Genomic DNA, 251461 nt, shown 5'->3' on the forward strand with positions numbered 1-251461 from the left:
CCAATGAACTCAGACAAGTTCTTCACTCATGATTTGGCCTCACCCTCATATACTGGAAGAGAAATAACAAGAATGTAAGAAAAGCCAAAAAGATTCCAGAAGAAAAAAAAAAAATTACCTATTAGTTTGTTAATCTATACAAGAAAGATCTTTCCTTCTTCGTGTCATTATCTCAGGTGTCCCTAGTCTGAAATTGTTTCCGCTACCTTAAGTGTTTCTAAAAGTATAATAGCATTTCGTTATTCTTTTTAAGATTAGATACAGTATACAAAGATGAGTTCAAATCAACAAATACTATTTGTTTATCCTATTAGGTGCTTTAGGATGGGAAAGACAAACAAATACCATATTCTTGCATAAAATTCACAGAATGCAACACGGGTGCCGATTCCCACACTGAAAGATGACCTACCCTTTCAACACCCTCCTATCTTCCTGAAATAAAATCTCATGGCATCAGAACGTGAGACTGGTGTATAAATTAGCATCTGCCACTGTCACTGAAATCCTGAGAAAAATAGAGACTCATCTTCAAGGCCTAAATTTTATTTTGCTGCGTCTCATTAACATATGTCAAGTTGGCCGGCCCCTCCTCCCTAGGAATCTGGTTCATGAGAAAGGTTATACTACTTTGCGTGGCTTGCAAAGCACAGCATATCTATCACTTGGGCGTGTATGCCAGCAGGAAGCAAACAGAACATTTTGATGTAGTAATAAGAAAGAATCTCAGTCCATAGGAGATTTACCAAAGCTGGGATAAAGGGCTGCTTTATTGGGACATACTATTCAGGACCTTTAGGATAGCGTTATTTTCTATTTTGAACACATCCATTATTTATGACCAAATATTCCTTTGATTATTTAAAGCTTAGTATCTGCCAGACACTCGTATAACACCTATATTAGCTCACTTAATCCTTATAGCAATGTGTAGAGTAAGTAGTATCATTAATCACTACATTTTGAAAATAAGGAAAATGGGGTGCCTGGGTAGCTCAGTTGGTTAAGTGTCTGACTCTTGGTTTCTGCTCAGGTCATGATCTCACAGTTCATGAGTTTGAGCCCCAAGTAGGGCTCTGTGCTTACGGCGAGAAGCCTGCTTGGGATTCTCTGTCTCCCTCTCTCTCTGCCTCAATCTCTCTCTCTCTCTCTCTCTCTCTCTCTCTCTAAGATAAATAAAAAATAGAATAAAACATTAAAAACTAAAAGTGAGGAAACTAAGGTAGTAGATGCTAAGACATTTTCTTAAGGTTTTCTAAGTAAATGATGCTGATGAAATTCCAACCCATTCAATTTGTCTTCAAAACCTGCACTTTTAACCCTTATAAACTACAATCTTTCAAGTACATAAACCCTAACACAAGTTACGAGAATAAGAAATGGATCAACCCGTTGTATCGTCTAAAGGAAACATTTTTCCAAGCTCATGTGCTTAGACCAGAGCAAAAGAAACAAACAAACAAAAATAGCAGTAAAAATAAAACTTCAGAAGTTTCTACATCACTAGCATCTCTGATAGAACAGTTAAATTACACTGTGCTGTTAAATATAGACTTCTCTCTGCCTAGATATAAATATTAAAGTAGCATTCATTTATTTCTTACATTTTTACTTCTTAGTCAAGAAGACATGTCACAGAAACACATATAATATACATAAAATTTTCTTGTGTTCAATGGAATGTCTAAGGTAAATAATCAAAATATACCTATAATGTTGTTTAGGCATTCCCAAAGAGACATTTGCACTGTGCTTTTAAAAACTTTTACCTAATTTCCTTTCCTTTTATGCCATTCGAGAGATTTGGAGAGAGGGAGAGGGACAGGGGTAGAAAGAGAGAGAGAGAGAGAGAGAGAGAGAAAGAGGGAGAAGGAGAGGGTGAGAGGGTGGGAGGGAGGGAGAGGTGGAACATCTATATTTATTTAACTTATCTTTTTTGGTTGCAGGAAATAATAATCAACATTCACAATTTAGGGTACAGAGTAAAAAACAGTTAAAATGTGGGAAAAACTGATAATATTTGTAAACTGTGTTATATCAATATTTTATGGATATTAAAATTGAAGGCATGAGTTTAACTGAAATTCAAATAAAAAATTTATCCCTTGCTTTTTTGAGACATTTGGCAACTTCTCCAGTAGTCTGTTTCCTAGTCGTGTCATCTATAAAATGGGGAAAACAACAATACCTACTTGATTACACTGTGAGAATGAAATAAAATAAATCTTAGCAGAATGACAGGCAATAAATGTTAATTTTAATAATACTGTGTTGATGATGGTGGTGTTTTGTATCTAGTATTTATAATTAAGCTTGGTATTTGTAATATAAATGATTGCCATAATCTCTCATTTCTTCCTATTCTCATGATGGTATTGTGGATTCTCAGTAGATGACTTTACAACTATTTTAATAAAAAGAATGAGATCTCAAATGAGGAGATTGGAACCTGGCCTCATACCATAGGTGAGCTTCATAATCCTTTCCAGTAGCTTTTATCTCTCATTTCGCTCCACATGTTGCTGTGACTTAATATAAACTTTAACATGTCCTTCTTGCTGGTGATTACTAACCTTAAAATCAATTCTGATCCTTTCAATGCACCAAAAACTCAACAGACAAAAATAATAAAATAATTTTCACCCACAAATCATTTAAGTTAGCAATATCACTATTCTTCCAGGTTCCAAACCCAAAAACACTCTGGAAATAATTTTACTGGTAACTCTCCTTAATTACTCCATTTCCTTATTTACTACATTTATTAAATCCTCATAAAAATGTGCTTTTATTTTTTTTTATTTTGCAAATCAAAACCACAATGAATTATCACCTTATACTTGTAAGAATGGCTATACTAAAAATGGCAAGAAATAACAAGGGGTGGCATGGATGTGGAGAAAAAGAACCATTGTGCTCTGCTGGTAGGAATGTAAATTGGTGCAACCATTGTGGAAAACAGTATGGAGATTCCTCAAAAACCTAAAATAGAACCACCATATGATTCAATAATTCCACTACTGGGTATTTACCCAAAGAAAACAAACATTGATTCGAACAGATATATGCACCCCCCCATGTTTATTGCAGTATTATTTAGAATAGCCAAGTTATGGAAGGAATCCAAATATCCACCAATAGATAAATGGATAAAGAAGAGATGATACACACACACACATACACACACACACACACACACACACACACACACACACGACTATTATTCAGCTATGAAAAGCGATGAGATCTTGCCATTTGCAACAATATGGATGGACCTATAGGATTATACTAGGTGAAATAAGTCAGACAGAGAGAGACAAATACCGTATGATTTCACTTGTATATGGAATCTAAAAAAACAAATGAATAAACAAATAAAGAGCAGAGTAGGACTTGTAAATACAGAGAACAAACTGATGGTTGTCAAAGGGAGTGGGGAGGTAGGTGGGCCAAATGGGTGAAATGGAGTGGGAAATACAGGCTTCCAGTTATGGAACGAATAAATCATAGGAATAAAAAGTACAGCATAAGGAATATAGTCAGTTGCATTGGAATAGCCTTGTTTGGTGACAGATTAATGCAGTGTAGATTAATCATTTTGTTGTACATCTGAAACAAATGTAGCATTATGCATCAACTATACTAAAAATGCTATTTTGTAATTGCAATATCTTAGTTCATTTTCTCCATACTAGGAAAACTAATCACATGCAGTTCATTATCCCCTCACACATACCTGTTGATACAAAGCCTTAATTTTTTAACAAACATTAATTAAAAACCTTGGGGTCCTGGGTGGCTCAGTCGGTTGAGCGTCCGACTTCAGCTCAGGTCATGATCTCACAGTTTGTGAGTTCGAGCCCCGCATCGGGCTTTGTGCTGACAGCTCAGAGCCTGGAGCCTGCTTCGGATTCTGTGTCTCCCTCTCTCTCTGCCCCTCCCCCACTTGTGCTCTGTCTCTCTGTGTCTCTCAAAAATAAATAAAAATGCTAAATTTTTTTTTTAATAAAAGAAATAAAAAATAAAAACCTGATAGCTAATCAATTGACTCTAGCTATTGGAAGCTATAAAGAAAAATACAATGTAAAAACTTAGTTCTTAGATACAAGGAGTTTAAACTCTAGGTAAAGAGACAAAAAAATACAAATATACTAAACTACAAATAGAATTTTCAAAAAACACCACCACCACCACCACCACAAAAAGAGTGAATAAGGATAAGAAATAAGAGCTACTAAATGGAAGCTCATTCTAATTAAATCTGATGCAATTAGCAAAGGTTTTGATATTGGCCTTAAAATATAGTTAGAAGTTGCATGGGTGTAATAATCAAAAACTTTCCTGGAAAAGAATGCCATATGTACTAAGATATGGTAGAAAAACCAGCCCCCCCATGCTGTTTATCTATGGAATAGTATCTTTACCATTCTATTTTTGAGCAGATTTGAAAGCAGAGGACCTTCTGGATAACTTTTCAACAAGGTCTCATGAATTGTTTTGGTATACTTAGATGACACTGATCAGAAAAATGAAAGATCACACTAATACTTACAAAATGAAGTTCCACCTTACATTTAAAATCAGCTGATCATGAACACAGTTCCTGAAAATATATATTTGAGCAGAGATGGAGTTTCTTTAACAACTTAGAAGTTATAAAAAGAAAAACATAATCTGCCCAGTGTTTAAAATTTGCTGCAGAGTTGTCTTAACATGAATGTTGATGCCATATTTATATATTTACAATATATGGGAACATTGAGACAGATTTCATCTAATATCTGCATAAATTTTCCTGAAAATATGCTAACATTTTAAGAAGAATGAAATCCCACGAAATGGTAGATGGCTTTATTCATTTGCCTTTTCTGTAGCAATGAACTTCTCCACTGTCGTTCTTGCAGAGCCAGGATTTGAGAAACTGTATATGAAGTTCACATACCATTCTATTCTAATACTTGCCCATTATCTGACACCATACGGTATCTTAAACATCTCTGGCCTAATTTGAACAAAATATACTTAATGATCTCCACAAATGCTTTCAAATTTTTGTATCTTACCACCATCAAAAGGTATTTAAATAGGTGGCAATCAATCCTCAGTAAGATCTCAAGTTTCTACAATATTAGTCCTTATTTGTTTGACCTTGTTTATGTTCTTACTCCCCCATCCTTTGAAATCTAATCTTTAAATAACCCACTTAGACATCTCTGGTATTAATATTTCTCCCAGAAAATATGATTTTCTGTTCAGGCAAATTGGATTTCCAATGATATTATTAATCTTTCTACAATTTCCCAGACTTCTGGCTCTCATTTCTTCTTTTAATTTATAAACACTTGCATTTGTCTATGCCCTTGACATACTAAAACAGATGGAGTTTCTATCCTAAATCGTGAGCATTACTAAGCAAATGCAAGTGGCAGTTAGCTGTAACCTTGCAATCTTTATAAATATACACCCACAAAGAAATTTAAATATAATTTCTTCAGTTTACTACAGAAAATAAATGATTTGGGAAGACTAATTACCTACATCAACCACTTCACTCACACACATGCCTAAATCATGCTAGTTGAAATATCCGGAGTTTTAAATTTCTAACAAAAGAACAAGAGAGGGTGGGGAAGAGATTAGTAAATGGGTAGATGATAGATAGACAACTATAGATAAAATAAAATTGAATTACATTTAAGTTTAGCTTCTTTTTCTATGTATTCACCCCATTTTCTTTTGTGCCTGAGATGACAGATAGTTTTTTCAAAAATAGCTTTCACTTTATTTCCAGTTGTGGCATGTTTAGTTGATGATGGTAGAACACAGCACACACCAGTGCTCCACAGATTTTGAAAAGCACCCTGTCCTCAATTATCACAATAAATTAGACAATTAAATGAAATAATGCCCAGACATTTTGTATATTTTGAGATTTTAAAGGAATTTTTAGCAATTTTAGAAATTGATTTTATAAATATGTAAGATAGATTTAGCCATTCCAAAATCTCAGTAATTGTTTCATCAGAACCAATTTCACATTATTTTTATTTATTTACTTTTTTTTCAGAAGGTGGAACTTTTATATGAAATCAACAAATTGCTGAATTAGTCAAGGTTTTTTAAATTTGCTTTTTAAACTTCTCAATAATTGCTTTTGCCCTACCCTTAATAACTTTAGGTGCAGAGATGCAGCGTTTTCTGAACCCCCAATCCAGCTTCTCATAGGGAAAGGCTGAGTCATAGTTAATCTCCCACCCAACTCATATTTGCCTTAATGGAAAGGAAGGAGGCTTATAATATATTTTTAGTTTGGTATGCCAGTATATATTAAGGTTAAAAACTAGTGTACGTTTGCAAAGGCAATGGCGGTTTAGGGTGATATTGTAAATATAAATTATAAATTGTATTGGATATTGTAAGTTAGCTTATTTACCTACTCAAGTTATCACTTCATTTCCAATTGTGGCATATTTAGTTGATGATGTTAGAACATAAGATACTCCAGTGTTCACTGATTTTGAAAAGCACCCTGTCCCCAATTATCACAATAAATTAGAGAATTAAAGGACACACTGTTGTAGTTTTCAGAATTAAGAAAATTTGGTTCATGGGAATTTTTTGGATACTGTATGTCATAAAGGAAGCTCAAGCCAGCCTAACAGGTAGCATTATCTTGAGGGATCACCACAGACTGTTGTGTGGTCCAGATTGCAAGTACAGGACATTTTCATAACGGACTCCTGAAGTATTATTCAGGATAAACTTCCAATTGTCTAGAAGACTTGTGCAGGTCAATGCTGTAGCCATTAACCACACCGAGCACTTCCAATGTGGCAAGTCCACACTGGGGTATTCAACAGCAGAAGTTGAAGACAGTACCAGAAAAGAAACAGAATGTAAAATGTATATCATTAATAATTTTATATTGATTAAATATTGAAATGATAATACATATTTTAGATATATCAGGTCAAGTAAAATTATTACAATTAATTTTATGCTTCTTTTTACTTTATTGTTATGGCTGCTAGAAATTTTGAAATTACATATGCGGCTCACATTTAGGGCTGGAATTCTATTTCAACTGGACAGTGATGGTCTAGACTATATGCCCTTTAAAGAGAGGGTCCACTCCAGTCTTGTTTTAATTTTTTTTTTAAGTTCATTCTTTTTAGAGAGAGTGAGAGAGAGAGAGAATGAGTAGGGGAGGGACAGAGAGAAAGGGAGACACAGAATCCAAAGCAGGCTCTGAGCTGTCAGCACAGAGCCTGATGTGGGGCTCTAACTCACAAACTGTGAGATCATGACTTGAGCTGAAGTCAACGCTTAACCAACGGAGCCACCCATGCGCCCCGACTCATGTCTTGTTTTAAATGATAGTATCTAATATGAATTATTAATAAATGCGTTGAATACATTATGAGTGAATGCCAAACAAGCCTTACAATCAGGGTACCCTCTTCCATGAACATTTCTGGAGACATCCTGAAAATCCTTTGTTCTTTTTTTCCTCTGCCTTTTTATTCCAAACTAACTGTTATCCTTCTGTGTCCTTTTAGCATCAACCAGGATTCGATTAACATTTCACAGTTATCCACTTTCAGATGTGTTAATATACAAATGCTCTCCTAGTTTAAGCTCTAGTCCCTTGAATGGCTTAAAGTCTCCTTAATCTCCTAATCAATTAATTGCATTTTCTTCCTTAGCGTGATATGCTTGGATAGTCTCCTGTCAAATCAGCATCATCTGTAGCCTCTTCAAAGGCAAAAGAACTACATTTCCCAGAATCTCTTTCTATGTATAGTTCCAGATTCCAGGTTGGAATCAGTCAACAAGAGATGTTTTCTTGAGATTTATAAGACAGAAAAGGCTTAGAGGATTGTTTTCCCAAGTCAGTTAAAGGATGATACATGGGCAAAAGGATGTTCAAAGCTTCTTGTAAGTAAACTTTTCTTTAAGGAAAATAAATAAAACTGCAAATACAAAATTAATAGGGCCACTACCACAGTAGGGCCCATGACAAGAAAAGAGTCCTAAAGTTCAAACTTTATTAACTTCGCTGTGAGTCCACCCCTGTACCAGTTCTTTCTGTCAGCAACGCTGATGGAAGAGCTCCTTCTTTACTGAATATATTTACTTTTAAATGAGGTTAAACTCTTTCCAGATATTTATTGCCTATATAATAATATAAGCAAGAGCTCAACTTATTATACACATTGTACACATTATATATTCCTAATGTATATAGGAACACACTTTTTCATGTGCTGATAAAATGAAAGCAGATGAAAAAAATTGCCACTAAATTGCATCGCTTTATATATCCATCTGCCAGAAATGGGGTCCACAAAATTCTGATCACCGTCCTGTGGATATGGATGAACTCTGTGCTCCTAATACTCTTGTGTCCTCTGGATTCCACCTTATCTTGTTATATAAGAACAGTGATTCATGTTTCTTTTTTACCTCTCTATGAGTAATTCTCATGAATGTTCAGACATGTCATTATTATTTATTATTTCTCTTCTAGATTAAAAAAAAAATCCCTTGACATCATTTTCTCTTTTCCCTTTATGTCAACTTCCTATGAAGTGTCACTTATACTGTCTCTATGTGACTTGCTCTTCTCTTGTTTTCTTTTGAGACCATTCTAATAGCTTCTATTAGCCATATGTTCAGCAAAATTCTTGTGTGTGTGTGTGTGTGTGTGTGTGTGTGTGTGACTTCTTTACAAGTCATCAGGGACTATCAATATTGCTAAGTCTAATAGTAATTTATTTTCTGTCACCAACCTATTTGATGTGTATACATTGTTTCATCCCAGAGATTACTCCATTCTTCTTTAAACCCTTCCTTGACTTAATGGTTTTTGATCACTTCTAATCACACTGCTGTCCTCAGTTTCCTCCAACATCACCAATCACTCCTTTCGGCCTCTAGTCTTTCCTATCAGTTAATATTGGAATGTTCAAGGACTCAATTCTTACACACAGATACTCTCTCTCACTATATATATATATATATATATATATATATATATATATATAGTCTTTTTGAGTGATATCGTCCAGCTCCAGTTAAATGGCATATCTATGCAGATAACTTCAAAATTTATAACTCTACCACAGACTTTTTTCCTGAATTCCAGAAAGATATATATATATATATATATATATATATATATAAACATATATATAAACATATATATATATATATAAACATATATATAAACATATATATATAAACATATATATATAAACATATATATATAAACATATATATATAAACATATATATATAAACATATATATATATATAAACATATATATAAACATATATATAAACATATATATATAAACATATATATATAAACATATATATATATATATATATATATATATATATATATATAAACATATATGCCAACATTTATACCTACATACTTTCATAGTTAAGTAACAGGCCAATTAAATTTAACATATTCCAAACTGAACTTCTCACCTTTACCAGATCCAATCTGCTCTTACTGCCTTTCCTGTTACACAAATGGCAATTTCAGTCTTCTGGTTCATCAGGGCAACATTCTTAAATTCATCCTTGATACTTCTTTTTTTTCATATTTCACAGAAAATCTATCAGCAAATCTTTCAAAACTAAGAAGAACCCAACCGCTTCTCATCACCTCTACACTAAAAGCCACCATCACCTCACCTGGACTATTGCCATATCTTAAAGCAATATTTTGCTTGGTCTAGAGTCGACCAACATCACAGCGTTCACAACCCATAATGATTCTGGTAGTATATAATTTAGTGCATGCTAAAAACTTGTTAACATCTTCCTGTATGATTTATTAAAGCCAAACGATCCTGCAATACTCTAAAAAGCTTTCAAAAATTGGATCCCAGTTAACCATTTTGCCTTCAATTTCTATTATTCTCTTCTTCCTTATGTTCTTCCTCATCACAGGCAACATCTTCTTGAGCTGAATGGGCATGCCTTTGCCTGGAATTTTCCCCTGGAGATCTATAGATTCCATTTGACAATCCTCTCATGAATATCCACTTTTCACATTCAGACCTCCTTAAAAGTGTATGTGTCTGCGGCTTTACTGAGACTCAGAATTTAAATATCTTCAAAGCTATGACTTAACAACTTCAATGAAATAATAAAATGCTGTTTTAAGTGTTATTTGAAGCTTGGGGTTTCATAAAATTAGAATTCAAGGAGAAGAGTTGAAATAACAAAACTCTGTAAATTTTACCTTTCACAAATATTGATGGAAATGAAATTTTAATGTTAGAGACTCAGTGTGTAGGGAAAGAAAGCATGTAGATTAATAATTGATGGGCATAATTTTGTTTTCCAAATACCCTTTCTATTGTTACCATATAATGCTGGAAAACTTCTGCAACTGTCAGATCAGTTGCCAGAATCCCAGAGTTTAGAAGAGAAAATGTCTGTCTCCCCTTACTCATAAATCAACACTGTCTTTATAAAAATAATGTTAATGAATGACTAGCACTAAACAAAGCAAAACAAACAAAAAAAAGAAACAAAACCACAAACACACAAACGGAGAAAGGCCATAGCAATGACAGATAAATAAAGGCCAAGAACAACTGACTAGTACAAGCCTCAAGTACTGTTAATACTATGCTTCCTGAGTGCTTATTCTTACCAGCAGAGTAAAGTGCACATGTATGAATAATGAGACATATTCAGTCAAACTGAGACACACAGTATGAATAATTCTTAGGTTGGAAGGAAAGGCCACTTGAAAATATTTTTGACTACGCAAATTAGTTGAGGCTTGAGGCTTGTAGGAAAATAATGGTATAATTTTCTCATAAGTATAGCTAATAAAAGAAGGATTAAGAAATACAAATGGCACCATAAGCTTAGCAGATCTCCATATAAATTAACTGATTCATGGGTAGAATTTCAGAATAAAACATGGAATAATTATTCTGATTCACATTCCCATGTTGCTTTTTGAAAGTAGGGATAGAGGGGTGCTTGCTCAATGCAAGCATACATTAATAGAGGTGTTAAGAAAAGCTCTAATTTCCCTCAAGATGGAAGGATTCTGACATTATGTAATCAAAATAAAATCTGGTTTGTGATGAATAACCCAGAGTTTTATGCAGAGAATTCTTAATTACACTTCATAAAGCTTCTACATAAAACAGATCTTGCACGTTTTATAAAAATCTGGAAATGCAACTATATAATAAATTTATAAAACCCTAGATTTTTTTGAAATTTATTTTTGAGAGTTAGAGACAGAGTGTGAGTGGGGGATGGGCAGAGAGAGAGGGAGACACAGAATCCAAAGCAGGCTCCAAGCTCTGAACTGTCAGCACAGAGTCCCACACGGGCCTCGAAATCACAAACTATGAGATGATGACCTGAGCCGAAGTTGGCTGCCCAACTGACTGAGCCATACAGGTGCCCCTAAAACCCTAGATTTTTAAGAATAGGGAGAGAAGTGAAATGACAAACACTATATTTTATTTTCGCTGGGCATATTATTTATTCAAGTGATACATGTTTTATTCTTCAGTAAGTAAATACATACATATGACAGAAATAAATACTTTAATTTTTATAAACTATCAGAAGCGTCTTCCACATTATTTCCTCCCCTCATTTTCACTTTATCTTTTGCTATATTTTTATGATTAAAATCATTAGCATATACTTTTTTTTCAGATACTGTCAGGTGTAGGACAACTGAGATCAGACATAAACAAAGAATAATTTATTGTTCCCCAGTGCTGATTAGCAAAAAACATAATAATGTATATTGTTCACCCCATTCCTTGACTTATTTTTCTTGAAATAAAAATTTAAGATGAGAATGTGTTTTCCTTGAGCAAATATGTGGTGTCAAAATTCATTTTGGGGGAAACAACAAGGGTCAGCAAAACCCTACTTATTTATTTATCTATTTATTTATTTTATTTTATTTATTATTTTTATTTTGAGAGAGAGAGTGGAAGTGTGTGAGTGTGAGCAGGGGAGGGGCAGAGAGAGAGGGAGAGAGAGAATCTAAGCAGGGTCCACACTGTCAACACAGAGCCAATGTGGGGCTCGATCTCATGAACCATGAGATATCATGACTTGAGCTGAAATTAAGAGTCAGACAATTAACCAACTGAGCCATTCCGGTGTGCCAAACCCTATCATTTTTTAAAAGTCAATATCTAAAGTTAAAATAGAAGTAAACTGTAAGAAACTTTTTTTTTCAAGTATCCATCCAGTCTAATTATTTGTTTATTATAGACATCGCTTTTGAAACTACACACCTAAATTTACAAAAGGCATTGCTCATAAGGCTACTTGTAGACTCAGAGTTTAGGGAAGGTTTTACTTTTCATGTTTGACCTAATCATAATTAATGCCTTCTAAGCAAGTCAAGAGCAATAGTCTATTACATAAAAATAATGTCAAATTGCTTGCAGTGACAGATACATAATCATAAGCAAAGGAAATATATGCTCCATGTTTTTTCAACATTTCAGATTTATACAGGGGGCTAACAAAGCACATAAAGTATAAAAATAAAGACCTACCACTGCATTAATATAGAACACTAAACAACGGTGGAGATCTAAAAATATGGGACAAATATTGAAAGTAAGATATTTCTGAACATTCATACTACCTGATTGAATTGGAATTTTAATTGAATGAGTGTCATCACGCAGTATACATCCAAAGTTTTACAATTTTTCCTAAATCTAACCAGCAAACAAATTGTTGAGAATCTATTACATGAAAAATCTTTATTAGTCAGTGTCTTTGAGTCAATTTATGACCTTTATTTATTCCCTAATGATCAGTCATGTGTAAAGTCATGAAATTCAGATTGAAAAAGAGCTACAGGAAAACAACCAGGTTATTATTGAAGGATAAGGGAGAAATTCATTTTATCTGGGGTTCTACCAAAATTTTATCTGGAATCACAGCCAATCCAGGTTTTGGCCAAACAGTGGAAGATCTTGAATACCAAGCACAGGATGATCAGGCTTTCTTCTGTGCACAATAGGACACAATAAATATTTGTTTGGGTTTGTTATAGGTTATTTGCTTTAAATGTGTGAATATAGAGGCAATGTGGAAAATGATGCAGAAAGACAAAATAGAAAGTATATAGTTAATTCAGGAGATAATGAGGATCAAACCTGAAGCAACTGCATTAGGTATGGGAAGGAAGAAAGTAATTGGAGTTTCTCATTAGTCTAGTTAGTCTTTTATATTTCTCCTGTACGTATATGCAACTTAATTGTTGATCAATCATCACTGATACCCTTCCTTACATGAACACCGATGGCTCTCAAAGCTACATATCTTTTCTAAACCTCACCATCCCATGCCAGGCCCAACTGTGTGTTGGGTAGCCCTACATAAAAGTCCAATAGACCAAAGAATCCTCCAGATGGGTAAAATTTAACATCATCATATTTCTCACAATTTTCCCTCTCCTCTATTACCTGCATTTTATTCTTCAAAGAGAAACAAATTTCCCTATTCTTTGTATAATGATCTATCTATCCAATCAAAAGCTGAATATCATAAATCACTCCTCCATCATATTCACATCTTTAAAAATTATCATCAGTGTTAAAATTAGGGAAGACTATTAAATAATTCACAAAGAGAAAAAAATAGTTATGCATCGTCTCCAAGTAAGTTCCATAGCCAAGTATAAACAAAGAAAATAACTATGATTAATTTCTAACTCCTTTTTGATAGCCTGGTCCAAAATATTTATAACTTTTGCATTACAAACTAAGCTTTATTGAGAATAACACTGCTTGAATTCCTAGTCATTAGCAGACAGTGTACTAATTTTGATGAGCAAGCAATAAAAGATGAAAGTCAAGAAGCAAAGGAAAAAATTATTAGTATAAATGAAAATAAAATAACAAATGAAAAAATGTGCATTTGCCCCATAAATTATCTACTACTTTTGATTTTTGTTGTAGGAACACAACATATATAAATTTGATATATGCTACATAATAGTGAAGGACGTCATCAACAAAACAAAGAAGCAACCTACTGAATGGAGAAGATATTTATAAATCATACATTGATAAGAGATTAATATCCAAAATGTACAAAGAACTCAGGCAAACCTAATATTATAAAGCAAACCAACAAGCAGCCTGGTTAAAAAGTGATAAGAGAACTTGGGTAGAAATTTTTCCAAAAAAGGCATACGGATGGCCAACGGGCATATAAGAAGATGCTCAACATCACTCATGACCAGGGAAATGGAAATCAAACCCACAATGAGATATCACTTCACACCTGTCAGATTGGCTATTCACAAAAACACAAAAAAATAACAAGTGTTGATGAGGGTGTACAGGAAAGGGAAACTTCCTACACTGTTGCTGAGGATATAAACTGCTGCAGCCACTGTGAAAAACAGCATAGAGCGTCCTCAAAGAGTTCAAAATAGATCTACCATTTGTTCCAGCAATTCCACTTCTGGGTATTTATCCAAAGAAAACAAAAACACGTATTCAAAGAGATGTATGCACCTCTATGTTCTTTGCTGCATTATATACAATAGCCAAGATATGAGATCAAACTCAGTGTTCATTGATAGATAAAGGTATATACATACAATGAAGTATTACTTGGTCATAAAAAGAGAATGAAATCTTGACACTTGTGACAACATGGGTGGACCTAGAATGCATTATGCTAAGTGAAATAGACAGAGAAAGACAAATACCATATGAATTTGCTTATATGTAGAAATTAAAAACAAAACAAAACAAATAAACGAACAAAACAAAACAGAACAGACACCATAGATACAAGAAACAAACAGTTGGTTACCAGAAGAAAGAGAGGTTGAGAGGTGGACAAAATAGGTGAAGGATATTGAGAGGCATACACATCCACGTATAAAATAAATAACTGATGGGAATATAATGAACAGCATAGGAAATATAATCAATATTATTATAAGAACTTTGTGTGGTGACAGATGGTAGCTAGACATCATAAGGATCGATTCATAATGTCTCAAAAATATTGAATCACTATTATATGCACCAGAAATAGTAGGAAAAATTGTATATCAATTATACTTCAATAAAAAATAAGAAAAAAGACAAAAAATGTAAAAAAATATAAATAATTGTTAGCAGGAACACAGGTTTAACTCAGAAGAGTCTACATTTCAAACTATGTAAGAAAATAATGTTTGCCCTTTGATTTTTGCGTCCATTCAAGCTAAAGCCAAAAGTGTGGCCTGACAGTCCGGCTCACACTCTCTAAATAAATAAATAAATAAATAATAAAAGCTTTTATGTGGAGAGAAAATGGATCTAGTTTCTATAACAACTTTTATAGATAATACATTCTATAAGGATTTAAGAATCAAAAATTTAAAAGTTGGACAAAAAAATCAGTATTAAAAATAATAATGTATTTATCTGATTCCAAGACTCACATTTTGGCATTTCTTAGATCAGTGTACATCTTGATTTTTTACTTTGCATTCAGCACAGTGCCTTCTTTATGAGATACTTTTTTTTTTTTTTTAAGTTTTTAATGACCTAGTGTTCATCACAAGTGCACTCTTTAATCCTTTAATCCCCATCACCTATTTCGTCCATTGCCATACCCACTTCCCCTCTGGTACCTATCTGTTTTTCTCTGTAGTTAAGAGTCTGTTTCTTGATTTGTCTTTCTCTCTCTCTCTTTTACCCTTTGCTCATTTGTGTTTTTTTCTTATAGTATGAGATACTTTTTAAATGATGATGCATTTTACTATTCATGGTATCTTAAAAATCTAGAAAACAGAATATTAGAAATTCCCTAAATAAATCTTGCCTTTTAAACAGTATATTCTTGAAATACTTCTATTATTTTATACATGTACTTAATTTATTATTTTCATTCTCAATGGAATACAACTAGCTTAAGAACTGTGAATACAGTGAATCTTAAGATTCATCACCTGAAGCATGATAATCATTTCTAACTTTGCCTCAAAGAAATTCAGTTTATGAGATGTAAGCTTCTTATCACTATCCCATTATCCACTCATTTTATGAGTAATAACATAAAATGCGCTGAAATATTCAAATAATTGTACAAATCCTTCTGTATGAAGATAGCTAGCAGCAGTAGTGTCATTTCATGATTCAAAATAATCATTCATCAGCTAGAATATAAAGTCAAAACTTAGTGCAAAAATAATAAAGATTGTCAATGTTTAATTTATGAATATATCTGCTGTATAGAATTTAGCATATTGAAATGAATGTCAATGCATACAATTTTATTCCAATTCAACATTTTAGCCCATTGGTTAAAAGATTCATTGTTAAATGGTAAATATACACTTAAAAGTTAAAAACTTTCTGGCAGTTTTTAAAATATTTATTTTTGAGACAGAGAGAGACAGAGCATGAGCAGACGAGGGTAGAGAGAGACAGAGGGAGACACAGAATCCCAAATAGACTCCAGGCTCTGAGCTGTCAGCACAGAGCCTGACACGACGCTCGAACTCACGAGCTGTGAGATCGTGACCTGAGCTGAAGTCAGACACCTAATTGACTGAGCCACCCAGGTGCCCCAAAACTTTCTGACATTTTGATTGGAATATTTATTATTCGACAAGTTCCTTTGTTCAAGTGCCATGTGATGATTTACTAATATTTTTGTATGCATGGAACACTTTGATTTGAGATTATTAGAGGCACATGTACATGGAAAACATTTACCCCATGGAACAGCACAGACACCAATTATGTGCCAGCTCCATTTCTGCCAGCTGAGTATCAGCTCTGATAACAGATGACAAATAAATATCTGCTTTATTATTAATTCTGACAGTGACATTACTGAGGGCATATGCCATGGACCTAATATTTTTGTCTCACTCATAGGTTGAAACCTAATCCCCCATGTGATGGACTTTGGAGGTGGAGCTTCAGGAGGTCCCTTCATGGATGGAATTAGTGCCCTTATGTAAAAGATGCCAGAGAGCTCCCCTGCTGTGTGAGGGTACAGCAAAAAGATTATCATCTATGAATCAAGTAGCAGGTCCTCACCCAACACAGAATCAGCCAGTGCCTTGATCTTGAACTTGCTAGCTTCCAGAGCTATGAGGAGTAAATTTCTATTGTTTATAAGTCACCCAATCTATGGTTATTTTTGTTACTACATTAGTTCCAACAAATATAGCATGATATCTATGTTTTTTTTCTTTAGAAATTAATTCACATTACTGTGTGAGCCTAAGCATAATTCCTTTCCAGTTGCAAAATGAATTTAACATGGTTTCTTTATGATAGACATATAAGGAAACAGATATTGAGAAATTATGTGACTTCATGAATATCACAATTCTCCGAAAACAAAAGCAGACATGAAAACTAAATCTAATGAATTCAGGCCTAGTGCTCTTTCCATCTGTCTAAGAAAAGTAGTAGTTTAGTAGTAGCAATTATTTCTTAGGATTATGCACACTTTAGATCTCTAACACATAGAATCCTGTGTATCTACGATAACCTATACTTACTATGAAATGTTCGTTTCAAAAACACAGAGAGTGCAGTGGTTGATTTTTTAGACTCTGAAGTCAGATTGCCTGGATTTCAAATCCTCTCAATGCTACTTACTGGCTAGTATATATGATCTAGGTTAAATATTTATCAAGGCCTCCTTTTTCTCATCTGCAAAATGGGAACAGTCATCCCCACCTAACAGGGCTCTTATTAAAAACAAGAAATGAGAAGCAGTTAGAAAAGTGTCTTTCACATAGAAAATGCTCAGAAATTGTCAGCTACTATGGATTACGATGGTGTTTAAAAACAGAAGAGTGCATTGGCATTGAATATAGAATCCATTTTGTGATATTTGTATTCGGAAAACTGAGTTAGACTGTTGGTTTTGCCACTTATTAGCAACATAAACTTGAGCAATTATTTTGCCTCTTGGGTATTGTTTTCCTTTTCCTTAAATCGGCAAAACAATGTCCTGCCACAACACTGGATTATTTTGGATATCAAATGAGTTAAGAATTATGACAACATATGTAAACTATAAAGCTTTGTAAGATATAAAGTAAGAAACAAAAAGAAAACAGGAGAGCTACCATAGCCATAATTACTTCTAAGCAACCTAATGTGACCCACAAGTAATTTTTTAGGAGCTGCATGTTTGAGATGGCACTGTAAAATCTTTACCCCATTTGTCTAGCAATAATCACATAGTCCATTAACATCAATGCCAAGAATTTTTTTTAAAAAAGCAAAGAGAAATATGTGCAACCAGATTATTTTGCAAAGGAAACAAACACAATTTTTTAATGTTTATTTTTGAGAGAGAGAGAGGGAGAGGCAGAGAGGGAGAGACGGAGAGAAGGGGACAGAATATCTGAAGCAGGCTCTATGCTGACAGCAGCAAGCCTGATGTGGGGCTTGAATTCACAAAGCCTGAGATCATGACCTGAGCCGAAGTCAGATGTTCAACCAACTGAGCCACCCAGACGCCTTGAAACACAATTTTATTTTTGTGTTGCCACACACTCACTACAACTCCTTAAAATATATTCAGTTGGATAGTTTTCACTTGTCCCTGAATGAGAGTCGTGGCAGACCCATGGCTTTTCCTTCATTCTTGGTAATGATTTGTCCTATCGTAAATCACATTTCAATTCCAATTTTGAAATTAGAATGGACAATGCCAAATATAAGTTAAAACTTAGAACTTGACTTAGAGATAATATTTTTCCTCTTCCCTAGCTTGCACCCACTTCAAACTAATCTTGTCAGGAAAAGAGAAATGGTCTTCTTTCCATTCTCGCCTTCCTCATTATTTCCTTAATTGTTTTTCATTGTCATTCATTGAGAGTCAACTCCAAGTCAGGAGAAGGAGGAGATATGATAGTGTTAGGATTCTTTCTTGGCTGAGTCACTTGGCTGGCCATCTCAAGCTAGGCCTGACAGGATAGATTTCTCCTGAGTAGTACCTGCCGGGCACCTTTCTCCCAAAGTTTCTTGGCTAGGAAGATTGTATCTCTATCCTTAGTGGTCACTCACGACCTTTTCTTTAGCTCCTCTGTGTCCAGCAATGCATATGCAAGCTCTTTCAATTGAGGACTCCTTACTCATGAGGGGATCTAGGCAAGAGAAAGCAATGCAACCTCAAATCACCAGCTCTCTTCTTTGGAGTTCAAATATGGCCCATGTAAAACACTCAGCTACCCTTTGCTAGAGCAACCTGATACAATAGACCTCTCAGAATGCACCCACACTCCCTGGCTCTGCTACCCAAGCCAGCCCTATAAGTTTCCCAGCTCGAATCCATCTCTGGGCCAAAGTCTGCTCCAGTCTTCATACTTTTATCAGGTACAAGTTTCTTCTTCTCTCCCAAATGCAACAAGTAGGTCAACATTTACCAAATAGTTCCATTGGCTAGTCCCTCATTAGGGGCTCATTCCCACGACTCTGAGACTCAGAGCAGGCAATCCTTCCCTGCAAAGAAAGCTTCTCCCTAATCCAATTACCCCTCTTTTATATATTTGAGCTGGCTGTAGGTTCTTAAACCATTTTCTTTTTGGTCTATATGAAAATGTCTGTTTCAGGGCGCCTAGGTGGCTCAGTCAGTTAAGCCTCCAACTTTGGCTCAGGTTATGATCTCACGGTTCATGAGTTCAAGCTCCACATCGGGCTGTCTGTTGTCAGCATAAAAGCTGCTTCAGATCCTCTGTCCCCCCCACTCTCTCTGCCCCTACCCCCCCCCCTCTTTCTCAACAATAAATAAACATTAAAAAAATATAGAAAATATCTGCTTCATGTTTGGTGTTGATATCTACTATTGTACTATAGACCTTGAGTCTTGTACATGTGGATAATCCTGCTAGAGCTGCTTGAAGGTGTTCTCGTAGCTCTTCAGTATGAAAGGCTGTGTCCTACACACAGTTTAGGCCATGTGCTTATCAAAGAAGCTCCCCCTGCAAAAAAAAAAAAAAAGTATGATGTGGTATCACATGAAGTCTGCTAAAAAGAGGAAATTATTGCAAGAACTAATTTTCTCACAAATGAAGTAGAGTTCAAAAGGTAGAAATTACAGCAGAGGTTTCCCGAATGGATAGCAAAAAATATATATATTTTATTCATAAGTCAAACCTATGTGGCCAAATAAGCCTTAGAGTATCAACTGACAGCTTGATTTTCTTCTCAAACCCTGGAAGATATGAACTGATATCTTCTTTCCTAGTGTTACCAAGAAGAATATTTTATAGTACTACAATAAGCTATCATGATTTTAGAAAGATCTTACCAGTCAAATGCACTTGCCTTCATGCACTAATTTTGTTACTTTATCTTTTATCAGATGTTTTACAGAAAAATATGTGCAGGACAGCAACAGTAATAACAATATTACGCAACAGTAATAACAATAAAATAACTATGTCTAGGAACGACCTGTACTTTGTGAATGTGTATAAGACTCGGAGTAAATATCTCAGATTTCCTATCTTGGGCATGCATTAAAAAATGGGATTTATAAAAGGGAATGATGAATATGTGGACACAGAAAAGGTCTTATTAATCAGGATCTGTTCTCAATTTTTCATATAAAACACCTGAGGATTGAAAAAATACCTCCTCCTGTGTATGAATCATGAAGGTAGCATATGGCAAGGGATGTTTCTTGAAACCATGAAGCCTAACTCTGAAATTCAATGCCTTTCCAAGATTAAGAAATTACAGTAATTGTAGTAATGGTGGGGTCTCTAGCATGAGTCTAGAAAGATTTTTTTTTTCTAACACATCTGCTCATTTACACATCAAATAATAAGCAGCCTCCAAATTCTCTTCTGTAAAAAAAAAAAAAAAAGAAAAAGAAAAAAATCGTAGCTATTAAAGAATGGTGGAAAAGGGATGCCTGGGTGGCTCAGTCAATTAAGAGTCCAGCTCTTGATTTTGGCTCAGGTCATGATCTCATGGTTCGTGAGTTCAACCCCCCATCGGGCTGTACACTGATAGCACAGAGCCTGCTTGGTATTATCTCTTTCCCTTTCTCTGCTCTTCCCCTGCTTCTTCTCTCTCTCTCTCTCTGTCTCAAAATAAATAAGTAAACTTAAAAAAAAAGGAATGAATAAGAGACTGTGATTGCTTTAAGAACTTAGGTGCAATAATATGTAGTAGGAAAGTTTCACAAAATTGAGTACAAGAAAAATAAGTCTTCTGCAAGAAGCTAGCTTTCACCCCAGTTTTTTTCTAAAACTGATTACAAATCCCAGAAACATCAGAGATTGTGAATGGTGACCTGTATGAGCCATTAAAACCACTGGGCTAATCCTGTCTCTACAGGCACACCTATATTGGTGACAATAACATTGCACTGTGCTTGGGTAGGACCCAGTGCACATAGAAAGCAGAACATGCTTTTGCTCTTGTAGCTTGCCCATAGTTTTCTTGAAGAGAACCTCAATTGTTTCCTCTAACTGTATTTATGTCCCAAGTGCCACACCAGCCCTTCACCTGTCACTTCTACTTTTAATTACTTAATCCGAAAGTCATTTCAAGATCAAATGGGAGACTGAAAGTAAATAGCTTAATTCAGTGGTGATTGAATATTAGAGATGAATCTCGCAGAGAGAATGACTCCTAGAAGCTCTCTTTTCCTTAATAAGATCTCAGATTTCCACTAAAATTCCTTTCCAAATTTGAATTAGTCAACATAGAAACAATCAGAGCAGTCTTCATAAAGTGAGGAACTTCAATTATTTTTCAATTTGGCCTTCTTTTGATGCTGGTAAAACAGCAATGAAGAGATACAGAAAGTGAGAGTGCAAAGTCCCAGCTGAAACCAGAAGCAGCAAGCATTTGAGATTTTTGTGTTTGCATTTGTTTGTTTGCACTTTTGTATGGAATGTTTTGGTTTCTGAAAAAAACATTTTCACTGTTTCTCAGTAAAAAGCACAAGGTAAAGGCAGAGAGAAATATCCACACAACCTTCACTAAAAGGCTAAAACAATAACTGAGATGATGCAGGGGCACCTGGGTGGCTCAGTTGGTTGAGCAGCCAACTCTTGGTTTCCGGTCAGGTCGTGATGTCACGGTTTTGTGAGTTTGAGCACCACATCAGGTTTTGTGCTGACAGAGTAGAGCCCGGTTGGAATTCTCTCTCTCCTTCTCTCTCTCTCTGCCCCTCCCCCATTTGCACTGTTTCTGTCTCTCTCAAAATAAATAAATAAACTTAATTAAAAAAAATAAGATGAGATCAAGCAGGACAAGGCAACAGAAGATACAGAAACAGGGCAAAGCAAACAGAGAAATTCAAGAACAACACCTGAAATTTGACTTCCTGGTTACATGTAACTAGAAAGAAATATTCATCTCTATCAAGAAAACAAAGCAGACAAAAGCACTACATCATGTGGTTGGCCATCTGAACCTATGTCTTAGCCTAAAATCATGTCATTTAACTAGAGTTTGCTTGGAGTTTTATTCAAGGGATTATTTACTTTTCATAGCAACCTTGATTAAAAGAAACAAAAATCATGATACAGAAACTCCCAAGAATCTGTAGAGACCTCCAATCATCCAAGTCCGGGGATTAGTTTGACTGGCTAACATAAGTAGTTCAGCCTTACCAACACATGCCCTCAGTCACAATTTAAACTTTTTCTTTGCTTTAAAAATATTTCTACTGAAGTATTGTGGTTCTTGCATGGGTGAAATAGCAAACAGCTGTGAAAAAATAATTGCATTCCTTTCAGAGTTTCAGACTTACTCTTGGCTTTGATCTTAAATGATCAAGCTTTTGTGGAGGACATGTGCAAATATTTTAGACCTAATATGAAATATCCAGTTTCTTCTTAAAAGAGAAGAGGAAATTAGTGGATAGCATTCTATACAATTATTTTGTATTTTTTAAAATTAATGAAATAGCCAGGCAATACTTGTTGAAACTATTGTTATAAGGCAAGAGTGTATTACGGCCATAGATTCATGTTGATGATTAAATCTTGTGAAAATTTTAGATCTGCTTTCTGTTCTCAGAAGATGGAATTTTGACTCTTCTACATTATTTTATTTATTTATTAACATTATCTTGGTTCTTCCAAGACGAAGGTGAATGAGGTCAAGTTACTCTGGTTAACAAAGGTGATGAAATATTCTAAGTACACAGTGTTGAATGAGGGAAAAAAAGGACAATGTCTCAGCAGGTCTCATGGAGAATTCAAACATCTGTCAGGATACACGAGTAACTTTGCCATTACTGTAATGCAGCATATGTACCCTGGTTACTTTCTCCCTACTAAAGATTATGGATATTTATTACAAACACAAGTTCTATCATGAGCTGTGATTATGTCCCTTTATCAATTTTCAACTTAAGACATACATATTGGATATTATTCTAAGACCTTGCTTCTGACTGATTGATAGATAAGTGCCATTGGTTCATTCCCTATTTTCTCTCATAAGTTATAAACCTGAGGCATGGCATTCATACACTGGAAGACATAGTGGCCTATTTTTTAAGAAAATGTAATTGTACATAGCTAATTGTTGTCATATGTGCTTTCTACCTAAGTTGGGGATGGTCTTATACCACCATAGTCTTCCAGTTATGAACACTGAGTAAATACTTTGCTTCAGTCCCTATGCTGGATACACTGAATAAAAATAAATAAATAAATAAAAACAAAAAACAAATATCTCACCCTCAGAGAACTCAAAAGGACAGAGAAAAAGATGTATGGAGAAAAGATTACAAATATATTATGGAAAGAGGAAATGCTAATAGAGATATGTACCTAGTAAAAAATTTGGGAACTGACATATGGAAATCTCATGGACAAAGAGTTGGGAAAGGCTGTGTAGGAAAGATTCCCAGGAGTGATAATATTTAGAGAAACTGAGATGCAGGTAGGTGTAGGGGCTTCTGGTTGGTGTGGGAAACAATTGTCTTACAAATGATGAGCTCCAGGAAATTCAAATGGATTCTATGGCTGACAAGTAGGATACAAATGACAATACTGTGGAAGATGAATCTGAAACGTTGGGTAGAAGTGAGGTGTTGATGAACCTTTTGCCACATCAGAAGACTTCGATCTCTATCCTATAGGAATGGAGAATAACCATGATTTTAAACAGAGGCTGCACATTATTAAATATATTGTTTGGCTTTACTTTAGTAACTATCTTACTCAAACCTAAACACTTGGTCTCATTAATTACTACTCTACTTACTGCCCTCTCCAGACACATAGGCATCCTATATTTGAGACCTGTTTCTAGTAATTTGCTTTGCTTGAAATTCTCACTCCATTTCTCTCTTTCAATCCAAGTCCTGTATATATTTTCAAATCTAACCTAAGAGCATACCATAAATGTTATGCTTTTAGGTTTCATTCTGTCTCTGTGTCCCCAACATACTTTTTCTTTTAAAATAGTGATGATACTTGCACCTTGCAACATTGGGTGTTTTATTATAATTATATGCACTGTTTGTTTATTTAATTCTCATACGTGTCTGGAACAATTCCAGGCCTTCTAATCACAATCTTTGGTGAAATAACCATGGCATGTTTTGCTTTGTTTTGTTTTTAAATAAAATAATCACTGTTAATTCTGTTGAAAAATATCAAATTAAGGAGTCATTATGTAAGGATTTTTTTCACTTTATATAAATATACACATCAAGAACAAAGCCATTTTTAAAAACCTATGTATTCTAATTTTGGGGTTGTATATATTTTCTCAGGCTCCCCACTAAATAGAGTACAAACTGCCAAGGGCAGAGATCAATTTTACTTTTTTAACATTTCCATAACCCCTATTGAGTGTTAAGTATATATTAGTTTGTCTTACTTTATGCTTTTTCACTTGACTTTTTCATTCTGAATAAATACTACCTTCTATTCATGCAGGACACATCAAAGGTTTTAAGGCAGTATTATCTTTAAGACTGAAAGATGTCTTACTTGAGTTGATCCACATCTGAATTACGACTAAAAACAATGGTGTCTATACTCCAAATGATGGACTGCATATAGTGACTTGTACAGTATGAAAGGGGGAAAATAGTAAATTTGGAGTAGAGGATCCTGACAAACAAAACTGCCTCAAGCAAGTGTTTAAGATCGACATCAACAGTCATAAATCATGTTGATAGTATGTGCCCTTGATATTATGTGATGAAAATGGCACTCTACTTTGCGGTCTTCCTCCCAATAACATATAACCCAGTTTTATCTTGAGGAAACTGTCAGAGAAATCCCAATAGTGGCTTCCTACAAAATATCTAACCAGTACTCTTAAAAACTGTCAAGGTCATCAAAAAATAGGAGAAGGCTGAGAAATTGCTACAATCAAGAGGAGGCTAAAACCACACCAAAACAAAATGTAATGCGGTATCTTGGATGGAATCTTGAAACAGAGAAAGGACATGAGGTTAAACTAAAGTAAATGTATATAAAATATGGAATTTAATAGCAATGTATCAATATTGATTCATTATTTTAAACAATGCACCATACTCACATAAGATATTAATAATAGAGGAAACGGTGTAGTCTATATGAGAACTTTACATACTATGTTTTCAATTTTTCTGTAAATCTAAAACCGTTCTAAATATGAAATTTATTAATAAAATACATCAAAATATGAAAAAACAGTCACAGACTAGAAGATATTTGCGATGCACGTAGCTAACAGTGAGTTAGAATCCAAAGAGTATCTAAAGTGTTAAACAGACAGGGAGAGTGGGAGAGGCAGAGAGAAGAGAATAGAAGAGGAGAAGAGATGAAAGGAGGAGAGGAGAGGAGAGGAGAGGAGAGGAGAGGAGAGGAGAGGAGAAAAGATGAGAAGAGAAGAGAAGAGAAGAGAAGAGAAGAGAAGAGAAGAGAAGAGAAAGAAGAGAAGAGAAGAAGAGAAATAGAGAACAGAACCTACCAACCAAGAAGGAAAAAAGTAATTTAAAAAAACTTAGGAAACATGAGGAAAATTTGCATTGAGTAAATTGCTTGCTCTCATGCATCCCAGTGGGATTGTATCTGGTGAAATCATTCTATAGAACAATTTGGCAATAGCAAGAAATTTTGCATGTGCTCTAACTCAATACTTAATAATTCTCTCTCACATGTGCATAGGAGCTATATAAATAAAATTTATTACAGCATTATTTATAATTCTTGGAAGCAACCCAAATGTTTTACTACTGTAGACAGCAAACACTGTGGTATATTTATAAAATAGAATATTATACCACAATTAAAATGAATGAAATCCAGTTACATATCAATGAGAATAAATCAAGCCTCATCAATTAAAGTTACACAAACAGGAAAAGTAGCTTGAGAATACAATAAAATTGAGATACTTTGTGAAAGTTTAAGAATAGGAAAAACAATATTATATTTTACTTTTATATACAAATGCACGATAGTTAGGGGAAAACATCAAATTCATAATTGTGATTAGCTCTGGAGAAGGAGAAAAGAAAATAGAAAATGAAATTTGAGAAAAGTAAACAGGAGTATTTAGTTTGATGGATTTTTTTAATTTGTTTAACAAAAACTTCTGAAGTAAATATGACAAAGTTGTTATAATAAGTAAGAAAAATAAGCATAATAAAAGAAAATTAAGTAATGTGTAATTTTGTGTTTTATTGCTCACCATATTTCTGCATATATTAATATATCATCAAATTATAAACATTCATATTATAAATTTGATAATAAATTTAAGTTTTTGTATAAAAACATACAAATTTTCTCAGTAGCTGGTAGAGTTGATACATTTTTCTCTTTTATCTTTCTTTTTTTAAGCTTTCTCTCTTTTTTTATACTGAAGTATAATTAACATACAATGTTATATTAGTTTCAGGTATACAACGTATTGAATCAGCAATTCTATATATTAATCATGCTCACCCAGATAAGAGTAGTCACTCTCTGTCACCATACAATATTAAAATTGATTCTTTAGATTTAAATGATTCTCTTGTAGGAAACATATAGCAAAGCAGTTTTCTCTGGACTCTATCTTAGTCAAGCCCACTGACCTTTATAACTCCAGGCTTTAAACCCCACTGATTGTAAGAACTCATGAAATGGAGTCCCTTTCATTTTGCAAGCCAATGGCTTTGGGGAAATGTTTTCCCTATGTATTCCCCTGTGTGCTCCCCTCTCTGGCCCTTCTCTTGAGACCACAGCTCCCTATGGACCATGGCACCTGGGATCCGCTTTTCCCTTAAATCTTGTCTCCACACTTCCTACCTTCTTTGAGGTGACCTCTTCTTTCTTCTTAGTTGTGGAGTTTGTACTGCCAGTTTTCAGGCCTATTTCTGGGGTATTTAGAATGATTCAATAGTTATCTAGCTGTGTTCAGGGATGAGAACCTACAGTCATTCTACTTTGCCTCCATCTTTCATAAATGTGAACATAGAGTAAGAGAAGTAAAAAGTACTAAAATTTAGTTCCTTTGGTTTCCTAAAATCTCTTTGAATTTAATATTAGGTAAAGATATAATAAATATGGCAAGCTTAAGCTTCTTTTTTAACCTGATTAAAAACCTTTGGAGTGGTTCAATCAGTACAAGGAAAAAGTTTAATAAGGTGTTTTTATTTTTTCCATAGACCTACTTAATTTTAATTGTGCACTAATGTGTTGAATAACAAGACCTGGAACTTATGAAAAGTAAATTTGAAGTTAGCTTGAAAGAAGCTTTTAACACATGAAATATATACTATAATAAATACATAGAATTTTTGAAGCAATCACTTAAAACATCATTAATTTACACATGTGGAAATGTGTAAATATGGCTAGCATTACGTAGCATGACTATTATTCTTTGAACAACCATGAAGCGATAGGTTCGAAAGAACAGATACTTTGGTGATATATTTAAGCTGATATCCTAATTTTTAACGAAATGAGCCCTATACACTTTGTGAGTGTTTGTGTTTTATTTTTCCTTCCAAGAAAATATTAAAGAAGATGAAAACCAATAGACCATTTCAATATTAACTCTGGTTTGTGAAATATGTAAAAAAAAAAACAAGGAATGAATGAAAACTCATTATTTTGTCAGATTTCTCTGACTTCTCTAGATTAGAGTTTTCGCGATTGGATGTAGTTTAATAGCCAGATGAATGAGTGAATGTACTCTCCTCCTGAATCAATATAAACGTAATACATAATGCGAACTTTAAGGACTTATTTCTGAATTTTAGGTAGGCTTAGTGGATTAATGTGTAGTGCTTAGTAAAATAGTTAACCCCATTAATTTTCAAGACCAAATAATACATCCTCAAATGTGAATAGCTTAGTAAACATTTTATTTTTATTGATGAAAAAGTGAGTAGGAAAGTGTGTTCTATGTCAGTTTTCACTAGGAAAAATAAATTACTACAAAATGGGGGGGGGTAATATTTTCAAAGAACATATTGAAACTATAGGGAAGGAAAACCTTTCCCTTCTTCTCTCTTATGTTCCTTTGCCTGCCTAATAATTACATTGATAGAAGCCGGATTAACAGGAAAAAGACAAATTTCATTTATAAAACAAAGAGGTTTGGACTTGGGTAATTAATTAGTGAAGAAGCAGCAAGGTTTGTTTATATAGCTCTCTCAGCCTTGAACTCCTATCTCTGGCAATAAGGGTGCCTTCTACTCTCCAGGCGCCTGAAGGATACTCTTCACATGGAGAATTTGTGTCCTTTTTTCAAGGGGACAAAGGTGGTTCAGAGTGTTCTTCTTGCACTGGTTGTTTCTTAAGTAACTTTAATTCAAAATAATCAATATGCATATTTTGGAGTGGTGTATTATGACCATCCTCAGAACCATATAGACCTGAAAGATGAAGGATGTCTAAAATAAATTTTATGTATAGTGCAAGATGACAGAACAGCATGGAAGTTTTTTTGTATGTCTCCCGTCCTTGAAATACAGCCAGACCTAAAGCATCCTGCACACCTAGAAAACTGATCTGTGGATTAACACAACAATCTGTACAACCTGAACCACAGAATTCATCAGGTACACAGCACAGAGAGGTGAACTGAGGGAGAGAGAGCCATGGAGGGCAGGGAGCTGATTTTGCATGTGGAGAGAGGACAGAGACGGGGTGGGGGGAGAATATGGGAAAAGCACCCCCCCCCCCAAAGCAGCTGGAGAGAAAGTGAAAAATTGGGAACAGCTGTAGGGACTGAACTAAAAAGGGAGAAAGGAGAAAGGAGAAAGGAGAAGGTTTGAATTCCATTAAGACTATAAATAGGGGAAGCACACAGTCTGAAACTCTGTAGCACAATACCTACCAGAGCTCTGGTGTGAAGGGTGAAGCCCCAGGAGCAGAGTGGACTCCGGCAGTCTTCAGGACACGTGGGGAGAGGCGGTTCCACTGCTGGGAGGACACCCAGTAGAAGCTGTGTGGGTCCCCCAAAAGCAAGGCCGCAGTGGACATGGGAGAACAACTACATTGGCTGGTGCTGGGAAAAGGTCATTAAGTATGAAGCATGGTGTCAGATATGTGTTGTGATTTTCCTTAATCCCTGAAATGCTGCTGCTACACTATCTCATAAACTTTTTCTGGGGGTACTGGCATCTAGCCACAGTCTTTGGGCATCAGCAGCAGCACAGTCCCGCAAAAGTTCCTGGGTGTGGCCGGCACCTAGCCATTGCTCGGTGAGACCCTCCTGCAGAGGGGAAGAACAGGCCAAAGCCACAGTCCCTCCGAAGTAAGTGGTCGGGAAAAACAGCTGCATCTGAGACAAAAATCAGGAGGGAGGTGCTGCCTGGAGCTTGGTCACAAACTGTGTAAAAACGGGGAGTGGACGGAAGTTGAAGACAAAGGATGGGTGCCTGATCATGATTGCTGATCGGAGAGAACAAACTTCCATTACTAGAGACTGGTAGCCAGGTGACACCATTTTCTCCACTCCCGCACATGCGCATATGCACCTATGAGTGCCACAACAATTCCCCCCCAGTAAGCTAAGCAGCACCATCTAGTAGAGGATGGGGCTGCTACACTAAGCCCCAACTAACCAAGCCAACCTTGCTCTTCAGGAACACAAGTCTCACCACCTGCTTAGTTTATGGACTATAATGTACTTCATAGTTTGAATTATAGAGGCAAATGAAGTAATTTCATGAGTATTTCAGTCTGTTTCCTGGTCCATCTATTCAATTTTCTTTCTTTTCTTTTCTATTTTTTTCTTTTTTTTTCTTTTTTTCTTTTTTTCTCTTTTCCATTTTATTTCTTTTTCTTGAATACAGAAAGAGAAAAAATTCATTTTATTTTCAATTTTTATTAAGAATATTTTCCTTATTTTTTTCAGTTGTACTTTTTTTACTTTTGTGTAATTTTTTTTCAAATTTATTTTACTTCCATCATTTCATTTTAGTCTATTTCAGTGTATTCATTTTTTCAAACGATTTCTTTTTTTTTCTTCTTCCCCATTTTTTCTCTAATCTATCAAGCCCCTTACAACACCCAGACCAAAACACACTTAGTACCTAGGATCATTTATTCAATTTTTTTCTATGTGTGTGTTTTTGATTTTTAAATTTTAATATTTTTTTAATTTTTTAATTTTATTTTTCTTTACCTCATTAATTCCTTTTCTCCCTTCAAAATGACAAAATGAAGGAATTCAGCCCCAAAGAAAGAGATGGAAGAAACAACAGGCAGGAACTTAACCAACACAGATACAAGCAAGATGTCTGAACCGAATTTACAATCACAATAATAAGAACACTAGTTGGAATAGAAAATAGTTTAGCATCCCTTTCTGCAGAGATAAAAGAAGTAAAAGCTAGTCAGGACAAAATAAAAAATGTTATAACTGAGCTGCAATCTCAAATGCATGCCACGGCAGCAAGGATGGATGAGGCAGAACAGAGAATCAGTGATACAGAGGACCAACTTATGGAGAATAATGAAGCAGAGAGAAAGAGGGAGATTAAGGCAAAAGAGCACAATTTAAGAATTAGAGAAATCAGTGACTCATTAAAAAGGAACAACATCAGAATCATAGGAGTCCCAGAAGAGGAAGAGAGAGAAATAGGGGTAGAAGTGTTATGTGAGCAAATCATAACAGAAAACTTTCCTAACCTGGGGAAACACACAGACATCAAAATCGAGGAAGCACAGAGGACTCCCATTAGATTCAACAAAAACCGACCATCAACAAGGCATATCATAGTCAAATTCACAGAATACTCAGGCAAGGAGTGACTCATTGAAGCAGCAAGGGAAAAAAGTCCTTAACCTACAAGGGAAGACAGATCAGATCAGGTTTGCAGCAGACCTATCCACAGAAACTTGGCAGGCCAGAAAGGAAGGGCAGGATGTGTTCAATGTGCTAGATCAGAAAAATATGCAGCCAAGAATTCTTTACCCATCAAGGCTGTCATTCAGAAGAGAAGGAGAGGTAAAAAGTTTCTGAGGAAAACAAAAATTAAAGCAGTTTGTGACCACTAAGCCAGCCCTGCAAGAAATTTTAAGGGGGACTCTCTTAGGGTAGAAAAGATGAAAACAAACAAACAAACAAAGACCAAAAGCAACAACGATAAGAAAGGACCAGAGAACGCCACCAGAAACTCCAACTCTACAATCATCATAATGGCAATAAATTCATATCTTTCAGTACTCACTCTAAATATCAATGGACTAATTGCTTCAATCAAAAGACATAGGGTAACAGAATGGATAAGAAAACAATATCCATCTATATGCTGTTTACAAGAGACCCACTTTAGACCTAAAGACACCTTCAGATTGAAAATAAGGGGATGGAGAACCATCTATTATGCTAATGGTTAACAAAAGAAAGCTGGAATAGCCATACATATATCAGACACTCTAGACTTTAAAATAAAGACTGGGGGCGCCTGGGTGGCGCAGTCGGTTAAGCGTCCGACTTCAGCCAGGTCACGATCTCGCGGTCCGCGAGTTCGAGCCCCGCGTCAGGCTCTGGGCTGATGGCTCGGAGCCTGGAGCCTGTTTCCAATTCTGTATCTCCCTCTCTCTCTGCCCCTCCCCCGTTCATGCTCTGTCTCTCTCTGTCCCAAAAATTAAAAAAAAAAAAAAAATAAAAATAAAATAAATAAATAAATAAATAAAATAAAGACTGTATCAAGAGATGAAGAAGGGTATTATATCATAGTTAAGGGGTCTATCCACCAAGAAGACCTAACAGTTATAAACGCTTATGCACCAAATGTGAGAGCACACAAATATATAAATCAATTTATCACAAACATAAAGAAACACATTGATGGTAATACCATAAGAATGGAGGACTTCAACACCCCACTCACAGCAGTGGACACATCATCCAATCAAAAAATCAACAATGAAACAATGAATGTGAATGACACACTGGACCAGATGGAATTAACAGATATATTCAGAACATTCCCTCCTAAAGCAGTGGAATAACCATTCTTCTCCAGTGCACATGGGGAACGTTCTCCAGAATAGACCACATACTGGGAAAAAAATCAGCCCTCAACAAGTACAAAAGGATCATACCATGCATATTTTCAAATCAGAACTCTATGAAACTCAAAATCAACTACAAGAAAAAAATTGAGGGGTTCCTGGGTGGCTCAGTCAGTTAAGCGTCTGACTTCAGCTCAGGTCATGATCTCGCGGTCTGTAAGTTCAAGCCCCGTGTCGGGCTCTGTGCTGACTGCTCAGAGCCTGGAGCCTGTTTTGGATTCTGTGTCTCCCTCTCTCTCTGACCCTCCCCCATCATGCTCTGTCTCTCTCTGTCTCAAAAATAAATAAACATTAAAAAAAATTTTAAAAAAAATTGGAAAGGTAACAAATACTTGGAGACTAAAGAATTAATGGGCTAACCAACAAGTTAAAAAGGAAATTAAAAATTTCATGGAGGCCAATGAAAATGATAACACCACAACCCAAAACCTCTGGGATTCAGGAAAGGTGGTCATAAGAGGAAAGTACATAGCAATCCAGGTCTTCCTCAAGAAAGAAGAAAGGTTTCAGATACAATCTAACCTTATGCCTTAAAGAGTTGGAAAAAAAAAACAGCAAATAAAACCCAAAACCAGAAGAAGACAGGCAATAATAAAGATTAGAGCAGAAATTAATGTTATGGAAATGAAATAAAAACAGTAGAACAAATCAATGAAACCAGAAGCTGGTTCTTTGAAAGAATTAACAAAATTGATAAGCCCCTAACCAGTTTGATCAAAAATAAAAAGGAAAGGACCCAAATAAATAAAATCAAGAATGAAAGAGGAGAAATCACAACCAATACAGCATAAATAAAAACAATAATAAGAGAATATTATGGACAATTATACGCCAATAAAATGGGCAATCTGGAAGAAATGAACAAATTCCAAGAAACACATACACTACCAAACTGAAACTGGAAGACATAGAAAATTTGAACAGACCTATAACCAGTAAAGAAATCGAATTAGTAATCAAAAATCTCCCCCAAAAAACAAGAGTCCAGGACCAGATGACTTTCCAGGGCAATACTACCAAACATTTAAAGAAGAGTTAACACCTATTCTCTTGAAGCTGTTCCAAAAAATAGAAATGGAAGGAAAACTTGCAAACTCTTTCTATGAAGCCAGCATTACCTTGATTCCAAAACCAGACAGAGACCCCACTAAAAAGGAGAACTATAGACCAATTTCCCTGATGAACATGGATGCAAAAATCCTCAGCAAGATATTAGCCAACCGGCTCCAACAATACATTAAAGAAATTATTCACCACGACCAAGTGGGATTTATACCTGGGATGCAGGGCTGGTTCAATATCCGCAAAACAATTAACGTGATTCATCACATCAATAAAAGAAAGGACAAGAACCATATGATCCTCTCAATAGATGCAGAGAAAGCTTTTGACAAAATACAGCATCGTTTTTTGATAAAAACCCTCAAAAAGTAGGGATAGAAGGAGCATATCTTGAGATCAATAAAGCCATATATGTGCAACCCAACGCTAATATCATCCTCAACAGGGAAAAACTGAGAGCTTTTACCCTAAGGTCAGGAACAAGACAGGGGTGTCCACTCTTGCCACTGTTATTCAACATAGTATTGGAAGTCTTAGCCTCTACCATCAGACAACACAAAGAAATAAAAGCCTTCCAAATGAGCCAGGAGGAGGTCAAACTTCCACTCTTCAGAGATGACATGATACTCTATATGGAAAACCTAAAAGATTCCACCAAAAAACTGCTAGAATTGATTCATGAATTCAGCAAAGCTGCAGGATATAAAATCAATGCACAGAAATCGGTTGCATTCTATATATCAACAATGAAGCAACAAAAAGATAAATCAAGGAATCAATCCCATTTACAGTTGCACCAAAAATGATAAATACCTAGGAATAAATCTAACCAAAGAGGTGAAAAATCTATACACTGAAAACTATAGAAAGCTAATGAAAGAAATTGAAGAAGACACAAAAAGATGTAAAAATATTTAATGCTCCTGGATAGGAAGAGCAAATATTGTTAAAATGTCAATACTACCCAAAGCAATCTACATATTCAATGCAATCCCTATCAATATAACACCAGCATTCTTCACAGAGCTGGAAAAAATAATCCTAAAATTTATATGGAACCAGAAAAGACCCCGAATAGCCACAGAAATCTTGAAAAAGAAAACCAAAGCAAGAGCATTATAATCCTGGACTTCAAGCTATACTACAAAGCTGTAATCATCAAGACAGTGTGGTACTGGCCTAAAAACAGACACTCAGATCAATGAAATAGAATAGAGAACCCAGAAATGGACCCACAAATGTGTCGCCAACTAATCCTTGACAAAGCAGGAAAGAGTATCCAATGGAATAAAGACAGTCTCTTCATCAAGTGGTGCTGGGAAAACTAGACAGAGACATGCAGAAAAATGATCCTAGACCACTTTCTTACACCATGCACAAAAATAAACTCAAAATAGATGAAAGACCTAAATGGAAGACAGGAAGTCATCAAAATCCTAGAAGAGAAAGTAGGCAAAAACCTCTTTGATCTTGGCCGCAGCTATTTCTTACTCAACACATCTCCGTAGGCAAGGGAAACAAAAGCAAAAATGAACTACTGGGACCTCATCAAAATAAAAAGCTTCTGCACAGCGAAGGAAACAATCAGCAAAACTAAAAGGCAACCGACAGAATGGGGGAAGATATTTGCAAATGACATACCAGATAAAGGGTTAGTATCCAAAATCTATAAAGAACTTAGCAAGCTCAACATCCAAAAAACAAATAAACCAGTGAAGAAATGGGCAAAAGACATGAGTAGACACTTCTCCAAAGAAGACATCCAGATGGCCAACAGACACATGAAAAATGCTCAACATCACTCATCATCAAGGAAATACAAATCAATACAAACCACAATGAGATACCACCTCACATCTCTCAGAATGGCTAACATGAACAACAGATGTTGGCAAGGATGTGGAGAAAGAGGATCCCTTTTGCATTGCTGCTGGGATTGCAAGCTGGTGCAGCCACTCTAGAAAACAGTACAGAGGTTCCTCAAAAAACTAAAAATAGAACTACTCTACAACTCAGCAATTGCACTACTAGGCATTTATCCATGGAATACAGGTATGCTGTTTCGAAGGGGCACTTCATGTTTATAGTAGCACTGTCAACAATAGCCAAAGTATGGAAAGAGCCCAAATGTCCATCGATGGATGAATGGATGAAGAAGATGTGGTGTATATATACAATGGAGTATTACTTGGCAATCAAAAATAATAAAATCTTGCCATTTGCAACTACATGGATGGAACTAGATGGTATTATGCTAAGAGAAATTAGTCAGAGAAAGACAAGTATCATATGACTTCATTCATATGAGGACTTTAAGACACAGAACAGATGAACATAAGGGTGGGGAAGCAAAAATAATATAAAAACAGGGATGGGGACAAAACATAAGGGACTCTTAAATATGGAGAACAAAAAGAGGGTTATTGGAGGGGTTGTGGGAGGGAGAGTGGGCTAAAATGGGTAAGGAGCAGTAAGGAATCTACTCCTGAAATCATTGTTGGACTATAAGCTAACTAATTTGGATGTAAATTAAAGAAATGAAATGAAATGAATTTTATGTATTGCATGGAAATTTGGGTAATGGGGAAAAAAGTTCATTTTTATGAATTTTAACCTAGAGTTTTGTTATAGCAGTGACTCAGATCCTATGGATAGTGGCACCTGGGAGAACAGTTGATTCATTCATTGTTTCATTGAATATATATGATAAACAGCACAATTGTGTTGATAAAGTTTTGACATTGAGCTGCTCATCTGTTTTTGTAGGAAACAGATAAAAACATAGTTTTCCACAACATTGCCTAGGGGAAGTGCAACATCCAGTCATGGAGAGACAAATTCCTGTAGAAACTGAAAGTCCAGCAGAAAGTTTTCTGATGCTGAGACCTGCAGTACTGGTGAAAATGGCCAAGCAAAGACGTGTGTGTGTGTGTGTGTGTGTGTGTGTGTGTGTGTGTGTGTTTGAGTTGTGTGACAGAGAAAGAGTTGACCTGAGCTGCAAGTTTTCAAAAGTGAGCTATGTTCTTTATTGCTGAGGCACAGAATTATAGAGCAGGGTGAAAACTATTGTAAGAGTCCATGAACCTACATATATGTGCACCAACTACCCATAGAACAAACAATGTCTTTGGATCTTTTATATTTTCAAGTCTATATAATAAAATGTAAGTTTTAATGCTGAAATCAGAATTTCAAGTAGACACTAAAAGTTTAATGACTATGAGGGATAAGAACACATCATTTTGAAGGTAAGAATCTTTCTCTGTGTTGAAAATGTGGAGAATCTCTGATGGATAACATCAATCTGGTAAATTTAAAAATGTACTGGCAAATTTAAATTTAAATCTAATAAATTTAAAAATGTACTGTAGTATCATTAACCGTTTTCCTAGGTTGTCTAAAAACCCCGACCATATCAAAGAACATGGTAAAATATACTTTTACACAAATTTGGACCATTTTCTACAGGTTAAGGAGTCCAAATATGTTAGATGGATATGTTATATATGTTAATATGTATATATTAAATATGCTAATATGTATATATTAGTAAGTATGATATCAACATAATTAACAGTATTCTTTGAAATTCATTTTTATTTTCATATTTATGGACAAAATTATATTTATAGGATCAATCACAGCAAAGATAACGTGAATAGAGCATGGTGGTGGATAAGGTATCTAAAGAAGTGGAATTCAACATTTGTTTGGAAAAGATAAAATAGCATAACCATCTCTGGTGACTGAAGAAGGTAGAAGACAAATATGTTTTAGATGAGAAACCAAACCTGAGAAACTTGGACCATCAGGGTGGGCTGATTTTAAAGAAAGATCCCTGCCTGAGTTCCTGACAAATAGATAACAGAAAGAAAAAGAAAAATTGAAATGCGAACCAAGTTTCTGAATATGAGGAGAACTGCAGGAGGCATTTCCATCACAAAGCCATGTGTAGCAGGACCACTGGGAGGTGAATTTCAGCATTTGGGACATGAAGTTAGGAGACACTGAAAGAGGAATGGCAGGTAAAAAGTATTGGTATAGATGGACTCCTTTGACAGCCTTACTCCCTCACATTTTATTATTATTCTTTTCTTCTTCGGTGGATACCTTGGCCTGATTCACATGCTACCAGCTTTGCCTGCCCTTTCTCTGGGCTACTTGCTGCATGTTTCAGGACCACTTCAAAATAGTAAGCTTCAAACAATGGCTTTGGTGGGGCTAGTCTTCTAAGGGTTTTGTTGACACATATTGTAATCAGCTAAGCAATTTTAAGCCTCACTGGGGAGAAAAAGTCATTGAGTACCCTGAAAAACTCCTTCCTGCATGGATCCTGCAGGGATCATAATAAGGAAGAGCATAGTGGTTTTTTTTTTCCTTTCTTTGAGTAAGTTTTGGGTGAGCAGTTGTTAAAAATTAAAAGTTAACAATTGAGAATCTTGGAGTGAATTGAAAGGCCCCTTCTCAGTCAAGTAAGAACTAATCTGAAAGCCCATAGGGCCACTCATTATATACACATTTGCTTGTAGCACATCTTGGGAGACTTTACTTGCTATCCAGTGTAATAAAGTCAGAGATTATACAACATGCAATTGTGACTGACATGTGAAAATGTCTGCTGACCTCATTTTTGCAAGGTCCTAAATGACCCTTTTTAATGGTGGTGTTGTCCTGACATATCTGGGGTCCCAGCTTTGCTCAGGATGCAGCACATCTCTTGTGACTACTGAAGCTAGTAATAAGCAAAATATTCCCAGGTGGGACCAGAGATGCAGATCTAATCGTTTGAGAAGTATATTCCTCTCTTTGGTATGATTTTAATCTCTACCTTCTATGCAAAATCAGATTTATTTTAGGAAATAATAAGGATGTGGATTGCTCTGTGATTTGCAGTTTTCAAATTTAGGGAAGACAGTGATACTTGCATAGCCAAAGGGAAACAGTTTTGTCCTTCACATCCAGTATTATAAGTTGACATTTTTAAACATTATTTATAACCCCAAGATTTTTTTAAAGTGACTTTTTCAGTTATTACAAGAATTGAAGATTATTTCTCCATTAGAAAGACAATAGATTTATGCAGAACTATGGAGGGGCTGGATGAAAAGGAGGCCAATCATTGTCAGGTAATTAAAGGACTGGTAGCACCAAACTATGTCAATTAGATGGGTTTATTTATATTTTTATTTTATTTTAGAGAGAGAGCAATCAGGGGAGGGACAGAGAAAGAGGGAGACAGAAGATCTGAAGCAGGCTCCGCAGTGACAGCCACAAGCCCGATGCAGGGTTTGAACTCACAAACTGCGAGATCATGACCTGAACCTAAGTTGGACACTTAACCGACTGGGCCACGCAGGTGCCCCTTGATTAGATGGATTTTAACATAATTTTGGAACATAAACATTGATAACTTGACAATTTTCATTTAAGTGTTGTATTTTAATAAGTGCAAAGAAAATAAATATCATTGAAGTTTGGTTATGAATATACTCATAAAATTTGTTACTGCTGTTGTCTTACAGAAAACCGAGACATATTTTTAATATCCAAGAGTTTAAGCATTCTCCAAATTGTCTTGGGTTTTTTGAGGTCTTTCTAAATGGTCTTTATCCATCAATCCATGGCAAAGCTACACCTCTCAGTCTCAACCACATTTTCATCAGCTTGCAGGATGAAGTCATAACAGCCCTTGCATTGAAGAGTCTGGAGCAATAGTGACATCAATCCCATATTTCCTTCCAACTATTTTCATTGTTAAAAAAAAAAAAATAGCTGAAGGTTAAAAGGTGGCCATGCAATCTCTGAAGAACTCCATGTTAACAGCAGAGCAGAGTGGCATGCCATTTATGAACTGTGAGCCACGTAAGCATCAATACTCAGGGGTGTTGATGTCAACTGGGCTAAAGAGAGCCAGGTACTGCAAAACTGAGAAGTCAAGGGGTGCCTGGCCTGGGTGGCTCAGTCAGTTAAGCATCTGGCTTGGGCTCAGGTCATGAATGTACAATATGTGAGTTTGAGCCCCACATCAGGCTCTGTGCTGACAGCTCAGAGTCTGGAGCCTGCTTTGGATTCTGTGTCTCCCTCTTTCTCTGTTCCTCCCCTGCTCATGCTCTCTTTCTCTCTCTCTCTCTCTCAAAAATGAATAAACACTTAAAAAATAACTGAGAAGTCAAGTAAAAAAATTTAAAGTAAAAGGTGTATTCAGTTTTGTTCTCCCATCATTACTGCAGCCACTACTTTGCATTTATATAGGCCTTTTTACAGTATTTGTGATAATTTCATCATCGTTAAGTAACCCTATCAGACTTTTGTAACTTTAGTCCACCATTCTTGTTTAACTTCGGGATAGAATAATTTTCAAAACATCTTCACTCTTGGGGTGCCTGGGTGGCTAAGTTGATTAAGCCTCCAGCTTTGGCTCAGGTTATAATCTCACGGTTCGTGGGCTCGAGCCCCGCATCAGGCTCTGTGCAGACAGCTCAGAGCCTGAAGCCTGCTTCAGATTCTGTGTCTCCCTCTCTCTCTGCCCCTTCCCCATTTGTGCCCTGCCTGTCTCTCTCTCAAAAAAACATTAAAAACAAAAACAAAAATTTCACTCTTTTCAGTTTGCTTCTTTGTAGAAGGTTTTGGAAGGATATAGTAAGCAGACACAATTAATAACAGGTGATTACAAATTAAAATAGCATACATACAGCAAATTATTCCCTTCACTTAAGAGTGAGAACTAGAAAACTTTGTTTTTGGTGTTATAAAATTCTTCAACAACCTAGGAATTTTCCACTCAATGTTATGATATCATATAGAATGAATAATCCAGTTTTATTTCACTCAGAAAATTCAGCATAATGTATCAATTTGCTATAATAGAAAAATATGATATCATTGCAGTTGAGTTGCCCTGAGTTTGGAATAAGAATATTAAGAGTAACAGGAGACACTTTAACCAGAGTGATGGTTAGCTATGTTTATTCTGCACGCCAGTGTGAAATTATTTCCTTTGGGATTTCTAGTATGTAATAAAGTTTGGTGGTTCTAATTTTTTCTGATATGATTACTCATTTAATCATTAACAATGGTTTGAAGAAGAATGTCTCACTTTGATTTGGACCGTGCCATATAAAGCAGAGTTCTAAACAGAAACATCTCAGCATTGCAGTCAGAACTCCAATCAAACAGTGTAGAAAGATTACTTTAAAACAGCTTTATTCCTCAAATCCTTCATTCTTACCAATGTTTTTTCACATCAAAATCCATCCATATCAATATTATCGAAGGCTATGTTTTTAGGCATATAAATGAGTGTAGAATTTTTATATTTTATGCCATATTACTAAAATTCTAGGAGATTGCAAAACTTTTGGATAGTTCTTGAAATTCAACATATTTTTTTTTTCTGAAACCCAACTTGAAAATTGTATATGTCATCACATTTTCTAGCTTTTGTACTCCAAAAGGTATTTATATCACTGTGAAAGTCAAAATTAAAAAGAAAAAAAAAGATAGAAAAAATCCCATTTATTAAGTACCTGTATATTCTTAATATTGCATTAAATATTGTATATATTTAAATGTTCAAATATAAATTATATATGCACAATTTAAATTATAATATATATGCATAATTTCAAATTTGATTCTCAGAAATATGTACTGAACTTAGTAAAACCTTTTCATCTTAGGCATAAAAAATTGCAGTTGAGAATGGCAAAATTATACAGCTGAGATCCTGAAGTATGAGTATTGCTTCTGCCTTTAATGTGAGAGAATAAAGGCTCAGAGAAGTTAAGTGACTTTCCCAAAAGGTCATACAGGTTTAGAACTGAAATTAGAAGTCTCCATCCTACCACACCACCCTGCTTATAAGAAATAAGAAGGTAAGACTTTTATTTATTGACAGCCAATTCTGAATCATTACTGGTCATCACAAAACTCTGTGAAATAAATGTCCTTTATCCTGTGTTTTGTTTAATTTGCTTTTTTTTTTCTTTTCAAAGACGGACAGTGATATCTAGAAAAGTTAAATTACTTTACCTAAGGTCAAACAACCAAAACTTCAGATTTGTCTTCAATCCCTATTCTATACGCTTCTCAACTCACTCAATGCCTACTTCAGCAAATAGGACAACATCATGTATTTAGCATTCGCTATTGAGGAAATACTGGTAATATGCTCAAATATCAATTAACAAAACCTTAACATTTAGAGTCGCAAAGCACACGGCAGTGATTCACCTTTGTTGACTCTTTACAGGAGTTCAGAGAGAAGTGGATTGGGGAATTTTCTCATAGCCTTAATAATTTTTCAGAGAAAATGAGTCCTATTGGGTGTTTTGTTTTGTCTTTCCACTCCACAAAATAAACTGGTCAATATTTTGGTCAACTTATAATGGGAAACCATCAACAACCATATCTTTGGGTAGACAATGAACATATTTTTCTCTATATAAGAAAATTCCATTCATATCATATCCCAATTATTATAAATCTATAAACAAAACATATGAGCAAACGTAAACAACAATAAAACCTATTAATTCCTTCTCTGAATACGTAATAGGTGCTTAGTCGTCCTCATTCACACTCTATTTCATTCTAGGAGCAATACTTACGCGGGGAGAGCAAAGACTCATAACAATGATGTGAGGCATTGCAGCACCCCCAACTAAGTTTTACTCATCCCAAGTATAATTATATTCATCATTATTTTCCCTCTATGGAGGTTTTGTTGTATGATAATATTTGAAATTATATTTACACATACTTTTGTAGGCCAAACTATGTTGACCAAAATATTAAACAGGAATACTATACTTGCCCTATATTCGTCATCAATTGGTTTATACAGGTTACAAAATACTTCCTCCATAATGGCAAAGTCATTTTTCAAGCATAAGCAAAAATGCTTTTCAATTAACTTATTGCTGGTCAGGAGGTTTGAGGGTTATTCTCTAGCTCTCTGCTGGCATCCTCTATCTGAATTCTTTCTTCTACCTTCTTAAAAATTTTCTTGTTTCCAGTCTCAACTTAATGATTTTGATACTGTGAGGACTTTCTGAATAAGTTAAGGGCTATAAGGTTGAGAGAAACAATAAAGAAATGTGTAGTCATTCTGCTTGTTTACTAAGGGCAGGGATTTGAATCATCTTAAGAGTCATTCATTTAGCTATGGTACTAGACCACACAAAGTAGCTCGAATTACCAGCGTATTACTCGAAAAGTCTGACCTTTCAAGGTATTATAATTGTGTTCAGTCTTCTATTTTTAGGATGTGTGCTTCTGCAGTTGTTTATAATTCCAAAATATGGATTGCTTAGAAAGAAAATTAAAGACCTTTCTCTCAAGTTTTTTTTTAAGTTAAAACAAGAAAAACAGAAGTATCTACATATTTTGATGTAGGTTTCTAAGTGTAAACTGTTAAATATTAGTCATGTTATAATTTACAATCATAATAATAATTACTATTTAAAGGCGTTGCTCAAAGGTTTTGCTTAGTGTTACAAAACTACTCTGTGAAACTTTGTGTGTGTGTTTCTGTACGTTTGTGTGTGTTGTATGTATGCAAAACTATATTATGGTACACATACTCTTTGATATGCTCTTTTGCTTAACAGTGTATTATATTTTAGGTGTTTTATATGTGGTTTATTATTCTGCCACAAACTTTTTGATGCCCACACAACATTTTATCATATGTATCAATGGCTTCTCCTGCATAAAAATCATTTGGGAGACTGCTTTAAAAATATAGGTTTTCGGGTGCCTGGATGGCTCACTTGGTTAAGGGTCTGACTCTTGGTTTCAGCTCAGGTCATGATCTCATGGTTTGTGAGTTCGAGCCCCACGTCACGCTCTGAGCTAACAGAGTGGAGCCTGATTAGAACCTTCTCTCCCTCTGTCTCTGACTCTTCCAGGCTTGCTCTCTCACTATCTCAAAAAATAAATTAAAAAAAAAAATAAAAATATAGGTTTTCAAGCTTTGCAAGGTGGCAGTATCACAGCTGATGAGGTGTATCCAAGGCATAATTAATTGCTAATCAAAAGTATAGATTTTTGAGATCCACCTCCAGAAACGCTATACATTTATTTTGAGTGAAATAGAAAAATCTATAGTTTTATCAAGCTCCTCAATTGATTTTGGTGGGCAGAATCTGAGGAGAACTCCTAGTATACTGGTACTGATGTGTTTTTAAATACATCTTTTATTTTCAGACACTTAAGCTCTCCAGTTTTTCAAAACTGAAAACTATAATCTTTTGTACACATGACTGGCTGTTCTCCTGAGTTAATTTCTATAAGTGGAATTGTTACACTATTTACTAGGTATTGCTAAATATTACTTCTTTTTTCTGTTACATAATCACCATGTACACTCAGTGACTAAAACAAATGTAAGTGTATGTTAGTTACTTTTAAATACTATTTCAGAGAATTTTTACTGGTGTTATATTTATATTTTTACTTTTCCTCAGCATGATAGTTGACCGAATTTCAGTCCACTCAACAAAAAATTAACATTTTAAGATGATTCATACATTTGTGTGTTGTTTTCTGTCATATACATCAAGTGTCTATAAAGTCAGCAATTTCTGACTATGTTGTTTACTGCTATATCTCCAACACCATAAACAGTGTCTGATACATGATAGATATGCAAATCTGTTTGCTAAACAGATTTATAAATTATCTTCCCATACATCCTATGAGTAAATTTAAGAAATTTAAGTCATTACCTCCTGGATTCTTCCTTCTCAAATTCTCTTCTGTCCCATATTCAGTGAATTGGGAAATTCTGTTGCTTTTGTCCCAAACAACGGATTTTATCCTTCACAATGATTTCACCATTTCTACTTCATGTTTTGAGTCTCCTGAGCATTTGTTTTTTTGTGTGAACAAATTTCCTCAGTCTCTACTTCCAATGCCATCCCATGCACTACTGTGTAAGCCTTCAAATCTGATACTGAATGGCTGCAGCTTCCTATCTAAGTCTTATTACCAGCTACCCTCTCCTATCCATACATAGTAGGAAGATTCGTATCAAACTGTTAGATAGAAACTAGATATGAACAGTGTAAGAAATGCTCCAAGGAAAAGTCCCAAGTTCTAGAGGGGGAAATGATAGACACATAAGCTGGAGGTAAGGAAGATGATAAATAGGCTACACATTAGAAGCAGGGTGGGGCGGGGGGGCGCGGTTTGGGGAGGGAGAACAACATCCTGATCTTGTGGCTTCCAAGACCTTGGGGCTGACAGACAAAGAGTCACAGGTGCAAAAAATGGGCTCTCCTCTTCACCTCTGCCCCAGAGTAACCACTAGACTCAGCATAATGCATTTGCATTGCAGTCACAGCACCACCACCACCCCCAGCCTCCCTCCTGACCCAGTGGAGAAAAGCTGCCATGATGTCCCAGTGCAAACCTTTCAAGGTCTAACACTCCACCTCCCAAGCTCTGGGAGGGGTTTCCCAAATGATTGGAAACAGCCTCAGTTAGAGACGATCCCATTGTAGATCCTAGCCCCTCCCAGCCCAGAAAGACCCAATAACATCCAATTCCAAAACAACCTAGGGACAGGTTCCACCTAGTGGAATTTGCTCTCCCACCTTGAGACTGTACTTTACCTCAAATAAACTCTTTTGCGCTTACTACTTTTCTTACTGCTATCTTTACTGTAGCATATATCTTCATGTAAATCTTTTCATGGGGAATCCAAGAATGGTGACCTCCATTCACATAATGTAGACTGTTCCACTGGTAGCAAAACTTCTCATGGAGAATTAACCATCTATTTCTCTGTCTTCAAGTTCACTGAACTTTTCTTCTGCCATATCGAAATTTCTATGAAGCCCAGTTAATGACATTATTTAATTTAATTTTTAATTTTTAATTTTTTTCCATGATTTTCATTTCTCTATTTATATTTCTTTTCTATATATTCCTTTGATTGTATATTCTTTTAATTCAACCATATATTTATAACAGCTGATTTACAATGTCTTTATGCTAAATCTCAAACCTGGGCCATCTCATAGTTCTTTCTTTCTTTTTTTAAAAATTTTTTAAAGTTTATTTATTTTTGAGAGAGAGAAAGAGAACCAGTGGGGGAGGGGCAGAAAGAAAGGGATACAGAATCTGAAGCAGGCTTCATGTTCCTAGCTGTCAGCACCTGAGTCCGACTCACAAACCCTGAGTTTATGACCTGAGCTGAAGTCTGACGCTTAACTGACAGCCACCCGGGTGCCCCTCTTTGCTTTTTTATTATTTTTTAAAGATTTATTTAAATTTTGGGAGAGTGCAAGTTGGGGAGGGGTGGGGAGAGGGGGACAGAGGATCTGAAGCGGACTCTTGTGCTGACAAGCTGACTGACAGCAGTGAGCCCCATGTGGAGCTTGAATTCACAAACTGGGAGATCACAACCCAAACCAAAATCCGAAATCAAACGCTCAACCAACTGCCCCACCCTACCCCGCTTTCTGTTTTTAAAAAGAAATAAAACAAACAAAACAAACAAAACTTATGGCTCTCATTTTTCAGTTTTCTGCATGCCTAATAATGTGTTAATTGTAGTGGACATTATTAATGATACATTATAAGGAATCTATATTATGTTGCTTCCTCCTGAAAATATGCAGGGTTTTCTTTCAAATAATCTTATATAATCTTGGTTTTATGTTTGTTGGATAAATTTGTGGAAAGTCCAATATGTTCCCCCAAAGTCCTGAAAATTGTCAGAACTTAATTTCAAATACCTTCAGGTTGTTTTAGGGTAGGTTTTAGGCTTTTAAGGGTGGCATATAGTAGGTCTTATTCTGGGGCTTGGATTTTACTCCTATGACTCGTGACCTTTCTTGTATATCAGATACATGCAGGAATGTTAATGAGGAGTTAAGATGGTCTCTCTACTCTTGCCTATCAGGACTAATGCTCCCAGGACTACTCTATCCCTAGTGTTTCTGTTTACTTTTTAAAACTGTAGCATTTATTCTGTTGTGAGGTTCCTATTATAGTCTCACCCTGTAAATATGTAACACAGCTCTCCCTCAATTTCTCATAGAAAGCCACACACAGCATTTAGTGTCGCCTCTCTGCATGACTACTTTTTCTCCCATGCTCAGATCCAACTGATTTGAACTCTGATTTCTACTTCCTTAGCTCAGTAAAGCCACTGTGTTTTTCTTAATTCCTAGTTTAATACTCTGGTGTTGAAAAACAGTCCTTATCCCTAGAGGCGGGGATACCATGGAACTCACTGCGTAAGTTTCTATCTCTCAGGAATAAGTCTTAGATTCCCTATAGTCCAGTTTCTGAAAACAGTTGCTTCATGTTTTTTTTCTCCAGTTTTATGGTTATATGGTGGAAGAGATAGTCTGGTACTCATTACTAGGTCATAATCATGTGAAGCCCTCAAAGAAGCTCATCATTACTTATTTTTATTTAATCATTTAATTTTGTAGCCCATAATAATCTGTCAGTCAACATTTGCTGAAAAAGCGTGTGTGGGAATGTCTGAAAGGAATTTAATAGAAGCATGCTACAAAACCTCTAAGATGCCATTTAAGATTTAAAAATTATGCACATAAACTCTTCAGTATCTCAATGAATTTCCTTCATTGCAATCATAAAATTCCATCGTTAGCCAATTAATTTTTCATATAGCTCGATGACTGAGGTACATAATTTGCTGATAGAGCAGCATAGATCATTATAGCAGCTTGTTTTTTCAACTAAATCATCTGAAACTATCTATTGATGATCCAGTATTACAGTTTAATAAATAAGATTCCTTGCTCCTTTTTGCATATTTTGCTGTTTCAGTAAATTGTTTAATTATTATGCTTGCCAAATTTTACTGACTAAGCTATATACTTTAGCCCTTGATTTTACATATTTTATTGCTCACATTACGTATTTCACAGACTTATCTCATGCATATTCTAGATTGTTGACAATGTTGTATACATTGCCAATTATAAGGGTCAAGTTATCTATTGGATTTTGCTCATTTGCATAATATGTTAAGTGAGCTATATATTTAGTCAAAGTCTGACACCTGCAAAATAATATATATTATACAAATATATATTATTCATAAAGTTTATTAACTTATAGAAAAGTAGTCTTCCTTTCATGTCTTTTATTTTATCATTGTACTTTAATATTATTTTGTTTGAAATTATTATGAAAAATAACTTCTTTGTTTAATTGTATTAGGGTCAAAATAATAGGGGAAATAAGCTGAAACATAAAATTTTAATATCTCAAATTATTTTTAATTATTTAGTGGAAAATTTATGTATTTTGTAGGAAACACATTGTTTCTGTTATTTATAGAAACAAATCCTTTGTAAAAAGGACTTGTTAGATCTACTCTAATAAAATACCACTGACAAGGTAACTTAAAGAACAGAAATTTATTTTCTCATAGTTCTGGAGGCTACGTTCAAGATCAAGGTTTCAGCAGGTTTGGTGTCTCCCGAGGTCTCTTTACTTGGCTTTCAGATGGCCACGTTTTCTCTGAATACTCACATGTTCTTTCCTCAGTGTACACACAATCTTCGTGTTTCTCTCTGTGTCCTAATCTCTTCTTATTATAAATACATCAATCAGATTGGATTAGGACTTATCCTAATCATCTCGTTTTCACTTAATTATGACTTTAAAGGCCCTCTCTCCAAAGCTAGTCACAGTCTACATTCTGATGCACTGGAGGTTGGAGTTTCAAATATAAATCTTGCAGAGACACAATTCAGTCCATAACACTAACTTTATGATTAGCTACATGATTTTAATATTTCTTATGTACTTCAGAAGAATAATAGAAAATTATAAAAACTACTTGGCACTAGTTGTAATTATAGATCTTGTAACTATTGTTATATGGATCTATTTGATTATTCCACAACTATTCTCATTTTATAACATGCTATTTGACCCCACACCTAAAAAAATATTTAATGACATTTCAAAAGTGTTTTATATGTAAGTTGTATATTTTATACTATTTAATTCTTATATGAGTGAACTAAAAACCAAGAATGTTAAAGGTAGTTTATTTTAGTTATACCGTACTGGGAATCTCGTATAACTTTATATTCTAGAATTCCTCGAGGTTGTTTCACCTTCACTGTAAAATTAGTTAGAGGAATTTTGGGGAACCTAGGGGCTCAGTCAGTTAAGCCTCCAACTTCAGCACAGGTCATGATTTCGTGGTTTGTGAGTTTGATCCTCGTTTCAGGCTCATGTGCTGACAGCTCAGAGCCTGGAGCCTGCTTCAGATTCTGTGTTTCCCTCTCTCTCTGCCCCTCCCCTGCTCACACACTCTCTCTCTGCCTTTGAAAAATAAATAAACATATAAATAAATACATAAATAAATAAAAAAGTATGGTTTTTTTTTAGTTAGCTGAAAGAATTTTGATTGTTTGATTTTATAGCTTGAATACTTATATGAAACATTTGTATGTAATTATTTACATATTCCTTCCCAGATTTTAAGTCTTAGATTTGAAATTAGAAACATGTTAAGAGAAAAATGTGTAAGGTGTGGAAAATACCTCAAGTTTTGGAATAATGAAACTTGTCATTTTAATAATTATAGAACTCTTTAATAATGATAATAAGAGATAGAACTCTTAATGGTAGATTTTAAGATGTCATTTGAGATTCCCATGTACAGGTTTAAATCAATCCATGGAAATTATCTGCAAAATTAGGGTTTGTATATATATGTTTGTTTTTTTCTTCTTTTTGGTGAGTCTCTACAATTTATCCCATTAGCAAAAAGATTTGGGAAGAAAGATTAAATGCTCCTACCTAAATGTGAAGACAGCTTGTTTCTTTTATTTGAGGGTTATCAGGAAGCTGAAAATTTTGGGAAAAAAATTGCTTATTGTAGTTAAATTTGGGGTTGGAGAGGAAGAAGAATAAAGGAAAGAGGATGGTTGCTGCTGGGAAAGTAACAACCCTTCAAGGCCTACAAGTGAGCAGTGTCAACTTCCAAGGTCCTCAAATAAGGCCAATTTCTGAAAAGTGGCCTTATCTGAAGAATAACAAAATTTTCAAAATACAATATAAATATCATGAACCTCAGGATCTTTGCACATGCTATCTTTACTTCCTAGAATATACTTCTCTCTTTGCATGACTAGATCCTTTTTATCTTTCAGGTCTAAGCATATATTTACCTTCTCAGAGATCTCTCATAGACCAAGTAGGGGCTTGACCCATTGGTCCAACTCTCTTATTATTTTGTATCACATATATGTTTAATTCATGATAGTTTCACAATTAATAACCATTTATTTATATTCTTGTTTACTTATCAATTGAAAGTGATGATAATTAGTACATATTGAGTAATAAGAAAATATTCTATTTTATGAGGATTTGCATCTGGGTTAGCAAATGATATCTGCACTTGCAATCAATTATTTACAACATAACCTGAGATATCTTCCAAAGATATACATCTGATTTTTTCAGTGTCAGTGAAAACTATTTCAGACATTTTGACTAGGCTTTAGAATAAAGGAAACATCCTTGCCTTAGGCTACAACACTTACAATTCATAGTCAGATGTTACAACTCTAAAAGTTGAGCCAGCCAGGGCACCTGGGTGGCTCAGTCCATTGAGCATCTGACTTTGGCTGGGTCAAGATCTCCCTGTTTATGGGTTTGAGCCTCATGGTGAGCGGGCTTTGTGCTGACAGCGCAGAGCCAGGAGCCAGCTTCAGGTTTTCTGTCTCCCTCTCTCTCTGCACCTCCCCTGCTCATTCTCTCTCTCTCTCTCAAAATTAAATAAATAATTAAAAAAATTAAAAACAATAAAAATATTAAAGGTTGACTCTCCCAGAGAGCACTAGACCTCTTTTTCCTGTAACCTACCTGTTTATTCTCTGTACTCCAACTGCACCCTATGCATACCTCTAGGATAGCTTTTACTACACTGGAATTTTCTTGGAAGACACCCGTGCTTATTTGCCTCTTGTTGCTAAGATCTGACACTTCTCATATAATAGTTACTTGTCATGGACTCTGAGGCTAAAGTTCTTTCTTGTCTAGCAAGAGACGGGACACAGGATTAAAAGGGAGAGATGGCTAATGGCCGGGAAAAGACAAGAGCCCAGAATAAGGGTCCTTGTCCCGTTCTTATTAGGATCAGAAGGCTTACAAACATGGAAATGGATATGCACAAAGAGACAATAAATCTGTGAACATTAACTCATGGATGTGAGGGAAAGGGGGTCTTGAAGATATTCTGGATTAGGGGTTTGGGTTCATACAAAACAAAATCCTGGCACCTGGCGGCCAGGCAGAAGGTTGTTTACAGCAGACATGAGGCATGTGTCTGTTTATCTTAGCTAGTCTAGGGAATGAGACAGAGAGAGCAAGCAACCTCAGGGTTAACAAGGCACCTTTTCTTTTGCTAATCAGCTCCTCTCTGGGCAGCTTCACCAGCAGCACAGCAGTCTATAGCTTGGACCAACTTGGTCCTTCCCTCCTATAAAAGCAGATTTCTGCTATTGTTATTTAATTGGGGCAAGTTTTTGCCCTGCATGCCTAATCTTCCTTACCTCATACACCTTTGTATTGGGGGCCTTCCCCCTTCTCTATTCTGGGGACTTTTCCCCTCCCTCTCGGTTCTGGGGGCCCTGGCCCCTTCCTACTTTATCTGGGGTCCTTGCCCCTCCCTACTTTATTCTGGGGGTCTTATCTTGTTTACCCAAGTTTGGGTGAGAGCATCCTAAGGCTTTGTAATTCTTTATACCTTGGTAACCCATTGGTGTAAGTCCAGGGAATTTCTAAGCTTATTCCCCGCAGTTACTCAATCACTTTCTGTAAAATAGATGAATTACTTACACCTATATTTCAAATGTGCTTCAAATACAAATTAACCATCTCACCCCTCACAAATCAGCTTTTTTCCACTCTTGCTATATTAAGGGCATTCTCCTTATCACTTCGAATGGAAATTTTGGAGTCATTTGTAGCTGATTTTTATCTCTCAACCTCCATTCAAACAAAAAGACAATTATATTTCTAAACGATTTCTCTCATTATCTTGTTCTTCTTATATCTATTTACACTTCTGTAGTGCTACACCATCTAATCCCCACTATGTCAGGTTGAAATAGATTTGAGAGTTGTGATCTTCATGTTAGTTTATATACTCCCAGGCTTATCACAAATAGCTTTATTTTACAGACCCTCCCCATATTCCCCACCTCCCACTCAATGTGTTTGCATTTGCTGACCTATTCTCCTCCACATCCATTTTATTAAATGTTTAAAAATCAGCGCATGAAAATTATCTTTTCTTTCCCAGCTTAATCTTTTCAATTTAATCTCTCTCTTTAATTTAGAATTCTATAGTTGTCTGTTGTATCATTATTGCAATATATTTTGCTTTAGTTTAAGGGCTTTATTTTTTTTCCTATTTTTTTTCATACTTATACTTCCCCTTACAATGTTCTAATGCCATAAGGAAAGGAAATCCAGCATTTTTATCTGTCTGCCTATTGCCTTGTCCAGCATTGTTCGTTGTACATAGTAAGGTCTGAATGATGTTGCTCAAATAGATAAATGAGAATATTTACCTCAGATCTGACATATAGTCCTTTGTAAGAAGAAAGGAATGAAGGGGCACCTGGGTGGCTCAGTCAGTTGAGAGTTGGACTTTGGCTCAGTTCATGATCTCACCATTCCCAAGTTCCAGCACTGTGTCAGGCTGTGTACTGACAGCTCTGAGCCTGGAGCCTGTTTCAGATTCTGTGTCTCCCTTTCACTCTCTTTCTACCCCTCCCCTAATCAAATTCTGTCTCTCTCTCTCAAAAATAAATGAAGATTATTTTTTTAAAGGAATGAAAACAGCAGCTATTTCTTTTTATATTTTTTAAGTTTATTTATTTTGAGAGAGAGAGAGAGAGAGAGAGAATGCCAAGAAGGCAGAGTCCAAGGTCGGTCTTGATCTCACAAACTATGAGATCATACCCTGAGCAGAGATCAAGAGCTAGACAACTGACTGAACCACAAAGGAGCCCCTGAAAACAGCAGCTATTCTTCTTCTAACATAAACCCACTCAGTTATAAATATTTCCTGATCTTTATTTAAATAAAAGGCTTTAAATTATTGTCATGCAGATATGTATACTTTGGAACATAAAATGTTAAGTCAAATAAAGTAATTCATTGCCAACATTTAAAATTGGTAGACCTTAATTTCCAAAGTCTTTTTAAAAGTAGGAAACATATCTGGCAGTACGGAGCAAATATTCATGTATAGCTGAAATTTGCTGGAGATGAGTGGCAACTGACCTATTTAGCAGAGGCTGCTGTGTTTCAGTTTTCCAGACTTCCAAATGACCTATTTACCTTAATTACATCTCTCTCTCTCTCTCTCTCTCTCTCTCTCTCTCTCTTTCTCTCTCTCTCTTTGGTTAGGGAGAGATGTCAGTTGGTATAAATATTTAATTGGAACCTTTTCTCTTATATCCTTGACCTATATGCTTTACTAATAAATAATAAGATTTCAGGACTTGCGTTTAGAATCAGCGTTTAAATATATAAGTACACTGGCTATCCCACCCAACTGAACGGATGCAGAAAGAAATTGAAAACAGTGCATATAAGGAAGAAACAGAGAAAGCATGAAATAAGCAAAGAGCACGTGCTTATACATTGAAGAAGAAAAACAACAAACATCAAGAAAATGTCCCATACCCCAAACAAGAGACTTAGCATATATCATTGCATTACTTAATCTTCACTATAACTGTCTAAGAAATATTCTCTAGCTCTTTCCATTGAAAAGACCTGGAACCAGTAACACCGCCCTACCTCTACTGCTCAGGTCTCAATTCTAAATGCCATTTTCCACTAAAAGGAATTAGCGGTCTTTGGAGGAATGGCTGATTCCAAGGCTGGTGCAGGAAAAATTTCCACGCGAAACTGAAATGACTTGATCAGAAAAAGAGGGAGTGTTCACAGAATGATTGTATGTAACACAGGACTCAGAAGCCAGATTGAAGGGTTTCACTGTCTAAATCTAAAGCTATTTCAGTACCCAAACAAGTAATGAGAGTAGCATTATATCATACTGAACAAAATAGGGAAGGTTTAGTCCATATGGGTATCAATTTTGAAATTAACTATTTTAAAGCTCAATATGAAGCAGCATATTAGATGATTAGGTCCCAGCACCCCAAAATTTTTTTGAGTACAAGGGAGACTGATTGGATAAAAACCACAAATCCCACTGTCATAGGATCATCAAAATTAACATCACCATAATGGTGCAGATTAATATAGAACACCATTTAACAAATGCATCATGTAGAACAAATGTTCCTTATGATATTCCTGTGGAATCTAATCAAAAGAGAACACTAGAAAACTCTAAATTACAAAATTTCCAGACAACAATCCTTGAAATTGTCAAGGTCTTAAAAGTCAAGGGAAATTAAGATCCAGCTTTAAATTTAAGCAGACTGAAAAGATACAGAAACTAAATTCAACAAGTGATTTTAAACTGAACCATTTTGCTGTAAAGGACACTGTTGGGACAACTGGTGAAATTTGAAGAATTTGATAAAAAATGATAATTAAATAAAAATAATGACTTCTTGATTTTGATGGTTATACTGAAGTTTGATACAAAAATGTTATTGTTTGTAGAGCATCAGATTGGTAACTTACCTTCAAATGGTACAGGGAAATATACTCATTTCTGTTGTGCTTGAAAATTTTCTGTAAGTTCAAAATTATCTCAAATAATTTAAAAATATATTACATATATATTGCAAGCAAAAAATAATTCTTAGATTAAAATAACACACATATATCTTTATAGAAAGGAAGAATTTCTCTTTAATTGAAACAAAATCACTTGCTGATTTCACACTAGCAAACACAGAGCCATGACCATTGACTTTGTTCTTTCTCTTTCTGGTTTGGGATATAATACATATGAAAAGAGAAAAAAGCTAAGGATGTGTTAAGAGTATTTCTTTATATTTTTCCTAATTAAAAAAAAATGTCACTTAGCTGGATCTCAGTGCAGAGATAAAAAAAAAAAGACTATACTTAATTATTTCAAAACTGTTCTATTGTTTTATGTTGCACATGTGATTTCATATTTCACACTTCAAGCAAAAGACCTGTTCCACTGAAGTATCTCCCAGAAGTTTGTTCAGGAAACCAGACTTTTGAGAATGAACAGGTAGTTTGTCTTATACTTTTCAGAGCTGACAGAGTAAGCTGTGATATCAAGAGGTAGCACAATACCTTGCAATTATAGGGAGCTAAAGTATTTTGTTGTTGAATCAAATAAATTGATGCAAGTAAAGTGGCAAAAGGCAGACGATGATACAAGGCACAGTCATGAACTTTTCAGCCTGATATATATGAGTTTTACTACTCATTCTCCATCATATTTATATATGAAATCATGGGCAAGTTGACAAACCATTCTGAGTCTTGACTTCATGTTTGGCAAAGCGGAAATATAATATGTCACAGAGCTGTGTTGAGATTAAGTGATATTATAAATGTTAAAGCTGCTGGCACAAGACTGTTTGATTTGTTGCTTTTCCTTTTTAAATGGATATGAATTATTGATTAAATTTCATTTCAATAATCTATTTGACAAATAGACTATACTTCCTCATGAATTACTAGGCTCTGGATCGGTGGGATGCCAAAACTGAAGATTATGTGAAGTGTGTCAGATAAATTATATACAGAATCTTTCTTGGTACTGGTGATTCAAATGCAGGACCCCGATGGCCCCGCCAACTTTGTAATAGGATGGTGCTAAACAAAACTGACAGCTAAATGGGTGCCATGCCAGTGCCAAGAAACGTCATTGCTGCCTTGTCTTACTCTCAGGGAATATACAGCTGATTTTATTTTTCATGGATTCTGTATTTGGAAAATCACCTATCACTAACATTTATAACCCCTAAATTAATACTTACGGTATTTGTGGTCGTTTGTGGCCATTCACAGAGCAGCAAAACCTTGGTCTCTCCCGCTATGTATGTTCCCAGTTGAGATCAAACTGAGGCGAAGCTCTCCCTTCTTGTTTGAACTCTTATATTGTAAACAATTGTCTTTTTCATGGTCAATTTGGTGCCACCTTTTTTCCTTATATTTTGTGCTTTCTCTTGATTGTTTTGCTATTTAAAATGGCTCCCAAGGATAGTGAAATATCCCTCTACCTCACTCCTACACAGACACAGATCATTGGATTTAGGGCCTACTTGGATAATTCAGGATGATCTTCTCAAGATACTTAATTTAATTATATTTGTCAAAATTAATTCCAAAATAAGGTAAAATCACAGTTTCAAGGCATTAGTAGATAACCTTTTAAGGACCATCATTCAACCCGTTATCCTATTTCCTGGGGCTCCATTCCATGTGCAAGATATATCCATCCCATCCCAATATCCCCAGAGGTCTCAATTTATAAACTATAAATTATAAACTATAATTTTATTATATTAAGTTAAAAATGTATATAATAATTTCTAGATCAACTGCATAAAAATAAAACTATGTAAACAGCTATATACAAAAAATACTATGTATATATTAAAATTGAGTACTAAAAGAATTTTATCTTACCTTTAAGAAGTCAAGAAAAGGGAAAAGATCAAAATATGGGAGAAAAAAATGTGAAAAAATATTAAAATGAAGAATTTAATCCAACATATCAATAACTACATTGAATGAAAATGGTCTTAATATATCAACTTAAAGACCAAGATTGAAATGTTAAAATTCAATTATATGTGGTCCAAAAGAAAGTTACTTCGAATATAACAATACACATGTATTAAAATTAAAGTATAAAAAAATATATACTATGTAAACACTAATCAAAAAAGCTGGAATGGCTCTATTCATATCAGACAAAGTAGACTTAAAAGCAAAACTATACAATGCAAGAGAATAAGAGGAAAATTACACACTTATATATAAATCTATTAGACAAGGTAACATGACAATCTTAAATTTGGATGCACCTAACAAGGTTTCAAAACACATGAAGCACGAAACTGAAATAACTGAAAGTAAACATATTCACAATTATAGTTGGGGACTTCAACATCCCTTCAGGAACTGATAGAACCACTAGACAAAATCAGTGAGTGTTTTATACTCACTTCGGGATGTAATGTCTATAGCATTGACACAAAAATGATGTAGGGAGAGTCCCATTTATCTGTCCCACACAGATAAATATAAGTGTGTACAATTATGTGTGTATATAAATGTCTGTATTCAGATAGAAAGATAAAGATGAAGTAAGGAAGGAAAGAAGGAAAAATGAAAACTATAAAAGAAAGGTTTCTGAAAGCATAACTACTAAAATATTAAAAACTCTTAAGTCTAGAAAGTAGCATAATATTCATTTCATTCTCTATAAATTTTTTATTAGTTGAACTTTTTATGATAATCATATATTTACATAAATTCAGAATGGAGAGTAATGTTATTTCCAATTTGAAATGTATGACTGCTGAATTACCCTCTGATGACATTATTTGATACTACCATTCAAGTGTTGAAAGTATTTTCCTATCTTAAATTTTGAATAATAATTATTTTTGCAAAGAAAACAAAAAATTATACTAAATGAACCTTTGAACGAAAAGAGATATATATCACTCATATATTGCTTTATTCTCCCTCCTTGGAAACACATTTATTGATACAAAATTTACCATATAAGTTAAGTGTAGTATCAAGTGTTTTTCTGTGAAACATTTCATCCAATATGAAACATAATAATCTTTAAACAGTATAACATGGTTATTTTAAGCACCGGGTGTTTTTTTTTCCTTGTTTCTACTTTTGTCAATTTCTACAGAAATGAAAGTTAAAAGTTATTCAGCTTCTAAAAAGTTTGTTTTACTGTTGCCCATGATCACTGAACTAGAATGCACGTTTGATTATCAATGAAGATAATGTCTATTGAATAATTAAAGGATTATTAATCATGTCTTATGGACAAAAATGACTTGTTAGATCAGAGGCCAAAAAGAGAAGGTATAATACTAATTACACATAGGATATTTACAGTATTAAACAGCTTAAGAATTGCCAAGAGATAATCATGTTTGCAAATAAGTCCAGTTAAGACCATTGTATGACAGATACCATTTTTTTAAATTAGTACATTTTATATTACTTGAAATTTTACAAGATTTTCTCCCGACTTAAAGTCAATCACGACAACATGGCTCATGTAACTATTATGAAAATCAAGACAAGGATTGTTCCATCACCTCAAATATCCCATATGCTACTATTTATAACCACAGAAACCCATCCCTTTCTTCAGACATGGCAACCACTAAAATGTCATTATTGGTAGACGCTAATAAGTTTTGTATATATAAAATAAAAAATCTAGAGCAATACTAAATGAGTGATACACTCAAACACGCTATAGATAAATATAATTCTAAAAAAAAAAAACCATTTAAGCAATCCACTCTAAGGCAAAAAAAAAAAAAATAAGAAGAAGAAATGAACACAGAGAGAACTAAGGAAAATAGGAAACAAAAAATATAAAAGCACACTTCAGCCCTAATATGTCACTAATTAAATTAAATGCAAATGGTCTAAATACATCATCTAAAAGAGACTGATTGTCAGAGTGGGTAAAAAACAACGATTAACCAACTTCATACTATTTGTAAGAAACTCATTTCAGATATAACAGTAGAGGCAAATTGAAAATAAACAGGTATAAAGAGATATATTACACGTATACTACCAAAAGAAAACATGAGCGGCCATAATATTACCAGATAAACTGCAGAGCATAGGCAATTACCAGGAACATAAAGTGGCATTACATAGTGGTAAAAATAAGTCAATCAACTAAGAAGACATAGTGATCCTAAACATGTAAACATCAACCAGAAAATTTCAAAGCACTTAAAGCAAAAACCAAAAGAACTGAAAGAAGAAATTTTTAAAATCCACAATTATGGTTAAGAATATCAAATCATCTCACTCAGGAATTACTTAATAGAATATCAACAAGGATATAAAAGAATTTGACAACACTGCTAGCCAAGAGGATCTAACTTACATTTGTAGAACACTTAGCCCACCAATAGCAGAATTCAGTCTAGAAGTTCCACTGAAACAACTAATAAGATAGATGGCATCATGAATTCCAAACACCACAAAAAACTTAAAAGAGTTGAAAACATACAGACTATAAATCTGAATATAATGAAATCAACTGAGCCATCAATAATAGAAGGATAATGGAAAAATCTCCAAACACCTGGAAATTTAACAATAGACTTCTAAATAATCTTTGGATCAAAGAAAAAGTCTCGGTAGAAATGAAAGAAAAAATTAACTCAATAAAAATTTTAAAAAGTACAACCTGTCAAAATTAGTGATATGTAGTTACTGCAGTGCTGAGAAATGTATAGCACTGAATGTTTAAATTAGAAAGTAACGATGATATCAAATCAAGAATATAAGCTTCTACCTCTAAAAGCTAGGAAAAGAAGAGCAAGGCAAACCCATAGCAAGCAGAAGAAAGGAAATAAGATAAATCAATAAAATTGAGAACAGAAAAATAAGAGTAAAAATTAATCAACTCAAATGGATCATAAGTCCAAATGGAAAAAATTGGCGAATGGGTAAAATGCAGTTCATCCATACAATAAAATATTACTCAGTGAAAAAAGAAACAACTACTAATAAATGGTACACTTATGATGGAGCTCAATGGCCTTACACTGAATGAACAAGCCAGTCTCAACATGTTACATATTGTTAAGATTTTTATACAGCATTCTTAAAATAACAAAATTAAATTACAGAGAACAGAGCAGTGATTCCTACCTAGGGTTAGGGGTATGATTATAAAGGGGGAGGATAGGTGGGGCAGAGTGTCTTCGGTGAGGTAGAACCATTCTACATATTAGGTGTGAAGTTTATTATACAAACATTAACATATAAATCTAAACATATTTTAAAAATTCATAGAATTCCTACACCAAAAAGAGGTGCATGTCAACATTACTGAAATCTGAACAAAGTCCAAAGTTTATTTGATTGTATTGATCTAATGTCAATTCCTGGTTCTGGTAATTGTGCTAAGGTTATATAAGATCTTTATCATTGGAGAAGTTGAGTAAAAAATATACAGGAACTCTCTGAACTGTTTTTTTTTTCAACTTTTTAAAATAAAAATGATTCAACACACACACACACACACACACACACACACACACACATAAACACCATCCATATGTGTGGATGCAAAGACCCACACACAAAATACTATATGAAGATGAAGGCAGATCCTGGGATGATGCTTCTAGAAGCCAAAGACTATGAATCCCAAAGACTGTCAGCAAACTACCAGAAAATAGGTGAGAGGCATGGAAAAGATTCTCTTTCACACCCCTCAGAAAGAAACAATTCTGCTGACACCTTGGCCTTGGACTTCTAGTCTCCAGAACTGGGAGATGATAAGTTTTCATTGTTCAAGCCACCCAGTTTGTGGTAATTTGTTAAGGCAGCCATAGCAAACTAATACAGACTGAATGAGACGTTTAGAATTTTAGAGTATATACCATATATTCCATGCAAAAAAAACAAAAACCAAAAAACAACCTACACATGTATGTTCTGGTGATGGTAAAACAGAAAATCTTTTAATGATCTGTCTTAGTCTGTTTGGGTTACTGTATCAAAATACCATAGACTGGGTGGCTTACCCAACAGAAATGCATTTTCTCACAGTTTCAGTGGCAGGAAATCTGAAATCAGTGACAACATGCTCAGGTTTTGGTGAAAGCTCTTCCTGGCTCTCAGATGATCACCTTCTTGATGTGTCTTCATGTGGCAGAGAGACCGAGAGAGAGCAGGAGAGAGTGCATTGATATATCTTTTCATCAGGACTCTGATCTCAACATGAGGGTCCCAACCTCATGATCTCCATCTAAACCTGATTATCTCCCAGAGACCCCATCACCATATACCCTTACATTGTGGCTAGGACTTCAACATATGAATTTTGGTGGAATCCAAATATTCTGTCCATGGCAGGTCTAATAGGCACAATTGAGTTGAACAGGACTATGTGGAATATTGGAAGACTAAGCAACCGTTTATTAAACTGAAAGAATTTACTCAGCACCACATTAATCCCCAAGGAGATTTTAACAATGTGTGACAGCCATAAACTTGATTCGATCCTTGCTGCCAGGCCAGAATTAATTGGCTCTCATATCTCAACTACCTTCTCAAATATATGTCCTATTATTTAAAGTCCTGAAACAGTTGACCTTTCCAGCCCTCAAGGCCTTTTCTTTCTTGCTCTGTTCTCTCTTATTCCAGGAAATTCTTCCCTGAACTCATCTTTTTCATGTAAAATCTTGACAAAAGCAGTCAATAGCATCTAACACACACCACTAATGTCCACTTGTAACGCGATCTACTCCCTGAGTTACTGCTGGACAGTTTTATCGGATGTTTTGTCTCTATGTACCACACCCACCATTTTGCCAGCACCATTCTCCATCTACTATGGAGATACCACATATTTAGAAATTTGTTGGAATAGGACCATAACTCTACCTACCAATGTTCATTCATATCAGTCAGCATAGGCTAAGTTCTGCTGTGATAATATAACTCCCAAATCTTGGTGGCTTAACAATAACAACAAAAAGTTTAGTCTCGCACCTACTATATACAAAATGTTGTTGAGGTAAGGGTCTCAGCTTCCGACACTCACGGGCTGTGGCTAATAGAGGCCATTCTGTACCTGTAACATCTGGGACACTAGATCTACTCAGGACAGTTTTTAAAGTCACCGTTAGATCCTAGAGCAAACATAAATCATATTCGGCATTTTTTTTCTATTTCCCACAGCACGAAGTAAATACTGGAGAGAATCACTGCTTGATTTAGCAATAAGAAAATAAAAATAAAATAAAAGATAAACATTGAAATCACTCCCTCCCAAAATGAAATCTATACTTAAGTTGCTTATATAGTATTAGATGAAAATATTTGCCTACATTTTTCCAAGAAAGAGTAGCAACTTTACTGTTCCTATTTTTTCTGCTTTGTTTAGACTAAATAAATGTATCTAAAAAGTTTGTCATCAGCGGATAATAAAACCACACATTGATCATCTGTTATTTCCTGATATTACATACTATATAGATGCCCACAGGAATTATACATATATGAAGGAAATAGAGGAGTATTACAACATGACTTCATAAGAGGAATAAAAAGAGAAATATATATACTATTCTCAAATTTCTAAAGACCTTAAATTATTACAAGTTCTGCTTGGTTTCTTAAGAAAATGGAGTACCTATAGAAAGCATGTAATTAATCTGTAATTTCAGGTATGGTTAAACTTAAGGAAAAAATCACTAAGTAAATAAAGGTTATCCTTGAATCATCTTTTCTCATTTTCCTTTGCTGAATACTCTTCTCTCTTTCTGCCCCATCTGTCTAGATTTCCCAGAACTATGACTGCTTGTCCCAGATATAATGTTAGGTATTACTTCCTTGTAGTAAACTGTTGTTTACTTTCTTTCTTTCTTTTTTTAAATTTTATTTATTTTTGAGAGAGAAAAAGGGAGTGCAGAAGTGGGGGAGGAGTGGAGAAAGAGGGAGACTGAGGATCTGAAGCAGGCTCTGTGCTGGATGCTCGGAACCCAATGCAGGGCTCGAACTCTTGGACCGTGAGATTATGACCTGAGCGGAAACCAAGAAACGTTCACTTAATGGACAGAGCCTCTCAGGCACTCCCACTGTTAACTTTCATTACTTCCACCAAAATATGCCAAGAAAAAATTCATAAAATAAAAAAAAAATTCATCACACAAATCCATAAGAATGCAAACAATGACAATGTGATGGCTGTGGAGTTGTTTATGTATTAATTTAAACAAAGACATTCCTATTATTAGAAGCAAATAAGTCAAACACAAAATAAATAAATGTATAAATAAGGTCTCTTAACCCAAATAAGTCATCAGGAGTTATGCATAGAAAAGTAGGGCAGACAATTTTGTCCAAGAAAGGCAGATGATAAGGAAACTGACTTTATTAAATACATATGTTTCAAATCCTGTGTTATGCTACTTTTATATAGATTCTCTCAATTCTGTATAGACATTGTCACCAAATAATAAAAGGGTAAGCAGATTAGAAGTTTGTGTAACACAATTAACAGAGCTAACAAGTTGTATCAGTTGTTGAAAAGTTTTTAAGCTTTTATTTCTATTTTGTCATGCTATCCTTCAACTCCTTTAAAATCATGTTATATAGACAATTAAATAGAGGGCATTTTAGAGCGAGTAACCCAAGATCATATGTACCAATACCCTCTTAAAACTCCAGCTAGTAGGAAAAATATTTTCATATAAAAATTCACATAAGAATAGCTGAGAAAACATTGTATTCGTTTTCTGTTGCTGTACCAAATTACTAAGCATTTCATCACTTAAAACAACATGAATTTATTTTTCACAGTTTTGTAGATCAGAAGTCCCATGTCCTCAGCTGGTCTCTCTGCTCATGTCTGACAAGGCCAAAATCAAGGTTTCGCCAGAGCTGTATTCCTCTCTGGAGATCCAAGGGGAAAATCTGTTTCCAGGCTCATTCAAGTTGTTGGCATGCAGCATAGGTCCTGTTTACTTGCTGGCTGTCACCCCAGCCCCACCTTAACTCCCAGAGGCCTCCTTCCTGGTAATGGTATATCACAAAGCCAGCAAGAACAGGTGGAATACTTCTCACAATGTTATATCTCTTCTGCCTCCAGTTCCTCTGAGGCATCTCTCTCTAATCTCAGCAGGGAAAGTGTGTCACTTTCAAGGTCTCCTGTGATTAGACTGGGGCCACCAGATAGCTAAGATAAGTCAACCCATCTCAAATCCCATGGTCTTAATCACATCCGTGAAGTCCTTTTCTGACATATTACATGCAGTAGTCCTCCTCTTTCCACAATTTCAGTTACCCCATCAACCCTGGTCAGGAAGGAGATGATACTTGTGATGTGTTGCCAGAAGGTCAATAGTAGCTTAATGTTACCACACAATGCCAACATCATTTACCCTGCTTCATCTCATCATGGAGACATTTTATCATCACACATCATGACAAGAGTAAGAAGGGTGAGTGAGGTACCATAAGACACTTTGAAAGAGACCATATTCACTTAACTTTTATTACGGCTATTTTTATGATTATTCTATTTTGTTATTATTATTGTTAATCTCTTACTATGCCCAATTTATAAAGCAAACTTCATCACATGTGTGTATGTATAGGAAAAAACATAGTATATAATATATATAGCTCAGTGGTATATACATAGTGTTTTCTGACAGGTACTATCAGTGGTTTCAGGCAATCACTGGGGGTCTTGGAATGTATGTTCTGTCCATAAGGGGTATTATTCAGTCAAACAGAAACAACTTCATTAACAACCTAAAAGTCATAAAGTGGGAACAGGGAGGTTTTTTCACACTGAAAATAAAAAGCCATCATTTAGAATTACTTCAGTCCTCTCTGGGGGCACCTGGGTGGCTCAGTTGGTTAAGCATCTGACTTTGGCTCAGGTAATGATCTCACGATTCTTGAGTTCAAGCCCCTCGTCGGGCTCTGTGCTGACAGCTCTGAGCCTGGAGCCGACTTCAGATTCTGTGTCCCCCTCCCTTACTCACTCTCTGTCTCAAAAATAAACATTTAAAAAAAAAGGATTATTTCAGTCCCTTCTGGATAATAACATAGCATACTATTCTTGTTATCTTTGGATGATTCTTTTGAATTAGTTGTGATTACAACCTGAACTTTTATATAAGTGAATTCAAAAATAGTTTGGCAATTGCTAAAAATATTCAAAACAGACTTGGCTATATATTATTGCAATGAGTTCTTTAATTTGCTAATTTAAAGTCTGTGTCACAAATATTATAGAAGTTATTTTCTTTTCCTTCCAAGTGTTTTAGCCCTGATTTTCCATCCAACCATTTAAAAGGTAACAATTTGATTAGCAGTGTATTATGATTTCATTAAATGTAAATATTAAACATAATTTCCTTTCAGTCTTCTTGAGAGATGCATATGTCATGAAAGTTATCCATCTTCATTCTATAAATAAAACAGAATAGCACAACTATAATAGAATAAATGCCAGAAGATGTTGCTTTCAAAAACAGTAGATTACTAATTGACCTTTTCTGCATTTACCATACTCTTTATCATTTCAGCAGTTAGCTATCTTTCTGACAAGTGAATTCCTTAAAAATGTGTATGACATTTAACTGGATAGAGTTATTTGTCATTGAATAATTTAATGTCATTTCTTATTGCTTCAATTTAAATGGTTGATCTAATTTTTATTTGCAATGTACCATTTAGATGACTCATATTGTATTGGTTAATGTCTAAATACTTTAAAAATTTAGATGAATGTGCTTTTCACTTGTCAACATAATCAAATGGGGCATATGGGATTTAAATTAAACAGTTGATTATATCCCATGATGGAATCCATTTACTTTATCCTCTCCCTTCCATTCTGCTTATTCACATCTCCTCTACATCTTTTCAAGAGTCTATTTTATGTCTCCAGATCTACAATAATCTCAAGAAATCATCATAGCTCCGTGATTGATGAGCTCCTTGCATTAACATCCCCATTTTCTTCTTTTCTTTATTCTAAGGTCCAGGGTGTATGTTTACCTTCTCCTTTGATCTTCTGTATTCAAATTACACCTCCTTTCCAAATTGCACTGAAAATTAATTTCAGTCTTCTTCATAAAAGCCTTACATAACACTTTCTTTTTTATTACCTTTTGCTTGCTACAATATTTGTGGTTCATTAACACTTATACCTATTAATAGGTCACCTATTTATATCTATCGGCTTCTAGCAACATTAACTTCAATACTTTTTAGTAGTTTTTCATATACTTTTCTGAAGATAACATGTATTTTATCACCTTCCTGATGTATATTCCATTAAATACAGTTTTGAAAATTGTAGATAAATTGCCACTGTACTGAATGAGAGAGATAAAGAAAGAGCGGAACTACTAAATAAATCTGATTAATCAGTTTTGTCCTACACAGAGAGTGATGTAGTGAATTATGTCTCTACTAAATGTGATACTAATTCATTTATTTCCTCTTTCCTACTTTGCTTGCATCTAATAACATTCAAGCTAAATATAATCTGTCATGGCTCCATTACATTCGTCTTGGAAGATTGGCTTTCCCTGGCCACTTACTACAACACATCATTGGTTGCTAACATGAGCTTTGTCTTCAATTCCCAAAGCTGACCTTCCATTTTGTCTTTCCTCAGTCTTCAGCCCATCTCTTAGTCTGCGGCACAAATAATCATATCCTACATTCAGGAAGAATTTTATTCTGGTTTCTCCTCAGAATCTCTGTCGTTCAGCCTCTCATTTCTTTCTTTATATCAGTGAGGCTATATAGTCACATTTATTGAGAAAAATGTTATTTTACAGGGCCTTATCTTCTATAAAGGAATGGAAGTGGCTTGCAAAAAAAAAAAAAAAAAAAAGTAAGTGTTTTATAAACCACAGATGCAAACAAATAGAAGTAGTCAGTTGGATCACAGGGAAGATAAATTGCTAAGGTCAAGTTGCAAATTTATTTCTGATTTCCTGGAAGTCCATACAAAAGAGAATATTCTATTAATTAGTGACTATATAGTATAGTGGTTAAAAGTACACATTTGGTTTCCCAAAAATGTTCACTGATAGTCAATAAAGTTTTATCTTTTGTGTCATTAAAAACTCATGGACTTCGGTGGTGCCTGGGTGGCTCAGTCAGTTAAGCATCCAACTCTTTTTTTTTTTTTTTTTTTTTTTTTTTAGTATACTTGCTGCCAAAGCGAGCACAAGCATCCAACTCTTGATATCTGCTCAGGTCATGATCTCATCGGGAGATCATGAGCTAGACCTCTGCATCAACCTCTGTTTTGAACGTGGAACCTGCTTAAAAGTCTCTCTCTCCCTTATCCTCTCCCTCTCTCACGCTCTCTCACTTTCTCTCTTAAAAAAAAAAAAAACCCTCATGGACTTTGTATATATGATTGGGTAAAATCCATTTCAGTAATTATTCATTTTTATTTTGCTATAATTATCCCACTTTAGGCTGGCAGGAATAACATAAAATTTGGCATTTCTTTATCTTTCCTTGGTAATTGGGGTTTTCTTTGCAAATTTTTGTGTCACATTCTGTTTTCTTTTTTGTAGACTCTCTTCACACATTAGGAATATTCAATCTTTTTGTACAATATGGAAATATATTTTTCAGTTTGTCAATTTTTACTTTTGCTTTTGTGTACTTTTCTTAGAATGTCATTTCCTGTAGTAATGCCTTTCTTAGGTTCTATATTGTCAAATTTATCCATCTTTTCTTTAATTCCTTTAGGGGGGATAAAATTATGGGTAGAAAAATTCTCCCTGCTCTTAATAAAAGTTGTAAAAACTTTCACTTTGTTATTATTATTTTAATACTTATACATTTGTTTTTAAAACCCTGACCCATTTGAAATTTATCTCAACAGATTTGATGAGTAATGTATACTATTTTATTTTTACCACGTGGCTACTTACTGCTTTCAAGACTATTTATTAGTGAAGCATTGGTCATAGCACCAGTTAGATAATAAGATCTAATAGGGTCTGAAACCTTTCTTAAAGGATGCACATATTTCTCTGAGTTGAGAACAATACATGATATCAATTAACCTTTAGTTGGAATACATAGGTCTGGGAACCAAGAGGTAGACAAAATAGTTCTCCCAACCTGTACTCAAACACCCTTCACATTCATTTTTCCCTTGTTTTTAATTAAAAGTCTTTTAGTTTAGAGAGCTAGTCTAAGGGAGTGGTGTTTCTGTCCAGGTATACAATAGTTGTTCCATTTAGCTGCAAGTTAAGAGTGCCATCTAGTCATTTGGGCCCTTTGAGTCTCTGAGCCAAGGGTCAGAGAAGTATTTGCTCTACTGGCTTGGGTGACCGATTCTTACTATCAAGAGGAGTTAGCGTTTCTGCTACATAATGGGGGGAAGGACATGTGTGAATTCTAGAGAATTCTTTAGGGTATCTTTTGGGATCTTATATCCAAGGTTAAAGTTGGTGGAAAGCTACATCAACTTAATACAGGCAGGAGTACTGAAGCCCAACCTTTTCAGGGAGAATGTTTTTGACTTACCCTATCAAGCACAGATACCTGAGTTGACCTCTTAGATGAAAATAAAGGAAACTGTAGGGGTCAGTGAAAGGAGGAAGACATAAATAATCATGGTAAGATTAGAAGAGCCTCTGCAATGTATAAGCCCCAGGGCCCTATTCAGGCACCACTCACACTGAACTCATATAAAAGGCACATACTTGGAGCACAAAACTAGTCATAGAACACAGTGTCAAAGGAAACTCCTAAACTATGATTTCACAACTTAAAAAGACTGTGATGGGGAACCTGGGTGGCTCAGTCAGTTGAGTGTTCGACTTCAGCTCAGGTCATGACCTCACTGTTCATGTGTTCCAGCCCCATGTCAGGCTCTGTGCTGACAGATCAGAGTCCAGAGTCTGCTTCGGATTCTGTGTCTCCCTCTGTCTGCTCCTCCCCCACTCATGTTCTGTCTCTCTCTCAAAAATAAGTAAACATTAAAAATTTTTAAAAAGGACTATGATAAGGACACACTTATTTCCTTTGTTCAATATGCCATGGCGGTGGCAATAAAATTTAAATTTATAAGCTACAAGATATCAGGTTGAAATTGTACCTGAACAAGAGGAAGAATGATCATCACCAAACGATAAATGCATCTTTTGTAGGAGAGATGGTTGCACTATGTTAGGTAGGAGTATGTTAGTTATTCTTGCCATTTCTGCTGCCTCTGAAGTCTGTTTGTGGAGCTCCCTAATGGGTAAATTGGGGCAGAACCTGGGGAATGGTTCCTTCAAAGACAACTCCAACTCCCAGTAAGTACGCCTTCCAGCGTTGCAAATTCTGGAATGCTCGTCACTAATTTTCCCCAGTTCACATGTAGCCAGGATCCTGGATATAATTCAGATTCCACAAATCAGGTACTCTCATAGGGCATTTGGCTATGAAACACGGTGAAGCATGACGAGCAGGATGTGAAGCATTACTTTGCTGGCAAGGATAGTGGTAGAAGTGGCATGGTTTGCTCTCAACACATGTCAGGAGATTTCACACCTTCCTGCAGGGGTTGTGAAAGCTTTAACTACCTTACAGGGGCAGAGTGACACTGGCGCCTAAAAGCTATTTCTAGAAGCACAGGCTGTAGTCTACTATTCTGGCCTTCCAACAATTTCATGAGAGACCTAATATGTGACAATAAGTACCTGTAAGCTTAAACTACTAATTGCAATTTCTGGTGTGTGCAACTAAATCCGAAGTGAAACAGATAATATTCTTATGAAATTTATACAACCCTTGCTAAAACCAATTTCTTACAGAGATACTGTACCAAGTTTTGCAATTAAGCAAAGAAAGGAAATATTACCTATTGAATTCTAATTTTCAAAAAAATAATAAAATATTGTAACTATTAGTAACTGGTATCTATAAAGAATGGCAATATGCAACAGATGCCCATTGAAACCGTGCCATATTCACAATAAAAAATATTTTTATCAAAGCAAAGAATGTATTATTTATATGGCATATTATTGTTATTTTTCTAGGTGCAATATACTGAATAAGGCTATGCAGCAAGATTTTTGTTATAACTTATTAGTGTCCTTTTTTCTTTCCCAAGGTCTTATGTTTACTCATTTCCCAAGCAGTCCCTAATTACTTGTTTCTCCCTCCATTGATTCCTAGTAGATATAACAGTTGATTGTATTATGACAACCTGGATAAACCTTGAGGGAATTATGCTAAGTGAAAAAAGTCCAACAGTGAAAGAACAAATACTGTATGATTTCACTTATATGTGTAACCTGAACAAAAACAAAAACAAACCCAAGTTCATAGATGTAGAGAACAGATTGGTGGTTGCCTGTGGGGGAGGTGGAGATGGGTAAAATGAGTAAGGGGGTCAAAAGGTGCAAACTTTCAGGTGTAAGATAATATGCCTTGGATATGTAATGTACAGCATGATGACTATAGTTAATAATACTGTATTGCATATTTGAAAGTTGCTAAGAGAGTAGAAAAGTTCCCATAAGAAAAAAATTCTGTGTGTATGGTGACAGATGTTAACCAGACTCATCGTGATGATTATTTCACAATATAGACGAATATCAAGTCATTATCTTGTACATGTGAAACTCATATAATGTTGTATGTCAATTATACCTCAATAAAAATAAAATAAAATAAAAACTTGGTTGTAAATTTGTACTATTTTTCCCCTTAACTGTTCTTTTATGAATTAGATTTTCCAAATGTAAAAGGCAAAATATTCTTATAAGGAAAAACAAGATCAAGGAACCAAATGTCTCCTAAAAATCATAGATCTTTGCCAGGTATTTATAATACGTTCATTGTACAAGTGGAACATTTTATACAGGCTGTAAAATGGTATTGTATATTAAAGACAACAACAACAACAAACACTTATTTGGGGGGAAATTGTTCATGCTTCCCAGAGATGATATTCAGACTCTATTCACCAGCACTAGCATTTATCCTAGGTACTAAGTGTTATATAAGTTATTATTTTGAATATTACCTTAATCTTTTCCAACTATAACAGAACCTATCTGCTCCAAGACTGAATAAACCTCATTTAAAATGCAGACAGGATGGGGCACCTGGGTGGTTCAGTCGGTTAAGCCTCAGACTTCGGCTCAGGTCATGATCTCACAGTTCGAGATCCACATCAGGCCCTGTGCCTACAGCTCACAGCCTGGAGCCTGCTTCGGATTGTACGTCTCCCTCTCTCTGCCCCTTCCTCACTTGTTCTCTCTCTGTCTCTGTCTCTCTCTCTCTCAAGAAAATAAATAAACATTAATTTTTTTTAAATAAAATGTGGACAGGAGGCCAGAAGGAGGAGCTCTCCCATCCTACCACTCTTGGTCAATTGCCAACCCCAAAAGGAAGAAACCTATTTTATTACTTCAGCAGGAGGAGGGTAAAATTTCTCCTTGCCCAACAGGCTCAACCAATAAGAAAACACTGCAACTGAGCCAGTGAGAAACTATCACCACCCTAACCTCTCATTTTCCTCCAGTGGACTTTGTTCAAAGCAGCTCCTTCCAATCTCCTCCTTTTCTCTATAAAGTAGCATTCTTCTTTTTTGATCTCCTGACCTGTCTATGGTTTTCCATACTTTAGATGTCCTGAATTGCAACTATTCTGCTATTCTTGAATAAACCCATTTTGGTGGTAAAATAACTGGCTATTTTACTTTTAAGGTTGACACTGCTACCCATGCCAACGCAGCCTAGTATGGCTACTCTTTATGATGTCATTTTTAACAAACTCATACTCCAGAGAAACTTAAATTCTGGAGTTCTCAAATATGCAAAACATTTCAATAGGCAAGGGTTTAAGGAGCTTCTTTTCAATCTTTATATAGGCTATTTTCAATCCTCCTCCAAGATTTCACCCCCTTGTTTACTCCATCAATTTCCAACAACTTAGTTCCCAATGCAGCTGCTGACCCCCCACCCAGCAACATAAACAAAATAATCTTTAGGTAATATTCAGTAAAGATATCACTGCTGAAATTATGCACCTCTGCTCTTGACAACATAAAGCAGTTCATGACACCATTTACCAAGATTTTGGCCATCGTGTTCTGGTCACTAGCGAGCATGCTATACTCTCCAGTGCCCTAGAGGATATATTTTTATATGGCATTTTGGGTGATGTAAACTCATGACATATCCCAAACTGGCTGAACTTGTCAACACTCCTGGGCCTTGCCTAAGTCTCTTCAGGAATGTCATAGGTGTGGGCAGGTTATTGGCCTGTCTCAGGAACTGAGACCACCAGTCAATGACTTGCTGCACAGAGGGAAAGGAGGAGGATGATACTTTTTCTTTGACCTGAATTGCTATAGCCCTGGTTCTAGGGCTGAATTTCCTTTGACCTGAATTTCCGTTGACCTGAACTGCTATAGCCCTGGCTCTAGGAGGGCAGGGTGCGTACGGAGGTGCATGTCAGCAACACGAACAATAGCAACAGTCATTGGGTCCAGAACAATGCCATGGATCTTGCCACAGATCCCCCTGAGACCCATTCGACTCTCAACTTATTTTTTTGCCTGATGAAAACACCATAGTAGAGAAAAGGTAAAGGGAATTTTAAAAGCTGCTAACTGTATATACTGTGAAGTAAGTTTACTATATAACAGCCAGAATTTAATATCACACATTTCTACTTATTTCAACCTCAACATATCACCTCATATCACCTCAACATGATGAGGATACATACATATCATATCACCTCAACATGATGAGGAAAAAAAAGAAAAAAGAAAACACAAAGCAAAAATCACCCTACAAATTATCCAAACCATATCTAGCAAGATTAGTAGAGTTATTCATATTGGTTTAATTTATACGCACAAACCCAGAGGAATTCTCCAAAAATTGAGAACTTTTCAGAAACGTTTTCAAAAGGTATATTTTAAACTCTGAAATCTTTTCAAGTAGTTTCCTCCTCCATCCACAATGCAAGATAATGCCTCAGGATTCTACCATGCTGGTTACACTTTAGTTTTTCCTCCTTTAATCTCAAGAATTAAACAAGAGAAAAAACACTGAAGGCAGTGGACACACAAGTAGTCCAGAGAGTATTACTAGATTTACACTACATTTTGATGGACTTTTAGGGTGAAAGGTAAAAATCACAATTATTTTGAGCGAATGGTGAAAAGGCAACACTTAATGTGCAGACTCTGTCTTCCTTACCTCATTTCTGTGATTGTAGTCAAGCCATACACACACCTATGCTATATTGTTTATCTTTAATATGAGCTGAATACTCACACTGACTTCTCCAGAAGTGCTTTGGCGAATAATTAACAGAAAGGCCTCCCTGAAGATTAATGATGTGGCATAGGTTCCCAGCTAAAGCTACATAAACACTGCATAAAAGGAATGCATATAAATCTCTCATACATATTTTATACTGGACAACACAGCCATCTGGGATGCAGGATGATTTATGGCTCCAGTGCCGCTGTTGTATGTAGTTCTCTCAGTGTTTTTCACATCTCAGTAGTTTTGTCTGGGAAGTTGTTTTAACCATAGTTTCTCATCCATTATCATTAGCAAATTTTTAAGCTATGACCTAAGTCATCTGCTTTAGCCATTTATTACATCACTCACTCAAGTTGTGGACAAGTTTTTTTTCTTCCTGCTTTGAAGTCTATCATGATAAAATTTATATAACGGCTTTAAGCTCCAAGTGTTTTATTTATATTCATTCATTAATCTGCTCAGTACTCGGCATATTATTGTTTGTAGTGTTTTCCTGGTTTCAGAATTAGCAGGTAAGTTTATAAAAATGTTACACTTAATAAATATTCTTAATAAAATAGAACTTTACCTCTTTATCTTGCCTTAAAGATTTTACCTTCTCTAAATGGTTCAAGCACAATATTACTATTGGTTACAATTAAAAATAACTCTGGTAATATTTTTTACACTGTATGTATTTTTCTCATTTTCCAAAGAATTTCTATACCCAGAAATGATAGAAATATTTAATGTGCATCTTACTAACTGATTCCTTTTATCACATCACTACTAATAAAACTAAATGCTGAAAGAGATTGACTTAAGATAAATCTAGGAACTGGTATGTAGCTGGTATGTAGTAAGGCCACTGCCAATCCCACTGAAAAAGACATGTATTAGGGATTTTATTATGGTTTGAAAGCATGCCAATTTTCTTATTTGTGTGTCTTTTTAATTTGAGAGGGAAAAGTAAGTGTATGGAAGCCTTTGAGATCTGAATGTAGTTGGGTAAATTGGAAGATATCATTTCACATGTCACCAAGGAATGACTCAACCAAAGGTCAATAATTGATTGTGTTACTCTATCCCAGATAGAACCAGACTTTGTGGAACAAAGATGAATATAAGATAATTCTTAATTTCAAGGGGTTCATGATCTGATAATTCATGTATCCAAATCTTATAACAAAATAGCTCAGTATCAAAAGAGATATGCAAGGAAAGAACTACACATTAGAGTATGATTTTATTTTTCTGTTCCTGTGGGGAAATTGGGAAAAAAAATTTAGATAAGACTTCAAATGACCTTGAAAAAGAATTAGATTTTGGCAGAGAAAAAGCATTCCAGGTTGAAGAATCAGCATGAACATGAACAGAAGATATTGTCTAGAAAGAAATTTGGTCATGGATATCTATTATAGTGCAAACTAAAAAACAAATGTGGATTTATTTCTGCGAAAAATGTGCCTTTATCTTATTTCCTGAATTAAATTAAAAAAAAATTAAAAGTAACAAAAAGCCTACTGAGAAATGTAAGACTTTTTCCCTTATATTATAAGTCAAAGAATCCAGTCACGAGGTTCTTATATAGCTTTCCAAATATATTCTGTGTACATAAGTATATACATCATTAATTCCTGTTTTAACTTTAATAGTAGCATAAGACATATAATTACCCTTTGTGATTTTAAACATCTCTCTCTGAGATTGTTCTTGACTTACATTCTTCTTAAATCTATATAAAATGAAAGTTGAGTTGACTGGTGTTAGCCAAATAATGAGTTATAGTTTGACTGCAAGGATCTGCGGAATTGAATGTTTGACCAGAAAGTGGAGGCATCTTAGGTAGACTACCATTTAGTAGTGGTGGTAAAAGAGAGAAGCAAAATGAGACAACTGCTTGAAGAGCTATTTTAGAAGGGAGCAAATAATAATAGAACTAGATCTGTTTTGGTCGTAAAAAGATTTCTGTTTAATTCCAAATTCCAATGCTTACTAAGTCTACAAGTGTGGGATAATCACCTTTCTTGAGCTTCAGTTAGTACATTTATACATTGGAGAATAATAATAAGTAATTCACAAAATCCTTGTAACGTTGAAATGAATGTTTATAGGGTATTTTATCATTATGTACTAATTATCCACGGTTTGAAAACCAAATACTATGTTATTGATGCCTCTTAACTATGTATGTGTTATACTGGGTGAGGTTTTATTTTTGCTTTACATATTCAATTATTCATTTAATAGTTTGAGTTATATAAAGTAGAATACAGTGATTAATCATTTCATTGGTGTAATCCTTGACGCTGGAACAAGCAAACTCCAATATCAGTGGCCTCACCAACAGTGTTATTTTTCACTTATTAACCTAGTCCAGTGCAGCCCAATCTTCCTGGTTAGTGGGCGGCTGGCTTACTTCCCCCTAGAGTGACTCAAAGACTCAGGTCCCTCACATCCGGTGACCTCCCAGTCCTACAGGCCTCAGAGTCCTCTGCAACCAGACAGTAGAAACTGTGGAAAAGCTTCATCTACTCCTTAAATGCTCTTGTCAGAAAGGGGTACTTATTATTTCTGTTCACATTTCACATGACTACACATGCATGTGTAAAGCTAGCTGCCTTTCAATGAAAATTCTGTGTTCTGGAAAGAGGACCATAAATTTTGGTCCATAGCTAGCAAATTCAGTCACATTAATCCAATATTGTCATTCACAAATGAGGAAACTTAATACCCAGCGATTGTGAATTCAACTGAGATGGCTATTGTTTTCTCATGGTGTCTCTTTGTTCTAATGGTATTTAGTAATTCAATAGGTAGGACTTCATTAAACTGTGAACAGTGTGAAAGGAGAAAATGTTAGATTATTGTATGAGGCACACAATAATGTTGGTCAATATATTTACATTTAATTATAGGATATAGCACTTCATTTTTCCTTTTAAAATCATTATTTAGTATTAAAGATTTATTATAAAATATGACATTGTTAAGAAGATCAATGATTTCGGTGCTGAGTCTTCATTTAGGAATTTGGCACCTTGGTTGCATACATCATGATAATGAAAAAGCATTATTCTGTTTTATGCTGCCTGCAGAATAAACAGTAGAAAAATGGGAACTGCCTGTGCTGCATGAACCAGTGTTTAACTGTGCAGAATACAATTGAAATGGAGGATGCTAAAAATTCTCAAAGCTGTATTTGCAAAACTTATTCCAAAGTTCTTCATTAATCAGCACAAATATTTTTCTAAGTATACATTTGAAGGCCTTTGCATCTACACTCAATTATTGAGGCAGCAGGAAAATTACATTCTTTGCATATAAAGTATTACAAAGTTATTCAAAAAATACTCCATGAAGCTACTCAAAGAAGATGCTGTACGATAGGAAAAATATCCCTCATGCTGATGTGTCAATTATTGAAATTTCATCACTGTATCTAGTGGGATTTTTACCAAGAAGATGAAATTGTTTTAAAATCCTGATTGAAAAATGAAGGAATATTGTATTATATAAACAGAGATATTTATTCAGCCGACCACCAACTGAACACCTACTAGGTGCCAGGCACTGTTATGGATGTTCTGGATACTATGGATACAGCATGGGACAAAACACATGACTTCCACAGTTGCCCACTTTTCCTTTATTTTATAAACCTGGAACTCTTTCTTTTCTTTCTTTCTTTTTTCTTTCTATTTCTTTCTTTTTTTCTTTCCTTTCCCTTCCTTCTTTTCTTTTCTTTTTTTTTTTCTTTTTTTTTTTTGAAAAAGTACACCAGCAAGCAGGGGAAGGGCAGAGGGAGAGGCAGAGAAAGAATCCTAAGCAAGCTGCACACTGTCAGCACAGAGCCCAATGTGGGGCTTGATCCCACGGATTTTGAGACCATGACGTGAGCCAAAATCAAGAGTTGGATGCTTAACCGACTGAGCCGCCCAGGCACCCCTGGAACACTTCCTTTAAGCAACAAATTGTGAAATACTATACACAATCAGGAAGCTGCCTGTGAGGAATGAATTTGCTTGGGTTGCCTTCTTTGAACATCAGCACTTTCACTAGGTGTGGAGTAAAAATACAAGTGGACAAGATTAATTACAATAGCCAGCAATTCCAACAGAGGGATTGTACTAAATGGTGAGGACCAACTCTACCATACAGAGGAAGAGCCAGCAAAAGGAGAAGAAGCACATTTGTAAGAAAATACCCCTGAACATACCGTGTTTCCAAGCACTAGGACTTTGAGAAATACTTACAGACTTTAAAAAAAAATAAGCCACCGAGTGCCTGGGTGGCTCAGTCGTTTAAGCGGCTGACTGCAGCTCAGGTCATGATCTCATGGTTTCTGAGTTCAAGTCCCACATGGGGTTCTGTGCTGACAGCTCAGAGCCTAGAGCCTACTTCAGATTCTGTGTCTCCCTCTCTGTCTGCCCCTCTCCCACTTGTGCATTCTCTCTCCCTTGAAAATATGTAAGCATTAAAAAAAAAATTAAAAGAATAAGCCACTGTAAGTCTTTTGGTTATGAAAATGTACCAGTGGCCAAATATATAATCCTAAAATTATTTTTTCTTTGAAGAAATTACCTTCTGGCATATGATGGGTAATATATTTAGAGGTTAATGAAGTTGATGCCAGGTTTCTGATAAGAATTTAGTCAAGACATGTGTTACATTTCTGGAAAGTAACCATGGCTTTTTGATTCATGACTTATACACATTTTGGTCATAATTAACAATTATTAGGCAATTTAAAAGTGAAAAATCCCTTAACAAACCTATTCTGGGGACAGGAGTCAGTTTTAAAGTTGGTAACATAAGGGGCACCTGGGTGGCTCAGTGGGTTAAGTCTCCGACTTCAGCTCGGGTCATGATCTCACAGTTTGTGAGTTTAAGCCCTGCATCGGACTCTGTGCTGACAGCTCAGAGCCTGAAGCCTGCTTTGGATTCTGTGTCTCCCTCTCTCTCTGCCCCTCCACCATTCACGCTTTGTCTCTCTCTGTCTCTGAAAAATGAATAAACCTTAAAATAAATAAATAAATAAATAAATAAATAAATGTATGTTTAAAAAGTTGGTAACATGAGTCAATATATTTTAGTGATTGAAAGACATAGTTCGAAAGATAATAGAATTCCTATAAAGCTCATGATAAGTTAAGTGTAAAACACTTCTGACTATGTCTTGGCTTATACTTGATACATACAATAGAAAAATCTTCTATGAGTGAAAAATTCATAAATATTTTTCATTCTTATGTTATGCTATTACTTATACATTGCATTCCATTGCTTGCTGGTAAAGGGTAAGTTTATATACCTGTGTGGATAACAAACACAAGTGCTATTTAATTATGAGATGATATTACACATATTGAAATATATCCATTTTGTCTGATTTGTGGGTCTATTTTAACAAGGACTTAGCATATTATGTTTTGATTCTTACTTTTCTATATCAGCATCAACATTCTGCATCACTTGAAAACATCACTAATAAAAGAAAAAAGGGAAATACTATATGATTAATAGGTGATATAGTTTGCAATTTGTATCCTTTTTATTTAAAGTGTTATCCACAAATTAGCATGATCAACATCACCTGGGAGTGTATTAAAATCAGAATTTGCATTTTCAAAGATCCCCAAATGACTGTATGACCATTATAATTTGAGAGGACTGTCTCGTCTATGTGATAACTTTCCTTCTGTTTCCTCAATGCTATCAGGACCTATATTTTGTTCACATTTTGAGTGGTCATGTTAACCATGATCCCTTCCTAGCCCTGGGCAAACAAAGGTTGATTAGACTAAGCCACACGTGATCATTTAACTTCCTTTTTCTCTGACTGTTTAAGTACAGGCATGTAATGCAACCTTAAAAAAAGCACTGTAGAAAACATTTGGGGGGCTTATAGAAAAAAATGTCATCACTCTCAAAAAGGTGTGCAAAACAAGAACATGTCTCCTCGTAGATTCTGGATATTTTCATTCCACAAATAACATCTGCAATGACCACAACCCTCTTGAGACCGTTAGGAGAGGACAAAGGAAGAGCAGAGAAGTTGAACTATAGTCTGTAACACCTAGATTTCTTTTATCCAGCACAGGAAACCCTCTGCTTCCGGTATGCTTGTTAAAGAGATGATAACCCCTTTCTTGATGACCTACTCTCATTTGGTCTCTGTTACTTATATGAACAGATATAGTAACTTAAACTAATCATTTGAGTCAATAGTTAGATTAACCACATTATTTGTCTTTAAATCTGCACCTACTAAATCCACGGATGGGATCGCTTTTGTGGATTTGTGGTAGTAAATTACAGACAGATAATGACGTCTTTCCAAAGGAATGGCAGGCTCTAAATCAGAAGAGTTACTTGAATTAAGATTGAAACAGAAATTCAACTTGGATTTTCCTATGTGGATTTTTCTGCTGTTTAAAGATTAAATTTATTAGTTTTCTGTATTCCATTCTATCAATTTGGAAAAAGAGCAAAACAGTAGCCCAATTTGGATCATGCTTTTTAAAGTTTTTAGTGATCTCCATAAATCATAATAATTTAATTATTGCCACGTATAACTTCCTACAAAAATCATTTGGGGAAAGCTCAGTTTACGAAAAAAAGCTAAGGCTTACCCTTTACTTTTACTGTACACAACTAAACAGCATTTTTCATTAGATATACATTTCTATTAGATGTATATTCGTTAGATATGTATAGCATAAATTCTCCTAGACAGCACTGGTCTACTATATTGTACAAGGCAAAGCTTTAAACATATATTTTATTCAGGAAAACTTCATAAATTTTCAGCATACTAGGCCATTGCATTTTCACTTAGTGTTTATACGCATATCTCATTCCTTTGGTTAAAATAATGGCTACTTACAAAAGAGTGGCAGATGGTATTTTTCCAAAATTTGCTACAGGATTATTTCTGGTTCCAAACGTTATTTCAGAACATTGCCACTTTCTTTCAAGAGGCGCGGTTTATTTCCTCTTCCTTTGAACCTAAGTGTGCTTGTGACTGCTCCAACCAATAGACTATGGAGGAAATGATGCTCTGTAACTTTTTTTTTTTTTTCATTTTAATGGTTACTTATTTTTGAGAGAGAGACAGAGTGTGAGCAAGGGAGGGGAAGAGAGAGGAAGACACAGAATTCGAAGCCAGGCTCTGGGCTTCAGGCTGTCAGCACAGAGCCCAATGCGGGGCTCGAACTCACAAACTGTGAGATCCTGACCTGAGCCGAAGTCAGATGTTTAACCGACTGAGCCACCCAGGTGCCCCTGCTCTTTAACTTCCGAACCAGGTCAGTAGAAGGACATGGCATCTGTTTGACCCTCTCTCTTTCTTACTCTGGAAACTCAACCACTTACTGTAAGAAAGCTCAGGCTGCTGGAGAGGCCCCAGGTGGACCCTGGACAACAGCGAACATCAATTGCCAGAAAAGTGAGTCAGCCAGCCTTCAGCTAATTCTAGTCTTCAGCTCAGCCTTCTTATAGTCTGATTGAAACATTTCGGTGTCCAGTCCCTTGGAGTGTGCCTTGACTGAATTCTTGACCCACAGAATCTGTGAATAAAATAAATGGATGTTTTATACCATTAACATTTGAAATTTTATAAATGAATTAAATGTACTCACTCAAATCTTAGAAAGAAATTTCATTCAGTGTGTATGTTAAACTGAAACTTTGCTGGGGCGCCTGGGTGGCTCAGTCGGTTAAGTGGCGGACTTCAGCTCAGGTCACGATCTCGCGGTCCGTGAGTTCGAGCCCCGCGTCAGGCTCTGGGCTGATGGCTCAGATCCTGGAACCTGTTTCCGATTCTGTGTCTCCCTCTCTCTCTGCCCCTCCCCTGCTCATGCTCTGTCTCTCTCTGTCTCAAAAATAAATAAAAAACGTTAAAAAAATTTAAAAAAAAACCTGAAACTTTGCTAATAGTAACTCAATTGGTCAATAGAGATTGGTTGTCAGTAGATATCAGTGGATGTTAGGTGAAATCAGATTTGAATTCGGATTCTCTGTGTCCTGCTCAAATTACTTAACTCTCTGAGCTACCTTACCTGAAAACTAGAGACAACTATTCTTTTTTCAGCATGTGATGAGATTATGGTTAAATATAAAGCATATAACCTAATGCATAGAACATAGTAGATAATAAATAAATATGTTTGTTATTGTAGCATATGTTTTGTTTGGATAATTAGAAACTTTATATAAACAATAGTAATTATGAGCTTTTACTTGAGTGCTTATATTGTATTAGGTACTCAGCATGAAGCTTGGTATGTGTTGTCTCAAGTAGTAGTTAATTTATTTAACACATTACATCATTTTGTACATATTTGATTTATGTCTCAGAGACTCATACAGTTAATTGATTCAATAGGTAAGGATGTCTTTGTTCCAAATCCTGTGTCAGTTACTGTTAATAAAAATGAAATTGATAGGACCACCTTTAAAATATAGATGAAAGATCAAAATACAGAATACTAATAGAAAATTGCTATATCTTTCACACAGACAAAAAATTCCAGTTTAAAGAGTATATCTAAATGTTTAGTAATGTAAAAGAGTAGTACTAAATAATAGAACTTACATAATTTCAATGTGGTACAGCCAAGAGCTGCCTTGTGCAAAGAATATGTATTGCATATTCTGTAAACATTTGGGTATAACATATAGAATCGAAAAACAATTGGTTGAGTTTCAATGTGCTACGTGTATTAATATGAGCTCTATTGATAAAGATGCAAAATATTACACTAATGATTCATTATTTCTTGATTTCATATTTGGAAGTGTAAGCTGAGAAAACTAATCATAGGAGCACATGCGTTTTCAAAAACATGTAACCATCTGGAGTATCTTTAGCAGCAGAAGCCAATATTTGTGCTGTTATTTTCATTATAGGCCTTTCAACGAAACTCTCTCCAGACAAGCAAGAAGCCAAGAAAAGAAATTAGTGGCCATTCAAGGACATGGCTCAAAGACAATTCTATTCTATTAGTGTATGTGTAGCTTTTCTTAAAGCTGTGATAAATTCCCCCCCCCCCCCGCCCCGAATGTGGTTTGTCCAAGAGCAACATCTATTTAGACCATAAAATGGAGGGCGGGGGGGGGGGGGGAGGGGGAAGGAAAGCTCCATGGTTCATTTAAACAGCCTTCTTAATGTCAGAGAATTTTTAGCTGAAGAAAGACATTGCCTTTATTGCTAGCTTATGTTGAATGAATAATTCAGAATGAAAGCAGTTGCAGCATAATGATAAAATTACATAAATCAGAGTGGCTGTTGGAGCCAAATATCTGCCGAAAAAAAAAAATCACCATTTCCTACTCTTCTGTTTACTTAGATGGTGATTTTGTTTGTGCAGATGTTCCAAAAACTATCATTACATGTGTTTCTTTGTGATATTTATAACCTAATTGAATGCCTGCTCCAAGAAATTTTACTTCTCTATTCAAAGTATCCTTTAGACTGATTTGTTTCTTATTGTCCAGTGGAACCTGTACATTAATGACAGACAGAGTTCAAGGTAAATGACCATTTGAAAAGACCAGAATTGAGAGTGGGAAAAGGGAGGGAATTACTAATTATCAGATGCCCGTTTTACGCCAGGTGGCAGATGGTTTACTTTTTTCTTTTTCCCTCCCAACAGCTTTTTGAGTTACAACAATTATTCTGATATTTCAGATAAAAGTAGCTTAGTATAGTTTCTCATTGTGTAAGATCACACAACTACAAAGTGGTGGAATCACATTTGAATAGTTGGACTCAAACTTCCTGCTTTATCCAATATATAAGAGAATAATAATTAAAGCATCAGTGGCTTCAAGACAAAATATTTGTTAAAAAGAAAAACAGAAATTACAGGGGCCCCTGGGTGGCTCAGTCTATTAAGCATACGACTCATGATTTCAGCTCAGGTCATGATCTCATGGTTCATGAGGTGGAGCCCTGTGTAGGGCTCTGCACTAACCATGAGGAGCCTGCTTGGTTTCTCTTCCTCTCTCCTCTCTCTCTCTCTCTCTCTGCCTCTCCCCTGCACGTGCTCCCTCTTTCTCAAAATAAATAAATAAACTTAAAAAAACACAGGAATTAGAAATCTTTGAGGCCCAGAGTAAAAATAGGATGAACTATAGTACTCGGACAATTTAAGCAAATTTTATTTTAAAAGTCTTGACTTTTGGGGGCGCCAGCAACATGACTTTTTCCCTTATTAAGGCAGAGTCACATTTTAATACGTGGGTTTCTGGACTTACTTGCAACTGAAATCTTAGCCTGAAGCTCCCTGCTTGGAAACGGGCCTCTCCTCTGATGAGATTCATGCTAAACTCCACCACATGCCAAATCAACTTAAGAATAAAAAGTCCTATCTGCACAATTGTCTGAATAGCTTATTGATTCAGATTTTTTTAAATAGTGAGTTCAGCAAAATCAGAAGGGCAACAAAACCAATCATTTCAGCCCAGATGGTTCATTCCCTAGCTGCATGTAGTCACAAATAGAAGAGAGAGCTATCTCCATCAACATAAGGCAGCACATTGTCACTTCCTGTACGCATTACCTATTTCCTTCCCGAGAGGGAAATCAATGCAGCCACTTTTTGCCTGGCATTGCTTGAAATATTCATAGAAATTTATTTTGAGAAGGTCAATTTTGAGGCATAAATTTTAATATTCTAATTGCTTACCTATAAATTATTTGTGTTTTCTGAATAAAATAATCCTTAAAAATAAAAATATTATTTTAGCCACTGTTGGTTTTTATAATACATCAAGCTTTGTGCCTTGCTTTTCTTTTCACAACTCTGTATCAAGGCAAATAATTGCACGACATTATTGAAGCTTTCAGGTTAAAGGAGGGTATTAAAGTTCACCAGGGGCAACATCCACATGAGTGCATTAAACAAAGAATTATCTTGGAAATTATCTCCATTATATATTAATTCAACTTCTGTATGGATGCTCCAGTAAGAAGGTAATTTCTATCTATATAACAAACAGATCCTTTGACTAACTTTTTGAAATTTTTAATTCTTTCCTCATACTTCAATTCTTTCACCTGTATTTACCATTAAAGAGGTCTGTGTCTTCATTTAAATGCAAAAATACACTTGATTTGCTATAAGTTAAAAGTAAGGGCACTTTATTGGAGTTGGAAAATTACCATATTTTTGACCTAATAAATAAAATATTGGCATAAGCCATTTTTATTTATCTATTACAGAGATTATTATTTTATGTAGAGAACCCTAACCGTAGAGACTACTTATAGTCTATTAGACATCTGTGTGTCAAAGAGAAAGCTGGAAAATAAGAGACTATTAAGTTTTCACTTAATATATAACATTATTGTAGCTAAAACAGAACTAGACAAAATCATAATTACTGCATCTTCATAAATCTCAACCAATTATTTCATACATAGCTAATATTTAGCAGAAGATGGAAATGACTTTCCGGTAGCTAACATTTTTTTTCAAGCTTCTGTTGTTAAATGTTGGTATATTTATCAATAATAGCCTCTTAGCCCAATTCTACATTTTCACCATTAAAGTGCGTTCTCTCTATAATTGAAGTATATTTTATATCACCAGAGGTGCATTTCCATCTGTTATATCAATATAAAACATAAAGGAGCCATTATATAACTTGTTATTTTATACATCCTTGTCTTTTAAAAATGCATAGAAAATAAAGATTTGATGCTGTAAACTTGAGATGAAGTTGCCATGACAACCAAGAAGCACAACACTGCATACCACTATTCAAATGGGATTTGAACATCAGCAAGAATCTACTACATTATATATTAATAAGTTAGTCCTTTGTTTCGTTTTTAAATAGATGTATTTATTATCATTTTAGCACAAAAAGTTGGTTTAAGAAAAAGCATACAGATATACAACAAATGAAATGTTCTAAGGAATTCCATGATTTTTCTAAAATTTATGATTTGCATAAATATGCCACAGTAGGAGATTTTCCTTTGTATAAAATAAAGATGTAAATGAATATAATATTCAGTGAATTAAACAGTTTTGCGATAGCTTCCCTAATGTAAATTTCTCTCAGTGCACATGTCTAAATATAACCCCTCTGCAAATCTTCATGGGAACATTTCCAACTATGCTTTGTTCTGTCCACTGGAGTATCCTCATAAGTACATCAATGTACTTCCAAACTGGAGGCCCCTGGGTGGCTCAGTCAGTTAAGCGTCTGATTCTTGATTTTGGCTCAAGTCATGATCTCAGGGTTTGTGGGTTCGAGCCCCGCATCAGGCTCTGTGCAGACAATGCAGAGCCTGCTTTGGATTCTTTCTTCCTCTGTCTTTGCCCCTCCCCCACTCGCATGCACTCTCTCTCTCTTCTCTTAAAAAATAAACTATAAATATGTTTTAAAAATTATATATACAGACATATGTGTGTGTGTGTGTGTGTGTGTGTGTGTGTGTGTATATATATATATATATTTCCAAACTGAACTCACTAGCTTTCTCTAAACTTACATTCTAGCATATTCCCTGAATTTTGCTACCAGCAACACTATCTTCCCAATCACCCAGGTTCAAATATCAAAGTCGTGTTTAACTTTTTCTTTTCTTTGTCAGCATTATTTATTTGATTAACTAATCCTATTGAGTCCACCAGAAGAATTATAATCCGGCGTTCCCCTAATTTAAATATTGGTTCAATATTTGTTTTGTACTGCCAGAAGAAAAATTAAATCTTCTATTAATGAGAGCTTACCTATTTTGATGTTAAACATGCATATTTCATAATGTAGGTCCTATTGTAGAAACATAGAAATGGAAGCCAGAAGAGCAAAAGAGGTCAGAGGAGCAGGTGACAGCAAGACTGGAAAAGCATCTATATTATACTGCTTGGTTTTATCTGAGGTTATGAACAAACAGCAAAGTTTTTCAGAAAAGAAATTACTTAAGAAAATTTTGGAGAAAATAATTCTCATGGAAATACAGAGAATGACTTAAAGGGAGAGATTAGTGGCAGAAAACCAGCTAGAAATCTACTATTATAATTCAGAGAGTAGACAATGAGGATACAAAATAGGGTATTGATAGTGGTATTTGAAAATACTTAATGAAGTGAAGACTTGTCTTGGTGCTTTAAAGCAAGAAAACACATAAAGGAAAGGAGAGAATTGCGTTTTAGATTTACCTTAAAGATAGTCAGAGATTTCATAGATAAATTGGGGAAATGTAGAGTTCTTGATACATAAAAGAGAAACACATAGTGAAAGAATTTAATTAACTTGTGGCACTGGTTTACACACAATAAGATTATTTTTATAAATGAGAAACCTAAAAGAATAGGTAAACTGGAAAAGTAAAAATTTGCTTAGTATCTTTACGAAAGTCAGATTACAGGAGACTTTTCACAAAATTCATTTGCTAAATACACATCGCCTTATTTAGGATTCTGAACTATTTTAATGTAACACAATTTAATGAAATAAATAACTGGAAAACTAATTTCACTAGGCAGTTTTGATAAACTAATCTGAAATGATACTAGTAATATTCACACAAAAATAAGGGACTGTACAAAGGAAATGTGTATTTTATTTATAATTTTAGATTAAACATGGAATTTTGAACACAACTACAGTAGATGAGATTTCAACGGTTTTTGAGATTAAATGAAGAATAACAAGGAAAGGAACAGAGAAAGCCGAATGCCAACTGATTACAGAGGAGGAAGATGGTACAAAGCAAGATAGTTCATATGGCAGAACTGAAAAGAGGGTTGATCAAAATTGTTATAAGGATTATTTATGATAAGCCATGTTCTCCATTGCATTTCTCTAGGTAATATCTTTTCTCCCACCTCAGAAAGCATGTTCTGTGGAAACCACGTTAGAAAGTCTCCAGCTCCAGGAACATTGGGCAGAGATGAAACAAAGGAGAACCTCCTTACCCGAAGCAGAAGAAGGAGAAATCACCTTAACAATACAGTGACTCCTAAGTGTCAAACGTATCTGGGCTGAGAACGTATACCATACAGGAAGGAAACTTGATCATATTTTTCAGAATAAAAACTAAATCACCTTGAGAATTATCTTTTTAAATTCAGATTTTGGAGTCTTCCAATGGAATGCCAGTTGCTCTGCCATGATTTCAAACACCGGCCCTCAGACTAGAGCTTCTAATTGTCTTTTCATCATTTCTAGAGGAGTAACAGATGGATAGAGGAATATTTCATATTTATATTTTGTATCTATGGAATGATAAATCACAAGCTTCTAGCATTCATCCAGGAGTAATTATATGTGACCTGAACCACTGAATGTAACATTCCCCGCCCCCCCCCCCCCCCGGGTTAAATACTTTGAGCAAATTCTGAAAAAGTTATCCAGGACATGTTAGAAAGATCTTAGGTGATCCTACATTGTCTTCAAATAAAGCAATTTTTAAATATTGTATGTAATAAAATATCTTATCTCTTTTCAAAAACTCTTCTGAATTTCATCTACAATAATAAAAATCACATTAACGCACTTATACGGTTTCTTATTTTTATAGCAGAAAATTAAGGCCTTAGACTTACCATAAAGCTACAGTAATCAAGATAGCATGGTAGAGTCAAAAGAATAAGCAAATATATTAACAAAAAAAGATTAGAAAGCTCAGAAATAGGCCACCATAAATAGAGTCAACTGGTCTTGGACAAAGGAGCAAAGAAAACACAATGGATCAAAGACAGTCTTCTCAACAAAAGGTGTTAGCACTGAACATTCATATGCAAAAACAATGAATTTGGACACAGACCTTACACACTTCATAAAAATGAATTCAAAATGTATCATAGGCCAAATGTGAAACACCTAACTATAAAACACCTACAAGATCACAAGGGAGAAAACTCAGAGGACTTTGTGACTTTGGGTAGAGTGATGCCTTTTTCAAGAAACACTGAAGACATTACCAATGGAACAAAGAGTTGATAATCTGAATGAACTGCCTTAAAATTAAAAACTGTTCTGTAATGCCATCAAGAGAACGAGAACACGAGACACAAACTGGAAGGAAACGATTGCACAACACATCTGATAAGGGACTATTACCCAAAATATTCAAAGAGCGGTTAAAACTCAACCATAAGAAGAAAAGCCACCCTATTTAAAATATAGGCCAAAAACCTTAAGAGGTACCTCACCGAAGAAGATACACAGATGCCAAATAAACATGTAAAATGCTCTACATCGTACGTCATTAGGGAAACGCAAATAAAACAACAGTGAGATACACCTGTTAAGGCTGCCAAACTCTGAAACACTGACAGTGCCAAACAGTGGTGAGGATGTGAAGCAAGAGGAAATATCACACATTGCTGGTGGGCATACGAAATGATGCAGCCACTTTAGAAGGCAGTTTGGCAGGTTCTAACAAAATTAAACGTACTCTTACCACAAGATCCAGTAATTGCAATCCTTGGCACTTACCAAAAGATGTTGAAAACTTATGTCCTCACAAAGACCTGTACGTGGATATTTATAGCAGATTGATTCATAACTGTTAAAATTTGTAATCAAACAATACGCCCTTCAGGAGCTGAATGGGTAAACACGGTGTGACACGCCCAGATGATGGAACATTATTCAGCAGTGAAAAGAAATGTGGTATCAAGCCATGAAAAGACATGAGGAAACTTTAAGGGCACATTAAGAAGTGAAAGAAGGCAATTAAAAAAGGCTACAGCACTATGTGACTCTAACTAGAGTCTAGAAAACTCATTTTAGAAAAGGCAAAATTATAGAGACAATAAAAATACCAATGGTTGTTGTAGGGGGAGGGGAGAGATGAATAGGCAGAGTACAGACGATTGTAGAGCATTGAAACTACTCTTGATGATATTATCATTGTATATTTGTCCAAATCCACAGAAAGTATAACTCCGAGAGTGAACCCTAAGACAAACTATGGACTTCTGGTGAGTATGATGTGTCAGTGTAGGCTCATCTTTGATAATAAATGTACTACACTTGTAAGTGATATTGATAATGGAGAGGCTATGCAGGTACAGGGAGCATACGGAAAACCTCTATACTTTCCTCTCAAGTTTCGTTGTAAATGTAAAACTTCTCTAAAATATAGTCATAAAAGACAGAGGGGAAGATGGTGGAGGAGTACGAGCTCCTTAGGCTCACCCTGTCCCACAAATACAGATAGATAACTATCATATCATTCCAAGTACCACAGAAATTGACCTGAAGACTGGAAGAACAACCTCCACAACTAAAGGTAAGGAAGAGGCCACATCAAAGAAGGTAGGAAATGCAGAGACATGGTTTGGGAGAGAAATGGGTCACGGCCACCGCAGTGGGAAGGGAGCGACCATCCTAGAGAAGAGCAAGAGACAGGTTAGCACACAGAGGAGTGCACCAGGGAAATGAATCCCCATAGCAATTGGCTTAGAAACTGAGTGGGGCTGAATTTCCTGTTCCTACAACCAGCAGGGCTTAAACCTTGATGTTCTAAAGATCAGAGGGCTTAGCTGAGGCATTAGAGTTAGTCTTGAGAGAAAGGCAGAGCAAACATCTTACAGACATACAGTGTGGAAACAGTGATCTAAAGAGCAACTGGGGCACACAGTGGGGAGGTTATTTGCTCATCTCAGAGCATGTCCCAGAGAAGAAGCATTCACAGAAAGACCCCTCCAGTTTCAAAGAACTAGCAAGTGCCATTTCCCTCCCACTCCCCTCGGGGACACCTGTGGGAACCAGTGCAGCGCTGACACTTGCTACCTAACTTGTTTACACTAAGCTCTGCACCCCACTCTCTGGTGAAACTGACCTTCTCAGTCACACTCACCTCAGTCCCAGCACAGTGTGTTCCCTTCCTGAGAAGACCAGTCCAAATCGCCACGCACACTGCATCTCCTGACCAGGAAGTTTTGCAGGGCCTTGCTCCCAGTGGTGCTGGTGACAGGTATCATTTCACAAGTAGACAGAGCACATGTAGTTAAAATGCCACATTCAGATCAAGGACCAAACACTGCTACAACAGGCCTCTGCAGATGACTGGCCTGAAGGATAAAGCAGCCAGAACACAAAAGCCAAGCACATGCAATACACATTGGAAACATTCCCTGAAGCACAAGGACCTGGGGAATAGGAGATACTGTACTTCAAAGGCACTAAAGGATATCTTTTCATAAGGCCATTACCCTCAAGAACAGTAGACACGCTGACTTTCCTAACACAGAGAAACAGGCACAGAAACGAGGCGACATGGGAAGACAGAGGAATTTGTCCAAATGAAAGAACAGAAAAAAAGCCATGGCCAAAGACCTAAGTGAAACAGATATAATTAATATGCCTGATAGAGAATTTAAAGTAATGATCATAAAGATACTCACTGGGCTTGAGAAAAGAGTGGACGACATCAATGAGACCCTTTACACAGGGATAAAGAATAATGCAGCAGAGATAAGGGCTCAATAAACAAAATGAGAAACACACTGGTTGGAATGACGGCAGGCTGAAAGAAACAGAGAATGAACTAATGACCTAGAAGAGAGAGTAATGCAAAGTAATCAAGCTGAAAAAAAGAGAAAAAAAATTATTTAAAACGAGAATAGACTTAGGGAACTCAGTGACCACATCAAATGTAATGACATTTGCGTTATAGGAGTCCCAGAAGAAGAATAAGAGAGAAAAGGAGGCAGAAAATTTATCTGAAGAGATAGTAGCTGATAACTTCCCTAATCTGGGGTGGGAAACATATTCAGATCCAGGAGTCACAGAGAACCTCCGACAAAATCAGTAAGAGCAGACTGACACAAAGACATATTACAATTAAATGACAAAATATAGTGGTAGATAAAAAATTGTAAAAGCCACAACACAAAATAAGACAGTTACATGCAAGCGAAATCCCATAAGGCTATTAGATTTTTCAGCAGAAACATTCTAAGCCAGAAGGGAGTAGCATGATTGATTTAAAGTGCTGAATGGGAAAAATCTGCAGCCAAGAATATTCTATCCAGCAAGACTATCATTCAGATAAGAAGGAGAGACAAACGCAAGCAAAAGGAAAGTATGACCATTAAACCAGCCCTGTAAGAAATATTAAAGGGAACTTTTAGCAAAAAGGAAAGACCAAAAGTGACTGTATGAAGGTACGAAACACAAAAGCAGGATGTAAAATAAGACACCGAAACTAAAATGTGGGGAGGAGAGGAGTAAAGAATGGATTCAAACTTAAACAACCATCAACATAATATAGACAGCTATATGCAGGAGATTATACATATATCTAATGGTAAACACAAATCAAAACACTCTAATAAATATGCAAAGAATAAAGAGAAAGAAATCCAAATATATCACTGAAGAAAACCAGAAAACCATGAAAAAGGGAAGACAGAAGAAAGAATTAGAGAAGAACTTCAAGAACAACCATGAAAATAAATAACATTTATCAATAATTACTTTGAACACAAACGGACCAAGTGCTCTAATCAAAAGACATAGGGTTGTCAGTGTCTCCTCTCTCCCTGTCCCTCTCCCAATCATGCTCTGTCTCTCTCCCTCTCTCTCTCTCAAAAATAAATAAACTTAAAAAGAAAAAAAGGGGGTGCCTGGGTGGCTCAGTCAGTTAAGAGTCTGACTTCGGCTCAGGTCATTATCTCACAGTTTGTGGGTTTGAGCCCCACATGGGGCTCTGTGCTGATCTGTGTCTCACTCTCTCTCTGACCCTTTCCCCCACGCATGCTCTGTCTCTCTCTTTCTCAAAAATAAATATTTAAAAAAATTTATAAATAAATAAACTTAAAAAAAAAAAAGCATAGGGTGTCAAAATGGATAAAAAACACAATTCATCTATAGGCTTCTTACAAGAGATTCATTTTAGACCTAAAGACACTTGGAGATTGAAAGTGAGAGGATGGAGAAACATTCATCATGCAAATGGATGTCCAAAGAAAGCAAAGAGAAGCAATTCTTATACATGACAAAATAGACTTTAAAACAAAGACCTGTAATAAGTGACAAAGAAGGACATTAGATAATAATAAAGGGGGCAATCCAACAAGAATATATAACAATTGTAAGTACTTATGCACCCAACATGGAAAAACTCAAATACATAAAATAGTTAATAATGAAAAAAAGGAACACTTTGAATAATACAAAAACAGTAGGGGACTTTAACACTCCACTTACATCAAGGGACAGATCATCAAAACAGAAAATAAACAAGGAAACGATCATTTTGAATAATGCACCAGACCAGAAAGATTTAACAGATATATTCAGAACATTCTAACCCCAAACAGCAAAATACACATTCTTTACTCTTATTTTTTAATGTTTATTTTATTTTTGAGAGAGAAAGAGAGCCGGAGTGGGGAGGTACAGAGAGAGAGGGGGATAGAGGATCTGAAGCAGACTCTGTACTGACAGCACAGAGCCCAATGCAGGGCTCGAATTCATGAACCGTGAGATCATGACCCGAGACAAGATCAAGAGTCAGGCATTTAACTGACTGAGCCATCCAGGGGTCCCTACATATTTTTTTCAAATACACATGAAATATTCTCCAGAATAGATAACATGTTAGGCCATAAAACAAGCATCAACAAATTAAAGATCAAATTATAGCACGCATCTTTTCTGACCACAACACTATGAAACTAGAAGTCAACCACAAGAAAAAATTTGGAAAGACCAGAAATACACGGAGGTTAAAGAACGTGCTACTAAACAATGATTGCATTAACTAGAAAATAAAAGAATAAATTGAAATTTACATGAAAACAAATGAAATTGAAAACATAATCGTCCAAAACCTTTGTGATGCAGCAAAAGAGTTTTTAAGAGGGAAGTTTATAGCAATACAAGCCTATCTGAAGAAGGAAGAAGAATTTCGGGGCACCTGGGTAGCTCAGTAAGTTAAGCATCCAACTCTTGATTTTGGCTCAGGTCATGATTTTGCAGTTCATGAGTTCGAGTCATACATTGGACTCCACATCATGGAATCTCCTTGGGATTCTCTCTCTCTCCCTCTCTCTTCCTATCCCCATCCCCTCACACTCTCTCTCTCTCTCTCAAAATAAATAAATAAATAAACTTTAAAAAGAAGCAAGACAATTTTCAAATAAAGAACATAACCTTATACCTAAAGGAGCTAGAAAAAGAACAACAAACGGAACCTAAAACCAGCAGAAGGAAGGAAAGAATAAATATTAAATCAAAAATGATATAGAAACTAAAAAACAATACAACAGGTCTTTAAAACCAGGAGCTGGTTTTTTTTGAAAAAATAAATAAAATTGATAAATCTCTACCCAGGCTTATCAAAAGAGAGAGAGAGAGAGAGAGAGAGAGAGAGAGAGGGAGAAGGGAGGCTCAGTCAGTTAAGCATCCAACTATTGATTTCAGTTCAGGTAATGATCTCATGGTTTGTGAGTTCAAACCCCATATCAGGCTCTGCACTGACAGGGCAGAGCCTGCTTGGGATTCTTTCTCCCTTTCTCTCTGCCCTCTCCCTCTTCGTGCACACATTCACTCATGCTCTTTCCCTAAAATGAATAAACAAACTTCAAAAGAGAGAGAGAGAGAGAGAGAGAGAGAGAGGACTCAAACAAATAAAATCACAAGTGAGAGAAGAGAAATAACAACCAACAAAAACCACAAAAATAAACACAATTACAAGAGAATATTATGAAAAACTATATGCCAAAAAATTGGATGGATACTTTTCTAGAAACATATAGTCTACCAAAACTGAAATAGGAAGAGATAGAAAACTTGAACAAACCTATTAGCAGCCAAGAAATTGAATCACTAATCAAAACCTCCCAATAAACCAAAGTCCATGACCAGATGGCTTCATAGGCAAATTCTACAAAACATTTAAAAAAGAGTTAATACATATTATTCCCAAACTACTCCAAATAATAGATATTGTAGGAAAACTTTCAAATTCATTCTATAAAGCCAGCATTACTCTGACATCAAATCCGAATAGATGCCACAAAAAAAGAGAACTCTGATGAACATAGATGCAAAAATCCTCAACAATAAATAGCAAACCAAATCCAAAAATACATTTAAAAAAAAAAAACACTCACCATGACCTAGTGGAATTTTTCCTGGGTTGCAAGAGTGGTTCAGTATTCACAAGCATGATACATCACATCAGTCAGACAATAAATAAAAACCATATGATCATTTCAATAGATGCAGAAAAAGCATTTGACAATACAATATCCATTCATGATCAAAACCCTCAATAAAGTAACTTTAGAGAAAACATACCCACACATAATATGAAAAAAAAAATGATAGCTAACATCATCTTTAATGGTGAAAATATAAGAGCTTTTTCTCTAAGGTTAGGAGTAAGGAAAAGATGCCCAGTCTCACCATCTTTATTCAACATAGTCCTGGGAGCCCTAGCTATAGCAATCAGGTAACAAAAAGAAATAAAAAGCATTCAAATCAGTAAAGAAGTCAAACTTTCACTATTTGCAGGAGACCTTACACTATATGTAGAAAATCGGAAAGACTCCACCAAAAACTACCAGAAATGAATTCAGTAAAGTCACAGGATACAAAACCAATGTACAGAAATCTGCTGCATCTCTATGCACCAATAGTGAAGCAGCAGAAAGTGAAAAAAAAAATCCCACCTACAAATGCATCAAAAATAATAAGATACCTAGGAATAAACCTGACCAAAGACGTGAAAGACCTGTACTCTGGAAATTATAAAACACAAAAGAAATTGAAGATGACACAAAGAAATGGAAAGATATTTCATACTCATAGGTTGGAAGAACAAATATTAAAATATCTATTCTTCCCAAAGCAATCTAACATTCAATGTAATCCTTATCAAAATACCAATAGTATTTTTCAGAGAACTAGAACAAATAATCCTAAAATTTGTATGTAATCACTAAAGACACCCAAAAGCCAAAGCAATCTTGAAAAAAAAAGCTGGAGGAATATAGATTTTGAGGTTAGAAGGACTCTCCACTCACTTTTTTTCCTCTGGTTTCTTACCAAGGCCATGAAAGCTGTTTGGTTTTCAGTTCACTCTACTTCCTTTCTCACCACAATTGCCCATTGTTTACTAGTGTGATCAATCCTACTCTCTGTGCTAATTTCTACCTCAAATAGCTGTTGGCTTTCCACTGCTTTTGCCAGTGTCGCTCAAAATCCAATTCCTGAACCACCTGCAACATTATTACCTACGGTGCTTGTTTAAAATGCAATTTCTGAATCCCAGCTTAGATGTGCTCAGATACTTGGAGGTATGGAACTCAAAAATTCATTTTTATTACAAATATTTAATGTGCTTGAATTTTTTAAATTTATGCAAGAAATATATGCTATTTTCCTATTTCAAAAGACATACGTAAGAAACCGTTATGGTAATTATTCCTCTCTCTCAAGCTAAACAAAAGGAATAAGACTCCAGAAGATATAGACACTCTTATTTTTTTTTAAATGTGGTTATTTATTTATTTTTAGAGAGACAGAGACAGCACGAGTTGGGGAGGGGCACAGAGAGAGAATCCGAAGCAGGCTCCACGCTGCCAGTGCAGAGCCTAATGATGTGGGGCTTGAACCCAGGAAGCTGTGAGACCATGACCTGAGCTGAAACCAAGAGCCCCACACTTAATTGACTGAGCCACCCAGGCACCCCTAGACACTTTCATTTTTTAACCAACATATTTTGTTTCAAAATGTTTAAAATTTTAAACAAGGAGATAATTCTTACATCCATCATTTTAGAAAACCATTGTTACTCCAACATTCTGTTGATGGTCATATTTGCCTTCCTGCCTAGTGTGTGCTCAATGTTAGTATAAATATTGACTATTCATTTCCATAAGCCTCCAAAGTATCAATGTCATTGTAATACTGTTAAGATTCTCCCCCCCCCCCTTCATTTGCACTTGTGGTTCTCTCTGTCTGCCATGTCTATTCTTAAATTTCCACATGCCTTCTCCCCTACTTCAATTCAGATATCTATTCATCAAAAGTCACCTAATCACAAAGAACTTCCTGGACACAAAGTTTTCTAGATTCCCTTTAAATTTTTTTTTTAATGTTTTATTTATTTTTGAGACAGAGAGAGACAGTGCATGAACGGGGGAGGGACAGAGAGAGAGGGAGACACAGAATCAGAAGCAGGCTCCAGGCTCCGAGCCATCAGCCCAGAGCCGGACGCGGGGCTCGAACTCACAGACCGCGAGATCGTGACCCGAGCTGAAGTCGGACGCTTCACCGACTGAGCCACCCAGGCGCCCCTCTAGATTCCCTTTAATCTGGGGTTCTCATATGACCACTTATGGAAAATGATCATGGAAAGGAAAATGACATTAGGGAGATGAGATTGTGTGGTGAAGTATTGTATTCTTCTGATAAAGCTGTGTTAAATTCTACCATTCTACACCCTAGATTAGTAGGCTCAAGGTAATTTGCCTCAAGAACATTTTTTTTTTTCAAATGTGTAGCATCCAGGCTTGGTTTCATTTTCTTCTATATTACTGTAAACTTCTAAAATTTTCTGGTAAAACCCTTTAACATGGATTTTCTAATTGATGGCTAAAATCTTGACCTATAAAAGAGACAAGCTCATAAAACTCCATGTCCTTTCTACTTTATGACATTAATTATAATTTCTTATCAGTTTTAAATTTAATTCCCTTTTTAAAAAAATAAACTTCACACCCCCCCTTACTCACAAGTGTGTCCTTAACCCTTTATACAGTTTTGGAAAATGAAAGTTTCTTATTTAGTGGCATGAATATATGAGTGAGTGAATGGATAAATGAAATGATTAGTAGTACTATACAAAACAGGTAAAGAATATGTAATTATTTATATAGTCTTATATAAAGTATGTATAGTATGTCAAAAGACATATATATAGTGAGATAAGGTCCACTACTGAGGGAAAAAAAAATATCTAAGAGTCATTTCTTTCTGTATGAAGTATGTATAATAATATTTTTTACCTCAAAGACTTATCATAAGAATTAAACAAAATAATGTCTTTAAATCATTTATTAGAGTGTCTGGTATATAGCCACAATACAAATGTAACGATATCAGGACCTATACTTCTCAAGAGGCTAGAATTTTTTTTATCGATGTTAACAACATACAGAAGTACAGAATAAAGCACATTAACCAAATCTATAAATCACAGAAATTATGACCTTTCTTATCATTGTAACAATTATTGCTATTTTTATAGGAAAATGTCCAACCAAATGTAAGAGCTTGCAAATTATAAATAGATATATATCCTTATAACCTCTCCTTCTTTGAAAAAAGTGACAATGCCATAAAAATATATGTCAATACATGGCCATTCTAAAATTGTGTTTCAAGCTCCTAGCAGGTAAGCTTTTAAATCCTATTCTGGTTTATGAAATACACTCCAGCATAAATAAGATATTTTGTTTCAGGCAACTAAATGTATATCATTTTTCTAAAATTTAACAAATCTGTAAAACTATTATTAGATTTGATTCATCAGAACTTAATGGAACAAATATATCTTAGCCATAAGACTGCAGGGTGATAATTATTGTTTTATTAAAACTACCTCTGATATCACTTTGGATATCTGAATATAATACTTACTATTATTGAAAAGCATCCCCCAAAATTGAGTCTTTTTTTCCTTAGTCATTATATATGCATTCATTGCCTTAAAACTAGCACTTTGAATAAAAAATTGTTGTGACTGGGGCGCCTGGGTGGCTCAGTCGGTTAAGCGTCTGACTTCGGCTCAGGTCATGATCTCGCGGTCTGTGAGTTCGAGCCCCGCGTCGGGCTCTGTGCTGACATGCTGACAGCTCAGAGCCTGGAGCCTGCTTCACATTCTGTGTCTCCCTCTCTCTCTGCCCCTTCTCTGCTCATGCTCTGTCTCTCTCTGTCTCAAAAATAAATAAACATTAAAAAAATTAAAAAAAATTGTTGTGATACATTAAAATTATTCTGTGTCCATAAGCATGATATCATAGCAGTTGTAGTATTAACGATAATAATATCTACTATATGGATATTACCTACTATGTTCCAGAGATATTTTACATTCATTATCTTATTTAATCCTTGTAAAAATCCATGAATAATATATTACTATCCTCAGCTTACAAAAAGAGAAACTGAATGTTAAAATAATGAAATCAATGGCCCCAGATCACACAGGATTTTGAATAACCAAAGTTCAATTTTAGAAAGGTCCCTAAATAAACTCAAAGGTTGTCAGGGTTTCAGCACATTTATTTTTTGTTGCAAACTTTAAAAAAAATCCTAGGGGCGCCTGGGTGGCTCAGTCGGTTAAGCAGCCGACTTTGGCTCAGGTCACGATCTCGCGGTCTGTGAGTTCGATCCCCGCGTCGGGCTCTGTGCTGACAGCTCAGAGCCTGGAGCCTGTTTCAGATTCTGTCTCCCTCTCTCTCTGACCCTCCCCCGTTCATGCTCTGTCTCTCTCTGTCTCAAAAATAAATAAACGTTAAAAAAAATTTTAATAAAAAAAAAATAAAAAAAAATCTAGAGCATCCTTCAGAATAGGAATACCAATGTCTTTTCTACATATTAAAAGATACTATTTTTTAACATATGAGATTGGCCAGGATTCATATGCACTGTTTCAGAAAGAAGAAGCAGTTATTGTCCTGCATTGTCAATGGAGTCTAAATTATTTAGACTGCAATAGGTAACAATTTGGCAATTTGGCTTAGCAATGTTACTTTTAGTACAATATTTCATTGATTGTAAGATGCACATACTCTTACCATATTTTGTTGATTATAAGATATATTTTAAGATCTCTAAAATTGAAGTGTATCTTATAATTGATGGTGTATATTATTTATATGGTGGTGTTTTTCTCTTTCCTCATGATACCCAAAATAATGGCATATATTACAATAAGTAGTTAAAATTTCATGCAAAATTTAATAATATGTAGAAAAGCATATCAAAAAACACTGTATAAAAATAATACCATGATTGGGGCACCTGGGTGGCTCAGTCAGTTAGGCATCTGACTCTTGATTTAGGCTCAGACTGTGATCTCACAGTTGGTGAGATCGAGCTCCACACTGGGCTCTGCACTGACAGCACAGAGCCTGCTTGGGATGTTCATCTAGCTGCAAGTTTTACCTTTCAGGTACCCAAATACATATTTTAAAATATTATTTGAAACTATTGGGGTGCCTGAGTGTCTCAGTCAATTAAGTGTCCAACTTCAGCTCAGGTCATGATCTCATTTGTGGAGAGTTCGAACCCCTCATCAGGCTGTGGCTGACAACTCAGAGCCTGGACCCTGCTTTGGATTCTGTGTTTCCCTCGCTCTCTGCCCTTCCCCCACTCATGTGCTGTCTCTCTCTCTCTCTCTCTCTCAAAAATAAATAAAAAATAAAAAATGTAAAAAATACATTATTTGAAACTATTATATCCATAACAACATGCTTCTAATTTAAGCAATTCTTTTTTTTTCTTTTTTTTTTAATTTTTTTTTTAACGTTTATATTTTTGAGACAGTGAGAGACAGAGCATGAACAGGGGAGGGGCAGAGAGAGAGGGAGACACAGAATCGGAAACAGGCTCCAGGCTCTGAGCTGTCAGCACAGAGCCCGATGCGGGGCTCGAACTCACGGACCATGAGATCATGACCTGAGCTGAAGTCGGACGCTTAACCGACCAAGCCACCCAGGCACTCCTAAGCAATTCTAATTTTAAGAAGAAGAATTCCTACTTCTTCAGGAGCCATGTAACAGTAATACAGCTTGAAATTAGAAAGGTGCAAATCTTACTGGATTACTGTTACATGGCTCCTGAAGAAGTAGGAATTCTTTCTCTTAAAAAAAATCATTATTTATCTTCTTTTTTTTGCAGGATTTCCTAAAGTTGACTTAAATTAACTATATGTTATATATAATATTTGTCCCATAATTATTTGGAATATTTTATTAAATATTGAATTGGGTTTTATTTGTTCAGTCAGTTAAGTATGATTATATTGTTTAACATAATTTCTACTTAGAAGAACAAAATATTTTCTGTTAAATTTTTCTTTTATGACTATGTACTTTGGAGATATACTTGTTTTTATTTCAACATTGACCAATGTGGTATCAGTTATCCCTTAAATTATCCGGGATATGTTTTAGATCTTTGACTTTTATTGACTTTCAGATTTCTGAGGAACATCTATTTTATTTTTTTCCTCTCGTTTTAAAAATTTACTTAAATTTGATATTTGGAAATTGTCCAGTGGTTTTCAAATTGTGGCTGTATATCTTATAAGAAAGCTATGCAGCAGAAATGGAAATTGCTTCTTGTCTTTCAGAAAGTGAAATACACAGAATTGAATGATCAGCAATAACTCAGGGCACAGATTCTCAAGAGTTAATTGTGTAAATGAGATTAACCCTAAACAGGCAACAGCAAACCTCTAGAGCCAGAAGCCCAGGAACACAGTCTTCATATAAACAAGGGGAAAAAATGGATGTTGTTGCACCACATGTTGCCTTCTACATCTATTGTTTGTGTAGCTGGAGCTTAAAAAGCCTTTGAGGACACATCCTGGAGTCGTTTACTAGCCCCTACGAAGACAGAATCTTAGTTTATAGACTTATCTACACTTCTTCGTTGACACTTTATAGTATGTGCTCCAGTGGGCCATAAAAATGCTCAGCTCGTTGTAAAAAGACCCATCTCCTTCTTTAGGAGGTTTGTTTTACCTGGAGTTTTATATGACTATTGTGACTTTCCCCTTGTTCAGTGCTTTCCGTTTCTGTTTTTCCTTTTGAGCCTTTTTGAAAAAATAGAATTTGGTGTCCTCGCATATCTTTAAATTTTTACTCTATCTTTCCACCAAAGAGTTGCAATGATAAAATTATGCTGAGGTTACTTATTTGAGAGCTTAGAAATATGTATAATATCTTAAAGTTTAAATTAAACTTGGAGAATCTTGCAGAAGTGACTTAGCACGAACAGAAAGCTATAATCACATGTTGAAATAAAAAATGCAAAGAAAATGTCATGCACTCCTCTGCTGTATTTAAGTGTAACTGTTCCACAGAAAATGAAGTGTTGGCATTAACATCATCAATGTGTTTATTCTTGTGAAGAGCGAACATCTTAATGCCATCCTGAATAAATAATGTGGTTTGTGCTGAATTGATCTCTGAAGAAAGTACAAGGAATGTAGCTAGAGGGGCCTCATTTACTCTGGTGAATAAACTCACATTCATGTGTGGGTGTCATATTTATATGCAGATGAACTGAACACCTGCAATCTTAAAAATAAAGCATAAGCTACTTACAAACTTCTTGCATTTAGTGTACTGGTATATAAATATATGCTGAGGAAAAACTATCTATTAGAAACTAATGTGTTGTAATTAATTTTTCTAGTGTGCAAGATCATAGAACCTCACAGGATTCAGAAGAATTTTACCATAAGGGTTTATGTATAAACTTTCCTTCATGTCTTCCTTAATTATTGATTTATATATAAATTCTACATTTTATGAGAATGCTACTGAACAAGTTTATGATACTAACTTTTCCCATTTCAAAAATTCCTCATGAACTTTAGTGTAACAGCACAGAAAAAGGGCAGGACTAGCCCTTTAGGATCTTTGGATGCAATTCAAAATAGTCACCATCAGATGGTGATGGAAGTTTAGTAACCATGGGGATTTTTCTACCTTTGATCCTAAACATAGAGAACTCTGGATTGAGAGGCATCCAAACTGTAAACAACCTATATATAACAAAACATGTTGTTTGGGCCTAAGACTTATCATTATTCATATATGGATTTGGTTATATTCAACCTCCAATATCTATATGAATTTGATGCTTAAGAAGATGTTAACAAGTCAGAATTTCTCCTTCCCTTGTGTCTACATATCGATTTATATCTGCTAATTTACATCATCCGCTGTAGAGTCTTTTGAAATTAAAAGAGATTTGGATTCAACCCACAATAAAGCTATATCATATAAAATATTTTTGATGTGAACTAAACTGACCTTGGTTAAATAAACTACGATATAGCGTCCTGCTGTGATGACTGAAATTCTATCAAGAATAAGGAAGTCAAAGAGAAACAGTGATGTATCTAGTATCAGAACTAAATGCTATCTAGTCACTGGATCATCATTTTGGTGATGGTGCTGGTGGAGCTTTGAGGTGAATATCCGTGTCTTTCTGTTTGTGTCAGTCAGTCTATGAATTCAAAGGAATTCATCATTAATAGCTATAATTTTGTCCCTATGCAATTTTGCTGTGGAAAGCTTCCTGACTGTGTGAAACACAGACCTATGGCATTTCACCCTCTTACAGTAAAGCTAGAAATGGTGTGTGTTAACTGAGACACCTACAACATTTGTTGTTTTCTGGCTTGGTAAGGAGTTTGCCAGTGAGAAGGGCCAATGGCATCCAGTTGTACATTACAGGGGAAGCCGACATACAAGGGACAGTTAGTACTCATTTAGAGTGAGAGCATCTTGGGCTCATTGGCCTTTAAGTTTCTGTGGAGGATCTCAATTACCAACCATATTCAAAGCTGGCGAACAACTGCTTTGTCTCACTGGCAGCAATCTTGGAGATTTTCAGAAATTTGAAGGCAGAAGACCCTGGTTAAGGCTGGCATCCCTACAGTGAGTCACTTGGAAGATAAGAGCATAAAGATAAATTTGGATTATTTTTGTAGATGTAGCTTCTTTTACATCCACGAACATGAAACTTGAGGTGCAGAAGTTATTCATAAAAAAAAATAATTATTAAAATATTCAAGTGGGGAATTTTTCTTTCTACAACTCGAGTAGAACTGTACAGTAAAACCTGGGATTGCTAGTAACTTTTTCTGCGATGTTCCCTAAGAGGAGCAAACATTCCTAATAAATTTTAACACAGCAAATGAGTGATGTCTTGCAATATGAGTAGTCCATGATGCCAAATGTTATCACAGTTGAGCCAATGGTTCTTCTTTTTCTTTCTCTCTCTCTCTCTCATTGTGGAATCATGGGTGATCGTCTCCCATGCTCAGATGCTCAGTATTAGGCCACAGTGTTTGGAAGAAATCAGTGATTTCTCAGAACATCAGAAGATGCCCACAACTGGTACTAGTGTATTTTTTGTCACTTCAAAGCACCTATGGACAGTCCTTTGCTTTTCCGTAAAAGAGTAAGCTTAGGATTGCTTTGCTTCGTTCTAGGTCAGGCTGCCTGCAGATATAGACCCTTTCCTCTGCTGACTTATTGCCAATAACATTAAATACAGTATGTGACAAGATTTTATTAATACTATACTATAGTCAACATCTGTGCAAGCATATAGAATGGCCTCCATGCAGAAGACGGTTCCATTGAGCTAATAGATACCAGTGATTCCATTAGTGATAGCAAAAGTTGTCCTACACAATAACCTTCCACTCTCTGTCTCCCTTACACCAGCCACGAAGGTTTTCATGGTAAGTACAGGTTAACTTACTTATTTTTCTTTATGTTTTGTATTTTATTTATTAATTTGCATTATATTACAGTATTATAATCATTTTACATGAATATTTTGGGTTCTGGAACAAATCATCTGATTTTCCATTATTTCTTATGGGAAATTTGGTTTCATATAAAAGTGCTTTGGATTATAAGCATGTTTCTGGAACGAATTATGCTCACAAACCAAGATTTTACTGTATTCTGTTTCTTAATTCTGAAGAACTAGTGAATGCTTAACTTACAGATGGGTATTCCTTCCTGTTCATATCTAGGAGTACTTTTTGTTGTTTGAACTTAAAATTTGAATTTAAATGTTATTTGAATGAAGACCAACCTAAGTTGGTTGCAATTGAAGTCTCTCACATCCTTTCCCTCTTCCTTCACTTCCCAAACATCAATTGAAGGCCCTAATTTCCCTGCTAAGATCTCCCAAACTGAAAATCAGAATATTTTAACAATAAAGAAAGTATTGAATATTTACCTTTAAAATACCATTATAAATAAATAAATAAATAAATAAATAAATAAATAAATAAATAGACATTTAATATAAATAAAATGTCATTACAATACTGCTACATCGAGCATATATGCTATAGATCTATCTAAAGAGCTAATAAAAATGCCACTTAGATGAGGAGCCAAGATTGCAGAACAGCATCAAAGTTTTTTGTGTGTCTCACGTTCACAAAATACAGCCAGACCAATACTACACCATCCTGTACACCTAGAAAACTAACCTGAGGATTAACACAACAATCTGTACAACCTGAACCACAGAATTCAGCAGGTACGCAGCATGGAGAGGTGAACTGGGGGAGAGAGAAGCCACAGAGGGCAGGGAGCTGCTTTTGTCTATAGAGAGAGGATGGAGTTGGGGTTTGGGGGGGGAGATTACAGGAAAAGAACACCCCGTAAAAGCTGCTGGAGAGAAAGTAAAATAGTGTAAACAGCCACAGGGACTGAACTAAAAAGGGAGGAAGGAGAAAGGAGATGGTTTAAATTCCATTAAGACATAAACAGGGGGAGCACAGAGTCTGAAACTCTGCAGCACAATATTTGGCGGTACTCTGGTGGGAAGTGAGAATCCACAGAAGCAGAGTGGAGTCCAGGGGTCTTCAGGCCACATGGGGAGAGGTGGTTCCCCTGCTGGGAGGGCACCTGGTAGAGGCTGTGTGGGTTTCCCAAACGCAAGGCCCAAGTGGACCCAGGAGAACAACCACATTGGCTGGTGCTGGAACAAGGTCTTTAAGGGTGAAGCCTCGTGCCAGAAGTGTGTTGTGATTTTCCATAATCCCTGAAATGCTGCTGCTACACTATCTTGAGAATTTTTTCTGGGGCGGGCTGGCACCTGGCCACAGTTTCTGGATATTGGCAACAGCATGGACCCGCAAACATTCCTGGATGAGGCCAGCACCCAACCATTGTTCAGTGACACCCTCCTGCAGAGGGGCAGAACGGGTCAAAGCCGCAGTCCCTCAGAAGTAAGGGGTTGGGAAAAACAGTCGCATCTGAGACAAAACTCAGGAGGGAGGTGCTGCCTGGGGCTTCATCATGCATTGTGTAAAAGCACAGAGTGGACAGAAGCTAAAGATAAAAGATAAGTGCATTACTGCTTATCAGGGAGAACAGAGTTCCAATACTAGAGACTGGGTAGCTGGGTAGCTGGGTAGCGATTTTCACAGCTCTCACATTTGCACATAGGCACCTACCAGCACCACAACAATCCACCCCAGTAAGCTAAGCAGCGTCATCTAGTGGAAAATGGAACATTTACACTAACCCATGCACAACTGGACCAGCCTCGCTCTTCAGGAACACAAGTATCTCTACCAGATTAGTTTAAGTACTGTAAAGCACTTCATAGTTCTACTTCTAAGGAAAACAAAGTAATTTCAGTCATATTTTAGTCTGTTCGCCCATCTATCTATTCAGTTTTTCATTCTCTCTTTTTTTTCTCTTTTCTTTTTTCTTTTCCTAATTTCTTTTCTTTTTCTTGAATACAGAAGGAGAAAAAAATTCATTTTTATTTTCAATTCTTATTAAAAATATCTTTCTTTAATTTTTTCTAATAAAATTATTACTTTTCTGTAATTTTTTTTCAAATTCTATTTTACCCTCATCATTTTATTTCAGTCTACTTCAATGTATTCATTTTTGCAAATTTTCAAATGATTTCCTCTTTTTTTGTTCTTTCCCCATTTTTCTCTAATCTATCAAGCCCTTTCAACACCTGACCAAAACATTTAGGATCCAGCATCATTTATTTGATTTGTATGTGTGTATGTGTTTGTTTTTAATTGTTAATTGTAATATTTTTTAAAAATATTAATTTTTTTAATTTCATTTTTTATCTCATTAATTTATTTTCTCCCCTCAAAATGATGAAACAAAAGACTTCACCCCAAAGGAAAGAAAGAGCAGGAAGACATGACATCCAGGGACTTAACCAACACAGAAACAAGCAAGATGTCTGAATCAGAATTTAGAATCACGATAATAAGAATACTAGCTGGAGTCGAAAAAAGATTAGAATCCCTATTTGTGGAAATAAAAGAAGCAAAAGCTAGTGAGGATGAAATAAAAAATGTTATAACTGAGCTGCAATCTCAAATGGAGGCACGGCAGCAAGGATGGGTGTGGCAGAACAGAGAATCAACAATATAGAGGAGAAACTTACAGAGAATTATGAAGCAGAAAAAAAAGGGAGATGAAGGCAAAAGAGCACGATTTAAGAATAAGAGAAATCAGTGGCTCATTAAAAAGGTACAACATCAGAATCATAGGGATCCCAGAAGAGGAAGAGAGAAAAATAGGGGTAGAAGGTTTATGTGAGCAAACCCTAGTGGAAAATTTTCCTAAACTGGGGAAAGACACAGGTAACAAAATCCAGGAAGCACAGAGGACTCCCATTAGATTAAACAAAAACTGACCATCAATAAGGCATATCATAGTCAAATTCACAAAATACTCAGGCAAGGAGAGAATCATGAAAGCAGCAGGGGGAAAAGTCCATAACCTACAAGGGAAGACAGATCAGGTTTGCAGCAGACCTAGCCACAGAAACTTGGCAGGCCAGAAAGGAGTGGTGGGATATGTTCAATGTCCTGAATCAGAAAAAGATGCAGCCAATATTTTTTTATCCAGCAAGGCTGTCTTTCAAAATAGAAGGAAAGAAAAAGTTTCCCAGAAAAGCAAAAATTAAAGGAGTTTGTGACCACTAAACCAGCCCTGAAGGAATTTTGAGGGGGAATTTCTGAGGGGAGAAAAAATGAAAACAAACAAATAAATGAAGACCAAAAGCAACAAAGACAAGAAAAGACCAGAGAAGATCACCAGAAACTCCAACTCTACAAGCAAAATCATAGCAATAAATTAATATCTGTCAGCACTCACTCTAAACATCATTGGACTCAATGATCCAATCAAAAGACATAGGGTAACAGAATGGATAAGAAAACAAGATCCATCTATATGTGGTTTACAAGAGACCCACCTGAGACCTAAAGACACATTCAGATTGAAAATAAGGGGATGGAGAACCATCTATCATGCTAATGGTCAACAAAAGAAAGCTGGAGTAGCCATACTTATATCAGACAATCTAGACTTTAATATAAAGACTGTATCAAGAGATGAAGAAGGGCATTATATCATAATGAAGGGGTCTATCCACCAAGAAGACTTAACAATTGTAAACATTTTTGCACCAAATGTGGCAGTACCCAAATATATAAATCAATTAATCACAAATATAAAGAAACTCATTGATAAAAATATCATAAGAGTAGGGGACTTCAACACCCTACTCACAGCAGTGGACAGATCATCTAATAAAAAAATCAACAAGAAAACAATGGATTTGAATGACAGACTGGACCAGATGAACTTAACAAATATATTCAGAACATTTCATCCTAAAACAGTGGAATACACATTCTTCTCCAGTGCACATGGAACGTTCTCCAGAATAGACCACATACTGGGACACAAATCAACCCTCAACAAGTACAAAAAGATTGAGAGCATACCATGCATATTTTCAAACCACAACTCTGTGAAATCGAAATCAACCACAAGAAAATTTGGAAAGGTAACAAACACTTGGAGACTAAAGAACATCCTACTAAAGAAAGAATGGGCTAACCATGAAGTGAAAAAGGAAATTAAAAAGTTCATGGAAGCCAATGGAAATGATAACCCCACAACCCAAAATCTCTGGGATGCAGGAAAGGCAGTTATAAGAGGAAAGTACATAGCAATCCAGGACTCCCTAAAGAAGGAAGAAAGATTTCAGATACACAACCTAGCCTTACGCCTTAAAGAGCTAGGGAAAAAAAAAAAAAAAAAAAAAAAAAAAAAAAAAAACAGCAAATAAATCCCCAAAACAGCAGAAGACAGGAAATAATAAAGATTAGAGCAGAAATTAATGCTATTGAAACCAAAACCAAAACCAAAACCAAAACCAAAACAAAAACAAAAACAAAAAAACCAGTAGAACAAAACCATGAAACCAGAAGCTGGTTCTTTGAAAGAATTAACAAAATTGATAAGCCCCTAACCAGTTTGATCAAAAATAAAAAGGAAAGGACCCAAATAAATAAAATCAAGAATGAAAGAGGAGAGATCACAACCAATACAGCAAAAATAAAAACAATAATAAAAGAATATTATGAGCAATTATATGCCAATAAAATGGGCAATCTGGAAGAAATGGACAAATTCCTAGAAATATATACACTACCAAAACTGAAACAGGAAGACATAGAAGATTTGAACAGACCCATAACCAGTAAGGAAATCGAATTAGTAATCAAAAATCTCCCCCCAAAAACAAGAGTCCAGGGCCAGATGGCTTTCCAGGGGAATTCTACCACACATTTAAAGAAGAGTTAACCCCTATTCTCTTGAAGCTGTTCCAAAAAATAGAAATGGAAGAAAAACTTCCAAACTCTTTCTATGAAGTCAGCATTATCTTGATTCCAAAACCAGACTGAGACCCCATCAAAAAGGAGAACATCTCAAAAATGAGACCCCATCAAAAAGGAGACCCCATCAAAAAGGAGACCAATTTTCCTGATGAACATGAATGCAAAAATCCTCAACAAGATATTAGCCAACCGGATCCAATAATACATTAAAAAAATTATTCATCACAACCGAGTAGGATTTATACCTGGGATGCAGGGCTGGTTCAATATCCGCAAAACAATCAATGTGATTCATCACATCAATAAAAGAAAGGACAAGAACCGTATGATCCTCTCAATAGATGCAGAGAAACCATTTGACAAAATACAGCATCCTTTCTTGATCAAAACCCTCTAGAAATTAGGGATAGAAGGGGCATACCTCAAGATCATAAAAGCTATATATGAAAGACCCAACTCTAATATCATCCTCAATGGGGAAAACCTGAGAGCTTTCCCCCTAAGGACAGGAACAAGACTGGGATGTCCACTCTCGCCACTATTATTCTACATAGTATTAGAAGTTTAGCCTCTTCAATCAGACAACACAAAGAAATAAAAGGCATCCAAATCGGCCAGGAGGAGGTCAAACTTTCACTCTTCGCAGATGACATGATAGTCTATATGGAAAACCTAAAAGATTCCACCAAAAAAACTGCTAGAATTCATGAATTCAGCAAAGTTGCATGATGCAAAATCAATGCGCAGAAATCGGTTGCATTCCTATACACCGACAATGAAGCAAAAGAAAGAGAAATCAAGAAATCAATCCCACTTACAGTTGCACAAAAAAACAATAAAATACCTGGGAATAAATCTAACCAAAGAGGTGAAAAATCTATACACTGAAAACTATAGAAAGCTTATGGAAGAAATTGAAGAGGACACAAAAAAATGGAAAAAAGATTTAATGCTCCTGGATAGGAAGAACAAATATTGTTAAAATGTCAACACTACCCAAAGCAATCTACATATTCAATGCAATCCCTATCAAAGTAACACCAGCATCTTCACAGAGCTAGAACAAACAATCCTAAAATTTGTATGGAACCAGTAAAGACCCCGAATAGCCAAAGCAATCTTGAAAAAGAAAACCAAAGCAGGAGGCATCACATTCCCAGACTTCAAGCTGTACTACAAAGCTGTAATCATCAAGACAGTATGGTACTGGCACAAGAACAGATACTCAGGTCAATGGAACAGAATAGAGAACCCAGAAATGGACCCACAAATGTGTGACCAATTAACTAATCTTTGACAAAGCAGGAAAGACTATCCAATGGAATAAAGACAGTCTCTTCAGCAAGTGGTACTGGTAATACTGGACAGCGACATGCAGAAGAATGAACCTGGCCCACTGTGTTACACCAGACACAAAAGTAAACTCAAAATGGAAGAGAAAGACCTCAATGTAAGACAGGAAGCCATCAAAATCCTCAAGGAGAAAAAGCAAGAAAAAACCTCTTTGACCTCAGCTGCAGCAACTTCTTACTCAACACATCTCTGGAGGCAAGGGAAACAGAAGCAAAAATGAACCTCTGGGACCTCATCAAAATAAAAAGCTCCTGCACAGTGAAGAAAACAATCAGCAAAACTAAAACGCAACTAACAGAATGGGAGAAGATATTTGCAAATGACATATCAGATAAAGGGTTAGTATCCAAAATCTATAAAGAACTTATCAAACTCAACACCTAAAACACAAATAATCCAGTGAAGAAATGGGTAAAGGACATGAATAGACACTTCTCCAAAGAAGGCATCCAGATGGCCAACCGACACATGAAAAAACACTCAACATCACTCATCATCAGGGAAATACAAATCAAAACCACAATGAGATACCACCTTACACCTTTCAGAATGGCTAACATTAACGACCCAGGCAACAACAGATGTTGGCGATGATGTGGAGAAAGAGGGTCTCTTTTGCATTGCTGGTGGGAATGCAAGCTGGTGTAGCCACTCTGGAAAACAGTATGGAGGTTCCTCAAAAAATTAAAAATATAACTACCCTACCACCCGGCAATTGCACTACTAGGTATTTATCCAAGGTATACAGGTATGCTCTTTCAAAGGGACACATGCACCCCAATGTTTTTAGCAGCACTATCAACAATAGCCAAAGTGTGGAAAGAGCTCAAATATCTATCGATGGATGAATGGATAGTGAAGATATGATATATATATATAAATATATATATGTACATATACATATATACATATGTGTACATATACATATATACATATACATATACATATACATATACACATACACATATACATATACATATACATATACATATACATATACAATGGTGTATTACTGGGCAATCAAAAATAATGAAATCTTACAATTTGCAATTACGTGGATGGAAATAGATGATATTATGCTAAGCAAAATTAGTCAGTCAGGGAAAGACAAATATCATATGACTTAACTCATATGAGGACTTTAAGACACAGAACAGATGAACATAAGGTAAGGGAAGGGAAGCAAAAATAATATAAAACAGGGAGGGGGACAAAACAGAAAAGACTCATAAATATGGAGAACAAACTGAGGGTTACTGGAGGAGTTGTGGGAGGGAGGACGGGCTAAATGGGTGAGGGACATTAAGGAATCTACTCCTGAAATCATTGTTGCACTATATGCTAACTAATTTGGATGTAAATATAAAAAATGAAATTAAAAAATATGAGGAATAAAAAAGAAGGAAAAAAAAAAGATAATGAACCTATTACCCCCCATATGTCTGATGTTCTTTTGTGATTCCCATTTTTGTTTCTCCTACAACAGCCCCAATCACCAATTTAATTTTTGTCAATATAGATTCATGTGCACATTCTAGAAATTTTTCAAAAATAGAATTATAAAACATTATGTTGCTCCTTAAATAAAAAAAAAAGAATTGTAACAATGATAATAAATGAAGAAATACCTCAGGGAAAAAATGCCATTAACATAAAGAAAGTATTAGGGATGGAAATGGACATGAAGAAGCAGAAATGAGATGATGTGGGCAAGAGGAGCTCGAACAAGACACAGCACAGTGCCAAACACTGCAGGTAAGAGAATTGGGAGAGAGAAAATTTCACTAAATACTAAGATTCTAGTGTTGAAAACGGGGCACCTGGGTGGCTCAATTGGTTAAGTGTTGGACTTCAGCTCAGGTCTTATTAATCTCACAGCTTATGAGTTCGAGCCCCACTTTGGGCTCCATGCTGGCCGTGCTGAGCCTGCTTGGGATTCTCACTCTGTCCTCTCTCTCTGCCCCTGCCCTGTTCATACTTTTTCTCTCACTCAAAATAAAATTAAAAAAAAAAGGGGGGCTCTGAACAGAATTGGTAGGCAAACCCATGAAGATAATTGGTTTCAGAGGTGAAGTTAGAAAGTATAACTATATATGAAATATAGAAGAACTATTGTGTATATCTGTAGGGGCAAATTCCTTTGAACAAAATTAGAATTAAAATTAGTATATACTTATGTACTTATTTATAAACACATATAGATCACTAGAATTTTATAATGAGCATAATGTAATTTTACGTTATAAAGATGCTCTATAGAGACTGGTGAATATTAACTCCACTGTCTGAATATAAGTACTATTAAAAATAAAGGTGACAAGAGACAATAGGAACCACTGTCCATATATATAGAAAATAGAAGGAGATTCTTCCATTTAGAAGATAGTCATATAATTAAAGGGTCAAAATGTATAAATTTAGTATGAAGATTCCTTTTAATATAGTGCCAAAGAACTTGGCCAGAAGTAGCAATGCAAAGTTCACACCATTGAATACTGCCAAAACACCTTTTATACTACTGAGTAATATATATTTTGGGTAATGTATTTTTAAAGCTAAAGTTAGTTTTTAAAGTTTCAAAGTCATTTTTTGAGGTGACTATTGTATTCATTTTTTTTAATTTCTGGTAAGCTTGAAAGATTTTTCCAGTGCATATTGGTCATTTGTATTTCATTTTGATATGGCCTGCTATATATATATTTTTTTTCTGTTTAGATTGCCATATTTATGTAATGTAGCAGACAATTAACCATTAAAGTTTAGCATCACTGTTTTTGGGCACTGTTTTCACTTAGCAAAATGTCTTGTTATTCAGGCAACATGACTTGGAAGGAATCAACAAAATGATTGTTAAATTACTATGCCTAAGAAATGAACAGTGACTCAGGATAAAGTAGGGCAAGAAAAGAGGAAAGAAGAGTAGGGAGAGAGGGAAGAAAAGAGCAGGATTAGGAGGCTCTAGCTTGAAGAAAAGGCAGGAAACAATTTTTCCAGTGTCAGGATGACCTAGACTCTTAAGGAGGAGGTTTCTCATATTCACAGCTGCTGTTGCTATGATGAATATCACTTCTATGAATCGAAAGAAAATAATATAAGCCCCTGGAAATTTGCATAATACTGGGGGCAGCATTGTCCTTACCATTAGAAACAGGATTATAATTTTAATCTCTAACTAATTATATTCTTTATCATAAAGAGTAACCTCAGTTTACCTCCAAGTTGGCATAGTAATTAAGGTGCTGGAATCTCACTGCTTTGGTTCATATCCTGGATTCCACAATATCTAGCCTTATGAACTTAATCTCTCTAAAACTCATCTCACCTGTCAAATGCAGATAATATTGGTACCTACATGATAGGGCTCTTATGTGGATTTAGTGAAATAATCCTGGTAAAATCCTCAGCTCATGTCTGAAACAAAGTAAACACTCATTAAATGTCAACCATTATTTATATCTTTCTTTGCACACGTGTATATTGTACAATTGGGAACAAAGAACTTGTCACAGAATAGAATTTTGTATCCTCTATTTTTCACTAAACATTCTGTGTCTTTTCTATGTGCTTTAACATTTTTCCAAACTATAATTTTGATGTTATATGGATATACTTTATTTAATGTTACATAGTAAAAGCTAACTTCTCCAATTTTATAATATATGTATATCTATAGATACACATATATTCCTGTATTATAAATAAAATTATATTTTAGTTTGTATTTGTTGAATAACTAATGTGATAAAACATTTTATCACTTATTGGCACTAGATTACTTGTTTTTTGAATTGGCTGTTCTCTGTTTTTGTTTTTTTCTAAGTTGGGGTTGGTATTTGATCAGCATTTTTAACATTACTGAAAAAGAAAATATATATTATGCACTAAACAAATAACTAACAGCTGCTCTTTTGTACTTAATCTGTTGACAATGTGAAGATTACCTGATTTCTGTTCTTTCCTTATTCATTTGTTTATGTTTGCTTATATTACAGAGGTTTCTATATATAGAAGTAAGGCAGCTTACTAGACTATTAACATTAAAATTAGAGATCTAATTAGAAGTTAGGACTAAGTCTAACATGCTAACACATAGCATAGCAAATGCTTCCATATTTACTCAGGTTGGATCTAAACTCTGACAGTAAAATTGGGGGACAAAAAAGGTCTGATCAAGTAGGAAACTTGCAAACTGTATAAAGTAAAAAGAATACAGTCCTTGTGGATGAACACAAATATTAGAAAACAAATATTCGTTTGAAAAAATATATGTTCTATTTTTCTTCTTGTTTTACTTAAAGACTATACGTTCTGTTTTTTTAAAAAAAGGTTATTTATTTATTTTGAGAGAGACAAAGACAGTGCCAGTGGGGGAAGAGCAGAGAGAGAGAGAGAGAGAGAGAGAGAGAGGGAGAGAGAGAGACCAAGAATCCCAAGCAGGTTCGCACTGTCAGCACAGAGCTCGATGCGGGGCTCAAATCCAGGAAATCATGAGGTCATGGCCCAAGCTGAAACTCAGAGTCAGCTGCTTAACTGACCTAGCAACCCAGGCTTTTGCTTTTTTCTTATGTTTACTCTTCGTGTACTGCCATAGAATGTAAGCTCCACAAGAGTAGGTAACCTTAGTGTGCTCAGCAATGTATCGCAGGATTCTATAAAAATGTTTGACACAAAATTGTTGCGTAATACATACTTTTGAATGTAAGTGTTAATACAAATGAAAAAAAAAAGGCCACTCCTTTTGTAGCAACGTGGATGGAACTGGAGAGTGTGATGCTAAGTGAAATAAGCCATACAGAGAAAGACAGATACCATATGGTTTCACTCTTATGTGGATCCTGAGAAACGTAACAGAAACCCATGGGGGAGGGGAAGGAAAAAAAAAAAAAGAGATTAGAGTGGGAGAGAGCCAAAGCATAAGAGACTCTTAAAAACTGAGAACAAACTGAGGGTTGATGGAGGGTGGGAGGGAGGGGAGGGTGGGTGATGGGTATTGAGGAGAGCACCTTTTGGGATGAGCACTGGGTGTTGTATGGAAACCAATTTGACAATAAATTTCATATATAAAAAAATATAATAATAAAAAAAAATAAAAAAAAATAAAAAAGGCCACTGAACAAACATATGCACCAACTGAGCTAATGTTGTGATACCCATAAGCTATCAAATCATCTGTCCTCTCCCTGCGGAAGAAATGACTTTCTTGAGTTATTTATTCCTATACAGCTGTTTACAATTTTACTACACATTATTATTATTCCTAAGCAGTAAATATGCTACTGCTTTGTGTACTTATCATTTATTTTGTTTGTTAAATTCATCTTTATTGATCATTTATTTTACTGGTCTACAACGATCCATTATATGAAAACGTCACTGTTGTGGACTGAATTATGTTCCCTAAAATTCATATGCCGAGGCCTTAATGTGACTCTATTCGAGGATAGAGCTTTCAAAGAAATAAAGTCACATGAGGTCATTATATTAGGTGACTAATACAGTCACTATTTTTCTGTTTTCATGTTACCGGACATTGGTATCAGATATGTTCTAAGTTTCACCACTAAGAACAACAGTAAAATTATCTTGCTTTTACTTGTTATTGTGTATACATACACAGAACTGTCTCTGGATCAGCAACCAAGAGGCGGACTTGTACCTTAATATTTCCTCTTCAATATTTACCCTATATCCATATTGTTCTGTAATGTGATTATATCAGATATGCTCAACATGGCCTTAGGATTCCCTGTTGCACCACATCTAAAACATTTAGTGTTGTCAGACTTTAACGGTTTCCCAATCCGATTAGTAGTAAATAATATCTCATTGTGATTTTTAAATTTTTTTAATGTTTATTTATTTTTGAGAGACAGAAAGAGAGAGAGAGAAAGCATGAGTAGGGGAAGGGCAGAGTGACAGGGAGACATAGAATCCTAAGCAGGCTCCAGGCTCTGAGTTGAAGCACAGAGTCTGACATGAAGCTCAAACCCACAAAGGGTGAGATCATGACCTGAGCTGAAGTTGGACGTTTAACTGACTGAGCCACTCAGGCACTCCTCATCGTGCTTTTAATTTGTATTTTCATGATTACTCTTATGATTGCATAATTTTTCACAGGCTAGTGTTTATTTATGATCTCTCTTTGAATGTCCTTTTCATTTGTCTATTTTGGTACTGTTGTCTTCCCTGATTGATTTCTCAAAGTTTCCTATCATGTAAATACTAATCAGGTCAAGACTACAATGTAAAGATTTTCTTTCTGTGACTCAGCTTTTGTATTTGAGGTGTCCTGTACAGAATATATATTGTAGACTTTGTCATAATGACATATATTAATAACTACCTTTGTAGGGAATATAGTCAATATTGTTATATGTAGTACCGTGTCAGATTATAGCTACACTTTGGTGAGCTTAGCATAAGATATAAACTTGTTGAATAAATATGTTGTACACCTGAAACTAGTGTTAACACTGTGTGTCAACTATCCTCCTACGAAAGTAAATAAATAAATACATGATATTATCCTAAAAATTACCTTTGTTGTTCGTGGTTTATACTTTTTCTTAAAAGAAATCTTTCATTACACCCAATAATTGTCAAATTTATTGATAAAATTTGTTAAATTGTGACTTTAAGACTTTCATCTACCTAGATATTGTTTAAATACTGTATAAAATAGGGACACAATTTTATTTTTTAATTTTCTAATCTAAACAAACAACATTTACAGTAGAGCTCGTATTTTCCCACAATTGTATATTTAGCATTTTTTGAAAATTACAATTCATGTGTTGCTAACATTTAAGTGCAATTTATTTTTATACATTGATTTTGCATCAGAATTGGTACAGTATCCATTCATTGCACCCAATCACTATTAATTTATTAATTTTCATAATTTGTCTATAGAGTCTGTTAGGTTTTCCATATTTATGGCAATAAAGTTTGGAAATAATGAAATGTTTACTTGTTTTATTTATTGTGAAATTTTTGTTGAGATCATAATTTATGAGATCATACTGTGAATTCCATACTGGTCAACAGTGATTAAAAGCAACAAAAGACAACATTGTTTTCCAAAGGAAATTACATTCACAATTTTTTTCTTCTTGCTAATTAATCCCCATTTTTCCTTCACCTTATTTATCTACCCCCCTCCACCCCCAGCATCACTTCTTGTACTGACAACCCTGAATTTCCTTTTGGGGGTTCATTTGTTTCTGGAAAGTTGCCTCTATTTCTAGGACTAAATACAAGTAGAGCCAATAAGCGCACTCAATCTCCAGGAAGCAGTGATTGTATCGCAGATAACATAAAATATATATGAGATTTCGTCTTCATTGACTAAATCATCTGGTGTTTATTGAATCCTTACTAGTGAGAGAAGATACAAAGATTAAAAAAAATTCTTTTAAGTTTATTTATTTTGAGAGAGACAGAGACAGAGTAAGTGGGAGAGGGGCAGAGAGAGAGAGAAAGAGAGACAATCCCAAGCAGACTCCGTATTGTCAGCATAGAGCCTGGATACAGGGCTCAAACTCATGAAACTGTGAGATCATGACCTGAGCCGAAACCAAGAGCTGGATGCTTAACCAACTGAGCCACCCAGACGCCCTAAAGAAACAGATTTTTACGTCAAGATTTGCATAGAGGAATAAATAGCAACAGCAGAAGATGCCAAGTGAAATAGGAGCTCAGCAATTGAGGCTGTAAATGTTGCCTCAGTATTTCAGGACATGAGATAAATATGGGGTGAGGGCAGGATAAAGCGTATACATGTTTTAAACATTAGAAACACTGAGAAGAAACCAAGAGGACACCTGTCTTTAAAAATTCCCAAGAGGGGGCACCTGGTTGATTCATGTGTATAAGCACCACTCTGGATTTGGGGTCAGATCATGATCTCATGGTTCATGAGTTTGAGCCCCACGTCGGGCTCTGCACTGACAGTGTGGAGCCTGCTTGAGATTCTCTCTCTCCCTCTCTCTCTGCCTCTCTCCTGCTTGCTCTCTCTGTCTTTCTCAAAATAAACATCTTAATGCCCTAGTGAAGAAACTAGAAGTTCATACATAAAGTTTAATATTTGTTACATCTTTAAGGCTCTGTATGTAGAGTGTGTGCTTAGGTTGATGTATAATTTGCATCTATGTGATTTTTGTTAAGGTGTTTTTTAATGAGTTATTCTCAATAACCTGTTTTGTTTATTTTAGAAATGAGTTGACACATTTCCTAATATATGACACAGTTCCTTCCCAGACAACTAGACCGAGTGAGCTATACTTGACCATTAAAAATAAAAATTTTCCTCTTGAATGGGAAAAAAAATGCCCTAGCAACTCAACTGGAGACTTTTCAAAATAATGATACAGGAAAGGAAGTTTCAACCTTGTTGACCTCTTACTGAAGAAAAATATATATAGAATGCTAAATGAGATGTTCTGGCAGTGGAATGAAAAAGGTATCAAGTTGCATGATTCCAAAATGTGATTTTCATTCATATTACTTTTACCAAACTTACTCTACTGCGCAACTATTCCAGATAATTCAAGGGGCAGAATCTATAATCCTGGTTTCTAGCTGTCTTTTTGCAGGATTCTTGAATTAGCTTAATGAGCTACAGTTGCATTAACTACTGTTGTTTCTAAAAGCTGTGAAATCACTTTGTGGTATTTTTTCCCCCTCTGGAAAACAAAAAGACCTCAAGAAAAAAGTTATACTATATGAAGTGAGATATCTGAACCTTGTAAACAATGTGCAGAAATGGCTTGAGACTATTGTAAGTATCACCTCTGAGTCGTTTATATGCCAGTTATACTATTTTGTTTCCTTGGAATGAATGTGATAGTGATTTATTTTCCTCAGTCTTTTCTTGGAATGTACATTTTGTTGACAGGTTTTTTTTAACTCTTTTACTAATTATTTACAGATTTATTGAGGTGTCATTGACAAAAATTTATTTGTGGAGAGTATCATTTTTATAATGCTTACAAAAGGGCAATAAAGCAAACATCCATGATCTTATGGATCAGCTTTATTAAATATTAATACTTTTGTCTTATTTGCTTGACTTTTTTTGCCAAATATCAATTAACATTTATTGAACTCCTGCTAGTTTTTTAAAAGTCATATTTGGCTTTACTTAGGTTAAAATATTTCAACAAGTCTATAAGTGCATAAAACAAAAATATACAGCCTATATTTATCACAATATTATCTTTGTAACCATTACCCTAGCAAAGAAACAAAACATTAGCCAACAACAACACGCCCTTTTCTTGTTCTCTCCCATTACTAACCACCTCCTTTTTCCCTCCAAAATAATCACAATCTTGACAATTCCTATTAGGGATCTAGAGACGGTAGTAAAGCCAAATCAACTAAATAAAGTAATTGTAATTATATTTAACTGATGCTCTCAGAAAGTCAGTCCACCTCTAGCTTAAACTTGCTCTTTTATTCCGAACATTTCAGATACCAACCTAAATATGGTGGAGGTATCTGGGTCATCTTCCTCATGGAAATTCCTGGATTCCAATTTTTGTATCCTTAGTCCCACAAGATTGTCAAGTAGTTCTTGGAACATAAATCTCTCAGTCACTTCTTCCAGAATTAACAAATATCCCAAGGCTAAAGCAATCTCAAATTCCAAATTTAAAATGCTTGAATTGCATCTTTTCCAATGCTTGGTCTACCAATTCTTCACAGTCTTGCTAACTTGTCAATTCTTTCAAACATATGCTTATTTATGCTTTGTCCAGCTTTTCCAATTGTTCTTAGCAAGACTGTTGATCAAAATAACCAGTGTACCAATTCTGGAAGCTCGGGTCTCATCATTACTTTGTAATAAATAAATTTTATAAATACATTAAAATTCCTTGTGTTCTCCTCTCTGATCTCATTTTCCTTCTTTCTGCTTTAACGGAAAACCACTATCCTGAATTTTAGTGCTTTTTATTCCCCTTACATTTTATAATTTTAGTTAATGTATGTGAGGCACTACAAAATACATACCATTATTTTGCATGTTTTTATATTTTTACATATGACACAATACTGAAAGTTCCATTCCAAAATTTTCTTACTTAAAAATATTTGTGAAATTTATCTTTGTTGATACATATAGTTCACTTCGATATTTCAAATGTTAAATAGTATTACTTGTAAACATATACTGAAAATATAGTAAGCTTCTGCTTTCAATGAACATTTAGGTCATATCAGATACTGACCCTTATACCCAATGCTCTAATAAATGTAAAAGCATGTAAAAACTTTCTCAGCGATTTAACTATGAATAGAAATGATGAGTCTTGGGATATGTACGTCTTCAACCTTACTGAATTTTGTTCAATTACTTTCCAAAATGATTGTTTAAATTCTCAGCAGCACAAAATCTGAATTCTCTGCTCTACATCCTTGAAATCACTTGATGTTTTCAGAATGTTAGTATTTTATTTCCAATTTGACAACTAAATATCTGATATTTACTTTGAATGGAGTACAATTTAGTACTCCGTTTATTTTTTTTATAAATGTATTGGTTTCCATAGTTTCTTCATTTCTACATTTGTTGATATGTTTTTACCAATTCTTCTACTAGTTTTTTTTTCTTATTAGTTTATATGATCTAATATACTTGAAGCTTAAATTCTTCTTTGCCTTATATTTGTTTAATACATATTGTCTTTTAGTAGTCATTTGAATTTATATCCAATACTGTCTTGTCTTAATATAGTCATATTTACTAATAACTTCATTTATAGTATGCATTTTAAAATTTAATAAATTTCTCACAGAATGTGTTAGAAAACAGTTTAGATTATACATCAGTAATAAAAATAATCCTTGATGATTTAGTGCTACAGTGGATACTTCACATTTATGTACAGTGCACTGTGAAATGCAAAGATATGGTGAATCTTTCTGTATGTAATGATCCTGTGATGTAAGTTGTTTATTATAATTAAAATGACATCGTTCTTCTGTAACTATTTTAATGCACTTACAACTTATGATCTTTTGACCAAAACACTTCATTATAAAAAAAATGCATAAATTATTCCCTAAATTTCTCATAAAAAGCTCTTCATCTCATATAAAATATTTTCAAACAAATTATGTACTTTAATGCTTTGGGAACTATCAAAAACTAATGATAGGCATTAGTTGGGGAAATTGAAGCTCAAATAACTTACCAACTTAGCATCTGTGATTCAGTTGTTAAGCAGTAGAGCAAAGATTCCATTAAATGTTTCCAGACTAGTCTTTCTAAAACATCATCAGTTAAATAGGTAACCTAATGCTTGTATCAATTATACAGAAGAGTGACTTGGGTTTGGAGGATATAGTGACTCAAGAAAAAATTTCTCATTTTTATAATTAAGCAGTAGGTAAGATTATGTTAAACATTTTTCTCATGGTGTTTGATGGCAGACACATAGACTACCCAAGACGCTATTTAAAACAACAAAGCAGGGGCACCTGGGTGGCTCAGTTGCTTAAGCATCTGCCTTGGGCTCTGGTCAGGATCTCACAGTTTGGGAGTTTGAGCCCCGCGTTGGGTTCCACGTTGACAGTGTACATACTGCTTGAGATTCTCTCTCTCTCTTTCTCTCTATGTCTCTCTGCTCCTCCCCCCTCACTCTTTCTCTCTCTCAAAAAGAAATAAATAAATAAGCTTAAAATAGAAAAGAAATGTTAAAACAACAAAGTGTATTTCAATTGGAACCACACAAGTACAACTCTATGATCTTTAGCATACCAAAAAATTAAATATCCATCTGTCCCAACTAACTTGTCCTTGCTGTGCTGAATCAAAGTCATGCCAATCACTGAGAAAAATCCTGCCTCTTCAAAGTGTATTAGCAGAGATACAGGCAGACCGTGAACTGAAAAACGGTTGAAAAAAATCAGTGGTTAGGCCTACACAGTACTGTTATTTATCTATATATCCTTGATTTTGAATTTCCCTTCCTACATGTAACACAAGCATGAAAAGCATGTGAATATTATTGTTTGTCCTGTTTCCATTCTAACAACAGGAACTCATGATTTTTCTATGATTAGAAGCTATAAAATTGCATTTTAAAAACATACAAAAAGATCTGGTATTACTACAGTTCATGAAATTTTACCAGGTTAAGTAGGAAACATATGAGCTATTACAATTTTTTTCCAGTGCATTTACAGTGGTTTCACTTACTTGTACCCCACTCAATGTTCAGCCACTTTTATTCATTATTTTAATACATTATTTTAATACAAACATATATATGTAATTGTTAAATAACAATATGGCAATGTAGGGCACCATGCACATTGTAAAGTTTTTTCCTACTCATCATTTCTCCAAAGTACCTGGCAGAAAAACAAGGTTCATTTGAATAGAAACTGTTTAAATAACCTCTAATGCAATATATTGCATTAGAGAGAAAGGATTGCATTAGTAGATTAGTAGATTCTAAATGTTTTCTGAAATCTATCTTTAAATAGAAAGCAGGTGGTTATGGAGTGGTTGAAAAAGCAACGGATCATATACCTGAATTGTGCCACTGACTTTGAAGACTAGCTCATTTCTAACTGTTGCCTGACCCTGGACAATTTTTTCTCTCTGATACCTAGCTTTCTCACAAGAACAGAATATATTTTTTACTCTTTTATTTATCCTTTATATTTTATAATTGAAAAATTTTTAGTCAGAAAGAGTTTCATAAAATGGTGTCAAAATAATAGTCTGAGGTCTACTAACACATACTGTTTCCTGAGCTTTGTACTCAACACAGATACTTTTTAAAAGATTAGAGAGAAAAAAATTCTGTCATCTCCTAAAATTCTTCAAAATCTGTAAAGAACAGGAGAACTTTCTTATAAGGTAAAAACTTATGAATATTTATTGCAAATAAAGCTCAATATATTTATATAGAATTATTTGTTTTGCATCTGGTGATATCTATTACCCATTTACTTTTCTCCTGAAAATTATATTCTAATTTTCCAGATCATAGTGACCAGATGATATAAGAGCTATTAGAACAGTTTAAGAATGTTGAATTTCATCCATGCAAAAAATGAGAAGCCAGGAAAAGATTAGAAAGTAGGAGAGTAACATGACTGAATTGAGTTCAGGGAACATCATTGGGGATAGCTACATGAAGGCTGCATCAAAAGGGCACGTATATTGTTGTAGGAAGCTCAGTGAAGAAGTTACCACGGTACTCCAGGAAAGAAAAGATGGCTGCCTGAAGCAAGGTGGTTGCCCCAGAGCTGGAAAGATGTGAACAGAATTGAGAACAATTCAGTTGTGCCCCCTCTCTTCATCCTGTGTTCTCTGATTGCAAAGATATCAGTGATTGACACATTTGGTTAAATCAAAGACCATCTTCTCAACCTACACCCTTCAGCATCACAGAAGGACTGGCTGTGAAATGATTCTCTTTTCCTCTGCCACCAATGTTAGCAATCTGTTGATAATGGTCAAAGATAGAGGCAGAAACTTATGTCTCTTCCATTAGAACTTTAAATAATCAGGTAGGATCTAGTGATCACAGCTCACAAGTGGCAAAGATAAAGAGCCTTAACATCTCAAAGATTATTTCACATCCTAGAAAGTGATACATGTTCAATTTCCTTAAATTTCAGAGTTTTTCTTTTCATCTAAAAAATGAAGAAGAATGCATTCCTCATAAAATCACTGTTTAAAATTTTTTTAAAATGTGAAACACGAATTCCTGGCTTAGCTTTTATGCTCAGTAAATGCCAATTCCTTTTTTTCCATCCTGACTCTTTCTTAGATAACAGCCAGAAGGTGAGAGGTGTCATGGGGAAATTATATAAAAATATATATTGGTAATCCACAAACATGTTATTAATGACAAAGATTAGAGGCTCTAAAGAACTATAACTTCTCAGATTGCCTTAGAAGAGTCCAAGTCTCGGGGCGCCTGAGTGGCTCAGTCGGTTAAGCATCCAACTTCAGCTCAGGTCTTGATCTGGCGAGTTAGTAAATTCAAGCCCTGCATCAGGCTCTGTTCTGACAGCTCAGAGCCTGGAGCCTGTTTAGGATTCTGTGTCTCCCTCCCTCTATGCCCCTCTGCCACTCGCGCTTTGTCTCTGTCTTCAAAATAAACACTAAAAAATATATATATGTGTGTGTATATATATATGTATATATATATGTGTGTGTATATATATATATATATTTTAGAAGTGTCCAAGTCTAATTTATCATGCTGAATATATCTAGTTTCTTTGTTTTAAGCACATACAAAATTGATACTTTTTCTCTTATAGTCTCAATATTTACCTTAAGGAGTAGCTTTGCTATAGTGAGCATTTTATATATTAAGTCCTGAAGTAAAATATTTCAACTTCTCTTCCCTGGGAGTTTTAAGACAAAATCCTGTTGAAAGGCTATGGAAATGGAAAGTTAAATCCTAATCTCCGTACACTGCCAAAAATCTGTGATTTTCAGACAAATCATCCAAAGTTTCATAAATGTGGTTCTTCTTCTTATTATACTCCATACTCAGGCAATTCTCAAAAAGTACAAGAAAAGATACTGACTTGACCACAGATCATAGAGTAACTTTGGCAACAAAATTTGAATTGTCACAGACAGAACGAAACCGGACAAGTACAGAAAAGTAGACAATGAGGTTGTCACTTTTGACCAGATGGCAAAGATTTGACACTCAGCGAATTAGAGCTACTGTAATAGTTTGCTTTCTCTGTCCCATTTACCTCTCTGTTCCATTCAAAAGTAATCAGGTCACCTCCTGGGATGTGGGATCCCTGGGATGTGGGATGTGGTGGTAGGACAGAGTTTCTATCTCACACCACTGCATTGTGATTAGGCATTTTATAAGTATAAAATAAGAGACCAGATATATTTATGAGAAATTGGTAAGAAATTCTTCTTTACATACCACACTACTCTTGAGACTCTTTGACACATCTTTTTGTGCTTTTTTCGTCTATTTTTGAGGGAGAGGGGTTACGAGGACGCCTAACCGACTGAACCACCCAGATGCCCCTCTGTTGCCTTTTTTTTGTTTTCAAATCTTTTACTTTTCCCATCAAAATGATTAAAGTGATTCTTAAAAAGGTCATCGGGGTTTAACAAAAGAGCTGTATGTCCTCCACATCTCTTCTTACTATGAAGTACACAGACACTCGCTCTACGTAATGCCGAAGAGATGTTCAGGAGGGACTTGGTATCTCCATCTCCTTCGTCCTTTCCCTCTCCCTCTTTTAAGACAATACCTTAAAGAGTGTAGGGTGCAGGATGTTTTAGGGCCAATGACTTTGTTGCAGTATGACGTGTAAATTCACTCAGAATTCTAGGAATTAATTAAAACCCTAGTCTAGAACAATTATTAAGTGATGTCCTTTTGCCCTGAATGTCGAGAAAAAAAAAGGAAATTTCCAAATGGAAGCCATCCTCCCACAGCATCTCTTAATGGCCACTTGGTTCTTTCTTGAGGGGTAGGATTATGTCCCTGTTATGCAGTCCCCATCCCCATGAATAATCTTACATTGGAATGAAAAAAATGTTAAGAAGTACCACTAGGCATATAAGAGCAAAGAAACTAAATAAAATACGCAAATTACGTCTAATGAAAGCTAACAATGACCTTGAACAAGTCATTAAAACTCATTGTTAAGTCTCTCTACATCAGAAAATGAAGAAGTTTAACTCTGACCTCCAATATCCCTTCAAAATGTTATGCCACTTAAATTATATCATTAAATTTCAGTATCTTATATAACAGTTTCCTGAAATGGTTTTATTTTCTTTGGCTGAAAATTCATACTAGGCCAGAATTTTATCACAGATCCTGGTATTTAATAGGGGTCAACCTCGAGTATGAGAAAAAAAGCATGGCATACAAAACTACAATTTAATGTTCAAATCAGACAGTTGCTTCACCCAGGGTGCGGTCCTTTCTCATTTTTCTCAGTCGAATTTGAAGCTTTCACTTTTGTAGCTGAGGCCATTGGAAAATTATTTGAAAAAGTAAAGGAGAGCACAAAGGAGCAAATTGGGTATTTATTAGTATACAAGACCGTGTGCTAGACGAGAGCTCCCACAGCATCCCTGCCTCCAGCAACACCACCAATACCCAGGTTTATGTGATTGAGTTTGAATGGAACAGAAGATCACTTTCATTCCTTTGTTTCTTACTTGATTCTTATGAAAAAAATCAATAGTTCTTTTCTAAAAGTTACCGGAAACAGGACTGTGGATTATGATAAAAATATTTATAACAGGGCTTTTTGAAGGTCATAATCTTATCTTACGCTATGTGAATATCTATGAAAACCTTTCATTTTTATATCTGTCATATGAGAACACTTATCTAGGGATAATATATGTTCCTTATAGAAATGAAGTATAAGACGAGTTATATGATGATAAATTGTTCAGTAATGTGTATATTTTAACATTCATGGATACATATATTATGATATAAGTGATATGAAAGTAGTAAAAATTAATCCCATGGGCACCTGGATGACTCAGTCTGCTAAGCGTCAGATTTTGGCTCAGGTCAAGATCTGGCAGTCTGTGGATTCAGGCCCCACGTCAGGCTCTGGGTTCCATGCTGACAGCTCAGAGCCTGGAGCCTGCTTTGGATTCTGTGTCTCCCTCTCTCTTTGCCCCTCCCCTACTCACGCTCTATCTCTCTCTTTCTAAAAAATAAATAAACATTAAAAAAAAAAACTTAAAAAGGGGTGCCTGGGTGGCTCAGTCGGTTAAGCGTCCAGCTTCGGCTCAGGTCATGATCTCACGGTCCATGGGTTCGAGCCCCGCATTGGGCTCTGTGCTGACAGCTCAGAGCCTGGAGTCTGTTTCAGATTCTGTGTCTCTCTCTTTCTCTGACCCTCCCCTGTTCATGCTCTCTCTCTCTCTCTCTGTCTCAAAAATAAATGTTAAAAAAAAATTTAAAAAAAAAACTTAAAAAAATTAATCCCATGTTGGCTTTAAAAAATAAAAATTCTTACATAGTTATGTTGGATAATTAAATTGTATGTTACTGAAAATGGAACATGGTGAGGAAAGTATTTTCCAGAAACATTTTTAGAAGGTGGAAATTTCTGAATTCCTGTGAGCTTTATACACATTTCCCACTAAGTATTTACATAGTTATAAACAATTTATTCTGAAACATACATTGATCCACTATTAACACTTCTTCAAAATAACTCCTTTCATACGTATGCACGTGTAAGAGCAAGAAAGACTCATTTAAATTTTGACAGAGGACTGTTAAAAAAAATATATCCTAATGATATATGCTTACACCAAGTTATAATGCAAACATTTCTAAATTTTCACAATGTTGCTGATGATTAAAAATAAGGTTTGTAAATAGCAAAGCGAAATATCTAGAGTTTACAAGACTATATTAAACATCATAACCCATCTATAATTTTAATTTCCTTTTTAAAAAGTGGTATGTGACAAATAATTCTGCCATTATAAATAACCTTCTTTATGGAGTCATGCTAAATTATGCCATAAAGGTATTACTTGATATATTTGCTACATTTTTCTCTCCTTTGTTTTCAAAAAGATTTATAGCTATTTCTCTGTTTAACCAACAGATGTGAAGTGATTTCAGGATGATCTGTATCCATCAGAAGGTGCCACATGTTTCTTATTTAATTCCATTTCTATGGAAACCTGAAGATGCCTCATGCATCGTCTTTCAGTTTTCTGAAGAAAAATAACTTTCATTATTTTGGCATGAAACACCCTTAGAATGCCCTATGTCAAGAATAATTAGAATTTCACTTTTCAGTGTCTCTCCTGCAGTATATTGACTGTCTAAAGGAGGCTTGCTGTCTGGTGTCTGATAAATGTGTTCTTGAGTGTATGAACTGAAGTGAATCTGAGCCAAACCTGTTAGAGCTGTCCATGTGAAAGTCTAGATAAAGGTGCAGAAATGTACATATTGAGATGTTCATTAATTTACTTCATGACTATTCCATCTATTAAATAGAGGTTACTTTGACAGTCTAGCTCAAATGCTATGTCTGTAAAGAATAATAAAATATATCCAACTGCATGGCTACAATGGAGTTTATGAATTTAGTTTTAACATTATTATCATTTAATGAAAACAAAGCATCAGACTAGCATTGGTCCTAAAGACTCTTGCAAGCTTTAAGGGTGATAAAGGAAAGTTCTAATGAAATACTGGAAGAAAAGAACAGTCAGGAGGAGAGAACAATTATTTCATACAAAGTCAAACCAAACTCCTCCTCATTCCTGAACATTCCTTTCCCACATTTATCTACCATTTTACAAGTGATCTTTCTGCCTGGAAGACTTGTGCCATCTCTCCTCCCAGACAGAACCCAATCCTCTCATTTTCCCTTATAACATTACAAGACTTCTGGAGGTTTTTCTCCCATAGCATTTCCCCCATAACTTAGTCATGATACTTATCACACTGCATGTTAATTTTGTATTTATTTTCTTGCCCCATTACACTTAAGCATTTTGAATACAGTGACATTTTGTTTTTTATATACATTCAACAGGTTTTCATATAGAGTTCATTCTCAAAAGTGTTTAATGAATGAGTAAATGAATGAAAGAATGATTGAAAGGAGAAAAATATGATCAACACCATCTTTATAATACTGAACAGAATGAAAACTCTGTCTTCAGTGCCAGTGTCAGAATGGATAAAAAGAATTCCCCTGGTTCTGAATTCAAACATGGATGGCAACTTCTCAAGAAATTCCTCCCAGACCTTATTTTAATATTAAACTATATCTCTGTAAAAAAAATTATTTCCCATTTTATTGTATTACTTGAATTGTAAATTATAGCACTTACCTACATGGCAAACAAACAAACAAACAAACAAAATGCTGGACTTGTCTGAGCAATATAATTCTAATGGTTGTGAAGCATATAAAATATAACTGATAAGCCAAATTAAGTAGACAGTGATAAAAAAAGGAAAGAATTTAGTAGATGAATCTGTATATGAATATTGAAAAGTGAAGAGCTTCTAAATGAAAGAGGTAAGAGTTTGGAAGAAACATGATAGAATGGACGAATACATGGAAAGTAAAATTTGCTTAAGAAATTCTTAAGGTGTAGTTGTGTTACAGCAAGGTGACAATAGGGAACACAAGTATTAGCTATTCTCAATTAGCCAGACATAAATTATGAGGGCTTTGATGAAAATATTACCTGTTTAAGTAGAAAAAAAAGAATAAATTAACATCTTTATTTGATAAAGAATAAGCAGCGGTCAATGAGGGCATGAACACATGGGAAATACATGAGAGGATAAGTCACAGTAACTCCAGGGTTGCTTTCTTCCAGTGCACTTATTTTTTAGTGTTTGTTTATTTATTTATTTATTTATTTGAGAGAGAGAGCGTGAACAGAGGAGAGGCAGAGAGAGAGAGAGAGAATCCCAAGCAGCCCTCTCGCTGTCAGCAAGGAGACCAACACAGGCTCCGTCCCATGAACTGTGAGACCATGACATGAGTTGGAATAAAGAGTTGGACACTTAACCAACTGAGCCACCCAGACGCCTCCCATTCCACATTTGAATAGAGATTGTTATTAAGATAGTATGATCCTGAATCAAGAATTTTCAAATGACATATTTCTGGCTTGCTAATTTTGAGGGAGAACTGATACAAAATCGGAGATATCCCGATACAACTGAAAGCCCCAGGATACAGACAGGATGAGGATATTTGAAGTATTTGAATATGGGAAGACTATAAAGGAGAGAATAGAATGTAAAACACATTGCCTCAAGAATTAAATATGGGGTCACGGAGTAAGACAACAAACAGAAAACCCTATAACCGGCAGAGAAAAAAGATCAATAAATCACGAAAGCATGAACATACTTTTCCAAAGAAATATCCAGGTAGATGAGCCAGACAACTTTCAAATGTGCAGAGGAACTAATCCTGATGAGAAGAGACTGAGTGTAGTGGGTATGTCTAGGCCGCCAGAGGTAATCAGTGCTATAATGGTAAAGACAAAATTAAACACTAAGGAAAAAGAAGGAAGAGAGGAAATTGGAATTTGCTATGTGCTCAAAAGGGGCTTAGCTATTATACGTATTTGGTTCTCACAATTTTGTGAAGTGAGCATAGGTTAAGTAAAAGACTGATGGCCACACAATTACAACTGGGTCGTCTTATATTGCTGCACATGTAGAAATGGATGGCAGAAGTCAGGTTCTCTGTGGCTTATCAAAATCTAATCATGAAATTAACAGAAATTAACATATAAGCTATTGAGAACTATCACAAGCCTAAACAAAGTTTTTGTTCTGGACTTTTTAATTTCGGAGAAAACCAAAACTTATGAATATATGAAGACAAATAGACATTTGGTAACAGAATTCTGGGACAAGAAGAAGTAACGTTTTATTGTTCTCACAAAAATAGTTCCTGAAAACCTATAGTTATAAAATAGGGAAAACTTTGAAAAGACAGCAAAATGCAAAGGCATTGCAATTTAGACAGACAAAAAGTTTTTATAGCAAGACATTCAAAATGCTACCTCATATCTAAGCATGGGCAAACTATATTGCTGAAGTATGTGAGAAAGCTACCTCCATCAAGGATTTTATCCTTATACAAAAAAAAAAAAAACAAAAAACAAACAAACAAACAAACAAACATAAAAATGAACAAGCAATTCTTGGCTTTTGGTGATAAAGTAGATGAGTCTGAAAATTGTTCAAAACAGTACCAGCTAAGGTTAATGGGCTTGCTGGAAGGTTGGAAGTTAGGAAGTTGGCCAATTTTATAGAGGTATATTGTTAATGATATACCAGCTTTTTCTCCAAGGTTATTTATGAGGTTTTGTGTGTGTGTGTGTATGTGTGTGTGTGTGTGTGTTTTGCCAACAGAATGTGTGCAACAGATGCCAACTTCCTTTATCTCACTGAGAACTTATCCAGAATAATTTTTTTTCAAAGCTCACATCCTGATTGATAATCAAAACAAACCAAATTCAGTTATATCGAAGTAGACAATGAGTGGTAAAGCAATTGTTTGCATTTTGGAGCTTTGATAAACACTTTGAAAGTTAAGTTAGCGCACAGGCTTTGAAAACAGTTTAAACCATAATTTCACCACTTACTATCTTGAAAGTTCAGTTCAGTAGATTTAAAATAAACATAATAATACCTACAGTGTAGAGTGGCTCTTAGACTTGAAAGGACTTGTAAATCTACTTGAATAGCACGGGTTACATAGTAGAAGTAGAAAAAAGGATGGTGAAAAAGCTCGAAAAGCAAATTGAAATGATATATATTAAAGTATATTTTTAAAAGGTAAATTTTCACTGTCATCTGAATATAATATGATCACCATTTCACATATGTAGTTTAACTCATTAATAAGAAATAAATAAGAAATTAATAAGAATAAGAAAGCATGAAAAATGTTGTATCTGGTCAATGGATTATCCTAAAACCAGAGACATTTATAAGGAAATAGGCTGCTGAAATTATTATGTTTAATAGATAAAAGAATTTGATTATTCCACAGTTTATGGAAATCATTCATACCTAGTCAAAATGCATCTGTATATATATACATGGACAAGAATTATATGCATCAGTATTATGTATCTGCTACTTACAAAATTGTAACACAGCTCAAAAATAACAGAAGACAGAGATAAGTGGGATGTTTGCACTAACCAAGGCACCCAATAATAATTTTTGCCCACTTCCTTTTTCCATTTGTATTTATTTTTCTGACACTTTCACCCCTCTTATGATCATCATAATATCAAAGAAAGCCATTATTGCTCAAGACAAAATACACTGGTCTCATTAGGTTTGGTCTGGTCATTTACCTAAGTTCAGTAAGTGTTTTAACTAACCCTGTAGAATTTCTTTAGCGTTCTTTTGCAAATTAAATTCTGTAGAGTATTGAACAACCTACAAGGACAAAATTCATTTTTGTCCAAAAGAATCTAAGATCATAAAGAATCTCAGATCATGCTTTTAAGTGTCTCTGTTTATTTGCTATATGGAGGATAGGAAAACAAACGCATGAAACTCTCTCCACAGATTTCAACCACAGTTCCTGTAAATTTGAGTGACTTCTCTTCCAGAGATCCTCAAAATTTCCTAGGGGTCCTGGCCTGCCAGGTATTTATCTCCCTTACCATCTAAAAGGCCCAATCCTGTAAAGCAGGTGTAAGGGAAGTTTTCCTAAAAGAATTGTGTAGGCACTGAGCCTGTCAATAAAACCAACATTGTTGTTCAAAACTATCTTGTCAGGCCTGAGTTAATGAACATCAGTTTTCAAATATGACACTGCAGGTATGGCTGTGATTATATAATTTGTCAATTATGTACTGGTGAAATGGAGAACAGATTCTTACAAATCTATCCTTTTTTGTCATGAAAAGTAAGGAGACTTGGTAAGATTTTATGAATTCTAAGGGATCAATGAGAATCAGATATCATTTTAAAATGTCTTATTTCAATGTATAAAAGCAGAGTTATTGAATTGTTGTGAGTTGTGCATAGCTTAAGAATAAAGAAAAAGGACTTCCGTTTATACCTGGAAAATCAAACATCATCAACAATGTTGGAAATAAATAAACACAAGGTAATTTTTCTCATCAGTTCATTCAGTCCTAGGTAATTAATTTTTGTTTTGCTGGATCCTGGGTTACCCATCCATTTGCAGATGACTGATGTCTGGACAAAAATGAGTACTGGAAATCCTAACTCAGTTCACTGATAAGGTCTAAAAGTCATTTAAGTGATGTCTGCACAGAGCCTATACTCACAAGTTTACTCTGTGTGTGTCTTAGCATCAATAGCCTGAAATGCCTGATACAGTTATTTTTCCGCAAAACTCTGAAATGGTCTTTCTTTCTTAAAAACACATTCCTTGGACTATAGCTTGCATTAGAACTTTCAGGAAAACCTAATAGTAAGATAAAAACTATCTGTAGGTAAGGATTTATTCCTGTCTGTGGTTAGTTTATTTCTATAACCAACAGTACAGAAGAGAGAAAAATTCTCTATTGCATTATAGTATGTAACTATACCATAAGAGTTTTGATTAGTGCTTTCCCTGAAGATAAATTAGTATTATGGAAAGAAGCATGTTAACAAATCCCCAGTCTTCCCATAAAGTGTAACAGTTTAAAAAATATTTGTATTAATAACATCTTACCTATACAAACTTAGGGAAGGCTAAGCATATCTTCTGATCTGACAATTTTCTGTGTGACCCCTATAACAGTAACACATAAACATCCTAATGATTTCTAGCATCTCCCTTTATATATAGAGAGAAAGAACATATGCATGATTTTTCAGAAACTGTCTGGAAAATGTTTTAAAAAAATTAAGCAGATTTTTTACAAGTGTAGTGTAGATTTTGGCAAGGCAAAACCAAGAGTGGTCAGATATTAAGGCATTCAGTTAGGATAGGGTGTTGGGTGCATGAGAAGCAACAGCTGGTTCTATATTTAATTTAAAGACAAAACATTTTAAGGACAAATAGAAGATAAAATAATTGTAAAAAACTATAGCTCTTCCATAAATGCAGAAACTTTGGTCTTTTTTCCCCCTCCTTTTTATTCTAAAGTAGATTCCTCCTTTTAAGTAATCTTCTTTAGAAGATCATAAATTCAGCATAAGGCACAGAAAATTAATCTGATACAACACAGAATCTCCATCTAGGCAGACTGCATCAAATTGAAAAATAACCTCTCCTACTGTAGCTAAAGGCACTGATTAGAAACTATGAAAGCAAGCCCATCCAAACTGAGTGGACTTTGCTAAAATCTTAATATATTTTATAGTTTTTTTTTTCTTTCCAAACACAGGTATTATAAGCCAAGGCAAATAAAATCCACTTTCCAAATGTTATCCTTCATTTTCTAGAACCAATGGAGACTTTACTTTAGGACAGCGGTTTTCTCAGGGAATCTGCAAGGTCAAAATAATTTCATAACAATACTGATATTTCATTCATGTTTATGCTGTGTTCATTATTGCTATCTTCAAACGAACTGACGTGTTGAAAATGCCAGTTTCTAGTTCCAATACAGTAAATGCAGAGAGTCAACACACATAAGCAAAAGCTCTTTGGGGCCCACAAAAGTATATAAGGTCTGATCAGAAACTAAGAAGCCTGAGAACTGCCATGGTAGGAAAAATCTACACCTTTTCTTTGATCAACAAAAGCACACACACAACTGTATTCCTTTGCCACCATTGCTCCTACTATATATAGGTTTATAACTTTCAACCAAAGTAACTACTATTTCACAGTAAAAGCAAGGTATGGGATTAATGAGAACTGTCTGTTTTACACAAGAATTCTTCAGATTAGCAATTACATATAGACACATAATAAAACTTTTTAAGGTCAAACACATCTTATTTACACAGTTATGGCTCAAGGCTATATGCAGCTCCTGTATAAAGTATTGAAGTAAAAGGCATATAAAATAAAAATGATGCTTGGTAACCATGCTTAGATAATCTATCTTTCTTAAAAATTATTTAGGTATGCAATGAGTATCCATTAATTAATGTAAGGTAGCATAAGACTGAGGTTTTAAATTATATAAAGATCTCAGAAAATTTCCTTTGAGCTGACGTACTACAAAACACAATTACCATGGAAATAAAAAGTTAGACAAAATAATTACTCAATTTAGTTGAACAAATTTAAAGGTTTTTTTTTTAATCTTAAACTATTTGAGAGAAACTATTACCTTATTTGATCAGTACATTTGTAAGAGTTTAGGAAAACAAACCCAAGTAAAATGAAATATCTAATTTTATTGTACTTTAATAAATCAGAGATAAGACATGGCTATATTTGTTTAAAACAAAAATTATTCAACTAGTCTTGTCAAAGGTCATCCTAATTATCTAGTGTCTTAGAACATTTCTGAGTTATTTTCTTTAAGAAGAAATGTTTTTTTAAGTTTAGGACATATAAACTATTAACATTTTAATATTCTTACTTTCTGGAAATTTTAAGAATATTTAACTCACATAAATGCTTATACATTATCTCTATAAGCAAATCACAGCAGAGTTCTTATAACTTAAGATGTTTTATTATTTAATTCATTCCTCTAGAGGAATCCTCTAGAGAGAGTAAAACATTTCACACTCACACAATGAAAAGTAAAAACCTTTCAGAATTACGGACAAAAAGACACATAGAATGCTTATGGCTTCAGATGTATAATTTCAGCCACCAGTCAAAAGTAAATATCAAAACACAGATATTAAAGAACCATTTTTCTTCCTGTGGGTACATACTTCTTAATTTACTTGAATTCAGATTTTTCAAAAGAAAAACAATAAAAAAAAGAATAACAAACTTCATTCTATGTTATCTCTCACCTAACGGAATAGATCTCTATAATCCATCTACAAAGATCACCAAAGTCAGATCATAAAACCAAATTCCCACTTATCATTGTTACATTGGAAGGTAAAATACACAAGTGAAACAAAAACCAAAATAAATCATAAAATCAGGAGAAGAGAAAAAAATGAGGGAAATACAAAATCAATACAATTAAAGTTCTATTGCCACTTGGATTTCGCTCTGGGGCCAAGAAAAAAATCAGCAGACCAGCAGCATGAAATATATTCCCCTGGCGCCTACTCTGTCAGACTACCCAACTGAGTTCTCCAGGGGGACTCCACAATTTTAAAGAATATTTTTTCTTAAAGGATGAAATCATGACAGTCATACATTAATGAGGGAACCAGTAAGATACTGCAAAACAGCTTGAGGGAGAATTGAGAGGCACATATTAAGTAATCAGGATTGTTGTAATAAACTCGGTCAATAGATAGATTGAAAACTGACTTCTTTGGGAGGGAGGAAAAGAAGATCAATAGTACCTCCACTAGAGAAAATTATTTTGCATGCCTATGAGAAAAATCATATCCATTGCTGTCAATTATTTACAATTTAGAATGTTAACATAGCTCAAAGATACTGAAGGATGAACTAGACAGGACACCCAGTAATCTTTTTTGCAAATTTCAAAGTCATTCACAATTATTCCTGACTATATTATTGAGAATAATTTGCAAAATTGCTCATATTAAGTGAACTTCTGTCTAATTTCAGATAAAGAACAAATGAATTTAATCAGTGAAGTTCCCAACACAACCAATTATAGCTCAATAAAAAATTAATGAAATTTGTAAAATTGCACATATTCAGTTTAATGAAAAAGTGGATGTGGTAGGTAGGATGTAGTCAAGGAGAAACTTTCTTTCTACTAACCTCCTTTTTCAGAGCACTCTTTATACTGATTCTCTTCCTTAAGTCTAAAGAAAATTTCAGGAAGATCTCATAGATTTCTGGTTCTTTTCAGATAAAATAAATCCCTTCTAGTTTAACATCAAATCTTTAACTTCTCTTCAAGTCTACAACGGTCTCTCCTCAGCTGATGAGCAATCAAAGAAAAGGAAAAGCATAGTTGCTTTGTCCTGCCCCACACTGTGGATCTTTAGGGAACCCCCAAGTTCAAAGCCAACAGAAGCAGGGAGAGAAGTGTCAGAAGGTCTCACTTGCCTGGGAAGGTTGTAATCCAATGTTAGTACCATTTGGGTTAATCGTATGCCAAAAGCTACCTCTTTCTCTTGTGAAACTTTCTTCACAGTTGCATAGCTTCCTAGAATTCCTAAAGTGGTTGATGTGTTCTATTTCATATGTGGTCATTTATATCCCTATCATTCAAGTGTCATCTTCTTTTGGCCATACTAGACTTCCAGCCTTTCCTCTGGGAGATACCCTACCCCTGGTTGGAAGTCCTCCTGGAAAGGGTGTCTGGGGCGCCTGGGTGGCTCAGTCAGTTAAATGTCCAGCTCTTGATTTTGGCTCAGACCATGATCTAATGGTTCCTGGGATCATGGAAAGTATCCTTTAGAGATGACTCACTGTTGCTTCTTTTGTTCAGTATTCTTCTCTAGTGCATGAAAAACAAAGGGCTGCTTGACAGCTAACAGAAGTGCAGATCTCTCTCCAAGTAGTACTTTTTGACCTTGTTAATCCCAGGAAACCACTCTGGCCTCTTGTATTTAGACTTTTCAGACTTCAATACAGACTTGGTTCACTTGGAGTCTATTCCTATTTTGTTTGAGATAAGGAGGAGGCACTGCCTCATCATAGGTTTGAGGAAACCCACAGTATATCAGCAACTCTACTTCTCTAAAGAAAACTTCCAATACAATGTCTTCAACTTTATACTACATGTTTTCCCTTACTTTTATATAGACCACAGGTAATTTTTGGGCTACTGCTGGCAGATATTCTTTCACAATATCTTAGAGTTTGCATAAACAGAAACTCCATTGAGGATTTCTTCCTATTCCATTTGCCTTCATGGGTTTCTGCTAACACTTAGGAAAAAAAAATGTTTAAATCACATTTAGCATTTGCTACATATATTTCCTCTTCACATATTATGATTTACAATGAATTATATTTTTGTAAAGTGCTAGAGTGTAAACTCTCTATATTTATTTTAGTTTACAAAATTTTAGGTTGTTTAAATTATTTAAGTACATTTATTTGGAATAAATACATTGTGAACATTCATTCATATGTCACCTTTTCAACGTGGTCTACGTTCAAGATCTTATTTAAATTTAAACCATATCTATTTCCAGATCATACTTAGTTCATTCCTTTCTTAATCTTCCCTACAGCACTTGTTACAACATAACATACAAACCTAACTTTGCTGTATGTTGTACTATTATTTTTGTTTATTTTATAGCTACACAGACAAAAATAAGATGGCTATTTTCCAATACCCCAGTGAAGACAATGATATACTGAAAATGGAGAACAGTCATCAGATTTAATAATACTTCAAATGTAGAAGTGACAGGACTTATTGATGTACTGGATGTGAGAGGCAAAGAAAAGAAATACATCAACTATGTGCTCTACTTTTTGAGTCAGAACAATCAGATATTTCTGTTGTTTGTATTTTTTGGTTGTTAATAATTTACTGAGCAGTTAAAAGGCTTAAAACACGTGTAAACTTTGGTGAATGATCAAGAGTTGCTGAGAAACCAGAACAATTAATGAAAAGCTTTGAAGGATGAGGCAAGAAGACTAAGAGACTAGGCCAAAGGCTAGAAGGAAACCAACCACACTGATGTCATTGGATGTGATGTTCTAAAAGAGGAAGTAGCCAATTCAGTGAAATGCTGCTTAAAGTAGGACAAGAAAACACTGAGAAAATGTTCATTGTATTTATAGATTATATATTATATATATTATATATATTTATAGATTTATAGATTAGTAAGGACTACTCAGCTGGACTTGAAGGAAGGGATGAGGGTCAAATCCATCATGGAGAAGCAAATGTGAGGTGGGGAATCAAAAGAAAAAAAAAAAAAAGCATAGCAATTCAAGAAATTGGGATGGCGCCAGTGCAGAGAGGTAGAATATAACTAGAGGAGGAGAGTGCAGGTTAGAAGAAGGGATCCGAGGAGTATTTTGTTGTTGTCTTTAATGGAAGAAATGTGGCCATGCATATGTGTGTGTGTGTGTGTGTGTGTGTGTGTATACATATATATATATATATATGTATACATACATATATATATGTATGTATGTATATGTATGTATATATGTATGTATACATACATATATATATATATGTATACACACACACACACACACACACACAGAAATTACAGAACATAAAAGAGAGAGAATACTTTTAAGTGTAGGTTTTCTGAGCAAATATATAATCTATGTACTTCTTAGGTAGAGCTATTGCCTGTAAACAAGTCAAGATATATCTTTAGTATAAGTAATATATGTATAATGATAATGATAGTTCTAATAGAAATCACATTGAGTGCTAACTCTGTAGGAAAACATTTTACCTCTTTTATCTTAATTACTCGTATCCTTAAAATCTATATAAAATAATTATTATTACTATTATTATATAATTTATAGTTGGAGAAATTGACTCTTAGAGAATTTTTTTAAGTTTATTTATTTATTTTGTGAGAGAGAGAGAGAGAGACAGAGCATGGGGGAGGGGAAGAAAGAGGGGGAGACTTCCCCTTGGGAGAATCCCAAGCAGACTCCACACTGTCAGCACAGAGTCCCATGTGGGATTCAAACTCATGAAGTGTGAGATCATGACCTGAGCTGAAACCAAGAGCCAGATGCTTAACTTACTGAGCCACCCAAAGGCCCCAACTCTTAGAAGTTTAAAACATTTGTCTAAGATCGCCCAGCTAGTAAGTGCTTGGATCTGTGATTCAAATGTAACTTCTTGACTGCAAAGCACAACTCTTTAAATCTTTGAAGTATAGTGGCAAGGAAAGGAAGGAAAGATAAAGGGATGTTTTCATCATCATAACCAAGTCTAGTGGATAATGATATATGACATGTGGAAAGAATAATTAGGAATTATGAAGTTTTATTTTCTCTCATAATTATATTAGAAAGCTAAAAAATTAGTTGGTAGATCATAATTACTCTAATTCAGATCATTTCTGGAACTTGATGAAAATGTGCTCCTTCGTTATGTAACAACTCTTCCCCAATGACTCTCTTGCTTCAATAAAGTTATTAGTTCCATAAATAGAAACATTTATATTGGTAAATATATCATGCATGCATATATATGATAATGAATCTGACTTCTTTTTTGATCATGTATAGGAATATAATAAAAGAATTACAATCACCAAGCAGATTTCTACAAACATTTTACTGGTTTAATAAAAACAGCCCATGAAATGTGTACCTTCCAACATTTCACCTGTTATTTTTTTTTTTTTTTTTTTTTTTTTTTTATTTTTATTTTTTTTTAATATATGAAATTTACTGTCAAATTGGTTTCCATACAACACCCAGTGCTCATCCCAAAAGGTGCCCTCCTCAATACCCATCACCCACCCTGCCCTCCCTCCCACCCTGCCCTCCCTCCCACCCCCCATCAACCCTCAGTTTGTTCTCAGTTTTTAACAGTCTCTTATGCTTTGGCTCTCTCCCACTCTAACCTCTTTTTTTTTTTTTTTCCTTCCCCTCCCCCATGGGTTTCTGTTACGTTTCTCAGGATCCACATAAGAGTGAAACCATATGGTATCTGTCTTTCTCTGTATGGCTTATTTCACTTAGCATCACACTCTCCAGTTCCATCCATGTTGCTACAAAAGGCCATATTTCATTTTTTCTCATTGCCACGTAGTATTCCATTGTGTATATAAACCACTATTTCTTTATCCATTCATCAGTTGATGGACATTTAGGCTCTTTCCATAATTTGGCTATTGTTGAGAGTGCTGCTATAAACATTGGGGTACAGGTGCCCCTATGCATCAGTACTCCTGTATCCCTTGGATAAATTCCTAGCAGTGCTATTGCTGGGTCATAGGGTAGGTCTATTTTTAATTTTCTGAGGAACCTCCACACTGCTTTCCAGAGCGGCTGCACCAATTTGCATTCCCACCAACAGTGCAAGAGGGTTCCTGTTTCTCCACATCCTCTCCAGCATCTATAGTCTCCTGATTTCTTCATTTTGGCCACTCTGACTGGCGTGAGGTGGTATCTGAGTGTGGTTTTGATTTGTATTTCCCTGATAAGGAGCGACGTTGAACATCTTTTCATGTGCCTGTTGGCCATCCGGATGTCTTCTTTAGAGAAGTGTCTATTCATGTTTTCTGCCCATTTCTTCACTGGGTTATTTGTTTTTCGGGTGTGGAGTTTGATGAGCTCTTTATAGATTTTGGATACTAGCCCTTTGTCCGATGTGTCATTTGCAAATATCTTTTCCCATTCCGTTGGTTGCCTTTTAGTTTTGTTGGTTGTTTCCTTTGCTGTGCAGAAGCTTTTTATCTTCATAAGGTCCCAGTAATTCACTTTTGCTTTTAATTCCCTTGCCTTTGGGGATGTGCCGAGTAAGAGATTGCTACGGCTGAGGTCAGAGAGGTCTTTTCCTGCTTTCTCCTCTAAGGTTTTGATGGTTTCCTGTCTCACATTCAGGTCCTTTATCCATTTTGAGTTTATTTTTGTGAATGGTGTGAGAAAGTGGTCTAGTTTCAACCTTCTGCATGTTGCTGTCCAGTTCTCCCAGCACCATTTGTTAAAGAGACTGTCTTTTTTCCATTGGATGTTCTTTCCTGCTTTGTCAAAGATGAGTTGGCCATACGTTTGTGGGTCTAGTTCTGGGGTTTCTATTCTATTCCATTGGTCTATGTGTCTGTTTTTATGCCAATACCATGCTGTCTTGATGATGACAGCTTTGTAGTAGAGGCTAAAGTCTGGGATTGTGATGCCTCCTGCTTTGGTCTTCTTCTTCAAAATTACTTTGGCTATTCGGGGCCTTTTGTGGTTCCATATGAATTTTAGGATTGCTTGTTCTAGTTTCGAGAAGAATGCTGGTGCAATTTTGATTGGGATTGCATTGAATGTGTAGATAGCTTTGGGTAGTATTGACATTTTGACAATATTTATTCTTCCAATCCATGAGCAGGGAATGTCTTTCCATTTCTTTATATCTTCTTCAATTACCTGCATAAGCTTTCTATAGTTTTCAGCATACAGATCTTTTACATCTTTGGTTAGATTTATTCCTAGGTATTTTATGCTTCTTGGTGCTATTGTGAATGGGATCAGTTTCTTCATTTGTCTTTCTGTTGCTTCATTGTTAGTGTATAAGAATGCAACTGATTTCTGCACATTGATTTTGTATCCTGCAACTTTGCTGAATTCATGTATCAGTTCTAGCAGACTTTTGGTGGAGTCTATCGGATTTTCCATGTATAATATCATGTCATCTGCAAAAAGCGAAAGCTTGACTTCATCTTTGCCAATTTTGATGCCTTTGATTTCCTTTTGTTGTCTGATTGCTGATGCTAGAACTTCCAGCACTATGTTAAACAGCAGCGGTGACAGTGGGCATCCCTGTCGTGTTCCTGATCTCAGGGAAAAAGCTCTCAGTTTTTCCCCGTTGAGGATGATGTTAGCTGTGGGCTTTTCATAAATGGCCTTTATGATCTTTAAGTATGTTCCTTCTATCCCGACTTTCTCAAGGGTTTTTATTAAGAAAGGGTGCTGGATTTTGTCAAAGGCCTTTTCTGCATCGATTGACAGGATCATATGGTTCTTCTCTTTTTTTTTGTTAATGTGATGTATCACGTTGATCGATTTGCGAATGTTGAACCAGCCCTGCATCCCAGGAATGAATCCCACTTGATCATGGTGAATAATTCTTTTTATATGCTGTTGAATTCGATTAGCTAGTATCTTATTAAGAATTTTTGCATCCATATTCATCAGGGATATTGGCCTGTAGTTCTCTTTTTTTACTGGGTCTCTGTCTGGTTTAGGAATCAAAGTAATACTGGCTTCATAGAATGAGTCTGGAAGTTTTCCTTCCCTTTCTATTTCTTGGAATAGCTTGAGAAGGATAGGTATTATCTCTGCTTTAAATGTCTGGTAGAACTCCCCTGGGAAGCCATCTGGTCCTGGACTCTTATTTGTTGGGAGATTTTTGATAACCGATTCAATTTCTTCGCTGGTTATGGGTCTGTTCAAGCTTTCTATTTCCTCCTGATTGAGTTTTGGAAGAGTGTGGGTGTTTAGGAATTTGTCCATTTCTTCCAGGTTGTCCAATTTGCTGGCATATAATTTTTCATAGTATTCCCTGATAATTGTTTGTATCTCTGAGGGATTGGTTGTAATCATTCCATTTTCATTCATGATTTTATCTATTTGGGTCATCTCCCTTTTCTTTTTGAGAAGCCTGGCTAGAGGTTTGTCAATTTTGTTTATTTTTTCAAAAAACCAACTCTTGGTTTCGTTGATCTGCTCTACAGTTTTTTTAGATTCTATATTGTTTATTTCTGCTCTGATCTTTATTATTTCTCTTCTTCTGCTGGGTTTAGGCTGCCTTTGCTGTTCTGCTTCTATTTCCTTTAGGTGTGCTGTTAGATTTTGTATTTGGGATTTTTCTTGTTTCTTGAGATAGGCCTGGATTGCAATGTATTTTCCTCTCAGGACTGCCTTCGCTGCATCCCACAGCGTTTGGATTGTTGTATTTTCATTTTCGTTTGTTTCCATATATGTTTTAATTTCTTCTCTAATTGCCTGGTTGACCCACTCATTCGTTAGTAGGGTGTTCTTTAACCTCCATGCTTTTGGAGGTTTTCCAGACTTTTTCCTGTGGTTGATTTCAAGCTTCATAGCATTGTGGTCTGAAAGTATGCATGGTATAATTTCAATTCTTGTAAACTTATGAAGGGCTGTTTTGTGACCCAGTATATGATCTATCTTGGAGAATGTTCCATGTGCACTCGAGAAGAAAGTATATTCTGTTGCTTTGGGATGCAGAGTTCTAAATATATCTGTCAAGTCCATCTGATCCAATGTATCATTCAGGGCCCTTGTTTCTTTATTGACTGTGTGTCTAGATGATCTATCCATTTCTGTAAGTGGGGTGTTAAAGTCCCCTGCAATGACCACATTCTTATCAATAAGGTTGCTTATGTTTATGAGTAATTGTTTTATATATCTGGGGGCTCGGGTATTTGGCGCATAGACATTTATAATAGTTAGCTCTTCCTGGTGGATAGACCCTGTGATTATTATATAATGCCCTTCTTCATCTCTTGTTACAGCCTTTAATTTAAAGTCTAGTTTGTCTGATATAAGTATGGCTACTCCAGCTTTCTTTTGGCTTCCAGGAGCATGATAAATAGTTCTCCATCCCCTCACTCTCAATCTAAAGGTGTCCTCAGATCTGAAATGTGTCTCTTGTAGACAGCAAATAGATGGGTCTTGTTTTTTTATCCATTCTGATACCCTATGTCTTTTAGTTGGCGCATTTAATCCATTTACATTCAGTGTTATTATAGAAAGATATGGGTTTAGAGTCATTGTGATGTCTGTATGTTTTATGCTTGTAGTGATGTCTCTGGTACTTTGTCTCACAGGATCCCCCTTAGGATCTCTTGTAGGGCTGGTTTCGTGGTGACAAATTCCTTCAGTTTTTGTTTGTTTGGGAAGACCTTTATCTCTCCTTCTATTCTAAATGACAGACTTGCTGGATAAAGGATTCTCGGCTGCATATTTTTTCTGTTTAGCACACTGTAGATATCATGCCAAGCCTTTCTGGCCTGCCAAGTTTCAAAGGAGAGATCAGTCACGAGTCTTATAGGTCTCCCTTTATATGTGAGGGCACGTTTATCCCTTGCTGCTTTCAGAATTTTCTCTTTATCCTTGTATTTTGCCAGTTTCACTATGATATGTCGTGCAGAAGATCGATTCAAGTTACGTCTGAAGGGAGTTCTCTGTGCCTCTTGGATTTCAATGCCTTTTTCCTTCCCCAGTTCAGGGAAGTTCTCAGCTATAATTTGTTCAAGTACCCCTTCAGCACCCTTCCCTCTCTCTTCCTCCTCTGGGATACCAATTATGCGTATATTATTTTTTTTTAGTGTATCACTTAGTTCTCTAATTTTCCCCTCATACTCCTGGATTTTTTTATCTCTCTTTCTTTCAGCTTCCTCTTTCTCCATAACTTTATCTTCTAGTTCACCTATTCTCTCCTCTGCCTCTTCAAGCCGAGCCATCGTGGATTCCATTTTGTTTTGCAATTCGTTTAAAGCGTTTTTCAGCTCCTCGTGACTGTTCCTTAGTCCCTCGATCTTTGTGGCAAGAGATTCTCTGCTGTCCTGTATACTGTTTTCAAGCCCAGCGATTAATTTTATGACTATTATTCTAAATTCACTTTCTGTTATATTATTTAAATCCTTTTTGATCAGTTCATTAGCTGTTGTTATTTCCTGGAGATTCTTCTGAGGGGAATTCTTCCGTTTGGTCATTTTGGAGAGTCCCTGGCGTGGTGAGGACCTGCAGGGCACTTCCCCTGTGCTGTGGTGTATAACTGGAGTTAGTGGGCGGGGCCGCAGTCCGACCCGATGTCTGCCCCCAGCCCACTGCTGGGGCCACAGTCAGACAGGTGTGTGCCTTCTCTTCCCCTCTCCTAGGGGCGGGATTCACTGTGGGGTGGCGTGTCCCGTCTGGGCTACTTGCACACTGCCAGGCTTGTGTTGCTGGGGATCTGGCGTATTAGCTGGGGTGGGTAGGCAAGGTGCACGGGGGGCTGGAGGGGCAGGCTTAGCTCGCTTCTCCTTAGGTGATCCACTTCAGGAGGAGCCCTGTGGCAGCGGGAGGGAGTCAGATCCGCTGCCAGAGGTTTGGCTCCGCAGAAGCACAGAGTTGGGTGTTTGCGCGGAGCGAGCAAGTTCCCTGGCAGGAACTGGTTCCCTTTGGGATTTTGGCTGGGGGATGGGCGGGGGAGATGGCGCTGGCGAGCACTTTTGTTCCCCGCCAAGCTGAGCTCTGCCGTCCGGGGGCTCAGCAGCTCTCCCTCCCTTTGTCCTCCAGCCTTCCCGCTTTCCGAGCAGAGCTGTTCACTTATGACCTCCCAGACGCTAAGTCGCGCTTGCTGTCGGAACACAGTCTGTCCGGCCCCTCCGCTTTTGCCAGCCAGACTCGGGGGCTCCGCTTGGCCGGCTCCCTCCCGCCAGTCCGTGGAGCGCGCACCGCCTCGCCGCCCTTCCTACCCTCTTCCGTGGGCCTCTCGTCTGCGCTTGACTCCGGAGACTCCCTTCTGCTAATCCTCTGGCGGTTTTCTGGGTTCTTTAGGCAGGTGTAGGTGGAATCTAAAATCTCACCTGTTAAATTACATAGAATGGAAGCAGTATCTAAGGGCCATTCTGCAAGCAACAAAAATTACCATATATACATATTAATATGCATGGGATTGATAAAGTGAGCCAGATTTGCATTCCATACATAAAACTGTCAACTCACATTTCCATGATAAATCATGGAAAGAATAAAGGGGTACTCAGGCATAGGAGCTCTGCATATATTTTCTGGGCTGGCAAAAGCATTATCTCTGTGTGTCTGATTCATTTGTTGTGCTAATTTTCAGGATACCTGAAACTTTACCAGAAAGTTAATGTGATAGGTATACCTTAAAACTGTCATAGTGAAAAATAAATACTGCATGTTTCACAAATCTAAAGAATATGGGCCATGAAGTTTTAATTTTTTTATTTAAAAAGATGTTTACTTATTTATTTTGAGAGAGAGAGAGAGACAGAGAGAGAGAGAGAGAGCAGGGGAGGTGCAGAGAAAGGGAGAGAGAGAGAATCCCAAGCAGGCTGCATGCTGTCAGCACAGAGCCTAATGTGGGGCTCGAACCCATGAACCGTGAGATCATGACCTGAGCCGAAACCAGGAGTCTAATACTCAACCAACTGAGCTACCTGGGTGCCCCAAGTTTTAAAATTCTTATTTCCTAATATAGTATAGATTTGGCAAAATCATTATCAAAGAATCAGAAATTAAAGAGAAATATTTACTCTAGGCCTCAAAGTACTAAATGCACTACCTTAAGATAGAACATAAGCTTTTCTTATTATCTAATAGTACTATTATATGAGGTAAGAAGAAAACATAGTAATGCTTTCATGTTTTATATAGCTAGTTCCCATATAATAAATGACTATCTGTAAACAACATGTTGCCAAAACACAGGTGACTACTCAACACATACATAGGACATCTAACACAAATCCCATCAACTTTCCTAACCTAAACTCCTTATATTTTCCTCCAAATCTGTCTACTGCAAACTTCCCTTGAATGTGTTCGCTGTTTACTACTTTCAAAGATACTCTGGGTTCTGAAATCATATCATTCTTCTTCTGCAATATCCCCCTAACTCGTCTATGATGTATATGTACATGGTGTAAATGTATAATGACATACATCTATCCTTATAATATCATACAAAGTATTTTGCCTGCTCTAAAAATCCTCTGTACTCCACCTATTCAACCCTCCCTTCCCCTAATCCCTGTAACCACTGATGTTTTTATTGTCTTCATAGTTTCATCTTTTCCAGAATGTCATACAGTTGGAATCATACAGTATATAAGCCTCTCTCGTTGGCTTCTTTCGCTTAGTAAAATGCACTTAAATTTCCTCCATGTCTTTTCACAGCTTAACAGCTTATTTCTTTTCAGTGCTAGATAGTATTCCATCGTTTGGATGTACAACAATTTATCCATTCATCTACTGGAGGACATTTTTTTTGTTTCCTAGTTTTAACAATTATGAATAAAGCTTTCATAAACATCTGTTTGCAGGCTTTTGTATGGACATAAATATAATAGCTGGATCATATGGCAAGAGTATGTTTAGGTTTTTTGGTTTTATTTTTTAAGTTTATTTACTTTCAGAAGGAGACAGCGGGAGTGGGGTGGGAGAGAGATGGAAGGAGACAGAGAATCCCAAGCAGGCTCTGCACTCTCCATGCAAAGCCCAATGAGGGGCTCAAACCCATGAAACTGTGAGATCATGACCTGAGCCAAAACCAAGAATCACTTAACCAACTGAGACACCCAGGACCCTCGAGTATGTTTAGTTGTGTAAGAAACAACCAAACTATCTTCCAAGGTAGCTATACTACCTTGCATTCCTATTATCAGTGAATGAAAATTCTTGTTGCTCTACATTCTCACTACCATTTGGTGTTGTTAGTATTCTGGATTTTGGTCATTCTAGTAGGCGTGTAATGGTGTACCATTGTTGTTCTAATATGTATTCCTTGATGACATATAATTTTTCATATGTTTATTTATCATCTGTGCATCTTATTTGGTGATATGTCTGGTAAAATCTTTGGCCCATTTTTAAATAGAGTCGTTTGTTTCCTTATTGTTAAATTTTAAGAGTTCTTTGGATTTAAGAGTATTTTGGATAGCAGTTCTTTATTAATCGTGTTTCTTACAAATATTATCTCCCAGTATGTGGCTTGTCTTTCCATTATCTTGACATTGTCTTTTGCAGAGTCAAAGCTTTTAATTTTAATGAAATCCAATTTATCAATTATTTCTTTCATGGGTCATGCTTTTGGTGTTATATCTAAAAAATCATCACCATATAAAAGATTATCCAGGTTTCCATCTATGTTATCTTTTGGAATTTTATAGTTTTACATTTTACATTTAGGCTTATGACCCATTTTGAGTTAATATTTTGTATTATAAGGTCTGTGTCTACATTCATGTTTTGCATGTGGATGTTCAGTTGTTTAAGTACCATTTGTTGGAAAGAATTGTCTTTGCTCCATTGTATTGCCTCTTTCCTTTGTCCAAGATCAAGTGACTATATTTATGAGCATGTATTTCTGGGCTCTCTATTCTGTTTCATCGATCTATTTGTCTATTCTTTTGACAATACCATACTATCTCGATAACTATAGCCGAATAGTAAGTCTTCAAGTCAGGAAGAGTCAGTCTTCCAACTTCTGTTCTTCTCCTTCAATACTGTGTTGGCTATTCTGGGTCTTGCATCTCCATACTAACTTTGGAATCAGGAGCCTCCAGCAACTTGTCAATTACAGTTCAGGTTTACGTTCCCCAGCACTGGTTCTTGTAGCGGTTCTGTTTGAGCAACTCTGCTCTGGTAAGCCATGCCTCCCTATATTCATCTCTCTTTCTCTCCAGTTGGAGAACAGTGATTTGTCTTGTGATCTCTACTGTCTTATGGATCAAAGAAGAGTTGTTGATTTTTCAGTCTGTTCATATTTTTACTTGTTAGGACAGAGTGGTGACTTCTAAGCTCCTTACATGTAGAACCAGAAACTGCCTTGATCTTTACTCCACTGTCTTATTACCAGCTTCTCTTGCTGATCCTGGTCAATAGTACTACTGTCAGATATCCTGCAGTTTAACATTTTGATAACTGACTTGAAAATTTGTCTTTTCTATATAATAATTTTATTTTTCTTGAATGTTTTTTAATGTAACTTCACCTCTTACATACTTTTTACTTAAAAAAAGAAGTAAAGGTAGTGGAGAAAGGAGGGACAGACTTCCAGCTCCTTGCCAGATGCTTTCCCTTCCTAAGAAACCTTAGTAAAAATCATAGTTGACAAAACACCTCAAGGGGATGAGAACAGGAAAAAGTTATTTTCCCAAGGATCTTGGTATTGGAGAAGCTGGGCATCGTTCCAGCCTCCCCCACTTATCTCTTTTGGCTCCAGTGTAACAAAATATCTTCCCCCAAACACAACTAGCCTGAAGTAGAAAGTTAATTAACCCTTTGATCATCATGTCTTTAGACCAATGTAGAATACATTGAAATCACGGATCACTCCACTAATAGTGAAACTGCTTTGACATGTTAGGCAAACATTCATTCTCTGAATCTTCCTTACTGGCCATGTGTCATGAATTTACTCATCATTCAAATAGAAATTTGAGGGTAAAACTGGTATATACATTTTAGCAAAAAAAATTTTATGTCACTTAAGCACTTCTGACTCTACACTCAAATGAATATGGTCCATATATGAAAAGATTTCTGAGATCCTGTACTCTGAAGATTATTTTATTAAAAAGTAAAAAAAAAAGTATGCCTGTATCATTATAATTTATATTATAGTAATTAGTTTCATAGGTCATCAAACTAAGTGTTCATGCTTCATTCAAAAAAAAGTATAACCATAGATTAGATACTCATGCATATTAAAACACAGTTAATACAAATTTCAAGTTTTTTACAAAGCAGTATAATTAAAACAATATGTCACTGGCATAAAAATAGACACAGAGATCAATAGAATAAAAACCCAGAAATGAACCCACAATTATGCGGTTAATTAATTAGCCTTTGAAAAGTGAGGAATGAATATACAATAGGAAAAAGTCTCTGTAACAAATGTTGTTGGGAAAACTACACAGCAACAAGAGAAAGAATGAAACTGGACCATTTTCTTTCACCATACTTAAAAAACTCAAAAAGGGTTAACAACCTAAATGTAAAACCTAAAACCATAAAAATCCTTGAAGAGAGCACAGGCAGTTATTTCTTTGACACTGGCCATAGCAACTTTTTTTCTAGATTTGTCTCCTGAGAAAAAGGAAATAAAAGCAAAAACAAACTATTGGGAAAACATCAAAATAAAAATTTTCTACAGAGTGAAGGAAAACAATCACTAAAACTAAAAAGTAACCTACCAAATGAGAAATGATATTTGCAAATGGCATATCTGATAAAGGTCTAGTATACAAAATATATAAAGAACAGATACAAATCAACACCCAAAAAGCAAATAATCCAATTAAAAAATGGACAGAAGACATTAACAGACATTTCTCCAAAGAAGACATCTAGATGGCCAAGAGGCACATGAAAAGGGCTCAACATCACTCATCATCAGGGAAATTCAAATCAAAACTACAATGAGATCATAGCTGTCAGAATGGTTAAATCAAAAACATAAGAAACAATAAATGGTGGCAAGGATGTGGAGAAAAAGGAACCCTTGTGCACTGTTGGTGGGAATGAAAACTGGTGCAGCCACTCTGGAAAATAGTATGGAGGTTCCTCAAAAATTAAGAATAGAACTACTCTATGATCCAATAATTGCACCAGTAGATATTTACTCCCAAAATTCAAAGACATTTATTCAAAGGAATATATGCTCCCCTATGTTTATTGCACATTATTTCCAACAGCCATACTATAGAAGAAGCGCAAGTGTCCATCAATAGATGAATAAATAAATAAGAGATGATATAAATACAATGGAATATTATTCAGCCATAAAAAAGAATGAAATCTTACCATTTGCAACAATATGAATGGAGTCAGAGATTAAAATTCTCAGTGAAAGAAGTTAGTCAGAGAAAGACAAATATCATATGATTTCACTTATGTGTGGAATTTAAGAAATAAAACAAATGTGCAAAGGACAAAAACATATATATACATATACATATACATATACATATACATATACATATGTATATGTATGTATGTATATATATATATATGTATACATATATATATGTATGTATATATATATATGTATATATATGTATACATATACATATACATATACATATACATATACATATGTATATGTATATGTATATGTATATGTATATGTATATACATACATACATATATATATGTATATGTATATGTATATATGTATATATATATACAGAGAGAGAGAAGCAATAAACTGATTGTTCCAGAGGGATGGTGGGGAGAGATGGGTGAAATAGGTGATGAGGATTAAAGGGAACACTTATTATGACACAAAAAATGAAACAAAACAAAAGAATTTTTAAGAACACAGTTAATACTAATTCCCATACTTTAAATTTTCTTCCTTTTCCTCTCTGCGTGGTGCTTTGAGTTGAAAACAAACAACCTCTCACTCTAGCATATTTTTACTTATGCCAAACTTCTATTTTAGAGAGGATGGGGTTGAGGAGGTCCTCTGACCTACCAACACTTTTAACATTAACACCCCAAATATTTATGCACAAAAATATGAGAATCCACAATTTCAGTTGTTGTTTTGCTTACCTACTAGATTTCTGGTCTAGTGCTTCTCAGTTTCAATCTGTTGGAAACTTTCAGGCATCTCTACTTCTTCGGTTAAAGTCAATAGAGTCTAGAATCTAAAAGGAGAAATGAGAACTTTATGATTTTGGTGATAATTTATTTTTAATCCAGCATGTAATTCTGTCACAAATCACGGGAAATAATGGTCATATTCTTTTGAAACAATCTTTCATCACTGGTAAATATTTATAAACTCTTTGTTTAGAATAATCTGGGTGCAATCTTAGCCATCTAGTATCATTTTCTTTCCCAAGTTTTGTTGCTGCTGTTGTTCCTAATTATTTCAAATCAAACTAATATTCAGATTCTAAGCCTTTGTGCTAATCTATATTCTGACACCAACCTTTGAGGTCGATGGCAAGATTGATGGAAAGATGTCAACTGACAAAGACAAATGATACACATCTTCTTAAATGGAAAAGTAACTGAAAAATTACCAAGACAACTATAAAAATAAGGAACCATGAAGCATTTTTCTAAGTCCTCAGTTTCCTGTGAGAACAGAGGTCTGCAGAAGATTCTTCCAGCCATAAGAAACTTGCCTTGCCATTATAAAAATAAATCTATCTTGGTTACTCTTCCGGAGAACTTGGCTACCTACTGGTATAAGTAACGAATACAAATAATTTCATTTCATTTTATGAACTTTTTTGGACACTGAATGAATTTGAATTATCAGTCTGCAAGGTAATCCAAGGCTTTATATATGCTTGAGTTAAGTTACTTGCTTGGGCATCCACAAGTGAGGTAAAACCTGGATTCAAAACGAGGTCACTCTCCTTACTCTACTATACTGCCTGTACATTGTCACAGACTCCTACAGAACTGATTTCAGTTCATTAAGCTTTGAAGTTTTAGCTCAACTTATACTGATAGAGGAATAAAAGCAGATGCAGACTTACTATTCCTTTAATAAAAGTCCATGACCCAAATTACTTTAAAATATAGGTATTTAAAATCCTTGTCTCTCCTTACCACATCATTTTCTCATGGACAAAGAAAATTATGCAACTAGTCACATTTTCTTATTTTGTTTTGGCTATCAGGAGATTCAAAGTCAAATTGGGGAACACATTTTGTAATGCATAGGAAATTTGCCCTTATTTCATTTACATTTTCCTTGAAGCTGCAACATAACATTCTTTATTTAGTGCTGTTTCACAGGGGGAAAAAAACAATATTATGTGGATAATAATAGTACAATAACTTATAATAATTGATTTTATTCTAACTCTTTTACATACAACCTCTTATTTAATCCTCACATTTTCCTTCGGAGGTGTAAACCATTATTTTCCCAGTCAGTGGAAATAAAGAGATTTGAGGGCAACTTTATTTAAGGCTGTGACATAGAAGCTGTATCTAACTGGACATAATGTAGCCATATAAAGATCAGCCAGGCATATGGATTGTGGATAAGTAGAATTTTTTTGTATTGTTTAAATTCATATTTATTTATTAATTTGTATTTAAATATGAAACACTTTGGCCTGAATTATCCAGTTAAACTATTTACATTGATCATATAAACTAGTAAGTATTGCCATATCCCTCAAGTTATTTCTATATATTAAGATTAAGTTATACTCTATTAATGTTTATTGAAAAATATGCAATTATATAAGGCAAATGATTTAAAATTGCTGGAACACATTACAAATTGTCTGAAGAATATTCTATATTTAATTTGAAATACTTTCATTATGACCCATGCCCTTTTACTATGATTTTAGTTTACTTTCCTATAAAAAAACACATATGTGTCATTTATTATTAATACTTTATATTGAGTATGATTTATTACATTCTATTTTATTGGGTACATGTCAAGCACATCAGATTTTAATGCATTGGCTATCCTGAGCCATGGCACATAATTTAATTTTTATTCCACTAGTCATAAGTTTGGCAATATATTTGTGTCATGAAACTGTTTTCAATAAATATACTGAAATTAATTTGTATTGACATCAGTATTTAAGAGCAGTTGTGAAATATCTTATAACTATAGATCCATAACTAACAAAATTCAAAACCACTCTGTTTTGACAAATTTTTCCTTATTGGAAGTTTCTATAAACCAAATATTTATTGGGTACAAGGATTTTTTTTTATTTTTTGTGTTCTAGTATCATCTTAACTTGAAGACTGATATAAAAACAGCAGGAACTCCAGCCTCCTTCCACAAGATAATTAGAGACTGAAGGCTCCTGAGAAGACGGACCAACTTAGTCAAAGGTGTCTCAGCATATTCAACCAGGTTGAGGATGGGGATTGAGGTAATTTTTGCAAAAGAAAAAATCGTTTAGCCTTGTTTTTGGAAATATATGAAGATAGTATCCTCAACTGATAACTTTAAATGGTATTTCTTTTTTTTAGTAGTATTGAGTTTGAAAATAAAAATCATCTCTTTCTCTCTTTGTCGTTTATCACCCGTTTTTTTCTGTAACTGGAAGTCTAGAGTCTTAGAATTGATGTAAATCAATTTTCTGTTGTGTAAATAAGTAAATGCAATGTGAAGGACATTAAATTACTTGGTTGAGAACATGCACTACTTAGTGAAGAACATGTCTATGTATTAATTCAACAATAGTTTTAAACACCTATACACCAGAACCTGGCATGGGTATTGGAGGTAGTGTGGTAAAGGAAATAGTCTCTGCCTTTGTGAAGCTTCCAGTTTAGACAGGAAAAAGGAAACAACAATTAAATACACTGGGATAAAGTTACACGGCGTTATTGGTAGTATGGAGAAAATAAACACGTAACTACTACTCCTAGAGTGGGTGACCTCAGCCAGCTTGCAGGATCAGGCAAAGCTTCGGTGAGAAAATGGCCTTTTACCTAAGATATGGATAAGGAAGAGATCTTAACTGCCAATTACTGATTTTGTGGTGCGTTTTTGTTAGGTTTTAACGTTGCAGACTCGCTGTAGTGCTCTTCCTTCCATCTGTCCTTATTTCTCAGTAGTATGTAAGTAAAATATTATTGTAAAACCAAAATAAAATATCTCCACACATCAAAATGGTGTAGAAAATAATATCAAATGCTGGCAATGATGTAAGAAACTGAATCACTCATAAATTGCTGGTGGGAACGGATTGTAAAATGATACAGCCACACCAGAGAACATTTAGCCAGATTCTTATAAAACTATTCACTAACCATATGATCCAGAAATTGCACTCTTGGGAATTTAGTTTATAGAATATGAATTCTCCTAGCAGCTTTATTAACAGCCCCAAACTGGAAATAGCCCAGATGTCCTTTAACAGGTGAATAATTAAGCAAACTATGATACGCCTACACTAATGTGATACTCCATACTAATAAAACAGAACACACTATTGAAATCTACATACATACTGAGTAAACCTAGCATCTAGATTTTAGTTCCTAATACCATTCTCCAATAAGAGGAAGCAGGGCTCTTTAAATAAATGGCCAATTCTACGACTGATGAAGTAAGTATAAAAGATGAGTCTGGAATATCTTGTATTGCCAGCAAATAAGGAATCAACAAGAATAAGGAAGAAAATACACACACACAATAATGGGGGTATATGAAAAAGACACAAGAGCCAACCAAAGGAGGTCCCAATGACCCAAGCTGAAACAATTTAAACAAAATCAAACATTGTTGGAATATAAAGCATGAAACAAGTACCCATGAGTTTATCGTAAATAAGAAAATGAAAAAATAAAGGGGGAAGAAGAGACAAATCTCCAAAGAAAAAGCCTGTATAATTTATAACACACTTTCTCATCAAGGAGGTGGAGCATATTTCTCACTTCTTAAGGGTGGACTACACACAGTGACTTCCCAAGAATACTGTTTGGAAAGTGGGGGAAAAAAAGAAAAAAAAACAGCTTTTCAGTGAGGAAACCTGACAAATACTATCTCAAATGATTAAGGTTAATATCAGCAGTGATAAGTCATATTGATAGCATGAACCCCTGACAAGATGTGATGAAAATGGTACTTTACCTTTGTGATCTTCCCACCAGAACTCATAAATCCAGTCTGATCATGAGAATAAAACAAAACAAAACAAAACCCAGAAAACATCAGGGGCGCCTGGGTGGCTCAGTCAGTTGAGCATCTGACTTATGCTCAGGTCATGATCTCACAGCTCGTGGGGTTGAGTCCCGCATCGGGCTCTGGGCTGACAGCTCAGAGCCTGGAGCCTGCCTCTGATTCTGTGTCTCCCTCTCTCTCTGCCCCACCCCACTCGTGCTCTGTGTCTCTTTCTCTCTCAAAAATAAATACACATTAAAAAAAAATCAGACAAATACAACTGAGGGACTTTCTTCAAAATACCTGAACAGTACTCCTCAAAACTGCCAAGGTTATCAAAAAAAAATTCTGAGAAACTGTCACAGCCGAGAGGATATTAAGGAAAATTGGCAACTAAATGTAATGTGGTATTCTGGATAGAATCCTGGAACAGAAAAGTGGATGATATTTACGTAAATACTGAGGAAATATGGAAGAGCTTCTACTTTAATGATAATGTATCAATATTATTTCATTAATTGTAATGATTGTGCTATATTGTAAGGTGTAAGGTGTTAATAATAGGGGAAACTGGGTGCAGGCACATCAGGACCCTCTGAACAATCTTCATAACTCCCCTGTAAATCTCAAGTATCCTAAAAAATTAAAAAGTTTATTATCAAAAAACAATGAAGGAAAAAATTTAAAGCTTGCACACATTCAACTTATGTAATATCCTTCAAATGATAATATTTTAAAAACGGAGAATAGTTAGTGGTTGTCAGAAATTATAAAGGAAGGAGGAAGAGAGGTAACTGTGGCCACAGAAGGGTATAATAAGCGATCCTTGTGATGGAATTGTTCTGTATATTGGCTATGGTCTATGACTATAGTCATGTGATTCTATACATGATAAGATTGTGTAGAAATAGACACAGATATGGGGCACTTGGGGGGCTCAGTCGGTTAAGGGTCTGACTCTGGATTTCAGTTCAGGTCATGATCTACCAGTTCGTGGGAGGGGCTCCAGGTCTGGCTCTGCATTGAAAGCATGGAGCCTGCTTGGGATTCTCTCTCTCCCTCTCTCTCTGTCCCTTCCCCACTCTCTAAACAAATAAACAAAACAAACATTAAGAAAATAAATATACACATACAAATAAGTACATATAAAACCAATGAAAACTGAGCAATGTTGGTCGATTGTATAAATGCTGATTTCCTGGTTGTGATAGTATACTGTAATTATGTAAAATGTTATCATTGGAAAAATAGGTGAAAAGTTGACAAAATATTTCTGTATTTATTATCTCTGAGAACTGCATGGGAATATATAATTATCTTAAAATAAAAAAGTTTATTTTTAAAAAATGCTTATTTATTTATTTTGAGAAAGAGAGACAGCACAAACAGGGGATGGGCAAAGAGACAGGAAGAGAGAGAGAGAATCCCAAGCAAGTTCCATGCTCAGCACGGATCCCATGTAGACCTTGATCTCATGACTGTGACATCATCACCTGAGCCAAAATCAAGAGTCGGACCCTTAATCAATTGAGTCACCCAGGAGCCCCTCATTAAAATATTTTATCTTATAATCATGTCAATATATTTAATGGTATACAATAAAAAAAGTAGGATAAGGACCCAAGGTTGTAAAAATCTTCATAGATAGAAAGGACATCACATGCAAAAAAACTTGTCATAGAAGAGATCATGTTGTATTCACTGAACAAACAGAACAAAGAACCAATGTGGCTGGGGTTTCAGAGTCTAGGAGATGGGGATTCAATATGAGGTTGGTTGGAGTAAATAGTGACCATATCTTGTTGAGCCTTTTAGGACACATCAAATTTATGCTCTAAATTTTAAGTGCCTTTGTAAGACATGAAAGTGTTAGAATTAAGCTTTTAGTAGATGTAGTCAAGGATAAGTTTATTTCTTAGAAATTCTATGATACTTAGAAATTATTAACTATTGTAAGATTAATTATATGTGTCTCTTGGCCAGATTCTCTCATATTTATAACATAGGTCCTTATCATCACTGGATGTTTGACCTTGAGCTACATATTTATCCCTTGTAAACCTCAGTTTTTCACTAGTATTTACTCAGATGTGTCTACCTAATTGATCACCAAACTCTCAGAAGTATGCAATCAGGATCAAACAACATAAACCACGTGCAGCACTTAGCATATTGAACTTTACACATTAGTCACTAATTTCTGTTTCTCAGAGACGTAAGAATTATACAACAAATACAGATCAATTATATAAAATGTCTGAAAATAAACATGAAATAAAATTTAAAACACCAGTTATGGCACCCTGTGTCCCTAAACACCATTAAATGGCCATGCACCAGTTAAACTCAATTATAATGGAAAAGGGAGATAGTGAGGACAGCTAGGAGTCTGCCATATCAATTTTCCTCATTAATTTTAAGGGCTCACAACAACACTTTTCCATTGTTGTTTATCCAAAACAGAAAGGAACACAATAAATATTTGCTAAATAGATGGGTTAAATTAAAGGTAATATATAATGACCTCCATTTTTCCTGTGAAGTAGCAGGTAAGATTTTCAACAGAGGAATGAGTTAGAGTGAAGGAGAGAGAAGATTTAAGAAAGTGGTGAATCTTTGAGATAACAACTACAGAAATGTAAAATATCAGATACATCAAAAAGAATAAATGCTAAAAAGTGCTGAAGTTTCAGCTGAATGTTAGACCATACAAACACAACATCACAAATTGAATATTTCTCTCTAATATGCCCTCCAGTTTTAGCTAAGATTAAACTCAGAGAAAGGTGTGGCCAAATTGAGCCAGCAATAAGGGCAAGCAGTACAAGAGTAGTGAGAATAGAAAGAACAAGACTTGTGGGTATTAATTAAATAGTGTATTTACAAGAAAAGGGGGTGGAATTGGGGTGGGGTAGTCTGTAGATGCTAAAAGAAACAGATGGAAACATGGAAAGTATTGATGTACAGGAAGGGTCAGTATATAAGACTAAGATAGTGAAAGGATAGAATGTTGGGTTGCTGAAAAGGGTATACTCATATAGTTCTATACTTTGTCTGTGTACATGGCAATGATTAGGTGCATTTTGTTCATTTTATCATCTTCATATATTATCAATTATTTTGCCCTGTCTCACCTATAACTAAATAAATAATTTGTATCTAGGTCAAATTATACATTTAGAGACAATTGGAATGAGCACAATAATCATTTAGGTGTGTATTTTGTATGTTTATTTAATTAATTGAAATTTTGAGAATATGTCTCACAATGTATAAATGTATTTCTATAGCACTATTTTATCACACATATAAATATGTAAAAAGATATACTGAGAATACCTAACATGATATCTTCATGGTTGTACAATAACAATGGATTCGAGGGGCGCCTGGGTGGCTCAGTCAGTTGAGCGTCCGACTTCGGCTCAGGTCATGATCTCGCGGTCCGTGAGTTCGAGCCCCCCATCAGGCTCTGTGCTGACAGCTCAGAGCCTGGAGCCTGTTTCAGATTCTGTGTCTCCCTCTCTCTCTGACCCTCCCCCGTTCATGCTGTCTCTCCCTGTCTCAAAAATAAATAAACGTTAAAAAAAAATTAAAAAAAAAAAAAAAAAAAGAAAAACAATGGATTTGAGATTAGTATCCAAGAGGATGAAAGAACAGATGCCAGTAACGGATATTGGAGAACAACTGAGTTGGAGATATGGAATGATTATTGAAATTTAACACTGCTATCTTTTTTTAACGTTTATTTATTTATTTTGAGAGGGTAGGGAAGGGCAGAAAGTGGAGAGAGAGAATCCCAAGCAGGCTGTTTACTATCAGCAGAGAGCCCAACGTGGGACTCAATCTTATGAACCTTGAGATCATGACCTGAGCCAAAATCAAGTCAGACACTTAACCGAATGAGCCACCCAGGTGCCCCGAAATTTAACACTGTTCCTAAATTTAATCTGACATATTTATTCTTTAATAAATAGAGAACATCTTCCAAAAGAAATGTTAAAAAAATATATGTAGATGGCCTGCCTGGGCAATATCATAAACAAAAATAAACAAAAAACTAAGTAAACACATGCCCCTAGGAAAATCATTTACCTTCTCTAAATCTCAATTTTCTCATTGGGAAATGAAAATAATTGGTTACTACTCGAGTAGGATTACTAGAATAACTTTTTTTTGTAACACAAAATTATGTTCTATGTTATAGTCTATACAAATGCAAAGAATTATTTTTGTTACCAAAAAAGTAAGAGAATAAAAGGAATCAAAGGCTTTGAGATGCCAAGAACTGATGTTTCCCGCATCAGCCCTGAAGTATCAGTATGACTTAAGCTGCTGTTCATTCAAGAAAGTAGCTGAGGTTACAGGAAGATGTCTTTAATCCTTTTTACTCTCACACCCCAAACTGACACAATTCTTTAAAACAAAATAAGTCACTGATGAGCAACTCATCTCCAGAGGGAAAAGATAGAAAAAGCAATGAAGATAGGGCACCTGGGTGTCTCAGTCAGTTGAGTGTCTAACTTTGGCTCAGATCATGATCTCACTGTCTGTGAGTTCCAGCCCCCAGTCGGGCTCTGTGCCGACAGCTCAGAGCCTGGAGCCTGCTTCGGATTCTGTGTCTCCCTCTCTCTCTAACCCTCCCCCGCTCATGCTCTGTCTCTCTCTGTCTCAAAAAAATAAGTAAAGGTTAATTTTTTTTTCAAAAAAGAAAAAGCAAAGAAGCAACAGTGCCTGTGGAAGAAAGACTTAGATGGCATGCCCAGATAAGCCGCATATGAAACAAAAAAAATTGTTGGAAGAGATTCAGTCTGTCTTTTATCTTTTACACAGCTGGTCAAGGAATAAGCAACTTCTAAAACTATAATCACTGGCTGTTTTTACAGAACTCATATTAAAAGAGAAAGGCTTTTCATGTGGCTAAATCCTTTTCAGACTTTCAATTCCAGAGATGAGACATTGCTTTTTTTATTCAATTACTTTAACTCTTTATTCGATTCTCTGAGATTAAGTATTCTGTCTATATGGATTTTTCATAAGAATGTATGTATAAAGAAGTAGGTGTCACAAAGACGTAATTATGAAATTATACCCATTTCTTGGTATCTTTGGAAATGATGGTTAGAGCAAAAAAAGGCATAATAATAATTATCAGCATTTTGGTACGTTTATATGAATAAATATATGAACAAAGTTGAATGGTGAAAGAGAAGAGATCTTAAGACAGTGTATATAAAAATGTGACAGTTTTAAAATTTTAAAAACTAATATCCAAAAGATAGTAGTTTATAAAAAATATAAATTATATATTAAATTATATATTTTTATATTATATAAATTATATATTATTAATTATATAATTGTATGATACATTGTATAAAAATACTATAATATGAAATACAATATAAATTATATAATATATACAATATACTAATAGAAAACAATAATATACGTATATTTTATAAATATATAATTATTAATAATATAACTATTATTAATAAGTTATATAATAATAAAATATACTAATAGAAAACAATAATATATGTATATTTTATAAATATATAATTATTAATAATATAACTATTATTAATGTATTATATAATGAAAATATATAAATAGTATATAAAATAATATTTTCTAAAATGTTTTGTTATTCAGCATTATTTTTTTCATTTTTGACTTGTAAAAAATAATTTTTCTCCAGCTAAATAATATACTATATAAGCAATCAGATCTTGCTATTACTTTATGATTATATTGTATATTACTACTGTCTGTTATTATTTTTTTATTTTTCATTTTAGAGACACAGAGCACAAGCAAGTTAAGGGAGCAGAGGGAAAGAGAGAGAGAATCTTAAGCAGGCTCTACACTCACTGTAGAGCTCGATGTGGGGCTCGATCCAACAACCCTGGGATCATGACCTGAGCCGAAATCAAGACTCAGTTGCTCAACCAACTGAGCCAGCCAGGAACCCCTCCCCACCAATTGTTGTTATTTAAAAGAAAGACAGACATTGTCAATGAGTACCACTAAAGCATTTTTCTATAGTGCATGTGCAGACTTGTGTTTTTGTGAATTTGTTGATAATTGAAGTATCAAAATTATTTGAATGAGTTATATTCTAGAAATACTATCAGATATTTTTGCCATATATTTTTTTTTTTCTGTCCAAATTGTAGTTAAAAAGTACTAGTGATTCTGATAAAAAATTTCCCAGAGTAGCTATTCAAATGTAGCCAGCAGAGGTCTCTCTTAGACTCATCCAATCAAGACAATGTGTCCCTTTCTCCTCCTTGAGTTGGAACTCAACATGCAAAGCAACTTTGTTGAGGATACTAAAATTTAATGGCACTTGTTCCTTGAAGTACTATCAATGTAATTTAAGCAGGCTGCCAAATGTCAAGATGACCTAATTTCCAAACAAAGGAAAAGAAAAAAAAAATGTTTCTTTTATCTTTAGAGAAATAACTGCCTGGTTCAAGAAGAAAAATACAAGACACCGTGAGGCTGAATGGTTAAAAGTAATGGCACAAACAAAACAAAACAAAACAAAAGCTCTAATTCACATCTGTAAAGAAATAAATAGTTCTATCAAGGAAATCTATAACAAATGTGAATAATATGTGCAGCATTGTGCAACATTAGTATACTCTGAATGAACTAAATTCGGATTTGTCAAAACATGAAAAAAACACAAGGATTAAAATTGAAATTATAATCAGTTGTATGTACACACAACGTTGGTAAGCTGAAATTTAAAGACACATTTAATTCTTGATGTTTAATTTCTTCCCTTTATAAATATCTCCAGGACTTTTTGTAGGCAAGTAATTTACTCAATAAGCTCCCCTCGCACTTATATCCTCTTATGAACTGCTATCAAACTTAACAAATGAGGATTCACATTTTTAAAATTCTTGAAATCATATATAAGAGTTTTCAAAGTTTTATAAACTTTTTATATATCATTTTTCTTTAAGATTTATCTACTTTTTTGTTTTTATCACTGGTTATGAATCCTTTCAATTAACTTTTGAATATATAACTTTGAAACCTGTCACCCAGTACATGAACATTTCCAGAAGTGGAAAATAGCAATTTTTGCTGATAAAAACACTCTAGGTATGTTAAAATTGGCTCCGATCTTTTGATCTGAGTGTTAGAAGAGGTCATTGACAGGAGGTGACTGCTGGTTGACCCACAAGCTGGACTCAGGCCATCAGAGACTCTTTACCCACTTCCCTGCTCTTGGAATAAACATTCACACCACTGTTTCCCCCCTAGCATCTGTTTCAAAAATGTAGTCTTGAGAGCAGAAGGTGGTGTTAGGACCATTTGGACTGTACAGGTGACTGAACCCCACTAAGACTCTATATAAACTTTTAAAATGTGACTGTGGATGCAAAGATCTTCTTGTCTTACATCCATTGAAGACAAGCCTAATATGTAAATTCCTGTGTGTATTCAACTTGCCACTTCCCAGTCTGGAGTGTGGTCGTAGCCCTGCCTCCATGGATGGAGGCTAGTTTCAAATTTCACCTGGGGAATTCCTCAGGATGCAAACCAACACTGACTTCGATTATCTTATTTGCTGGTTTTAGTGGTCTTTTTTAATGATCTGCACAAACTGAGCTTACTGTCTCCTATAACTTCTATTTTTCAATAAAATGTCATACTCATTTCTCAGCTAAAATTTATTTCATTCAGCCCTGTCATCTGATGGTCAAATTATTTATAAACATACTTGACACTTTATAAACTTAACGGGTAATATATACTCACAGAAAATGTTAAATAACATAGAAGTTGGCTTTCCTACCATTTCTATCTGTCGTTTTTTTAGTTTCCCTACCCATAGACAAGTTTTGATACTAGTTCTTTTTTTTTCTTTATAAAGGTATTAGATAAACTTTGAACATTTAACTTCCTTTCAGATACACATTCTGTTCCTTATCCAGTACAGTACTCCAAGGCATTGAAGATGCCATATAAACTCCTTTTGATAGTATCATTCTTTTTCACTTTAATTCATAAGACTGAAAACAGGACAGCAGCTTTCTATCAAGTTTTCATCATGCCCTGGCTTAAATTCTCCTTGTGTGCTATGCTATGTCATACTATTCTGTTTCTTTTAGTCAATCAAAGATTATAATTGAGCACCTATACTGTACCTAATACTATTCTGTGCATGAGAATACAGCAGTGAAAACAACAGAAATTAAATTAATTTAATTTAATTCAGCTAGATATCATGTAATCTAACAGGTGACTTCAGGTGCTTCTTACAGTTGAGTAGTCATATTCAGAGCTATTTAACATACATATTGAGACGTAGTTGCAAGAATTGCATTTGAACGACACTATTTCAATTCCCAGGAATAGCGACATTGCATTTCTGGACAAAATAATGCTCTTAAATGGGAGGATAAGCGCCCAGATGTCAGGGAACCTTCAGGGACTGACTTATAGATACAATGCGCAAGTCTGCATGTGTGCATATGTGTTTGTGTGTGTGTGTGTGTGTGTGTGTGTGTGTGTTTGTGTGTGTGTGGTAGGCAGGGGATTGGTTACAAGGGATACAAAATAAGGATCTATGAAACAAGACTAACCAACTTGATTGATTCAATGCTGGGAAGATAACCCGTTGTCCTCTTTCAATGTTGCAAAATGAATTTCTTAATTTGACTCTGTCAAGGGCACACAAAACAAGGCCAGACCAATCCCTGACTGATTTTACCAATAAAGATACAATGAGTCACTTTCAGATTCAGAGACTTTATTCCTTACATAGAGAAAAAAATGATTAGCTAAAGGAACCAGCTCCCCACAATCTTTGTACCAGCACCAGAAAGAATGGCACTGAAACCAAATGAGCTGAATGGGCGTGAGACATCCTGTTGCTGAAGGGCTCATTCTCAACAGAGGCAAAGCAGCTTTATGTTTTGAAGTTTCATTCGGAGTGTGGAGTTCTGGAAGTCTAGTATCTCATCAGAACCCAGGAGGTGATAAGAAACTGTCTCATGTTAACCTCCAAGGGAATATGGGTGAAAGGCCTGAGTGGGATGCCTTGTGGATGCTCTCCACATTCCTTCTTATCTTCTTGTGTTCTGGTAGCATCATAAAGCATCCTGTCAGGACTCAGATTAGCTGGGGCTCAAATTTCTGCCTGTGTACCCCATATGAATACATGCAAGTTTGCCAAGATGCCACATGGAGTTCTCCTACAGCGACAGGACCAAAATTTGAGTCACTAAAAGCACTTAACATGCTGCTTTTTCATTTTTGTCTCCATAGATTTTCTAACATGCTGTATGAGAAATTGGATCAACTGTCATGGTTTACGTTATCTCAGTTTTAAGCATCTTTCAGATGATCTAAAAGATAATGTATAAAATGACATTATTTCTAGCCAATCCATTTTATTAAATTTCATTGGCAACAGACTAACCTCACCCACTACTGGGAAATGTCCATTTCATCCGAGTGTAACCAAATACTAAGTTCTGCTTCAGTGATAACCTTTTCAGTTAGTCCAGTTGCGTATCAGTTATTCCTTCCCCACCATGTTATTTGTATTGCCATTACTCTGCCTCAAACACAATTCCTAACGATAGTTACAGAAATCCCCAGCAAGTTTTTCTCTGTATAAAAAATGTTTACACCATCTGATTAGACAATATTTCATCTTCTGCCTCTTTTTAAGAATAAATAGCTTTACAGTGGTTAAAATGTAATCCCAGAGTGGTTATTCATCATGGATTTTGGTGCCTGGTGGTCCAGAATTCACAGTGATACTTTTTTTTAAAAAACTTTAAAACTAAATTAAATCTTGAACCCTGCAAAATTATACACAATGCATATGGTAAGGACACTTAATGGACTCTATCAGTTTGGTGCTAACAGCTATTTTCTCCTCATAAATTTTCTTCATAGGTTCCATCCATACTACCAACCAAACGAAAAAAAAAAAAAGAAGTTAGAGGAGGGAAATAGAACAATATAAACATTTTATTTTTCTTCTAAAATCAGGACCATTCCCTATTGACCGATGGAGGGGGGAAATAAGATATATTTGACCAAAAAAGAAAAAAAAAATCACATTTCCTGCTTCACAAGAAAAAGGGGGGGGGGGCGGTCAGAGAAAGAGAAAGAGGGAAGAAGAAGAAGGAAAAGAAAGGGAAGGAGAAGGAGAAAATATAACTAACACATTAGGAATAATCACTTGGATTTAATTAATAGACATTTGCCCTATATAGACCTAATATTTGTTAAAGAACTAAAATATTACAAAAGAAGTTGAAGGCTCTTGAATATATTTACAATTTTATTTCTCACCTTTACTTCACTGAAAGAAAAATTATTTTATTTATGCGATAATTCTACCCTTGCTTGAATAAACTTACCATGTAAGTATACATAAATTTTCTTTTGTGTATTATTAACAAATGTATAGTATATATATATATTTTTTTTTAACGTTTATTTATTTTTGAGACAGAGAGAGACAGAGCATGAATGGGGGAGGGTCAGAGAGAGAGGGAGACACAGAATCTGAAACAGGCTCCAGGCTCTGAGCTGCCAGCACAGAGCCCGATGCGGGGCTCGAACCCACGGACCGCGAGATCATGACCTGAGCCGAAGTCGGATGCTCAACCAACTGAGCCACCCAGGCGCCCCATATATTTTTATAATTATACAAAAACCATCAGTATAGTAAGTATTCAAAATCTTCCTTCTATTTTTCTTCTTTATCAATGTTTTAGCTTATCTTGGCTTTTTCAGTTTTGTATACATTCAGGAAGAGTTTAATCAAATTCTGTGAAATAGAATGAATGGAATAGATTTTCTCGGCCAGAACTGGCATCTTTACAATGCTGAGGTTAGCCACCCACAAACACAATCTGTGTCTTCCCTCATTTAACATTCTTTTATTTATTTCTGTAAGTAGTTTTATGTTTTTCCCATAAATATATTACATTCTCCTTTTTCAATTTATTCCTGCGTAAAAGTATTTCTTACTATGGTTATTGATATTTTTAAGTTTATTTATTTTTAGAGAGAGAGAGAGAGTGCAGGGAGGGGCAGACAGACAGGGAGAGAGAGAGAATCCCAAGCAGCCTTCTCACTGTCTCCACAGAGCCCAATGTAGGGCTTGAGCTCATGGACCGTGAGATCATGACCTGAGCCAAAACCAAGAGTCATCCACTTAACTGACTGCGCCACCAAGGTGCCACAATAGTTATTGATATTTTTAAATTAAATTTCCTTATTCTCTTTTCATTTTTGCTTTATTTTGTCAAAATTATACATATAGTGAACTTGAGTATTTTTAAGTTTATCTCCAAACTCCTCCTAAACTCAAGCAAATCTACATGACAGGAAGAAAAATACTCATTACATCTTTTAAAAAGTAGGCAATAAGAGTCCCTACAAATCTCAGAACAAACATGAGGTTGACCAAACCACCAAAGCAGCAACGATATAATAGCAGCTGGGAGAGTGAAAATACATATAAAAATAACCGTAAATCATGGAAATACTTCTCCTTTCCCCAAAAGCCAGAAAAAAATTATTACCACTTAATATAATGTGTTTTACCTTGAGTGGAAACCTGAATAGATGCAATGAGAAATAACTAGTAAAACTGGGGAAATTACTCACAGAGGATAATGGCAATGCAAAAACCTCTGAGCAGGTATACAAGATTGAATATTGCCACTTCAGCATATCCTCCTGAGAATTTCAGATATCAAGTTCATACTCTCTTGCAAAGGAAAATGGCTCACAGAAAACAAATATTAATTACAACATTGAAAATTAATAAGATAAGGGGCACCTGGGTGGCTCAGTCTGTTAAGCATTAGCCTTTGGCTCAGGTCATGATCTCACGGTTCATGGGTTCGAGCCCCACGTCAGGCTCTGTGCTGACAGTTCAGAGCCTGGAGCTTGCTTCAGAGTCTGTGTCCCTTTCTCTGTCTGTCCCTCCCCTGATCACGTTTTGTCTCCCTCTCTCTCTCAAAAATAAGTAATACATTTTAAAAAATTAGAAAATGAATAGGACAAAAACAGTGGACCTTCAGTTCAAAGAAGGTATCACAGATAGCAAATGCTTGAAAAAACCATGAAATTTGAAAATGTGTTCCAGCTATTTGTTTTTTGGGAAAAGCCTCATGATTTAAACATAAGATACTTAAAAATAATAAATAGAACAAAATCTAACTCCATCCCATTTATTATAAGAAAAAAAGATTAAAATAAACCTTATGTTTGAATGAATAATGGAAAAACACCAGGAATTCACATTGACAAAGACCAGTAATTTGTATATACAGGTGGAGAAAATGTTTTTAAAACTATGCAATCATTGAAAGATTGACTGAAATGCAATTTGTAAAATATCAGAAATGTATGTGTACAAGAAGTTCTAGTTCAAGACGATGACACAGGAAGATCCTGAACTCACCTCTTCCAACAGACTTACTTAGTCAATGGCTACACACAGATAATTTTTTTCTTAAATGCTGACTGTTATGAGTACACAACAGGTAAATGATAAGAAAACTATATTGATGTAGGTACACACACACACACACACACACACACACACACAGGGTTATTATTCAGCCATAAAAAAGGATGAGATCTTGTCATTTGTGACAACATGGATGGATCTCGAGGACATTATACTAACTACAATAAGTCAGATGTCTTTCTCTTAGATTTGTCTTATATGTGGAATCTAATGACAAATAAAACACCAACCTCATAGGTACAGAAAACAGATTATTGGTTGCCAGAGGCAGGGGTAAGGGGTGAAAGAAATGAGTGAAAGGGGTCCAAAGATAAAAATGAATAAATAGACAAATAAATAAACAAAGAAGATATTGGTCAAGACCACTGGGAGATTTATTATAAAAGCTATTTAATAAGGGTGTCTCTTTCTAAACTAGAAATATAGCATTAAATTTAGCCCTCCTTGATTTCAAAGAAATTTTAGTGTACTTCATTGTAATCAGGGCTAAGGATCATTAGGCAAATTAAACCTTAGGAAAATAAAAATTAATAAAAACAATGAAATAAAATGAGTGCATACCTACAATAAATATTTTTTTAAGAAGAAATATATGTCTGGGTGACCAATAGTATACAACGAAACCTGTCAGGTATTAGGAAAGACATACTGGTGTGGCAAAGAGGTGTCACAGAAAAAAAAGAGTAAGGAACAAACAGAAGATAGAAAAAGAGGTTGTACAAAAATATTTGAGAAATGAGAAAAACAGAAGGGAGAGAGGAAAGAGTATTTTAAAAGGTAAATGAAAATAAAGAGTAAATATATTTAAAAATCATAGGTGATAAAAAATTACAAGCAGTGGTAAAGGTGTAATAACAGGGGACAGAGTTATAATCCCATCTGAAACAACCAAAAAGCATAGAGAAGGAAAGAAAAAAGAAAGAAAGAAAAAAAAAGAAAGAAAGAGGAAAAAGAGGGAGGGAGGGAGAGAAAGAAAGAAAGGAAGAAAGAAAGAAAAAAGAAAGAGAAAGAAAGAAAATAAAAAGATGTTTTAGCATATTTTAAAATGTATTTTACATTTTTTTTGCAGAAACAGTGTATTAAATTATATTTTACCAGTAGTAAAATATGTGTGAGAAATATGTGAGAAAGCCTCTGGCCATTTTCATAAAGTTTTATCTGATGGAAGGAACTTACTGCTTTAATTTATGTTTCTTGATTAATAAAGTTGAAAAATATGCATATTTTTGTCATTTATTTTCCTCCTTTTGTCTTTTTTTTACTTATTTTTTCTGGTAGTGTGACTTCTGTTTTTTAAATTAAGAATTTATGTTTTAGAGCAGTTTTAGATTGACAACATAACCGAAAAGAAAGTACAGAGATTTCTCATCCATCCTGCTCCCTGACGCATACATAGTGTCCCTCATTATCAATACCTCCACTAAACAATACAAGTTTTCTCAAGTCAATAAGCTGGGATCAACCTCTTCCGGTTTGCTTCTCCTCTTTCAGGTCTCACTCATTGTCTTTTGTTGTTTAATGTTCAGTGTCTGAAAAACTATCTTTTTAAGGCAGTGAAAGTACTCTGGAAACATAATGATGGGTAGATGTCATTATACATTCATCCATATCCATAGAATGTACAACATGAGGAGTGATGCCTAAATGGAAACTGTGAACTTCAGGTGATTATGAGTAAAATACTCAGGAATGGGGAATAATTAGCCCAATACTTAGCACTGTTCTAGAACCACCTAAAAAAAAAAAAAAAAAAAAAAAAAAAAAAAAAAAAAAAAAAAAAACACGAAAGCAAGACCCAAATGGATTCACTGATTCTAGCTAACTAAATAGTACCATTTGAATATAAAATTTGACATGTTCAGCAACCAGTCGTAGGACCAGGCATGATAAGAAAAAGGAAAATATGACCTCTAATGAGGGGAAAAAACAATTATCGCAAACTGACAGAGCTTGACACGAATGTTATGATCTGTGGAAAAGGACATTAAGCTATATTGTAACTGTATTACATGTGTTAAAAGAAAATAAACCCAAATTCTAGAGATAAAAACAATTTCCGAGATGAAAATATACACAGGGGGTGCCTGGGTGGCTCAGTCTGTTTAGCGCCCGACTCTTGATTTCAGCTCAGGTCATGATCTCGCAGTTCATGAGTTAGAGCCCCATGTAGGGCTCTGTGCTGATGGTACAGAGCCTGCTTGGGATCTCTCTCTCTCCCTCTCTCTCTGCCCCTCCTCCACACATGCACGTGCTTGTGTGCTCTCTCTTTTTCTCCCTCTCACTAAATATAATAAACAATCTCAATAGATAAATAAATAAATAAATAAATAATAAAAAAATACACTGAATGAGATTAATGGAATATCATAGGTTGTAGTAGAAAAGATATGTCAATTTGAAGACAAAAATTAGTATGCAAAATGAAATACAAATAAATAAAAGTTATCTACAAAAATTCTATAGCTGGCATTAACCTTCATATTGAAGATAATATGCTTTCACCTTAAGAATGGAACCAAAGCAAGAATATTTGCTTTTACCTTAAGATTAGAACCAAGGCTATGTTTATTTGCTTTTACTACTTCTATTCAACATAATCGTCTCTAGACTCATTCAACACCCAGAAGTTTAAAGAAAAGAAGAAAAAGTCTTGTTTTGCTCCTGTTTTCAAAGAAGATACTGATAATCTTGAGAAACTTAACAGAAAACCTTGGGGGAAGGGAAGGCGGAAAAAAATATGGTTACAAACAGAGAGGGAAGGAGGCAAACCATAAGAGACTCTTAAATACGGAGGGAGAACAAACTGAGGGTTGTTGGGGGGGTTGGGGAGAGGGGAAAATGGGTGATGAGCATTGAGAAGGGCACTTGGGATGAGCACTGGGTGTTATATGTAAACAATGAACCCCGGGAATCTACCCCAAAAAACAAAAGCACATTTTACACACTTTGCAAATGTATTTGACAATAAATTATATTAAAAAATTAAGATGCTGATATTATTGTATTAATAGTTATAAGGTTTGCTGAAGGCCACAAGTAAGTAGCTTCTAGAAAATTAAGGAGATCTTTCAATTACAAATTTTACATTCTTATAAATGTTTAATATTATGATTTTTTTTCTTATCTCACTTAAAGGTACTATATGTTCTCTCTTTTTTAATCTATTAATATAGTGAATACTAAATCATCATTTAGTATTGAGGTTTAACTCTCTTATATCCTGAAATAAATGTTGAAAGAACACAATTAGTTTAATGTATTAATATTTCACTTATGGTCTTGATTTTTTGTTCATCATTAAATAGAACTGAATTTTTATTTATTTATTTACATTCAAGTTAGTTAGCATACAATGCAGTATTGGTTTCAGGAGAAGAACCCATTGATTCATCACTTACATGTAACACCCAGTGCTCATCTCAACAAGTGCCCTCCGTAATGCCCATCACCCATTTATCCCATCCCCCACTCATTTCCTCTCCAGCAACCCTCAGTTTGATCTCTGTATTTAAGAGTCTTTTAGAGTTTGTCTCCTTCTCTGTTTTTATCTTATTTTTTTCTTCCCTTCCCCTATGTTCATCTGTTTTGTTTCTTAAATTCCACATATGAGCACAATCATATATTTGTCTTTCTCTGACTGACTTATTTTGCTTAGCATAATACACTTTATTTCCATCCATGTTGTTGCAAATGGCAAAATTTCATTCTTTTTGATCACTGAGTAGTATTCCATTGTATGTACATATGTGTGTGTGTGTGTGTGTGTGTGTGTGTGTGTGTGTGTATCACTTCTTCTTTATTCATTCATCAATCAGTGGATATTTGGGCTCTTTCCATAATTTGCTTAATGTTGATAACACTGCTATAAACATTGGGGTGCATGTGCCCCTTCGAATCTGTATTTTTGTATCCCTTGGGTAAATACCTATTGGTACCATTGTTGGGTTGTAAGGTAGTTCTATTTTTAACTTTTTGAGAAACCTCAAAAGTGGTTTTCCAAAGTGGCTGAACCAGTTTGCATTCCCCCAACAGTGCAAAAGAGTTCCCCTTTCTCCACATCCTACCAACATGATGCTGAATTCTTTTCATGTGTCTCTAGCCAACTGGATGTCTTCTTTGGATAGTGTCTATTCATTTTTTCTGCCCATTTCTTCACTGTATTATTTGTTTTTTGGGTGTTGAGTTTGATAAGTTCTTTATAGATTTTGAATACTAACCCTTTATCCAATATGTCATTTGCAAATATCTCCTCCCATTGCGTTGGTTGCCTTTTAGTTTTGTTGATTGTTTCCTACACTGTGCAGAAGCTTTTTATTTTCATGAGATCCCAATAGCTCACTTTTGCTTTTATTTCCCTAGCCTCCAGAGATATATCTAGTAAGAAGTTGCTCTCACCAATGTCAAAGAGGTTATAGCTTGTTTTCTCCTCTAGGATTTTGATGGTTTCCTGTCTCGCATTTAGTTCTTTCATCCATTACAAATTTATTTTTGTATGTGGTATAAGAAAGTGGTCCAGGTTCATTCTTCTGCATGTCACTGTCCAGGTTTCCCAGCACCATTTGCTGAATGGACAATCCTTTTTCCAATGGATACTTTTTCCTGCTTTGTCAAAGATTAGTGGCCATACACTGGTGGGTCTATTTCTGCGCCCTCTATCTGTTCCATTGATCTATATGTCTGTTTTTGTGCCAGTACCATAGTGTCTTGATTACAGCTTTTTAATTCAGCCTGAAGTCCAGAATTGTGATGTCTCCAGCTTTGCTTTTCTTTTTCAACATTACTTTCACTATTCAGGGTCTTTTCTGGTTCTGTACAAATTTTAGAATTGTTTGTTCTACCTCCGTGAAGAATGCTTGTGTTATTTTGATAAGGATTGCATTGAATGTGTATATTGCTGTCGGTAAAATAGACATTTTGACAATATTTGTTCTTCCAATCCATGAGCATGTGATGTTTTTTTCCATTTCATTATGTCTTTTTCAATTTCTTTCATAAGCTTTCTATAGTTTTCAGGGTACAGATCTTTTACCTCTTTGGATAGGTTTATTCTTAGGTGTTTTATAGTTTTTGATGCAATTGCAAATGGGATCAGTTCTTGATTTCTCTCTCTTCTGCTTCATTTTTGATGTATAGAAATACAAGTTATTTTTTATGTTGATTTTATATCCCTTGACTTTGTTGAATTCGTGTATCAGTTCTAGCAGGTTTTTAGAGAGATCTTTCCAGGTTTTTCATATAGAGTATCATGTCATCTGCAAAGAGTGAAAGTTTGAATTCTTCTTTGTCAATTCGAATGCCTTTTATTTTTTAATGTTATTTGATTGCTGAGGCCAGGACTTCCAGTACTATGAACAACAGTGGTGAGAGTGGACATTCCCTGTCATGTTCCTGACCTTAGGGGTAATGTCAGGAACATGAACTTTTGTTTTTCCCCAATGAGAATGATACTAGATCTGAGCTTTTCATATATGTTTTTTATGATGTTGAGGTATGTTACTTCTATCCCTACTTTCTTGAGGGGTTTTATCAAGAAAGGATGCTGTATTTTGTCAAATGCTTTTTCTGAGTCTTTGAAAGGATCATATGGGTCTTGACCTTTCTTTTATTAATGTGGTATATCACAATGGTTGATTTGCAAATATTGAACCAGCCCTGCCGCCCAGAATTAAATCTCACTTGATCATGGTGAAACATTCTTTTAATGTACTATTGAATTCAATTTGCTAGTATCTTGTTGAGAATTTTTGCATCCACATTCATCAGGTTTATTGGCCTGTAATTCTCCTTTTTAGTACGGTATTTGTCTGGTTTTGGAATCCAGGTAATGCTGGCTTTATTGAATGAGTTTGGGAGCTTTTTTTCCATTTCTATTTTGGAATAATTTGAGAATAGGTATTAACTCTTCTTTAAATGTCTGGTAGAATTCCCCTGGGAAGCCATCTGGCCCAGGACTCTTATTTGTTGGGAGATTTTATTTTACTAATTCAATTTCTTTGCTGGTTTGGGGCCTGTTCAAAGTTTCTGTTTCTTCCCACTGAGTTTTGGTAGCGTGTGAGTGCCTAGGAATTTGTCCATTTTTTCCAGATTGTCCATTTTGTTGGCTTATTATATTTTATAGTATTCTTATAATTGTTTCTATTTCTGTGGTGTTGGTTGTAATTTCTCCTCTTTTAGTTTTTTTTTTTTTTTTTTTTTTTTTTTTTTTTTTTTTTTTTTTTTTTTTTCCTATTTGGGTCTTCTTTCCTTTTTTTATGAGAAATGTGGCTAGGGTTTACCAATTTTTTTGTTCTTTCAAAAACTAGCATTTAGTTTCATTGATCTTCTACTGTTTATTTTTTGTTTGCTTATTTGTATGTTTGTTTGTTACTAAACTGCTTATTTCTGCTCTAATCTTTATTATTTCCTTTCTGCTGGCTTTAGAGTTTATTGGCTTCTGCTTTTCTAGCTCCTTTAGGAGTAAGGTTAGATTGTGTATTTGGATCATTCTTGCCTCTTAAGATAGGCCTGAATTTCAATGTGCTTTCCTCTTAGGACGCCATTGTTGCATCCCAAAGGGTTTAGACTGTCGTATGTTCATTTTCATTTGCTTCCATGTATATTTTTATTGCTTCTTTAATTTCCTGGATAACCCATTCATTCTTTAATAGGATGTTCTTTAACCTCCATATATTTGAGAGCTTTCCAAATTTTTTTCTTGTGGTTGACTTCAAGTTTCATAACATTATATTCTGAAAATATATATGGTATAATCTTGATCTTTTTGTACCTGTTCAGGGCTAATTTGTGACCCAGTGTATGATTTGTTCTAGAGAATGTTCCATGTGCACTCTAGAAAAATGTGTATTCTGCTGCTTTATGATGAAATGTTCTGAATATATCTGTTAAGTCCATCTGGTCCACTGTGTCATTCAAAGTCATTGTTTCCTTGGTGATTTTCTGCATACATGATATGTCCATTACTATAATTGGGGTAATAACGTCTCCTATCATTGTAGTATTATTATCAATGAGTTTCTTTATGTTTGTGATTAATTAATTGATTTATTTGTACCAAGTTGGGGGCAAAAATAATTATAATTGTTAGGTTTTCTTGAGATAGATCCCTTAATTATGATAAAATGCCCTTCTTCATCACTTGTTACAGTATTTCTTTTAAAATCTAGTTTGTCTGATATAAATATGGCTACTCTGGCTTTCTTTTGACCTCCATTAGTATGATAGATGGTTCCCCATCCCCTTGCAATCTTCAGGTGTGCTGACATTTAAAATGAGTCTCTTGTAGGCAGGATATAGACAGATTTGTTTTTTATCCGTTTTGATACCTTATGTCTTTTGATTGGGGCATTTACTCTATTAAATTTTTTTTTTACATTTATTTATTTTTGAAAGACAGAGACAGAGCGTGAGCAGGAGAGGGGCAGAGAGCAAGGGAGACACAGAATTTGAAGCAGGCTCCAGGCTCCGAGCTGTCAGCACAGAGCCCAATGCAGGACTCCATCCCACGAACCGTGAGATCATGACCTGAGCCGAAGTCAGATGCTTAACTGACTGAGCCACCCAGGTGCCCTGCATTTAGTCCATTTATATTGAGAGTGATTATTGAAAGATGCCATTGTGCTATCTGTGCATTGGTGATTCTGGTGATGTTCTCTGGTCTGCTGCTTTAGTCTTTTTTTTTTTTTTCCTGCACTACAGAATCCCCCTTAAAATTTCTTACAGGGCTGGTTTAGTGGTCACAAATTGTGTTAGGTTTTGTTGTTGTTGTTGTTGTTGTTGTTGTTGTTGTTTTTCCCCCTCTGGGAAAATCTTTATCTCTCCTTCTATTCTGAATATAGCCTTGCTGGATTAAGGATTCTTGGCTGCATATTTTTCCTATTCAGCACATTGAATATTCCCTGCCACTCTCTTCTGGCCTGACAAGTTTCAGTGGACAGATCAGCTACTAACCTTAAGTGTCTACCTTGTTACTTTGTAGGTTAAGTACCTTTTGTCCCTAGCTGCTTTCAGAATTCTCTTTATACTTTTATTTTGTAAGTTTCACTATGATACATTATGGTGTCAGTCTGGTTGTTGTTGTTGTTGTTGTGGCTGTTTTCCCCAAGGAATTCTCTGTGACTCTTGGACTTGAATGACTGTTTTCTTTGCCAAATTAGGGAAGTCAGCTATCATTTGTTCAAATAAGACTTCTGCCCCATTTTCTTGCTCTTCTTCTTCTGGGAATCTTATGATATGGATATTGTTTCATTTCATAGAAGCACTTAGTTCTCTAAGCATCCCTTCAGGATTTAGCAATTCTCTTTCCCTCTTTTTTTTTCAGTTACATTATTTTCCATAATTTTATCTTCTAATTCACCTATTCTTTCTGCTGATTATTCAATCTTCACTGTCATTGTATCTAGTTCATTTTGCATCTCAGCTATAGCATTTTTTTAATTCATCCTGACTAGTTCTTCAGTGTTTGATCTCTGCAGCAAGGGTTTCTCCGGTGTCTTCTGTGCTTTTTTCAAGCCCAGCTGGTAGTCTTATGACTATTATTCTAAATTCTTGTTCATATATATTGCTTATATCTGCTTTGAACAAGTCTTTGCCTGTGATTTCAAGAAGAAATCTTCTTGACATTTCTTTTGGGGAGAATTCCTCCATCTTGTCATTTTGGTTAAGTTTCTGTCTTTTGCATGTTTTAAAAGCTTATTATGTTTCTTGCACCTGAGAGTACTGCTATATTAAAAAGTGATCATACACTGTCCAGGGCCTGGCACTCCAGGGAGTGTTTCTTGTGTGTGCTTTGTCGCAATCTGCTGTTGTGTTTTGGCTGCTCTGTCCCACTGGTCAGTCCGCTGCAGAGCTTCTCCTTGGTTGCAGTGGTGGAGTGTTTGAGCTTTTAACTAGGTGTGCTTTGATTTGTTTTTTGAGGTAACCCTGGGGGAAGAGAGGAGGGAGTGAAGCCTGATCCCAAAAGAAGAGAAAAAGGAAAGGGGAAAAAATAAATAAAAAGAGAATTAAAAAAACAAAAACAAACCCAAAACTATAAGGCTGATTTCAATGATTAAGAAAGGAAAAAAAAATAGGAAAAAAAGCCAGAGAAAAGAAAAAAGAAGGAAAAAGAAAATAATAAAAAAGTCTTATCAACAAGAAAAAAAAGGAGAGAGAGAAAAGGAAATGAAAAACAAAATAAAACAATAAAAGAACAATGAGCTCAATTCCAAAAGAAAAAAAAAAAGGAGAAAAAAAGAAAAAGAGAGTTTCCTATTGGTTCCTGGGTGTTGGTTGTGCTGGTCTTCCGGAAGAGAGGCAGGCTGTGTGGGTTCAGAGTTAGTCTTGCCCCTGTAAACCAGCAGTTGCAGGCATGGGGGAGGGGGGGTGAGAGGCGGGAGGGCAGGGTTTAGTGTTAGCTGGTTCTGCCTTCACCAAGGGCTGCTATGTTGCTCTCTGAAGTCCCACCATGGTGGTGGTGGTGGGGAAAATAGCACCACCCCAATACCTCCTCCCTGGTCCAGGGATCACAACTCCTGCTGTTCAGGCAGCCCTCACAGAATACCAGGGGGAGTCAGCTCATCCTGCACCAAACCTCTCCTGCATTTTTTCTTTGGTGCGCAGCAGGGATTCAAAACCTGAAGTCTTAAAAGACATGGCACAGCACAGATCTTCTCCCCTTCTCCAACCTGCTGGTGAAAGGCATTTGGCTGGCACCCGCAGAGTCTTTTGTCCTTGACGAGGCAATAAACCCTCTTCCAAAAGTACTCCAGGAAGGGGATCATTCTTTCCCAGTGTGCCCCGGAGATCGCTACAGCACAGTCCACACTCCAATGCCAACTCCCACCTCCCCAGGAGTGCCTGCCATGGCTCTGCTCTGGTGAAAGTATCGTGCTTCCAAAACCTCAGTTGCAGCTCAAAAAGCTGTTTGCAAAAAAAGAACTGGGACACTCAGTACTTTTTACTCTCCAGTCCATGGTACAGAAAGGTTTTTCTCTTGTGCTAAATTGATGCCACACTACCTCAATCCCTTTCTCTTTCTCTCCTTTTATTCTCTTCACAGAAAGGGTTCCCTCCTCTCAGTGGCTCTGGTGTTCCCTCCCTCCCCAGTTTACATTCACCCACCTCAAACCTGCCATGCTGTCTCCTTCCAACTGTGGAGAACTTTCTGCCATTTGTAGACAGATTTCTTGGGTCTTCAGAGTGATCTGACCTCAATACAGCTGTATCGAGGGACGAGGAAAGGCTAGAGTCTCCCTACTTCTTCACCATCTTGACTCATCCTCCCAGAACTGCTTTTTTATACTTTGATATTGTCAGGATTTTTAAAAAATCAAGTTTATACATAAACTATGAGAGAAGCTGAGAGGTGTTCTTTGTCCTTTCACAAGCCATTGTAGGGATTCTCAACTCTTGGTGAGATGGAAACCTATTGGTAGTCTATTATACAGAAATGAAGCATGAACAGAATCACACTTTTAAGATGAAAATTCTGGTATGTTAAAAATACACTGCAATATGGGTAGAGACAAGGACGGAGAACAGAAAAGTCACTTGGGAAACTATTGCAATAATCCAGATGAAAAATAATGGTGGCTCGGGTCAAAGATTTAGTCCTCAACAGTTAGAAAAGAGTTCCCACTAATTTTAGAAATTTTCTAAAACATCTGTAGATGGACCATGTGTGGAGGCAGTGGAATAAACATATTAGAAGCTCGGCTTTGAGTATAGTCAATTAGATACGTGTGTTAAGACATTCCAGGTGAAGATGTCAAAGGGGTAACTGTCTATATGAAGCTGGATTGCAGGGGAAAGAAGATTGCAGGTATATAATTGGGAAGCATTAACATATAAATGACATTTAAAGGTCACCAAGGGAATTAGCATAAATAGAAAAGAAAAGAAATCCAGATACTGATCCCCCGTAAGCCCAAACAGTGTGACTGAGAGTCAAGGAGGAAGCAGTTAAGGTGCATGAAAGAATTATATTTTTAGAAAGAAAAAAAAAAAAACAACAGAGAGTATAATTTCCTCAAAGCTACAAATACATCAAATGATGATAGTAGATCAAATAAAATAAAACAGAGAAATAACCATGGAAATCTGTTATTGGGATTCATTGGTGACCTTGAGAAGAGCCCATTTTGGTTGAGTGTTGGCAACGAAAACCTGTAGGTGGAGGTTCAGTAAAGAATGGGAAAATTTAAATTGGAAAAAGTGAGTATAGACAAGGAGATAAGCGGAGCAGTCCTGGAAGGGATGTAAAGTTAAGAAAGGTGTTTTTATCGTTGTTGTTATTTGTTTGTTTGTACGAAAGAAGTTCATGTCTATGTACTTAGGGAAGATTCCAGTAGAGAGGGAAAACTTGGTGACAAGAGAAAGGGAAAATTGCTGAGCAAAGACATTGTCTGTGATAGATGATGTGATCTAGTTCACAAGGTGAGAGGGTGAAGATGTGTGGCAGAGAAGGACAATATACAAGTTCAGATGCAGGTGGATTATTGGAAGTAGGGTGGGGGCTTGTGGAAAGTCTCTTCTGATTGTCCCTATCTTCTCAGTGAACTAGGTGGCAAGGTCATTAACTGAGGTAGTAGGGAGTGGAAAAGAAGGGATGAAATACTTGTGGGGAAACTTCTGAGTATAAATGGAATAGTGAAATGTAATATTATTGTCAAGCAACTTGAAAGCACATAATCAAGGTTTATGATTAGGAATTTTAATTGAGAGCAGGCTATGGGTGTGGGGGTGTGGGGGGATGCATGGGTACGTGTGTGTTCTAGCCACATGTGGTGTACAAGTGTATATGTGGAATAACAAAAGGTTAGCAAGTCTTTCCATAATATAATGATGAAATCAGAGAAGGTTGAGAAGTTTGGAATTATAAGCTAGTAAAAGAGAATGAGGTCACGCTAGGTGTGAGGTACAGAGAAAATGTTAGGACCGATGTTTTGTAAGTGTTCTGGGTTGAACTGTGTCCCCCAAAAGATACGTTCAAGACCTAACCCCTGGTATCCATGAATGTGACCACATTTGGAAATAGTCTCTGCAGATGTAATCAAATTAACATGCGGTCATGCTAGATTAGGGTGGCCATAATGTAATAACTGGTGACCTTATACGAAAAGGAAATCTGAAACAGACACAGAGGTAAGACAGCCATGTGAAGACACAGGTGGAGAATGGCACTATGCTGCCACAAACTAAAAAGCACCAAGAAGCCTAGAAACCACCAAATCTAAAAAAAGGCAAGGAAGGATACCTCTGCATGGCCCTGCTGACCCTTGATTATGGACTTCTTAACTCTTGATTATGGTCTCCAGAATTGTGACAGAATAAATGCCTGTTGTTTGAAACTGCACAGTTCATGATACGTTGTTATATAGCAGCCCTGGTGAACTAACACAGTAAGTCAGAGCAACATCAAAGTTGTAGCCAAACCAGAGATATTTAGCCATGGAGACAGGAAGTGATGGCTGGACCGCTCAGGATGGAGTGCTTATCTATGGCAGAGTGGTAGATGGAATGTGAAGATCATCGGATAAGAGAACTTCAAGAAACTGAGATGCCAGGGAATTGCAAGGATTATCTCTGTGGATGTTAAAATCATCAAAATGAAGCCAATAGTGACATTAAAGAGAGTGATGCAAATGTGGAAGTCCAAATATGACACTAACACTGGAAACTGATTTTAGGGTTTTAGATGACAACAAAAAAGAGGGAAATGGGTAGAATCCTCTGATGACGTAAGATTTAAAGCTGATATTATTTTGTACGTTTAAAAGCATCATTTAATTGGTAACAATATGTATTCTTCAAAATGAATTTGTGTGTAGCCTTATATTTGACATTTATCCATATAAATATATGTTCACCAATTTCTGCCATGTAGTAGTCCATTGAAAGCTACGCCAGATTATTTATCAATTCCCCTGTTAATAGATGTCTGTTTTTTCTAGTTCTTAATATTAAAAGCAAAACTCTTTCATTGTTTTTTTTTTTGTTTTTATCTTACTGCACCTATAATTTTGTGTCCATTATTTTATTATTTATTTATTTATTTATCTATCTATTTAGAGAAAAAAAGAAAGGCTTTAGTCAAAATCTTTACAATAAAATAATTATAATTATAAATGGAATGGAAATGAATAGTTTTCCAAGCAAATCGAATACAGAAATATGCCATCTTTTAGAGTAAAATGCCAGTTTAACATTCTTAAACAGCTGTGTGAGACAATGGCTCTGCTTTGTGCAAAACATGATAAGCAAAATTAAGAAAAAACTCTGCAAAATTCTTTAGTTACTCAAGGAAATTGCCAGAAAAGAAAATAGTACAAGAAAAAAAAAAAAAGGAGTACATTCTAGTATTTGATTTGTATACAGAGGCTAGCATGACCAGCACTGATGTAAGCCTCATACCTGCTAAATAAATCCTTGGGTAGTTTCAGTTTGAAGTTAATAGCTGAAGTCCTAGAAACTGTGCTTTTCTGCAGCCACATGGCCAAAAAGGTAGATGCTATCATAAAGGTGCCCTACAAAATCTTCACTAATGTGTTGAGCAGCACGACAGATATTTCAAATAAATTCTTTTTGACATTTTATTCTTTACATGAGGTCTAGTGAGGTCAAGGCAAAGAATCAATGAGCAGCACAGTATGTAGACAACATCAGGACTGAGGCCGAGTTCTCGCATTAAATCGGGGTTACAAACACAGAATCTATGTGAGAACTTTGTTATGAGACTTTCAAGATACTCCTCATGCTCTTCAGAGGCGTTGATATGACGAAATAATTCTCTTGGTGCATTGGGCAAGAATTGATTTCTAAAATTATGCAACATTATAAGGTCATCCAAGACATCTCTTTTTTTCATCAAGATAGAATCTCCTTTTTTAGTATTCTTGTACAGAAGATAAACTTTGCTATTTCCCTTGGTGACTCATCTAGGATACCCTTGGACATAAAGTAGTTTATTCCCTCCTCTGGGTTGGCATTAAAGGTGAGGCTACCTTCATCCAGCCGCATATACAATTTTCTGAAAGAAAATCCTGGGGGAGGGTTCTTACTATACATGGAACAGTGACCCCAAGTGGATTGACACAACTCTCGCCAGAGAAGTTCATCATTTGCAAGGTCCTGCCAAACACAAGACCCTAGGCAGAAGTCTGTTGCATTCAGGTAGGACAAGAGGGTAAAGCTTAGCTCGGGGCCAACATTTCCAGATTAATGAATTTTTCCTGATCTTTAGCTTCCTGTGCCTTCAAAGGATGATATATATCAATGCCTCCTTGGACTTGTTTACGACGACTGGTGTTAGACGTCCATCCTGCTCTGCTGTCTGCTGAAGTAGCTGGGCTCTCTGTGGCCTTCCTGCTGTAGCTGCTGGTGTCCTGCCACTCTCCACAGCCCCTCACCAATCTGCAAGTTGTTAGAAACAAGCTCACTTGACTCTGGAGGTGGGGAAGGTGGGGGGGGGGGGGCAAGCATGGAATCTGTGGGTCAGGCTATCAGGAGAGACAGGCTGGAACTCTCTGGAATGGGCTGAAACTGCCCTCCGCAAGCAAAATTTCTTCTTCTGGGCCTGCCATTATTTTAAAATTGTGCCTCCTGTCTTTCTTGGCTGACCCGTCCTTTCTGAATTTTTTTTTTCTCTTTTATTAGCCTTTGCAAAAACCTGGCTTTTTTTTTTAATATATATTCTTTGTTTTTTCTTTGTTTCCTAGAAGTGATAATTTATTATTTTTTTATTTTATTGTATTTATTTGCATATTTCTAGACGTTGTGGGAGCACTATTATGGATATTATTTCACTGTTTGATGTAGAATAAACACGTCGTTTATTCTGATTTTTCTCAATTTAAAAAAAAATCACTAGAGATTTTAAATTTCTATGGTTTTTGCTACATTTCACAAGTATAGATATCCTCTCCATTCAGTTATTAATATTTTATAATTTCCAGTGAGTTATTCTTTGAATTCAGTTTTAACTAATAACATGGAGAATGTTACATACGCTTTCAGTTGTATGTTGTTTTGTTTCTTGCATGCCCCCTTTTTCTTCTAAGCTTTAGGTCTCTTTTGTTGAGATTCATCTTCTACTAATTCCTTCAACAATGTTAAAGCCTCTTATGCTTTTGTATGCAAATATTTTTATTTTCTAGTCAGTCCTGAATCACAGACATTCGGGTGGAAGTATACAGTGTCTGCCTGATAAATTATTTTTTGCCATTAATGACTCCCTTTATCTGTATAAAAGTATATTAATTGTATATTAACATTATTATATGTGTAATACTTGGCTGATCCCTTCCCATTTCTTGAATTTTAAACTTTCTTCATCATTATATTTTAGGTATGATTCTTTTAAATAAAATTTGTTACTTTATCAGACCTAACATTCTCTGTATTTAAAGAGGCAGATTTATATTTGGACATATTTCAATTTGTTTTGTTTTGTAGATCTACTCATCATGTTTTCTTTGTTCTTTTTACTTTATTGACTTCTTTAAAACTGATACACATTTATCTATTTTCTTTTCCCCATTATAATTTCAGTTGTTATTTGTATTCCAAATTTTGTGTATGTGTACCTGACACTTTTTACCTCTTTCTAGAAATAGATCATCCTTCATTGTACAACTCAATGAGTTTTCACAAAGTGAGCATGTCCTTATAACCAGCCTCCAGATTAAGAAGCCAAAGATTCCAAACATTCCAGAAAATCCTCGGTGCTTCCTGCCAGTCACTATCTGTAGTTGCTTAGCTTTCTGTGTGGCATGTTAACCTAATTCCTTAGATTCATCCCCCAGTTAACAAATTCTCTGTTTAGCTCCAACTAATCTCTTTAGTCTTTCCGTTGAGTTTTCAGTTCCATTATTGTACACATACTATTCACAAGTTCTATTTTATTTTTTCACATTTGTTCTTTTCTTCCTTTATTAGCTCTTCGGTTGTTTTAAGTCAATTAGCTCTTCGATAGTGTATATTTAATGGTATCCTTATTATTCTCCTATTTTAGCTTTTAACTTCAATTTCCATTTCTTGCAACTACTAACACCCTCATGGAGGCTCCCTTATCATGTTTTAAAATTGAGTTTTATGAGTTAATTTTCATCAACCTTTTTTTTTCCACATCTCATCATATTCTTTCAGTTTCCTTGTTTCTGACAAGGTTATATAGATTTCAGTATTCTAGGGGAGATTGTAGGTGAATATTATCAGTTTGAAAGCTGGGTTTAGACCTGTTTGGCCCCAAGCCTTTGATTTTTCCTAGCTGCCTTTATACCTTTTTACTCAAGACTGTAGACAGAACAGAAATTTTATGGCCACATCTTTGTTTGTGTATAGAGTTTTTCTAGTTCACTTTTAATGGATGGAGAATATCTATGAAAAGATTTTCAAGCAGTATTTTACACAGCCTGAGGCCATTTTTTTTGTCTTCCTGTGTAGATTAGAAGGCTAGGCTTCAGCCTCTAAAGCCTAAATATATGGTAAAAATCTCTATGGGCTATAAGGCCATCAACACACCATGTTAATTTTTATTATTCTCTGTACTCCTGAATCTTTCCTTTCATTCCTTTGTGTTTGACTAGATATTATTTTTTTAGAGTGTTATTGTACATATAATCTCATCTTAGTAGCAGATACGAAATTCTCTGAGTCAGCTTAGGGCATCGTGTTTTTAATAAAAGAAAGGAGTATAAACACTCGACTAACTTTTCCTATTAAAGACAGTAGGCGGCTGGACTCATCTGTGTCTCCTTTACTGTGCTTAATCCTCATGACCCCTATTCTCTTTTGCACATTTCTCACTAGCCTCTGTTGTTACTCCCCAAACAACCAGAGACCTAATCTCCTCACTCATATGCGGCAGTTCTTCCATTTCACTCCAAACACCAAAACTCTTTCCTGAACTTCAGTTTCATCAAATGTAATTCCCAGGAATAATTTCTCTAATTATAGACTTAGGAAAATCAATTTACCACTCTATTTTTAAAAATTAGTTTTTAACCGTTGATTTTTCAATAGCATGTTGTAGAAAAGACACTCTCATTGTTAGAGAAAACAAAAACAAAAAGCCCATGGGGCGCCTGGGTGGCTCAGTCGGTTCAGCGACCAACCTCGGCTCAGGTCATGATCTCATGGTTTGTGAGTTCGAGCCCCGCGTCGAGTCTGTGCTGACAGCTCAGAGCCTGGAACCTGCTTCTGATGCTGTGTCTCCCTCTCTCTCTGCCCCTCCCCCACTCATGCTCTGTCTCTGTCTCAGAAATAAACATAAAAATTAAACAACAACAACAACAACAACAACAAAAGCCCACAAAAGACCTAACATGCTCTATAAGATTTATAACTCCAAGGTAAGAAAGGACTGTAAAATCATGCACACAAAACTGTAAGGAGACATAAAACTATCATGAAAACCATGGTTATGCCACAATCCTTGATTAGCTGGAATAGCAGTTTGGTATACATCTTATACCATATGTAAAGCCATTAGTCAGCAGAGTAAAATCATTCCAATACTGATTAGAATGATTCAGTTTGATGCAAATTGAAATCATCCGATTTGCTGATTTCAGATTTTCGTATTTACTTTCTTTTGCTCATATGTTCTCTAGAGTCAAAGAGTTTTCCTATATGATTTCTTCAAGCTATTTGGTTTAATGTTTCAAAACTATGATCATTAAAAGTGAGGCTTTTTGTCGCACAACATTGTGAATGTACTCAATGCCACTGAATTGTGAACCTCTGAAGGTTAGTTTTATGTTATGTGAATTTCACCATAATAAAAAAAAAAAAGTGGGATTTTTCTCACCACCAATGTTGACAGAGTAGAAACAATTAATTTCTACTTATGCACTGAATTCACTCCTGACTTAGTCCTTGCTTAAGTTCACACTTAAGCAAGAGGTGGAAATAAGACCTCTGAGAGACTGTGTCTGGCATCCCCTCATTTTTGCGCCCAATTTCCCATTAATATGTACATTCTATTAATATGCACATTAATATGTACGCTACTACCTGATTTTCACCTGTGCAATTCCGGGAACAGCTCTAATGACAGTTTCCCTGTTTGACAAATACCTTAAGCTTTCTGCAGTATTAAAAGTGGAGATAAAAAAACTTCCTCTTGGGGCACATATTCATGTCGGTTAAGCGTCTGACTCTTGATTTCAGCTCAGGTCATGATCTCCAGGTTCGTGAGTTCAGGCCCCACATGAAGCTCTGTGTGCAGTGTAGAGCCTGCTTAAGATTCTCTCCCCCTTGCTCTCATGCTCTCTCTCTCTCTCTCAAAAAAAAATTAAATGAATGAATGAATAAATAAATAAACCTCTGAATACTCTAAGAAAATTCAATTAATATAAACTCCATGAGACAAAGACCATATTAGCTATTCCACAAATATATTAATTGGATGAATTAATGAATCAAAAAGTGTATTTTACTTACATATTTGGCATCTGTATTTTTATTCAGGACATCAAAAATGTTATCTTTCCTATATTTCTAAGATAATGTTAAGACACTATTTACATATTTTTTCTATGGTTTGTATATGCAACAGATAAATATTGTGTTATGAAATAGTCTGTTCGTTCTTCCTTGCTTCTGCCAGTAATCCTGAACTGAGATGCAGCCAAATTACTATTATTACTTCTTAGATGTATAAAAGCTCTCTTTAGACCAACGTCAATGTTTTTTATTCTAACATTACTTTTTTAAAAGGGAAATTACTACTACCAAACTCACAGTTAAGGAAGGAAGAAATGTTGTAATCAGCTATGGGCATTACATTAAATAGTGAGTAATAATACTGTTTATTTGAAAAGAAACTATTTGCACCTGCATGCTTTCATTTGGCTGTATATAGATATCTTTTTAAAATTATGCGGATTATAATATTTGCTGTATTCATAAAATATCCCACTTTTTGCAATTATAAAAGAGTCTAAGGTATTTATTAATTCAGCTACACTTAGAATCAAATATTTTGTGCAACGTCATGACTTAGAAGATTTTCCCCAACTTCTGACCAACACTATGTGATTGTCAAGATAATGAAATTATAGCTCTACTCTCTTTTTCACGGGATTTTAAGTTAATATCAGTTTGTTTTGCCCTATTATTTTTATTGTGAAAGTTTAGCTTTATCATCAACTTATTTTACTTTTCCACTTCTTAGCCATTACTGGAACATAGTACATTTTATTATATGTCTTTATAAATATAAAATAAGATATTATGTATCTTTATTAAATTGTCATTGTCATTTTAATCAATCTCCCCCTTCTGCTAGTTTTATGCTCTAAGTTGATTCACACATTCTGACTTTCAAGCCATTCTATTTTTCTACTACTTTTCTGAATAAATTATTTGTACCTGTATTCTCTTCTTCCCCTGGGTCACTGCAATTAATTAAAAGAAAAGCAGACATGCTTTTAAGTATTCTTTCTTTAATTCAATCTATCTTGGCTAGAGGATATTTGGAGGCTGACAATTTGGGTCCAAGTTTCTGTAAAACAGTGAGTAAAGCTGGGCTCAGTCACCATAGCAACACCAAGAGAGAAGCATCCCCTCAGGAAGCGTGGCTCTAATTTTTCACTCCAGAAATTGGTTTATCCTCATACCATCAACTACCTTGACCAAGTCTTTGTAGAAACTCACTTTACTGTTGACACATTAAACAGTGAATTCAGGATGACAATTGTTTAGAAGAATATAAATGCAAATATTATTTCACAATTTGGAATAAGGAAAAAATATAAGAAAAAAAGAAAAACATTAAAAATCAGTATCGCTCTATTTTGGGGAGTCTTTATTTCCTCTTCACAGATATTCAGAAAAAAATTACTGTCACTGAACTATTTTACCCTGGATCTTCTACTCATTTAGGATCTCCTACTCATTTAAAATTCCACAAAATGGGGCACCTGGATGGCTCAGTCAGTTAAGTGTCCAACTCTTGATTTCTGCTCAGGTCATGAGGTCACAGTTCATAGGATTGGCCTTGCGTGCGGTTCCCTGCTAACAGTGCAAGGCCTACTTGAGATTCCCTTTCTCCCTCTCTATTTGCCCTTACCCCACTTGTGTGTGTGTGTGTGTGTGTGTGTGTGTGTGTACATGTGCATGCATTCTCTGTCAAAAATAAAGTTTAAAAATACAACATTTAAAAATATAATAACACAAAATGCTGCATTTTTTTACCATTTTGCATGTAAATTAAGCAGAATTCTTCCCTATTGTACAAATGTACTATAAAGATATATGTTTACCTCATATCTCCGATGTTTCAATAGAATTTACCTTCTCTGTGACTTTGTAAGTGTCACCTTGGCAAACTTATGCCAACTGAGTTATTTTTATCAACAAGGGAGGATTTGTTTAGACATATAAATGGTCTTAAAAACATTAGTATAAAGTTACATTAATGTGAATTCAGGGAATAAGAATGGGTTCAAATTCTAGCTTCAGCATTTAGTACTTGCATGAGTTTTCCCAAATTATTTGACTTTCCTAAATCTAAGTTCCCTCTGACTTCATGGGATGCCATCTGTTGTGCAGTTCAGAGCCCAGGAAGTCATATACGTGAGCCAAAGAAACTTTTCTGTTATTCTCTTGAATGTGACTGGTAATACCTCGTGATTGTGTCTTTTTTGTGGTGGAAATGGATGGCTAACTTATGTAATTTATGTATTTAGAAAAATGTCTTGAACCCCGTACCTTCCCAATGATTACGGAATATTAGTGTTATTAGCTTTTATCCCTCATCTACTTTTGCTGCACAACTACTTTGAAAATACTTTAAACTCTATTATCCAATATTTCATAAGCTCTGATTAATCCATTACCTGCTGCCATTTATTTTATCTACCCTGTGTCAGAAGTAGCATCAAAATCTGTTATGCAACCCGTACAAAATAAAACAAATTAGAAATCTGAGACATAACATTTACCCAGTAGTTTGTGAAAAATACTTTACTTTTGTGAGGAATAATTAACCATATTGCGATATCTGTGATCTATAAACCTATGATTATTCACATGTTAACTTCATCTGACAATATCACTTCCAGTAATACTGTATAGCTTCAATACCCTCTAGAACAGATTATATGAAGACACAACAGAAATCTACTAAGCATTACTTCATTGCTCTAAAATAATTCATCATAATTAACACTTAATTGCAATAATTAACTTACCCTTGCTCTGCCTCTGTCTCTTCTTGAGTGTTTTATGTTGGAGATGAAATGATATACTCCATAGAGAAAACTTTTTACTGAAAACAAATTTAATTTGAGGTCAAGAGAAGAAAGACGAAAGAAAAGGCACAGTGTAACTATTCGTGTGGAGTTGTCCAAAGTCCTTTGTGCTTCTTAGTTGTCTTTCAAAAGGGTAAGATTGAAAGGAGGTTTGGGGATCATCTCTGATTTGTAGTATTTGTTCTGAATTGTCTGGAATTCTATTTGTTTTCTCGCCCAGTGCTGACATGGGGTTGATGGCTGTAAGTTTCTTGTCATTGTCCCCACAGGATCCTTTTCCTTATCAGCTCTTGGCAGATTGTGACCATTTAAGGAAAGACTTCTTTACTGGTTTATCAACCTTATTTTCATAGCTTCTCATTTCCCAATGTCAAAAAGTATTATGTACATTAAAAAAATGCACTCATCCACGCCAGGCAATTGTAAGTGGAATTGTATTTTAAGTGATACAGCAAACAAAAGTGACCTTGGTAAGTCTCACAGCTCGTCAGAAATATGACTATTTCTTCAATTCGAGTTTTATTTAAAGAACTCTAGAGCTAAGCTTAAGGGAGGTGGACTGTTTTTAGAAGAAAAAAATAGAAAATGATAGCTTATGATTTTAAAGCCCATCAACTCACACTATTATAAAAACCCACCAAGGAGTGTGGGGGGACAGAAGAGCTAAACTGCACATAATAAACAGCAAAACAAAACCTTATAAGGGAGAATAGCAAAAGTCAGAAAGGAAAGAACCCCAACCCCAAACCTTGCAATGTTCCCTTTGACTCACTGCTAATCACAAACAATTCCAGTGATTTACTACCAAACAAGGCAAGAATTCAGGATCCACATGTTGAGGATTTACTCTACGATGCAGCTTATGAAAACAGTGAACCAATTTGCCATCAGAAAAAAGTGTGCACTAACCAGAAATTTCTTGAGAAAATATTGCCAGATTGGGTAATAGCTTTGTGAATAAGCCTGGAAAGTAGAGGGCTTTATGGAGCTTAATAATCAAGACAGACTCTGGGAGTTGAACAAAATGCCTTTTGTCTTCAGTCATTTGCATAACAGCAGTTTTTTTTTTATTTTAAAAGGTTTCATGCTGAAACTAGAAATGCTCTAAAAAGAGAAACAGTGAGAATCCCCATTTTGCAAACAAGCTGAGTAGGAGTGAAACTATCGCCAAGTGGTCTGGCTGCATCTCAGGATTGTTGTAAAAATAAGTTATGGTGAACTCAGGCCTGAGTCAAAGGCTATGGACACAGGGGTCAGGATAATGGCTGAGTACTGAGGAGCACATTCCATTCCCATTGCTATGAAAATAGAAAGCAAGTATGAAGAATGACGTTTTGGTGGGTGCAGAGAATTGCAGGCAGTTCCCTTACTGAGGGGAAGGTTTGCTTTTTCCTCCTGAAGAAAGGATACGTAAAATGGTGCACCTTTCCCTTCAGATTCATAAAGCATCAGACGTGTGCATATTACTAACAACATCATGATAATATCACTGCCCTAAGCAATTGTTTTTTATGGAAATGAGTACCAACAATTAAAGTGGATCACTTCTTACAAGTATTAAAAACTTTACATCCTTGTAACATGTACTTTATAATACAGGAACTCCTTTAAACTTGAATAGACAAATTTTGCAAAACAGTTTTAGCTTGCAGACCAAATATGACTGCCAAATAATAAGCTTTAACACAAAATATAGCTTTTTAAATTCTCAAATTTTAAATTCTTTAAACACTTTTTTAGATATAGTTCATAACCAGTTGACTATCTCAAAATAGTAATTTTTATTTAATGTTGACATCGTGTTAAAGCCCATATTTTGCTATCGTCCACTGTATTTTCTACTTATTGGTAATTTTCTCCATCAGTCTTTGAGGTTAACTTTCATTGTTTTATGAAGGCAATTTAGCTGTCGATATAAATAAGAGAAAATATGCCTAGATCTCAATACTTGTATGCAAGCCATCAATTACTAATTTCCTACTTGGAAAAAAATCATTATAAATAATGTATCCTATTCTTACCCACTGGAGAATAACTTTCTAAACAAAGAATCTTGAAAATGATAACATTTTAAGACCATAAAGAAGTTTAACTGAAATATCATCTGGTATAACTCCCACTGCATAGATAAGGAAACTGAACCTCAAATTACAGTAATTTTCCCATATCACATAGTAACAAAATTAAGAGTCAGATTAATTCCCAGCAGATTATAAACTCTTTGAGGGAAGGGCACTTTTTTTAACCTTTAAAGTTTACAGAGCACATATTATAATGCCTTGCACATATAGTCACTAGGTAATATTTAATGAATACAATATGTTTTTGAGCTGTTTTTAGTCTGAAAATTGGGGATGATATATGTATGTTCGCAAAGTCAAGATTTAACATTTCATCTCACTGAAATTTAAATTTCTTAATTTAAGTGTTTGGGGGTAATATATTTATTGTATGTGTCTCATAACAAAGCACAGTGCCCAATACCTAGTAAACGTTAAGTGAAAAATAGCTCAGTGAATACAAAGTATTACACATTTTATATATTGGTTGTAGTAATGAATAGTGATTAATTTTAATATTGAACATTCATATTAATAGTTGGATTAGTGACTATTAAATACATCGAATATATATAAAATATATCTCACTTTAAAGAAAACAAGGGGCACCTGGGCGGCTCTGATAGTTAGGCATCCGACTCTTGATTCCGGCTCAGATCATGATCTCACAGTTTGTGTGACCAGCCCCGTGTTGGGCTCTGTGTGGTCAGCTCAGAGGCAGAGTCTGTTTGGGATTCTCTCTCCTCCTCTCTCTGGCTTTCCCCATCACATTCTCTCTTCCTCTCTCCCTCTCTCTCCCTCTCTCTCTCTCTCAAAATAAATAAATAATTTTTTTAATAAGCAAACGACAAAACCAGATAACCAGATGTGATGGTTAGTTTACGCACCAGTTTAGCAAGGTTATCGCACCCAATTATTTAATCAAACTACTCTACGTGTTGCCGTGAAGGCATTAGGTAGATGCGGCTCACACCAAAAACCAGTTGGCTTTAAGTCAAGCTTACCCTGGATAGTATGAGTGGGTCTCATCCAGTCAGCTGAAGCCCTTAAAAGCAAAAACTGAGGTTTCTTAGAGAAATAGGAATTCCGCCGTAAGGCTGTGACGTGGAAACCCTGAGTGTCTAGTTTGCCAGCCTGCCTAAAGGTTTCAAAAGTGCCAGTCCCCCCAGTGATGCAAGCCTAGTCCTTAAATTACACATAATATACATATATCTTGTCCGTTCTGTTGCTCTGGTGAACTCTGAGTGACACACCAGAATTATGAAATCAACTTGGGAAATATTTGGCACTTCCTGTTAACAGTTTTGTTAGAATATATTACTGTCATTCTTAACATTAGACAATTTAAACTATTTAAGGATACGTGATCAAAAGAAAACAGAAACAATTAAATATATTGCTGATTAGCTATCTAAAAATGTGTATTATCGATGCCTGGGTGTCTCAGCTGGTTAAACATCAGACTTCGGCTCAGATCACGGTCTCATGGTTCCTGAGTGAGCCTGGGCCCCACCTCAGGCCCTCTGCTGTCAGTGAAGAGGCCAGTTCAGAAAACTCTGTCTTCCTCTTTACCCCTCCCCCACTCACTCCTGCATGCATGCACATGCATACACAAGCATGCTCTCTCTCTCTCTCTCTCTCTCTTTCTCTCAAAAATAAATAAACTTTAAAAACATTTACGTTGTCTTATTTATTCATTTTCTTCTCTCCTTAACGAAGCATTCAGAATCTTAGCCAGGGCTTTCTTTGATAGCTCATGATTTTCACAAACATATTCAATTCTTTATAAGCAAATGTGGCTTAAATATTCCTCCTCTGTGACCAGGTTTATATATCCAATCCCTTGAACACAATCACCTACTTCCCTATTGTATGGTTGAAACATGTCACAGAAAGGAAAACAATGTTTTATAATATTCTGCACAAATACTGAAACAAATTAACTGATTTATGTTACAGAAAGAAAGAAAGAAAGAAAGAGAAGAATATGTAAAAATCCAGACACCTGGTTTACCCTTGCTGAATATGTGTTTTGAAAAAGTTTAATTGAAACCATCTGTTGATGAATCATTCACTGTTGAATCATCTCAAGTATTTTTTTTCTCCAATTTATACCAATGTTCCACAACATGCCTTTCAAAATTTCTAAATTACCTTTTTCGACCAAAACAAAGTCAACCCAAAAAGTACATATTGAAATTAATGAATCAGTGAAGGTTTTTTCCTGAAATTGAAATGATCGTGTGATTTTTCTTCATTGGTTTGTTTTCTATACATGTTTTATTTTTTATTATTTTTAGCTTTATTGAAATATAATTATAATTGACACATAACCTTGTGTAAGTTACAGTGTATAACGTGTTAATTTCATACAATTATAAACTGCAAAACAATGAGTACTGTAGTATTATCTACCACCTCCATCACATCATATAGTTATCATTTCTTTTTCGGTGGTGAGAATCTTTAAGATCTATTCTCTTAGCAATATTCAAGTATATGATAGAGTATTATTAGCTATAAACACCCTACTATACATTAGATCCTCAACCTCATTAATCTTATAACTGGAAGTTTCTGCCCTTTGATTAATATCTCCCCATTTCTCTCACCCTCCAACCCCAGAAACCACAACTCTGCTCTCTTTCTCTGAGTTTGTCTTCTTTAGATTCCACATATAAATGACATCATATAGTATTTATCTTTTTCTGTCTGACTTGTCACTTAGCTTAATACACTCATAGTCTATCCAAGTTGTCCCATTGGTGGGATTTTCTTTTTTCTCATAGCTAATGGTATTTTATATATCATAATATAAATACATATACCACATTTTCTTTATCTATTCATCAATTGACAGACACTTAGATTGTTTCCATATCTTGGCTATTATGAGTAAAGCTGCAGGGAACATGGGAGTGTAGATATCTCTACAAGATTCTGGTTTCAGGGCACCTGGGTGGCTCAGTGGGTTGAATGGCCGACTCTTGATTTTGGCTCAGGTCATGATCTTACAGTTGTGGGGTGAGCCCCGTATTAGAGTTCATGGAGCCTGTTTGGGATTCTTTCTCTCCCTTTCTCTCTCTCCCAGCTCATGTGCATATGCTCGCTCTCTTTCTCTCTCTCTCTCTCTCTGTCTCTCTCTCAATAAGTAAATAAACATTTTTTTAATCCTGATTTCAGGGGTGCCTGAGTGACTCATTAAGTTCAGTGTCCAGCTTCACCTCAGGTCATAATCTCACAGTTTGTGAGTTTGAGCCCTGCGTTGGGCTCTGTGCTGACAGCTCAGAGCCTGGAGCCTGCTTCAGATTCTGTGTCTCCCTCTCTCTCTGCCCCTCCCCTGCTCACACTCTGTCTCTCTCTCAAAAGTAAATAAACATTAAAAACTAATTTAATTCCTGATTTCAATTATTTTGAATACATACCCAGAAGTGGAATTGGTGGGTTATATGGTAGTTTATGATATTATAATGATTAAAATCCAGGTGTTGTAGAAGTAGGATTTCAATTATCTGAATCATAAGGAAGAGATAAAGATATGGAAATATCTTTCTAGGCCTCTTGAGGAGAGAGTGAGAGCTTGATCACATGACAGAAATGAAGAAAGGTATTTTAATATATTTCAAAACTGACCATGATTGAAGGACTTGGCAAAAAGCCAAAGGGAGAAAGTAAATAGAAGATGAACAAATAGAAGATGAAAGAATAGAAGAGGGAATGATCAATGGAACAATGTGACCAAGGGAATGAAGGTGTGATGGGTTATCAGCAGCATAGCCTACAAGGGTCATGGCTGGGGAACACAGGAAGATGTTTATTTAGAAAAGGGAAATAGCATTTCCTCCTTTGAAAAGAGAAAGGATTAGGGTGCCTGGGTGGCTCAGTTGGTTAAGTGTCTGACTTTGTTTCAGGTCATGATCTCATGGTTCATGAGTTCGAGCCCTACATCGGGCTCACTGCTGTCAGCGTGGAACCTGATTCAGATCCTCTGTCCCCATCTCTCTGTCAGTCTCCCACTCATGCTCTCTCCCTCCCTCTCGCTGTCTCAAAAATAAAATAAATAGGTAGATAAATAAATAAATAATAAAACATTAAAAAAAGAAAATAGAAATGATTAGCAAATCATGAAAAATGTTCAAAGAAATTTTGACAGAGATGGGTACCAACACTAAAGAAGTCATAATAAATGGCTTTATTTGTAAGTTAGGAGGCAAACTTAACTCATTGTAATAGTGAGAGGGTCAGAATGGCCTTAGGACCTTCAGGGAAATGAAAATCTTACAGTATCTGCAATGAGAAATGTATAGGGATTTATTTATGTATGAATAAAAAGAACACCATTTAGCACAAAAGACCCAGCTGAGGTTAGACGCTATGAATTTTAATGAAATGCAGAAGCCTGACTAAATAATTTCTCTCAAATCTAGTAACAAAATGTGTCCACTATTTTCAATGATGCAAGAGGGAGAGGATTGGAGACTTAACAAGGTGATGGACTTTGGACATCAGTTAATGGGCACCTGGAATTCAAATATTTCTAAGATACTAATTGAATTCTGAAAGTAATAGGAGGTATTTACTATTCCCCAGAATCTAACATAATAGGCGGAAAAAAAAAAACAATTTTAACACTGTTTCCACTCATATGATCATCTTCAGTTGTAACTCAGTTATTTTATTTCTTTTTTGTATTTTCCTGGAATTTTTATTCCCTTGTCTCTCCTTTATTTTTTAATCTGTCTCCTTATTCCACCAGTTCACTATCTTTTTTCTTACAGCGTGCATTCTTTCTCTCATTCCTTTGCTAACTCCCCTAGAAATCTATTTTTTAGCTTTTATTTAAACAAATCTATATTTTCTCCATACTTAAAAAGATTAATTTTCTAAGGAAAAATATACCTATAAAGTCATGATTTTAAAATTAAACAACAAAAATTAAATTATATTAAATAATACTCTTGAGTATTATAATAATCTACCTATATAATGTTAATTTATAATCCATACTCAGGTTTTCCATATAATCTGATCAAAACTAAAAGCACATGCACAGGCCAAATTATCAAAATAAGCAACTGGAACGAGCCTCCTTTTTTTCATATTTGATTGTTACCTATCATTTTGTGATTTTTATCCACATGCGTTAAATTTTAGACCTTTTCAAACAAAAAAGAAAGCATTTTACTTGAAGCTTTCATTGCTAATTGCAACTACGGTTAGCAGTTCAGTTAACAAAATGACAAAAAAAAATTCAGCCTTGCATGTGGGCAGAGAGAATTTCTTATGCCACAACGTTTTACTAAATTTTTGAAACCCTACTATTGTCTAAAGCACGATGCATCTGATGGCAATGAGAATCTGTACCAGAACGATGTTAATACTTTGATTCACATTTTCAATTTAATTAAAATTCTTCCCTGTCTTTAGATTGTTTTCATTTATATCTGAAGTCAAATCCCTTTGTGTCCTCTGCCTGTGGGCCCAAGTTGATTTATGTAGCTGCACTTGTGACAGTTCAAAAACATGCTTAGAATAGTTTATTCCATTTTCACTGTTTTGATTTAAATACGTGCTTCAAACATCAAGGGCAATCGCTTCCCAAGGCCTATAGGAAAATTGTACAAGGCTTCTTTCTAGTTTCGTCAGTAATTGTGGCAGTACTAGGCCGACTAACATGCCTGGTTTGAGGTCTACATTTAAAGGCATGTCTAAGCTGTTATAGCACAATTATAACTGGGAATGACATCAAACAAAGTTGAAAAGCATACCATGTGAGACATATTCTTCATAGAAATGAGAGCTCAGGCATATAAAACCTTGCTAAAACTCTTGGACTTACACTTAAGTTTAGCTGAAATGAAGGTACAAATATATCACATAGTAGTTTATAAGTTGGATAGCCAATTCTTTTTTTTTTTTTATCTTTTCTTAAAAGTTTTTATTTAAATCCCAATTAGTTAACATAGCACTGTATTAGTTCCAGGTGTACAATACAGTGATTCAACACTTCCATAAACACCTGGTGCTCATCACAGCAAGTGCACCCCCTCATCCCCATCACCTATGTCACCCCCATCCCCCCACCCTGTCCCCTCTGGTAACCATCATTTTGTTGTCTACAGTTAATACTGTTTCTTGGTTTGCCTCTCTCTCTTTTATTGCCCTTTGCTCATTTGTTTGTTTGGTTTCTTAAATTCCACATATGAGTGAAAAAGTTGCAAAAAAGTTGAATAATCCAATGTATAGCCAATTCTGTTGGTAGTAGAGAAGATGAGTAGAGTATCACCCACAATTATAAGGCAAAGAATTTGAAGGGCACAAGAGAACAGTATTAAATATCATTCTCTTCATAAATCTCTGTGAAGAAGACATTTATTACTCAAAGTCAAATCATAATCCTTTTTTTAAATTTATTTCTTTATTTTGAGACAGAGACAGTATGAGTGGAGGAGGGGCAGAGACAGAGGGAGAGAGAGAATCCCAAGCAGGTTCTGCACCATCAGCGGAGCGTCTAACTTGGTGCCCAAACTCGCGAACAGTGAGGTCACGACTTGAAAAGCGATCAAGAGTCCAACATTTAACCAACTACGCCACCCAGGTGCCCCTCTGTGAGTGTACTGTCAGTGCAGAGCCCAAGGAAAAGGCCTAATCACGAAATCGTGAGGTCATGATACGAGCCTGATACCAAGAGTCAGACGCTTCACTGACTGAGCCACCCAGGCTCCCCAAATCATAATCTTTACAATCAAGTATTTCTCCATCTTCAAAATGTAAATATAAAAAATGTCCAAAGACTAATACATTTTTTTTTAATATGGAATATCTTAGGTGTTAATTTTGCCTGGCATAGAATTCACACTTCTATATTAAAATATATTTCTCTGTAGCCAATAACGTTGTCCTTAATTGTGGACTTAACACACGCAGGCATATACAGAGACGCATGAAACAAATGAGTAGTTTTAGAGAAATACCCTATATATTATATGGTGAATTTCCCAACATCAACGCCTACCTTTCTTTATTAAACCCATGTAGGGTTTCCCATGGGCCAAACACTCTTCCAAGTACCTTATGGGTATAAATATATTTAATGCTCAAAATCATCCTAAAGTTATGCAGTATGAGTGCCACAATTTTACATATGAGGAAACTGAGGCACAGAGGGGTTGAGCAAATTGCCCAAGGTAGTGTCAGAGCAAGATTGTAGAAAGCTTCTAAGATGAGATTCAAACCCAAGCACTTTATGTAGTTTCCTTGAGCAGGGCTGTGTCCACCACTGCTAAAAGAAAGCAAATTTAGGGTTATGCTTCTCTACATTTTATCCACAGTTATCTATTTTAGAGACTGAGACATTCTCATCAAAGTGCCTAATGGTATCTACTTTTTTTCCTTGCTTTTTCCCCTCATTACTTTCTTTCTTTCCTCCTTTAATTTTTTCTCAGTGCTGATGAGGTGCCAGGCATAATTTCCGGTCTCTGAGGCTGAAAAGCACTCAAAATGCTGAAAACAAACACAATGTGCATATAGGTATACAGACAAGTGTGGGCTGAACATAGTTGCTCACATTATATGAAGATGCATGTGGGGTGGAAAGCCTTACCCATCCTAGATGCAGGGCTTTCCTAGATCTCCTGAAAGTGACCTCTAAAGTGGGTTTATGCAAATGTGGTGATAAGTAAATACCATGGGGGTGGATAGCAAAGGGCAGACGATACAAAGATGAGAAAACGTGAGCAGTTCTGGGAACTGCAAATAGTATGTTGTAAAACCAGAAAATTAAATAGGAATCAGAGCATTAAAAGACTAGTTGAGAAGGTAGGATTTTATTCTCCAGATTACCATATGACATTGAAAATTTTCAGTTAGGACAGTATCTAAACTCTGTGAGGTAATAAGATCATCCCAGAAAATACACCAGTTACTGAAGAAATGTTTAATCATTCACTATGAAATTCTTTTTTTTTTTTAATGTTCACTTATTTTTGAAAGAAAGGGAGGCACACAAGCAGGGGAGGGGCAGAGAGAGAGGGAGACACAGAATCCAAAGCAGGCTTCAGGTTCTGAGCTGTCAGCACAGAGCCCAATGTGGGGCTTAAACCCAAGAACTGAGAGATCATGACCTGAGCCAAAGTCAGATGTTTAACCGACTGAGCCACCCAGGCTCCCTTCTCATGTGAAATTCTTAATGCCAGGCAACTTTACCAGAGCAGGAGAATGAGGAGGAGACATACGTGACAAAACTGGTGATAAGTACATTTTAGGATGTCTATACGTTGAGGTAATTATGGGACATTCAGGTATCAGAGTAGAAGGGTAGTTCCTATATAGGAACAGAATTTAAAGACAGGCCTAGAATGAAGGCAGATCTCTTGGAGTCTACAGCTTATGGAGGAGAGTTGAAATCATTAGAAATGGTGAGATATCTCAGAAAGAGTGCATACAAATTAGTGCAGATTAAATGTAAATAACAGAATGTACTTATTTAGAGTGGGCTTTGGGTGAGACGGTCAGGAAGAAGACTGAAAATAAAGATTGGGTAGGTAGGAAGAAAACAAGAACAGCTAGGACCAGGGAAACCAAGAGAAGAGAGATCTTCAGAAGTATGGAGAGTTAAATGGTTTCAAATGATACAGCAATAATAAATAAGCACAGAGGATGTAAAAGGGACTTAGCAACAAAAATGCAATTAGCAACAAAGGCAAAAAGAGTTTTGGTGACTTGTTGGAGTCAAGGATGTAGCAACGCTAAGACACATCACTACTTTGATGAGCAAAGAGGAGCAGAAAAACCAAGTATCTACTTAAAAAAACAAACAAAAAACAACACACAAAAAAAAAACAAAACAAAAAAACTTAGCCACGTAGTTCTGTGGCTTCCTAGCTCCAGTAGTCTGTTCTCCATTCACATTCACCCGGTCCCAAAGAATCACAGCCACAACTGACACTTACCATTAAGTGAAATTTCCTCACTCCCAACCACAATGCAGTACCCCACAACCTTTCCCACACATTTTATCCAGCCCTCCACTCCTATCCTCATTGCTTTTTGACATTGTGATGACCTTCCTCTATAAATCATAATCTCCCCTATATAACTCAGTATGATCAACCTATTACATGATACTTCCTTCCACACCATAGGATACTTTCCTCACTACATCAGTCAGACTCTTGGGGCTGCGAGTGACCCAAATCCAATTCCAAACAGATTCAGCATAAAAAGAAGTTTATTGGCTCATGTAACAGAAAATCCCTATGGTACACTAGCTTTAGGCACAAAGGAATTCAGGTGATCAAACCATACTGTCATGAGCACATGTCTCCATGTCTTGGCTCTGCTTTCTTCTGTGCTGCAGTAATTCTCAGACAGATGTTCTTAATACATTGGTGAGGAGGATGGCTCCCCGAAGCTTCAGACCTACATACTTATTATGGCTTGTGTGATACTGTGATTTATAATAAGTCTTCATCCACTTCATCCACCATCCATAATTGGTCTTCATCCACTATTCCAGGCAAAAAGCTCCAGAAACCTTGGAATTTTGTAATTGAGGAGAGCAAGAGCAACCAAAGTATCTTTTACGATGTTATGAGGTGATTTTTGGAAAGCACCTAAGGACAGGGGGTGTTGGTTAGGAGAACCAACTATGGGATTTGAAGATAGGAAATTTCAGTCCTACCCTGTGACCTCTGGAGAGAGAAGAGGGGCTAGACATTGAGTTCAATCCTTGAGAGACAATGATTTAATCAATCGTGCTTACATAATGAAATCGCCACAAAAACTCAAAAGGATGGGGTTTAGACAACTTCCTGGTTGGTGAACATGTGGAGATTTGGGAAGAATGGCATGCTCAGAGAAGTCATGAGACTTCTGTGTTCTTTCCTCTTGCCTAATGCATCTCTTCTATCTGGCTGTTCCTGACTTAGACCTTTTTTATAATAAACTGGTAATCTAGTAAGTAAAATGTTCCTCTGAATTTTGTGAGGCACTGTAAATTAGTTGAACTCAGGGAGAAGGTTATTTGACTCTCTAATCTGTAGTCACTTGATCAGAAAAACATAATCTAGGGACACCTGAGTGGCTCAGTTGTCTAAGCATCCGACTTTGGCTCAGGTCATGATCTCGCAGTCCCTGAGTTCAAACCCCGTGTCAGGCCCTGTGCCAACAGCTCAGAGCCTGGAGCCTGCTTCGGATTCTGTGTCTCCCTCTCTCTCTGCCCCTCACCTGCTCACACTCTGTCTCTCAAAAATGAATAAATGTTTTAAAAAAAAGTTAAAAAAAAAAAAAAAAGCATGATCTAGACTTGTGATAGGTGTCTGAAGGGGGTACCAGGCAGTCTTTGTAGGATTGAACTCTTGACCTGTGGGACCTGATGCTATCTCTAAGTAGTGTCAGAATTCAGTTAATTTGTAGGACACCCAGCTGGTGTTGCAGAGAATCACTTGGTGGTGTGGGGAAACCAAGTGATAGTTTCCTCTGGAAACTATGGAACTAGTTTGAACTATGATCAGTATTGTAGCTTGCATTAAGATCTTCATTAAGATTCTGATTGGCCCACTAGCCTATCCTTGAAGTTGGAGAAAAGTATCAGTCCCAGTAAAGCACATAGGATAAAAATGAGGGAAAGTGGCTTCTGAAGTTAAAGAAAATAATAATAAAAATTAAAAAAAAAAAAAGAAAAAAAGGTCTGTTTAAAAAAACAATAATAATAAAAGTGGGGCAAAGGCACCTAGGGAGCTCAGTCAGTTAAGCACCTGACTGCTGATTTCAGTTCAGGTCATGATCTCATAGTTCACGGGTTTGAGCCGTGTTTTTCACGCTCCATGCTGATGGTGCGGAATCTGGTTGACATTCTCTCTCCCTCTTTGTCTGCTCCTGCCCCTCCCTGCTCACTCCGTCTTTCTCTCTCTCTCTCTCTCTCTCTCTCTCTCTCTCTCTCTCTCCCTCTAAATAAATAAATAAACTTAAAAAAGTGGGGCAGAGGGATGCTATCTGGAAAATAAAGCTAAATACAGCTAATGACCACACCAAAACACTAAACCACAATTCCCTACATGCCTGTCCAATCCCTAAACGCAAGTTCTTCATTTCTTCAATATGGCATATTGGAAAATTCATAGGTTTGAATCAGACATAGCAGGTGGCAGGGATGAACTTGACAATCCATGTTCTGTCAGACTGGTCGTAAAACGTGTTGGCCTCCGATAACTCTGTGGAAACATATTTTGGCCTAGTGCTTAAGGCAATCATTCCTGGTCTCCCAAAGCTGTCCTCACGCCAGGGAGCGGCCGGCCTTGCCCCAAAGCAGCAGTGACACGAGGCCTTCTGCCTTGCCATCCATAAAGCTGGGACCACGAGACTTGGAATAAGCCCCCCGATGACACGGGGCGGGGGGGGGGGGGGGGAGCGATACAATCCATCACCACAAGCACTGAACGGGCAGGAGAGAGCTGTAGCCAGGGTTTGACGAGACCTGTTGTTACAATCCCTTCACAGTGATCAAAGCACGCAGTTTACAAAAACCCAGGGCCCACTGTCATATTTGCTGTCCCAAAACATGAAGGCTGAACCTGCCAGAACACCACACAGAGGCCTAGAATAGACAGTAGGCAGTGAGGGATCCACACCCCTGTTCCTAAATTCTGCTTCTGAAGCCACCTCAATGAACTCTGCTTCCGCAAGCCTGGTAAGTATTTGGGTCTTAATTTGCCTTTGCCATATGGTAAAATACCTATTTCACGTCAAAGTGATTGTTTTTCCTTAAGACAATTATTTAATCGTAGCATCTGACCACCCGAATGTGTGCTTGATTACTGAGCAAATGATGATTTCATCAGAGCTTCGTGATCCACTGCCTTGTATATGTTAAAATTTCCTAAACTGACTCACATTCAGCTGATTTTCCAAGATCTTAGATAAAGAAAGCTATTTTTTGTTTCCAATGCTTAAATTTTACATTTATATCTTAGATCACATCCCTAGCTACAACAAAATACTCTTGTAGAAAACTATGACGGTTTTTTATTTATTTCTTTTTAATTTATATTTATAAAATATGTTATTAATTACTATTAATATTGCTATTATAGGGGTGCCTGGGTGGCTCAGTCAGTTAAGCATCTTTCGGCTCAGGTCATGCTCTCATTTGTTAGTGAGTTCAAGCCCCGTGTTGGGCTCTGTGCTGGCAGCTCAGAGCCTGGAGCCTGCTTCAGATTCTGTCTCCCTCTCTCTCTGCCCCTCCCCCACTCATGCTCTGTCTATCTCTCTTTGTCTCTCTCAAAAATAAACATTAAAAAATTATTATTATTATTATTATTATTATTATTATTACTATTTTAGCACTTGGAAAAAAGGCACAAAACATTAGCTACACTATAAATTATCACAGAGCAAAACCCATGTAACCAAAACCAAAGTCAGGAGATGTCACATGGCCAATAAAACAAGAATCCCCTATTCCTTTGCCAATCATTAGGCTCTCCAAACATCTGGAAAACGTCTATCCAGAATTTTACAGTAATCATTTCCTTGTTTGTTTGTATGTATGTTTGTTTGTTCATAGCTTTGCCACCAAAACTTACACACCTAAACATTATATTTAATTTTTGCTCGTTATTTTATTGTTGTTGCTATTGATATTGTTATTTTTTACGGAAATGGACTATAACACATTTTCTTTTCCTCAACACCTTCTTTTTTTTGACACGTCCATGTGGTTTCAAGTAGCTGTAATTAATTTACTTTCATTTCGTTTCTGTATCATAACCCAGGAGTGATGCCAAAGACCAATGATACAGCGACATCTTCCTTTGCATTTGTTGGTGAACATGTATATGCATTCCTGTTGGGTATACACCTAGGAATAAAATTTCCATGCCTATCTTCAACTTCAGTAGATAATATAAAATACTTTTCCCAAGGGGTTGTAACAGTTTTCACTCCCCTGTTGCCCCCCACCTTACCATTGTTATTGTCAGTCTCTTTAAAATGTAGCTATTCTGGGTGTGTACTGGCGTTATATTGTGGTTGAAAACTGTACAGCCTTAGTTTCCATTCAGGTTGAAAACTTTATTATATTTATTGTGCACTTGGAGATTTCCCTATGGCATTCTCTCTCTCTCTCTCTTTTTTCTTATTGATTGTTAGGAGTTTCTTATATACTCTTGATTGACCATCCTGTTAGTTATATGTGTTGCAAATATCTTTGCTCCACATGCAACTTCTTCTTCACTCTGTTAATGGTCATTTTATAACCGACTCTGATAAAGATGAATGTTTTAGATTAAGAGTAGTACAAGGGAAATATATTTTAAGCACCAATTAACTAGTATATGAAACCATAAAAACTAGGCCTAGTTTATTTGCAACACATGTAACTAACAGGATTGTCAATCTTGAGTATCTAACTCTCCATGAGTTTCTATGTAACTATTTTTCAAGTAAATATACACACATAAATACACCCATATCATCTTTTTGAAGTAAATATACACATATAAATACACCATATCATCGGAGATCACTGATTAAATACCAATTCCAAGGTCAAAAAATAAATATCATTAGCAATCCAGAAGCCTCTCTCTTACTCTCTTCCTTTTTTTTTAAAATATAATTTAACTACTAACCTTTCTTCCTCTTTAAAGATAATTGCTACTTTGACTTCTAAAATCAAAGTATAGTTTTATGAGTTTTTTAATTTTGTCTACATAGAATCATTCTACGTATTCTTCTTTTGTGTGACTTTTTCTCATTCACTTTTATGTTTGTCAGATTTATCCATGTTATTACACATAACAATAGCTTATCATTTTGTTGCCATATGGTTCTTCATTGTATGAAATATGTGCCATGTTTTATTTATTCTTTCTCCTCTTGCTTTCCATTCAAATTATTTCCACTTTGAGGCTCATTTAAATAATGCTGCTCTGAGCACTCATTATTCATGTACATCGCACACACACATGCACACTCATGAAATTCTGTTGAATATATACTTAGGATTGAAATTTTGGAGCTCTAGGTTATGCATATTCTAACTTTTGCTGAAAATTCCAGATTCCCAAAATGATTATATCAGTATGTACTTCCTTCAACATTGCTTCATGTGTTCCACATCCTCTTCAACACTTGGCATAACCGGACTGATTCATTTTAGCTATCCTTATTGGTTTGCAGTGGTATCTATTTGTGATTTTAATTTTAATTTTCCAGATGAGGTTAAGCATATTTTTGTGAACTTTGTGATCATTTGGACATTCGCTTTTCTTAAAATAAATGTTAAGTTTATTTGTCCATTTTTGGATGGATTTGCTCTTTTTTATTGGTTTGTAGGACCTATCTATTTGCATTTTGGAGAGGAGACTTTTAATTTATTAAAATTTTTGCATTTTTATTTGAACATAAACTACAGGTATCTCTTTCCACTACCTTCATTTTCTTCATTTTTACTCTTAATAATGCCTTGTGATGAAAAGTCCTTAAATTTGATATGGTTCAATTAATCATTTTCCTTATGTTATATGTTTTAAATATTTTCTTTCAAAAAGCTTTCTTACCCATAACTGCATGATGATATTTTCCTGTGTTATCTTCCAGGAACATATTGCTCTGCCTTTTGTATGTTGATCTATAAAATGCCCAGAATTGACTTGCATGTGGCATGAAGTGCAAGTCAGGTTTCATTCTTTTCCAAATGAATAGTGAACTGACCCACTACTATTTGATAAAAAATATGTCTATCTTTTCTGTTTTTTTATTACCTTTTTTTTTTTTTTTTATAAATCAGTTATCCCATTGGCATCTGGATTCCCTGTTCATATTGAAAAAAATCAAGTACTAATCTAATTATTGGTGTTTGATGAATAATATATTTTTTTTCATTTGCCTGTTTTTAAATGTATTTCTGTGTCTTTAACTTTTACCTGTGTTACTATAATGTATATGCATATATTTTTTTTAAATTTTTCCTATTGTGATTCTGTGTCTTTCTTCACTATTCAGAAATTTTGAACCATTATCTTTTTAGATATTGATTCTGCCTCATTTTATCTCTCCTGTGTCTCAGGTTATATACCTTTTAACCCATCTCACTGTATTCTCTAAGTTTCTTACTCTCTCTTCTGTATTATTCATTATTTTTTCTCTCTATGCTTCATATTGAATATCTTATTCTGATCAAACTTCCAGTTCACTAATTAGTACTTCTCTGATTCTTATGTGTCATTAAATAAAATCATTTCATATAATATATTATTTTATTCTTGTTTCAAAAAGAACTTGTTTTATTAACCTTCCATGTAATTTATTTTTATTATTTCCAGTTCTTTGGTAAATTCTTTATATTATTATTATTATTATTGTTGTTGTTGTTGTTGTTGTTACTTTGACCTAGAGGAATAGAAGCTTGATTATTTAAAAGTCTGATAGAAAATTCTAATATCAGGCCCCTTTAGGTCTGTTTTAAATGTCTATTGTTTTTCTTGCTTCTCCTCCTGTTGACTTCCCTGTTCACATAACTGGTTGTTTTATACAGTGTGCCAAGATTCCTACATGAAAAATTGTTAAAAGTATTTCATTCCTATCATTATCTCATCTTCCTCCAAGGAAGATTGCTTTGGGCTGATACTTGGAGAGCAGTAATCTTAGATCAGCTTTTTCCAGTTTCAAGGTAGTCTCTATCTCAAACGAAAGTATAAAATATATGCACACCAGTTTTTTCCCCTTCACTCCCTTGGTATACCCTGATTTTTAACCTCGGCCACATTAGACTGCAGATGTTTTCAAATTACCACTTAGGCTTTCAGCCTCTTGTCTGTTTCTTCTGATATCAGCTAACCCCTCCAAGTGAAAAGTGTCTGTGGCTTTAGCTAATTTCTCTTGATTATTTCCTCTCCATGATTTTCATCACATAATTCTTTGTTAGTTTATTGATTTCTGATGCTTTGAAGGAACAAAAAAAGTAAATATTTTCAATCTTTTCTGTTTACCTAATGATAAAGATTGACATAAATTTTCAAATTCACCATTATTGAAAGTAAAGAGTCTCTACTCTGGATTTTTTGGGGGTCATTATTATTTTTTCTCGGTATTGACATATAATATTCTTCCTAGTAGAATATTAAATATCTGAAAAACTAAGAGCTTCTTCCAAATAAACTACCTTTAAAAAAATAAATTAATGCTAAACTTAATAAAATAGTATGTACTCATAATCACTTTCTTATGACCCATTCACTTTCTCATCTGTTATAATATTGTTTTTGATATGGGGATGCCTGGGTGGCTTAGGTGATTAAGCATCTGAATCTTGTTTTTGGCTTAGGTCATGACCTCATGATTTATGGGATTGGATTGAGCCTAGCATCAGGCTCTGAGCTGACAACACAGAGCTTGCTTGGGATTCTCTCTCTCTCTCTCTCTCTCTCTGCCCCTCTCCTGTTCATGCTCACGTGTGTGCACTCTCTCTCAAAATAAATAAATATTTAAAAATATTTAAAAAATAAACAGTATTGGTTTTGATCTGTATACATTCAACAAATATTCTATAAAGTACCTAACATTTACTCACTCTACTTAAATCTACTTGATTTCTTACAGATAACTGAATTTGTATATATGTATATAATTTTTATTTATATGTATAATATATGATTATATATATAGTTTATAATAATTTATAACATATATAATTATATATATAATATTTTAAACATTTATTCATTTTTTTTGAGAGACAGAGACAGAGTATGAGTGGGGGAGGGGCAGAGAGAAAGGGAGACACAGAATCTGACTCAGGCTCCAGGCTCTGAGCCGTCAGCACAGAGCCCAATGCGGGGCTCGGACACATGAACTGTGAGATCATGACCTGAGTTGAAGTCCGATGCTTAACCAACCCAGCCACCCAGATGCCCCCTGAATATATATATTTTAATTGGTAATTCAAAACCCATTACAAACAACAAACCCCAATACACTCGCTCAGACTTACCCATTGAGTTATCTACAGCTTTAACCCTTTGGGTAACAATTCTTTCCATCTTAACTTGCTTTATATGAATACTTATCATTTGCTTAATTTTTTACTTCCTTAATTCTTTTTCTTTTCCTGTGTTTTCTAACATTTTATTTATGGCCCCTTTGTGGTCTTTATGGTTTTGAAGTACAAAATAATCATTAGTTGATGCTGGAAGAAGTCTTCTATTTCCTCTAAAATGCCCTGCAAGATGTTGTTCTTCTATGATAATTATCAGTGAAACACCTGCATAGTACTCTGCAGCTATACGTCTCTAACATGAACCATTTGTTTATGTTCACTGTCTTCAATAACCAAGACTCAGAGTGTTCTGTTGTCATGGGGAAAAACTTCTTAGGTCTCTTTTTGGAGCAGTTACTTTCTGATTGTATTCTAAGCTGAAAATAAATTTGTCACATTTTCTGTATTACCTTCTCCCAGAAAGAGAAGGAATTATTATTTCAGCATTTCATGCATACACAGTATTATATAGATCTGTAATTTCCCAACCTGATTGTTTTTCAGAATAGTGTTTTAAAAAAAAAATACAGAACCCCATGGTGCCACCTAAACCTACTGAATCAGAATTCTTTAGGATAGAACTTAGCAACTTCTTGATGTAGTTTTGTTTTATTTGGTTTTTGACCTCCTTTGATAACTGTGATAACCAGCCAGGACTGCAATCTGCTACAGCGGCTGCTTATACTTCTCAAACCAAATCTTCTAGCCAAAAAACTTAACACTAGTTTTTAGTTATGTCTTATTACATCCTGATAAAGCTCTACTTAAATCTATATTTTTACTAATTATTTCACAATTCTTAACCACCTAGGATTGTAATACCAAACTTATCATTAACTTTGTTCTCTCCTGCCTTCATCTCCAATTTCTATCCAGTCTCCAAAACATATTGATTCCATTTCCACAATATTCCTCTCATCGATCTTTACGTTTCCAGTGTAACTACTCAAATTCGGATCCCATTTCTCTTGCTAGGACTTTTTAAAGAGCCTATTCTCCCTGACTCTGAGATCAGTGCCACATAATCCATCCTATACCCTAATCTCAAAAACCATAGCTTGACCTTAGTGTGCTTTTTTCAAACATTTTTAACAGTTTTTTTTATTTTATTTTTTCAGTGAAGAGTGAGTGTCCATAGACTGATTGACATTTAAAATATATAATTATCTGCTCATGATGTACTATTTTAGCATTGTCTCTCTTTTTTTCCCTCTTCATACAACTACCTGTTAGTCTCATTATTTCCCTAAACATGCTCTGTACTCTTAGCTTTTATGCATTTGCTTAAACTATCTTTTTATTTGATTTGTCCTTCCTCCTTCCCTATCTGTTCAAATATTATTCGTATGCCAAAATAAAGTTCAAATGCCACATTCTTCAAACCTTCCTTGATCTCAAATGGTTGCAATGATCCATTTGTCTTCACAATCTTATTACTTTGTGTTATAGATATTTTGCATGGAGCTTTTCTGCCTTCATTGTTTGTAAGCTCACTGAAAGTTGAAACTGTAAATTATTCAGCTTTCTTTGCTCCAGAATACCTGGCACAATGCCTTGCCCACAATGAAGGTACAGTAATTTATGGAAAAAATTGATGGGTGCATGCAGAAATGGCTATACTGAGAATCATAAAATAGCAGTAAAATGACTATCCAGGCATCACTAAAATTTGCTTACAAGATTCTAATGGGAGAAATTGAGAGTAACAGAGCGACAAACATATTATTATTACCTAAGAATTATTTCACTTCGATGAGATGAATAAGTGATTATCTCTGCCTGAACATATAATGACAGAATATGTACAAAGCTCTACTTAGTAGTTATTTAAAATGAATTTGTTTCCATCATAATATTTAGAGGAGTGAATTGCCAATGTAAAATACTACATATTCCTGAGCAAGATGTTTTGTGTTTGTTTTTAAATAATTCTTATCTGGAAAATAACTATTTTTAAGATTAGGTAACAAATATTTATACACATTTCTGAAAGAAAATTACCCAATACGTTGTCTACTGTTTTAGTAAAAAATAGGATTTTACGGGGCGCCTGGGTGGCTCAGTCGGTTAAGCCTGACTTCAGCTCAGGTCACAATCTCGCGGTCCGCGAGTTCGAGCCCCGCGTCGGGCTATGGGCTGATGGCTCAGAGCCTGGAGCCTGCTTCCGATTCTGTGTTTCCCTCTCTCTCTGCCCCTCCCCCGTTCATGCTGTGTCTCTCTCTGTCTCAAAAATAAATAAACGTTAAAAAAAAATTAAAAAAAAATAGGATTTTAACTTGGCACTCATTATGCAGACTACCAGCAACTTTCCCTTCAAAGTAGTTGTCATTTATTGAGGAAATGGAGCTTCTTTTCATTCATCTTAGACTATACTATGTCTTTGGCCTTTAGAGGTAGTAAAATACATAATGCTATTTAAACAAAATTTTGATCTGCATATGTCAGAATTAAAGGTTTATGTTTAAAGTACTCACCTTGATTTAAAAGTGGGCAGGATTTGTAAATTTAACATTTCCATTTGCAGCAGAGAGTAAGAATTACTATGAACGTGTTCTACAAAGGAACTTCAGATAATGTTATCTCTTCTTAAAAAAAAGGCAATCCATTGTTTATAGTTTAGAGTTAAAGACATATTTTCAAATATTAGTTTAATGAATAAGTGACCTCTGAGGGCATTCATAGAATTCATATTCAGGTAGCTTGAAGCAAATGATTAGAGTTTTAGCATTTTTCCTTGTTTCTTCCTTTCTGCTTATGCCTCTCTTAATATTGACCATCCTTGCTTTATAATTCTGCTCACTGTCATTCTTCCTCAGGCTGCCAGAAATGGCTAATGGACTATGATCATTCTTTTTTGAAGCCTTTGTAATGTTTTTTTTTTTTTCTCTCTTCATGTTATTAGTTTATTATTTGGTTTTGGAGATACTATAATATCCCTTAAAAAACACCTATCGATTGCTGTGAAAATTCTGGCTTCTTTATCATGCTACCAAAGTTAATCCTTTCTCTGAAACAGAATAACCATAATCTATTGTGTGTTTTTTTCTCTCCATTTAAAACTGTTCCTGAACCTATAAAAAGAAGGTATGTAACAAAGCATCAGTCCTTGGCAAAAGATAAAGAGAGAGAGAGAGAGAGAGAGAGTAAAAACAGAGCATTGTATTTTTATTGTTATTTATTTCTGGCTTTTGACCTATATGCTATGTAGTTGCCTAGCATGAATTACGTGACTGTATAGAGTGATAGTTTTTATGTGCCTAAGACCAAGTAAGAATTTAGTCAACTGAAACTGGAAAGATAGATAACTCATTTTCTGTAGGAGGAAAGTAAGCCCAGGTTCTATTGTATATCAGAGGAGAAAAAAAAAAAAAAAAAAAAAAAAAAAAAAAAAAACTATCTCAAAATAGATTAAACACTGTAGAAAGAAGTTAGTGGATTATGCAGGTATAGTCTAGGATAAACATGGCTTTAAGCAGGGCTGGATCCAAAACACAAAGCATGCCATAGTACTCCAGGTCTTTCCATTCTTCTCTTTCCTGTAATTAGGCTTCCTTAAAAAAATGTAATTGCAGCTTTAGACTCACATTGTCTTTATGATTTGTGATTCTAGAGAACATAGTGGGTGTTTTCTGAAGATACCAGCAACCCAGAGACAATTCTGTCTGGCTCAGCAAGAGATTCTGGGTCCCATGTTGACAATGTGGACAATGTGATTGACAGGTTTATCAAGTGGGGGGAGTCTTTCCAAGAGCAAATTCATGTGGAGTGGCAAATATCTAATATTGACTGTCAGTAAGCACCAACCAGCAACTTTGAAGATGCACTGGTAGGTAAACATTTGAGGAAAGAAGCACCAAAAATGGACCACCTGCTAAAATAATTGAAATACCCTAAAAGAGGACCAAAGTCTCATTGGAAAGAAGACTAAGAATATTGAGAATTAGACTTTGCCTTTAAGCACTAATTTGTTTGCTTTTCTGAGATGAAGCATCAGTGTCCTTGCATAATTAAATCTTTTTGACCAGGAAATAGTGTATGTTATTTCCTCCCAATATGCCCTTCTCCTTTGAGAAATAAGTCTTCTCATGTGTTTTCTATTATGTCTATTGCAATAAACAACTAAAAGGCTTGATACATCTTTCCTATCTACTTTTCTTTATTCAACTAACCTATCACTAATTGACTTCACTCCTGTCTTTTAAATATGTCTTGAAGGCATTATCATCACCCTACCTGTCATGACATTAATGACCTGTCAACATAGAGTACCTCCACTATTGACTTATCTCTAAAGCAGTCTTAGTGCCTACATGTTACCCTTCTTACACCTGGTCATGAGGGTGGCGGTGCTTAAAAACATATCTAATCAAGTTAATAGCTTACCTCAAATTAAATCTGTAGCTGCATAGGTGGCTTCCATGAGCTACGTTCATGATATGGCACAGCTTTCATTGAAATAACTTCCCTGACTTGTCATCATGCTTTGGTGATATAGAAATACACGTACTTCTGTCATAATGTTACAGTATTAGGTATCTCCATGTATTGATTGCTCCAGTGCAAACAAAGCCCAATAACTACCCTTCAGTTCTCCTTTTTTTTATTATTATTATTGCATTTTCACGGAGTATTTTATCTGTTTACACACCTCACTCTCATTATTCACATAGGCTCTGTTTCTTAAAGGTGTAATCTATGACCTTCATACTCAAAATATTATTCCAAGGACCAGAAATATGAGGATAACCAAGGTGTTGTTTAGAAATGAAGAATTTTGTGCCTGCCACAGGCCTACTGAATCAGAATATGAATTTTAACAAAACCTTCAGATGATTCAAATAGACTTTAAATTTTGAGGAGCATTGACTTTTGACATATTCTTTGCATTTTAATACAAGTGTCTAGCAAATAGGTACTTATACCTGGTAAACAGTAGATAATTTACACATTTTACATTTATTCGAATGTAAAGAAATTTATCTCATCATGATGTAGTTTTTAAGTTTATTTATTTATTTTGAGAGAGAGAGAGAGAAAGAGAGAGAGAATCCCAAGCAGGCTCCAAGCTGTCAGCACATAGAGCCCAAGTAGGGCTCAATCTCATAAACTGTGAGATCATAACCTGGGCTGAAATCAAGAGTTGGACACTTAACCGACTGAGCCACCCAGGTGGCCCACATCATGATTTTTTTTTTTTTTTTTCTTTTTGAGCCTTGGAAAAAATCTTCATTCTTCCGAGAAGTATTATACTGAGGGCCTTGTCTCCTAAGAAGTTAAAGATCCTGTGATAATGTTTTATTCCCAGACTACAGATTTCATATTTGGCTATATCTCTTCCTTCAAATCCCAGAAAACTTCTTTTTGTTTCCTCTAAGCTCACCATTGCCCATAAAAGTGAAAACAGTGATGAGGAAAAAATGTAGGTGAGAATTCAAGCTGAGGCGCAGCTTGCTGCAGGACGTTGACTGCATTATTTGGTGGTGCCCTCCCCCAGGGAGTCCGGGTTTGGGCGCGTGATTGCTTTAGCTAATGGAATTGGTACACATTCAATGTGATCAGAGGCTCAGGCACTTCCATTTCCTTCTTCTTGCTCCTTGCCTTCATTATTGGAGCAAGGAGAAGAGCCCAGCAGGCCCAGTTTTTTGTACCAGTTGAGGCCTAGACATGACAGAAGGCTCAGTCAAGATCAAAAAAGCCAACTTGTAGCTGATGAACAGCAGACTGTAGATACGAATGAGTCCCTCTGATCCCAACTAGCCAACACTCACAACCATGAGCACAAATATTTATTGATATATTGTTGTATGTTACTGAGGTTTAGTGGTTGTTTGTTAATGTAACATCACTGAGGCACTAGATCACTGTTACAGCAATGGAATGTAGTTCAAGTACACTCAGTTACAGTTGTGGCTCATTCACAACTTGAATGAGTTTTTAGGTACTTAAAAAAACAACAGAAAGTATTCTCTATACTTAAATATCTTAGTTATAAATCTTAATTACAGGAATAAACATATGTTAATAAATATGATAAAGCTGCTTTCAAAAGATTTTGAATCTCTGTAGGAACTTGTTTAGCATTTTATAATTTCTTCCCATTGTACCATCCATCTGTGGGTTCAGAAGGTCAAACAAGATCGCTTACATAAATTACTAGGTAATAACTTAGGAGTTGCTGGCAAAAAATAAATAAACAAAGAAATAAATAAATACACACACACACATACACACACATACACCAAATACATGTAACATACATATCATATATAATATATATTGTTGCATATACATATTACCTATATATAATATAGGTATATATATTCAACATATATAGTCAGCATGCACATATATATAAAAAGAAATTTGTTAAAAAGTGGAAATGCTTCTAACAAAGGAAGGCCCGAAGGAACTTTTGTTATGTAGGCACCTTTCTTGCTTTCTTCTTAGGTTCCCATAATTTTTCATTGGGAAATCTATTCTTTAGATTATACTTTGGCTAATTAATCCCTTCTGTCTTTCAGATGGTTTAAATCATGTGTATTAAAAAACATAAATAAAGAGTCTGAGAAACCTAGTGACTCTGCTTGTGTCTTAATGATACCTAAGCAACAAAGAGCTAAAATATTTACAGAGTTTACAGGAGGAAACGATGAAGAGTACTTCTGAAAAAAATTATATATTAATTTACTCAAAGCACTATTGGCCAAGGTATATAGATGTGGGTGGTAGGTGGACTAGGCAGCAGCTGGGAGTTATCACTCAATGCTCACATCACCTGTGGAATGGGTTTATCACTGGTAGAGGTGAGCCCTACAGATCTAGAGGTCTCAGTTTTCCTGATTGTAAATACGAAATTTTTGTTCCTTAATATTTTCCCACACACTCTCCTTTTCTGAAATCAAGTGTTTTTTTGCTTTTGATACTTAACTGCTTGTAACTCTTTTATCTAGACGCAACCCAAAATATCACTGTTTGCTGTCCAGTCTGTATAAGTGAGATGTCATTAGAATGAACTAAATGAGTCTCTAAGTGATTTTCAAGGAAAATTCTATCACAATGCCTATGAATAATTGGCAGTGATTTCTTCTACCATATCCTTAGGTCATTCTATAATGTACAATATATATAGTTTGCATTTATCAATTCCAGCTTTGCCTGAGTCTACTATTTCCTCCAAATTTTTCCAAAATTCAATTATAGCAATTGCATCCTTCATCAGTAAGGAGTATAATCTTGTTTATATTAATGAAAGTAAAGTAAATTTTATTAATGTAGCTTATGTATTTTTAATTACAGAATTACAAAATGTTTCATTTATTTTCTAGATGCTTTTAATATTCCCTTTTGTAAAATAAAATAATTATGGTTTATTTGTTTTTCTTTAATTGAATCTCCTAGTACATCTATGACGATGATTCAAGGAAGAAACATGAAAGTACTGTTTATGATGTTTGTTTTCTCTACATTTCTATAAACTAAGATTTCCATGCTACAAGATGCTTGCTAAGAGTTTAAAGGAAAAATGTGAACTGTAGGTTGATTTACTTTCTTCTTTAAAGTGTTCACTGTTTGCTAAAGACTATGTGACTTGTGGGGCGCCTGGGTGGCTCAGCAGGTTGAGCGTCCCACTTCAGCTCAGGTCATGATCTCGCGCTTTGTGAGTTCGAGTCCCGCCTCAGGCTCTGTGCTGACAGCTCAGAGCCTGGAGCCTGCTTCGGATTCTGTGTCTCCTTCTCTCTCTGCCCCGCCCCCATTTGTACTCTGTCTCTCTCTGTCTATCAAAAATAAATAAATGTAATTAAAAAAATTAAAAAAAAAAGACTATGTGACTTGTATGTAAGAAAGTAGAGGTTTCAAGACTATGTCAGCACGATCTAAAAGAAACAGAACTTACCAAATGACAATGACACAAAGCAATTATGGAATATGACCTATTATACTCTTATAAAAGGATTACTTCTAAATTAATCCATCTTTAATTCAAATCATGTGAGCATGTTATTAAAAGGTATGCTTTTAAAATTGTATAAAATTGAGTATTTCAGAATTGCTGTTTTGTATTAACGCAATGGTTGACATTTATTGTCCAATTTCAATTTTGAGAAAATTTCTAAGAATCAATATTTTATTTACTATTTTTGGAAATGTAACATCACCTTTGTTACTTTATCATTTAATATCCACTTATGTAGTTTTCATCCAGTGTTCAGAAGTTCTTAATATTCTGCCTACTTTAACAGCTGCAGAAAACCAACAGATTTCTGAGTCTATCTACTGAAAGCTGTAAGACAGACAATACCTTAATAGCATAAAAGTGCCACAATTCTCACTGAATCATTTGCTGTGTCTCTACTCAAGAATTGATCTATTTCATTACAAATTGTAAATGCTATTCAGCCAGATAAGTTTGATTATACAAGAACTATATTCTGATATGAAGAAAACTGGAAATCTGGGGAAATTAAAAATCAACCCTCCAACCAAAGCAAACATACAAAAAAAAGATAAAACACGCAAAAAAATTAGCCTAAATATTAGAGTTGATTACCCACAGTATTTTTTCCCTTCTACAATGAATTTGCATGTATAAATTGGGTTATATTTTCTTTCTTCTTTTTAATATTTATTTCTTTATTTGTGAGTGTGTGTGTGAGAGAGAGAGAGAGAGAGTGTTCTTTTTCCAGAGAGCATGCACAGGTGAGACGCGGGGGGGGGGGGGGGGGGGAGGGAGAGAGAGAGAGAAAATCCCAAGCAGGCTCTGCCCTGACATGGCGGGGGGGCTTGAACTCAGAAACCATGAGATCATGACCTGAGCTGAAATCAAGAGTCAGACGCTTAACCAAGCTAGGCACCCAAAATCGGGTTATATTTTCATATGTATTTTTCCTTGATATGCTGATAATATAAACCAAATGAGTAGCACTGGGTATCCTTATAATGGAAAAAAAGACATTATATATGATTCCTGTTTTTTCTTTCAAATCTTTACAGTTATGGAAATTAAATCATTAATTTTGCAATATATTGTTAATCTTCGTTGCAAATAAGTAATAGACAACAAAAATATAGAGTATCAATTATGTCATTTAAGAAATCATTAATAACATTTATTGACTTTTATACCATGCATTATCGTTATAGAATTCGTTTCATCTTGTATCGTGCTTTGTAATTTCATAAATCAACAAGATAAATGTGAAAATAAAATTTTACATTTGGTCAAAATGAAAAGTGTGACTTTCCTAATTAAGAGTTGTTTTGAAACAAAAGGCAAAAGTGCTAGTACACTAAGGAAATATCAAGGCTCAAGATAATCTGTCCAGAGTTTAAAAAGAAAAAAGTTGTTCACGGAATTTTCTTCATAACAAGATGAACAAAATATAAAATCTCATGCAGCCTCCTGAGTCATACGAAGAATGTTAAAGGGTGAAAAAACGAAAATATTATCATACCATGATTTGGGGACATACTCCACAATGCCTACATCTTGAGGATAAAAATTGCAATGTTACTTTCAGACATGAATACAAACAAATTATTCAAATCAAGTTCAATGCTCCATTAGGACAAAAGAAGAGGGAGAAAACATTATCGTATGACTTAAAGATAAACAATCAAAAGACTGATGAAACAGGAAAAGAAAAAGCTTTTACAGGCCAACCACAGAAATCTCCTTGCCAATAATCCTCTATTATCCAAGCTGGAGATCATGAGTTAGAGTCCTCTTGCCAGTACAAAGATAAATTGTAGTCCAAGATTTCCATGCCAAGAAATACCCAGAGATGAAATAAAAAATATCCCAGGAGGTTAAAAGAAAAACAGTTTCAAAGTGTTTTCCTCTGAGCAGCTGGTGTCATCAAATGGTCAGGGAAGTCTCAGGCTGCCTGGTCGCTGTGACTTTCTCGTCGAGTTCACCTGCTTCACGGGTGGTGGAATCTGTATCCTTAATGCTGCTTGTTTAGACTTAAATATCTAAGGATGTATTCTGAATATCCTCGGTCTTCAAAAGAGGCATACTAAAATATTTTAACAATTTGTCAAACATCATTCTGCCATCATCTTGCATAAAGCAATGTGTTCCAATTACTCGATTCCTTTTTTTTCAGATTTTTTTTTATCTTTTAGATTTATGTTTTCCCAAAGAAGAAAAAAATCTTCAACCTGTAAATTTAAATTTTCACTTCGCTAGAAGGCTATATTGCAGGATTAAGTAGTTTAGGTGATTCCAGATCAGGTAGGTAGATTTACATGGTAAAATGCAACATGGCCACCTATGATCTGGTAAGTAGAGTTATAATAACTACACATCTGATCTAGAATAAGCAAGTGTAAATTTATAAGGTACATCCTTAAGCATTATTACAGAGACAGAATAATGCTTATATAGAAATAAATTCCACAGTTAGTGGAGATAAATGGATGTCAAAATGGAAACCATTTATTCAAGGAGTTAAGAACTCTTGTGTCATAGTATTTTGGTATTATACTCATCTCTATAGTTAGTATTAACCAAGTGACCGTGGACAAATTAACATCTCTAAGCCTTAAATTCCTCATATTTAAAATCAAGATAATGACTGAGTCTACTTTAGAGGATTGTTGAGAATGTTCGATAAGTTCATGTGGACTTAACACTCAGCACAATGCCTGTATATTACAGTTTTACACACAAATAGAAAATGTTTTATATCTATTCTATTTTATCATTTAGTGAGTGCCTAATATACCCCTGGCAAAGAATTTTGTAATTTATTAAATTATTTCAAATCATTACAAAAGCCCCACAGGTTGATATAATTAACCCCATCATATAGATGTGGAACTTTAGGATCAGGAAGAGTTTTATTGCTCAAATGTACATGGGTTATTAAGTCGTTCATGACAATAGGACCTATATATGTCTAATTATTTTTGATTCCACAGGTATGATTAGAAGCAAGAGTTCTGATAGTAAAATACACCTCGATTGTAAGTGACCTTTTCAGACCTGGTAGGAAACTAGTTGCAGATCTTATATGTTCTAAAGAATTCTGGAAGGACACCCGCCTCCTGCTTCCAAATATTATTCCTGTTTACATGACACAAGAAATTTTGTACAGCAAAATGTGATTTTTCTAATTTAAGCACTTGTTCTACAAATGTGCCTCTCTGTCAGTATACAGATATTCCCAGAGAGTGATGGGGTATAAGACATTGAGAGTGACTCCTACTGCACGTATTTTTTGTTTGTTTAAGAATTCTTCTCTTGTTTTCATAGTTTCTAGAGAAGATTCATAGCAATGCAAACAATATTAAGTGCCTAAAACAGTGGAAAATAAGGTAAATTTCTAGTTTTGAAACGATACTCAATGTCTGGTTTTGTCTTTTAAAACAACTTTGTATTACTCCAAATCCCTGTTGAGGCTCCATTTCCCGAATATGAAATACCTTAAATTTTATTATGGAGGCAGCCAAAAAACTCAGACTCAAACTGCTGAAGCAGCCTTGAAGTCCATCAATCTGTGTGCTTCCAAATAACTCTATAAAACTCTTTTTTATGAAAGAAACGTGAAGGATGCTTTCAAGAATGTTTTGGTAAACACCAGATTCGTCATCTCAAATAGTCCCGTCCCATAAGATCATCTCATCTATCATAATGTATATTCACATTTGTGATGAGGTAGGAAAAACCCTAGACCTGAAACAAAGAACATAGATACAGAAAGAGATTTTCTGAAAATGTCATAACACCCATTTCAAAATGGCTACCGTGAAGAGGCATCTGGGTAGCTCAGTCAGTTAAGCATTGGACTCTTGATTTCAGTTCAGGTCATGATCACACCGTCATGAGACAGAGCCCCATGTTGGGCTCTGTGCTGAGCGTGGAGCCTTCTTAAGATTCTCTCTCTCTCTCTCTCTCTCTCTCTCTCTCTCTCCCTCTGCCCCTCTTCCTCATCCTTTCTCTCTCTCTATCTCAAAAACAAAACAAAACAAAATTGAAAATTAAAAAAAAAGAAGTATTCACAATCAGATACTTTACCCAAACTTTTTTTTTAATCTTTTCCTTATATGGTAATTGCAGATTTTTGCTTGTAAGTCATTGCAATCACAATGGTTCCAATAAAGACGAAGTTTTAATAATATTCAGATGAAATCATAGTAAAATAAATAAACCAGAAAGTTTATTATCACTAAGCAATGGAAACAGATTTCAAAACTCCAGACAAAACTCTTAACGACAAAGGGAGAATTTCAACTATTTTTAAGTGTCAAAGCTGAGCTGTTGAGATGCCTGTTTCCTCCTTTACATCTTCTTGTCACAGTTGAAAATGAGGCAGAAAAATCTTAAAAGGCTCAAAACATTATACAAGTTAAGATTTTTCTGACTCCTGTTGGGACCATAGAAACCATCAAGCCATCATAGGACATTCTGTATAGAACAAGTAATGAGGTGAGAAGCAGATCCATTTCTATTTCCTCTGAGTGGGAAAACATGTGGAGCAGAAACTGGACAGAAACAAAGTGAGCCATGAGCCACATGCCATTGTCTGAACTCTGAGGCGAGGAAGCATTACACATGCGCACATCTGCACAAGACCATATGCTTCCCAGATTTCTGCCTAAGAAGAAACTAATTCTTTATGATTCAGGGGAACACAACAGATTCCTTAGTACGGCTGCAGAATGTGAACCGTAGAGAAGAACCCACAGAGACTAAAATCACAATGTATTGCTGATAGCAATCATCCATTTCATAACTAAAAACTCTTCGGAATATATTGATACTGCTTGAGACCAACCACTCTTTCTGCCCACCCCCCCCCCCGTATTTTTTATTTCAGGTAGTATAACCCTATCTTGGGTTTCACAATTCTAAAGCACAGTGCCAAATGCCATGTGGTCTTAATAAAAATTAATCTGACTTTCAGCAGAAAAACCAAAGGAGAGGTTTTTTTTTTCTTTTAGATTCCTTTCTTAACAAATTTCTCTCCTAAATAGTTATAGCTATAAGTATCTGTTACTTAAAATGTATGTCACAGAATATTATGTAAATATCATGTGTGTGTGTGTGTGTGTGTGTGTGTGTGTAGTATATAAATAGAACTCTTAGCCATTTAAAGTTCTTAAATACTGCCTCCTCTAAATAGCATAAGTCCTCAAAATTTACCTGCCTGGCTTGGATCTCAAAAATGTCTTGCCCATAGACCTATGTTCCAAGTGGGGACCGGAGCCTCTTCTGTCAAAACTACCAATACCCAGATGCCATGATAAATTTACACCCTCAATTTGTTTTCTCATAATTCAACTTTAAAATGATAAATATTTTTACAAATCAAACAACTGGTTTATCAAAAAAAAGTTGCCTAGGGATGACCCAAAAGACAGAAGGAGAGGTGCAGAATCTCTTGAAGCAACTTTCTCTAGAAATCTAAAGATTTCAAGAGTAGCACTAATTTTGTGTATTGAAATACAAGCCTTTGGAGCAAGATTTCTTTTAAATACAAAGATATGTTTCTTAAAGAATTTTTGGAAAATTCTAAGACATAAAAAAAATAAAAACAAAACAAACAAACAAAAAAACCCAAAAAACACAAGGGCACCTGGGTGGCTCAGTCAGTTAAGTGTCTGAGTCTTGGTTTCAGCTCAGGTCATGATGTTGCGGTTTCGTGAGTTAGAGTCCTGCATCGGGCTCTGTGCTGACAGCGTGAGGCCTGCATGGGATTCTCACTCTCCGTCTCTCTGCCCTTCCCCCACTTGCACTGTCTCTCTCTCTCTCACAATAAATCAACTTAAAAAAAATAAAAATAAAATAAGAATAAAACATAAAAAAACAAAGTTAGAGGACATTAAATGAATAGCTAAAGTCAAGTAATGTATTAGCAATAGAGCTAAACTTACAACTCTGCCTCAATGTCATGTACACCATCGAATGTAGGCATCTTTCTGATTTTGTTTTTTTTTAAATCAATTAAGAAGCAACCTAAGTATGTACCGCCTATGTTCTCCTATGCATTCAGTTTATTCTGATATATTTCAACCTAGGTTTAAAATAAAAGTTCAGAAACCAAGAAGAGGTAACCCAGTGCTTATAGCTATTGAATAAATACAGGGAACTCATAGAAAATAACATGTGTGTTTTAGCAACGTACATGTGAGCACCAGACTATAAATATCAATAAACTAATTTCACTTCTATATACCTGTGTCAATGATACTCCCTTTTATTTACCATTTTAAATGTCCAAACGAAAAAGGTACAGTCTATAGAATAGTCTTGTAGAACTCAAATATTCCTGTTCTTAATTTAAATGTTTCAATACGGCAAATTTGTTCAGAGATCCAACTGTCTTTTCAAATATATCTCCATCATTAGCTTGTGTTTTCAGCACTCCTGTCGCATCTGTACATCGTGACAAGATGTCATTTCCAAACCCACCGTTTAGACATATTTAACTAGGCTTTTAAAGCAATTGAGAACGGCCTCAATCGAGAAGCTTAAAGCAGAGGAACTAAAATAAAGTGATTTACAGTCTAGAATTATTTGCGAAAGTTTTTGAGTAAGATAAACTTCGAGAAGGCTGATGTTCAGTACATATTTTAAAGTTCTGGAGTATTTTGTCCAGCTAAAACTAAATACGCTGGCAAACTGGGAAGTCGGTTTACTTAAGCTTGAAAATTGCGTTTCATTCAAATTGGATACAGTAGTTCGGTAAAACAATGGGGCTTCTATTTTCTGCCACATGTTATTTTTTTGGAAAAACGTATACAAACGCTGTCATACGAGCAGCCTGTTTGCCGGCTCAGCGCAAGGTTTTATGTTTCTGAAAGGCCTCCACCCCCATCTCTTAATGCCGAAAATAAATCAATTTCATCTGTTGGTTGTTTTATTTCTAGGGTTTTTTTTCCCCCTGCTTCCTTTTAGGCCAGTTTCCACAAAGCCATATGGCAGCTGAGGGGAGGAAAGCAATGGGCTGTATTTTCAGATCTGAACAAAAGGGGCTGTGGTGTGAAAGCGGCCCATGAATGCATGAGACACAGTCACTTGGAGAAGGGCCCCAGCCCTGTCAGGGAGCGACCAAAGAGAAGGCTGATGGGGCTGCCGCTCCTTACACAGAGGACATGTGAGTGCTTTCCTTGCTCCTATCATCCACTTTCGTCTACCCCCACTTTTACCACATCCCTTTCCAGTTGATTTGGTGCCAAAACCCCATTAGCTTTATTAATGACATATGGTTGGAGGAAGTGAGTGGCAGGACAATAAAGGCACAAATTGAGCATTCTCTCTCTTCATTTCTGATATTTGTATCACAGGATGCCAGAATCCCAGCAAAGATTGTGGCCACCACGTTTCTTTAGAGCTCAAAATGCCCTAGAGAAGAGAGCCCATAAAACATGATGACTTCTCTCTCCCTTTGTCCACTTGAACTCTTCTGTCCTCTAGCAGTAGAAAACAGGAGTGGATGTCTAAACGTTAAAAAAATAGAACATGTCCCTAGGCTTTACGTTTTTAAGTCTTTTTTTTTTTATTTTTATTTTTTTTAACGTTTATTTATTTTTGAGACAGAGAGAGACAGAGCATGAACGGGGGAGGGTCAGAGAGAGGGAGACACAGAATCTGAAACAGGCTCCGGGCTCTGAGCTGTCAGCAGAGAGCCCGACACGGGGCTCGAACTCACCGACTGCGAGATCATGACCTGAGCTGAAGTCGGCCGCTTAACCCACTGAGCCACCCAGGCGCCCCACGTTTTTAAGTCTTAAGACATTTTGACATAGAGATTTGAAATTCTGATAGGCGAATGGTCAGAAATTCCTGATCTCACTGACACATGCGTACACAGACTTTCGAAACAGTTAAGCTTCAAACCTTTCTAGTCATGTAAAGCAATTGCATAGCAAACAAATAATTTTATCGACCAGCATTTAGAATAACAAGTCAAGATGTACACGAAGGCAATGATGCAAAATTTCCAAAAGGAGTAAATAAATACATACGCTGCTCCCGTTCATCCCAGTGCCTCACACGGAACTTTATATTCACACTGGCAGGTGATTAATAAGATGAAAAAACGTTAGGTACGCATAACACTTTTTCCCTCTAAAGGGAGGACATTGAAAGAGAGGCAAGGGAGATGTGAAGGATCGCTCCTACCCATACATGTGAGTATCCCCTTAATTTCCATTGCTTTAAAATCATGGCCGAATTGGAGTGTAGAACTGCAGCCACTTCTAATCCTGCCCAGTAGGATTCTTTACTGAATTCTTTACTCAGTAATTGAATATTATAATTAGTATTTAAAGAAGTAATAGGGGTTTAAATATTTAGTTTGTAAGGGAATTAGAAGCATGGAGGAAGAGGTTAATGGACAATTAATTAACTACCATTAGAAAAAATATTGACGGCTGAGGGCAGGTCCTGGGACCTGAGCAACAATAATGATGATCTAAATACAATGGCTCATCATGGTATGTGCTTTGAAGTGATGATATATCTATATCTGTAGATCTAAATCTGTGTCATTTATTTGAATTTTGCTAGCACCCCACTCACAGGTACCAAAGTACCAAAGTCTGCTCAGACAATCCTAAAACAACATTAATTCTTTTTTAAAAATTTTTATTTATTTTTGAGAGAGACAAGGCACAAGCAGGGAAGGGACATAGAGAGGGGGAGACACAGAATCCGAAGCAGGCTCCAGGCTCTGAGCTGTCAGCACAGAGCCCGACATAGGGCTCGAACCCACAAACTGTGAGATCATGACCTGAGCCGAAGTCAAACCCGCTGAAGTCAAACCCACCGAACCACCCAGGTGCCCCTCAACAACATTAATTCTAACTTCACGCACAAATCTGCTGTTTATCAAGGACAGCTCATTCCTATTCCATTCAGGGTCAGCTGGGGAGGTTTGAAGGCAGGGCTGGAATCATCTGAAGATGCACTCACTCGGATAGTAGAGGTTGATGCTACCTCTTGGCTGAGACTTCAGCCGGATCTGGGGGTCGGACTGGAACACCTTCACCTGGCCAATCCATGTAGCTGTTTGGCTTCTGCACAACACGGTAGCTCTTTTCCAGGATCAAGAATCCCAAAAGGATGAAGCAGAAAAGCAGAAGCTTTATTTCCTCTTAAAATTTAGTCACAAAAGTCATATATTGTCAGATTTGCCATAGCTGAGCCTCACCAAATGCAAGAGAAGCCATAAAATCTACCTCTGCATTGTACAAAGAGCATTTAAGATAGAATATATTGGTGGGAACATCTTCAGAAATTATTATCTGTCACAATAGCGTTTCTTTAGTGTGAGAAAATAAATCTGTGTTATTAGATGATGCCGTCATAGCCAAATTCTTCTAGCATGCGCATTTTCTGTTATGATACATATTGTACATGTCTTTGTTTCCATGTTTAAAATGTGTCCTCTACTAGACTGGAAACTGCAGTAGGGCAGAGGTTATGTCTTCTGTGCTCCCTGTCTTGTTCACAGTAGCCGTTAATTTTAATAAGAATCTGTGGAAATGCACCCTGAAGCACTTGAGAGAAAGCTCAGAGTTTTGGGAGTTCAATGCCTTTCACTGTGGTTACTACAGGGTTCCATGTTGCAATACATTGACTCACAGGAACCGGGACGGAGACTCCTGGGCCTGATCCACTCCTAAACCTTGAAGGTGGGCCTCTTTCTCAGAATGCTTAGGAATTATAAATAATTCCTGTGTGTGTGTGTGTGTGTGTGTGTGTGTGTGTGTGTTAGCAAAGACTCTGAAAACAAACAACAACCAAAAAATGAACACAGTTTCTTGGCAATAACTTTCTAAGGATATTTTATTGACAAGTTCAGTCTGCTCTACAAGTTCCTAATGAAAGCAATTTTGGGGTAACCATGAACTTGTACAGTAGAGCAAATTGGAAGAGGTAAGAATGATTTAAATTTAGGTAGGATGGTATGAAAATGTTTGAATTTTATACAGAAGGCCATGAAAAACAATGTCAATGTGGAAACCTGTCAAATAATATGCCCAGAAAGCATTAAAAATAACAACAACAACAGTAATGTCATTAGCAGTTTTACGTTCATTAGTAACAAGACAAACTGTTACCATAATTACTAGATGTGTTGTTTAAAGTAGTTTTTTTAAAATGATTTCATGCATTGGACTGCATAATGTTTACCCTATTTCTTCTGAAGTATAAATTCAATGATGGGAAAAAAGTGAACATGAAACTTTTTTCTTCTCTTATGACACATGCGATTACCTCACTCTCTAAAGAATTTATGTTGCAAATACTGGATTTATAGCAACACCTCAGATAATTGCAGTTTCAGGGGTACTGAGCAGAGAAAGAATTGCTGACTGTCCACACAATGCCCTCTTTTATTCAATATTAGTCTTGGAAGAATGTGACGATGTAGGTTAACTATGTTTATGTTGTCCTTAAGGAGAAAAAGTTTATATTTTTTAAGAGGGTAATATTCTTTTAACAAGCTAAACCAACTTGTAAGAAAGAAATAAAGCCTTATAAAAATCAGAATAAATGTCTTCAAACCACTATGTTATTTGAAACACTGTTTTACATGGTACATTCATTTTTGTCTTACCATCACATAACTCTGCAAATAGCTATTGAATTCAAGCTGTCTCAAGGGTAAAAGTATAAAGCTGAATGTTTCTGTTGGATTTAGCTGAGCTCAAGGAACGTCTGGATTTGTTGGTCATGGCATTCCCTCTTAAACCCTCAAGTGTCTGTTTGAACCCAGTTATACTAGAGCAATTCAACAACTCAGGGTTTTCTTTTACATGTAAAAACATCTGTTTACTTGGCTTATGTTTAGATGAATATAAGCCTATTACCATTTACTGAAAAAAAAAAAAAAAAGTCAAGATGGTATATACCTTTTGTACCTAGCAATCCTTATTCTATGCTCCAATATTTTAGTAAATTGTAGGATATAGTTTAATTCTCTTTGCTTTGGACTATTTCTAGTAGCAAATAGTCAATCAGAAAACAGATTTCAAACCCAATCTTGATAAAAATATTTTTAAAAAACACTATTTGTTATTGATATGGGTAAGGGCAAATATATTGTTCGGAAAATTAGCATTGTTACATCCACTTGTTTACAGATCTTTGTAAAACTCAAACAGAGAGGAAACAGATTATAAAATAATTTATTAGATCGGCCTATTTCTGTTTACTCACAGGTTGTGCTACAACCACATACCTATATAAACAGAAGAATGGAATATCAACCAATAGGGTAGGTTAAAAAGGAGGGAGATACAATTTATTTATTTTGTTTCCTCTGCTGCTTCTCCTATTTTGGAAATTCCATGGTTTGACCTTTCCAAAGTATGCAAAAGAAAGCAAGCAGAAAAGGACTGGAAAGTAGTCACTTCACTTATATTGCTACAGTGTTATATCTTAGCAGTTTCTGGACTTCAAATATATCTAAAAAAATTAGCCAGTCAGCATTATTACAATGTTGAGGTAGAGATATTTTGTGCAATCTGAATGCAAAAATAAGACAAGTCTTGAATTTGTGTGTAATAGTGCATATTAGAGATAAATTCCTCCTCACTTGAGGGTTCTGCAAACACCATGGCTGCATAAACAAAGAATATAATTCACAAGATGAAGCAATTTTGCTCCTAGATCTTTTTTTTTTTGGGGGGGGGGGTGGTGGTGTTGTTGTTGCTGTTGTTTTGAAATTCTCTAACCCTGCGGATAGCTGGACTACAATCCTCACTGGGTGGGTGCAAGACATTTCATGCCTTGTCATTTTGCCACTCCTTGCTTATCCCTTGGGCGTCTGGTGGTTTGATAAGATTTAGCCCAAGGTATTGTCACCCTTTCAGTTGTCTCCCTTTGACAGACTCAAAATTGACCCTTTTCTGGTTATTTTCCTTGACTGAACGCATTTGGAGCGTGTATACTCAAACATTCTATTTTTTTTTTTTTTTTTGCAATAAAATCTGTGGGCGCATGATTTTCTTCCTATGCAACTATTACACCTTCCTCCTATTTGTGTGGCCTCACTTCTGGTTCTTGAGTCCCCGGGGAACATATATCAAGCTCTCCTCTTGGTCACTTTGAAGACTTCTTTCCACTTGAAAGGACAAGTTGACTTCTTCAACTTGAAGGGCCCCTTCATATCAAGGGCTGGGGGGGGGGGGGGGTTGTACTCAAGGAACAAAAATTCTCCCCATTTAAAATCCTCTTCTCTTGGGGCGCCTGGGTGGCGCAGTCGGTTAAGCGTCTGACTTCAGCCAGGTCACGATCTCGCGGTCCGTGAGTTCGAGCCCTGCGTCAGGCTCTGGGCTGATGGCTCGGAGCCTGGAGCCTGTTTCCGATTCTGTGTCTCCCTCTCTCTCTGCCCCTCCCCCGTTCATGCTCTGTCTCTCTCTGTCCCAAAAATAAATAAAAAACGTTGAAAAAAAATTTAAAAAAAAATAAAATAAAATCCTCTTCTCACATTTAACAAGGCTACTCTCTGGCTCGTAGTCTCTTCTATAGGCTATTAAAGATAAAAACCACTTTATTCTCCTCAATATTGTCTAGACACTTCTGCTGAGACCAGAAGTAAAATGATGGTATTATAATCCTCTTGCATAATTATACCTACCACATTTATACTCTGATGTAAGTTAGCAGTTCTGGATATCCACTGAAGGAAACTGATTTGTCCAAAATAATAAAACATGAGATTGCATTGCTGCACTCACAACAATAGGGGGATTTTTCCAAGTCTTAAGTACACAAGTGTTTTTATTGGAACATGGAAGGCAGATTCACATTCATTGGACAGGGAAACTAGTATTTCTTGACTATATGCCAAATCCTGTGATAGGCACATCAACACAGATAATTTAATTATATTTAATTATATCGTACCAACAATAAAGGACATAGTTAATATTTTTCTCATTTTACAAAAGAAGTACACACATAGAAAGCTAATTTTTATTCTCAGAGTAAGTTATTAAGTAACAGGGCAAAATCGTTGTATCCAATGCTTGCTGTGTCAAAGATACCTTGCTGCTTCTTCACAGATTAGGAAGTTTTTCTTCACTATTACTATAGTTTTAGAAACTTGAATGAGTTCTTTGGTCTAAATATACGTGCCCCATTAAACATTGTACATTTTCTCTAAAGTCTATATTATGTGTCTACTTTGGCTATGATGTTGCTAACATGCATATGCTTGGAATTTTCAGCAATAAATGCTATAGTGATTTTGGAGATCATAGAACAAGGAAAATAGGGAAAATAAAAAGAAAAAAGAAGGAAAAAACCTGGAGCACAATATTGCTAAATTATGTATTTGGGGTTAATCCAAAATAATTGTGCCAAAAATGTTCCTAGGGGCTAGGGAAGCAATCAGTTGCTGATATAATCACAGGGGTATGTTAAGCAGTGACCACAATGAAAAGAGTAAGAGTGAGGAGACAAGTTTCCTACATCATAGGCCTTGTGATCAACAGTGGATCCTTAGCAATGTTTTAGTAGTTAGAAAAACCTTCAATTTAAGAAATTACTAATTGTTTCTTGTTTATTTTGCTTAATTGACATCTTGAGTCATAAGGAGCAAAGACAGATTTGAGTGAAATGACTAGATTGAGTTTACATTTCACATACACACAAAAAAAATTGTATTTATCTTGTGATTCCTTTTGCCCCACTATTATTGCATGGTCTGAATGTGTCCCTTCAAATCCGTATATTGAAAATCTAATGCCCAGTGTGGAAGGTATTAGGAGGTGGGACCTTTCAGAGGCGATTAGACCAGGAGGGTGGAACCCTCATGAATGGGATTAATGTCCTATATTATGACAGAGGTCCCACAGAGCTTCTTAGCCCCTTCTACCATAAAGGTACAAGGATAAATCAGCAACTCAGAAGAGGGACCTCTTATGACAATGTGGCACCCCGATCTCAGACTTCCAGGCTCCAGGGCTGTGAGAAATAAATTTGTTATTTATAAACTACCCAGTCTATAATATTTTGTTTTAGCAGCCTGAACAGACTAAGCCAGTTAAAAAACAAACAAACAAACAAACAAAACCAAAACAAAGCAAAACAAAAAAACAAAACTCTGCATTTTAAACTATGAAACTGTGGGCAGAAACTTCAATTTCTCTTTATTTTTCATAATATTTTTGTCAGTTTTGTATGTAAAGGACACACTTCCTCGTTTAGAGTCAAATGTAGCCTTTCATTCTCAAGTCTTGCCTACAGCAATGTCACCTAGATATACTTACTTAAAATGTAATTGTACTTGGTTAAGAAATAAATTCCTAAGTTATAAGTGGACTATAGTGACTTTTAGGTTGATGATTGACCCCAATAACTTATTCTAGATTGAAACCTGGTCAATTTAGTGTTTCCAAAGACATGTCATTTTTAAAATTTTGTTCCTCAAGATAAAGCTTTCACAAAAGAAAATAGCCTGTGTTCCTTTCATCATTTGGATTAGCCAGGGAAGAGGGAGGTATTACTGTGAACTGACATGCAAGTGAAGTTCATTGCTGGTGTGAGTAATAACTATTGTCTAAGAGCTATCTAGAGAAAAAAAAAAAATGAAATGGTGCAATTCACAGGGGTTTAAGTTTCTGTTGAAAAAAATAATAAAACTCTCTTCCAATGTATTTCCCTTCCTCTATGTCCTAATTTCATAAACCATGATCAAAATTGCAAGTTTGGCATCTTAAGTCTCGGTGCCTGTAACAATTTTTTCCCAGGTAGTAACAGATTCATTTCTGCTAAAATTCTATTACTCTAAACAATTTCTCTCAAGGATTGTAACAATTCTTCTGAAAACAGATCAGCAGCTTTCAGTATAATCTTACTTCATCTAACTGGAACAAGGTCCACTTCTGGTAAATCCTGCAACTGGATGTGACAGGAATAGAAAACTCTATTTCAGTACCTTACAGAGTATGATGAAAGGCATTTGGAAGGTGGTTTGGATTGTTTTTTGCTTTGTTTTCCTTTTGGTCTTTCTCTTAGAATTAACTTTTCTTCCATTTTATTTTTAGTAATGCTTTAAAATGACAGCTCTGATATTTTAAGCAGAAATAAAATGAGGGAAAATGAGGAAGTTATCTTTCAAATGTTAATTTCACATATAAAACAATATAAAAAAGGCCTTTTAGAAATAGTTTAAAATTATTACTTTAAAATAGGTTCAGAAATAAACTGCTGAATTCTATATACAGATATACTCATTCACAAGCTATAGACACACATGTACACACTCAAAAGCTAGGACTGAAAATGCTAAAATTGAAAAGAAAAAAAAAACTTTATCTGAATGTAAATCTGAGAAGGAAAAGAGAGAGAGGAGAATAGGGGGAAAAAACACAAAAAGGGACAGAGAGGGCAGCAGAGAAAGAAGAGAGACAAATGAGCTAAAATCATTTCAGTTGTATTTACTGTAACAGTCTACAACACGTTGATAAAGTTATTTAAAGCTTAATTTAGTCAAGGAAGTTAATTTAAAGAAAGTTCAATTGAAAGTTTAATTTAAAGGAAAACAATCTTGTGAAGAACATCTATTCCTCAAGATAGTTAAATTGCAGAGAGGTATTAATTATCACTTTACAAAGAATCTAAATGACTTTCCCCAGGAGATAGAGCCAAAAAGTGATATAACCAGGTCTGTGGCAAATTAAAAAAAAAAGAAAAAAAGAAGAGAGAGTGAGAAGAAAAGAAGAAAAAAGAATCTCACAACCAAAATATCTGTTGATTGACAAAGTGGTAGCCCACATTAATAGGAAAGGATAAGAACCGTATGATCCTGGCAATAGATACAGAAAAAGCATTTGACAAAATACAGCACCGCTTCTTAATAAAAACCCTCAAGAAAGTCAGGATAGAAGGAACATACCTTAACATCATAAAAGCCATATATAAACGGCCCACAGCTAATATTATCCTCAAAGGAGAAAACCTGAGAGCTTTCTCTGTGAGATCGGGAACATGACAGGATGTCCACTCTCACCACTATTGTTTAACATACTGTTGGAAATCCTAGCATCAGCGATCAGACAAAAAAAAAAAAAAAAAAAAAAAAGAAAAAGAAAGAAAGAAAGAAAAAGAAAAGGCATCCAAATCAGTGAGGAAGAGGTCAAACTTCCACTCTTCGCAGATGACATGATATTTTACATGGAAAACCAGAAAGACTCCACAAAAAACTGCTAGAGCTGATACGTGAATTCAGCAAAGTCGCAGGATATATAATCAATGCACAGAATTTGTTTGCATTTCTATACACCAACAATGAAGCAACAGAAAGAGATATCAAGGAATCGATCCCATATATAATTGCATGAAGAACCATGAAATACCTAGGAAATAAACCTAACTAAAGAAGTAACGAGATATGAATGCTTAAAACTATAGAAAGCTTATGAAAGAAATTGAACAAGCCTCAAATAAATGGAAAAACATTCCATATTCATAGGTTGGAAGAACACATATTCTTAAAATGTTGGTACTACCCAAAGCAATCTACACATTCAATGCAATTCCAATCAAAATAGCACCAACATTCTTCACAGAGCTAGAACAAACTATCCTAAAATTTGTATGGAACCAGAAAAGACTTCGTATAGCCAAAGTAATCTTGAAAAAGAAAACCAAAGCTGGAGACATTACAATCCTGGACTTTAACTTGTACTATAAAGCTGTAATCATCAAGACAGTATGGTATTGGCACCAAAACAGACACATATACCAATGGAATAGAATAGAGAACCCAGAATTGGACCCACAATATATGACCAACTTATCTTTGACAAAGCAGGAAAGAGTATCCAGTGGGCAAAAGACAGAAAATGGTGCTGGGAGAAATGGACAGTAACATGCAGAACTATGAACCTGGACCACCTTCTTACACCATACACAAAAATAAATTTCAAATGGATGCAATATCTCAATGTGAGACAGGAAACCATCAAAATCCTAGAAGAGAAAACAGGTAGCAATCTCTTTGACCTCAGCTGCAGCAACTTCTTACTTGACATGTCCATGAAGGCAAGGGAAATAAAAGCAAAAATGAACTATTGGGACCGCATCAAGATAAGAACCTTCTGCACTGCAAAGGAAACAATCAACAAAATTAAAAGGCAGCTGATGGCATGGGAGAAGATATTTGCAAATGACATATCAGATAAAGGGTTAGTATCAAAAATCTCTAAAGAACTTACAAAACTCAAAACCTGAAAAACAAATAATCCGGTGATTATTCCTTTCCAAAGAAGACATTTGGATGGCTAACAGACACATGAAAAGATGCTTAACATCGCTGATCATTAAGGGAATACAAATTAAAATCACATTGAGATACCACCTCACACTGGTCAGAGTGGCTAAATTAGCAACTCCAGAAACAACAGATTTTGGTGAGGATGTGGAGAAAGGGAAACCTTTTTGCACTGTTGGTGGGAATGCAAACTGGTGCAGCCACTCTGGAAAACAGTATGGAGGTTCCTCAAAAAATTAAAAGTGGAATTACCCTATGACGCAGCAATTGCACTACTAGGAATTTATCCAAGGGATATAGGAGTGCTGACTTAAAGGGACACATGTAGGGGTGTCTGGGTGGCTCAGTCGGCTGAGCGACCAACTTTGGCCTTGGTCATGATCTCAAGGTTCACAAGTTTGAGACCTGCATCAGGCTCTGTGCTGACAGCTCAGAGCCTGGAGCCTGCTGCGGATTCTGTGTCTCCCTCTCTCTCTGTGTCTCTCCCACTTGTATTCTATCTCTCTCTCTCAGAAATAAAGATTAAAATAAATTTTAAAGAGACACATGCACTCCAATGTTTTTAGCAGCACTATCAGCAATAGCCAAATTATAGAAAGAGCCCAAGTGTCCATCAACTGATGAATGGATAAAGACGTGGTATATATATGTATGTGCACACATATATATGTACACACACACACACACACACACACACACACTGGACTATTACTCAGCGATCAAAAAGAATAAAATCTTTCATTTGCAACAACATGAATGGAACAGGAGGGTATTATGCTAAGCCAAATAAGTCAATCAGAGAAAGATGGGCATCATATGGTTTCACTCATATGTAGAATTTGAAAAACTCAACAGATGACCATAGGGGAAGGGAAGGAAAAATAAAATAAAAACAGGAAATTGGCAAACCATAAGGGACTCTTATATGCAGAGAACAAACTGAGGGCTAATGGGGGCAGTGGGTTGGGGAGGTGGGGAAAATGGGGGATGGGCAGTGAGGAGGGCACTTGTTGGGATGAGCACTGTGTGTTGTATGTAAATGATGAATCATGGGAATCTACTCTTGAAGTCAAGACTACACTGTATGTAAGCTAACTTCAGAATAAATAAATAAATATATACATACATACAGTTTCCATTAATTGAAATTGATATCAGCTTTTTAATGTTTAACAAGTTTTTTTTTTTTTGTAATGTTTATTTTTTTTTGAAAGAGAGAGAGACAGAGCATGCATGGGGCATGGGCAAAGAGAGAGGGAGACAGAATCCTAAGCAGGCTCTAGGCTCTGAGCTGTCAGCACAGAGCCCGACATGGGGCTCACACTCAAAATCTACAACATCATGACCTAAGCTGAAGTCAGATGCTTAATAATGTTTAACAGTTCTTAAAAAAAAATTCTTTCAGAATGAATTCAAAATAATTCATTACAGTGTTTATAATAATCTTTGTAAGGATTACAGAACAGTGTATAACCAGGTATATGGGGAGGATTTTTATGCCTTTCTCCCATCCCCTTTCTTCTCTTCCCTCTCCCTTTTTTTTTCTTTTTGCCTGTGTCCTTCTTTTCTTCCTCTTATTCCTCCTCATAACAACTACCATTTATTTAGTATGGTAGCTTTACCAATGTTTCTGTCCAATGCTGAGTGTTTACATATTATATCTGGTCCCATCTCCAAAGCTAGTCTCATTGTAACTTTTACTATTCACTTACAAAGACATCAAGACTCAGTTTGGAGAACAGCTAACCCTAGTGCTGTATTCTTTTTTTTTTTAAGTTTATTTATTGATTTTGAGAGAGACAGAGACAGCATGAGTGAGAGAGGGGCAGAGACAGTGGGAGAGAGAGAGAGAGAGAGAGAGAGAATCCCAACCAGGTTCCATGCTTCTAGCACAGAACCCGATGTGGGGGTCAAACCCACAAAGCCGTGAGACCATAACCTGAGCCCAAACCCAAGAAATGCATAGTTAACTCACTGAACTACCCAGGTGCCCTGCTCCCCCAGTACTGTACTCTTTATGCTACACATTGTATTACAATATTTTGCAACTCCACTGAAGAGTTGCAAAGAAGTCAATACATATAGTGTGCCAAAATAAACAAATATTGATTTCTTCTTTTCCTTTTTTTTTTTAACTCTAAGAGTTAGAGCTTGGGTTAGTTAGTACGTATGGCTAGGACTTTACAAGGTAAGAGTAGAAAGTATAGGATGTTCCCTACACCTGTCAACAATCTAGGGTTTTAGAAGTCAGAGTGAGCAAGTACCATTTTGAATTCTGCAGACTGTTTAAGAATTGTCATTTAATCATTCCTACCAACTCTAAAGAGGGTGAATAAGGACGACAGTGGTTTGAAAGACTAACAAAAAGTGCCCCTCTTTGATTATTTGATTAGAATAGCTGTGCTACATTAAAAAGCAATATTTTTATACTAATTAGCTCCACACTGTATTAAATTAAAATAAAAGTGAGAAATCCGGGGATATTTCGACAATCAATCTGAATAATTCATGCTTTCAAATTGGGAGTTTTGAGAAATTCCCATTAGAACATTAAATATTTTCACACTGTACAGAATTAAAGATTAAATATATATATGTGTGTGTGTGTGTATATATATGTATATATACATATATATATGTATATATACATATATGTTTAGTTTCTGTCTTCAAAGTTTTATACTAGTTGCAAAGATGTTAACTTCCAAAAAGTTTAATGTTATAAAAATAGCCAATTAGCGACATATAGCAAAAATATTTAAAGAGGCTATATAAGGCCAATTAAACAAAATAGGCATAAAATAACTCAGGAATTAAAGATATCACTGGGAACTATGTAAATTTTCTGCTTTGTATCATTTGTAAAAGGACAGATAGCCTGGGAGTGGAAGAAAGATATCAGAGAATACTGCAGAGAGAAAAATGGCTGTGTTAAAGTAGAGCCCTATGTAATGACAGACTTGTAAACAGCTGGAAATCTGAACCAGGTCAGAAAACAATCTAGGCACCCGCTTTCCCTCTTTAAACCGTGGACCAAGTTTATGGAAGATAGCCCCAAACCAAGAGGTTGTAAAATAAGAGAACAGAGAGAAACAGAAGATTGAAAATTTCCAGATATGAAACTAACATAGTATTTCAAAGAAGGCATAAAGCCAGGAACCATAGGAGGACATTAAACCCTAATTTAGGCAAGAAAAAGTTATATTAGCCAACATGCAAAACTCAGGGAATATACGGACAGTTTCAATTAATCAGAATATTCAAAATGCTTCAAGTACCAGGCAAATACACAGGATTCAGAAATACACGAATAGCAGATGCTGAAGTAGACTAGGAAAAAAAGAAACCTAATAAATAATCAGGATAAGAGACCAAAGCACTGGGAAGAATTAGAATTAGCACTTGGAATTTTAAATAATTTCCATCTCAAAGATTTGATTCCTCTTGGGGAAAGAGACAATTCCTGGGTAAAGACACGTCAGTGCTTATAGGATCAGAATATAACAAAACAAAACAAACAAACAAACAAAAAAACATAGAGATTAGCAAGTGGGCAACAGTGGGATCTGTGAAAATATGGGTCAGAGCTTGTTAGATGTTAGCAAAAGCACACAGACAAAAGGTAAATGCAAATACCAATGAGTTAACTTCTATTATAAACAGACTACAAAATGTGTATTGCTTAAATGCAATAGAAGTTTCTTTCTCACATAATGGTAATTGAGAGTGTCATCCTCCACTCAGGAACTCAAGCTGACAGAGTTTCTGCCATTTTCAACACATGGCTTCCCAAAGGGTCATCTGCACTCCAAAGGGGAGAAAAGCATTCTGGACTTTAGCAATCAAGACAATGCTCTTCCCAAATCTCTGAATGCAGGGAGCAAAACTGACTGATGGTTGCAGCTGTTGTACTCTGAAATCGAACACTGCATTTGTGCAGAAGTCACACTTCCCACCGTCCATGACTGGGCATGGCAGAAATACTAAGGCAGGCCTGATCTGGGAGACTCACACTTCTCTGATGTGCAGATTTGGCTATCTGTCTTGCTGAAAATCTCTAAGAATTGCACAGTAGTCTAAGACTTTCCCTACATAAAGTTCCTTCCTTCCCCCTCTCCTCCATGGGGATCAGACCTTTATCAAGGACTGAGCCCCCTCCCACGCTTTTCTGGCTTTCCATTTCCCCTCAGATGATGTTCTTCACTAAATGGCTTGCATGTCTAAACCTTTCTAATATATTTTTCTGAGAGGACCCAAACAAATGGAAGCAGTGCCAGAAAGCAGGCAGTAAAATGGGGTCTGGGACTAAGTCACTCACTGTCAGGCGAGGAGGTTGCTATTCTGAAGAACGGGGGCACAGATAGTTGCTTGCACATGGTACACTTGAATCACTAATGATTTCACAGAGGTGACCTAGGAAAATATCCCTGTGGAAGGAAATTCTTTTACAGATTTAATAATTCAGGCATTTGAAAAATATTAGAGCAACAATGCTCAGAAGGCATGGAAGCTGATTACTGAAAAGTTGGATTATTGCCTTGTGGAAGGATAATGTGACATTCAGGCCTTAAAGTTACAGTGTGAGAGCCACAGGGCTCTGAGGTAGCTTTCAGACAGCCTCTTACTCTGCAATGAAAGAACAAACAGAGCTAAGCATCCAACAGAAGACTGCACAATTGGAGTTTCACAGTTCCGGACATGCTTACATGCCCAGCTACGGTGGGTGTGCCATTCTAAAATCACGGCTTTCATTGGAACGCTGGAACATAAGCTGAGGGTTCCTGAATGGACTCCTCCGAAGGTGGTGTCTCTGCAGATATTTTTGTTCTAAATCCTCCGAGTTCACAGTTTGTGTACTTTTCCGTAGTAAGAGCGAGCTCCTTGCCTGAAGACGCTGAAGAGGTTCTTCTCCTATGAGGACTCAGGAGCTTCTCTCAGGAACTCCCTTCAACAACTCTCCCAGCTACTAAGTCAATCACAGGGGTTAAATCACAGGATTATTGGGCTGGGAAAATGCCGGGTCAAGAAGGGAGGAAAGGAATTATACATTGGAGGAAACATAACAATTATTGGCATACCAGTAACATGAGCCAAGGACCGTCTTTAGGATTTTAAGGGAAGTTGATCAAGCGGAGTAGTATATATCACTGGATGGGCAATATTTTATTGACTTGAAATATTAGTAATATTTCAAAATTGGGGCACATTCTGAAAGATATAGTGAATTATCACCCTAGCAAGGACCCCATGGAATGGCACACATTACTTACTCCTCCAGTGATTCAGATAGGCCTAAAAGGGGGCTGTGACCAATGCTGAGCAAAGAGGACATGCTCAAGCTGTCTAGACTGACAGTAGAGAAGGGAATAAGGAGACCAAGTAAAGTGGCATGCTGGAATGGATATATTATGTGAGGCCAAGAGAATCACCAGGTCAGGTTTTATGTGAGGTCCCCAGGACATACCATTTTCCAAGGCCATCAGGAACGTCTGGTGACAGGGGAGCCAGCGCCACAGGAAAAGTTCAATATCAGCCCTTGTCTGCAGTCACAGAGCCGGCCCTTTAATATCCCTGATGATGTTGTTCCATGAAGTAAACAGAGCTCAGATGGTAGAGCTTAATTGTTAGAAATCAAGAGGCAAATTATTATATACTTTCAAGGCTGGAGGAACAGCAGAAAAGGATTGCCCAGCAGGATGTTTGGAGACAGCTCATCAACAATAATATCCCAAGGGGCAAATAGGCTGGTAGTCAGTAAGAATGTTGTTTGACTTTCACAACCAGAAAAAGGGGAAGAATGAAGAAACAGGAGAATGAAGGCAGTTGTCCCAACAGGAAGGCATCAGGACTTGCTCGATTCTCAACCTTGAACCAATTTTCATATCCAGAACTTACTAAAGAAGTGGCCAGGTGTCAAGAGGGAAGGATTCTGCCATACTCTGGTAAGTGCACACTATAATGATTACCGCAGTCCTTCCCCAGGAGGACCTACATACCCAAACATTTCCAGGATCAGTGAGCACAGGGTCTGAGTTGACACTGATATACACAGTTACCTAAATTGCTATCAAGGCTCCCTTTACAGTACGTGATTACAGGTGCCAGGTAATAAATGGAGCCAAGGATAAAGTTTACTTTAAAATGAGACTGCTGACCCCATAGACCCCATCTAGTGGTAATTTCACCAGATCCCAAGTACATAATTGGAGTTGATATGGTTAGCAGTTGAAAATAATCCCCACATTGGTCTGGCCTATGGAGTAAGAGATTTTATAGTAGGCAAGACCAAGTGGAAATCTCTGTCACCTCTTTCCTGATAGCCAAAACTTTATTTTTCAATATATTAATGTTTATTTATTTTGAGAGAGAGACAGAGAGAGAGAGACAGAGACAGAGACAGAGCACGAGTGGGGGAGGGGCAGAGAGAGAGGGAGACGCAGAATCCCAAGCGGGCTCCAAGCTCCGAGCTGTCAGCACAGAGCCCAACACGGGGCTCAAACTCACAGACTGCGAAATCATAATCTGAGCAGAGGTTGGATGCTTAACCGACTGAGCCACTCAGGTGCCCCTTGACAGCCAAAATTTTAAATCAAAAGAGCCTTTTATCAAGGGATGGGGGATAATGGAAATGATGATGATGATGATGATGATGATTAAAGTAATAAGGGATGCAGCGGTAGTGGTCATTATCATCTCTGTTTAATTCACTAATCTGATCCCTGCAGAAACCAGGTAGATTCTGAAAAATATATGTAGACTATCACAGGCTTAACCAAATCCAATCACAACAACTACTTGTATGTATCATTGCTAGAGTAGATTAATAAGACCTCGGCTACATGCTCTTGAGCCGATAATCAAGTAAGTAGATTTTTTCAAATCCAATCAGTTTAGAAGATCATAAAAAGTTTGCATTCACTGGAAAGGGCAATAATACTCAATTTAAAATTTCTTCTCAGGACTAAATTCATGATCTTTCCCTGTGCTATAATATACTACAAAGAAATTAGACCAACCAGATGTCCTTAAGAACACTATGCTGATTCATAACATTTAGGACTTGATGCTGGTTAGGCAGAAGAAGCAAAAGGTGACTAGAATTGTGGAGGCATTGGTAATATACATGCTCTCCAGAGGTAGTAGATAAACCCTACATTTATCAAGGAAACTTCTTTTCTATGAAGATTTTAGAATTCTTAAAATCAGGATATACCAAGATCTTTCCTCAAAATAAAAAATAAATAATTGCTTCCTGCATCCTCTACTATAAATAAGGAAGCATAGTGTCTGGTGGGTCATTTGGGGTTGTGGAAAGCAAACATATTCTACACCTAGGACCATTGCTTTGTTTCATAATCCTTGTGTCATGGAAAGCTAACTTTGGATCAGGCCTGGAGCAGGAAAGAGTTCTGCAACAGGGCCAGACTGCAATGCAAGTTACCCTGTCATTTGGCCCATATAATAAGGTAGACTGTATGCTATCGGAGATGGGAAAAGTTGGAAGATGGATCTAATGGCAGACCCTAGTGGAAGGATTGTAGTGTGGACATTGGGATTCAGGAGCAAGACCATGCCATCTAAAGCAGAGAAGTATATGCCTTTTATTAAAGAGCCTCTGGCATGTCACTAAGAGTGAGAATTCTTGGGCCATGGAGCACCACATTCTCATGAACCTGGAACAGCCTGATGCAAGTTGGGGTCTGTTGGACAGGCCAAGCCATAATGCCAGATGAAGTCCAGTGTGTGATATGTTTGACATCAATCCTGAGCAGGGAAAGAGAACAAGTTGCATAAGCAGGTAGCCCAGACTCCATGTAATTCACAGCAGTTGGGATAACACCTCCTCTTATCTCACACTTATGACTACATGAGAATGAAGAATTTATACAATACATTGAAAGAGAACAAAAGAAAAGTCAGATCTGGATTTACTGATGGCTTGGCTCAATGTGTGGAAGCAAATGAACAATGGATAGTGGTTAATTCTCGCCACATTTAAGGACTACTTTGAAAAAGAGTGGGTAGAGGCAATATATCTAATGGGTTGATCTATTATTGGTACACTTGGTCATCCATTTAATAGGGAGGAAAAAATGACCCAAGGTGAGATTACTGATCAGTCTGTGACAAACGACCTAGGCATCTGGTTGAGGCTTAAAAGAAAAAGAACAGAAAGAGCAAAGACAAATGGGGCTGGAGTAGAGACATGTGAATTTATATGTGGAATAGGCATGAAAAAAGTGGAAATTTTATATCACGTGATTATGGCTTCCAGAATAAATCCACCATGGAATAGGCACTGAATAATTAAATGAATCAAATAACTGGACGAGCATACTTAAGCCAGCCTTCATCATTGGCCACCCTAGAACTAGTATGATGGACATATGAATGGCATGACCATGGAGACCAAGGATCTACATGGGTCCAACAGCTTGATCTCCCACTTTCCAATGTCTGTCCACTATTATCTCTTAAAGTCTAATATGTCAGCAACAGAGACCAATGCTGATTATCCAACATAACATTAATCCTTATGGAATCCACCCACATAATAGAAGGCTGACTACACTGAGCCACATTCACCTTAGGAAAGTTAGTGATTATTCCTGATAAGGACCAATACCTACTCTGGGTATCAATTTGTCTCTTCTTCCTACAGATGCTCAGCCAGGGCCACGATCCAGAGACTTGTGAAATGCATGGAATTCCATACACCATAGCATACTACCAGAAGCTTCTCTTCATGACACAAGAAATGTGGTAGTGAGCCCATGGCCATATGACTCATGGGTTGTATCACGTACTACATTATCTCAAGGAAGGTGGCCTGACCGACTGCTAGAATAGCCTTCTAAAAGCACAGCTGAAACACAAGTTCAAAGGCAACACTCTGAAAACAAAATCCTCCCACCTTCAAGATGTAGCATATGCATTAACTTAGAGACCTTGACGTGGAATTATATCCCCAATAGGAAGAATATATGGGTCCAAGAACGTGGAAACAGGAGTAGCCCAATTGCCATCCTTGGTGATTAATTTTATGTGTCACCTTAGCTGGACTGTGGTGCCCAGATATTTTGTCAAACATTATTGTGGGTGTGTCTGTAGAGGTGCTTTTTTAGATGAGATTAAATTAAAATCCACAGACCCTGAGTAAAATAGATTACATTCCATAATGTGAGAGAACTTCACCAAATCAGTCGAAACCCTCAAGAACAAAGATCAACCTCTTCCAAGCAAGAGAGAATTCTGCAGCATACTGCTTTTGTACCGAAACAGCAACTCTTCTCTGGGCCTCCAGCCGACCTGCCTACCCCCTCAGATTTTATACTCACCCAGCCTCCACATTCGCATGAGTCAATTCCTTGAAATAAGTCTCTCTGTATGGTTCTGTTTCTCTGAGAGCTCTAATGAATACAACCACGATTCCCAAAGACTCACGGTGGAGTAAGGGGATGGTTCTGGGCTTCTGGTTTCTCAACTCTAGATTCAGCAGGGTTACAGGATTTGGTCTACAGAGGGAGTGCACTTTTGTCAGGGGAAACAATAGGATTCTATTTAAGTACATGCTACAGAGCATTTTAGGCTCCTTACATCAAGAGACCAACAGGCAAGGAAGGCATCACCATGCTGGCAGCAGTAATTGACTCCAATTAGAAACTTTGTAACTGATGTGATCCGTTTCTGTGTCCATGTCATACCCTACTGTAACTATGAATGGACAGGTGCCACATTCGTGTTTGAGAAATGTTTGGCTGCCAAGATTTCAGACTTCTCAGGAATGAAGGTTGGAATCACACTAGCAGCTAAGCCACCAAGAACTGCCAAGGTAAGAGTTGGAGTAAAGGGAATTTAGAATGGATATATGAAACATGGAGGGGATGAGTTCTATTTATCACCTTGAGACAACTGCAGCTCAGGGGTTCTAGTTTTGTCACACTAACCTCAGTCTTCTGAGTTTCTCCCACAGAAGCAGGAAGAGCTTCTCATCAAACCTGTATGGAAAAGTTGATCTGTGTGGTGAAAGGAGTAGAATGTGGCAGCCAAGGAAATTCACCTCTCCATAAATGCACCTCCCAGTGCAAGGAGTGTAGGTGACTTCAGGTCACAGATACGATCCCTCTGGGTCTTCCACCATTTGACAAAGACACACTTCCTACAGGTTGGCCCCAACAAATGATGGAGTGCATCAGGGAGAGCAAAGCAGACACATTCTGGGGAGGTGCAGGAATCCTCTAACAGGCACTTTTAACTTAAGGATTCTCCCTGGCCTTGCAGAAACTTTCCCAGAACTGCACTGCAGCTAAAGATGTTTCTGGTGTAATTTCATTCCCTTTTCTCTCCGCAACATGGCTGAGACCTGGAAAGCTTTTCCTGCACACATACGTCTCCCTCCCCATTTCCCCCAATAAATCTCTTGCACGTTCAATCCCATATTGGCACCTGTTTGTAGGAGGAACATGTGGAAGGCTTATATAGGGGAGACTTGGAAAGGGGACCCTTCTTTCCATTCATAGTGCAATGCCTATAACTCAGTCATATACCTGCACCAATCCACAACGGAGTTAAGGAAATGTGACCTAAGACAGAAGGGGAAAATATGGATTTAGTGGGCAGCAAGAAAACACTGCACAGCAGTAGTGTAGAAGACCAATGGTATAGAGAAACTGAGGACAAATCATTAAAATGGCATCTTCATAAATATTAAATTATCCAAAGATATGAGGTGGGTTTTTGTTGTTGTTGTTGTTGTTGCTCTTGGTTGGTTTTTAATGTGCTTGTGTGTTTCACATATACACAAGTATGTACTTATATATTATATAATTATATTTGCATATACAATTTGAATCATTTTTGACAATAGATATTCATGGGATCAGTACAAATTTCCCAATTATTTTAACGTCTTCATAATATCTCATCAGCTGTTTGTACCATAATTTACTTAATCATTCATCCATTATTGGATTGTTAGGTTTTTTTTTTTTCTTTCTCTATAATTACAGACAAGACTGGATGATATATATCTTTTGTGATGATATATATACATATATCTTTTGCTTTCTCAGTTGGTGTGAGACAGTTACCCCATTTACCTAAATAACTTCTCATATTTCACCTTTGAATTTAAATATCATTTTATCAGGATGCCTCCCCAGATCATCTGGACCATAGCTTATTCTCTCACTTTTACGCTATCCCCACAGCTTGTATTTTATAGTTTGTTAGTCTAAAATTCTGCAAGTATTTAATTTTTTTAAATGCTCTCTTTTGCACTAAAATGTATTATACATGAGGACAGAGATATTATATTATTGACCTTGCTTAATATTTTATCCATGGCACAGTAATCACCATATAACAAATATTCAATCAATGACCAAATTTACTTTTCACAATTTCTAATTAAAAGGACATTTTCTTAAGACTGCCTTCTTCAATTTTTGATTCACTTAATAAATAACATTTTATATATGGAAACATCATGTGTGTTTTAGTTAATTTGTGTGAACTCTCTATTTAGCAGGAAAATTGGCTTGTTAAGATGCTCAGTACAAAATATTTCCTTACAAAATGTTCTTCGTGTTGTAAAAGGTTGTATAAGAAGATTATCAGGTAAATATGTGCAGAAATCTGTGTAAGTTAAAAATGAAAATATAAAAAAAAATACAATATTTGTTTTACACCGCATTGAGTTTTAATTGTCCATCAGGTCCTGGTAGAGCTATCCGGATGGAAGGTGGAAATAAAACCTTGAAACTGGGTATTCTGAGATAAATGTTTCTGTTTCCCCTCACCCCCAAATTCATATGTTGAAGCATAACCCCAATGAGATGGCATCAGAAATGGGGTCTTGGGGAATTAATTAGGTTTGATGAGGTCATAAGAATGGAGTCCCCATGATGGGATTATTGCCTTTATAATAGAGACCCCAAGGCTTCCTCTCTTTGCCAGGTTAGGATATAGCAAAAAGGCAGCCATCTGCAAGCCAGGAAGAAGTCCTCACCAAGAGCCAAATCAGCTGGCACCCACAACATGGGACTTCCTGGCCTCTAGAACTGTGACAAATAAATGTCTGTTGTGTAAGCCACCCAATCTGTGGTATTTTGTCATAGTCGCCCACAGAGTCTAAGACACTCCATCTGAGAAGACCGGACATCTGCAATAGTTAAAATCCGTGTATTTTCCTAAAGAATAAAATGTTAGGAAATACTCACATTTAAAGGACCATGAAACAAAAAAGTGAGAAGAATCACGAAGTTAAAGTTATAGGATAAGCAGCGGAATTAAAAAGTATGGACTCAAAGAAGAAAAGAAGATAATTCTAAGAAGTGATCAAAAGTGCCATAACCTATTTCATTGACAAAATACGAAGAAGCTTGAGAAAAATAAATAAGGTTAGAAAAATGGTTCTTAGGAGAGACTGGGAGAAGCAGAGGGATTCTAGCAGACACCAAGTTTTCCTTTAATTCAACACAGGTTAATACTGCTACCGTTAAGATGCTCTGTAAACCACTGCAGATTCAATGCAACAAGGCAGACACCATCTTTCCTTGTACAAGAGAAAGTCAAAATAAATAGTCAAATACTTTTAGAAATATGAATTGTGAAACATGCAAGCTCTGTGATTGAGAATAACATAGCATTTACACTTATATTTTGCTCAAAAAAGAATACTTAAACTGAAATTTGAAGGATAAGGAGGAACTAGTTGTGAGAAAAAAAAAAAAAACAAAACACCATATGCAACAGCCTTCTATGGGGGGTTATTAAATTCCAGAAACTAAAAGAAAGTCATAAAAGCCGGAGCACAAGAAGGAAGGAAGAAAGCAGACGGATGTGAGACTGGAGATGTAGGAAGGAGAAAGATCATGCAATGCTTTTCTAACAACCAAAGGGTTTGGAATTTCTTTTTCTTTGTGCAATGAGCCACTTAGGGCATTTGGTATGAGTGCAAAATGATATGACTTCTGTAAACATAATAAACATCTGACAGCATTATAGACTACAATGTAGAATAGATTAGATGGAGCAGGAGTGATAAAGAATACCAGTCAGGAGGCTATTAAAATATTCTGGAAAGAGAGAATGATTATCTGGATTAAGGGTTTGGACAGAAAAACAAATGCTTAATAGCCTGGGAGTCTCTTAGTTAAAAATGCATGGGTATAAAAATGTCTCTGCCATGTGCTATGTTGTGGCATTAATCTCCACTTATTTTCAAAGAAATTCAAATTTACCATATATAAAATAGAAGCGTTGCAGGTCCAGATGACTGGGAAAGAGATTCTGAATCTGAGCTTATGAAGGAAGACTCAGGATCAACACTTGTGGCAGAGGGAAGGAAGCAGGATTGAACATTTATATAAGAATGAAACTAACTTACAACAACAAAAGTAATTTCAAAAACAAGAACAAATTGGGAGAATTTATACCATCTGGTTTCAAGGTTTTATAAAGCTATAGTAATCAAAAGAGTGCTGATAATCAAAGGATAAACATATACATCAATGGCATAGAATAGTCAGAAAATAGACCTACATATATATCATCAGTTGCTTTTATTTTTTTATTTTTTATTTTTTTAATTTTTTTAACGTTTATTCATTTTTGAGACAGAGAGAGACAAAATATGAATGGGGGAGGGTCAGAGAGAGAGACAGACACAGAATCTGAACCAGGCTCCAGGCTCTGTGCTGTCAGAGCCTGATGCGGGGCTTGAACTCACAGACTGCGAGATCATGACATGAGCTGAAGTCGGACACTTAACTGACTGAGCCACCCAGGCGCCCCATCAGTTGCTTTTAAATAAAAGTTCTATGCAATTCAATGGAGGAAAGAAAAGTCTTCCAACATAATGTGGTGGGGCAACGATTATTTATATCTACATGAGAAAAAAAGTGAACATCTCACAGAGAACACCTCAATCAAAATAAAACAGATCACAGATCTAAAGGTAAAAGCTAATAAAATAAAGCTTTTAGAAGAAAATATGATAGAAAATGTTTAGCACTTTGGAGTAGGGAAAGATTTCCAAAATAGGACACCAAAACCATGAGCCTTTGGAAAATGGACAGAATTTTCTCACAACTCAAAGTGTTACCTCATTAAAAGTCACTGTTAAGAAAACTAAAACAAACAAACAAAAAAAAACCAAAAAACAAAAAAAAAACAAAACAAAAATCAAGACACAAAATGTGACATAATACTTGCAATATATATTCCTGACAAAAGACATGTATTCAGATAATATAAAGAACACTCCCACCTCAGTATGAAGCCAACAATGCTACCAACAAAGATACCAACAGATGCTTCATCAAAGAAGTATATTAATGGTCAATAAATGCATGAGAAGATGTACTATGTCACTAACTACCAAGGGAAATCCAAAGTTAAAACACAAGATACACTTCACCCAAACTAAGAAAAATTTAAAAGACTTACATTAACAAGTGTTAGCCAGGATACAAAATGGCTACAATGCAAAATGATGTTCGGATGTCTTTGGGTAACATATGACAGAGTTCAATAAATATATGAGTCTCTAGGTTCCTCTCCAGCTATAGCAAAGAAATTGGTTTCAGACCAACCCTCCCTCTGAAGTCTGAGAACCCCAGAGACTATGCCCTGGCAGTAGGGGTTTACAGGAAATAAAATTCCTCACAGGTACTGAATCAAAGCTTTGAATGATCTCAATCACTGATTAGATTTCGTTTTTCTTACTTTAATTAAACTGTCAGAAATTAAACCAAAAGCTCTCTAAGGAAGTATAAGTTGTATGGAGCTTCAAATTAAGTCTCAAATTTTTCATTTGTAATGTCTGGCATTTGAGCAAAATTAGCCTAGCGTAAAAGTGTGCAAGATCTGACAAAAATCAAGATAAAGTATAGAAAAAGAGAAGAGAAAACATACGAAAGCCATATACTGGAGTTGTCTAAAGGAGATTTTAAAATAATTGTGATTTAATGTTCAAGTTATTAAAAGAAAAAAAAACAGAAAATTTCATGAGAAAACTAGTGTCTATAAATAAACACACCAAAATTCCAGTACTGAACAATAACATAACTGAAGTTAATAACTAAACACATAAGGATGCCTGGGTGGCTCAGTCACTTGAGCATCCAACTCTTGATTTTGGCTCAGGTCATGATCCCAGGGTCATGGGATAGAGCCTCTTATGAGGCTCCACACTCAGAGTGGAGCCTGCTTCAGATTCTCCCTCTACCTCTGCCCTCTCCCTGGCTTGTGCTCTCTCTCTCTCTCTCTCTCTCTCTCTCTCAAATAATTGAGCAGAGATGCAGAGATTAAAGAATGAGATGAAAGAAAAGAGGAGCATACACCAAAAAAACAAGCACAGTAAGAGGCATATAGTATTTACCACCAAGTTTAACTTAATATTCAATTTGGATCCCTAGAAGGCTATGATGTGAAACCCATGATATTTGAAGTGTTGGGACAATTCTCTAAAGTCAATGTTGAAGTTGTTTCATTGATGAAGATGTGTGAAGCACTGTGAACCTCAAGTTTTAAGAGTGACATTTCATTATGATGAAGGAGACAGTCCACCAAGACTATATAACAATTCTAAATTTGTGTGCACCTAGTAACAAACCTCAATATATGTAAAGTGAAAATTTACAAAACTAAGGAAAAATAGACATTTCTAAAATCAGAGTAGGAAATTTCAACATACCCTATCAGTCATTGATAGGATATGCAGACAAAAATCAACTCAATTACATGAGATTCAATATTATGCTAAACATGTTTGATCTAATTTAGATATATAACCTTGCACTCAACAATTGTAGAAAGAACATTTAGCAGGGTACTCTCCTCTCCTGATTTGTACAAAGCCAGAAACATTTGGGAATTGAACATTTTGAGCTTGTGATTGTTTTCTTAATCCTTTGTTTTTAACTTCTGAGGCCATATCAAACAAGTATATAGTAAATAAAATATATTGCTTTAATAAATCACAGACTTAAAATCGGAAGATTTTATCAAGAGTAACATTTCTTTACTTGAGGATACATGAACACAAACCTTCATTGTTTAAATATTGCCTTCCTTATTATTTTCAGCCCAGATCAGAATCATGTCTCAACTTACCTCACACACTTTCATCCGTCTATTAAAACTTTTTAATCTTCCTAAAGATTGTTAAGGTCAATAATCACATTAATTTCTATGTACCCAATAATACTGAACAAGTTTCTACATCAGGGGTCTGCAAACTACAGCGGGCAACTTGTTTTTATAAGCAAAGTTTTATTAGGGCACAGCCACAACTCTTTACTTACATATTGTCAGTAGTGGCTATCACATTACGATGGAATCTATAAGTAGTTGTGACCAAGATCATAACGCCGACAAACCTGAAATATTTACTCTCTGGCCCTTTAAGAAAAAAAGATTGCCAATCCTTGACTCCTGATCTACATGTTTGAACAAGCAGAGACTAATCTGAAGAAATTTAAACCATATGTCTATCTGAAGTCTATTACTCATTTATGTTTAAAGATTTGCAAAAAGCTCAATTTTTGCATAGTTCTTTTTGTTTGAGGTAGATTCCCTTATATTGGAAATTGCTAAATGTAGGGTTCCACTACGCTGGGAACTTCAATAAATAAAAACTGATATTGCAAATATTTTAATATAGCATGAACCAAAATTATGAAATGTATGGAGTTATCACATTCCTCTCTGCAAATTGGAGGTAATATTGTGACAAGGGCATTTTTTTAATCTGATCCAAGTATTCAAATCGCTCTCAGGACCACCACACAATGAAAATAAATAACATTTTAAGGAAGATAGAAAATGACACTTCATCATATCTGTCTTCCCTATTTCTTAGCATGTCCTTTCTCTCTCTTTTTTGTTTCAATTTCATTATAAGGAATATCAAATGCATCCCAAACTAACTCACCATAAAGTTGTTATAACAAAAGAAAGAAAGAAAGAAAGAAAGAAAGAAAGAAAGAAAGAAAGAAAGACAGGAGAAATGAAATCACATCTCCACTTCTGGAAACAATCAAGCTGTATGAGTCAGACAGCAGGTCAGCGCTGTTTTACCAGAATACCATAGTACAACTCTACTGAAAAACTAAACCAACACTAAAAGTAGAAAAAAAAATGGGGGGGGAGGGGGCAAATATGCAGAATATTTCAGACCATATGTACAGTTGGACACAGTGTGGATGATGGTCTTCACTCATGGAAAGGTATTGGGAGAACTGTTGTGAACAGTGGTAATTAAACTTTGAAAATAAAAGACTAGCAGAAATTTCAGGACACACATTATGACACTTGTGTGATTTACTTATTTATTTTTTAACAATTGTGTGATTTAAAAGGAGTCTTTCAACATTTAAGGCTGCTTAATGCTTGTCCTTCAAGATGGACATCATGCGTTGTGTTTCATTTAATCACACCTATCTATATTCCTTTTGTGCTCCATATATATCCTGTAATAGTTAGAAATAACACTGTCCTACAGAGGAAGATTGCTAAATTTTAACTCCAATGTACCTATTTCAATACTGCTACACATTTTGTAACTTTGCTGAACTGTCAGACAAACATAGAAGCCAGGGCAGACTAGATCTGGAAAACATGATTTTCAATTCACACTGGAGGGTACAAGTATATTTCTGGATCTAAGCAATTCCTTTTATTTTACTACTTCTTATTTTTGTCTAGTGGTGAAAATATATCCTTGTGTTGTATGGGTACATGTGTTTATACATAATCGTTTATAAATGTAACATGTACTAACATTTAACCAAAGCTTCAAGCTTTGTTGGAACAATAAAATGTATTTTTCTTTATGAAACTTGTGGAAGGAAACAGTAATAAGTTAAGGATAAATATTGATAATTTGATACCCCATGTGGGGTATTAAGTTGCATAGAGTTCCTGCAGTCATGTTTGAGTTTCTATGAAGAACAGTATATATTTATGGCTGTCAGGACTATCAAAAGATGAATAGATATATGACAGGATAGATAGATAAATAGTTACTACCACACACACACACACACACACACACACACAATCACACAACTTAAGACTGACTGGAATTTATGATCATAGTTGGTAATAAATGTTTGTACAAGGCCTCTGAAGATTCTATTTCATAAATTTGGGAAACGGCTTAGGTCTCAATAAGACAGTAATATTTTTTTTCCTTTTAAGAATGCAACAATTTCTATTATCTTTCAAGTATTTCTATAAATATTGTGAACAAAATAAGACTAAAATAGAACTAAAATACGTTTTAGCAGCATGCCATTTTATCTTTGTAAAGTCTGCAAAAAGATGGTTAATTATATAGTCCTCATATTTCTTCTTTACCCAGAAGACTATTAATTATATGATAGTATTCTGCACATAGATTAATGATACCACTAACAATTCGTTGCAAAATTTCTTCCATTTAAAAAAAAAT

The 251461-nt window shown here is 35.6% G+C and overlaps 1 long non-coding RNA gene and 1 pseudogene across 1 annotated transcript; both read right to left on the reverse strand.

Moving 5' to 3' along the window:
• Window positions 1-78512: 78512 nt before the first annotated feature.
• LOC144616137 (uncharacterized) lies at window positions 78513-189347 on the reverse strand. The gene is made up of 3 exons (XR_013555141.2): window positions 188606-189347; window positions 150841-150935; window positions 78513-80146 (listed from the first exon to the last, which is right to left on the reverse strand). It is a non-coding gene; the product is annotated as an uncharacterized LOC144616137 (long non-coding RNA).
• On the reverse strand, window positions 180567-181889 carry LOC144615995 (F-box only protein 8 pseudogene; annotated as a pseudogene).
• Window positions 189348-251461: the final 62114 nt, after the last annotated feature.

Source organism: Panthera onca, chromosome B1 (assembly GCF_046562875.1).
Source record: "Panthera onca isolate mPanOnc1 chromosome B1, mPanOnc1 haplotype 2, whole genome shotgun sequence".
In the NCBI taxonomy this organism is placed as follows: domain Eukaryota; kingdom Metazoa; phylum Chordata; class Mammalia; order Carnivora; family Felidae; genus Panthera; species Panthera onca.